A 288,358-nucleotide genomic window follows, 5' to 3' on the forward strand; every position below is an offset into this window, starting at 1 on the left:
GGGATGACTCACGGTGCTGCGTGCATCAGTAGCTTGCTCTTTTTCACTGCTGAGTAGAAGTCCATTGTTCCAGTCAGCTCAGGCTGCTATAGCAGTGCCATAGACTCAGTGACTTATAAACAAGATATTTCTCTCTCACAGTTTTGGAGGCTGGAAGTCTGAGATCAGGGTGCCAGCATGGTCAGGTTCTGGGGAGAGCTCTCTTCCAGGTTGCAAACTGCTGACTCCTCAGTGTGTCCTCACATGGCAGAAAGAGGCAAGAGAGCCCTCTGGGGAGACTTTCATAAAGGCACTAATCCCATTCATGAAGGCTCCCCCTCCTGACCTAATCATCTACCAAAGGCCCCACCTCCTAATACCATCACCTTAGGGTTTAGGATCTCAAAACACAAACTTTCAGTCCATAACACTCACTGTTTAAATACACCACAGTTTGTATACACTTTCACCTGTTGGTGGACATTTGGATTTGGGTTGTTTCCAGTTTGGGGCTACTATGAATAAGGTTGTCATGTACAAATCTTTGTATAGGCATATGTTTTCATTTTTCTTTGGTGAATTCCTAGGAGTACAAACTTTGTTAGACGCAGAACCCTGATGTGTTAGGAGGATTACAGTGAAACAAGGGTGGGTTCCTGGAGCTATGCCCTTACACCCATGGTAACCCAAGTCACTTCTATGGGACCCAAGGGGTCCTGTGGTTGGTGGCTCCAGCTAACCCTTCTGTGTGGTCAGTCTGATCTGCCTGAGGGCCCCTCTCAAAAAGGGGAACACTTCTTTGGCTGCAGGTATGGGTACAATTAGAGGAGCCTTCTCTTGCTCACGTGAGCCAATGCTAAGATTTTTCTGACCAGGAAAAATCCAGGGTACAAATGAGCATCCAATCCTGATTTATTATAAATTATGGTGTGTATGATATATCACAAAAAGTTATCTTAAATCAATAGTAAATGATTATAAATGTCACATACTTGCACTTACAAATCCACTCAATTTTCCTGAAATTTTCAATTTTTCCTGTGAAAATGATGAGGCAAATCTAAATGCTTTGTATAGATTATTGGTAGAATTCACTTTTGTAACTCTTTTAGTAGAACAGGATATTATCTAGACTCTTGTTATTCAAAGTGTGGATCTCAAGCAGGCAACAGGCAGCCCTGGGAGCTTGTAAATGCAGAATCTGAGCCCTGTGTCATATTTACATTTGATATTTTGGAGGGGCTTGGGCAGAATGATATGGTTTGGCTGTGTCCCCACCCAAATTTCATCTTGAATTGCAGTTCCCATAATTCTCACATTTCTTGGGAGGGACCAGATGGAGATAATTGAATCATGGGGGCAGTTACCTCCATGCTGTTTTTGTGATAGCAATTAGTTCTCACGAGATCTGATGGTTTTATATGTGGCTTTCCCCCTTTTGCTCAGCACTTCTCCTTGCTGCCACCATGTGAAGAAGGACATGTTTGCTTCCGCTTTTGCCATGATTGTAAGTTTCCTGAGGTCTCCCCAGCCCTGCAGAATTGTGAGTCAATTAAACTTATTTCCTTTATAAATTACCCAGTCTTGGACAGTCCTTTATAGTAGCATGAGAACAGACTAATACACCACATAATACACCATCTCTACCCCTGCTGCTCAGCTGCTGGGTTCAGAACAACCAGAATGAAAAATATGTAAGCCTCCACCTAACATGTGATATTACTTTGACCAGTACATTTCAGATTGCCAACCTATACATACTATGGCATCATTTTCATAGGACATACAATTACTATTAGGCATAATCTCTAACATTAAATAAAATGGTAAGAAGAGTTGCAAGATACTGAAATTGGAATTGGAAGTCCTGGAGTCTGGTTTTACACTTAAATCCTAGCTAGTTCTCTGCCTTAAGCAGAACTTTTTCTTACCTTAACCTCTCTTGCCTCAGTTTCTGCATTTTAAATATTTAAAACAAATATTGAATTAGATCATCCCAATGGACATTGCTAGGTGTGAAATGCTATTATGCCAACCATTTCATTTACCTAAGCCCAAAGGAGACACATTTTAACTCCTGATATATTCCTACAGAGACTGCAAAATTCCAAGGCTCAAGCCTCATCAAGACCATCTAAATCTGTGAATATGACTTTGATTTGTCTTTTTCACTTAATTATCATCCATATTGATTTTCAAAATTTCTGAGATATAGAAAATGCATGATCCAACAGCAGATGTGGGAAGAAAAGAGGAAAAAGACCTGTACTTCAACCAGGGCAATTCTTTTCCTTCTCCTATATGTCCCTGCCAATTAAATGGAAACCGATGCTCTTTATATTGAAGGCACATTTTTATCCCTTTCTCTTTCTCTGAATCAATCTATATGACTTTCCCTTGCTGGAAAAGAAAAGAAGGCGCTCCAAATTCTACTTCTACTAAGCTCTAGTTATTAGGAGCATTTTCCATATCTCAACTAGTTTCCACAATTGTCAAAAGTCCATTTTCTGAATTTTCCATTATGTAAACTATATTGTATATAATGCTATATATAATATATTATAACCTATATAATATAGGCTACACAATTAATAGAAAATTCAGAAAATGGATTTCTAATTTTATATATATATATATATGAATTCTAAGAGAAGATGGAAGGTTTTTGCATTATACTTTTCCCTGAAAACAGGCTGCTTTCAGGGTTGTCCCAGGAAATCACTGTCTACCTTGATTTCAGCTTGCATGGACATGAGGCTTCCACTGTCTCTTGATAACCCATTGCCACGCAGCTTTCCTGGGGTCAGGAAGTTTCTGGCTCTGAACCACCATGTTCCCTGTTTTTGAGGAGAACAGAGAACAGCTTCATTATTGACATGAAAGCTGACATTACTCAGCTGCTAACCCATTAGTTATTTTCACTTGGCTAACACAGCCCAAGGAGCTGTGTCCAAAGCTCCTTCCCATCTGCTTACTTTGGGTGGGCTCTTCCTCAGTTTCCTCTTATGCTTTAGGTGAAAGAATCTCCACAGTAAACAGAGATGAACACTCACATCCACAGAAGAGCATTCTCAATGTTTTCTTCTGCAATCACTTGGTAGAATATATTTACATTCAATACATTTATATGGTCGGGTATGTTTCTCCATGAACAGAATTTTAAGGACTGCCCCTTTCTCCTTTGTGAGAAAGTAAAAACACAGCCCTGCAACACAACAGTGGTGTGGTAACTCTAAGTGATATTACGGTTCACAAATACCCCAATAGTGGACAACTGCCACAATCATTAATGCAATAGTTCTGGAGGGAGGGGCTGCTCATCGCTCACAATGCCAAAGATACTGTGGGCTCTGAGAAATTTCTTTCTGCCTGGCCAGTGTGTGTGTGTGTATGTGTGTGTGTATATATATATGATCTTAAGGAGAATGTCTTCAGAGTGACATTTATTCTCCAGTTGGCCACAGTCCTCACCGCTCCTGATTGTACTCTCATCAGTTTCACACATTTACATCACCAGCCTGGCTCCTGGAAGCATCTCTGTGTACAACTCTTGCCCATTTCCCTTTCCCAATGATGATAATCATCATTTATCCCACCATTACACTTCTCTTTGAATATTTCTGATTGACATTTAGCCTCACTGACTCATCACGATTGTGATGCACTAACGTCTTCTGCAGTGGGTGCTCTGCTAACCCTGGATGAATCAGCCCTAGCCCATCTTGCATTTGGACTGTTTGTCCTTCCTGTGTTTATAGCTGTAATTTATCCTTGTGGATGTAAAATCTGTTGATACATGTCCCCTTTTACTGAAGTCTTAAAATATTTAAGTCTGTCCTTCCAAGTTACTAATGATAACATCCTGTTTGGTTTCCTTTGCAGGGCCAATATATTTGTCTGTCTTATCAGCTATTAAAATAGGGTTACATGCAGTGAACTCTGATGAACCATGCCTGTGGAGGTAACAGAGGTATAGATATTCCCCAAATAACTTGCATCAGCCTCGGAATATAATCACCCACTTAACCATACACATGCATTTTAAGGATAATGCATGTGGCTACTTCATGCTCAAACTAATTCTCTCTCAGGGCTGCCCTCTTGTCAGCATTCCAGCAGCAGACAGTAAGGTAAGTTTACATAAATTTAACTATGAGTTACCACTGGCTGAAATGACTGTCATATAGGCCCCAGCCCAATCTGCCTCCTCCAGGCTAGGTCTGAACTATGACTTGGACAGGTGTGTGGGCTGAAGAAAGAAGGATATGTGAAAGCCTCTTGCTATGAGCCTTCCCTCCCACACCCATGGCAGACATCACTGATGGGTCAATGCCTCGTGAAGGACTTTATCAGCTAGTGATATTTACCTGGGCATGAGTTTTCAGGAAGGGGTAACTGTTATTCATTATTCCTTATTTAAATAATAATGATGTGATTTCCCAGAAGAATTCATACTCCACTAAATTTGAAAGCACTCGAGATGTCAGCTTGACTGCCATTTCCTGCTTGTACCCCTATGATGAGGCCTGAGAGTAGACACATTCTATCCTCTACACCAGTTCCCCAATTCAGGGGAAAGACCCAGAGGACAACGCACTTGCATGAAAACCTTCCCAGCCATGAATATCGAGCAAGCAGTTCTGCATTCATAAAAAGGAACAGAGTTCTATGGACTTCCTGACACACCATGAAAAATATTAGCGTAAAAGAGACGAGGACCAAGACAAACACACAGAACAACTGTCCACAGAGGTAATAATGGAGGAAAAAAAATTTAGAAGGATCTAAATGGGTCCTAATTACAGTCACAAAACAGGAATAGTTCCCATAAAAAGAAGTAATCACCAGAAAAAACGTCTTAAAAACAGGAAATATTAAAGCCAGCATCATATGAATCAATCTAAGAACTGAACAAGAAAGCATCAAGAAAGTCTCTTAAGAAACAAAAGCGCAAGAGATGAATAAAATGAAGGACAATTAAGGGACCCTGTGGATTGATCTAGGAGGTTTAACATCCACCTACAATCGTCCCCTGGTGTCTGTGGGGGATTGGTTCCAGGACCCCCGCAGACATCAAAAATCCATGAATGCTCAAGTTCTGTATATAAAATGGTGTTGTATTTGCATACAATCTATGCACATCTTCTAGTATCCTTTAAATAATCACTAGATTACTTATAATACTTAATACAACGTAAAAGCTATGTAAATAGTTGTTATACTCTATTGTTCAGGAAATAATGACAAGAAAAAAAGGTCTGTACGCATTCAGTGCAGACACAACCATCCTTTGTTCATTTATTTTTTATTTATTTTTATTTTTAATTTTTTTTGGCTGGACACAATTAATTAGAGGTACATCTTTTTTACAAAAATATTTTCTATCCGCTGTTAGTAGAACCTACAAATGTGGATTCCATGGATACAAAAGGCTGGCTGTAATACGAATTCTGGAAAGAAAGAATAGGCAGAATAGAGAGATTATAATTAAATAAACAGTAGAAACATATTTCCAGAGTTGACACACAAGATTTCATAATAAAAGGGCCTATCAGTGATCAAGGAGGACATTAAATATCACTGACACACTGAAGACTCTCAAACCTGTGTCCCTAACGTCTTGCTGCCTAGACCATTTGATATATACACTGGCTCCATCAGTCTATCTGGCACATCAATTTAGATAGGTCCTAACAGCACTTTTAAAGTTTTTCTCCAAACCTGCTTTCCCCCAGGTCTTGCTGCTTTCATTGAATGGCATGCTGTTCACCTAGTTGCTCAGGTGAAAACCAAGGAGCCATCCTTGATTTCATTTCGTTTCCTCCTGCATCCAATTAAGATCCACATCTGATAACATATCCCCATCTCTACCGCCACACTCTATTCCAAACCACCATCATTGCTTGCCCGGTTGACAGCAATAGCTTCCTAACAGATCTTCCTGTTCCTCCTCTAGACCCTTTATAATCCCATTTTCCATACAACAGTGAGAGAGTGATCTTTAAAGTGGAAATCAGATCATATTCCTCCCTAGTTTATCCAGAATAAGATCCGAGTTCCTTGCAGGTTCTGCAGGGTCTATCTCCTTTTTGGCTCTCAGACCTCATCTCCTATCCCTTTCAAGCATTGAATACAAATTATCCAGTCACCCTGGTACGTTTCTGTTTCCAGACATCCAGTCCGTTCCTGCCTTGGTCCTTTGGGGTCGTGTTCCTTTTCTACTAGTGCTCCTTCCCAGATTGCTACATGGCTCCTTCTCATTATTCAGAGCTCTGCTTCAGTGTCACTTTAGAGAGGCTCCCCACCCCTAATCACCTCATCCAAAGCACCCCCTCATCCTGCACCAGTTTACTATGACCTATTCCATTGTCCTGTTGTATTTTCTCGGTACTTACCGATATCTGAAGGTTTCTCATCTGCTTATTTGTTCATATTTTATTGTCTATTTCCCCCATTAGAATGTAACCTCCATAAGAACAGGAATCTTATTGCTTCATTCCCAGCCTCTAGGGTTCCTAGCAATCAATATCTATAATGACTATTTGTTGAATGAATGAATAAACTTATATGTATCATCACAACATTTTAGAACAGCAAAAAAGCAAGAATAAATCCAAAAAGTTCCCAGGAAAATGAAACAGATTACTTACAAAGGAACAAGATCAGAAACTTACCTGTTTTCTTATAAGCAATATTAGTTCTAGAAAAAAAAAGTAGTGATACTTCAAGGTTCCAAGAGTAAATGGTTTTGAGCCTAGAATTAGATACCCAGCCAAACTTTCAATCAAATATGAGAACAGTAAATAAGTTTTGAATGTGGAAAGACTCAGAAAATCTGCCTTCTATAAACACTTTATGAAAGAATGACTCACAAATGTACTCAGAAAAAAAAAGAAGAAAATAGAATTCAAGAAAGAGCAATATATACTCAAATTAAGTCAGCATGGAAATAACTAAAAGTGAATCCCAGAATTAAACCTGTGCAGCATGCCTAACAAGTAATTTGTCCAAATTAAAACAAGAAATCAGAAGGTTCTGAGAAGAAAACATCTTCCAAAGAAAATAAGCTGTAGGCTAGGTGTGGTGGCTCACGCCTGAAATCCCAGCACTTTGGGACGCCGAGGTGGGTGGATTTCGTGAGTTCAGGTGTTCGAGACAAGCCTGGGCAACATGGCAAAACCCTGTCTCTACAAAAAGTACAAAAATTAACTGGGCATGGTGGTGGCTGCCTGTAATCTCAGCTACTCCAGAGTCTGAGGCACAAGAATCATGTGAACCTGGGAGGCAGAGGTTGCAGTGAGCGGAGATCACACCACTGCACTCCAGCCTGGGTGACAGAGAGAAACTGTCTCAAATAATAATAATAATAAGTTGTAACACGTTATATGATTAAGAAACAAGAAAAATTTTACTGATAAGGGAAAAGCATTAAATAATAGTAATAATAATATAGCATATTCCCCATTCCACTCCTACTTCCGATTGTTTTTCTCCTAATTTTTCTGGTATATTTTTCTTTTTAAGATATAAAATCAGCTTTATTAAGGTATAATTTACATACAATAAAATGTAAACATATCAAATGTACAATTCAATGAGTTTTGACAGATGTCATGTACATTGTAACTATAACTAGGTACACTAGTTGTACTATTTGTACTAGTTGTATACTAGTTGCAACCAGGTGTACTACACCAATCATGATTTTGACTTATTACATCTATATTACATGTAAATCACTCCAGAAAGTTCCCTTTGGAGTCAACTCCCACTACAACCCACCCCACTCTAGGAAACTACTCACATGATTTCTATTACTATCTCTTAGTTTTGCCTATTCTAGAACTAATGGAACTATGCAGTATGTAGTCTGTAGTGTCTGGACTTATTCACTCAGCAAGAGGTTTTATAGAGTCACCCATATTTGTTGCAGGTACCATCTTATTCTTATAGTTGAACATACATATGAATATGAATAAAGCTACTATAAATATTCTTGTGTGAGTCTTACAGTAGATATAAGTTGGAATGATAATTGTTAGTTCATAGGTCAGGCGTATGTTTAACAATATTTAAAAATGTCCAACTATTTTCCAAAGTGGTTGTACCATTTTCTTTCCAACAGTGATGTATAAGAATTATATTTTCACCAACATTTAGTATTGTCAGTTTTATTAGTCCATTTTCACACTGCTGATAAAGACATACTGGAGACTGGGCAATTTACAAAGGAAAGAAGTTTAATGGACTCACAGTTCCAAGTGGCTGAGGAGGCCTTGCAATCATGGTGAAGGCAAGGAGGAACAAGTCACATCTTACATGGATGGCAGCAGGCAGAGAGCTTGTGCAGGAAAATTCCACCTTATAAAACCATCAAATCTTGTGAGACTTATTTGCTATCATGAGAACAGCATGGGAAAGACCTGCCCCCATGATTCAATTACCTCCCACCAGGTCCCTCCCACAACACATGGAAATTCAAGATGAGATTTGGGTGGGGACATAGCCAAACCATATCATCAGTCTTTAAAATTTTATCCATATTAGTGAGTGTGGAGTGACATATGTTGTGGTTTTAATTTCCATTTCCCTAATGACTTACACAGTTGAGCATCTTTTCAAGTGCTTTTTGGCTATTGTTATATTTTATGTCAATTGTCCTTTATCTATGATTTTTATCATATCGGCTTCCTTTCTGACTGTTGAGTTGTAGGAGTTCTTTAAATATTCTGGAAGCAAGTCCTTTATCAAATACAGTGTTGCAAATACTTTCTCCGAGTCTGTGGCTTGAGTTTTGTCTTAATAGTGTCATTTGAAAGGCAGAAGTCTATTTTAAAATCAAATTTATGAAGTTTTTGTATTTAATAACGCCAGTTGTTTTCTATTTTTCTATTTGTCCCATGTATTCTTTGCTCCTTTTTTGCCCTCTTTTTCTGCTTTAAGTACTTTTTTATTCTATTTTACTTCCTTTGTTGGCTTATTAGCTATAACTCTTTATTTTGTTATTTTAGTAGTTTCCCAGGGCTTATAGTCTACATCGTTAACATATAGTAGCCTACTTTAAGTGCAATTATACCATTTCATACATAGCATAAAAACCCTGCAATAATATACTTTCATTTCTCCCCTCTAGGACTTTGTGCAATTGTTGTCATACTATGTATGCATATAAAGCCCACATTGTCACTTATCTTTTAAAGAGATTTAAACATAAGAAAAAATTAAAATGCATTTATTTAATATATATGTAGTTACCATTTCAAGTACTCTTCTTTTTTTGTGTGAGCAGATCAATATTTCTATCTGGTTTCATTTTCTACTTCCTAAGAACTTAAAAAAACTGTTCTTTTAATGTGAGTCTGTTGGTAATGAATTGCTTTGGCTTTTGTACATACAAAATAATTTTTATTTTTCTACTCTTAAAAGACATTTTTTGCTGGTATAGAAATCTAGGAAGAATTTTTTTCTTGGAGTCAGTACATTGAAGATATTGCTTCACTGCCTTCTCACTTACATTGTTTCTGAAGACAAACTGCTACCATCCTTATTTTTGCTCTTCTATATAAAATGTCTTTTTTTCTCTAGCTTCCTGTACAATTTTTTTTCTTTATCACTGTGGGTTTTAAACAATTTAACTATGGTATGTGCCATGGTGTAGTTTTCTTCATGCATCTTATTCCTGGGGTTTGTTGAGCTTCCTGAATCTGTGGGTTTACAATGTACATCAAATGTGAAAAATGTTTGGATATTATTTTTTCAACTTTTTTTTCTGTCCTGCTCACTCCTGTCCTTAAGATACTCCAATTACATTTACATGAGGCCACTTGAAGTTGTCCCACAGCTCACTGATACTCTGTTCATTAAAAAAAATTATTTTAAATTTTTGTGGGCACCTAGTAGGTGTATATATTTATGGAGTACATGAGATATTTTAGTACAGGTATGCAATGCATAATAATCATATCATGAAAAATAGGGTATCCATCCCCTCAAGCATTTGTTCTTTGTGTTACAAACAATCTAATTATACTCTTTTAGTTATTTGGAAATGTACATTTAAATTATTATTATTGTCCCCTGCTGTGCTATCAAATACTAGATGTTATTCCTTTTGTCTAGTTTTGGTACCATTAACCATCCCCACCTCCCCCAACACCCACTCACTACCCTTCCCAGCCTCTGGTAACCATCTTTCTACACTCTATGTCCAAGAGTTCAATTGTTTTGATTTTTTTATACCCACAAATAAGTGAGAACATGTGATGTTTGTCTTTCTGTGCCTGGTTTGTTTCACTTAACATAATGACCTCCAGTTCCACCCATGCTATTGCAGATGACAGAATTTCATTCTTTTTGTGGCTGAATAGTATACCATTGTGTACAAGTACCACATTTTCTTTATCCATACATCTGTTGATGGACAGTTAGGTTGCTTCCAAATCTTGGCTTTTGTGAACAGTGCTGCAATAAACATGGGAGTGCAGAAATCTCTTTGTTATACTGATTTCCTTTCTTTTGGGTATATACTCAGCAGTAGAATTACTGGATCATATGGTAGCTCAGTTTTTAGTTCTTTGAGGGACCTCCAAACTGTTCTCCACAGTGGTTGTACTAATTTACATTCCCACCAACAGTGTACGAGGGTTCCTTTTTCTCCACATCCTTGTCAGCATTTGTTATTGCCTGATATTGGATAAAGTCCTTTATCCTCACACCTTTAACTGGGGTGAGATGGTATCTAATTGTAGTTTTGATTTGCAATTCTCTGATGATCAATGATGCTGAGAAATTTATCATATACTTGTTTGCCATTTGTATGTCTTCTTTTGAGAAATGTCTATTCAAATCTTTTGCCCATTTTTAAATTAGATTATTAGATTTTTTTTCTACAGACCTGTTTAAGCTCCTTATATATTCTGGTTATTGGTCCCTTGTCAGGTGGATAGTTTGCAAGAATTTTCTCCCATTCTGTGGATTGTCTCTTTATTTTATTGATTGTTTGCTGTGCAGATGCTTTTTAACTTGATGTGATCCCATTTGTCCATTTTTGCTTTGGTTGCCTGTGCTTGTGGGTATTACTCAAGAAATTTTTGCCCAGACCAATATCCTGAAGAGTTTCCCTAATGTTTTCTTGTAGTAGTTTCATAGTTTGAGGCCTTAGATTTAAGTCTTTAATCCATTTTGATGTTATTTTTGTATATGGCAAGAGATAAGGATCTAGTTTTATTCTTCTGCATATGGATATCCAGGTTTTAGAGCACCGTTTATTAAAGAGACAGTGTTTTCCCCAGTGTATGTTTTTTTACCACCTTTGTCGAAAATGAGTTCACTGTAGGTGTGTGGATTTGTTTCTCGGTTCTGTATTCTGTTCTATTTGTCTATGTGTCTGCTTTTATGCCAGTACCATGCTGCTTTGGTTACTATAAGTCCATAGTATAATTTGAAGTCAGGTGATATGATTCCTCCAGTTTTGTTTTTTTTGCTCAGAATAGCTTTGGCTATTCTGGGTGGTCTTTTGTGGTTTCATATAAGTGTTAGGATTTTTTTTTTCAATTTCTGTGAAGAATGTCAGTAGTATTTTGCTAGGGATTGCATCAAATCTGTAGACTGTTTTGGGCCATATGGAAATTTTAACAATATTGATTCTTCCAATCCATGAATAAGGAATACTTTTCCATTTTTTGGCACTAACAGATAGTGCCATACTGTAATACATGGCTCTGTAATATATGGCTTTTATTATGTTCAGGGATATTCCTTCTATACCCAGTTTTTTGAGGGTTTTTTTTTTATCATGATGTAATGTTAAGCTTTATCAAATGCTTTTTCAGCATCAGCTGAAATGATCATTTGGTTTTTGTCCTTCATTCTGTTGACAGGATGTATCACATTGATTAATTTGCATATGTTGAGCCATCCCTGTACCCATGGATAAATTCCACTTGGTTATGATGAATGATCTTTCTAATGTGTTGCTGAATTTGGTTTGCTAGTATTTTATTGAGAATTATTGCATCAATATTTATCACAGATATTGGCCTGTGGTTTTCTTTTTTTGAGCTCTGTTTGTTTGGTTTTAGTATCAGGTTAATACTGGCCTTACAGAATGTGTTTTGAAGTATTCCCTCCTCTTCTATTTTTCAGACTAGTTTGAGTAGGATTGGTATTAATTCTTCTTTAAATGTTTGGTAGAATTCAAAAGTGAAGTCACCGTGTCCCAGACTTTTTTCAGTAGGACACTTTTTATTATAGCTTCAACCTTGTTACTTGTTATTGTTCTGTTCAGGTTTTGGATTTCTTCTTGGTTCAATCTTGGTAGGTTGTACATGTCTAGGAATGTATCCATTTCTTCTAGATTTTCCAATTTATTGGCATATAGTTGTTCATTGTAGCCACTAATGACCCTTTGAGGTTCTGCAGTGTCAGTTGCAATGTCTCCTTCTTCATCTTTGATTTTATTGATTTTGGCCTGCTTTCTTTTTTCTTAGTCTGGCTAAAGGTTGTCAATTTTGTTATCTTTTCAAAAACCAGCTTTTTGTTTCACTGATCTTTTGTATTGTTTTCTTCATTTGAATTTCATTTATTTCTGCTCTGACCTTTACTAAAACCTCTTTTTTTCTTCTAATTCTGGATTTGGTTTGCCCTTGCTTTTCCAGTTCTTTAAGATGAATCATTAGGTCATTTATTTGAAGTTTTTCTTCCTTTTTGATGTAGGCATTTACAGCTATAAGTTTCCTTTTTAGTATTACTTTTACTGTATCCCATAGGTTTTGGTATGTTGTGTTTCCATTATCATTTGTTTTAAGAAATTTTTCAATTTCCTTCTTAATTTCTTCATTGACCCACTGGTCATTCAGGAGCCTATTATTTAATTTCCATATGTTTGTGTAGTTTCCAAAATTCCTCTTGCTGTTGATTTGTAGTTTTAGTCCCTTGTAGTCAGAGAAGAATGCTTGATATTATTTAAATGTTTTTGGATATTTTAAATTTGTTTTGTGACCCAACATATGGTCTATCCTTGAGAATGATCCATGGTCTGGGGAGAAAAATTTTGCAGCTACTTGATGAAATGTTCTGTAAATATCTATTAGGTCCATTTGTTCTATCATGTAGAATAAGTCTGATGTTTCTTTTTTGATTTTTTGTCTGGGAGATACGGCCAGTGCTGAAAATGGGGTGTTAAAGTCTCCAGCTATCGTATTGGGGTCTATCTTTGTCTTTAGCTCTAATAATATTTGCTTTATACAGCTTGCTGCTCCAGTGTTGGGTGTGTATATATTTATAATATCCATATCCTTTTGTTGAAGTGACTCTTTCATCATTGTATAATGACCTTCTTTTTCTCTTCTTAGTTTTTGTCGTGAAATCTACTTTTTTGATATAAGTATAGCTTCTCCTGCTCTTTTTTTTTGGTTTTCATTGGCATGAAATATCATTTTCCATCTCTTTATTTTCAATCTGTGTATTTGTATAGGTGAAGCATGTTTCTGGTAGGCAACAGATCATTGTGTCTTATTTTTTCATCCATTCAGCCACTCTACGTCTTTTGATCGGAAAGTTTAGTCCATTTTCCATTAAATGTAATTATTGATAAGTAGCGATTTATGCCTGCCATTTTGTTATTTGTTTTCTGGTCTTCTCTTCCTTCTTTCCTTCCTTCTTGTCTTCCTTTTAGTGATGGTTGTTCATTTTTTGTTTGATGTTTTCTTTTATGTCTGTGCTTTATTTTGGATACTTTGTATTATTGCTATGTCTTCAGGTTTAATCTTTTCTTTTGAAAAATCTATTCTGTCATTAATCCCATCCATTGTATTTTTTAATCTCACATATTGAAATTTTTATCCCTAGAGGTTTGATTTGGGCCTTTTAAGAAATATTACCCATGTCACTACTTAACTTTTTGAACATAAGAAATATAGCTATAGTAAGGGTTTAATACTCCTGTCTACTAATTCTGACATCTATGCCAGTTTTGGGTTGGTTTTAATTTTCTCCTCATTATAGGTCATATTTTTCTGCTTCTTTGCATGCTTAGTAATTCTCTTTTGGAAACATTTGTGAATTTTACCATTTTGGGCCCTGATCAGGCAAGCAGTTCAGTTACTGAAAAACAGTTTGATCTTTTCAGGTCTTGCTTTAAAATGTTTTAGGTAGGACCAGGGCAGTGTATATTTTGGGGCCAATTATTACCTACTTGAGACAAGACCCTTCTGAAGTACGAGGATCTCTGATTGACACTATCCTGGCCCTATGTACTGTGTACTGTTCTCTCTAATCCATACATTCTCAAAGATGGCAATATTGCTTCCAAAGGGACAAAATTTAGTTTTTAGGGAAAAAATTTAACTGTGTATGCATAAAGCAAAGGTATACATAACATTTGTATCATATATATATCATATACATAATGTATCACATATACATTAATATCTGTGGCATAAAAATTTCATGGGGGAGAATGATTATGAAAATGTCTAAAATGACTTCCGTGACAGTTGATAATTGTTAAAAGGTTGGTTGTTGCTCCAGTTATTTTGAGTGGTTCTGTGCTTTGCCTCAGGTAGTGTTCTCACAGGTGTGGTGACCAATACTCTGCTGGATGCCAGAGGGGCACTCTACAGATGGCTGCTCTTTCTTTGTGTGGCTCTCTCCTCTTGGGTGCTCTGTCCTGAAAACTCTAGCCACCTTGGTCTCCCAGGTATCTCACCTCCATTGCTTCAATTCAAGGGGTCTTCTAGGCTCTGCCTGGCTTTCTCCCTCTTGCATCATGGCCTGGAAACTCAAAGTTATAAGCTGGGGCAATCGTAGAGCTCACCCCATTTGTTTCCCTTTTCTAAGTCATCACTGTCTTTCTATGCTAAGGGTCCGGGGTTATGAAAACTATTGTTTCATATATATATTTTCTGCTTTGGGTTGTTTTATGTGGAAAATCTGTTCTCTACCTTGGCTGAAGGTGGAAGTTAGCATATTCACTTTTGAATGGCACAAGTTTGGTGGCATAAAATCACAAATGTCTCCTTTTTTGCAGGTTTGGCCACACGATTTGTGTAATAAATTAATTCTTATGCAATTATAATATTATAAAGGCTGGTTATTACTTTCCAATTTTAGAACCAATCTTAGAGAAGCATGGAGAGTTTATAGTCACAGAAGAGAATATTAATGCTATTTAGAGACTGCTGATGTGGCAAGTAGAGTAGCGGGTGGTTGGGAGTTAAAAGTGCAGAAGTTTTGGAAGGAAACAATAGAGAACATGAATTTTCTGATGGTGGTGGATCAAGGTATGAAAGTCAACAATTGATGCATCAATAAGCAATTTTAATTATATTATTAAAAGTTATTAAGGTAATCCAGTAGAACTAAAATGAAAATGTTCTTAATAGGGATTGGGAATGGAAGGAGAGCAAAGAGAAGAGGTAGTGAAATGAGCCACATTTTTCATTTCCCTTCATGTGATGTCAGCATGTCTTTTTAAAGTTGACAAAGCAGAAAGCAGAGGTATAAACATATCATCAATCACTGCACTGTCCATTATGGTAGCCACTAGCCACATGGGGCTACTGACTTATTGAAATACGGCAGATGCAGCTGAGAAACTACATATTTTATTGTATTAATTTTTATTAATTAAAATTTAAATTTATAGCAACACGTAGCTCATGCCTATCATATTAGACAGCACAGATTTAGATGTTTCTATCATCATAGAAAGTTCTATTTTACAGCACTGGTCCAGAGTTTGTGAGATAATTATCAGAAGAATCAAAACCAGAAATTACACATGATAAGTTCTTAGCACTGAGGCTTGGGGAGATGAGGGGAGGACTTTACTCTTCATATTATACCTCCTTCATGCTTTGAATATTTATTACCTATTTTATATTTTGTTATATGTTCAGAATACTCACCTTGACCTGTCATCTCAATGGCTACAATGGTCCATTTCCAAAGGATTTTTTACAATGGTTTTTTGTTTAGAGTCTCGTGTGAGATTTTAAAAATATTTTTAGAGGGGAGACACTTGTTCTTATACATGTGAATAGTTACATCTAAACATAAGTTGTTAAACTGTTGATCCCTACTTTCTACCTAACATCTAACATCTGTGGCTTTGAATAAATACATAAATATTCTAGCTGATAAAACTGAATTGCTCATTGCCTTTACTTAAATACTCAATGCTTTGATTTCTCTGATCCTTAAAAAGAGCTAAGCGTTTCCTTGACAGTAAAAGTCAGAACTTCTCAGGGAGAGGAGGAAGGCATTTGTTGGTGGCATCTGAACATCGCCATGTAAGGAGCCGTTGGCCATGCTGTTTCCCATGGGGAGTGGGAGAAGGGCAGTGTGAGGGGGCACATGCACTTTTTAAATTTACATTTGTCAGCATTTGACTTTTTTTGGTAACAATGAGCATGTACTTCTTTCGTAATTAAGTAAAATGAATGCAAAGTGGGTTAAATATAATACAACTAAATGGTTGGCACTAATCTTTTAGGAAAACAAGAACAAACTCCCTAACAAGGACTGCCAAGCCCTCCCTGAGAGGCCCCCGTGCCCTTGCAACTCCCTCCACACCCTCTCCTTTTCCTTCTCTGCACCCTGGTCTCACTGTCCTTTCAGGTCCTCAAGCAAGGCTGCACTCCCTCCTGCCACCGGCCTTTGCAGAATGCTGGGCTCTTGGTCTAAATTGCCTGAATTGCTTTCCACTCTTCTATCCCCTGCTGCTGACCCTTTTCTTTGGGGTGGGGCAAGTAGGGAGAGCATCTTTGCCTTCAGGTCTCAGCTCAAATACCGCTTTCTCAGGGAAGCTTCCACAGTAGACTGTATTTTTCAAAAATAGTCTTAACATCTCCTATCCCATATCATCTTCCACAATGTGACCTTGCCACCCTCTGGTCGAGTTCTCCACCCCCTTGGACCTGGGCAGGACCTAGCGACTTGCCTAAACAACAGGATGTAGCAGCAGGGATATGCCGAGGCTTCTGAGGATAGGCCTCCAGGAGCCTCAGGAAGAAAAGCTGCTTCCATGTGGGTCTTTGGAATGCTTGCCCTTGGGACAATCCCTCTCGGAACGCAGCATCCTGCAGTGAGGGGTCCAAGCCACATGGAGAGACCTATGCAGATGCTCTGGTCCACAGCCCCAGCTGAGCTCCCTGCAGTGGCTGTGCCAGCTAGTGAGCCAGCCGGCAGTTCAGCCCAGTCACATAACCAAAGCCCCTGCTAACATCTGCCAGCGCCTGCACAAGAGACCCCAAGTAAGAAAACTGAGGTGAGCCCAGTCAACACACAAAGCCCCAGACATGAGAACAAATGACCGTTTCAGGTTTTAGGGGTTGGGTTACAGAGCAATAAATACTCCCTCCATCTTCTCAACAGTGGTGAAGCCCCGCTAAACACCCTCATGGTCCCACCTATCAATGATGAATGGCAACATTACAACAAGTCCACTGCGAGCTGGGTGCTGGTCTAAGTGCTTTACAAACAACTCATAAGACCCCTGTAAAGGAACGCAGCACTAAACAAAATACTTCCACAATTACAGAGGTAAGGTAGGTTAAGCACACCTCCCCTCAGCACTCAGCTAGGAAGTGATGGGATGGAACCCAGGCAGCCTTTCAGTGGGGCCTCTTCATAGCACTTTCCATAGTTTTAATTGCACCTATACCTCTGGAATTATTTGAATAAATGTCTCTCTCTTCCCAATTACACCGTGAGTTCCATGGGGGCTGGGACCATGCCTGTTTTTATCCAGAGTGAATCCCTGGTGTCTAAAATGTGCTAAATAAAATCAGAGTCTCAGTGGCTACTAGAGAGTTCATGTATCGCATTTAAGAAGAATAAAGCTGGGCGCGGTGGCTCACGCCTGTAATCCCAGCACTTTGGGAGGCCAAGGTGGGTGGATCACTTGAGTTCAGGAGTTTGAGACCAGCCTGGCCAACATGGTGAAATCCCGTCTCTACTAAAAATACAAAAATCAGCAGGGAGTGGTAGTGCACATCTGTAGTCCTGGCTACTCGGAAGGCTGAGGCAGGAGAATCACTTGAACCTGAGAGGCAAGAGTTGCAGTGAGCCGAGATTGCACCACTGCATTCTAGCCTATGCAACAGAGCGAGACTCTGTTTCAAAAAAAAAGAAGAAAATGCCAACTGCCTCATTATACTTTACAAGATAGTACCCATCTTGTAGTTTAGAGGTTATATATATATATATCTGGAATTCAAAAGAATGGTTGGGAATATAGGCTTTGGAGCAGGCAAAGCTGAGTTTAAGTCCTGACTTGAGCACTCCGTGGCCTCAGTTACGTTAACTAACCTGTCTAAAGTCTTCATTTCTTCTTCTGTAACATCAGACAAGTACTTTGCCAGTTGTTGAGAAGATGAAATTATATGTGCAGTGTCTTGGACACAGTCCTTGGCTCACAGCCCCAACAAAGAGTCCCACTGTCAAATATTATAAATAGAAAATTCTTACAACTGACAGCAAATGTTAGGTATGTTCACAGCAAATATTGGCCGAGACATGAGTAACCACTGAACCTGTAGACAGATACATCCAGCTTGAGCATTCTTCCTCATTGGATGGGTAAATCAGAACTATGCTGTAACTGCACTAAATTTGCATTTGTAACTTTTTACAACGTTTGATTGAAGATTCAACAAATTCAAAGTACCTCAACATACTAAATGAGGCCACATGACAAAGACCGGATGTGGAAACATTTGCAAGCTGGATGGCTTTCCCCATTCAGTGCTTCACAGCCCAACTCCATGTGGGTGAGGAAGAGCAGCCTCCCTAGGGGCTGCCCACCACCCTGCCTAAGAACTCTGCTCCATGCCGTGATTCCTGGGTCACACCTGCCTGGAGATGGTAAGCATTTGTGTTTAGATGGCTTCTTTCCCATTGTTTAGAAGCCATGCCTGCCAAAGGCAGAAAATAGACCAATGCCTGCAAGAGTTTAAGTAGCTGAGAGGATACACTGAATATGTATGTGCAAAGAGGAAGCAGAATGTACTTAGTGTGTTCCTAGAGGCCTCAGGATTTACTCTGTGGGACTGACATCAACATAACTGCTGGAAATGTGACACTGGGCTTGATTGCAGTGTGACGTTTCATTTCCTACTGAATTGACCAGGTGTTTTCCATGATTTCTGTGCATTTTTGTCCAAATCTGAATTTTCCTGTGTCCTCAGCAGAGACTTACCAGTTGTTTTCATGCTACCTCTGATTGTATATATGTCTCCTAATTGGGAACAATGCAGTTTGTGTGAGTGTGTGTGTGTCTATAGTGTGCCCTATGTACGCATTAGTCAAATTCACAAGGAATTATTGGTATTTACTATGAGTAACTTAAATGGGTGCCCCCCCTGCCCATTTATGGAATGCAGATAATGGGAGGAAGCAAGCATGTTACCCCTGCTGTCACTACAACTTATGCAACCCAGGAGCAGGGATCTCACTTTTATTTGAACTGTGGGGGTTATATAATAAGGCCTCCACAGGTTCAATCCAGAGTGGATCAGTCAGTCTTTTGTAAGAAAAAGCTGTTTATAAAGGTCCATAAATCATAACCTTGGCCCTTGCCAGTTTAATGAATGTTTTCTGTTTCCATATGAATGGGAAAAAAAGAACAGAATAGCTCAATTGGCTGTGAATTTGTGCTCTGCTGATACGAGCCATCATCCTCGAGGAAGGACGGTGCATTTACTGGGGGAGGATCTAGATAAACAGGAGAGACTCCCAGGCTTTGGGAACAACTCCCTACAGGCATGCCTGCTATTCCCATCACTTGGCTTATTCCTCTGATGAGACGGGTCAAAAGAAGGTTGACATTTTATCATGGAAAGGTGGAGCAAACCCCGGGCTGGGTTCAGCACCAACACTACCTCTAACAGACTTTTTGACATCAGGCAATGCATTTTTTATTTTCATCTGCAACTTTAGCATCTGAAAAACAAAGTGTAGGACTGAATGATCTCTCAGACTCCTTCAATTATAAAATTGTTGATTCTAAGCCTGTATAAACTACAATAAATTACATGTGTCTTGCTATCAGTTATTCAAATCACATATTAGATAATGCCTGTCATTACTAGAAATGTAGAAATATTTTTTCAATTTCATTATACTTTAAAAGATAAAAATTTTTCATGATTTCTGGATTTTTCACTTTAAATTGAATATTGCTATTTACTTCCAGCTAAGTATTTTTAACAATAATCTAAGTTATACATTATTTCATTTCTCATTCTGTAAGTTTACTTTTAGTTCTCTATTTTCTATTCATTTTTACCCCATGTAGAGTTCATTTCTGAGCTAAGAGCCTAAGCTACTGGCTGGTGGTTAGTTGGGTGTGCAGGGAACAGCACCATTATCCAAGTAACAGGCTTATTTTCTAACGAATTATATCCAGAGAAGGGCAGTGGAGATGGGTACCTTAACTTAAGCACATTATTAGAATGCAAATGACAAGAACTGAGCAAAGAATTGTTTTTTTAAGAGGATATTGAGGAGACTGGGCAGGAACAACTGAACATCAGCGCCTGAGCATCTCTTGAACTGTGAGGAAATCACTAATAAGATACTCAGCTGAAGATTACATATACTTATCTGGCTCACATACCTGAGTCACTGAATAGAAAAGAAGGGATTGTTGAAGATTTAGAGTAAATATTTACCCTTTCAAAATTTGAAATCAGTTTTGGTTTGGGAGAAGCAGTAATTAGGCTGCAGTGTTCAGTATCTTGAAGCACGAAGTTTCACTGATTTGCAAAATAAAAGCTTAGATTAAAAACTCAGCTGGGAGAAAATTATCTTTCAAAAGTGAATGAGAAACAGAGACTTTCTCAGACAAACATAAATTGAAGGAATTTGTTGCCAGTAGAACTGGAGGAAAGCTACACCTGCTCCTGCCCCTCTAACTACTTTTGACTTACTCTTTGCCAGATTCAGAGGTGCACATTACTACAGACCTAATTCAGAAGCATCAAGAGGGCAGCTGTGGGTATCTCGGTTCACTTTACAGTCAGCTGCTGTTGCTTAAAGCTGTTGAAACCTTACCAAAAGCAAAATAAGGTCAACCCCGACAAGCAACTTATTTTTGACAAAGCTGTTCAACAAGTAAGTGGCTACACTTAAGAGCAGAATATTTTGAACTAGAAATCTTAAAAGTTAAGGCTTCATTAAACACATGTACTGCTATTGGAGAAATATCATAAAACATCTTTTTAATGTGAACACTACTTCATACAATGAAAAACTATTTACAATGTATTGTTTCCAGATTGGCTGCTTTTACATCTTCTCCACCCATGTGCTGACTCGGCATGTGTCTTCAGCCAGGGAGCTTCGGTCCAACTGCACATTCTCCTCCATGGCTCTCCAAGGACCCCGGGGATTCAGGGAACCTGTCCACTTACATTCTCTTCAGTAATTATGGCTCAGCAAGCATGCCACCAAAATCATCTAGAACCCAGAGACTCTGGCAACCCCACATAAGTAAAAACGTGTAGATCAGGTTGTTTTCTCCAATAAATAATAATTTGACAATCCAATCCATTTCCATCTTAAGAAATTGTTTTCACTTAGGAAAATGTTTCTCAATGGAGCTAGAGTGAATAATCTTTTCTTCATACTGGAACTGAGCTAGAATGTCTTTGTATACAAATATAGCATATTTTGGCCAGCAATATAATTGCTTGTTAAAGAGTTTATTTGCCTTCACACGCAGGATTGCCACATACATTCACAGTTTTAATAGACTGTAATTAGCTATTCCAGTTGTGCTTTAAAATCCCGAATATTATTCTCATTAGTGAGTGCAAAGCAAATGTCCCATCTGACTACAATTGGTCCTAGAGTTATAAACTCCATAATGATTTATTGTAAGTTTCCTCATTCTCCAGTTTCATCGTTTGCTTTTTCAGGTATGACTTCCAAGCTCCGGCGTGGCTTCTGGACATCAGCATTTTCGGTGCCTGGTTTATTCAGTCCACATGAAACAGCAGCAAAATGGATTTGTTTCAGATTCTCCAACGTCTCATTCTTAGCATATTTCAAAAGATCTGCTTGGCCCTATAACAAAACATGCAATTGAACAGTATTAGATATGACATAACTTAGTGTTATACTTCAACAATATATATCTTTCACTGAAATAGAAGTATTCTGATTCCACAAGAGGGCATAATTATTTCTTATTGGCACTGCATCTGAATAGGTCAATTTTAATAAAAAGTGAGTTTGTTTTCCCAGTTTCAACACCACACTCCAAGAGTATGCTGCCTTTCTGGCCCTTTCTATTTATAGATCTGCATGGGGTTCTATGTGCATGGACTATTCCTATCTATCCTGGTTAAAATTACATCTTTCATTAGTTGTTTGGCCAATCTTGTTTTTCCCTTTTAAGGTTTGATTTAAAAAAAAAACTTTTTATTTTGAAATAAGTACAAATTCACAGAAGGATACAAATATAGTACAGAGAGGTCTTGTATACCCTTTCCCAAATTTCCCCCAATGGTTATGTCTCACATAACTATAGCACAATATCAAAATCAAGACACTGACAGGGGTACAAAGTGTGCCTATGCTTTTGTGTGACTTCATCACATGTGTGGGTTCACGTAACCACCACAGCAACCAAGGCACAGCACTGCACACAGCACCACCAGGAAGTCACACCCACCCCCTCCTCTCCACCATCCCTAAACCCTGGCAACCACTAATCTGTTCTCCATCTCTGAAGCCCACACAGCCTTTGGTAAGTGCTGGCAGCCGTGGGCACACAGCAGGTCCTCACTGAGCATTTGCTGAAAGAAAGAGTGAAGCAAAGGATTTTCTACTCTGGATATACTTTCTCAGCCAAACTTTAATTTCTTTTCTGAGGTCTAACCATCAACTGGATCTATATGCAGTATAACACGATATAGGTCAGAAAACAGTGGGTGAATTGAAGCACAGTCACTGGGAGCCTGGAATTGGTGCTGACAATGGGCCAATGAAGTTTGTCACCCTCTTTGCTCTTGACATTTTGGACCAGAGAATTCTCTGGAGGTGGGGAGCTGTCTTGTGTATTTTCAGATATCTAGCAGCACCCCTAGCATACCCTAATGTTTGCAGACATTGCTAACTGTCTCTTGAGTGGGAGGGTGAGATACCCCCAGTTGAAAACCACTGGGCTAATGCATCAGCCAACAATTCCAAAATTATCGAGCAGAAGAGATGATGTGGTGCTCTATTGTTGTAAATTCCAACACTCGCACTTTGCTTTTTTGTTCTATTTTTCCTTCCAAATTTAACCTGCCTTTCACTAACAGTTTTTTCTACTTACACTATTACCTTTTCTTCTTTCTTACTCTCCTTGCTTGCTATTTTTTTTTCCATCCCCTTGGGTTCTCAATTTTTTCTATTATTTTCTTTATGATTCCTCTGTAGTTTGACTTTTCTTTGTCCTACTTACACCTCCTCCCACTTTCCCTCTTTCTGAACTGCCTCCCAGTGTGCGTTCCCTTTAAGGCATTCCTGTCTAGCAAGAGCTTGGGGCCAGCTGCAGAGAGCAATGGGTAGGGACTTACCTTGGCTGGCAAATGGACTATATTCAAATGTCAGCCACTGGTGAGATCAAATTGCAAGGCAATTTTAAACTATCATGAGGCCCAAATCCACAGAACAGTTTGTTGCTTACTACTTACCATGCATGGTTTTCCTGCTTTACACAGTCCTTTAATTAGTAACTATAAATAGATGTTCCCTTGCGTAGATTAACTAAAGGAGCTTCATTTTTATTCATTCTTACTAGTCACTGAACTCACATGTTGAAAATTTACTAGTTATGAGGTCTTTGTATATATAGCATATTGTGTCAGGAGAATAATTTCATGTTAGTGTATTTCCCTTCACAAGCAGAATTGCTACACACATTCACAGTTTTAATAGACTGTAACTAGTCTGTGTTTTAAAACTCCAAATATTATTTTTTTAAAATTAATAAACTTTAATTTTTAGGACAGTTTTAGGTTCACAGCAAAACAGGGCAGAAACTACAGAGAGTTCCCTTACGCTCCCTCCCTACGCAAACCTTCTCTAGTAGCCACATCCCGCACCACAGTGGTATACTTGTTATAATCAATGAACCTATGTTGTCACATCCCCTCAAGTCTATTGCTTAAATTAGGGTTCACCTTGGTTTTGTGTATTCCATGGGTTTTGAAAAATGTATAACAACATCTATCTACCCTTATAGGATCATGCAGAATAGTTCCACTATGCTAAAATTCCTCTGTGCTTTGCTAGTCATCCTTCCCCACTCCCAACCCCCGGCAACCACTGATCTTTTTATTGTCTCCACAGTTCGGCCTTTTCGACAATGTCATCTAGTTGGAATCACAGTGTGTAGCCTTTTTGGATTGGCTTCTTTCACTTAGTAATATGCATTTAAATTTCCTCCATGACGTCTCATGGCTTGATAGCTCGTATCTTTTTAGTGCTGAATAATATTCCATTGTCTGGATGCACTGCAGTTTATTTATCCATTCATTTACTGCAGGACATCTTTGTTGCTTCCAAATTTTGGCAATTAAAAATAACTCTGCTATAAGCATCTGTATGCAGATTTTTGTGTGGACATAAGTTTCCAATTCATTTAGGTACATTCCAAGGGGTACGATCGCTGGATCATATGGTAAGAGTATGTTTAGTTCTGTAAGAACTACAGATAGTTTGACAGTTTCTTCCAAATTGTCTGCACCATTTTGCATTTCCACCAGCATAAACGAAAGTTCCTGTTGTTCCACATCCTCGCCAGCATTTGGTGATGTTAGTTTTGTATTTTGGCTGCTGTAATAGATGTGTATTGGTATCTCATTGTTGTTTTAATATATAATTCCCTAGTGACATATGATGCTAATATACTTTCCATTTGTACATCTTCTTTGGCGAGGTGACTGTTCAGACTTTTGCCCAGTTTTTAATCAGGTTGTTTGTTTCCTTACTGTTGAGTTTTAAGGGTTCTTTGCATTTTTTAAGAGTTCTTTGACTGTTCAGACTTTTGCCCAGTTTTTAATCAGGTTGTTTCCTTACTGTTGAGTTTTTAAGAGTTCTTTGCATATTTTGGAAAACAGTACTTTATCAGGTGTGTCCTTTGCAAATATTTTCTCCCAGACTGTGGCTTCTCTTCTCATTCTATTGACATTGTCTTTATAGAGCAGAAGTTTTAAATTTTAAGGAAGTCCAACTTACCCATTCTTTCTTTAATGGACTGTCTATGGTGGTGTATCTGAAAAAGCACTTCCATATCCAAGGTCACCTAGATTTTATCCTGTGTTATCTTCTAGGAATTCTATAGTTTTGTGTTTTATCTTTAGGTCTATGATCTATTTTGAGTTAATTCTTGTGAAGGGTGTAAGATTCGTGCCTAGATTGAACTTTTCATGTGGATGTCCAGTTTTTCCAGCACGAGTTGTTAAAAAGATGAAGTCTCTATTCCACCGTATTGCCTTTGCCCCTTTGCCAAAGATTGATTAACTACTTTATGTGGGTCTATTTCTGGGCTCTTCTATCCTGTTCTGCTGATTTATTTGTCTATTCTTTTCACACTGTTATATTTCCTGTAGCTTTGCAGTAAGTTTTAAAGTCAGATAAAGTCAGTCCTCTGATTTTATTCTTCTCCTTTAATATTGTGTTGGCTATTCTGGGTCTTTTGCTTCTCTTTAAACTTTAGAATCAGTTTGTCAATATCCACAAAATAACTTGGTGGATTTAATTTATTTTTATGCTTGCTGGAAGTTTGAGATTATGTTGAATCTATATATCAAGTTGGGAAGAACTGATATCTTGACAATATTAAGTCTTCCCATCCATGAATATGGAATATCTCTCCATTTACTTAATTCTTTGATACCTTTCACCAGAGTTTTATAATTTTCCTCATGTAAGTCATATGTATGTTGTTAGATTTATACCTAAGTATTTTATTTCTGGGGGTTCTAATGTAGATGGTCATGTGTTTTTAATTTCGAATTCCACTTGTTCTTTGCTGGTATATAAGAAATAAATTGGGCTGGGCGTGGTGGCTCACGCCTGTAATCCCAGCACTTTGGGAGGCCGAGGCAGGCAGATCACGAGGTCAGGAGATCGAGACCATCCTGGCTAACATGGTGAAACCCCTCTCCACTAAAAATACAAAAAATTAGCCAGGCGTGGTGGCGGGCACCTGTAGTCCCACCTACTCGGGAGGCTGAGGCAGGAGAATGGCATGAACCCAGGAGGCGGAGCTTGCAGTGAGCCGAGATCGCACCATTGCACTCCAGCCTGGGCAACAAGAGCGACACTCTATCTCAAAAAGCGAGACTCCGCCTTAAAAAAAATAATAAATAAATTGGCTGGGTGTGATGGCTCATGCCTGTAATCCCAGCACTTTGGGAGGCTAAGGCTTGAGCCTCAGGAGTTCGAGACTGGCCTGGGCGACCTGGCAAAACCCCATCTCTATATAAAAATACAAAAATTAGCTGGGTATGTTGGTGTGCACCTGAAGTACCAGCTACTTGTGAGGCTGAGGTGGGAGGATCACCTGAGCCCAGGGAGGTCAAGGCTGCAGTGAGCCATGATCATGCCAGTACACTCCAGCCTGGGTGACAGAGTGAGACCCTGTCTCAAAATTTTTTTTTCTTAAAAAAATAAATCAATTGATTTTTGTATATTAACCTTGTTTCCTGCAACCCTGCCATAATTGCTTATTATATTGTTCCAGGAGATTTTTTGGTCAATTCTTTTGGATTTTCTACATAGATGATTATATCACCTGTGAACAAAGACAGTTTTATTTCTTCCTTCTCAAGATATATACCTTTTATTTTATTTTCTTGTCTTTCTGCATTAGCTAGGACTGGACTTCCAGGTCAATGTTGAAAGCAGTGGTGTCACAGAACATCCTTGCTTTGTCCCTAATCTTATCAGGAATGCTTTGAGTTTCTCACCTTTAAATATGATGTAAGCAGTATGATTTTTGTAGATGTTCCTTATCAAGTTGAGTAAGGTCCTCTCTATTCCTAGTTCACTGAGAATTTTTATCATGAATGGGAGTTGAATTTTGTCAAATTTTTTTTTGCATCTACTGATATAACCACGAGCTTTTTCTTCTTTAGCCTGTTGATATGATGAATGACATTAGTTGATTTTCAAAAGTTAAATCAGCCTTGTATACCCAGTATAAATCCCATTTGATCATGGTGAATAATTCTTTTTATTCATTTTTGGATTTTAATTGTTAATATTTTGTTAAGGATTTTTGCATCTGTGTTGATGAGAGATACTGGTCTATTGTTTTCTTTTCTTGTAATGTCTTTGGTTTGGTATTAGGATAAAACTGGCCTGGTAGAATGAGTTAGGAAGTATTCACTCTGCTTCTATTTTCTGGAAGATATTGTAGAGAATTGGTATCATTTCTTCCTTAAATGTTTAGCAGAAACCAGTGAACCTATCTGGGCTGGTGCTTTTTGTTTTGGAGGTTTATTAATTATTGGTTTGATTTCCTTAATAGATACAGAATTATTCAGATTGTATATTTCTTCTCATGTGAGTTTTGGCAGATTGTACCTTTCAAGGAATTGGCCTATTTCATCTAGGTTTTCAAGTTTGTGGGCATAGAATTGTTCATAATATTCTTTCATTATCCTTTTAGTGTCCATAAAATCTGTGGTGATATCCTTTATTTCATTTCTGACGTTAGTAATTTGTATCATCTCTTTCTTAGTTAGCTTGACTAAAGACTTACTGATTTTAATAAGGTTTTCAAAGGACTAGCTTTTGGTTTTATTGATTTTTCTCTATGCATTTTCTGTTTTTAATTTCATTGATGTATGCTCTTATTTTTATTAATAAAAATTAGTACCTACCAAAATGCCTATCTAGGCATCATTCTTTTTGACATCACATGTCCAGTTGAGTTTCTGATATCCTGCTACTACTCCTACTACCAGCTACTCTTCAGTCAAAGCAGCTCCATTCTTGCAGTGACCTGGACCAAGGACCCTGGTGTCATTATTCACTCTTCCCTTTTTCTTCCATCTATCATCCCACCTGTCAGTAGGTCCTATTGTCACAATCTTCAAAACATATATATAAAGTTTCTCACCACTTCTTACCATCTTCACTGCCACCATTGTGGTTTAAGCCACCATAATCTTTCTTAGAGTTTATTCTGATTGGTCTTCTTTCTCCATGTTCAACGTGACAGCCAGAGAGCTCAAATTAAAACACAGGACATCCCTTCCCCTCTGTTCAAAACCCTTCAGCAGCTCCCCAAATAACTTAGAGTGAGAGTCAAAGTCCTTGCCCACAGCCTCATCTGACTTCCTTCACCCACCTACCCACTCTGTACTGTTCACTCAGCCTCTGATATGCTATCCCCCTAAATGTTCCTCAAACCCATCAGGTCCTCTCTAGTCCAGCCTCAATGTCTATGCATTCAATGTTCCCTCTGCAGGGAATGCCCTTGCCCCAGAAATGCACCTAGCTAGCTCCTTCCCCTCCGCTTGATGCCATCTTGACTCTGATGCCCTCTTCACAGCAGCGCCCTCCCTGACAGCCCCATCTTGTCTAATTAGAACTCCCACTTCCTGTCCATAATTCTCCTTACCGCTTCCCTGCCTTGCTTTTTACATAACACTTACTGCCATACTCTACTGCTTGGTTTATTGTCTGTCTCTTCCACTAAATGTAAACTTCACGAGGGCAGGAATTTTTGTCTTCTGATCACTGCTGTATCCTCAGAGCCTAGAACAGTGCCAGGTACAGAGTAAGGGCTCCATAACCATCTGTTGAATGCAATTAAAGTAATGTAATTAAAGTAAAATGTGAAAGTCTCCCCTTTAATCTCACAGCTGCCCCCTAAACAATGAGTTTTGTCTTTTTCTCAGCATTATATATATATTACAAATAGGTATTTTATTTTACTTTTAATGTAAATATAATCAAGCAATCTATATTGTTCTTTGGTTTCCTTTTTTCTTCACAAAAAGTTATGTCTTAGTGATCTTTCCGTGTCAGCATGTATAGATCTACCACATGATGACAGGGTATTTAAAAACAAAAATCCCCAGATGGCATATGATAATTAATGTGGTAATAACAGAATTCTTCATCTGGTTGAATCTTATGTTTCTCAACTTCAGAGAAGTCATCATGGTATCTTAAACAGAATAGGCCTTTGGACATTACCAAGGCAAGACACAAAGGACTCCCAAAGGCAATAAATCTGGGCTTGAGGAGCTGCTGAACTTTGTCCACATCACTTTTATTTTGTTCTATGTGTCTAAAACTACGTTTAAGATGTCTTGGAGGTAAGGCATGTAGCATGAGTGAAGAACAATTCTGGCCAGGCACGGTGGCTCATGCCTGTAATCCCAGCACTTTGGAAGGTCAAGGCGGGCAGATCACCTCAGGTCAGGAGTACACGGTGAAACCTCGTCTCTACTAAAAATACAAAAAAAAATTTAGCCAGCATGGTGGCAGGCGCCTGTAAACCCAGCTACTTGGGAGGCTGAGGCACGAGAATTGCTTGAACCCAGGAGGCAGAGGTTACAGTGAGCTGAGACCACACCATTACACTCCAGCCTGGGCAACAAGAGCAAAACTCTGTCTCAAAAAAAAAAAAAAAATTCTGAAAGAGGTGGAGGTGTTTGTTGTAGCAGTGTTCATATTTCATTGCTTCAAAAGACTTGAAAAGAGCAAAGGTTACTTAAAACACTGCCACCCACTGACACAGGGTGTCTGGTTTTGAAGACTCCTTCCACAAAGCTGGCTTTGCAATGTTTTCAGTTGAACAACTCAAATGTCATTTGATTTCACACATTCTGGTTTGAATTTTTTTAACTTATTCTATTTTGTTTTCATCTTGAAAGAGTTATAACAACCTTAGGTCAAAATATTTAAGGTTCTTATTTAGGCCCAGAAAGTAATCTTTAAAAGATGTAACTAAGGGCAGTGGCTGGATCCCAGCAGCTCTTGCTGCGAGTCTGGCGTGACTGTGCTTTTTCTGGCTGAGCCTGTGGCTTACCTGGGATTGGATCAGAGGCCAGAGTAGCCAGGAAAAGAATGATGGCAGCTCCAAATGCCAGAACCGCACCCCAGCTGTGCTCAACCCTCGGCTAATCACCATACTTTCTGTATGACCACAAAAGATGTTCTAGTTTTTAATATATTAAAAATATTTCAAGACACATCTGTTAGTGCTACATTTTAGGAGCCAAAATTAACAATCACAAGTCATTGCTTTTATTTAGACGTAGGGGCAAAACAACAGGGATTCTACATCTGGCTAATTTTTTCAAAGTCCTTTTGTCCAACTATCTATTAGAGAAAAACAGTTGTCTTACTTCTGAGGTGAAGGATCCAGTGCGGCAGCTAAGACTTCCCCTGCCCTCTGCCACCTGTGTAATGGCCACATGCTTGGATGTTGAAGAGAGCAAAGATTAGCACCTTCCATTCCCTGGGGGCCAGCAGACACTTTTCTTCCAAATCACATGCAGTGTGAGGGAGGAGAAGAAGGAGGGTACTCATACCATTATGGGAGTCGGAGGCACAAAAATACTCCTCCTTCCTGTCTTTCTTATCTATATGGGAACGCAGAGAGAAACACAGCAGAATTTAGGTACCTTCACTGATACCACCTGCTCCACAAAGAGGGGATGCAAGGGAAGTGCTATTACCATTCTCGTTTCATAAAAAGGACACTGAGTTTAGAGAGATTACGGGTAGAGTCTGAACAGCAAATCACACTGAAACACACACACCTTTCTCTCTGGTATGTTTATTTTCCTTTTGGGTAAACTAAACTGTGAGGCCAAAACTATAGAGAGTTGAACCCCACAGACTGCATGCAATATTTTAAAGCAAGCAGGTTGAAACATACACTACATTTTTCATGTACCCAGCACATCAACAACTGTGTAGACAATTCACTCTTCCTGTGATTAAAAGCAGAAACAGAAATATGGATTTCCACTGTGTGTTTGTCGAATGAGGAATGAGTGAACAAAAGAATGAAATGGGTGTGGTGGCTCACACCTGTAATCCCAGCACTTTGGGAGGCTAAGGTGGGCGGATCACCTGAGGTCAGGAGTTCAAGACCAGCCTGGCCAACATGGTGAAACCCTGTCTCTATTAAAAATACAAAAATTAGCCGGGCATGGTAGCAGGCGACTGTAATCCCAGCTACTCGGGAGGCTGAGGCAGGAGAATCACTTGAACCCGGGAGGTGCAGTGAGCCAAGATCACACCACTGCACTCCAGCCTGGGGGACAGAGACAGACTCTGTCTGGGAAAAAAAAAAAAAAAAGAATGAATGGATTGTAGGAGTCTTGGCTATGGATTCTAAATCGCCTCTCATTATTATACATTGATAGTTCCCCTTTCAAAAGTTCTTTTGAGGCTGGCTGAGATCGTGGCACATTCATCAGAATTAAGGAAGGCCTCCTAGCTTGGTCAGGTCCACTTCCCACTGAAGTCTCAATAAACCTTACAGTTGAAAAAAGACTCCCTAATCATCAGAGTCACCTAAACCTACAGCAACAGGACACAGGCTTTTGTACAGGACGTTAGGCTCATTTTAAGAGTGTGTGATGTTTTCTGTCCTTTTGGCTTCCTGTATGTGCACTCACATGTTTGATGGGCATGGAACATGAGCTGCAAATCAGCTTGTCTCCCCACAGCAGGAAGACCACCTTCCCTCCACCCTGACCTCCACTCCAAAGGGTGCAAAGAAGCTGCCGGAGGGGGATGAAGAGTTCTGTGCAGGAGCGGAAAGGAGAGCCCTCTAAGCACAGCTCCTGCCTTTGGTTTTTGCTGGATCCAAAGAGATGTTTCGTGGTTTGAGGCAGTGTCTTGATGATGAAGGGACAGTGGGCTGCATGGATCTGACTATCCGTGCGGCTCCCTTTGCCTGCCACACTTTTTGCCTATATTTTGGCTGTCATCACATTTACAGTTAGTCTCCAATTTTCCCATGGTTGTGCTCAGAGGTTTGTACAAAAGTTAATAATTTTAAATATAAGATTCAATTTATTAAATTCAGAATGAATGCCTTCCTCCTTAGAAACAATTTTACGTTTCCTTCACCAAAGATGGAAGGTTGGGGGCTCCTTGGCAGCACCACGGAGGAGGCGGTGTCTGAGTTGGGGAAACTCAGGGCAGGAAAGGACGGCGGCAGGCCCAGGGGCTGATGCTGCCTGCCACAGAGGAGTGACCGTGACTCCAACACATGGCGCCTCTGGAGCCCAATCATTTAGCAGCATGATTTCTATGCTACAAAGCTTTCTAGGTTCTGACTTTGACTACATCTCCCTCTGCTACAGACCTGGCCATGGGAAGGGCTAAAGTCCACCATGCACCATGCAGTAGGACAGTGGCCTCATCTGGCACAGAGCTGGCCACTCTGGTGGCAGAGGTAGGGTGAGCGTTCAGGAGCAGCCTTTGGAGTCTCCAGACAGTGGAGGTGAGCCATGACCTAAGCACAGAAGGTGGGGTGTCAGGAGAGGGTTCCAGGCAGGGACCAGGGCCACAGGGGAGGGCAGGGTGGCCCAGCTGTGTAGAGAGAGGACACAGAGAGCGAGGGGACACTGAGAGGCAAGTGGGGCTGGGCCATGGGTGTGAGAGCCCTTGGAAACACCAGGGAAAATAGCGCACATGTAAGCACCTCCTTTGCACTATTAATCTTTCAAGCACACCATTTACACAGTCAAATATTAGCTGAGTAATCACAAACTCCACAGGAGTGGGGTCCCAATGTTTGAGGTTTTGCTGTGTTTCAAATGGACCAGAAAGAACAGCCTGCCTAATGACAAACGCTACTGTAGTTTGATTTTCTGAGCCATTCTGAGAAATTTTCACACACTAAATAGAGAAATGGCTTTCAGTCAATTATAGCTTTTCAGGAAAAGAGACAACATACTATACTACCTATAATAAATAAAAATAACTAAAAGATATGAGCCTCAATACAAGGAGTTATACATCAACCATCATGGTAATTTCAAAAAGGAAACAAATGCCAGTCTTTAAGTCTTCAAGATAAGCACTGTACCTCAGGTAAAAATGAAGACTATCAAGACAAATTGTCTTACCAGGTGCAAAAACCATCTGGTTTATTGATTTATTTTTTGGCAGAAGTCTTAGGTTCCTAAAGAGAATGAATCTCTAATTACTTTTAGGGTTTATTGATAGTCTTGTTTCTGATGGTAGAGGAGCACAGGTCAGGAGAGCTAGCCTGGCAGCCATTCATCTGGAAAACATGTTGGGTTGTAACAAGCTTAATTCAAGTCCAAGATATGTTATAGATGCTATAAAAAAAGCCCAGCCATCCCAGCCACCCCAGATGAGATCCAGCCATGTGAGTGCCTTCTTGGATGTTCCAGGCCAAGCTGAGTTCCCAGCAGAACAAATCTCTTAAGTGATCCCAGCTAATACCACATGGAGCAGGAAAACCATCTGGCTGAGCCCAGCTAACCCACAGAATCATGAGAAATGAGGTCATTGTTTTAAGCCACTAGTTTTGCAGTGGTTTGTTATACAGCAATAGATAACTGAAACAGCCACTAAAGGGAGCCATATTTCGTGCTATCTGACAATACCTTCCTGGACAAAGTGGATTAAAGCAGGGGGAGAACCGGATCCAAAGACACTTAATACAAGAGGAGGTTTATCAGGACCACTGGTCTGGAGCTAAAAGGCTAGGCTGAGGTAGGAAACACAAATAGATTGAGTACTTGAAATAAATGCTTAGAGGATATGGTAAAGAACAGACCAAGGCCAGAACAAGTTATAAAGCAGTAGAAACTCTGAGTGAACAGAACGAGCCAGCCCACAGAGGAAGCAGAATGAAGAGGCAGAAGATAAGAGGAAAGACCCCTGTTCCACAGAGAAGAGCAGCTACCTCGGGGGCTGCCAGGTTTTCGAACAGCTTGCTATTGTCATGAGGCTGGACTGCAGTTTCCGGTCTCCAAGTTCCCTGAGGTCCCTGTCCCTCTCATGATCCCTTGTGTGAGCCAGCATCTGTGGCCACTCCTCTGTGAACTGGCCGGAGTGAGTTTCTACTCTTGGTAACCAAAACAGACCGATGAAAACAGGACTCTTCTAGCAAGCGATTCTACCATTTTAGGAATGGCAATCAATTGACACAGTGAAAATTACCACCAGTACAGTGAATATTTCGGCAACTGGAAAATAAAGGTAGAGGAAGTCTTGATTAAACTGGTGGATTGAAAATGCATTACAGAATTTCTATTCTACATTCCTGATGAAATGAGCAAAAACAAAGCCAAGCAAAAAGCCACAAACAGCAACTAAACTAAAAAAAGGGTATAATCATTCTATGAACTAAAACTCACAGAAGTCATGTTGGCAAGTCATAAAAGTCCTGAAAGTTCTATCTCAAACACAACCAAACCAGAGAGATGCAAACGGAGCGAATATTCTGTTTCATGGAGTAGCAGATGGGGCAGAGGGTGGGAATAAAGAAATGACCCAGGAAAAGTTGGAAATGTGGCTGGCATACAAATAGAAAACCAGACAGAATGCAGAAAACAATGATTTTCAGATAGTACAACACAGTGATCCTGAGAGAAGAAATACAAACAATCGTGTCCAGCTTACTGCTTGTAGGTTCCAGGTGCAGTGCAGGAAAGGGGAACTCAAACAGAGCCCAGCAGTCCCACTGGGGTGAGAAGGCAGGGTGTGGAGTTCAGGGAGCCGACAGTGGCTAGAACATGAGGGGCCAAGAGTGGAGAGGAAGGAGCTGGAAAACAGCTATTGTGAATATATGACATGTCTTCAAGAAGGTAGAGGATATGACTAGCACGAAGAGAAACATGACAAATTTGAAATAAAAAACCGAATAGGATTAATGGCAGATTAGATATTACAGAAGACAGAAGTGTTGCTTGAAAATATAGCAATATTGCTCAAGGACATGGCAATAAAAATATCAAGAATTAAAAAAGAAAACAAAAAGGAAACAGCTGAGTGCGGTAATTCTAACACCTTAGGAGGCTGAAATGGGAGGATTGTTTGAGGCCAGGAATTTGAAACCAACCTGGGGAACATGGCAAAACCTAGTCTCTACAAAAAAGGTACAAATTATCCAGGCATGGTAGCACATGCCTGTGGTCCCAGCTACTCAGGAGGCTGAGATGAGAGGATCATTTCAGCCCAGAAGGTTGAGGCTGCAATGAGTAGTGTTCACGCCACTGCACTCCAGCCTGGGCAAGAGTGAGATCCTGTCTCAAAAAAAATTTTTTTTAAACCACAGAAAGTACTTAAAAACTAATGAATAAGCATCTGTGATTGTGGGATAATATCAAGCAGTATATTTATACATATAATTGGAGTTACAGAAGGAGATGGTAGAAAGGGTAAGAGAAACAAATTTCAGGAAATAATCACCAAAAAGTTTCCAAATTTGTTAAAAACTATAAATTCACATATCTAAAAATCTCAACAAACCCCAAGCAGAAGAAACATAAAGAAAACCACATTAGAGTCTGTCAGATATTTTTTAAAACTCACATACACACAAAGATGCTCAACCCCCATCCACTTACTGGAATGACAAAACTGACAATTCCAAGTGTTGACAAGGATGGTGGTACAACTAAAAGTCTTGCAACACTGCTGGGGAAATGCAAAATGGAACATCAGTTGTTTTTAAAGCACTGTGGCAGTTTCTTATCAGTCTCACACACATTTACCATGTGACCTAGCAATCCCACTCATATTTACCCAAGAAGAATAAAAACATGTCCATACAAAGACTGATATGTGAATGTTCACTGCAGGTTTATTTGTAATAGCTAAAAATTGGAAACAACACAAATGTCCATAAATTGGTGCATGTATAAACAAAACGTGTTATATCCATAAAACAGAATACTATTTAGCAATAAAACGGAATGGAGTACTGAAACCTACATTAACTTTTATGACTCAAAGCACAATGCTACATGAAATAAGCCAGGCAGAAAAGACTGTATGCCATGTAATTCCATTTATATGACATTCTGGAACAGGTCAAACTATAGAGATAGAAATGAGATAAGTGGTTGCCAACATAAAGGATTTTACTACAAAGGGGCACAATGCAATTTGGGGGAGCAGGGTGACAGCAACGCCCTATCATCATTGTGCTGGGGGTTGCATGACTTTATTTTATCACACTTCACAGATACTGCATTTTTTTTTTTTTTTTTTTTTTTTTTACAAATTGAAGGTTTGTGGCAACCTTGCATCAAGCAAGTCTACAGTGTCATTTTTCCAACAGCATGGGTTCACTTTGTGTTTCTGTGTCACACTTTGGTAATTCTTGCAATATTTCAAACTTTTTCATTATTATTATATCAGTTATGGTGATTTGTGATCGGTGGTCTTTGATGTTACTATTATAATTATTTTGGGGCACCATAAAGTGTGCCCTTCCTTATAAGACAGCAAACTTAATTGGCAAATGTTGTGTGTGTTCTGACTGTTCCACTGGTCACTCTCCATCTCTCTGTCTCTTCGGGCCTCCCTAATGACATGAAAAGTTCCTGAGACATAACAATATGAAAATTAGGCCAAAAAAATAACCTTACAAAGGCCTCCAAGTGTCCAAGTGAAAAGAAGAGTTGCACTTGACATAAAAACTAGAAATAATGAAGCTTACTGAGGAAGGCCAAGTTCAAGTCAAAAGCCAACATGAGCCAAAAGCTAAGTCTCTTGCACCAAATATTTATCCAAGTTGTTAATGCAAAGGAAAAGTTTGCGAAGGAAATTTAAAGTGCTATTCTACTGAACTCACGAATGATAAGAAAGCAAAACTGCCTTATTGCTGATATGCAGAAAGTTTGAGTGGTCTCAATAGGAGATCAAACCAGCCACAACATTCTCTTAAGCCAAAACCTAATCCAGAACAAGGCCCTAACTGTCTTCAATTCTATGAAGTCTAAGAGAGGTAAGAAAGTTGCAGAAGACAAGCTGGAGGCTAGCAGTGGTTGGGTCATAGGTTTAAGGAAATAAGCCATCTCCATCACATCAAAGTGCAATGCGAAGCAGCAAGTGCTGATGTAGAAGGTGCAGTGAGTTACCCAGAAGATTTAGCCAAGATCATTGATGAAGGTGGCTAAACTAAACAACAGATTTTCAGTGTAGATGAAACAGCCTTCTATTGAAAGAACATGCCATCTAGGGCTTTCATGGCTCAAAAGGAGAAGTCAATGCTTGGCTTCAAGGGTTCAAAGGACAGTTTGATATTCTTGTTAGGGAATAATGCAGCTGGTGGCTGTAAGTAGCAGCCGATGCTAATTGGCCATTCTGAAAATCCTAGGGCCCTTAAGTATTATGCTAAATTTACTCTGCCTGTGCTCTATAAATGGATCAATAAAGCCTAGATGAGAACATACGTGTTTACAGCATGGTTTCCTGAATATTTTAAGCCCACAGCTGGGACCTACTGCTCAGTAAAAAAGATTCCCTTCACAATATTACTGCATATCAACAATGTACCTGGTCATCCAAGCACTCTGATAGGGATGCACAAGGAGATTAATATTGCTTTCATGCCTGCTAATACAATATCCATTCTGCAGCCCATGGATCAAAGAGTAATTTTGACTTTCAAGTCTTATTATTTAAGAAATACATTTCGTAAGGCTATAGCTGCCATAGACAGTGATTCCTCTAATGAATCAGGGTAAAGTAAATTGAAGACCTTCTGGAAAGGATTCACCATTCTAAGATGCCATTAACAACATTCATGATTCATGGGAGAGGTCAGAATGTCAACATTAACAGGAGTGTGGAAGAAGCTGATTTTGGAGGAAGTTGATCCCAGCCCTCATGGTTGACTTGGACGGGTTCATGACGACAGTGGGGAAAGTAAATGCAGATGGGATGAAAATAGCTAGAGAACTAGAATTAGAAATAGAGCCTGAAGAGGTGACTAAATTGCTGCAATCTCATCATAAAACTGTAATGCATGAGGAGTTGCTTCTCATGAATGAGCAAAGAAAGTGGTTTCTTGAGATGGAATCTACTCCTGGTGAAGATGCTATGAACATTGCTGTAATTACAGCAAAGGAGTTAGAATATTACATACACTTAATTGATAAAGGAATGGCAGGGTTTGAGAAGACTAATTTTCAAAGAAGTTCTACTGTGGGTAAAATGCTACTGAACAGCATTGCATGCTACAGAGAAATCTGTGGTGAAAGAAAGAGTCCATCAGTGTAGCAAGCTCCATTGTCTTATTTTAAGAAATTGCCACAAGCCACCCTAGCCTTCAGCAACCACCACCCTAATCAGTCATCACCCATTAACATGGAGGTAAGACCCTCCACCAGCAAAAGGATTACAACTAACTGAGGGCTTAGATGATTATTAGCATTTTTTAGCAATGAAGTATTTTTAAATTAAGCTATGTACATTGGTTTTTAGACATAAATGCTACTGCACACTTAATTAACTACATTATAGTGTAAATATAACTTTTATATATACTGGGAAACCAAAAAAATCATGTGACTCACTTTATTGTGATATTTGCTTTATTGCCATGGTCTGGAACTGAACAAGCAGTCTCCAAGGTATGCCTGTATATACATTTGTCAAAACTCATAGGATTTTGTGCTCAAAATTGGTGAATTTTATTTTACAAACATTATGTCTCAAAGTTGACACACAAAAAAGAATGATGCTGACTATCTAATGGAGGGAGGTTTCAAAATTGGCTTCTAAATCAAAGAAGCAATTGGAGGCCTGTGGGAATGGATTACACCCTCTCCCTAGTTTGCAGCAGAAACCCTAGAACGGGACATTTTACAAACTCTGAGAAGAGAAGGCTGAGTCCAATATCATAAGAAGCCTGGCAATGACACCCACTGGCTTTAGCTCGTTTCCCTGCTATTCCTGTAGGATGCAGGAAAGCATGGGTGACTTCTCGGATTGATGGTGACAGTGAACCAATTTAAATACTGAACTTCAAGTGACATGGCAATTATAGTTTTAAGACCAAATATGAATACTTTTAACATGGACCATAAAAAAATAACAATATGCTCTATCTAGTAATATTAGAGAATGCTCATATTGTCATCTTTCTTTTTTTTTTTGAGACAGAGTCTCGCTCTGTCACCCAGGCTGGAGTGCAGTGGCATGATTTTGGCTCACTGCAACCTCCGCCTCCTGGGTTCAAGCGATTTTCCTGCCTCAGCCTCCCAAGTAGCTGGGATTACAGGCACCTGCCACCACGCCCAGCTAATTTTTGTATTTTCAGTAGAGACGGGGTTTCGTCATGTTGGCCAGGCTGGTCTTGAACTCCTGACCTCAGGTGATCCACCCAGCTCTGCCTCCCAAAGTGCTGGGATTAAAGGCGTGAGCTACCATGCCCGGGCCATATTGTCATCTTTCATAGCAGGTCAACCAACAATACTTATAACTAAAACATGTAGCTTTAAAAATACCTGGCAAAATGACTTCTATTAACATTTTTCATAATCCCTTTTCTTAACCTCAAAGGGATCTTTTGGGAAATGGAAATAAATCTTTGTTATGGTAGAAATTGCTCACCAATTCATTTAGCATCTTTATGGTTAAATATAATGAAATTTAGTACTTAAAATTTTTTTAAAGAACAATTATATTAGAATTCTATCAGTCAGGCGCGATGGCTCACGCCTGTAATCCCAGCACTTTGGGAGGCTGAGGTGGGCAGATTACCTGAGGTCAGGAGTTTGAAACTAGCCTGGCCAAGATGGTGAAACCCTGTCTCTACTAAACATACAAAAATTAGCTGGGCATGGTGGCGCATGCATATAGTCCCAGCTATTTGGGAGGCTGAGGCAGGGGAATCACTTGAACCCAGGAGGCAGAGGTTGCAGTGAGCCGAGATTGTGCCACTGCACTCCAGCCTGGGTGACAGAGTAAGACTCCATCTCAAAAAAGAAAAAAAAAAAAAAAAAAGAATTATGTCTACTGACATAACTTATTTCATAATATCTGAGACATTAGCGCTTGTGAGATGTGCCAGTATTTTATGTAGCACTAAGAAATAAAAATCATTGCCAATTTAACCAGGATATAATGCAAAGATGCCATGGACTATAAGATATATGCTAATTTCAAAGATACCGAAAGTGTGAAAAAAAGTATGACTTAGAATCATTAAAATATATACTGATCCATCCACACATATTCATATAGAAAGGTTCCTGGAATAAGGTCACCTATGTCTAATAATGGTTATTTCTCAGAGGGAGAATCTTGGGTCATTTAAAAACATTTTTCTATTTTAAAAAAGATAGATTTATAACAACAAATGAATGCTTTTTTATTCAAGAAAAAAAATGACTGGAAGTAAGTATGCCAAGATGTTAATAGTAGATAATTCTGGGTGTGGCAGTTATAGATGACTTTATTTCTTCTTTGTTCATTTCTGAATTTTAAAAGAACCTTCAAAATTAAAAAAAACGAAACTACGCAAGTAAAGATTCATAAAAACTGGGACAGATATCCTTCAATAAAACGACATTTTTAGTGGCAGGAACTCCTCTCAGGGTGATCAATGGTCCCAGTTTGCCCAGATTGTCCTGGTTTTAGCACTGAATGTCTTGCTTCTGGGATGGCTGGCCACCCTACCTCCTTATGGTTCAAACGACTATGGTGATGCATCAGGAAAGCTTTTGATTCTAGGACGACAATAATAAGGTTTTTTTTTTAGTGTGCCTCAGAATCCCCTAAGAAACTTGTTAAATAAGCAGATTCCTGGGTTCCAAGCCTGGAGATTCTGGTCTGGGAAGTCTGGGGTGAGGCTTAGGAGAGGGCATGTTTAAGCATCCCAGGTAATTCTCAAGCCTTGGCCTGTTTCAGAGCTCCTTCAGCAGTCTTCCTGGCTTCCTCCTTCATTTCCTCTTCTCTGCATTTCCGGGGTCATCTGAGACCCTCCCTAAGCATTTGTGCCACTGGGAGCCTCCTGCTGTGTGTTTACTGCTGGCCATCTGCCTGGAGCGCTGCCACCTCTCCTAGCTCACTGCAAAGAAAAAGTAATGGGAAGAACTCGACAGATCGCATGCCCTCCCGCCAGGAAAATACTGGTAGCTCAACTCAGACCTAAATTCACGTTCAAGATTCCCTGTCAGCACTCATTCTTCTAAAGAAAGTTTAAACCAGTGACATACAGGAATGAAAAAAGCCCCCCCATTCTACAGAAATGACACATGGATCTCTCCAATTCTTCCTCATCCCTCACTTACATTTTACCATCCTTAAACACCATCTGTAGCAAATATTACCCTGGAAATTAAAAAAAGACCTATTACCCCATCCTATACATTTACTTCCATATGAACATAAGTCTGAGGTGTTAATTCTCTCTCCTGGACACAATTCAAAAGAAAGTAGGTTTCTTCAGTGTATCTATTTGGTCCAATTACTTCTAAAATATGGCACACTGCTTTATGTCAGCTGTTTTTCATTAATATGTGCATCAGGCTCCCATTTTTGGTGGCTCTCAGCCCAGTGCTTCTCAAACTTTAATGTGTCTAAGAATCACCTGGGGATCTTGTAAAAATGCAGGTTCTGAATCAGCAGGACTAGGGTGGGACTTGAGATTCTGAATTTCTAACAAGTTCCCCCCTGAGGCCCAGGTTGCTGGTTCCCGGACCACACATGAGTAGCAAGGGTACTTGACAGGCCAAAGTTTGGTCCCTATGTCTATATTTGGCTCTAATAAAATTAAAGCAAAGTGAGCATTTGTTCCTACCACAGGGCTTAATCTGCTGTGCTATATTTTCCTGAGTTTACAGGAAATTTGTAATGTACCCCCCACCTCTGACCAGGAGTGAGTCAGCAAATTGTAAAGCCAAATCCCTTTTTGTTGTAAATTCTTATGTCTGCTGTTACTGATCTGCAAACAATCAGGGTTAAATTCTAAGCAAAATAGGTATATAAAAAAAGTACATATGTAAAAAGGGAAATGTCTGAAGAAGTCAAAAAAATGATCTTAATTATAAAAATAGGTAGAGGTTTAACGTGAGAAAAATGCAAATGGCGACTAGCTTTGGAAGATACCTTTTATTACATCAAATCTGAAAATTATTGTCAGCTCCAGGGATGGAGCTTTTAACTTGAGGGGGAATGAGGAAATTTAAAAAGGCAGCTGTGATAATGTCTTTATGGTCTTGAATCTGTTGGGGCTCAGAAAACAATACCCCAAAAGATGACACTTTGACATGCTGAACTAAAGAAGCAGGCTCACAGTTTCTCTGACCACCCCCACCACATATCTCTCAGTCCTCTCTCTCCCAAAGATGAGGCTGTTCAAGTTCCCTTATCTAACTAGAAACTGGACCCACCAAGGAGGAGCAGAAATGCCTCTGATCTCCTCTCTGAAATTTCATTAACCAGAGAAGGTTAAAATTTACAGAAGAAGAGACTGAAAATTAAACACCACAACTACAGCACAGAAGAACTTCCTCCTAAACTATTTTTCCTTCTTAAGACCATTCAGTTCCCAAAGAGAATCATTTACTATCCCATTTCTGAGCACTGGGCCCATTAATTTCCCCTAAAATTCATTTACTACCCCTCAAAAATGGCCACATTTCCCCCATGTCCCTCCAATATGAAGAAGGGTTTGTAAGCATCAAGACCACACTGGGTTGTTAGGTAATCATCCTCCTGCCATTCCCCATGCTTCTGCACCTTAAATAAATATAATATGTAGGCCTTTTTATGCCTGCTAATCTGTCAATTGTCAGGTCGTTTTCAAGGCAGCTTCAGAGGGTGAAAGGGAAGCCTTCCTTTTTTCCCTACAAATTCAGCTGAGCATAAAGTTTGGAAGGCAAATACCAGAGAGTAATTTTACATTTATTAATTGTCCAAGACCTGGAATGAAATAACCTCTGTGTTATTATTATTTATGCTCTGTGAGTAACACTGAGAAGAACTATTGAGGTAAAGCTCAAAGAAGTTTTGAGGTACATACACAGCATTACTTTTAAAATTATGTCACATTACATATAAAATAGAAAATCAGCCTGAGAGAATGCACAGCAAAAGGCCAACAGTAATTGTCTCTCGATGATGGGATTGTGTTTACCTTTGATTATTGCTCTTTTGACATTTTTGACAATGAAAATATATTATTTTTATAACAAAAAATAAAAAGTTAATTTTTAAAAACTGTTATGCCAAAATAGATAAGCATAGAGATGGCATTTCCCTTCAAGAAATATTTCTTTCAATAGCAATTCGTTTACGTATTTCCTTTGATTATGCTCCATACAATTCTTTTCTATTTATTTCTGGGATCATATGAACATTATAGCTATAATTACACTTTAAAGTGTTAAATGAAATTTGGGTAACTAGAATCTTTAAATTCCCAATCATTCCTCTGTAATCAATAGTTTCTATTTTACATATAGCAACTGGCATTTATGAACTTTAAAATGTCTCAAGATAAAATGACAAAGTCCTTTGTCTATCAGGACTTACAATGTGCCAATCATAGAAGTTCCCCTGTTCTTCAACTGATCCACAATGTCAAATTGTTGTGCCTACAGACTCTAGGAGGGCAGAGTTCTTCATGTGATTTCTGCATCCATTCTACAATCTCAGTGGCTGACCACGTACAATGCAGGAAATGTTATACTAAGAGAGGGAAGCATGCTGAAAAAGACTGCAAAATCACCAGCATCAGAAACAACTCTGTAGATACCTTTAAGATGGTAATATTCCAGGTAAAGCTCTCCACTGCTTTTTGTAGTTTTCTTTCCTTCAAACCTTCCTTGGTGCCTATGCTGTGCAAGTGTTCATGGAATTCCATGGCTGAAAGAAATAAAAAAGACAAAGTATATTACCTCCCATCAAATCTGTGGTAATGAACTGGAAATATTTCTTTTTCTAGGTAAAGCTAAAATGATTCCAACCTCCAGTGGAATTTCATAAATGTGTCCATTTAAGAATGTAATAATGGGGACAAAACACTGAAAAATTATGGCAACAACAAGGCAGAAGGCATCTTCGAAGTCAGCAATTGTTCCTCATTGTTCTGAAGGGAAACAGGGCACCTATGATTATTGTTATTCTTATTTTAGAGAAGGGAAGCTCAGCAAGCTTCAGAGATGGGAGGCTACAAGGGAGCAGAAAGAAGGGCTGGGACGAACATCTGGACTTGGACTCTCAGAAGGCGGATTTAAGCTCCATTGAGGACACAGTGGCGACCAGGGCTAGAAAGAACACAAAGTAATGTATTTTCTGTCACAGAAAGGGTCAATCTGAGGTCAGAGACCAAGCCCACAGTACAAGGATGGGAGTGGAGAAAGACCCTGAACTCTAACTCTGCATTTATTCTATACCAGAATTTATATAATAAATAAATATTCCCTACTGCTGTTCAAAACAATTTCTGCAAGATCTGTAGATCCTCTAATTCAAATTTAGTTTACAGGGTTTTCACAAAAATTTAAAAATTTTATGCTTTTTTTCCATTAGGTGGAAAATCTTAATTCCTAATCACACCAATATAACTGCTAATAGTAAGACTGCTGAATCTAATTTAAACATTCTTAGCATTTTTTTTTGTCCTTAAGAGTATATGTAATTGAGAATGTTCAGTGAAAAATATGATGTTCTAGGCTCAGCTGGAATAATTCTTTTCTCTCTGTGGTCATGTTACTGACAATGTACAATTAGGTCATGTGTTTCTTTTTTCTCATCTTACACGTGTGTGGTGGAGGGGAGTGCTTTTTTTGGATGTAATTTGTTTTATGGATTATATCAAAACGTTATGTAATTCCAAAATTAAACTACATATCGAGGTGAATTCAGATAAGTCTTGCCTCCTTTATGGTCTTCTCTACCTTGATCCTTCTTCCCCTTATATGTTCTTATTAGTTTTTTATTGTATTGTTTCTCTTTGCAAATATAATCAAATGTGTACGTATTATTCATAATCTTCCTTTCTTACATGAAAGTAGCATACTATGTACAGTGTCCTGCATGTTGGTTGTTTTCTTTCTTTTTCTCACACAATTGCATAGTGGAGTTCACTCCATGTCAGTGTACAGAGCTCTTCCTCACTCTTTTCTGTGACAGCTACAGAGACTCCAATGTGTAGATGAACTAGCATTTATTTAACCAGTCCCCTACTGAAGGACGTTGCATTGTTTAAAAACTTTTGCTATTACATATAATTTAGAACTGTTGTAAATTTTACAAGACATTTTGTACATTCTTTTGCACACTTTTACTCTTCAGTTGGGCATTCCAACTTCTAATTCCCTTTCTATACAACACCATTTCGAAGCAACTCTTTATATGGTGATTGACAACAACTTTATTTCTTAGTGTCTTTAAATATCAAGCAAAAGCTGACACACATATAATAAACACAATAAATGGCCAATTTAGGCTTTTTACTTCTGTGTTTCTTTTTCCTACCTAACCAGGAGCTGTGGTCCTACTTCCTGTTATGCTAATAACGTATGGGAGCCTCACTGGTTTTGGGAAAGAACAGTAACTAGTAAGATCCATTCCACTCTCCAGGGAGCTAACGCATGGACCACTCCCCTTTTCTCCAACTTTTCTTTTGCTAATGATGGTACCTGAGAACATCCCAACTTGGTTAACTGAATAAGCCCCCTCCACCCCAATGCCACACACACACTATCCCCACTCTTCACATCCGGGAGACTCCCTGAAGCATGCTGCATGACTCAGATCCACCCGTTGGGGTCCTAATGATAAGACTGATGTGCTTGGCTTTTCTAAGTTTTAATATTGGACTTTAGCAAGAGTTCTGGATTTCCAAACAGGAATAATTAATACTCATTATGTTTCTGGCAGTCAGGAGGTACCATATTCTCATAAGTATCACTGAGGCTTGAAGAATGGAATCCATGACTGGAATTGTAGGAAAGGGAAGAGACACAAGAGTGGGAGGGAGGGGGTAGGTAGCTCTCTACAAACAAGAAATATGACTCCATGGACTGCAAGATGAACGGGAAAAGAAACTGGGAGGAAAAATGCAAGTGATGTTAACTAACGCAGGACCACATATTACAACTGCTTGACCAGATGTGGGCTCTTTGCAATGATTTTTTATGGCATTTCAAAACTGGCACAAGGTGTAACAATAATAGTGGGGGATTTTTCTAACATCAAGGTATCTGCATGGAAGCCTCATTCTGCTAGGGGCAGACTGTTTATGGTGCCTTGCTGAACATTTGATCACCTGTAAGGTAATGAGGCAATGACAGGAACTGGTATACTGGGCTTAATTCCAACTCACATAATGTAGTATGGAACAGCAGAAGAAGGGAATGCTGAGCTTAGACAAACAGTTACCCTAGGTCTTAAGAAAACAGTTTTCAGAAACTTCAGAAAGTATGAGCCTAGGGCCAGAGGCTGTTACAGAACAGGCTGCCTTGAGAAGGATTGGGGACTTGAAGATGAAACAGAGTTGAAAGGATAAAAAATGATATAGATAAGGAAGAAATGGGGAAACATTTAAAGAAACAAGTGTAGCTGCATACATGGCTGCTATCTAAAAAGCTCATATTTTACAAGTCTATTAAATAAATGAGACAAGACCATTCCCCCTTATCTTACTCCTCTTAAAATACCTCTAGCCCAATAAAAGTTCACAGGGACATGCAAAAATGTTTTATTAGTGAAGCTCTTTTAAAAAACAGGCAAAAAGGTGACAAATTGAACACTGGAAATACTAAATTAAAAATAAAAAACTCAGAATCCAAAAAAGTGACTGAGACTATCAATCCCATTGTCATTTATTTAATTATTTGATTTGCTGCATAACACATCTGTTTCTTTTAAACATGTCTTTTTTTTTTTTTTTTTTTTTTTTTTTGAGACAGAGTCTCACTCTGTTGCCCAGGTGAGGGTGCAGTGGTGTGATCTCGGCTCACTGCAACCTCTGCCTCCTGGGTTCAAGCAATTCTCCTGCCTCAGCCTCCCAAGTAGCTGGGATTACAGGCACGCGCCACCACATGTGGCTAATTTTTGTATTTTTAGTACAGATGGGGTTTCACCATGTTGGTCAGGCTGGTCGTTTAAACATTTCTGTGTTATTAACTTAGAAATGACTGATCCACCAGAAATGACAAAATCCGCCAGAGTGGATTTTGCTAATCAACTAATTTGAAGCATATATTGATTTTATTTTTTTAAGAAAAGGGTTCTCACCTTGACCTTTCACTGTCTCCCTGTGACATTCGAGGGCCAGGACAAGGACGAAAGATACACAACCAAGGGAATCACAAGGCAACTTGCCAGGCACTTCACATACGCTATATAAGAAATGCAGACAGAGGCTACAGCACTTTCCTAAGGAAGTGGTGAAGAAGGATTTTAATCTTGGTTTGTCTGATATAATCATATGTGTAAAATAATTATTCTGTGGGCAGAACATTGTAAGGGCTATTGCATAGGTACCAGTTATAAGGGAAGCGAGAGAGAGAGAGAGAGAATGAGATTATACATTTGAACTGGATCAGTCTGTTTATATAAAACAAAATAAATCCATTAAGATATCTAAGATGCAAATTGCAGTATTCTCTTGGAACTAAATTACTAGGAAATCTACTCCTAGCATGTCACAGGAGGTCTTCAGAGTTCTTTACAACAGCAACGGTGTATAAAGAACTTCTCTGGGTTAGAAGTTAAGTAACCACCTCATTTTTCAAATTATTTTCAGCAAAGAAACATTAGCCCAATGAAAAAGTCCTTCTCTTACTAAAAAGCTGAAGAGTAGCATCTCTTCTCCTTCTGTAAGTCATACTATTCTGTCTAAAGACTAGATAGAGTGAATTTTAAAGTAGCTGGCGAAAATCAGGTAAGAAGTAAGAAGCTTAAGGACTAAGTCACACTCCCTCTCCACTCCCCCAAGAAGTCAAGCTGGTTTTGTTTTAAAACTCCTTGCACTTTAATTACAGGAAGAGAAGAGATGTGGGACTCCCACTATGCGGATGTGAATGGAGCATGACCCAGTGTTGGGAAGAGCTGTGGGTGGGCAAGCAGCTGTGTGAACCTGTGACTGCAGTTGAACAGGCAAAAGTGGAGACTGTTACAGTAATCCAGATAATTTAAAGAGCATGTGAGGAGGGTCTGGGGGAACTTGTCAGAGAATGGTGGGGACAGGCAGCACAGAAAAGTCACATGGAGACTAGAGAGTGCATCTCAAACCTCAACAAGTAACAGAATCACTGGAGGTGTGTGTTTAAAGTGCAGGCTCCTGTGTTTCCCTGGAGGTTCTGATTCAGGAGGTCTGTGGTGGGCCCAGCCACAGACATTTCCAGATTTCCGTGCAAGAGGACTCAGGATCATTTTGAAGAAAATCCGATTAGGAAGATGGGGAGATGGAACTGAGAGATGCAAAGTCCATGTTCAGCAGGTATCAGAGGGTCATTATTAGAGGGGTATTTCAGAAAATCTAAGAACTATAAGACTGTCTATCCTAAAAAAATGAAGGAAGGAGGAAATGAAGAAAGAAGGAAAGAAGGGAGGAAGGGAGGAAGGGAGGGAGGCAGGGAGGAAGGGAGGGAGGGAGAAAGGGAGGGAGGCAGGGAGGGAGGGAGGGAGGAAGGGAGGAAGGGAGGCAGGAAGGGAGGGAGGAAGGGAGGGAGGAAGAAAGGGAGGGAGGGAGGAAGGGAGGAAGGGAGGGAAAGACACAAGTGTTTTTCGTTGATGAATTATAGGTAAGAAAAACCTACATACTTAATAAAAATAATTGGAATTTTATTGATCCTGAGAAAATTTCTTTTGTGATGATCATCTGCATATTTAGAAGGTCATATTTAGAAATTTTTAAATTGTGGATTTAAGCCAAAAGAGTCCTAATATTCTTACAGAGTGTGGCTCTTAGCTTATGTGGCCAGAGCATTGCCTGCTGGACCTATGGAAAGCCACCAGGCAGACACTGGGGAGAATAAACAGGAAGGCAGATTCAGGACGGTGTCAAGGTTGCTGCCGCTGCCGCTGCTTAGGGATAGTGACAAGAATTCCCACTGTGAAAACAAGCTTCAGGTTCAGAAATAGAAACCAGGCCAATAATAATGACGGAAAAAGAAGTAGGATTTTTTTTTCTTTCAAAAACAAGTTCCATTCCCTGCATGTTTCCAATATCTTCCAAATACTATACGAACACATTTGCATCCTAAATTTGTATATTTTAGAGCCAAGTATAGTTGTTCACATTATCTTGAAGTTAATTGTTTAACAAAATAATTGTATTTTTTCTATTAGCCAATGACCCATATACCAGTCTAATTTAAACTAAATGGCACTATAAAAGTCTCAAATAAAGTATGGCTTCATCCATGTTTTCTTTAAAGGTGAAACGTAACATTTTGGGGCAGCTATTAAAGACAGAGGGGAAGGAACCAGGATTCCTTGATTCTACAACCATGTTGCCACCCAAGTAAGACAAGAGGTAACAGTTAATTCTAGCCAAAGTAATGGAAAAAACTTCATTTGAAAACCAACACTAAGTAGGTAAACAGTCCTTTGGAAGTGTGACACAATTGCTATGTGCTATATATTTCACGGTCAGAATATACAGTGTGTTTAAAGACATCTAAGTTTGAAGGCTGTGAGCATATTACATGAATCCAATAAAACATGCAAGAATACCAATTAATGCTTAGGGATGAATTATGTTCAGAGATCAGCAAATGATCAGTGTCTCATACACAGACCTGGCTGGCCTGGTGTGGCTGCTCTTTCAACAAAATGATTGTCTTTGAGCCTCAGTTGCTCTGTTCCAAAGAACCAACCATTAGGTTCCTTTGACTCCATGAGCCCAAGTTTCTGTTCCTAGGGAAAAGCAGTGGGTTATTTTTCTTCTGGAATGTTAACCATGAGGAAACCTGGCGCAATTTCTTTGTGATAATGAACTTGAGAACTAAGGGTATAAATAGTAGGTCATCAAGCAGCAGAGAAAGGACACATGGAAAATCCTTAGGTGATGTCAACGAGAGTTTAATTCAGTTCTGGTCGAAAGGGAATGGAAGATATAGGCTGTGTGAACAAAGAACAGAATAAAGCCACCAGTTCATGGTGAGGACTGCCCAAATCATGTAACCTTTGCTTTATAGCTATAATGTTAAATTTTAAAAATTGGTATGGCCACACAAAATTACATTATTGAATTTTTATATAAAGAAACATATTTTAGAAATTTATTGCTTCTTTCATGTTATCTCTAAAATCTAAACAGCTAGGATTTTTTTATATGTGTAGGTGTTGATTACACATAATTTTCCGATTATTATTTCAAAATACTTTATAATTTAAATATTTTAAGTAGTTTTTTCCTGAAGGGCTTAAAAGCTTAATGACAAAAAATGAATTATAATGTTGATAAAATGTCAGGTTTTATAAAAATTAATAAATGGGTGCAAAATTTTCAAGATGGCATAATTAAATTAACTCAGAACATTTAGTACAACTGCATATAACTATACTGGGATATAGTGAAGAGAAATTTCCACTTCTATCAAGTTTTCTGCTTCCCATCAGAGATAACAAACTTAGATGAAAACCAAACAGCCCTAAAAATAAAAATAGGATATATACAATAAAAAGATATCAAAAAGAGGCTTTTGCTTTTAAAGGAAGTGAGGGCCAAGTCAGAAACATGGCATCATCTCCTTTTTCGATGAAATGAATGCCATTTATTCTTGCCAAACATAAAGCAGACGACCTTTCAAACATTCTGGTTGGGATTTTCTCTACCAATCTAAATGATATGAAAATAAAATATAGCATGTAGCACATGGCTAAAATTTTAGAAGCAAATATAGTTTTAAAAATTCTTCATAAGGAGACATATTGATCTTAAATGGATACACTTAAAGATTAGTTTTTCAACTGAAAATTTACTTTGCTGTCCCAAAAAGCTCTTTTCTCACAAACACAACCAGTATAAAAATTTTTGTGTGTAGATTAAAAAACAGAAATTAAAAGCAAAAGCTAAAATCTTTTAAATGGTGACAATATATATTTATATTTTTAATTTATTTCAAATTCCCCAAATTAGGTGTAGTGGAATATTTCCTGAAAGATGGAATACCATGTAACACAGGTGTGTTTGGGACCTCATTCAAGAGGTAGCTATATCAACAGTATTAAAAGTACGTTAACATAACATGGTCTGTACATGACTTATGGTATGATATCACACTACTTAGAGAACAAAATATGGATAGCTGATAATTTTATAAGAATATGTATAATTTATATATAGTACCTGTTTAAATGTACAGCCTTTGTAAACTATATGCTCTGCCTCAAAACTCCAGAGGTCTGAAGTTTGGGTGCGCGGCCTACCTGTGGGTGCTTACATCCTAATCCTTGTGGAGATGTGGAAATGCCTAATTGCTTTTCAGATAGTTCCAGTTGGTAGCCTCCTTTTCTTGGCCTTCTTCCCAAACAATCCGGGCATTAACAAAAGCCAAATTATTTTAAGATGGATTTTGAACTGTTAAATCCCGTTCCACATGAGATGGAAAAGATAAACCAGGTCTCTTAAATATATGCCTGAAACCCAGATGGATGACAAGATTCTTGCAATGCCAAATCCACAGCAGTACAATTTGTGAATGAATTATATGAGGGAGGTTTTCTTCTTCTGCCAGCACTTTCCATCTGGGTAGATCTAGGTGAGATGAAGTTGCATAACTTTCAGCCCTTTGTGGAATCTAATTACCACGCCACCATTCTAAACACACAACCACGTGACTCACGTGGGTGGGATAATACAAAGAATAATGAGCTTAGCAAGACCCTCCTCACTTCATTTCACTGAGAAATAAAGAGGTCTTCTTCACCGCAGTTATGCACAGAGGAGTTCTGTTAGACCTAGAACATTTCTGTTTGGATCGCCACTTTCACATCGATGCTTTCCTGCTCTCCCACAGTTTGGCATGATTACCATAACACACAAGGCCCTCGTGACTGCAGACTGCAGCCTGTCCATGTTTCTCCTTCTTTTTGACACCTCTTCCGATTTTAATTTTCAACAGATAATGTAGTCATATGGTTCCACAATTTTAAAAGTATAAACTGAAATACAGGGAACTGTCTTTCCTTTCCCCATCTCCCAGCCTCCTCGTTTCCCTCCCCTTCTCAGGCAACTACTGTTATTCCTTCTTAGGTATCCTTCCAGAGAGATGCACACACAGCACAAACGGCATATTCTCCCTGCCTCTTTAAAGCAAATGTTAGCAAATAACACACATAGTTTCTCTTGCTTTTACAACTATCTATATATCTATATATGTATGTAAGATCTTTCTTATATATGTATATATATGTCTGGAGGCAAGTATATATATGTATATATGTGTATATATACACACAAATATATATACACTCATATATAGAAATACATATACACATATATACACAAGTATATATATATATACACACACACACACATATATATACACATACACACACGCATACATACCTCTTTATTCTTTTTTTTTTTTTTTGAGACAGATTCTCGCTCTGTCACCTAGGCTGGAGTGCAGTGGCGCAATCTCGGCTCACTGCAACCTCTGCCTCCCAGGTTCGAGTGATTCTCATGCCTCAGCCTCCCTAGTAGCTGGGACTACAGGCACGTGCCATCACAGCTGGCTGATTTTTGAATTCTTTATTCTTTATACAGTGGCATAATGTTCCATTATAAGGATGTATCATAATGTATGTCCCAGGGCCCTCCTGGTAAGCATTTAAGTTGTCCTCAATATTACAACAAAAACCTTTGCACATATGACTTTCCCTAAGTATTTGATCATATTTATAGCATAATATCTGAAACAATGGAATTATTGGTTGAAAGTATATAGAATTTGAAATTCTGAAATTTACTGCCAAATGGGCTTCCCTAGATATGGACCCAATTTACATGCCCTCCCTCCCCCAAATCTGAGTTATCAGTTTTCCCAATATCCTTACCAATCCATTGTGATTTATATGTGATGGAATTCTGGGGTCTTTAATACAAACATCTGAAAAATGGTATCTCCTTGAAATACCTCATTCACTAGACTTCCAGAAGATCAGTGTTCTCCTCCCACCTCTCTGGCTGCCATACCTTAACCTCCTGTTTGTTCTTCTGCATCTTGCTGACATATAAACATTAGGGGCCAGGGATCCCTCTTCTATGTCTATGGTCATCTCTTAGATTAGCTCAGTCTCCCAGCTTGAAAGATCACCTTTGCAATGATAGCTCCCAAATTTAATAATTCCAGTCTTGATCTCTCCTCCAAACTTTAGACTTGGAGGTCAACTAGGCATATCAAACTTAACTTGTCCAAAAACAAACCCCTGATCTTCCCTTTCAAGACCAGGCCTGCCCCAGTCTTCAGCATCTTGGTAAATAGCAGCTCCATCCTTCCAAGATGAAGCCAAAAATCATCTCTTTCTCTCCTCCTATGCCACACTCAATCCATCAATAAGTACTGTTAGCACAACCTTCAGAATGTTTGTTTTTGCCATATGAAATTCTTTTACATGCAGTCTAACACTAAGTTTGTTTGCTTAATATTATGTTAAAGCTTCTGGGATTGTATTAGTTCCTGGCCTGCATCTCCACCTCATTTGCTGTTCCTGTCTTTCCCATGTGATATTCCATGTTGCTCTCTGCTGCTGCTGGCCTGGGCTGTATTGCCCTGCATACGCTCTTCCGTCTGTGTCCACTTGCCTTGGCTCTTAGACAAATCACCTTCTTAACTCCTGCCCTAAAGTCTGGCTCAACTATCCCCACAGACAGACCTCCCCACTCCTCCTCTGTGTGATCAGGGCTCTAGGGCAGTGCGCACTCACTCCTGCACTTACAACCTAGGCTGCACTTACACTTATGAGTGGCTTAGACGCCTGTCTCCAATACTTGACCTGGAGCCCTCTTAGGGGAGGGTCCATATCCCGTTTTTCTGTGGAATCTCCAGCTCCTGATCAGATGGAGAGTAAGAGCTCGTTTGTTGAACAAATAAATATGCAGCATTCTGTATTCAATTCAGCTCAACACATATTTATCAAGTGCTGGCTTTGTGCGAAACACTGTTCTTGGCATTTGGGACACGTTATGAACAAACAAAGGTCCCTTGCCCTCAAGGAGTTTCCACTCTAGTAGGAGAAACACAGACAACAAGTGATGGGCATAAGTAAATTATATGGGGTGTTACAAGGAAACAATTGTTACAGAGAACTCATCCACTCAAGTGGCCCTTCTATTTGGATGATAGCCAATTCTATCTGTAGGCCTCATCTCTATCTGAAGCTTCACTATAATTGTTTTGACAACTTACTAGCTATTTCCATTTGAGCATCCTACTGTGATCTCATATGTGTCAAACCTGAAACAGACCTTCACAACCAACTTCTTCCTAAACTAATACTTCAGGCATTCACATTCTTTTGCTGGGAGTAGTATATGAACATGGAGGGCAGAGGAGACAGAACCAATCACTGAGTCCCCGAGTGAGTCCTAAACTATCTAGTGACCTCACTGCTTGTAACAGTTTCCCGAAGTATTTAAGACACTGACAGATAGAACTTGAGACAAGGGCTTTACCACCAAATAAGTTTGAGAAATGCTGAGTTAAAAATGGAGGATATTTAGCATGCTATGTGTACTGAGAATCTCCAAAGGGGATAAGTTGCATTATAAAAATTTGATGATGAAGTCCTTTGCCCAAGGAACATGACTAGTGTTGCATGAATTAGGCTTTAGTAAATGTTGGCTTAAAAAAAATCAATCCCAAATGTTTTAGACTTGAATTAAAAGGCTTCCATCATTGGGCCCAGCCGGTATTTCCAACCCTAATTTTCACTGTTTCCTGAAGCAAATATTTCCCTTCAGCCAGGACAATATATTTCATGTGCACTGAAAGTACACCTTGATGATAAAGTCTGCTAAGCTTTGGCCCATCTAAAATGCCCTGTTCCTTCTGCTTAACTTATACAAATCCTGCATTCCCTCAAGCCCCTAGTTCAAGCTCCACCTCCTTTCCTAACAACAAAAGCCTCTGAGACTGCTCCTTTCTTCAAATTTCATTTATACCTGTTATCTATACCACTCACTTGGTTGTGTTTTATTGTAACTTTCCTTGATGGTACAGATATTATCATCCTTTTTTTGCATCTCCAATAAGTAATTAGTATAATAACTTGTCATGAAACAAATTCCACAAATGCATGACTGGGTTTTTTCTTTAATATGTTAATATGTGATTGACATGGCACTGACCTATAATGAGAATACAGTGACCTATAATAAAAGAACATGGGTTAATTAAAGTTGCTTTATATTCCTTATTCTTATAAGAAAGTTTATCTCTAAATACTGTTAAAACATTCTGAGAATGCATTTGTTCACTTTTATTCAATTATTTATATATTCCCTTTTACAATCCCTTATATATTTATAATATACTGTAGGATTTGTAGACCATAGAATTTGAGAGCTGGAAAAGCCTTAGAGATAATCTGGGCCAAATCACTTTATATTAAACCTAAGGATACCTAATGTACACACATACATGTGTGTATATATATAACCGTCTGGTATTTGTATGAGAAAGGTGATTCATTTGGTCTGTGGACTTTACTTGAATTGTAGTTCTTCTCAGCTTTAATAAGCAATTATAATGGGAATTCTCATAACCAAGTGGCTTATTTATGCAAGTGCCAGAGTTAAAAACAGCCTGAGAGTTACTCCTGACCCCTCTTCAGCAGAACATCTGCTAAGATGACCTTGAGAGTTGCTATTTAAATACAAGGGGATGCTTTCAGAGACTCTACGGGTTTACAAAGGAAGCAGGGAGGAAGATGTGACAAGAGAGCACAGGGTTGGGATTTAATTACAGAACAGGTACCCCAGGAAGGGCAAGTGTCCCCAAAACTTCCCGCCATTTGTGGCACTGGGGAAATGTCACTGATGAAAGCCATGTTCTATGCTGCTCTAGAAAGATAATTTGGCTGTCATTCAATCACACAGCTGGTGCATGCCTGAGTCTGAGCAGTCACTCACACTCTCCCTGTGAGAGACAGAGGAGAGAGGCTTAGGGAAAGAGCATGAACTCAGAAGAGGGTCTGCTCTGCCCTACCCTCAAAAGAGAAGTTCTCAAAACCTGAATGTGCTCACCACAATGCAAATTCCTGAGTCTCACTCCCAGCTGGTCAATATTTTGGGAATGATGTAAAGAGACTGCATTTTCAACAAACATTCCCAGGAGATTCTGACCACACGTATGAAAAATAACATTAGTGTGAAAGTTGATGTGTGAATCCTTCTTTTCTTTGCATGACTCTGTGAACATATGATGTGGGAATCTTAGAGCAGAATTAGGGTGAAGGTTACAGGGACGGTTGAGGTGTGGTAAGACAGCGGTTTCTAGAGACCAGTTGCTTATTTTGAAGTTTTTGCTCTGAATGAGTTGGCCTAGTTGTTGTCTTTGTGGTCATTTCCTCTGCCATCCCTTATCAGTGATGAAGGTCCCTTGTGAGGGAATTAAAATGACAAAGAGGCCACTGAGTACCCTGCTACTTCTTTTTTTCCCTTGACTTCACTAATTATTAGTTAATTAATTAGTAAATGCCTAGAAGAAGATGTGGTGGTTCAATATCCAGTCTTTAAGAGAAAAGATACTGTGGATTTCAAATGGGGCCCGGGAGTCTGAAGCAGGTTTCCTGTGTCTCATCTTCAAAGTGTTAACTTTCCTCCTTGAAACTAATGATGATGGGCTACAATTTATGTGTCCTGTAACACTGTATGGGATGACTTGTTTAATCTTTTAATCTTTTTCAGTAACTGTAATCCAGCCATTCCCAAATTGCTGTTTATGTAACTGATCTTAGTTCACTGCAATTTAGAAGGCATAGGGCCATCAGGGAATCACATAATCCACTGCCACTTAGAAGAAGGAAAATGAGGCAGAGAGGGGTCAAGTGACTAAACTAAAGTCACACAGCAAGACATGGTACAGAAGGCACCAGAACATGGGTCTCTGAATTCCCAGGAAAGAACCTTTCACTTCTGTAAAACAGAGCTGAGAAACATTTTGACACAAATGAGAACTGATATGATTTGGATCTGTGTCCCCATCCAAATCTCATGTTGAAATATAATCCCCAATGCTGGAGGTTGGTCCTGGTGGGAGGTAATTGGATCATGGGGGTAGCATTCTCATAAATGGTTCAGCACCATCCCCCCTTGGTAGTATATAGTAAGTTCTCAAGAGATCTGGTTGTTTAAAATTGTGTGGCACCTCCCCACTCTCTTTCTCCTGCTTGGGCCATGTGAAGATGACTGCTCCTGATTTGCCTTCCACCATGACTGTAAGTTTCCTGAAGCCTTATAAAACAGAAACTGATACTGAGAAGCAGGGCATTGCTTGAATATGTGAAAGCAGCTTTGGAACTGTAATGGGCAAAAGTTGGAACAGTTTGGAGAGCTCAGAAAAAGACAGGAAGATGAGGGAAAGTTTGGAACTTCCTAGAGACTTGTTAAATTGTTGTGACCAAAATACTGATAGTGATATGGACAATGAAGTCCAGGCTTAGGAAGTCTCAGATGGAAATGAGGAACTTATTGGGAACTGGAGTAGAGGTCACTTTTGCTATGCTTTAGCAAAGAGCCTGGCTGCACTGTGTCCCTGCTCTAGGGATCTGTGGAACCTTGAACTTGAGACTGATGATTTAGGATATCTGGGAGAAGAAATTTCTAAGCAGCAAAGTGTTCAAGATGTAGCCTGGCTGCTTCTAACAACCTATGCTCATATGCATAGGCAGACAAATGACCTGAAACTAGAACTCATATTTAACAGGGAAACAGAGCATAAAAGTTGGAAAAATGTGCAGCCTGGCCATGTGGTAAAAAATAAAAGCCCATTTTCAGAGGAGGAATTCAAGCAGGCTGCAGAAATTTTATAACTAAAAGGCAAATGCTAATAGCCAGGACAATGGGGAAAAGGCCTGAAAAGTATTTCAGAGACCTTCCTGACAGCCCCTCCTATCAAAGACCTGAGGCCTAGGCAGGAAGAATGGTTTCATGGACCAGGTCCAGGGCCCAGCTGCTCTGTACAGCCCCTGGACACTGCTCCCTGTAGTCCCTTTCTTTTGGCTGATTTCTCCCTTTTGAAACGGGATTATTTACTCAATCCCTATATCCCCATTGTAACTTGGAAGTAAGTAACTTGTTTTGATTTTACAGGCTTATAGGTGGAAGGGACTTGCCTTGTTCAGATGAAACTTTGGACTTTTGAGTTAATGCTGGAATGAGTTAAGACTTTGGGGGATTACTGGGAAGGGACAATTTTGTATTTTGAAATGTGAGAAGGACATGAGATCTGGAAGGAGCCAGGGCAGAATAAATGGTTTGAATCTGTGTCCCCAGCCAAATCTAATGTTGAAACATAACCCCCAGTGCTAGAGGTGGGGCCTGGTGGGAGGTGATTGAATCATGGGGGCAGAGTTCTCATGAATGGTTCAACACCATCCCCTCTTTTGAGTTCTCATGAGATCTGGTTGTTTAAAAGAGTGCATCACCTCCTCCAACCCTCCTGTTCCAGCCATGTAAGATGGGCCTGCTTCTCCTTCACCTTCCGCCATGATTGTAAGTTTCCTGAGATCTACACAGAAGCTGAGAAGATGCCAGCATCATGCTTCCTGTACAGCCTTGTGGAACCATGAGCCAACTAACCATGAGCCCATTTCTTTCTAAGTTACCTAGTCTCAGTTATTTCTTTATAGCAGTACGAGAACAGACTAATACAAAACAAAAAGTTATAAGGCTCTCGGGTTTCCATTTGCAAATATAACTGACCTTTCAACAACACGGGTGTTAGGGGCATTGACTCTGCATGCAGTCAAAAATCTGCATGTAACTTTTGACTCCCCAAAAAGTTTACCAATAATAGCCTACTTTGGACCTGATGGATGCTTTATTGGTAACATAAACAGTTGATGAACACATATTTTGTATATTATATGTATTATATACTATATTCTTACAATAAAGTAAGAAAAAGAAAAGAAAACATTAAGAAAATCATGAGGAAGAGAAAATGTATTTACTATTTATCAAGTGGAAGTGGATCATCACAAAGGTCTTCACCCTCATCATCTTCTAGCTGAGTAGGCTAAGGAGAAGGAAGGAGAGAAGGGGTTGGTCTTGCTGTCTCAGAGGTGGCAGAGGCAGAAGAGGTGGAGGAGGCAGAAGGAAAGGCAGGGGAGGCAGGCACACTCAGTGTAACTTTACAGCAATGCATTGCAATTTGTCTTTTTTGCTTTTTCACTTCTCTAAAAATGCTTCCATACAGTACCAGTACTTCTTCCACTTTTTGCTTTAGTTTCAGTGCCAGTATCATAGGAGGATCTTTGTCATAAAAGAAGTCATAAGCAGTCTTGAATAATAGGAACCCTTCTTCCAGATTGTCTGATGTCAATTTGTTTGGGGGCACTGCTTCTTCTACATATTCTTCATTGTCTGGCACTGGTTTGGAAGCACTCATCTCCGTCAAGTTATCTTCTGTTAATTCCTCTGGTGTGGTGTCCATGAGCTCTTGATTTTCTCCAAAATCTGTAACCTGGGACCCTTCACCCCCCCAATTTTTTTTTTTTGCCATATTCACAATCTATTTCATGATTTCTTTCAGCAGCTCTGTTATAAACTGTGTGAACATCTGGACAGTTTTCTCCAGCAGGAATTTATTGTTTTGGACTTGATGACTTTCACGGATTTTTCTGTAGCAACAATGGTATCTTCAACAGGATTTTGAATCCTTCTAGATGTGTATGATGTCCTCTCTATCGGGGGTTCTCTTCCACGGCACTAACAATCCTTTCCATATAGCATCCTCTGTAATGAGCCTTAAAGGTACTTATGACCCTTTAATCTACATGCTGACTTGGAGACATTGTGCTTGGGGGAAAAGAGACCATTTCATGGCTTTCAGTGTTGAACTCATGGGGTTCTGGGTGACCAATGGCATTGTCCAATATCAAAAGAAAATTAAAAGGCATTCCCTTACTGGCAAGGTACTTCCTGACTTCAGGAACAAAGCATCAATGAAACTAATATAGAAGAAGCTCTTGTTGTTCAGGCCTCCATGTTGTACAACCAAAAGACTGGCAGCTGGTGTTTATCTTTCCCCTTTAAGGCTTGGGCATTAGCAGCTTTGTAGATGGGGGAAGTCCTGACCATAAACCTGACTGCATCTGCACAAAACAGTAGAGTTAGCCTATCCTTTCCTGCCCTAAATCCTGGTGTTTGCTTCTCTTCCTTACTAACAATTGTCCTCTGTGACTTTTTTTTCCCCCAGAACAGGGTACTTTCAGCTGCATTAAACACCTGTTCAGGCAGATATCCTTTCTCCTCAATGGTTTTTTTAAATTTTATTTTTATTTTAAATTTTTATAGGTGCATAGTAGGTATATATACTTATGGGGTATGTGACATGTTTTGATACAGGCATGTAATGCATAATAATGGAAAATGGAATATCTATCCACTTAATAAGCATTTATCATTTGTGTTACAAACAATCCCATAATAGTCTTTTCATTGTTTTAAAATGTACAATAAAATTACTATTGACTACAGCACCTCTGTTGTGCTATCAAATACTAGGTCTTACTCATTCTTTCTAACTTTTTTTTTTGGTACGCATTAACCATCCCCACCTCCCCCGCCCTGACCTCCCATTGCCTTTCCCAGCCTCGGGTAACCATCTTTCCATTTTCTATCTCCATAAGTTCAATTGTTTTGATTTTTAGATTCCAAAAATAATTGGGAACATGTGATGTTTGTCTTTCTGTGCTTGGCTTATTCCACTTAACATAATGACTTCCAGTTCAATCCATGTTGCAAATGATAGGATCTCATTCTTTTCCATGGCTGAATAGCACTCCATTGTGTATAAGTATCACATTTTCTTTAACCATTCAACTGTTGGTAGATGCTTAGGTTGCTTCCACATCTTCGCTAGTGTGAACAATGCTGCAATAAACATGGGAGTGCAGGTATCTCTTTGACATACTGATTTCCTTTCTTTTGGGTATACATGCAGCAGTGGGATTGCTCGATCATATGGTAGCTCTATTTTTAGTTTTTTTGAGGAACCTTCAAACTGCTCTCCATAATGGTTGTACCAATCTACATTCCCACCAACAATGTATGAGAGTTCCCTTTTCTCCACAGCCTCGCCAGAATTTGTTATTGACTGACTTTTGGATAAAAGCCATTTTAACTGCAGTGAGATGATATCTCATTTAGTTTTGATTTGCATTTGTCTGAGGATCAATGATATTGAGCACCTTTTCATATGCCTGTTTCTCATTTGTACGTCTTCTTTTGAGAAATTCCTATTAAACCTTTTGCCCATTTTAAAATTGGATTATTAGACTTTTTTTCCTACAGAGTTGTTTGAGCTCCTTATATACTCGGGTTATTAATTACTTGTCCCATTCAGTGTGTTATTTCTCCATTTTGTTGTTTGTTTCCTTTACTGTGTGGAAGCCTTTTAACTTGATGTGATCCCATTTGTTCATTTTTGCTTTGGTTGCCTGTGCTTGTGGGTATTACTCAAGAAATCGTCGCCTAATCCAATGCCTGGAAAGTTTCCCCAATGTTTTCTTGCAGTAGTTTCACAGTTTGATGTCACAGATTTAAATTTTGATTTGATTTCTGTATAAGGAGAGAGATAGGGGTCTAGTTTCATTCTTCTGCATATGGATATCCAGTTTTCCCCGCATGATTTACTGAAGAGACTGTGTTTTCCCCACTGTATAATCTTGACACCTTTGTCGAAAATGAGTTCATTGTAGGTGTATGGATTTCTTTCTGGGTTCTCTATTCTGTTCCATTGGTTTATGTGTCTGCTTTTATACCACTATCATGCGATTTTGATTACTATAACTCTGCAGTATTATTTGAAGGCAGGTAATACGATTCCTCCAGTATTGTTCTTTTTGCTCCAGATAGCTTTGAATATTCTGGGTCTTTAGGGGTTCCATATAAATGTTAGGATTTTTTTTTTCAATTTCCATGAAGAATGTCACTGGGATTTTGATAGCGATTGTATTGAATCTGTATATTGCTTTGAGTAGTATGGACATTTTAACAATATTGATTCTTCCAATCCATGAACATGGAATATCTTTCAATTTTTTTATGTGTGCCCTCTTTGATTTCTTTCATTAGTGTTTTATAGTTTTCATTGTAGAGATGTTTCACTTCTTTAAGTTAATTCAGGTATTTAATTTTATTTGGGGCTATTTTAAGTGGGATTACTTTTTAAATTTCCTTTTCAAATTGTTCACTGTTGGCATATAGAAATGCTACTGATTTTTGCATGCTGATTTTGTATCCCACAGCTTTACTGCATTTGTTTATCAGTTCTAACAGATTTTTGGTGGGGTCTTTAGGCTTTTCCAAACATAAGATCATATTATCTGCAAACAAGGATGATTTGACTCAATTATTTTCTTAATGGCATCTGGGAACTTGTCTGCTGCCTGCTGGTTGACAGAAGCTGCTTGGCCTATTACCTTGACATTTTTTAAGCCAAACCTCTTTCTAAAATTATCAAACCATCCTTTGCTGGCATTAAATTCTCCCGTTTTGGATCCTTTACTTTAAATTGTCATATAATGACTTCACTTTTTTTTTTAATCATATTAGTCTATAGGTGTGCCTTTTGTACAGCAATCCTGTACCCACCTAAAAGCTGTATTTTCAACGTAAGGTAAAAAAACTTTGCACAAGTGCAAGGTTTTCATACCTGCTGGTATGGCTGCAAAAATAGCTTCATGAATTTTCTTTTCTTTTTTTTTAGAACAGTCCTTACGCTGGATTCCTTTATCCTGAAATGGCAGTCAACTGCAGACCTCAATCTATGGTATATACTAAGCAATTCAACTCTTTCTTGTAATGTCATGACTCTTCTCTGCTTCTTGGGAGCACTTGCAGTATCACCAGTGGCACTTCATATAGGTCCCATGGTGTTACTCAAGGTTTATGGTATTGCACTAAACATGATGAATAATATTCCATAACTGTGAGAGATCACTTTTTACTGTGAATGCAATTTACTGGAATGATAAACTGCTCAGTCAGAGATGATTAGAATCACACAGTGTTTTAAGCAGATAATCCCAACACTTGAGCCCAGCACAACAGCAACAAGAGGTGGCTATGAAATTATTACAGTAGCAAAGTATGTTTTGGAGTTAGTTTTAGCAGTTATGAGTTAATAGTGCATCTTACATTTGTTTACATTTTTCTTAACTGTGAATGACGTCATGTATGGGCTTTAAGTGTGTGCATAAGTTTTGATAAATTTTAACTTTTTATAACAAATTTGTGCACATCTTATGGCAGTAAATGATAAAATAGACTAGTACCTACATATATTTTATGCATTTGTGGCCTATCTTTTTCTTAAATTTTTTGATATTTCCATGCTACATGGTTCATCTGTCTTTTTTCAAATTGTTGCCAATCTCCAAAAAATGTTTCAGTATATTTATTGAAAAAACTCACATATATGTGGACCCATGCTGTTCAAACTTGTGTTGTCCAAGGTTCAACTGTATTTTCAAACAGAACACTTGTGAAGTGCTTTCAGAATGAATCTTGCAGATGATTTTCTTTACTATGTTGGGCAAGATGATGTGCATGAACCAAGTGACAGATGGTGATGGCTTACTTATCTGATAACCTCAGCTCCTAGGAGCACACTGAGATCTGAGGAGTTTGAAAAAAAAAAAAAAAAAAGTCTCTGAGCAATTAAATCCAGGTCATGTAGGTCTGGCCTGACATTCTGCTGGTTTACCCCATGCAGGAGTGTGTCGGGGCCTCATCTTCTTTTATTTAAGATAAATCACTTGGTCACAGGGGAGACATCAACTGCTCAGCAGACTGGAAGCAGCAAATATAAGAGAAAAAAAGAGCGGTATACAAACAGACGGTTGGAAATACAGTACAAAGCAGTAGGAAGTGAGAGTTTAATGAAAGGAGATGGAATTAAACTATTAACACCATGTCCAGATCTGAACAGTCACAGCAGGCAGGCTGCTGTGTATGCAGGTTAAGGGGCCTCCAAACTTAACGCCTCCAAGAAATCACTGCATTAAACCACAGCATCTCAAGATGACTCTGGGTCTTCAAAACAAATGTTCAAATTATTTTTGGCAAATCAAATTTAAGAAAGCAGGGATGGATAAGATCCACTGAAAATTTCCCATTACATTTGATTAAAATGAAGGGTAATTAAAGCTTTCATTATTTGGAAAGTTATTTTCTTTGATCCCACTTTACTCAGTGAAGATGCAACCCTGGCCATGCATGAAAAAACGTTGGAGCTTTTAGCAAAGAACCTTCCATTTAAAGAGGTCTGGAGAGGGCTGGGTCATCTTTCATTTAGTTTGATCCTCCCTCCTAACAGTCATTCTGAAAGTGCACAGAACAGATTCTCCTGCCAGAAGAGGAACCACACTCTCATCCTCCCAGGCATGCAGGCATCACCTCTGCCTGGGGCATGCCCATGAAAGCAGGGAAGCCAGCAGGTGTCCTATGCAGGCTCTTTGTGCCTCTGAAACCTTACACTGTCCCAAGCCTTGTGGGTGTGGGATCACATCTTTGGGAACATCCTCAGTTCCTGTGGCAGCTTTTGCCCCTTGATTCCTTCTTTTTTCTTCGAATTTAGTTTTTATTTTTGCTAGAATTACGCATGTACGTAAAGAACCAAATAATTGTCCACAATTCTCCCTCCCCAGAAGCAGTCACATTCAACACCTTTAGCTAATTGTTTCCCTTCCTTAGTATTTATGTTCATATTTCCAAGTAACATGCTTATATTGTTTACTTAGAACTGTTTTTCAAGCATCACCTATTAAATTCCCCATATGAAGAACGAGTATTTTGCTATTTTTAACCTCCCCATTGTCAGGACACAGAGATCTAGGTGTTAATTAATCCAGCTTCCAGACAGTTCCTCTCTTTTATCACTAGCTTTACCCCAGTTCCCAGAGGTACCTGGTCACCAGGTTAGATCTGAGCTGGTGGTTGGCCTGTGAGTCAGGCTGTGTCAGGCCCACCAAGACCAGCTTCAGATTCAGGTTCCTGAGTGGGCAGCTAAGCCAATTATCACTTGTTCAGTTGTTACTCAGTTTCTAGAATTTTGTTGCTCCCGATTTCTTTATCCGTATGGATTTGTGGCTTAAAAAAAAAAAACCCTTTACTGTCATTTTAATGAGGTTTTAGAGTAGAGATTAAAAGCATTTGTTAATTCACCATCTTTAACAGGATGTCATTGATTTGTTTTTTTCCTCCTCCAGAGAACAATTTATTTTCCATTTAAAATTACCTGATAGAAACACCTAGCTCACTGAGGGAAAGCAGTTTGGGTTTCCTTCTTGATCATCTTCCTATCCTTTATTAAGCATACCAATTCAGTGACTAGAAAGGAAATTATAATTCAAAAATGGGCTACAGTTTTGGCATTTAAAGAGACAAAAACATAGGTATTAGAAAGTGGAAAAGACTTTGGCCCTGAAAGAATTTGACAAATCTTTTCCCAACTTTTATACATTTCTAACAAATGAACTTTTATGATGTTTCTCCCTCTGCAGACTCCTGTTCAGCTCTCCTGCTGGTGTTCCTTACCAATCCCCTACTTGAGAACGTGTATGCATGTGTGTTCGCTTGGGCTTATGAATTATAGAGACCCATTCTTGCATGGCCACATCACTTCTCACTCCCATGGCGGCCCAGACTCACGCATCCCATATCACCCCTGCAGGATCTGATATTTAATCAGTCCCTTTGACTGGCACTGCTGATCTCTGACTCTGAGCAAAGTCCCCATACTCTTGCCCCTGTCTTGAATCCCCGCTTTCACTTCCTCACCCCCAAAGTTGGTGTTCTCCTATGACACTACTTCCCTGTTTACCTCATCAATGGAAAACACTCCTCGCTTTTTCAGAATTTTTCTAAATGTCACGGCTTTCTGTATTATCTCAGACGAGGAACCTTTCTCCCTTTCTAAGGTCAAGTGTTTCACGACTGTACTTCATTCCTGACCTCACATCCTTCATCCTGAATCTCTGTCTCATCTATTAATATCTTCCTCTTCACTGGGCCGTTTATGTATTCCTAGCAACATGGTTTTATTATTAAAATTTCTCTTTTACCCCAACTCTTTGTGCTACTGCATTCTCTTCTTAACAGAGAGGACTATGCAGGCAGGCTGCCTCCAACTGTGCATCTCTGAGTTGTTTCCACTGCTCTTTCCATGGTCCCTTTGGGTCCTCCACTGCTGGCATGCATACGTTCCTAGCCTATCTTGGCTGGAGGTCTTCACTTCTCAGCATTCCTCTCCTGCCACGCTTCCTCTTCCCAGTACTAACATCAGCATAGCATGTCCCTATGTAAAAAATAGATTACACAGCCAAGAGCCTGAACCCTTCTGAACTGGGGACATTTTTTAACATGTGTTTGGGGGTGGATGTCTGACTCTTTATTTCCATTCAGTTATTTAAACAAGGTTTTAACTAATAAAAATACATGTTTGTGCTTTAAAATTTGAAATACATCTAAAATAATCCTTTCTTGCAGCACTTTGGTGACCTATATCTGTTGGCAAGCAGAATAACAATTACTTATCAAAAGTAAGATCTTATGCAAATGTCTTTTGAGCCCAATACAAATTAGCAATTCTTCATATGACTAATGACTATATGTCCTTATCATAATTGTAAACATGAGAAACAAAAGATCAAGGGACTCTAAAATAAGTACTTGGGATAACAGAAGGGCTGTGTAGGCGTTCAGCAGTAACTGTGAAACCAAAAGATAATCTTTACATGCTTCTGAAGATCTTTAAACCCAGAGCAACTTGAACCATTACACAGTGGTTATTCTCCCCACATCCTAATCAAAATCCCTAATAGATAAGATTCTTCAGCTTTTTAAGTACAAGCACATGTATCCCTTACTGAAATCAAACATAAACAGAAAGCCACATTATACTGAAAATTATCAAATTTCATAAACCAGTGAATTGACAATAACTCAAATTGTTGAATAGTTTTTTTTTCTGATAAACAGTTCTTTTTTCAAATTCCACAAAGTCCACAATTTTCATAGCAATACATGCATTGAATGGAATCAAATAATTAAAATCAAATCATATTTAGTTAGTTAATATTTGGGCAACTACTCTGTGCAAAATGTTAGAACAGATGTCATGGGTAAGATACAGAGAGCAACTTGATATATAATCTTAGTGCTTTAGGAGGTTATTATTCTGTTTGCAAGATGGAATGCATTAATAAAATACACAATAACTGAAGAAGCCCTACCAACTGAAGCAAATTAAAGGTTTAAAGGGCTGAATAGAATGCTTTAGGTAACATAAATCCTGGAATCTTGAAAGGTCTCCTAGAAGACTGTTGAGATAATTGAAAAAGAAGAAAGTACAGATTGGCAGAGAGGGCAGAGAAAGAAGTCTCAGCAGATGAGTGGTGTGTGCAAATCTGATTAAGTAGAAACACAGGGAATGGGGACAGGCAGCCCAAAGCAGAGGGTAGATGGCTCACCATCCCTTCCCTTCCTCCCTCACTCTCCAGAAGCACCTTCCTTATCTATTGCCAACTGCCTCCCATCAGGTCTGCCCATGGACATTCTCTGCACACAGCTATTATGGTCAGTACCTGAAAGCTCAGTCCCTCTCCTGTTCTACACAAACACCAATGTCTCCCCAGTGCCTCACACACCAACTTGAGACTCCTGAGTAACACACAGTAAGTATTCAATATATTTACTGTGTTTACTTCCATATCTCCTGTTCAATAATTTGTAGATTGTGTTAATAATCTGTAGATTGTGTTGTAGATAAAAACTGTGTTTGAATAATTAAATGTAGATTGTAGGGAGAGTTAGCCTGGAAAGGACTAGAAGTAGAAAGATCACTTTGCTAACAATATTTGCTGACAAGATGAGTAAAACAAGATGGGGATTGTGGAGTTTGTTGATTAGTCACTAATATGAATACTCTTTCAATAGATACCAGAAAAAAAATGTCACACATATCCTTATCTTTGATCTATTTTAAACAAGTTCATTTCTGAGATAAGGGATTTTTTTTTTTCAGGGTAGGCAATATAGTTTCTTGGTTTTAAAGAACAGCAACCAAAAAAACCTTAGAAAGTCAGGACAGTTTTTTTATGACTTGAAAATATTCTCCATATTAGAATCTCCCAAATCAACACTCAAAAAATCAGAAAATTAAAAGAACTCCATTTTGTGTATTTTTATTACAATGCAGAATACTGAATTTTTTGGTTTTTACCACAGCTAAAATTAACTGGATGATTGTTTATATAAGAACAATTTTATAATCTGGTATAACATTTGGATGTTAAATTAATGAATTTATCAGCACGTGAAAATGCCAGTGTACTAAAAACTGTCAGGAGGTTGTAACTGGTATCTATCTCCTTTACAAGAAGCCATTCTCCCTCTACTCAAGCCTTACCTATCCTACTGTGTACCAGAGTCACGGGTGACCAGCAGGAGCTTTGGCAACACAGTTAACACTGAAGAAGAGATTAGTGCAGAGTTTCTCAATTTTGGCTGTACATTACGAACACCTGGGAATTTAAAATAGTTATTAATTCCCAGCCCCACACCTCAGACCAATGTTGATGTATTTTGAATGGCCCCCTCAGGTGAGTTTGTTACCTAAGGCTGAGAACCACTGAATTGGTATTTTCTTTAGCTGTAGAAAAATAATTTTCTTATTTGATTTTCTTGATATAGCATCCAAAAAATGAAATAGCTTTGGGGCAAAGTATATGATGCTATTAATTTCATTTAAAGAGAGGAAACAAACTTTCACTTACCTGCCTTCTGACAATGTACGATCTTTTCATATACAGCATCTGCATTTTCAATCAACGCCTTGAGGGACTGAATCATCTGCAAAGGGAACATCCAGACATGAGATTACACCTGACAACTAGATCCCCTCCTGCATTCATGCACAAGGCTCTTCTCCTAAAACAGGCTGATGTGATGATATTAAATGCTTTTTTATCTGACTTTCCACTACTCAACTTCAAATGTGCATGTGAAAATGATAAAATCACGCATCCCCACATAATGATTAAAACAAGATGTGAATAGTATTACTTTCCAAGTGCAGTGAGGCTAGTACAACACTGCACTTGAACCCTGAGCTAATATACTGAACTGAGTTCATTTTAGCGTGAAAAGCTACAAATATGCGTGCAAATCTGATCTGAGTTTTAAATTGTATTTTTGGTTATCCATTTTAACAAAATTTTCAACTTCATCTTATAGAAAACTTCAACACCTACACACTTCACTCATTTCAGCCAAAATGTCTTCATCTGAAATTCAGTTTAAAACATACAATGAGAATTAAAAAATAGCATTTATTTGATACCATTCATCACTAATAGTATCTCTAAAACTAGTATTTTTATGTTCCTATTAATGGTTTTTAAAATGTTCAAATTTGAATTCTTGTTCCAATTTGCATGTGCTTGTTTTAACAGCCCAAGCTTGAAGAAGGGAAAGAATCAGTGAACAGCTGATCCATTATTTTACTCACCAAAAAGCTAGGAAAAGATCCCTCTGAAGTAATCTTGTTGGCTCTAAAATCACTATGAAAAGGAAATGGGATAGCCAGAAACAAGTCTCATGGCTCAAATGGGTACAATTATGATATCTACCTTAGTATAAATTTAACATATTTATATTTAAATATCCAAATATTTTGCATTATAATATTACTCATCTATTTTACATGACCATCATATTTTAAGTAATAAACACCCATCCATTCCTTTCATTTCTGCCTCTTTTTTTTTTCTTTTTATTTTTTTAAGAGACACGGTCTGTTCTGTCAGCCAGGCTGGAGTGCAGTGGTGCAATCACAGCTCAGTGCACTCTCCAACTCCTAGGCACAAGTAATCCTCCAGCCTCCATCTCCCAGGTAGCTGGGACTACAGGTGTGTGCCACCATGCTTGTCTAATTTTTAAAATTTTCTGTAGAGACGGGATCTTGCTATGTTGCCCAGGCTGGTCTTACACTCCTAGGCTGAAGTGATCTTCCCACCTCGGCCTCCCAAGTGCTGGGATTACAGGCATAAGCCACTGCACCTGGCCTGCCTTATTTTTCTTTATAGCATTTATCACTAATTGCCATAGTAATTATTTTATAGTAACTAAATATATGTAGGTTGGATTATTTGCATAATTCAAAAACCACCATATTTTGGTAAGTTACACTTATTTAAAATATAACCAACATGTCTCTTAAAAAGTGTACTAGCTTCTTAAGGTTAGTCAGATAGTATTTATCAACTTGCACAGTTCTAAAAAAATGGTAAAGATCAAAAGTTTAAAGGCCAAGGCAGGCATTTATTGATGCCTTCATAACGTATCTTTAGTCATCGCTGGGGTCTACTGCAGGCAGCCCCTGTGTGGAAACCAGGGATACCTGACCTACAGGATACAACCCCTGTCCTCAAAAAGTCCACAGCCTATGGCAGAGTTTGCACTTTGGAATTCAGTATTTTCACATTCATTCTTCAGGATCTGAGTCATTCCTGTAAATTAAAATATTCTATTTTACAGCTTGACATATTGAACAGGCAGCAATAAAAATGAATCGTTAAGAACTTTATTATACTGATATAAAGTCGTTTGTACCATTACATAATTTCCATATTGAAAAGGTTCATACCGTCATCAGTAACCTTTTTCAGCTTTGATGTCAAGCCAAATGAGAGATACAAAGAAGCAAGGACTTCTTCAAGCAAGGATGGTGATTGCTACAGCTTTGTATCAAAGAACTGGCCAACTGTGCCCCCATCATTCAAACAGGAGAAGGAAAAAAAATATATGATCAAGGAAATGAACCCAGTCATTAAACAAATGAGGACAGGAGCAAAAGCAGAACGAGTGGAGGAGAACAAAACAGCAGCATTAAGCAGAGGCTCACATATGCAGATGAGAAACTCATCTTGGGAGTGGTGTAGCAGCAGAAAGAGCAAAGATTTACATGGGTTCCAATCCTGGTTCTATTACTCATTAGCTTTGTCATCTAGGACAAGATATTTAACCTCATAACCCTAATATCCTACCCATAAAATAAGCTTATTAAAGACATTACACCTCATAATGTGAGGATTAAATGAAAGGATGCGTGAGGAGCGACTGGCACAATGAAGACACTTGCAAGTGGCAGCTGTCACGGCTGACTCCCCATTTATCCAGGATGCCTGGCAGAGCATTTTCTGGTAGCCCCAAATTAGCTGAATGCCCTCCTTTCATATGTTCACTGGCAATGTTTCCAATACTCATTACTAATTTTAGTTCCACTTGAAAAGCTGGGTGTGATGAAGCTCAGAGAAACAAGTTGCATTATTATTCTTAGAATCATCTTCCAGTTTAAGTATCACCAAAGGATAAATAATTATGCACCTTCCAGCTATAAAATATACGTAAGGCTGAATAAATGCACATCCATCTCAAGACTCCAGATATAGAAGCTCATCTACCTCCTAAACTCTGTAACACTTGGAGGATCATTTGTTTATTCTTGGGACAATCGTTTACTGAGGCCCTCTATGTGTGGGACCCTGAGCTAAGGGCTGAGTATGAAGCACATGTACCCTAGAACTTAAAGTATATATATATAAAAAAGAACAATTGCTGCACTGGGACTATAGTACAGAAATAAAACAGATGCACAAAGAATAACTAAAAAGGTGGGATTGCTATTGTAACCTGTGAGCTATTGGATGTGATAACATTCAACATTCTGAAGTTACAGCCCTTTGGCAGGATATTTAACGGTGAAGCACTTGTAGTGTAATGGTATCCCTGTTGACACCCACAGAAGGATCCACTTGTGGCTTAGATTTCAATATAGGAAGTTCCTCTCCTGATAATGACAGTGAATATCGTCCCCCCATTCATGAGTAGTATATAAAATATGAAGATGACTAATACATCAGGGTGGAGAACACAAATAGTGAGAAGCCATTCCTCCTAGGTTTGAAAGTAAACAGCAGGAGGCATTTGCAGACTGTATTAGAGGGGAATTCCAGAGGGAACCAGCCTAGAAGAAGGTAGGCCCTTAGTAAACAATGAGCAAAGCTTAGACAAGGCAGGCAGAAAACATATCCAGACCTCAGCAGAGATGATTCATGTTGTCACATCTGTTATCAAATATTTGTACTACTTCCTTGAGAAGGAAGTATCTTTTTATAGTTTTGGGGTACATATTTATAATTAAATTAATGTATGGTTAACAGTTTATAGTTCTTGTTCTTAACAGGCATCTATTAATCTTCAACTTTTGCACTATTGCATAAATTCTCTTTGAGTCTAAGAGCTCCTCTAGGTGCTCTTAAGGAAGCTCTCAGGACTGTGGGCTCCTATAGCAACACCAGGTGAAGAGTCCAGCAGGCTTAGAGGACAGGTTAGGCGATGGGCCTTCAGGCCCCTACTCAGCAGGCTGATGTTTCCCTTTCATTCTGCCATCAATTATGATTGAATGTAGTGCACATGGCACTGAGGGTGCAGCAGAGGCAACATGGGGCCACCAGCTGATCTAGCAGGGGCCACTTTCTGTCTGGGTCTGCTACTTTATAACAAGCTGTGATTATAAATAGTACAAGTGTTGGTTGAATGAATCAAGATGAAAGTAATTCAACATCTCTGCATCAGTATGTACTTGGTGCTTTCTATTTTATTTACTGATCTCATTATCCATGTGAGGTGAGTAATTATGAGGTTAGTTTTACACATGTGAACACTGAAGACCTACCTGAAACGTAAGCAACCTTTCAAGGTAATCTGGTATTATAGGTAAAATAACTGTAATTAGTAAGTCATGAAACTGGTATTCTGTTTGGTCTTGAAGCCTCTGCTTTTCCCACAAAACCATTATAAGTCTTGACACATGAGTGGCAATTGCACAAGAGAAGAGGAAAGGCCGTTCCAATCCGAAGAAAGCACAAAAGCAGAGGAAATTTTCTAACTCCTAAAAGGTGCTACACACAATATAGTAATATCATCTCAGCTACTAACATTGACCCAAAGTTGTTTTTTAGAACAATGTTTCTATAAAGCACTTTGAGAAAACATTTTAAAATGACAGCAATAAATTACTTGGCTCTATTTTACAATTCATTATAAATAATAAATAATTTATATTTAATGTGAAACTACTAGAATAAGCATCTCAGATTAGACAAAAGCAGATGTGTGGGTAGTAATATCGATGCATGAGCCAAAGGAAAAAACTACTTTGTCTTGTTTTCTCTGTGTATATTACACTGATATGTCACTAGAATGCAAGGCCAAGTAGAGTGGTTAATTATATAAGCATTATTTGCATTAATGCAGATGCATGAATTTTATCAAGCCCCTATAAACACACAGGTGTAAGTCTTGGCACAGCAATCAGACACCCTGCTGCCAGCCTGAGTAACTCGCCACATGGATGCCTATATTGTTTTTTTCTAGGGCAAGATGCTTTTATATAGTTGTTGCTAATGGATTTTATATCACTGGCCTGTTACCAGTACCTCCTACATTTCTGGAACTAAAGTGTTTGGAAAATCTATGAATGTAACATAGCCTAGAAATCTATTTCATAAATTTGATCACCTCTAATATAAGATTTTAATGTAGAATTTGAGCAGATGAAAAGCAGGAAATTTCAACTAAAGGCAAAGTAAAAATTAAAATTTATATTTTATTAAGCAGGAAAGAAACCAGATATGCCTTTCATCAGAGTGCTATGTTTTGAAAGTAACTCCCATGTTAGTGTAAACTTCTCTGTTTATAGATACAGCTATGAGAAGGGTTATTATTATATATTATATATTACTAGATTTCTATAGACTGCTCCTTCATATTCTTGTTTCGAAACTTGCTTATCAACTAGGAAAATTCCATTTTCAGAATAAGCAAGTCTGTGGTTTTATATAAGGACCCTATGTCTGATTTCAGACAATTCACTGAATCGCCCTTCATCTTAAGAACACAGATTTTGTTAATAATTATAAAAGTAGTTTGTCAATAATTTTAAATACTTGGGTGAAAGAAATTTTAGTAATAACATCTTCTGAATTCTAGATTTTTTTCCCCTTTATCTTGTTTTGAATCTCAGTTTCAGATAGAAAATCCCAACCTCTAAACTCCTTTCTTTGCCTGTCCTACTCAACACAGATGTGGCTACTGCATCTTCTGCTGTAGCTGTTTCTAATGAAGTTACAAAGTCTGAGAAGTCCTAAAGTTGCTATAAAAGAAAAAGGCTAGACAGTAAAAAAACTTTGTTCTTTCACACGGATTCTATGATTACTTGACACATAACAGGGAATTATCTTTCCAAACTCAAAAAATGTAAAGATTATCATTCTCAAACATGCCAATGGACTTACAAAAATGACGCAGTATACACCTGGCCCTAACCACTGAATGCCCGCAAACTGCCATGACCACCTTGGAGATCCATGATAGGCCTCAGTGGACCAGTAAACGCCCAGGTGGCAAGATGTGGCTTCAGGCACCACCAGGCTCAGGATGACGGTGGGAGGACTGGACCAAAGCAGGACTTGCTTCTCTGGACTCCAGGGATGAATACAGAACAGCAAATGTTATCATGGATAAGGTTTTCAGAAAATAGGAACTAGTTCAATCCAAAGTAATTTTTTCCCATCTAGTCAGAATTTTCTGAATGGCAGCCTCTGTTATGCTTTAAATGTGTCCCCTTCAAAATTCAAGTATTGTCAATGTGATCGTATTAACAGGCAGGGCCTTTAAAAGGTGATGAAGCCATGATGGCTTCTCCCTAGTCAATGGGATTAAGGTCCTTATAAAAGAGGTTTCACACAGCGTTCAGCTAGCATGCCCGTCTGTCTCCCACCACGTGAGGAGCCACTCAAAAGACCCTCACCAGATACTGAGCCTTGATTTTGGACTTCTCAGCCTCCATAACTGTGAGAAAATAAATTTCAGTTTTTATAAATTGCCCAGGCTGTGATATTCTGTTTCAACAGCACAAAATGGACTAAAACAGCCTCTTAAAGCTCAACGTCCCTGGTGGGTGGTCAGCCTTGTGCTGTTTGGCCCTGCAAAGCCAGTTAGTTCACTAATGCTGTGAATGGGACAGAAAGTAAGATCAAGATGCCCTTGGGAATTTGTAAGCTTTGGTGCTTTTTTCTGCACCTTGAAAGAAACACCTCTCTGAGTTAACAATATAATCTCTCTTTTTAACACTTCAAAATAATTATTACTGTGTGGGTGAAGAATTTTAGTTTGATTCTAAAACATCGGGATTTGAGACTTCTCAACTGAAATCCAGAGGTAAGTTTTTCCTTTACTAAAGCTTCCAAGTACAGAAAAATGTTACAAAGTTGAACTAATGGAAGAGGCACCATTTATAAAGTTATTGTTGGAAAATACAACGTACTTTTAAATACTTGAACATAATACAAGTCACAAATTTAAATTGAAATACTGAAAGATTATTGCTGTAGAGGTCTTTGGCCAGCTGTGCGCTACAATTAAACCCAGCTCCCCTTTCCATCTCACATGGGGGGAGCATTGTGGCTGCAGTCCACTGTGGGGAGGACAGAGAGCTGGTGCCCATCCAGGGGCCGAGGTCTGCCATATCATTAAGAGCTGTGGTCATCCTCCCTTCCAGCAAGGTCACTATGAAAACACTTTCTAAATAACAAACCGTTTCCAGAGTAACTTGTCCTAGGTTTCTTATGAAACTTCATTTCCACTACCACATCTTCCACTACGCAAATTATAGGGGGAAAAAACCCTATATAAAAGAAAGTTATAGAAAGAACCTGAGATGTGCTTGACAAAAAGCACTACTCAACTGTTAACAAACATACAGAGGAGCATATTTGGGTGCTGCCACACAAAGGACCCCGCTGCAGGCATGATGCGGAAGGCCAGGACTTGAAATCATGTAAAATATTGTTAAGCTTTCTAGGCATCTCAACTCGTATTAGAGAATGTAAGGAAACATGGATAGAAAAGGAGTGAGGGCCAGATTGGATAAGATATGAACTTCTACACTGTAGAGTTTGAATTTAATCATAAACCCTTGACAATTTTAAGCAGAGGTGTTATGAACAAAGTAAAATTTCAGAACCATGAATAAGCATCAGTGTGAAGGAAGAAATGGGAGATGGGGGCACAAAAGCGGGAACAGGAAGCAGGTGGGGGCCACTGCTATATGAGAGACATGAGAGGCAGCAGAGGGGCTGGGAAAGAAAGGATGACATGAAGATATTACATGGAGGAGGACTCCAAGGCTGATTTGCTGTGGGCACAGAAGGAAGAGCCAAGATAAGAGAGGAAAACTGGTCAGGATAAGAAAAATTGTTAACACACCTTACAATTATAGAGTGCTTTACAGTTTACAACTAAACATGTTACACACTCCACAGTTACAGAGTGCTTTACAGTTTACAACTAAACATGTTACACACCCCATAGTTATAGAGTGCTTTACAGTTCCTTTAAGTATGTTAACGCATTTAGGATGTGAACTTCCAGCTTAGTTGAATTGAACTGGTGGTTACAGTAGGGAAGTCTAAGAATCTTGAGTAGCAACCGGAAATTATGTGACAGCTTGGTTCTGGCACTGAATAATTGAAACTTTTCTGCACAGAGGTAGTAGCTGAGATGAAAGAATGTCTACATTTCTGAGGGAGGAATTTTAAAGATGAATGAACATTGCATGATGCTCCAGAATCACTGGAATAAGCAGAGAGAATAATAACTAGTATGACAGGTGCAAGAGTGGTCAGAGGGCAGGAAAAGAACAAGGATGCTAAACATTTACAGACATGTACAGAGAGAGGGGCTGGAAAGAGAGTGAGTCCACAGTATTGGAAGCTGCGGATCTGGTCATTTGGTGATCTTCAGTAACTGTGGAGAATATACATTAAGTCTTCTCTTAACATGGACAGGTTCTTGGAAACTGTGACTTTCAGTGAACAAGGTACAGTGAAACCAATTTTACCCTAGGCTAACTGATATAAACAAGGGTTAAGTTTCCACAGCGTATTTCTGGTCACAAAAACGTCATCAAACTTCTCAATAAAGATCAAAACACTTCTAATTTTAAATGCTGAAATAAATGTGAACTATACATACATTTAAGAAAGATTAATGAAAACAAGTAAGATCATTATTTACTCAATTGGTGGTGAATTCGTGACAGTAGTCATAGTGGTGGTGTATTAAATCAACAAACGTTTGCAAAATGAAAATTTTCAGAGGAACCTCCTACTACCACACAGCTCACAAACAGTTAACAAATATTGCCGTGCATTTGGATGATTGTCAAATACCTGATAAATTTTTATTTCCCAATAACTTATATTCATTCATTCATTTATTTATTCATTTTCCAACCCACTTATTCCAGATCAAAGGTGGCCAGAGCCCATCCCAGCAGGTCAGGGTATAAGGGGGAACCCACCCTGGACAGGATGCCATCCCATCGCAGGGCACACTCACACACACATCCACACTCACTCACACTGAGACCCTGAAGATTGTCCAACTCATCTGAAGTTCACATCTTTGGTATGTGGGAGGAAACTGGTGTACCTGGAGGAAACCTACACAGACGTGGGGAGAACCCGCAAACTCCATACAAGTGGCCCCAGCTGGGAATCAATTATTTTTTCCTCTTCAGTGTTATAACGAAATGATGCTGAACGAAATGACATTATTCAAGGACCTGCTGTAACTGCAGTATGACAGTTCTGCAATCCTAAAACTCACCTCACTATACAAAATTGTGCAATAAAAACCACAGGGCTTATAAGGAAAGTGGGTTAGGGGCACAACACTAAAAAATTTTGCAGTGACACATAAAAAAAGACATCAAATAAAAACAATATCACAGTTCTGCATATGTTAAATGGTTAAAGAATGAAAAAATACTACAATAAACATGGCACTTAACCTTGAAAAAGACCTGAAGGTTGCTGGTGGAAGTGGGTGTTGGAAAAGTTGCAGCTTGTGAGTCACTGTGAAGTAGTGGAAGGAGGGTGATCTGAAATCTAACGGAAAATTGTAACACAAGATGTAGAGGGTGCAGCTCATAACACATTTTGTGAATTGAAGAATATGGTGGATGTCTGAGGGGTGTGTGTGTAATTTCAGTTCACACAAAATTGTGCACACGCAAATGCAAAATTTTTGGTATGCTCAAATTGTTGCCTAACATATAAACTGCATTCAAGCAAGTTTGAATTTTCAAAACAAGTATTTGTAGTAGAACTTACTATAGAAGGGAGAATACTTCAAAATATTTCCAAAAAATTTGTTTACAAAATTCTTCTATGCAATTTTATTTGAAGTCTAAGTTAAACTCTCAGTTTCTGCCACATTCAAAGCATGGTTTTGGCGTCATATAAGTCTGCCTGAACACTGTATTCAACTATTTTAATGATCATTTCTTGCCAGAGAACAGACGCCAAATGCTATATAAATCTGGAATGAATTATGAATTAAGAGTGACCCAGGGTCCACGTGTAGGAAGCTAACTATTCTCTAACTTTTTCCAATATACTCTAACTTTTCATAAAGCTCACTTCAGAGCTAGGGTAGTACCTAAGGGATCAATGTGTCTTTCCTGTTACATAACTTTTATCTAAACCCTGATACAGTCTGAACCTCTTATGTACTACATTTCAGATAAAATCCTATAAAATAACATCCCATCTTATCTGTAGGTATCTAGTTGAATTTTCAAATTATAAAAAGCCTCCTCTAACACAATTAATGTCTCTATCACTTCTCAGCCTAAATTAATATATAATCATATTCACACACTTAGAAGGGGGCCATATTTCACAGGTTAAACTTTAAGTGCAGTTTCTGAATGTAATCACCATACAAACATAAGATACAGGCATATGCTTATCATATACAAGTATAATATGGGTGTCTCCTGCATTCACTCAATAACTATTTGGATTCAGCCTAACATTCATGAAATAAATAATATCATGTAGTTAAAAGAACCAGTTTATTGCCTTTGGTTCCTACTTTCCACAGGTGCTGTGTGTCCAATGCGCACTGCATGGACCTACTGTTTACAGTTGTGGGTATTTCTGAGAGGCACTTCCCACATTAGCCACTAGAAGTCCTTAGTAATACACATTTGTTAGGCTGGGATGTGAGGAAAAAGGAGCCAAGATAAGGAAAAACAGCACAAAGAGGATAGTGGGCAAAAAATAAAAACGCACATCTACAGGATTAAAAGAAAAAAAATCGACAAAATCACAGAGGCAGAGCTTAGGGGAATCAAAACAATGACTGCACTAGGGTGGTTTATGTCACCAAAAACTGTGCTTTTATATCAGGTAAGAAATTTTTATTTTTATGCAGACAAGTGAATGAGCCATAAAGTCACAACCAAACTTAGATTTAAAAGGCATTCACTACTATTTCTAGATTGAGATTTAGCATTACCAGAAGTCTCCATGTGGTCCCCAATACATTTAAATAGACCAGAGGCAATAGTTTGAAAAGGTCACTGGAGGGGTTCCAGTTGTACCAAAAGATTGGTTATGAAGTCAATGAATATACTTTAAATACTTATCCTACTCTAAATTTTTGGAAAATATTTAAAATTTCTAAATTTTAAATTTTAGTTTTTAACCAAAACTTTAAGTTAAGAAATGTAAGTTATTTAACCTTATTTCACGAAATAAATAGAATTTCAAAAAATGGAAGGAGTTTTGAATTTGATCTTGTAGTTTCTGGTCCTGAAAAATATGATATTCATAGGAAAAGCAAAAAAAAAAAAAAAAAAGGTGAAAATTGAGCAACAAAACAGAACCTAAACTACCCTGCAAAGGAACTCTGCTGCAATTATAAAACTATCCAGAAAAGTTATATAATAATTTCTACCAGTTTATGTGGTAATTTATTATGCTATGCTTTTCTACATGAAGAGCATGCACACAGTAAGTCCACATGCATTTAAATGATAATAATCCTTTTACTTATCTAGTTTATTACCAACCTTACATGACCAGAAGTCTTGTTAGGGGAGAACTTGGTATGCTATACATCATTTTGTACATGATTACTGTGGGAAGCCTTATACAATAGTCTCACATTAAACAATCTACTTTACAGCACATGATAAATTGCTTTGCACATGGTCACCTCAAGGATGTACACACACACAAACCCCATCCTCTCCCAGCCACTTTTCAGCTTTTCTAAGCTACATTAATGATGTGCTTACACGACATCCTTATCCCATCCCAGACAGCATGAAATTTATGTGTGCCTTGTGCTCAAGTATTCTCTACAGACATGAAAGAAGGAAGGGATGTGGGTAGATGAAGGGATTTAGCAACTTAGAAGGAACTTTCAACAGGTGCTGTGAGCAGCCAGGTGCAGTCCAGTGAGGATGTAGCCCACAGCCACTTTGCTGGCTTACTCTCTAGTAAGTGCCTGGAAAGAGGGCCCAGGGCCTCACTGCCTCTCCCTTGGTCTTGGAAATGTTAAAGATAGTGAGTTCAGAGGCTACACCCTGAATGGAGGGTAGTGTCTCCAAAAAACTATGAGAATGGTTCAAAACCTGCTCTGAATCATTCCCGTGGGAGGAAAGGGGAACTTGAGCTGGTTAAACTCAATTATTCAGTGAGCAAGCTACTTCTGAAGAGTACATTAGAAACTTCTGGATGCTACATTAACTCTTTCAAGTCACTAAGGACCCTTTAGTTCTGACATGCTCATTTAAAACTATTACTACTAAATTAATTAAATTTAAAAAGATACAATTTGAATTAAACATAGTACCACTTTTATTACTGCCTATTTACATCAAGTCTTTCTCCAAGGGGATGAAGGTGATTTAGAAACTCCTAATTAACAGAAGGTAATTTAATCATAGTCTTACTGTAAAGTATCATTAGTTTCTCTCAAGTCTGTGATAACTAAGTATAGACGTTCGTTAAAAGAGGAAAGCAATTGAAGACTTCTCTGTAATGAAAAGCAATACTTTTTTTAAACACAGCAGTGTCCACAGTTCTCTAGGAATAACAGAGCTGGAAGAATGCATCTGAGCAGCTACTAGAGTATTTACTGTATAAACCCAGGCGTGGCGTTCTTCCTGATGTTGACCACACAACTCACATGTTCTGGTATCTTCCCTTTCAGAGCAGAGAGACAACTTGCTTAGCAAGATGATGGGAGAACTTACCTTTTGCTTTTCATTTTGAACTTTAAACCTGACTTTATGAAATGGAGTAACCATGCTCTGTATAAATAACAAAGTGGGGCATGACAAATGCTGCTCTGGAATTTGGAGTGATGTTAAAATAAACTCACACAAAGATCTTCAAGCTTCAGGAGCTATATGCATCCAGCCTTTGAAAACTAATAATGACAATCATAATGACTATGATTTATTGAATATTTATTATGTTCTAGGCTATTTACAGGTATATACTCTTATAATCCTTTGAGGTTGTGATCTAATGCCCATTGTAGAGTTTAAAAAATGGGCCTGGGCTGGGCACAGTGGCTCACACCTGTAATCCCGGCACTTTAGGAGGTTGAGGTTGGAGGATCGCTTAAAGCCAGGAGTTCAAGACCAGCCTGGGTAACATAGCAAGACCCCATTTCTTAAAAAAATGAGAGAAACAGCCTTGCCCCCAGTCACACAAGTAAGCACTAGTGCAGGAGCTAGCTCATTAGCAGGGGCTCATCTACTTCCTAGGGTGCAGTCTTGTGCATATGTGTTCACACTCCATGCATACCTACCTGGGTGGCCTGTGAATACACCACTGTTCTTATTAAGATGTGCCCTTTGCAAAACATGCCAGGGCATATCTTCTGTTGCTCTGGGAGCCAGCTCATGGTGGCAGGTGAGATAAGGATGAAGACAAGGATTTCCCAAGGTGGAGCTGGAGCTGGTGGATGCTGTGTGTGGTTGAGGGGAAGGGGAGCCAAGGCTTTCTTCCCTGGGAGATGTGGTTTGGCTCACTCAGCAGGGTCAGTAGGTTTTGGAGAGTGGGGGCCTGTAGCAGCTGGGGGAAAGTGGCTATCTGGCTTTCAAGAATTTCTCTGCTCAGCTCAAATGGAGCCTATCCCTACCCAAGGCTTCTCTTTTCTCGTGTGACCCCAGTCCATGTGCTAAGATCATTGTACACCACAGCCTCTGACTATTAGCTCATGTAACAATTGATTTATGAGCATGCTTGGGAAAAAATCATAAAACACTGTACACATATGAGGGATGTTCCCACCTCAGGCAGCTTAACTGAACCAGGTTTCTCTCCTATAGTAGCCAGGTGAACAACTAGGGGCTCTCACATTTTCCTCCTCCTCTCTTCTGCACTAAGCTCTTCTATATAGTTGTTTTTTTTTTAAGGGCATATGAATCTTTAAGGAGGGAATTTCAGATAGGATAAAGGATCTTCTGATAAAAGCTGGGGAGACATCTAGGGTCTGAGCAAGAGGTGAAAGATCCAGGAGGTGGGATGCTCAGATCTTCCTTCTCAGGACTGGTCTCTCCTGCCTCTGGTCCCTCTCTCCCTACAAGCATCTGGAGCTGTCCAAGCACCTCAGGCATCCTCCTCTTCTTGGACCAGCAAAGCCAGCCCTCACTGCCTTAGAATGTGAGTGCTTCCATACAGACCTAAGACTGGAAGAGCAGCCACTCCACCCTCTGCTCCCCATGCCCCGAGGCATTTTGTGTACATGGAAATAAAAATCAAGTTCGGGGAATACAGGGACTTATGGGAAAGACATGTAGGGTAAGAAGGGCACCTGATATCTGTGTCCTGGAGATCAAGGTTATTTTCATTCATTCACCAAAAATGGATTTTGAGTACCTGCTGTGTGCCAGGCTCTGCTGTCAGTGCTGAGAACACAATGTTGAATAGGACACATGGGCCCTGTTATCCTGGAGCTCAGATTTCAGGGAGAGGAAGAGAGGTACTTTTAAAAAAGGAATTCCCAGCACTTTGGGAGGCCGAGGTGAGTGGATTGTTTGAGCTCAGAAGTTCAAGACCGGCCTGAGCAACATGGCAAAACTCCACCTCTGCAAAAAAACAAAACAACAAAATGAGCCGGGCATGCTGGTGCGAGCCTGTAGTCCCAACTACTCAGGAGGCTGAGGCAGGAGAATTGTTTGAGCCCAGGAGGCAGAGGCTGCAGTGAGTCAAGAGTTCGTCACTGCAATCCAGCCTGGGTGACAGGAGTGAAACCCTGTCTCAAAAAAAAAAAAAAAAAAGAAAAAGAAAAAAAAAAAAGGATCAAGCTAACGAATATATAATTGTAAGTCGTGATGAGTGTAAGAAGGAGGTGAATAGCATAAACAACAGTAAGGTGTGGGAATCCACAGAGGCTTCAGAGCATCTTTCCCATTCCTTGGGTGGGAGAGGGTTTCATGGGATTAGTCTCCACCTCCAGCACTTTTATAATCCCTTCCTTTAAACTGAGTGTGGTTAGCACAGCCTGGATTTTACAGTTTGAGAGAAAGTCCTCCTCCTTGCCTTAGGAAAGGGTGAGAGGAAACGAGGGGTTTTCAGAGACGATGTAGAGCTGCTCACTAACTCTACCCAATTCCCTTCTCTCCACCCAGGCCTTCAGCCCCTTAGCAAGAAATGCTTGATTTGGCTGAGAGAAGGAGTACTATTTAAACTCAATTCTTGGACTGGCTCATTTTTAATGCCTCATTACCAAGCAGCACAACCATGTTCATACATAAACACTAAATATGTGTGAGGTTAAATTAGTTACAAATGTTATTGAGTTATAGCACACAGCTCAGGTGGATTGTCACCATTTCCCACTGACATAGCATGTTTGCCTCACGAGCACTATAAAAATCAGAGCAAAGGTTAATTTCCAATTTCCACTGGCTCTTTCCTCTTTTAGTTTCCACCTCTTGTTTCTTTAGGTTTCTGACCGTAACAATTAGTAGGACCACATTTGGGCTCATTGCTTTTTCCAGAAGAGGAGTGCTAAGGCAACGGTAACAGTCTCCTCCTTCCTCCAGGTTAACAATTAGAATCCCATTCTTAGGGATCAAAACTCAAAATGTAGTGAGTACATTTTAAAGGAAAGGAAGGAAGAAAAGAAAGAAAGGAAAAAGAGAAAAGAAAGAGAGAGAAAGTCATAATTTAGGTTGGCAAAGGTGACTTTGAAAATCACTGTATCAAAATACCCTAAGGACTTTTACCCAATCCACTTTTGGAAGTGTTGGCAAATTTGTTCTGTACAGAGCCAGACAGTAAACATTGTAGGCTGCTAGGCTTAGGCTTAGTTTCTGTCGCAACTACCCTACTCAATTTTGCCACTGTAGTGAGAAAGCAGTCATTGATAGTAATTAATGGAGGTGGTTGTGCTCCAAAAACACTTCATTTATGGAGAGCAAAATTTGAAGTTCATATGACTTTCATATCCCAAGATATTATTTTTTTATTTTTCCAATCAATTAAAAATGTAAAAACCATTCTCAGCTTTCAGACTATACAAAAACATGTGTTTCTCAGCTCCTGCTCTAAAATGTTACATGATGCATCACTTGGTAAAACTGGACTAAAAGTACTTGAAATAATATAGTTTGATATGCGACATGCACTTTTTAGGAAAGAACATGAAAAATCAAGTGTAGTTGGTATTTTAAAAGAATAAACACATATTATGATATATGTTGGCCAAAAAATTTTGGCTATGGAGAATTCTAACGTTTAACAATAAAGACAGGGCTTAGTTTTAGGAAAACAGCTTAAAATTCGTACCATCCCAGTTATATTAGCTAAATAATTAAATAGCTGTTTCTATTCACAAAGATAGAATTTATTTTGTTTTTTTTTTTTATACAAGATAAATGATCTATTTATTTATTTATTTTTTGAGACAGGGTCTCAGTCTGTCACCCAGGCTGGAATGTAGTGGTGTGATCTCAGCTCACTGCAACCTCTGCCTCCTGGGTTCAAGTGATCCTCCCACCTCAGCCTCCTTAGTAGCTGGGACTAAATGCATGTACCATCATGTCTGGCTAATTTGTGTAATTTTAGTAGAGATGGGGTTTCACCATGTTGGCCAGGCTGGTCTCAAACTCCTCGATTAAGTCTGCCTCAGCCTCCCAAAGTGCTGGGATTACAGCGTGACTAATCTGTTCCAGATAAGTGATTTAAAAGCTAAAGTTATTTCATGCCGCAGAATTACATAAATGACGGTATGGCTCCATCTGATGTCTCTCTAGTGTCAGAATATAATTACAAAGAAAACTAGAATGATCAACATTGATTTCAAAGGAAATACCTGAATTAAATATTTCTGTAGGTAGATGAATAATCTCATATAAAATCTCCATATAAAAATCCCTAACATTTAGCCCTAAAGATCTGACTAATACTAATGTGGTAGGGAAACAAATGTTTTAAACCACTTAACATGTTAGTTTTAAACTAATTGGTAATTAAGCTTGTAGAGTTAAACTTAACTCTTAACACATCATATTGTCCACCCACTGTGTGAGAGTAATTTTCTTATGGCTCAGAATTTTAAATGCCCTAATTAAGTTAGAAAAGGCTTAAAACCATTATTAAATGCTATTTTTATTCCTGATAAATTCGTCTGGTAGTAAAATCAGCTTACTGGTATTAAAAGTGGTTATTTTGGTGGGGTGAGTGGCATTAATTATTTCACAGCAATCTGGGGGAATAGAAGTGAAGAGAATGAAAAACAGGAGCTGTTAAATAAACTAACGAGTGACAGTTCCCATAGTCCCCACTGACAGAGCAGTTACTGTGCAGAAGGGACTCACCCTCCAGACACGTGCGCTTCTCTGAGAGGTTTGGTGAAGGTGTGAAGGTGACGGTGAGTCTTCCCACTCATGTGAAAATGAGAGGCAATGCTGAATTGTATCTCTTATGAACATGAGGTCAAATGTAACATAACAACAAAATATGAGCTTCAAAGCTTATGAAATGTCAAATGTTATTTACAGAAATACATCAGCTGTGGAGAAAAATCACTGCCTCATTATTCAAAAGCTTGTGAAGAAACACCTTAGAATTTTTTTCCAGGTCATGACCATGGACACAACAGACAGAAAAACGGGTCAGAAATTAGCACACCTTACTGCCAGAAGGTGGCCCAAGTAGGTGTCAACAATCACATTTACAAAACAATTCTGAAATATCTGATTTCTCATATAAACTGGTTATTTCAATAGCTTCATTTTATAAAGTATATTCCATCCAAATTATTCCATTTTTTCTTATAAAATGTGATTGTACATCCCAAAAGCTCATGTCCACAAATACAGAGCAGCTCATCATGGCACTTACAAACAAACCCATGTCTCACCACTAACAATTTGATTTAAGTGTCTGATATAACTTCAGTCTTCCCAACTCAACTCCACTGGACATGTAACACTGACAAATTTCTAAATAAAAAACTATATACCTCTCTAAACTACATAAGAATGAGTGGCAATAGATTGAGTTAATTCCTGATGAATGGATCTTGCATTTATAGAGCCAAGGAAGGATATCAAGAACATAAAGATTCTAAACAATAAAATTATATTATCACTGCAACTTACACACTTTCTAAACTCTAACCTGAATATGTTCCACCTTCATTCACAGGTGCAGTGAAGAACCACGACAGGCTTCACATCATCCTACCTGGTCAGAAGTTGCCACCATTAGGACAACTAATTAAATTCGACAGTAAAGGTGTGTGTCCCGTGCCCTCCAACAGGGTGTGGCTCAAGGAGTACTTGGGGTTTCAAATGGAGCCCACACTCATGAAGCGCCCAGGTTTCTATCACTAGTCTCCATAAACATATGGATGAAGATGAACACATCTGTTTTTCTTTCAAAGTAGCCATCACAAGCTGGCACAGCTGCCTCTGTGCCCACAGCACAGATTGAAGGATCAAGGAACAACATGGCTCTCCTCTGGGTCCCACGTAATAGGCAGCAGGAGGCTCCCAACTCAAAGGGAGAAGCAGGCTGAATGCATTAATGAGCTATGAGTCACATGTTCTAGGTCAGCTAGTCTTCATTGTCGTCAATCTGAAAAGATTTGGAACTCACAAACTGCATAAAGACATACAAATTACCACACATGGAAAGCCAATTAAGCTCTTTGTTTCTTTGATCATTGCTTTTCTGTTTGAATTTCCACAAAGAGGACAATCACAATCCACAAAACTGAATGTAGAGACAATACTATTCTGTGAATACTACAAAAATAATTACACAATTTAAGATATTGCACAGATCCTAGATGCTATAAAAACTTTTTTTAAAAAGGGCTTTATACGATTGCCAGTAGTGTTTGATGCACGTTTCAACAGTAAATAAAAAATCTTGATGCTGGAAAGATTCAATTGCTAGAAGAAAATAGACATGAAGTGTATGTTCTTAAAGTTATTCCTCTCACGCTTCACCCTCCTTTTTCTCTCTCTTGGCAATTATTAGGCTTAACTCAAATTCTTCATCAATCTCAACAACCAAAGGGATGCCACTTTTCCAGGATGCTCTAAGAAAAAATGTTATTCACCTAACAAAAATAGTCAAGGTAACAGAGCAATTTGGCTCCACTGTTCTTGATGATCATAATATAATCCTTCCAGCTGGCTTAGTTCTTGAAGTTATCACATCATACTTCTAACTCTACCTCTTGGACCCTCCCAGAAATACCTAGGCCTTTCTCTGAGTGATATATTTCAGGAAGAATGTCTTTAAGGCAAACCAGAGGATGAACTGCAGCAGAGAGGGAAAGGCTGCAGGCTGGGTGGCTTCAGCAGTCTCGGAAGTGTGATGGGGATAGTGTCAATAAGTTATTTCTTTTCACAGATGCTGCCATAGTTTATGAATCATGTTTTCCCTGGAGCTTTCCACCTATTCAAATGACAAGTTTCAGAGCTTGGATGAGCAGCAACTATCTTATGAACACAGAGACATTTCTCAGTTTTAAAGGTCAAATTAGATTTTTGCTCAGGTTCCCACCAAAATGATAGACTTGAAAATCAGGATTTATCAAACTGTTCTAAATTATTTTGACATATCGAGTGTATTAGTCTGTTTTTATGCTGCTGATAAAGACATACCCGAGACTGGGAAGAAAAGGAGGATTAATTTGACTTACAGTTCCACATCGCTAGGGAGGTCTCACAATCATGGCAGAAGGTGAAAGGCATTTCTTACATGGTGGTGGCAAGAGAGAATAAGAAAGAAGCAAAGTGGAAATCCCTGATAAACCCATCAGATCTCACGAGACTTCTTCGCTATCGCAAGAATAGCACAGGAAAGACTGGCCCCCCATGATTCAACTACCTCCCCCTGGGAGATACAATTCAAGTTGTATCTCCCACAACACATGGGAATTCTGGGAGATACAATTCAAGTTGAGATTTGGGTGGGGACACAGCCAAACCATGTCATGGAGAAACAACCCGTAGATCACAGAGTGTTATCCCCTAAGGTGGAGGAGACTTCCTTCCAAATACAAAGGTTGAGCCAAGGGAATTGCAGCTCTGAGGCAGGAGGAAAGGAGCTGGCTCTTGCAGCTTTCTTGACAGAGAGAAGAGAGAGGAGGAAATACTGCCTCTTGCAGTATTGAGTGACTCATGTTGGAGCTGGGAAATCCCCCCACTATGTACTCACCTCAAGGTGAATAGAAAGTGGAGGAGAGGATGGTGGCTTTAGATGTTTAGATATTCTTTGCCAAGAACACAAAAAGAAGGCTTTGCAACCACACCCTCTCCAGGCAACCAGTGGCCACTTTGTGAAGGAAGAGGGGGAAAGAGAGAAAGTCAGAGAGACTGAGCATTTTACCTAAAGAGCTGAGCATTTACAGTCCAAAATGAATAATGTAATGAATGCAATATATGAAGTTTACCAACAGAATTAAAATCCAGGGACATCTACCTCCCTCATAAGAGAGGTAAGAAAGTTACATTTTTTCACCTGGGATGAGTATAAAGTTTGAACTCAAACTCTGCCATACAGCATAAGGTGATGAAAGGCTCAACTAGAATTAGGGCCACAGAAATGGGAACTCAGCCAGCATTGCCTCCTCCACTCAATTAAAGTTTATTTATTCAAAGTCTAGTAATGACAAAAAGTTTACTGAATAAATGGGGGTAAGGAAGCTAAGTGCTTCCTCACAGCTTTGGAAACTGCCAGTTGACCAAAAGAACTATGTATATTATCTCCAGAGCACCAACACAATTTTAAAGATATATAAAATCCTTTTCTTTCTTTTTTTAAATTTCCTGTAAGGGTCCTTGACAGAGAGAAGAACTTAGCAAAGAACTTAGGAGGCACCTTCAGCCACTGCAGAAACACAGAGAAACTATCGAAAAAGTATCAAAAATAAGCCTTGAAGAAATTATACATGAGCAAAATCCAATATTCGATGTGGAATTTGATGGGAACATAGGAAGTAACTCCTCTACTTTTGCATAGGAAGAAAAAAGACTACAGTACTTTGAATATCTTAGTTTTATAAAAAATGTAGTAGTATTCTTTTGCATAAAGCATAGGTTTACAAAGAAGTTCCCTAACTTTTCTTGAGCTTTGGGTTTCAGATATATTCATATTTTCTACCAGATTCGGAGAAATAAAGTGTTTGAAAAATAAGCAATCTGCCTTTGCCCCTTTAAAAGACAATAAAAATGCTCTAAACAGAAAAGTAAAACCATGGAGACCCTATCAAATACATGGCCCTAAACCATTGCCCCCTAACAGTTCTCTAGGTGGTGATGGCTCAAATGAAATCTATCTAGGAACTGAAGTGATGCTAACAGCCAGGTCCCATTTCTTATTCACCAATAGGGCTGGATGGCACCCCAGCTCTTGTTTCCTTGCTTACTTGGCAATTTTAAATCAGACTGTTAGTATGTCAGATGACATAGTGGCTTGCTTAATAGCATTTATCATTTCTTGTCTGAGGACACCATCTGACAACATGTTGAACTCTATTAAAGTCATCCTCCCAGAGAGTTTAGAGCTGGATATCAAACTTAATGGATAAAAGCTGCTCTGTGATGCTATGTGATGAAGTCTCTTTCAAGCGGACTGCCATCCCCCAAAGTGCTACTCTTTCCTCAACTGTTCCTTGCTTAGTATCTGGGGTGTGTGTGTGTGTGTGTGTAAGAATACTTTAAAATATGTGTTCCTCAGGGGTTTCTGTGGAGACATGTTAAGCTAGAAAACTGGATCAGAAGGAAAATCTTACAATTACTGCTACTTACATGCTTGAAGCACAATCTCCCAAAGATTTCCCAGTCTCCCAGCTCCTGATTACTGTGTGGCGGCCTGGTACTTCTCATCTGATGATACATGTGATGCTACCAGCACACTGTATTGTTTAAACATTTATTTTCCCTTCCATTGGCTTGGTAACTTGAACCATTACAAAATGGCTCATAAATGGTTTTGATGATTTCAGAGAAACTGATTTTGGAAACATTGGCTGGACCTCTCCAGTCATCAAATTAAAAATAGCCTTTGGGTTTCAAATCATCACTCTGTAGGATGCATCTACCTTTCCCAAATCTCCCTGCCACCCTCCCTTCCTTCTTTCATTCATTTTTAGCTTATTCTTATCCCAAAGCACAATATTCTATCTGGTCTTTTTTCTACAGTTATAAAAGTTGGTAGTGCCGACACCTCTAATTAAAAGAAGCTTTTAATGACTGAGGCAGGAGAGTGATAAAAGAAGCCACAAAGGAGATGGGGATCAATAGTAACCTTATTACAGATCATCTCTGGCTTGGTCCAAACCAGCAGCAGACTCCATTAATTATGAAGTGTGATTTATCTCTTCACTGAATTAAGAAGTAACAAGAAAAAGTATATGACACCATACCAACAACTTAACCCAGAATGTTCATGATGCTGCATGTCAACTGCCAACATTTCTGTGTAAGGAAAAAAACCTTCATTTCACATATTTTATTTAAATAACCTTGTTTTATTTAAGAAATATTTAAAGTCATGTGTTAGAAGAGACTACTCAGCAACTTATATAAAAACACTCATAGAGAGCAAATAATATCCTCCCAGACAAAGCATCTTGTTCCTCCCTTTAAAAAGTACTATTCTTTACTGGGGAAATGGATTCCTCAGAGTATGCTTTCTTAATTAAACCTGAAGGCAATTAAAATCAAGAGTTTTGTGAAGTTGCAAAAAAAAATGACTGAAAAAATTAATTTCAAAGGGAAAGTATAGAGAATGGAACTGCAATGACAAGAATGAATTCATGTACAATCTCTGAACAGGTGGGGGCTGCCCATTTGCAGTGTATATGAACCAGCGTACTGCCTGTAAGAGAGAGATAGGCTTCATTTTCTTTATTTTTTTCCTCTTCTCTCCTTTTTCCTCTCTACGACTTCAATTTAATTACAATGACTAAAGCATAGTCCATGACAGAAAAACTGCAGCAAAATTAACAACAAACTTTAGAAATGAACTTTCTTTTTATGTAATATGTCACAAAATATTTAAATTTTCAATGTTTTCTCTCTATAGAGGAAGAATGTTGACTCCTTGGTCTCTATAAGTTAGGACAGGTCTCATAACAATTTTAAACATTCAAGTTTAAAACAGGTGGTAAATCTGCATCTAATAAAGATAGCTAGAGAATGGAATTATCACTCTCAACATAAAAAGGATAGTAAAAGTCACTTCAGTTTAAAAAGATGATGAATTAGATCACTTATATTGATGGGGTAGGGGAGATGCACCGAAATGCCAGTGCAAATCCATTCTTAAGAACACTGTGTACTATGAAGAGTATCCAGATATTCACTAGAATCTCTTAAACTCAGGTTACATATTCCTTATTTTCTCTTACCAGCCCTTAATTACATGAGCGAACAAGCTCAATCTTGATCTTGATTGTCAATAGTGGGTGTACTCAAGCTCATTTATATATATTTTAAGAAAAATATTTAAACTTTTGTTTTCTGAAATTATAAACAATGTGTTCAGACATTTATGATCGAATTTCTTTGAGTGGAATTTGATCTACTGATTACAGTTTTATTTTAAGTGCATTAAATCTGCCTTTTAATATATGTTAAGTAAAGCAAAATGAAGAATTTTCTACCTTTATGGGGCACAAGAACAAAAAATAAGGTGCCTGTGACTTCAAGAGCCCCACATGAATAACTGTATATTATTATTATTACAGTTACTTGGGCTTTATTGCTATATTGATCATTCATCTACACATTCTACACAGTTAATTTTTCTGATCTGGATTGCAGAAAAAAATTGGACAGAGACACCACTTGGGTGCCAACCCCGGTTCTGCCATTAATTTGTTGTGCTACAGGGTTTCCATTTTCTCATGTGCAAAATGAAAGTGCTCAATAGGTGGTCTCTGAGTTCTATTTCACTCTAAGCCTCCCAGAGTCCATAATGCCTAATTCTGAGCTTAGCCCTTTGCTCAAAAATGTGCAAGGACTCCCTACTATTTGTTACAGTCCAAACCTGGATTTCCCAGAATATGTGCTTGAGCATATTTCACCTGTGAGCATGTTTCACCCTATGAACTCATCTTGCGATAGCCTCCTCTTTACCAGTTGAATTCCAACTCACTCTTACAGGTCTAGTTCAAGGCCGATGTTTCACTGAAGTCTTCCTAATCTCTGAACCTGAAACTAACCATTCTCTCCTTTGAAGATTCAAATAATTCATTTACATATTTTAAAATATCTATTTACCATCTATGTCTATCATCTTATCAGTTATCTATAAACATACTACAGCATCTCTTCAACTAAATTATAAGCTCCTCAAGGGAAAAAAAAAGTCTTTTTCATCTTTATATTACCTCATGTTGCCTAGAATAGTCACTGGTACACAGTAGGCACTCAATAAATACTTGTTGTTGATGAGTGAGCAGTGCATGTGCTAAGAGCTTATAAATGGGTGTTGAATTCATCACCAAAAATGCAGTAACTTATTTTGTATCTGTTTTATTGAAATAAACCAATTAAATTTCTATTATATGCCACTTCAAAACAACCAAACATGACATCTTTAAAGCAAATCAATTATTTGGTTCAAAAGTTTGACCCTCTGACTTTACAGTCATGATGTATGATATAATAATATATGCTGTCCAATGCAATAAATAAGGGGTTGTGGGAAAAAGCCCAACCACATGACTTAATAATGGAGCCCAGCCCCCATCTGTTGAAAAGAAGTAGATAGGTATGAAAAAAGGGACTCAAGGGTCACTTCCATTAAGAGAGGCAGACAGGACAAGCTGACTCGAGGAAGATGAGCCCTCACAAGTTGAGCCCCTAAATCATGAGATGAAGTACTTAAGGACACTGAGCCTAAGGGGACAAAGATACCTCATTTAAAGGCCCTGTAAGCCTCCATTTGCATGAGGCCCCCTTCCAGCCCTGCTACAATTTCCCTACCTAGGGTTGCTATGTGCAGCTTTCGTGCTCTAGGTTCTAGCGGGAGAGGACTCTAGGGCCCTTGCTCACCATCGGGAGGAAGAAGGGTCATCTGTGTGCCCCAGGCCTCCAGGCACAAGTTCAGCAGGTGCCTTCTATCCCACACTCACGTCTCTGACTCCAGCACTGCTAATAGGGTCATTCCCACTTTCCATCCCAGTCCAGTTCCTACCAAAACTCCCTTAATCTGCCTAGTCTAAGGAGGTGTGTGAATTTCTCTTCTTCTCCACTCCTGAATGGCTCTGATACCTGCCTTCTTGAGCTAGGTCCCAGGCTCACCCCACCACAGGCGCCACGAGAGCACCACAAGTCCTGTAAAGGCACAATTCTGGCAGTTTTCAAGGCCTGTTTGTTGGTAGTAATCACGGCAGCCATTAGGACAACGATCTGCATTCTCCGTTTTCACAAATAAACTGGCACACTTCTGAAATACTATTTCATTACTAGAGTTCATTAAACTCTATTAATCATATTGAAAAGTAATCACAATCTTGATAGCATAAATACACATCTGTACATTTTAGGAGGTACCATGGCACTGTCCTCACAGGAAGACACACTTTAGGCATGTAGACTGGCCATGACACAGGAGTTCTGGAGGAGTTTCTCAATTTGCCTTTACTTCTCATTCGCCTCCACACATTATACATGGGAAGTCAACAGAATGAAATAAGATCTTATTTCTAAGGTTAATTTTGGGTCAAGCTCAACATAACATTACAAAAACAAAGAGCTTATTTAGAGTTACGGGCTGTCCGAGACCTTTAGTACATTTCCCATCAATATTTAATCTATTCTGCCCAGCTTTAATAAATTGTCACAAGGTAAGAAACCATTAAGTCACTAAAAAGAACTGTAAAATATTACAAGAGTTATAACATTGCTGCAGCCATAATTTAAATTTAATTTTAAATATTTTATTAGCTTATTTTATCAGATGGAATTAACAGAACATATCGATAAATTAGGCGGTATAAGGCTGCACAGCTATTTCAATTGTACATTATAAAAGAGTAATTTTATAATTTAAAAATTTTCAGCAAGCTAGCATATTCTGTCTTGTCAAATGTATAACAATATAATGATACAGTTAGATGCAAATAAGAGTTACATATTAAGTGCTAGCATCTACCAGTCCAAGAGGAAGTGGCAGGGAACCAAGGAGCAATGAGCCATTCCTGAGCCGAATATTGCTGTGAGTGCCATAAAGGTTGCCGGTGGCCATAAGGATTTTTAACATAGACCATGAGAAACCAGCTATGATCACACACTCCTGATAGAGCAGAAATCAGCCCCTGAACTTGGCCTGCCCTGTTATGCTGTTATCACCTCCATGGGGGACTACCACCCCACTCTCAAGAAGTCCCTGTTAAAAAGCTTGCCATGAAGAAACTTCACTGTATGACTGTCACAGAAATCAAGGAAATGTCTTGGGGGTAAATCATATTAGATTTTGGTCAATGAAACAGGTATGTGATTTTATTTGTGGCTTATACTTAAAAAGCATTTATAAATATCAGCTACTTTTTTTGGCTTTGTCTCATAAAACTTAAGTCAAGAACTATCTAGGCAGTCTGGGTCATAGCATGTAAAAGATCTTCAGACTTTTCCATTTTTACCCCTTTTTCCACTTCCCCACCAAAGGAATCTCAGCATGCTTCCTGTGTTGATGTTGGTCCCCAGCCTCACTTTCTCTCCTGGTGGACTTGATGGCTCCCCGAGGATGGGACTGTTCATATGAGTCTTTGTGGCCCCCTTTGGCACTCAGCACAGTGGCACTCAGCACCTGAGGCTCATCAGACACCCGACCCTGGCCTCCCTCCTCTCTGCAGGAGGATGCCACTCTATGTAGTTCGCTTTCAGTGTCCAATATTCAGTTCCTGGTGTCTCTTAAGGTTACCATGAATGCTAAGAAGGAAACAGCCCCCACTACAATGTGTGACTACTTCATAGGAATCTACGAAATGCGCAAATATCACTTTTTTTAAGGTAATGAACTCATAAGCTGTTTAAAACACTGCATTCTTCTGACTTGTACTTCTAGACTTATTCATCCAAAGACTGCAGAAGCATTTTCCAAAATATATTCTTCAGAATCTTTGTTTTTAGAAATAGTATTCCAATGGTGAAGTCAATTTGTGAAACTGGAAATACTCTATCACTATCTTGGAACTCATGGTGATAGCAAATAAAAGGTTCTAAGAAATCCTGCAGTAAAGATATCTGATTACTTTTGTTCAAACTAGTATTTCCCAAAATTATTTAATCAAGGAACTTTCCCTCCATGTGATATTTACTAACATCCTATGAAACCCTTCCCCTATGTGATATTTATTAACATCCTAAGAAACCTACAAAGTAGTCACAATTGAGAAGTGCTGGCCCAACATCTTTTTTCTTTCCCTTGAAATGCATAAATCCCTCTGAATTACAGCTTTCAGACAACTTATGAAACAGTCAAAAATATTTCTGTTTAGGTTTATGATGCCGATCCTGTTTCGTCCTTGAGCACAGCAAGCTACATCAGAAGAAACCTAGAGTTTCACGGTCTTAGCTTGTGCTTTTGGAGTGGAGGAGGTAGCAGGTGAGGTACTCACCCCCAAGTACTCTAAATAGTACTGGAAGACAGCCTGGCCCATCTGGGAGGGCAATGTCCAACACCACCCTTAACCGTGATAGGTTGAAGAGTCAATGACAGCTTCAACTACATCATACACTTGAAATGGGTGTCCTTCACCCAATAAATTCTCTCTTGGAGTTATGATAAATAAAAAAAATTACAGTAAGAGCAGGATGTGATTAAGAAAATGCAAGGTAAATCTTAAGTAGAAAAATGTAATATTCTAGGTGTCCTGAGGATACCCCATTAGTTTTAAGCTGATTACAAATACAGGTATCACAGAGCAGCTCCTCTAAGAAGGGAAACCACGGCCTAGTGCAGAGTCATGTGATACAGGCAGCTGTCCCTCATGGCATTACATTTTTAAGTTAAATTTCTTGCCTTTACCAGTTGAAAAAATGAAAATAAAATGAAAACAAATAAATCAATGACCGACTGCAGGAGAAGATTTTTAAAAACTCGTTCCTACATCTGTGTGGAAAATAGTGCATCCTTTAAAAATCAACTCAGATATAGCTGAGAAGCTAACCAATGTTTAATCCAACTGAGGTGAGTGTCTCTGAATTCTGCTTTCAAAACAACAAAACACTAATCTCTTTCAAATACAGCAAGGTCAGGGGAATTACTTCTCCAGCATAGGTGAATGAAGCATGAAATAGGAAAGCGCACTTCAGCAAAAGCTCCAAAGTATGTCTGCTGTGTTGTCTTAGGATATCTCTCTCACCCAGGCTATGTAAAAGGACAAAGGACAACTCACCATGTCATAAGTTGTTACGATCTTCTTCAGAACCTCCGGCACAATTCCCTGCAGCTCCATTGTGGGGTACTGCTCGCTGAGATTCAGGACCACTAGGGGTGTGTTATCAGGCCCCAGAAAGCGGGGAGACACCGCCAACATGCACTGCATGAGATTGGCCACAGAGGAGAGGCCACACAGCTCCTTGAATGACACCACCGCATTCTGTTAAATGGAATGAAAGGAGCATTTGTAATTAACTAGAGGTTTTAATTTCTCATGGATATTATATTTGATATATCTGATTATGCTTGAACCACCTGGTACAACAGTTATTAGCAGTGTTATAACAGAATTAGCTAATGATTGTTTTCTCCTGGGAAAAATGGCTATTATCCAAAGTAAATGCTGTTATGGACATTGGTAACACCAATTTATCAAAAGTACTGAAAATGCAAATAAGTCAAATTCTTCTGAAGGGCAAGGCCTTTTTTCAGCCCAAAGTTCATGGTAGTGCTGATGCGGATATGCAACTACGAGCAAACAGAGAGAATAGCTTCTGCATTCAAAGAGGGTAAAGATTTAGAAGAAAAAAAAATCAAATCTGATTTAAAATAAGTATCAAATATGCCAGCCATACAAAAGGGAAAGAAATATTCGCAAGGTAGAAACCTGAATCTCTCATCTATTTATGCCTGCTGGCTCAAAATCTAAAGAACCTTTGAGGATGCTACTGTTTTCTGGTGAGTCTGCCCAGCTGGGACCTTGGTTACCTGTGACCTTCCCCTATTAGTGTCACTGCTGATCTCAATGCCTCTCTCTCTTTTTTCTAATCACCAGAGGTATGCCATTTAAATATCCATTAAAGAAAAACCTTCAACACTGTAAAATGCCATGAGCTGGCCTTCTATGAACACTTACTAGGCATATTTATTACACATTACTTCCATTTAATCCACACAGCAAGCCATGTTATGGATGAGAAGACTGAGCCTTAGCTATAATCCCTCTCTGTTTGTCTAGGATCACACAACTAGTAAGTGAAGGAGTCAAGATTTTACCTGAAAGCTGTTGATGTTAAGGCCCATGCTTTGAGTCACCGTGAGTAATAACAGGCCAATTATAATCATAATAAGAGTCAGGTGGGCTATTTCAGGCACACTTGGGTCCTGGTCTGGGCCGGGCATGTGGGCAGAGGGGGTGGACCTAGACCCTGCAGGCCTGTGCCTTCTGCTCTCAAATAACGCAGGTTCTTGGGAATGAACAACACTTTAGTTTTAAATTTAAACATTTCATTTTTATTAATATTGCTTTAAATATGGACATCAAACTATAGATCATTGGCTCAAATCACTTTGATATGGACAGTTACATAAATCAATCATGACTGTGATATTTAAAGTGCAGTTCCCCAGTCACTCTTATTACACCACTTACTCATATCTGCAGTTGTTCTATTTGTTTATCTGCCTGCCTCCTGTCTGTTTCCCCTTCCCACTGCCTGCCCCCAACTAGCATGCAGGCCCCTTGAAGGCAGGCAGTCAATCTGTTTGTTCACCACTTCATCTTCATGGCCTGGACTGCTTGTGCATGGCAGGTGCTCATTCAGTATCACTACCGACTACTTTGTCAGGTTCAGTGCAGACGAGGCTTTGGAAAAGACAATGCTTGAGCTCTGACAAATCCTCAAAGGAATTCTGTGTCACACACACCACAGCAGCCACTGGGCAGTGGACAATGCGTTTCCTCAGAGCTGAGGGTTTACCAAACCACTTTCACCCTCAGAAACAGGGAAAAGCCCTTCATATGTCTGCTATGCTTTTACTTTAAGAGAAAGGAAACAAATTTCCTTATTGTGGGAAGGTCTTTTTATTCATGAAGTACACACAGAATTAGTTGATAGGGAAAAAATGTTGAATTTTCTCAGTCAGATTTTATTTGTTGGCATCATTCTCATTGGTCATTTTAAAAGATAATTTTTTAAAATACAAAATAAACAGACATGGAGCACTTATCACACACACACACCACTTCTCACACACTATGACAGGTTAGGGCTGCTGTCTGCATGAGGCAGGCCCTTGCTGTCTAGCTCTGTGTCACTCAGGGGTCCTAGTGTATGGCTAGATGTGTGGGCGATCCTTAATTAAATATGTAATTCCTAACTGATTGCTTTTAGCCGTTATATATTTCAGAGGTAATTATTATCTTAAACTTCTAATAAATACAGACATCTCTTTTACTTACAGAATTAGCTATCCTCTCAAATCAAGAGGAGGCTCACTATGCATACACATATATTTATGGCTCATTTAAAGGTTTCCCATCTCCTCAGCATTACAGCTTCATAAGAAAGGACTGGATCACATCCATTTTACTTTGACCTATATCCTTTTTATTTTGATAGATCATCAATTTGTGTTCCAGGTAAGGAATATTCAGAAATCCCAGAGATTCCCATGTATACTATTAGAAAAAACAAGGAACTGTTCAGCAGTGATTAACGGGGACTGGGACGAACGTGTGTAACACAGCAACAAGACTCACTTATCCCAATATGTAATCAATATTTTCAACATCAACTGTACCTTCAGGAATTTAAATGATAAAAAAGAGACTAGTGGCAAACATTCTAAGAACTAATTGGAATTTAAAAACTACTTAAATATACTATTATTAAAAAACCAATATATTTATAAACTATGGACATGTACTAAGTAGGAAAACCATTGAGTAAATAATTAAACATAAGCACGCACCTGCATGTTTTCTCTCAGATCTGTGGCATCCCGTATAGGGGGCTGGGCATTTTTGAATACCTCATCCACAGTTTTAATCCACAATGTTCTCAAAGATGCATATTCCCTGGATTTCTTCCCTTTTCTCACAGAAAGGCCCCTTTTATGAGGCTTCCCTCCTCCTCTTCGGTTAGTAATAGCCACGTGGACAAATAAAGAAGCATGTGCAAGGACCTCTCCAGTTAAGGACTGCAGGGGGACATGGCGGTAGCCCGTCTGTAAACATTCAAAGGGAATTGTGTACTGGCCAATGAATTCATCCCCAATGTAGTCATCATCCAGCACTACAAAGCGCACCATGGCCAGTTCAGGCAGGTTGATTTGAAATTCAAAGCTTTCATCAAAAATGGGAGCATCTCCATTCTGGTGCACTGTTTTTGTCCTTTGTTCTGCACAATCAGCAGGGATTCCATGGATTTCAACATAAACATAAGGATCCACCACGTCACCTTTGGCACCTGATCCTTTGGGCTTGGGAAAGTTCTGCCCACTGATGATTTTAATGTGAAGAAGTTGAGGTGAGACCCCTGGGACAGAGTCTTTTGTATTGGCGCTGAAGAAGGAGACCTCCTCCCTCATGATGGCTGGCCGGAGGACATAGCCACAGTTTCCGTTCTGCCTAAACCAGCCAATATTCAGGTCCATCATCAGTCCTGGTGTCTGAAAGTTCATGGCTACAATTTGGCAACCACATTTCCAAAAATCTTGAGGGTTCATGTTACTGGAATCAATTCTCATTGGACTGGGAAAAACCCTAGCAAGAAAACGTTTGTTGTAATTTACAAAGTCCCCTGGATTTTCATTGGCGTACTTGCTGGCAAGCACTTCATTAAAGGAACAGACTTCCCAGTACTTCTGAACCTGAAATGACACCTGAAATTCTTTGAACTGAACTGATTTGCAGATGCTGACCAGTTCAGACAGTTCTTTACAAAGCTGAAATCGCTTCACAGGCACATTGTTGGGTTGCTCCACGTTCTCTTTTCCCATCCTCTGAGACATTTCTGCTCCTTCATCTTCATCAGTAACATCTCCTTCTACACCAGAGCAATTTGAGGACAGCTTCTTTGCTTTAATTAGTATTTTACCTTTCAGGACATCTGGGGATGGTAGATAAGATTCCTCAACATTGGGTGATGTTGTATAGAGCTTGTCTCCTAAAAGTTTCTTCATGTGCTGAACCATTACCTTCTGTTGTTTAATGGAACAGTGGTTTTCTAAACACAAGATAAGAGGATACTCTGAAGCAAAGAATGCATACTTGTTAATAATATCAATGACACTGCGGAAAACTATCTGAGAGGTCATGGTGTGGCCTGTGTAAATTACAGGTTCATTGTCCGGCCCATCCCATACATCTAATTCAACACTCCGGCAACCCATTTTAAGAGCTCGAATATATCCTGTGATGTCGGAGGGACCTCGGAACTGATCCTCTATTAAGTATGTATTATGAGATGAGTTTATAAAGTAATGAGACAGAGGTTGCTTCATATCCTGACAGACCTTCTTGTGTTCTGGATCAAATATATAACAGTCAGGTGACATAAGGTAATTAGTAAACCCGTCTATGGAGAGCCAGCCCTTTTCCTGACCCTCTTTGGATGGCTCATATTTGTGAATAATTTCAAGGCTTATTTCCTCATTTATATGTGCCACACCCTGTTCTGCCTCAAGAAACATCATAAGGTCCTTGGTATCAAGAAATTCTTTATTGCTTGAAAACTGAACTAAAAGGAAATAAATTTCAGGTCTAGTACAAAGCTCATGAAAAACCTCAATAAATTCTTCCTTTGTGACCTCGGTACCAGCTTTGTCCTTTGATTTATGCAATTCTTTGAACTTAAGCTCAATTTTGCTCGTTTTTAAACCAGGATTGAGGTTTCTGATACATTGCACAGCATTACACAGAGTTATATGTCCAAGGTTATCTACATCGATTTCACTAAACATTTGTGAAACCCAAGAAGTCCTCATGTTATCTTGGCTACTTTCTAACATATCAAGTGTGTGTTTTCCATAAGAAATTAGGTACCGCAGTCCCGTAACCCAGATGTTTGCAACATCTGCGGAGTTGGCAACCAAATCCAGTGACTCATAATTCTCTCCATATATGACGGAAAACGCACAATCTTCAGATATCTGGTCAGAAATGCCATTGCTGCGGAATATGTCTGTGTTTTTTCCTGTTCTCACTTCCTTGATGGATTTAATGTCAATCTTGGCTTTCTCAGAATCCTTCTTAGATGGCTCCCACCTTAGGCTCTGCATGTCAGCATCCAGTAAAAAGTACCTATGATAAATCCTAGAGTTGGAGCGAACCTTTTTGAGTTCTGAACCCTCAACCATTGAATTAATACAATCACTTGCACTGCTGATCTTCTTCTCTGTTGGCATGCTGCTGAATGAGACTGTCTTTTTCCGTTCCCTCTTCTGTTTTGTACCATCCTGAGAGAAAAACAAGACCGTATATTAGAATAACATAAATATAGGTTTCTATGTTCAAGATTAGGAATAGAAATTTAATTTCCTTGAAAAAAACCATACTAGTAAGATTTCCTATTCTAGGTTCCTGTGATGAATGATACTCATTCATCTCTAAAGCTCAGAATTGGCCTTGGAGTTGACAGCCTAATACCAACAGGTATGAATCATTATTGAATAATTGCAATTCATATTCATCAAGAAGAACAATTTCAGGCCAGGCACAGAGGTTCACACGTATAAACTCAGCACTTTGGGAGGCTAAGGCAGGAGGACTGCTTGAGGCGAGGAGTTTGAGACCAACCTGGGTAATACAGTTAGATCCCATCTCTACAGAAAAAAACTTTTTTTGGCCGGGCATGGCAGCTCATGCCTGTAATCCCAGCACTTTAGGAGGCCAAGAAGGGGCAGATCACCCGAGGTCAGAAGTTTGAGACCAGCCTGGCCAACATGGTAAAACCCTGTCTCTACTAAAAATACAAAAATTAGCCGGGCACGGTGGCGGGCACCTGTAATCCCACCTACTCGGGAGGCTGAGGCAGGAGAATCGCTTGAAGCCATGAGGCAAAGGGAGCCGAGATTGTGTCACTGCACTCCAGCCTGGGCAACAGAGCGAGAATCCGTCTCAAAAAAAAAAAAAAAATTAATTAGCCAGATACAGTGGCTCATGCCTGTAGTCCTAGCTATTCAGGGGGCTGAAATGGGAAGATTGCTTGAGCCCAGGAGATTGAGGCTGCAATGAGCTATGATCTTGCCACAGCACTCCAATCTGGACAACAGAACAAGATCTTGTCTCAAAAAATAGAAAGAAAGAAACAATTTTCAGAGCCCAGAGAAAAGTGAAAATGCAGGATTCCTTGATTAAAAATTATTAAGAATTTCAAGGTGACAGAGCAGCTAAGTGAAGCCCAGGGCTCTTATGAGTCAGTGTGAAGCCTGTGCAACTGTACAGGTCATACACCATGAAACAGGCCCTGTTTCTATGTACACCTCCTACACCAATACTTCTCAAAGGCTTGTCACCAGACCACCTGCCTCAGAATCATCTGGGTTACCTGGCTACAATGCAGATTCCTAGGCCCATGGAACCAGCTCCCTGGGGCTGGTGCCCAGGAATTTACATCAAGGTAGCACTCCATGTGATGGGGGATGTACACTAACGTTTAAAAACCATTTCCTGACTACTTGGGCTAAGACGTCTAGACTATTTCTGGAAACTATTTGCACCAAATGATGAGAAACAGCTAAGTACAAACCAATTAAGTATCTGTTAAATGGGAATTCCAGCAGAAATTCCTCTCTCCAAAGTCTCATACTAGATCAGTCATCAGTATACATCAGATAGACATGTAAGTCTGAGATGAAGGGCTAGATTATAGCTGTTGGAGCTCCTAAAATCATAGAGTTGGATTTATTAAAACCTATTACTATGCCCCAATGCTTAGAACAATGTCACCTTGTACCTTAATATTAATAGATTATTAAAAGGACTAAGTTTAAAACTTCAGGCAGCACTTATTTCTAAAGCAGTTAGCATCACCAATAAGGCACTGTTCAACTTTCCTGCTTAAGGTAACATGTTCTCATCTTAAGGAGCTGACATCCACATCTGTGTGTGTATTTAAGTCCTTCCTTGTATGGAGACCTTTATTATTTGAAAAAGGTGCTCAAATTACCTCAAAAGATCTTTCACAATTTTAAACCTAAAAGATGATACTGCCTTTCAGTATGTGCATAAAATCTATGACAAATTTTCAGTATTCATTGTATTCATAAATAAGAAATAGGGATGGGAGTTGGAATTGTATCACTTTCATGACAAAGAAAAGAACATTGTTGAATATTATCCAAAGGCAATTCTAATTTTCCTGCTCTGGATAGAAAATATCTATATTTTAAAAAGCTATTATGCTATACTCTATCTCTGAAATTTAAAACCACTTTTACTTTCTAACTACCTATACTTTCAAAAGCAATTTGCAGAAGGTAATTAAACTTAAACTTTAAATCATATGGGTATCATTTTCCTCAAAGTTTCAAAATGAACCATGGAAGCTTTTGTGATCTGAGTGCCAAGACAAAACATAAAAGCCACAAGGTAGAATATTTCTTTACAATTATATCCTCAGAACAATAAAGTGCAAAATACATAAAAACTGTGGTAATTTTATCTGTAAGATACATTATATTAAAGCCATTTCAAATCCCTAAAGCATAGATTATATTATATCAATTCGAGTGAGTTAGCATGAAATTAGTTTTGTAATCAGACATGCATAAGGACATGAAACAAATGTATAATTTTCTGTTTTTCAGAATGACGTCTTTAGTTTTTTTTTTTTTTTTCCAGTAGAGACGGGGTTTCACCATGTTAGCCAGGATGGTCTCGGTCTCCTGACCTCGTGATCTGCCTGCCTCAGCCTCCCAAAGTGCTGGGATTACAGGTGTGAGCCACTGCGCCCAACCGATGTCTTTAGTTTTTAAAAGACACATTTACCTTTGATAAAGGCAACATACTGACTCAGGGAATTTTATAATCTTTATATATCGTGTCTCAAAGATGACACTAGTAGAACAATTACAAAAATATATGGAGGTGGTTTATCCACTGATCCATTAAGAAATATATAGTATTTTCTCAACATTGTAATCTTTTATTCTTTCATTTTTACAGGCTGATTAATATTCTGTTACACTTTCTAATTTGTTATAAATGATACACTTCAGATAAATAGGTTTCTTTTTTATTAAGAGGGAAAAGGCCTAATAGCAAAGTAAGTTAATAACATACACACATGCTCACATACCCATGTATGTGGAACAGGCAGCAGCTTAAACACCATACTGTGGCTTTAAAAACATTGCCATGCTTTTCACAAACCAGCCCAGGCTTTGAATGGAGACTTCTGGTCATCAACTGCAGACACATGAACATGATGACCACCCAAGCAGAGGCAAATATAATGACATCAAGGACACCCCTTAGCAGAGACTTCCTGTCTCTTCCTCTCCCTCCATCTGCTGTTGCCTAGAACCGTCTGTCCTCTCCATAGCACACCAAGGCCTGAATCTGCTTCTCCTTCCTCACTAGCAGACAAAGTGATCAGAAAACACCGATAGAGGAGTATGCTTGTTTAGAGACCAATAAGGAAGAGAACAGATGTGAGCTTGCACTCCTTAATGGGTGGACCAGAATCTCTCACTGGGAGCAACAAGTGGATGTGAATACAGGAGAAGCTGGCGAAATGGTCTTCCACAGCCAGAAGAAAAGGAAGGGGAGGACAGAAGCACTTGTGTGGGAGGGAAGGAGAACTGGTGTTCAATGGCAGGAGATTGAGCCCCAAATTGCCTAATTCCTGGAATCCTTATCCCACTCTTACTCATTTCAACTTGGCTTTCATTGTTCAGCCCGGCAGTGATCAAATACTTGCCTAAGCTAAGTAGCTGGTCAGAAGCAGAGAGCTGGGATCTATTGTTTATGCTGCCTTGTAATGCAAGTTAGTTTAAACTAAATAATGAAAATTATTTAACCTACATGTGGTATACATATACCTTTTTAACTGGAAGAACATTAAATGCATAATACTCACAAGCATTAACCGTCTAAAACCAGAGGAAAAAATGCAGGTTTCTGCTGAGACACTTGTGCCTCAAAATACTTTTAAAAAATAGTATAAACTATTTCTGGGAGTTGGCTGTTATATTGTGAAGGAGTACTCATCACCCAAAGCTTCTGAGTGGTGAATACAACAGAAGGGAAACTTGGTGCAATTCTGCTACTCTATTAGCACTTAGTAACCTCAAGAGAAAGAACACACAATGTCTGGACTGGAAGGAAACCAGCTTCCAAAGAACCTACCTCCAGATCAACCCTGAAATTTTGCATTTCTTGACAATCATAAAATTTAGAACTAGAAAGAAACAAAGGTTCATTTGTACATTAGCCAATGGAATAACAATTTCATACCAGGAATGATTTTAGGTAAAGCAATGAACTAGAAAGAGGCTAGGGAAACATTCTGCACCACAGCAAATTCAGGAAAAATAAAAATGTTTATAGAACTCATTTAGCATTAAAAATATAAATAGCCATATTGAGTCCTATGGAAAAACATACATCTTTCTAACATAACAGCCTACTTTATTTAATAGAAGGCTGTCACTAAAAATAGGAGGCCACTAAAATTACCATCCTGGGATACTTAAGTAGTGGCAATTTCATAAATGGGCATGGGTAATTTCATAAATTCTCATCCTGAAATGGGATAAGGAATAGGTGAACCTCATTTCTTCTGCTGGCAACAAAGTGTCTGGCACTGATTCAACCAATTTAGCTTGCTCTGGAGAAGAGGAACAAGAAACCGAGTTGTGGAGTTGCAGTCTTGTCTAAGGGCACACAGATAGTTAATGCCCTGCTGGAAGAAAATTACCTCCTGTTTCCTATTCCATTTGAAAGACTTGAAAGACTTTCACTTGAAAGACTCCTGTCTTTCAAGACTCATTTGTTCCCATTTTCTGTTTGATTATTTCTCAAAAAACATCATGAGAAAATGATGTTTCAACATCCAGATTCGATACCCTGGCAAAAGAGTCACCAAGTCTAAGCAGTCATTCTGGTGTGGGGCTAGGGTGTGGGCATGGGGTGGCTCAGAATGGGGAGAGGGTGTAGTATGAAAACAAAGCAGCCGTTTATCTCTCTGGTTTGCTTGAATCAAGTTATTTAATCTGAAATACAAATAACATTAAAGAAAGGTAGGGGATCATCATGTTTATCAAGGGGGATTTAGAATTAGAAAGTTGAGAAACTGGGGGTTAGAAAAATTTCTCTTTTACAAAACAATACAAAACTAAACAAAAAAACCCAAGAAAGAACTTGAAGTCCATTAAACGAGCACAGCAAGGCCTGACCTTTCTTCAGCTCAATAACAATAACTCTGAATTGAAAGAATAAGTCATGCCAGGCACATAAGGGCTATCTTGCAAAGTTTTTCACACATCTTTAAAACTTTGATGTGCTCTCCAAGATGAGAAAAAAGAAGAAAAGGGGGAATTTGGAGCAAGACAGTCACTCTGAAGGTCATTTTATAAAATAAAATGAAATAAAAAGAATAAAATAACATAAAGGAAAGCTAGGTACAGTTAAATGCTGCTTCTTGCTCATGTGGAAAGGCCCTTTACTGCAAGTAACAGAAACTCCTTGGCCTGTGGATGCCTGTCCTCCATGGGTGCTCCTCTTCTGTCATGCCCTCTACTGTATTCTGTATTCCAAAAGCTCACCCCTGCCCTAGCTTGGCAGAGTCTATGAGGGCTCAGATCTGCTAATGGCTTAGGAGCCTATGGGTGACTTAAAAAGTCATGAAGTGGGGGCAAGTAAAGTTCAGATGGTGCTTTACAATACAGAAAGCCAAAATAGAATATCACTTCTACCCTAACAAGAAAAAACCCAATAATCTACAAAATCATAACTGTTCTTGTATCCATCAGAGAGCCACGGTCACACAGAAACCAAGGGAACTGAATTTCAAAGAGTGACACGCCCCTCCAAGGAGAAATAGGACACAAGAAACTGTTCTGGGTTTGGTAGAGCGTGGGAAGAAGATGTGGCCACCATGGAAGCAGGTAAGAGGAAATCACATAAAATTTTAAGGAATTCTTAAAAGCCAAGTGTGGCCCACTATATCCATCTAGGGTAACCGGGAGTGCCAGACACAGGAAGAGTTTGCACTCATTTGTAAATCTTCTCCATAGGTGCTCCTGAGAAAAACTGGGCGTAAAGGCCACTGGGAAAAGGGTAGAAGCAGAACCCATCCACCTCTGGAACCAGGCAAAGATCCATTGCCCCAGGGGGTAGCAGAACCTCTTGTAATCAGGAGCCTGCACCAACAAAAGCACAGCTCTGCTATGACCAGGAGAGTGGCAGAAAACTATCACCTGCCCAAATTCAAAACAGATACAGGCAGAGTTTGGCTGCCACAGGGAGCAGGGCAGGTTAGGACAGGTGAGAAGCCCCATTCCTGAGGCCCAGGTGCATAGGGCTGCCTAAGACTGAAACTGGATCAGCAGGACCAAAAATTCTCCCTGACCCCACCAGAAGCCTAGCACCAAAATGGAAGCAGTCTACCATTACAGGAGGGACAAGAACATGGGAAGAGACCCCTTTCTGACACAGGCATTCACAGCTGAGAGCTGAGGGCAGAGCAGGAACTCTGAGTAAACCCTCTAGTATGCTACCTGCCTCCTTCACACAAAACACGAGGTGATGGTGGCCCACCAGTGGAGAAATTTGAAGCCAGTGGTACATTGAAGGTAACAATGGCAACACAAATCCCAAACCTGGCTCAATTATTGACTCAATCTTCCCAACACTAATGACCTGGAAGAAGAGACATGCCCATTTCTGAGCACATCATTTACTTCAGTCTCTATTAACCATGATTTTCGTATCCAATAAAAATTGCAGGTCATACCAAAAAAGTAAAAAGAAAAACAAAACAAACAAAAACAACAACAAAAAAACATGGTCAAGAGATAAAGCAATCAACAGAGCCAGACTCTAGAAGTGACTCAGAAGATGCTGAAACTATTAAATGGGAAGATTAGAACAACTATGATTAATATGTTAAAAGATCTAGTGGAAAAAGTGGACAATATGCATGATCAGATGGTATATTTCCACAGAAAGATGGGAATTATAAAATATGGTCCAAAGGAAATACTGTTAAAAAAAACCCCACATCAGAGATGATGAATTCCTTGATAGGGTAATAAGCAGACTAAATACAGTCAAGAAAAGAATCTGTAAACTTGCAGATAGGTCAATAAAAATTATCCAAATGAAAATACAAGGAAATGGAAGAGTATATACATATATTTTTTTAGAAAAACAAAACAGAGCATCTAAGAGCTGTTGTCTAACCTATGTGAAAACAAAGTCTCTGTAGGAAAAATACGAGAGATAATAGGGCAACAAAATATTTGAAGAGATAATGTCCTAGAATTTTCCAAGTTAAGCAGCTCAAGAATAAGAAGCTCAAGCAGGATCAAACACACACACACACACACACACACACACACACACACCTGGATATATCATAGTTACACTGCTGAAAACCAATTAAAGAGAAAAGCTTTGAGGCAGCCAAAGAAAAAAGAAAGTCACATATAGAAAAACACCAATAAGAATTCTAGTTCACATGATAGGGAAAAATTGAAAGTCTTTCCTCTAAGATCTGGAAGAAGACAAGGATGTCCATTTTTTACCACTTTTATTCAATATAGTATTTGTAGTCCTAGCCAGAGTAACTAGGCAACAGAAAGAGAGAAAGGGGATCCAAATTGGAAAGAAATAAGTCAAACTGTCCTTGTCTGTAGATGACATGATCTTATATTTAAAAAAATCTGAAGACTCCATCAACAAACTCTTAGAACTGATAAACAAATTCAGCAAAGTTGCAAGATACAAAATTAGTATCTTTACTAATTAGCATCATTACTATATGTCAACAATGAAATCAAAATTAGTATCGTTACTATATGCCAATAGTGAAATCAAGAAAGCGATCACATTTATGATAGCTATAAAAATAAACAGGAATAAATGTAACCAAAGAAGTGAAATATCTCTATAATGAAAATGATAGAGCACTAATGAAACTGAAGATACACCAAAACAATGGAAAGCCATCCCATGTTCATGCATTACAAGAATTAATATTGTTAAGATGTCCATACTACCCAAAATGATCTATCGATTTAATGCAATCCTTATCAATGACATTCTGCACAGAAGTAAAAAAAAATCCTAAAAATCATATGGAACCCCAAAAGACCCCAAATAGCCAAAGCAATACTGAGTAAAAAGAACAAAGCTGGAGGCAGCATCATACTACCTGACTTCAAAATATACTACAAAGCTATAGTAACCAAAACAGCATGGTACGGGCACCAAAACAGACACATAGACCAATGGAACAGAATAGAGAACCCAGAAATAAATCAATGCATTTACAGCCAACTCATTTTCAACAAAGGCACCAAGAACATACATTAAGGAAAGGACAGTCTCTTCAATAAACAGTGCTGGGAAAACCAGATATCCATATGCAAAGAATAAAACTAGATCCCTATCTCTTACCATATACAAAAATCAAATCAAAATGGATTAAAGACTTAAATGTAAGACTTGAAACTGCAAAACTACTAGAAGAAAACACTGGGGAAACAATTCATACTTCAAGACATTCAGCTGGGCAAGATTTTTTTTAGGATAAGATTTCAAAAGCACAAGTCACAAAAACAAAAATAAATAAATGGGATTACATTTGTAAAAACAGCAAAAGAAACAATCAACAGAGTGAAAAGAGAGAGTCTACAGAATGGAAGAAAATATGTGCAAACTGTCCAATGAGGCATTAATAACAGCAGCAAAAAAAAAAAAAGCAATTAAAAAATGGGCAAATTATCTAAATAGACATTTTCAAAAAAAACATACAAATGGCCAACAAGTATATGAAAAAACACTCAGCATCACTAATCATCAGGGAAATTCTTATCAAAATCACAATGAGGATATCATTGCATCCCAGTTAAATTGGCTATTATCAAAAAGACAAAAAAAAAAAAAACAACAGAAGCTGGTGTAGATGTGAAGAAAGGTATACTGTTAGTAGAAATGTAAATTAGTATAGCCATTTTGGAAAACAGTATGAAGGTTTCTCAAAAAAGCTAAAAAATGAACTACCATATAATCCAGTAATCCCTCTGCTGGGTATATATCCAAAAGAAAGGAAATCAGTACATTGAAGAAATACCTGCACACCCATGTTTATCACAGTGCTATTCACAAAAGCCAAAATGTGGAATCAATCTAAGAGTCCATTAATGGATGAATAGATTTTTAAAACGTGGTAAGTATACATAATGGAATATTATTCACCCATAAAAAGAACAAAATACTATCATTTGCAGCAACATGGATGGAACTCGAGGACATCATGAAATAAATCAGACACAGAAAGACAAATGTCACATGTACTCATATGTGAGAGCTAAAAAAGTTAACCTCATGGAGGTAGACAGTAGAATGGTGGTTATCAGAGGATTGGGAAGGGCAGGAAGGAGGGGGAATAAAGAGAAGATGGTTAATGGGTACAAAATGACAGAAGAAATAAGTTCTAGAGTTTGACAGCACAGTAGATTGACTATAGTTATTAATACTTTATTGTATATTTCAAAAGAGGAGATTTGGAATATTCTCAACACAAAGAAATTATAAATGTTTGACATGACTGATGTCCTAATTACCCTGATTTGATCATTTTACATTGTATGCATGTATCAAAATATCACATGTACTCCCACAAATATATACAATTATAATGTATCAATTGAAAAAAATAAAAGATAATTCTAGTTCAGATGGATTACAGGTGATCCACTTATATCTACAAGTTGTTTACTTGGCCACCAGCCTGCAAATGTACTACGTATAATGGATAGTTTTATGGGAAAAGTTATTCTTTTTATTTTTTTAACTTTTATTATAGTATATTGTTTTTTATTTATTTATTATTATTATTATTATTATACTTTAGGTTTTAGGGTACATGTGCACAACGTGCAGGTTAGTTACATATGTATACATGTGCCATGTTGGTGCGCTGCACCCACTAACTCGTCATCTAGCATTAGGTATATCTCCCAATGCTATCCCTCCCCCCTCCCCCTACCCCACAACAGTCCCCAGAGTGTGATGTTCCCCTTCCTGTGTCCATGTGTTCTCATTGTTCAATTCCCACCCATGAGTGATAATATGCAGTGTTTGGTTTTTTGTTCTTGCGATAGTTTACTGAGAATGATGATTTCCAGTTTCATCCATGTCCCTACAAGACTATGAAGAGACTGCATCAACTAACGAACACAATAACCAGCTAACATCATAATGACAGGATCAAATTCACACATAACAATATTAACTTTAAATGTAAATGGACTAAATGCTCCAATTAAAAGACACAGACTGGCAAATTGGATAAAGAGTCAAGACCCATCAGTGTGCTGTATTCAGGAAACCCATCTCACGTGCAGAGACACACATAGGCTCAAAATAAAAGTTATTCTCTTTTAAAGGACTGCCGTCCCTAAATTCATCTGTGCTTTCAAAGACAAAGGCATCTCTAACTTAGATGTTAGTCTTTGAAAGGTCACAGGTGAGTTTCAGATGCTCTACAAGACTGTGATTGGATTCTCAAAAGGATCTGCAAACTCACCTCCCTTCCTCTAAGAAGTTTAGAATCATGGCCTTATTAACATAAACTTTAGAAGACAAAGAAGAAGATTATCACTTCCAAAGAGAAAATGTCAACCTTAAATGCCAGAGTAAAGGCAGAGGATAAATGTTTTACAGAGTTGTGAAGGAAATTTTAAGGCTATCCAAAAGAGAAATGACAATCTGGGAAACAGGGAAGAAATGAAAACTACATAATTTATAGATATAAGTAATACAATTTTGTTAATAAAAACAGCAAAATCAAGCACACAAAGAACTTTTATTGATAGCTGTGAAATGGTTTTCTTTATACCAGAGTAGAACAAAATAATTCAATAGTTTATCAACTTTCTAGTTTAGGAATCACCCACAGAAATACTATGCGCCACAAGATGTGAGCTAGCACTGCAGGTCCTCTGTGCCTCAGTTTCCTCATCTGTAAAATAGCCATCAAAATAATACCTATTCCCCAAATGTTATTTATGGTACCTACATCAAAGGGTTGTTACAATGATAAGATGAGTTCATATTTGAAAACTGCTCTAAACACTGCCTGGAATTTTGTACACTTTACATTAGATCCTGTTCAATAAATACATTTCAGGCTGAAATTATTTCTTCATGGAAGAACAACAAAGACAAATACCATCATAAATGTGTCACTGCAATACTCTAAACACTTAGGATTTGTTGAAAGATAATCCTATCACAGAAGAAACAGAATGAACGTCACCCTCTCTGAGTCTTGTTTAACTGATGCACACCCAAACGTATGTGATGCCCAAGATATACTGGGAAACTGTCAAAGATAGCCAGCTGCCCTCTCAAAAAGCTTCAGAAGGCTACATCCCCACACCCATAGGGAAAAAAACCATTTCTCAAAGTCTTGTGTTAATTTTAAAGCCCATCAATTTAATTAAAATTATAATTTAAGTCTTGTATAAGTATTCGCATAAGAGTACAAATTTGAAGCAATGATCCCCATAATCTCCAGAATATTTTTATCTACAAAATGATCGAATGACCTCACTCAAAGCACTTTGTGACTGGAATTATTCAGATGATTCCTTCTATTTCACACTCTCCTGTTATTTGCAATGTGGATAAACCTACAGCACCCAAAACAGCTACATGTGAAGAAAACAAATTTTCAATTTCTGTAAAATGAAGCTTTCAAAGTCAGGTTAAAGGTTCCAAATAATTCAATGTAATGGGTTACATCTGCCTTTAAAACAATAGGGTCTCTAATTGTGAAATCATAGGACCATAATGACATACAATACTGCTTTCACAACAACACTCTTTTGGCAAAGCATTTTCACTACTACCAAAATGTTTCCTGAAAGTAAATATATAAAGCCACAATCTACATCTGTGTCCAATGCAAACTGCAATAAAATTCATCAGTTTTCTCCAGTAGTGAAAAACTTAATGGTAAGCACTGAGCTCCTATAAATTACACTAGTAATCCTTTAGATTCTAGTGAAAATAATGATGTTAATAAATTTTAATTTATGATCTATTATAATGGTACTTAAGTGGCAAAATTTGGTGTGAAAACCGTGTTTCTCAACTGTGGATATGTAGTTTCATATTCAGCACATTATAGAGCCTGCTGACTTCCTATACTACAAAGCTAAAGATGTAGTTATATAACTTTAATTGGTAATAACTGTCTAGTAAATTGAACTGAATTTTAAAAGATATGCAAGTTGAATCACATAATGTGAAAAATATGATCAACTCTAAGAGTAACTTCTCAATCATTAATTTTCTTTCCCCTACACTGTGCTGGTTTTTCACTATTTCAGGATAACTTTGAAGAAAAAATTATTTTCCTCATTTTTTAATCCTTAACTCCGGCACTGCTTGGAGTTGAGGTAAAAAATGCAATCCAGGGGTTGATGCAGGAGTTAGAAGGAAAGTTTCTTAGAGATCCATCAGCACGCGGGGGCAAAGCTATTGCCCAGGGACACATGACATCCACCAGAGCAAACAAAGAATAGTAACTTTCTAGTCAGAAATTTTAATAATTCCATAATTATTTTAAAATTAAGGAGAATTGCCCCGCTAGCAATTTATTATGTGATCACTTTGTTTATTATTTCCTGTCTTGTCTTGTAGGAAAATAACTTCTTCCTGGGGCCTTTTTTAACCAAATGGTTTATCTGCATATGAAATTATGTGTGTGGCTGGATGTGGTGTGGCTCATGCCTGTAATCCCAGCACTTTGGGAGGCCAAGTCAGGTGGATCATGAGGTCAGGAGATCGAGACCATCCTGGCTAATACTGTGAAACCCCATCTCCACTAAAAATACAAAAAATTAGCCAGGCCTGGTGGCAGGTGCCTGTAATCCCAGTTACTTGGGAGGCTGAGGCAGGGGAATTGCTTGAACCCCGGAGGTGGAGGTTGCAGTGAGCTGACATTGCGCCACTGCATCACTGCACTCCAGCCTGGACAACAGAGTGAGACTCCGTCTCAAAAAAAAAAAAAAAAAAGAAATTAATGTGTGTGTGGAAGGGGACAATTAGATCGGAAAAATAAGAAAAGAAACTAAATAATGAATTACATAAAAGAGAAACTCAGCTTTCTACAAAACACTCGTAAGTTCCAAACCATTCATGAGCCCCCCTAGTTCAGCCCTCAGTGTTCTCTTGTCTCTAAACTCTTACAGTATTTATAGTGTCTACCCTGTAATTTAGCATAATTAATTACAGTCTTATTCAGTTATCTAATTGTTTAATGCAGGTCAGTCTTATCTCCTCAACTAGAAGGTAAATTTTTAAAGGGAATGGGCCTTATCTTCTATAGCCTCTGGCGGGACCAATTTTGACAGTCAGAATAGAAACTCTTTTCAATGAACTGGTCATCTTAATAAAGCCAATGATGGCCTTGGAACTAACAGAAAGACAAAATAAGCTAATTCTTTAACTTATCAAAATGACTGTTTATTTAAGGTATATGTGTTTTTAAAAGAAGCATAACTCATTTTTTTGTTTCTTCAATTGAGGGGTGACAGATCATATAACTTTTATACTAAGCATCTTCAAAAGAATTTTTCCAAACATCTCAGTACAAGAGGTCTTTTGGATGTAAAATAGTATAAAGACAAAGTTGATAGTACAAGGACAGATAGGTAAATGATTAAATTTTAAGATTTTTCAACTTTGGCTGTTTTATCTATAATATTTATTTAAAAATCAAATAATTACAATTCTATAGCAATACCAGTCAATGTTCAAATGACTATTTCTGTAACAAAATGTTCACTGCCTACCAAAGGGCCACATGGAGATAAATCTGTTAACAAAACTTTTTTTTTTTTTTTTGATAACAGCATCCTCTGTGTTCTGATTTATAAATTGGGTCTCTACCCTATCTCTTTTTCAGCTCTTTCCTCAAATTCCTGTAAAACCAAATTCACCCTGGCTCCCTGACCAGCTTCCTTACGTCACTGGCCCCATTTCCCTTATGGACCCACTCACTGTCTGAATCTTCTGGCCTAGGAATTCGGAATCATATATAGCTCAAATTTATTAATTACACAGTTACTATGTATTCAACAATCCTATAACATGAGTATTATCAAGATCTTCAGTTCCAGAGAGATAAGGTAACTTGCCTACAGGTGTCCAGCTGGAGGCTGGAAGGGAAGAGAGTGGTATACCCAGGAAGGCCCTGAGTCCAGGGCAGGATGTGGTGTCAGTCTTGCCCATGGGAAGGCCTAAGTCTCCTGATGCCCTGAGTCGCAGCCCACTCCTCTCACTATAACTATTCCTGTAACAATGGCTACTTCTGCCAGTTCTTGAGTGCTCTCCATGTGCTAAGCCTGGGACTCAGTGTTTTGCTTCTTTCTATTCCTCAAAACAACTCAGTAGGTGTGCTCACCTTCATGTTCCAGATTAGATTGCAGCTTCCCAGAGTAGGATATCTACGTTCCTCAGCCACTTCTGGGGTCAGTGCTGATTTCCCTGCCCATATTATTCTCTGTCCTATCCTTTCATCTCCAAATGTGGCCCCACCCTAGAGGTCTTGCTGAAACCCTGGGCCTTCGGTGAAAGGGTTTACTTTACTTGAGTGTGGCTAACCTCTCTTCTCTTAAATCCTTTTGTGCTTAAAGTCAGTACCATAGAGACAACCAGTGTTTGAAAAATCTGTAAACCTTCCCAACTAGAGCATACACTTTTAAGAAGCAGAATTCACGCTGAAAAAATTTATTGTTGGCTTATTGAATCCTCCACTGAGCCTAAGGCCACACTACACAGAGTTGTCTAATACATCATAAAAAAAGAGCAGAATTATACTTGTCAATGGAAAAAAAATAAGCCCAATTTTAGTAATGCGATCCACAGTCTACAGCCAAAATGCTAAAATCAAAATGGTTTAAAATACAAAACTTCAAATATTAGATTTTAATATATTATGTGGAGAAGAGAAAGCCAATCAGAGAGAACAACAATTACACGGATTTGAGGTAGTAAAGAGACTGTAATGTCAGAAGAAGCTCACAAGCCTGGGGGAAGGATCAGAAAAAAGGAGGCTGGATATGAGTTCCGGGCAATACTGCGAAGCACAGCTAGCCTGCCTCTGTTGTGAGGGGAGCCAGCACCTCCTTAGAGAAGGCCTCTGCGGCCTGAGAGTGCACGTTCCTGGGCTGCAGACAGAACAAATACAAATATGTACAAAACTGATAATCATCTGCATTTCCCCTTTGTGTGCAAATACAACTCACCACCTGTTTTAAAAGGTCAATAAACAGAAGAAGTCTCTTTTGTTTTACCACACTAAGAATCACCAGCTTATACATGTAGGCATTTATTTTGTTTCTGCCTTAACACCCTAAATAAACTACACTAAAGGACATATGATGTTTAAATAGCCTCTGGCTGGAAAAATTCATGCAGGGGATCAAGTTCCCAAGAACTAAGTCCTTGCCCAGCCCTTGGCTGGAATTTCCTTCTGATGGGCATGGATCTTGTGAGGAGGACAATATGACCACCTGCTTAGCTGTGCAGGATCCTGCTCTTGCTTGGCTTCCAAGAAGTGGAGCCCTGCAGGCACTGGCCTGTGCTCCCCACACACCTTTGGACACTCTAATGCAGATTCTCCAATCTCAGCTCTTGCCTCTTCCATACTCTGGCCTTCTCACCTATCTCATCACGATGCCTGTATAGCCCACAAATGGGGAAGAGATGCAAATGGGAGTTATTTGCTGGATGTGACAATGGAGCTGTGGTGAGCACTGTGGAGAGCAAGTAGTGGTTCCTTTCACAAAGGGAACACAGTGGTAGAAGGGGGATGTTAGAAGCTAAATATCAAGTCTCTTGATCCCCCGAATGAATGAATGAATGAACTCAAAGAGTACCACTTGTAGGATCACCATTTCAAACACCAAGTAGAAATCTATATATTTTAAAAACAGTTTTAAAATAATTACAATTATCTCAAAATGTTATAATACACATTGCTGTAAATCCACTTTGCAAAATTAATGAGTAATTTAAAAATTGCAGCAAATCTCAAATCCACTGCTTTTCTACTTAGAGGTGTTATATGCAAATGAAAGATTTCCTAAAACAAACATCTGCTGAAGTGGCACAGACATGCCTCACAGTCTTTGTATCTACTTGGCAGAGAGCAACAATATACATCCACTTTATGTCATACCCATAGTAAGTGCCTTTTTTTTTTTATTAAAAGCCATGCTTGGGTTAAGAAATCAATAAAAATGTCAATATCTGCATGGCCCGAATACAGAAGACTCAGGTGATTAATCTAAAGCATTTGCAAAATAGAGTAATGTGAATTTGGACTGCAGAAGGTCCAGTTCTGCCATTTTCCTGTTTCACTGTATACCTTTCTAAAACCACAAGTCCCTTCCAAATTAATTAGCTCATCAAACTAAAATAAAAAGCAGTTTTAAAAACCAGCAAAATATCATCATTAATGTATTTTAAATGGCATATGCTGCCAGTGACTAAAGCAATTTAACTGCTTCAATGATCTTGTGTCACCATTACCAGGCCTCACTGCTGTTAAGTCCCAACTACTGAGAGAAAATTACCAGTGGTAAATGTACACTTAATTTCACACAGGCACCAAATTCATTCTAAATAAAGCTTCCTGAACCTAGCTCATGTTTTAAATAATATGGCACAGAACATATGATTAAGAGGGTCTCTATACCATTTTGTATAGACTATAAAACCAAGAAGCTCAGGCAATCCTACAAAGTACACACTGCATAGTAGTTTTGAGAATTGGAACTGGAAGGGCCTTGCATTAATATGGATGCTGATGTGAGAATAAAATATAGGCATTTATAAGTCATGCTTAGATTTTACAGAAAAGTATTATAACGCAAGCTTAAAATGCCACATCTAATTATACTGTATTTTATTTCATTAAAGTCATCCAGAAGTAAAAACATGGACAAATTCTGCCTGCAAGCTAATTACCAAATCCCCTTATTAATAAGCAGGATGCTATCTTTATTCCAAGAGTCAGGCTGCCATACCAATTACCAATTCTAACAAGGCTTTAATTCCAGAGTTTTGAAGCTGACCCTTTAGTCCTTTACGCAACTCTATACTGACTCACTAAAGTTCAAGCTACTTAGAGAGGAGACCTTTGGAGAGAGAGCACTGGGAATGAAATGGTGTCCCAACAGAAGGTTCTGACAGGAGGGAACATATGAGGTCCCCAGCACCTGCAAACCACAGGAATGGCTGGAACCACCAGCAACTGGTGAACTATATTCCCCAAGGTAGAATGACATCTAAAGTGGGACAGTTAAAAAGAGTGAAAGTGGGTATCAATAAACACGCCACATCAACAGGGACTGCCCTGGGCAAACTGAAACGTATGATCATCCTACCTGAAAGTGATCTTATTAATAATGTGTTAAGTTCTAAGTCCCAGGCACTGGAAATGCATGTACAATCAAAGTATAATCTCAGCTACAGGGGTATTCTCATCCTGACTGGCAGTCAGGCAGGTTCCCGGTTGTAGTCTGTCTGGACACTTTCAACCTGTAGGCTTCACCAAAGGTCTCCTCACCTTTCAACCTGTAGGTTTCACCTTGTCCAGTCTGGGAGTCCATGCTACCCAGGCCAGGAACCCACTTCTACCTGCTTGTGAAGTCTGGCTTAGTCTTCCTGCCTTGAACCCAGGAGATGAACAGCCATGTGTATCATTGGGCATGGTGGCTGAATCCTTATGACTGCTTTTTGTTTATTTCCTGAGGCTGGCTACAGTTCTCCCTATCCTTTGCCCCTTCATGGGCATGGATCCTTAATCCAATCCTTAGCCTGCCTGGCTAGAACTGAGTCCTCGCCCAGCCCTTGGCTGGAATTTCCTTCTGATGGGCATGGATCTTGTGGGGAGGACAATGTGGCCACCTGCTTAGCTATGCAGGATCCTGCTCTTGCTTGGCTACCAGGAAGGGGAGTCCTGCAGGCACTGGCCTGTGCTCCCCACACACCTTTGGATGCTGTAATTCAGATTCTCCAATCTCACCTCTTGCCTCTCCCACACTCTGGCCTTCTCACCTATCTCACCACGATGCCTGTATAGCCCACAAATGGGGAAGAGATGAAAATGGGGGTTATTTGCTGGATGTGATAACGGAGGTGTGGTGAGCACTGTGGAGGGCAGTTAGTGGTTCCCTTCACAAAGGGAACACAGTGGTAGAAGGGGGATGTTAGAAGCTAAATATGAGTTCTCAGAGCTGAAGAAAGGAGGTGGGGTGCCAGGAAGGGTGAAGGCACTGATGGCTGGGCTGTTCCAGGTGACCTTCTTAAGAGATCACTGGTCAGTTTTTCTGATGACTGAATCAGGGCCATCACCACTCCACCCTGATCACCACCCAATCCCTCTGCCCTGTTCATATGCATGTGTATTGTATCTCTCATTTTAAGTCAAAACACTAATGTATTACACACATATGACATCACTACTATCACATATGTCACCACTGACAATCTTGGACTCTCTAATATCCCTCCATCATCTGAAAATTCAACTCTTCAAGTTCAGAAATTCTTTGCAGGGCTGCTGCGTTGAGTCTGTGGCTCACGGCACTTAAGAAATGCATCTAAAAATTATATTATCTTTTAATCTAATTTGAATCATCTCCCTTCCTCCCTCAATCTAAATATGATGGTAAAATTCACTTGGGTTTACTGAAAATTATAATGGCAACACATAAATCACATTTTGTCCTCTGTAAAGAGCTGAAGTTTTAGCTAAACCATGTTTTATTTCAATTATAAATTTACTTTTAAGTAATTTAGTTGTACTTTTGAAAGCATTACTGTAGAACAGTTTTTAATTTAATAAGACTAAAACTTGAAAACACAGGCTATAAAAAATAAGATACAACCAGGAATATGGGAAAACCAACCCTCTCCATGGCCTGTATCCATTCTCCAGGGGCAGTCTCATCTTGTGGCCCACTACCCCATACTTCCAGATAAAATTGGAAGGTTCCTTGAGTTAGAAGATATAATGGATTTTCTTTATCAATTAATTTTTCTTTAAGAATTAAAAAGAACATTTCAAAAAGAATGAAGAGAATGAAGTATGGAGAATAAAACCCATGATCCAGAAAAATCCATAGTAGCTCACAGCACTCAGAGAGGTGATCAGAATCCTAATAATTCTCACCACCACATACCTCAGCTTTTCAAGCCACATGGTAACTACTGTCTGCTGTTAAGTGTAGTTGTGCCCATGGAAAGGAGGTGAGCTAACCTTTACTGAGCTACTATTATGAATCCTCAACTCTGTGAAGCAGGACCTATCTTCCCATTTCAGAGGTTAAATAGTACCCAGGCAGGTCAGTTCCTCCTCCTCCTCCCCTGCTCTGTTCAGTAGCCACAGGGCTAGCCCTCATGGAAGACTCCTTCAGATCCCAACTCAGCTGGATGCCCACTGGGTTATGCACATGAGGCTCTGGCAGCAGATTGAAGGCTGGGAAAGAAAAAGGGCAAAGCCGGGGAATGGGTGGTTCCCTCCTCCTCTCTCTGTAGGGCACGGTGAGTGTCTCTAGCAAAGGCTGCATCCCCTCTGAGTTCCCAAAGCCCCACCACCTGCTCTCTGTCTCTCTGTCCTGTGGGTGGGGATAGTTATCTGCTGTTGACAACCTCTGGGTGGCGTCACCAATCTCAATCTCATTTGGCCTCCTGGTTCTTCCATTACCTGTAATAATTCCTTAGATTAAATTATCTCTATTTTAAATGTTCTTTTTTCCAGTTGGACCCCGAGTGACTCAATGCTCAAACTGTGCAGCTTTGGGAAGTCAATAAACCTCTCCAAACCTCAGCTGCTATTTTATAAAATGAAGAAAATAACTACTTGTTCTTAATTACTTTAAAGGATTTGATTAGGCACAAAGGAGATAATAAATGTGAAAGCGCTGTAGAGGCTGACCTAACTAAGATTTTTATATTACAAGTCCTCAAGTCTTATTTACTGGAATTACTGGACAGGCAAAAAGGAGTTCACTGAAATTAACTTCCAAGTTAATCTCTTGGACCTAAATAGTAAAAACTACACAAAGCTGCCTTTTAAGAGCTCATTGCAAGCTTACAAACACTTTGGTCTCTCATAAAAGGAAAGCTGGTTGGCTGATGCCTCTAATGCTTCTGCACGGCCTCTGACCACCAATGCAGAAGGGAGTTAAAATGCATGAACTCAGGCAGCCCTTTATAGAGCACCTAAGTGAGAAAGACTGGGTGTCGGGCTCTGGTCTGTCTTCTGCACCAGCCCTTCCTGTGTAGCTAACCCTAAAACAGGGACTACAATAATAGTACTGTATCCTCGGGTTGTTGTTATTAAACAAGATAATGTAGAAATGCCTACTAAAGATTTTGATGCTCCCAATAAATGTCAAGTGTAATTAATGTGGTTGACATTATTACTGCCATCATCGTCATCATCATCATCATTCTCTCCTATAAAGCATTTTGTGAGGATTGATCAGAGCTATCTCCTCTGCCTATATCATTCCCAGTCGAGTGACAATCTCAGATACGCTTCCTTGACATCTTTACATACTTCAGGCAATCATTATTACATGAGAATGGCCATCCTTTCCCCTCTTTCCTTTCTTATTATTCCTATCCTGTCTGAGCACCTACGAACCTTGGTTTCAGCATTACTACTATTTTTTATCATACAGTGAAAAAAAAACTATGCTATCTAGCTACATATTTACATAATAATGGGCCAATTAAAGGGCTAATAAGAAATCATTATGCTTCTATTGCTATTGTTTGTTGTGGTTATAAACATTTGTATTTATGGGCTGGACACTAAATTATCTTCAGGTAGATGAATACTTTCCCTTAGTGACAGTACTGGGAGGAAGCAGAGACAATGTCTACATCAATGGTGTCCAAAAATGTATGAGAGCCACATATGTAATTGAAAATTTTCTACTAGTCACATTAACACATCTAAAAAGAAACAGGTAAAATAAACTTCAATAGTTTTTTTTATTTAACTCAAAATATCCAAAATACTATCATTTCCACATGTAATCAATATAAAAGTTATGGAGATACCTGAATTCTTTTGTCTTTGAAATCCACCATATTTTACATTTATAGCACATCTCAATTTGGACTAAGCACATTTTTTAGTGCTCAATAATCAGAGGGGGGCTAGCACCTAGTGTATCTGACAGTGCAGGTCGAGATGATAAGCTTTTTAAGGGCAGGGACTTGTCATATTTTAATTCCAAATTCACCCTGACTTTTCTAATGTGGTGCTTTGCCCAAAGAAAGCACTCGCCAAATATTCATTGAACTCAGAAATGAGTATCTGGAAAGAGGGACTATCATTCATATATGTAAGTGAGGCCAACATAAATTTTTTTGGAAGAATAACATTTTGTGGGTCTTACACCTTTAAAAATTACAAATGAACATAATTGCTAAAAATCCCAGTGTTCACTCACTGGGATTTTTACTCAAATCACCCCAAATGCCATAAAGAGAAAGCAATGTCACAACTGTTCTCAAAAAAGTGAGAGAGAGAAAACAAAAACAGCTCTATTATAGAGATCTATAATAGATCCGAGATCTATTATAGATCTCTATAATAATTGACCAAATAAATCATCAAATACTATTTAAATGACCTCATATGCCTGATAGTATCTAAGAAGCTATAATGTATGCTAGGACACAAACATAACTTGAAATGGAATTAAAAACTAATATTACAACCAGGTTAATTTATGAAAATGATGAATACCTTTTTTTTCTCCGTGTTATGAAAAGCATATCTTGCTTGAAAGTTTAAAGGCTTAATAGATGCAAATTACATTTCGCTTTCAGCTACCTAGTTGATACAAATCAGCTTGCTCAGTCAGGATAACCACTTAAAAATAATTTGTAGTTCCTGAAGGCCACAACATTATACCATTTATAGAACTGCAGTACAGATACAGCCAAAGAAAAGATGGTAGCTTCTTTCAACCTGTGGTACAGAAATCATAAATGTCAAGTTCCTTTTGACAACCGATGCCACTGTCCACTGAAAAGACCACCCAGACCGCAGCCACCATCAGCAATGGCTTCATAATACTCAAGAGGGATTCCATTTCCCTCAAGAAAAGGAAATGGTCAATCTCAACAAAAGTTGTATGAAACTGCAAAATACTTGGTGTATCTTCACTAAGACTGAAATGAATTTCTAAGGAAAAGTCAACTAGCACCAAAGGCACTCACATGGAAGGGTGCTTAAAGCGCTTTTTCCTTCACCATGACAGAACTGGTTTCTGTTGGTTCTAAATATACCCCGACCAAATTAAAAGAAAAAGATGTCTTTTGCTTTTAAATGTATCTGGCTCTTGTGTTGAAGCCCCTATCTACTGGGGAAGGAGGAACTGAGTTATTCAACCAATTCCAATACAGTTGTGCAGAGTGGAGACACTCCATGACCTTTTTACTTTTAGCAAAAAAATCTTCATTTGACTACAAGTTGGTTTCTTTAGCCTAGCAGAATTTCCATCGGATCCCGGGCTAGACTAATCCACGGTTCTCTGGTTACTAACGAAATACCAATGTTCAGCTTGCTCGTTCATTTATATTTTTACCATCAAAAGCCTTATAAAGCACACAGCTAATAGCTTCATTTATTTGGCCAAGAACTGGCATAGTATATTTACTTTTTAAATTATTACATTTACTTTAATTTTCCATCTACTGAAAGTTGTTTGTGCTGTCCTTTACATTTATTAAAAGATAAACAGTGCTTTTTAGAATCCCCATAATGGTAACTTTCAAACATTTAAACTTTGAGAGAAAAGAAGAGAATACATGAATCAAAAGTTATATCACATTACTTTTTAAAATATACTTTTAGGCTTGTAATCAGTTTACTTTTCTCCAAAGGCAGCATTTGTCTCTTCAGTCATTAGAAAACTTACTGGCATATTTTGAATCTTATTTAGTGTCAGTTTTTCACGTATTGTCCAATTCTAAACACAGATCTTTGAACTGCTGCAGAGCCACTTGAGTAGAGCCTGTATTAATAAATGTCACATATTTTTCAGTAATTCAACAATGTTGTAAAGATGATAAATTTCATACTGTTGACAGTCTATCACTGTCTGAAATAGTTTTCTCCCTTAACTTGTGACTTTCATTCAGTAAATATTTACGGAAAAGACTGCCACGTGCCAGATGTTCCTGGGCCCTGGTGTTACCAAGCAGAACACAGCCCTGGCCTTCCAAGCACTCACAGTGCAGAGGGGCTGCTGTGCCTGCTCTTCAAACCTCTCCTGCTAGGAAGCCTTTCTGAATTTCAACAAATGTGGGCCAATAAAGAGCACTGTCATTAACACCTGACAGACCTGAGTCCACGTCTGGCTCTGCCTGCTAGGAGCTGATGACCTCAGGCTACTCATTTGTCCTCTCTTGGCCTTGATTTCCTCTTCCATTACACAAGGATAATAATTTCTTCTACAAGGTTGCTGTGAAAGTCAAATAAAATAATGAAGGTACAGGAAAAAAAAAAGTCTGACATTTATGGGGTCTGGGAGCCAGACCCCATAAATGTCAGACTTCTTCCTCTTGTTCCTGTTAAAAATACATAGCTTTCTATATCAAATGGCTTCTCTATTTATAAAGCAAAGAGATACATGAACTGTAAATCGTAAACATGTATTAGGTATACCAAACATTTAGGAGCTGTATGTAACAAGGACTCCTGGTACACTTGACGGGCTATCATCAGCTTGATCCCCATCCCACTTTTCTCTAATAGGTCACTCTTTTTGGTTAATTGTTAGGCTCTCATTTGCTTTTCCTCCATTAGAGTTTTAAAAGCAATTCTACCACCCCTAATGCAGGAGCTAAAGAACCCCTAGGGGGCTGGGTGAGGCGGCTCATGCCTGTAATCCCAGCACTTTGGGAAGCTGAGGTGGGCAGATCACTTGAGGTCAGGAGTTCGAGACCAGCCTGGCCAACATGGTGAAACCCCATCCCTACTAAAATTACAAAAAATTAGCTGGGTGTGGTGGTGTGCACCTGTAATCCCACCTACTCAGGAGGCTGAGGCAGGAGAATTGCTTGAACTCAGGCGGTGGAGGTTGCAGTGAGCCGATGTCATGCCACTGCATTCCAGCCTGGATGACAGAGTGAGACCTTGTCTCTCAAGAAAGAAAAAAAGAACCTCTGGGGATGTGGCCCTTTCATCTGTGGGGTGGTTCACACTAGAACTGTAGGGTCCAGAAGGAACTAACATAGTGAATAATTACGGTGTGCCAGGCCCAGCACTAGGGGAACCATATGCATTACCTTGTGTGAACCCAACTCTTCTGAGATGTTGATACTATATTCTACCTTCTACAAAGAAACCCAATACACAGGGAAGCTAAGAAAGTTGTCCACAATGACAAAGCTATAAATAGTCCAACATCATTTCTAGTCACTTCTCTTTTTCCTCAGCTGGGTTGATGGCTGGCTGCTTTCCCCCTACAGCTCCTTGTGCCTGTTCATATTGGTTGGACAAAGTGTCTCCCACCCAGACTAGAGTTCCCTATGTCTTGGCTCCACTAGCCACTCCCAATAACATGCCCAAAGCTGCTCAGACTCATGGGCTTCTTATGTCATGGTTCCATTAACTAGCTTGTTATTTTGTTCTCTTCCTCCTGGTATCTCCAAGGGGCTGCCAGGAATATGGAGAACTGTCCCATTTCCCTCAGTGTTGATGACCAGTCTGTTTCTTTTGCCTAGCCCTCAGCAGCTGCCACTGGAAACGACTGTACACTATCCCATGCTTAATTCCCATGTGCTCTTACTAAAGGTGAATATAGCACACCCATGCCTTCTACTAAGAATAAGTTAATATAAAGTGAAAGGTGGTCTCCTAGGCACTGCACAGTTTTCACTTCTCTTGGCAGTGCCTGGACACAGGTAATATAGAGGCAATAACACTATGTCCTCCTCATAGAGTCCCTTTTTGGAGACAAAAGCATAGGGAGTATACAAATTAAGCGTAGACAGAGACACAGGCCTCTCAGCTCCCCAAGGAAATAAAATGATACCAGATAAGAATAATAAGCTAAAAATTTCCCTCTTTTATCCTTTGATGTTTCTGTGTGTGCAATATCGAATGTCACATTGATCAAGTATATTGTTAACTTCAGAGATAAGAGAGCCTATTTTATGTTTTCTATTTTGGCCTTTAGTTTACTTCAATTCAATAAAAAATGATTAAGCATTGTGGGCCACGTACTATGGAAGTACTAGAAAAGCATGTAGTGGAGATGAAAGAAATAAATAATTTCAAAACTACGTAATTAGAAGCTAATAGAGAGGTATGCCCAGGGAGCTATAGGCACCCAGAGTGGAGCTACCATTCCCAGCCTTAAAATTCAGAGAATGCTTCCCAGGGCCTCCTGAGCCTTAAAATAACTAAAACATACAGGTCAAGCTACTACATACTTGAACAAAGCGAAGTAAAGAATTCCACAAACAGTTCTCTTTCAAAATGATAACAATCCTATGCCCACAAATCAGGGAATGAAACTTCTTGTGCTTATACTTCATGAAAACAGTTATCTTAGCTTCTTTCAAGTAATCTATTTATTCCTGAAATTGTTAGTGTTGGGGATAATAGGGATTTTTTTTTTTTTTAAGACGTAGTCTCGCTCTGTCACCCAGGCTGGAGTGCAGTGGTGTGATCTTGGCTCACTGCAAGCTCCGCCTCCCAGGTTCACATCATTATCCTGCCTCAGCATCCCGAGTAGCTGGGACTACAGGTGCCCACCACCACACCTGGCTAATTTTTTTGTATGTTTAGTAGAGACGGGATTTTACCGTGTTAACCAGGATGGTCTCCATCTCCTGACCTCGTGATCTGCCTGCCTGGGCCTCCCAAAGTGCTGGGATTACAGGCATAAGCCACCGTGCCTGGCCAGGTCTGATTCTTAAATAATAACCCTTAAGTCATAATCCTTTTTTTCTATTGGTAACATCCTCTTTTTTCTGACTTTCCATGTCAATTATGATTTATCATCAGCTCATTTTCTAATTTACAGAGATTAGAAACCACGCAGATTAATACAAAGAGATAAATCCTGAAAAGATCCATATAAAAATAACAAACTCTAACAATTCTGCCCACACTGAAAGTCTTTTAATCAAAGAAACACAGAAATGATTTATTACTTAATAAAACCTTATTTCTCTGAAATTCCAGAAGTTTACAACCAATTATAAGTCTACTAAGCAGAATCAATAAATGAAGTGGAAAGGAAGAACCAGTGAAAATAGCTAGTGGCAAGTTATTCTTATTCTTAGAATTGTTAGAGCCTTATTTCTTCTCTAAAAATATCAGAATTTTAAAAATCAAATTAGCTCTGTTTAGGCTATTCCTCATTTCTACTAAAAACAAGTAACAACACCCGTCACTGGAGCTATGTTATTTAAGCTTTGCATATTAGTAAAGAAATACCCTCCAAGCATTTATGAACCAAAAGACATAATCACATAGCTTCTGGCAGAACCATAGAATTATCCCATTTCCTGTCTTGAATGTAAAGAACAATTTACCTAAATGGTTGAAAATAAATACCTTTCATATTTTGATTGTCTTCATAACATACAGTAAAATACAATTTGCTACTGACCCACTTTGACGTACAAAATCATTACATTTGAAAATGTGACTGCAAAATGCAATGAAAGCATTAGGCATATTCCACATTAATTAACAATCAGAATGTGCTCAAATGATAACTTATAAATGTTTCAGGATACTTTTCTAGATAAAGTAGAAAGGGTTTTTACAATGAGAATTTCTCTGTCCCTATTAAAGTCTTCTGACTTTAAATTGGTCATTATTAGTATTATAAATTGACTTAGTAGTGGACAATTCTCACCACCTCATTTGGTTAGAGTTACAGCAGAGTTCTTTTTTTGTTTTTTTGAGATGCAGTTTTCTTCTCGGCTCACTGCAATCTCCGCCTCCTGGGTTCAAGTGATTCTCCTGCCTCAGCCTCCTGAGTAGCTGGGATTACAGGCGCCTGCCACCACGCCCAGCTAATTTTTTGTATTTTTGGTACAGACGGGGTTTCACCATGTTGGCCAGGCTGGCCTTGAACTCCTGACCTCAGGTGATCCGCCCGCCTCGGCCTCCCAAAGTGTTGGGATTACAAGCATGAGCCACCATGCCCGGCCCAAGTTCAAGCAGAGTTCTAAAGATACTAAAGCTCATATCCCATATGGGTGACTTTATTCCCACAAGAGTCACTTAGCTCTGCTTTGAACCATGGCCATAAATTATAGATGTTTAAACTTGGTTAGGCACTGTAAATCCAAAGGAGAATGGATTAGGGACTGCTGAATCATGACAAGTCAAACCCTAAAGAAAACAAAACACATCCTTTAGTAACAACTATGTCCAATACGTGTACAAGGTAATATGCACTAATGAAATTAGCAGTGTGGGAGAAATTAGACCTAGTGGGATTTTGTCTTCAAAATGTTATTTAGTATATACTTTATATCATGTTTGAATTAATATAAAAAACTTAAAAGACAAAAATATACTATTGCCATGGAAAAACAATTCAAAACAAAAGCCCACTAATGGTAGATAACAGATTAGTATTTACATAAAATACAGAAATGTAGATATGGGTGAGGCCACAGTATAGAAATAAAAATATACTCATGAATTAAAGTAAATTTATTTTTGCCATTAAAGAAGGAAGAAGGGATTTAATTTTTAGAAACAACCAAGGATATAGCTTTTTTTCCCTTTATTTTTCAAATAAGAAAATACATAGCTGTAGAACAGCTTCTCTCTTTTCAGTAAAGGAAAGAGAAGAAAATTTGGCTATGATGCAGGAGTGGTCAACGCTGTTAAAAAAGGAAGTCCTATCCGACTATGTTGGGGGCTCTTAAGGAAGAGGAAAAAGAGGAGACATAATTGCTAGACACTACATACTATATCAAATCAGGCAGGCCCAGGCAACACCCCATCCCAGGCTCTATTTACTTCTGCCACCTGCTTCTCAATTCAAAAATCTTGGAGAGTCCTTTACACAGAAGTGTGCATTTCTGTCTTGGCTTTGGGCTGTATTAATGGGATTTGATAAATGTGCTTCACTGATGATGACAGATACCATCTCCTCCACCTGAAAACACATACACCCCCAAACAGGGAAAGAAAAAAATGGAAAGTCACGTGAACACTGTGGCTCAGCTCTCACAGAATTCTCTGGGGCATAAACAACAGTTCCTAAAAACCTGCTTTAAAATTGATAAGATGAAAAAGAGGGCAGAGGCTATATGAAGCAAAGAAGCACCAATACAGGACAGGTCTTAATTTTAAAATGTGAAGAAAGATTTATGTGGTATATTCACTTCAACTGGACAGATATTTACAAAGTGTCTCCCAGGTGCCATACATTTTTCTAACGGACTCTAGGTTTTTGGATATAAAGCAAATGCATTCTCTGCTTCAGATATTTCTCCTTTGCACCACTTCCATAGAAATCAAACTATTAACCAGAAAACATATTTTTAGAAATATGTATCCAGCCTACTTACAAAGAATCTGAAGAGGCCTATGGTCACAGCATAATATAAAAGAGGATAATTTAAGATGAAGGAAATAGAACATCTAAAAGGAGCTTTGGGAAAGATATCACCATACTCCTGAGGTGAATAAACAGCAATAGTCAGATACTAAATTTTTGTGACAGAAAAGTCACAAATGGCAATACACAGGGTTACACATCTTTTACTGCCCAGCAAAATTAAACAAGCAACAGTCCTTGCAAAGACTTTCAGGAACTAAATTCAAGATGCAATTCATCACATGGTTCTTGTATAAACAGCACTGTGAAATAAAGTGGACCACAACTACTTTTGTACTAAGGAAAGGGAACCCTAAGATGTGAAAGTTAGTAATTAAATTAATCTTCAAATACAGTTTTTGCCCATGCTGCAAACGAAATAAGAATTTTTCAGAAGATGCCCCTATAGATACGTACACAAAGATAGAACAATTACAATTGAACCAAATAACCAAACTCACAGAAAACTTGATTACTATTTTAAACTCCAATGATGCCCCATTAACACTGACGTTACACATTTCTCCTAGTCAGTGAAAATGAAGATGGATTTGCAATTTTAGTCATTAGATTACTGTTGACTTTTTTTCTAGAACATCAATATAAACCTTTGACGTATGTTGTGATTTTAAAAGAGAAACAAAAAAACTTAACTGATATAAAATTCACTTAAATTAAAATGGAAAGTAACCTGGGGGAAAATGTACCTGTTTCCATTTTTGCTACTTGATCAATAGATTATTGATTAATGAACATATTTCTAGTAAATATAAATTATGACAATCATGGTTGAAAGTGATTTGATAAACTTTACTTTTCAAAGTGGTAGTTCAAATTAAACCACATTTTAAATAGGGTTCATATATGCAAAATACCCTGGGGGATGAGGGGAACATAGCCATGAGAATTAAAAGAAACTGACAGTTCATGCCGTAGATTTAATTGAGGCTTTTAACCACAAAATACATGTGGCCTATAATACGTAAGTCATATCATGAGGTGATTTTGAAATACTAATCAAATTTAGAGATCCCTACTTGGGCTTAGAATGGTCCAGCGGCTTACCATCCAAAAGTCAATAAAGCAACAACAATAACAAAAACAAATTGCTGGTGTTGTGAATGAGTAAACATTCCAAAAACAAGGCATCATTCCTTAGAATTATCTTTTCTTAACAATTATTCTCTTTGGGCAAGTATCTCCGTATCCACCAAAGATTCTAAAAGAACAACAAGGGCTGACTAAAAGAAAATTAAGCACAAGTTTACCTATGCTTTGGCAAAGGGCAAAGTCTGCTTCATTCTCTGCCAACAAAACTTCCTAATGTGAAAAGAGTCATTTTCAATAAGGTTCCAACATATAAAATTGTTGCCAGGATTCTGGGCTTGTTGCACTGACACAATGTCCTCTGGCATCTGAGCATGCCAGTGCCTCTGTGGTAAGAAAACTAATGAGCTTGTAAGAATGTCCTTACATCGTTACATCCTCAAGAACATTGTGGACACCAGAACTTCTCCACAGTTAGAACAGTTATCTCCCTTTCAGTGGTGATATCTAGTCTGACCCAAACCCACTGAACTGCAAAAGAAATGAAGGCAGGCTTCAGTCCACCCCTTTGCTACTTCCCATTACATACCTTTCTCTTTCTCTTCTCTCATCTCACCAGACAAGGAGTTCCTAAGTGGCAGCTAACTGAAACAGAACTGTGAGTAATAAGAAAAATAAAGTTTTGGATTGCTGTTACCAGCCTCCAGAGCAAAGCATCTTAATCAACTTGTGAGTGTTGATGAAATTGAGGACCACAGATAAATAAGTCACAATATCTTTTAATCTGTCTTGCCATCATTTGTTTTAAATCTTCGATTAATTTTTGTAAGTTGTCCACTTCTCAACAATAAAAAGGGTAGGGTATTTATTTCTTCTCCTGTCCTTTTACTACATTTTAAATACACAAAGAAAAGCAAACTTTAAGACAGTTCAGAAACTGGGTAATCAGCCCAAAATTATATGTATTGGCTGAATAGATTCCTAACTTACGTATTGCTATGTTCTGAATGTCTATGTCTCACTAAAATTCAGATGTTGTAACCTAATCCCCAATGTGATAATATTAAGGGGTGGGGCCTATAGGATTAGGTCATGAGGGCAGAGCCCTTATAAATGGGATTAGTGCCCTTATAAAAGAGGCATGAAGGAGTTTGTTTGTCCCTTCCACCATGTGAGGATGCAGCAAGATTAGGTGCCATCTATGAAGCAGAGGGCAGTCCTAACCTCCGCTAAAGCTATTGGCACCTAGATCTTGGACTTTCCAGCCTCGAGAACTGTGAGAAATAAATTTTCATTGTTTATAAGCTACCCAGTCAAGGATATTTTGTAATGGTGGCCTGGGCAAACTAAGCATGCATCAAACATAATACAAGGACTACTGGAGGCTCCAATGAGTATTACTTCATTAACACCTGCCAAGTACAAAGTACTGGGCAAGGCTACAATCTGGAATGAGACACAGACCTTGTCTTCTAGAAGCTTATAGAGGCTATAAGAAATACCTAAGTGGTCTACCATAAGTAAAAGAGGTTTCTGAAAGGGCTGTGATGTTCAGAATTCAGAGAAAGTGGGGGACCTGAGCTCCTCTATGGAATAATAGATCTGCATGGATTAAAAGAGAAAGGAACTGGCAAGAAAAGGCATTTCAGGTAAAAAGAATGTCATGAGAGTGAAAATGCTTCCAGAGTGACTATGAAGGGAAGCTAGTGTGGTGTGGTCTGAGTTCAGGCTGTGGGAGGGGAACAGTGAGGGCTGAAAAGTAAACTGAGGCAAATCACAGGAACTATGAATGCCAGCCAGGGAGTAAGTACTTACAGGACTATGTTCTAGGATATACTAGCTTGAAATCATTCCCCACTACTCAGGAGAAAAAGAAAATACAAATCATAACATAAAGTGGTGTGAAATAATTCACTCAATAAATATGTAAGAGTGTGTGTATATATATGTGTGTATGTCTGTATATATAAGTACATGCATTGTGTGTGTGTGTGCATATTCAATGGCTACTCCAACACCTATCACAATGCCTTGTGTGAACTTGGAAGACTTTGATTTTTTTAATGAATAATGTCCATTATATATAAGACTCAGTACTAAGGTACTAGACAACATGGACTACCAAAATGAACAGATGTGGATTATATCCTTAAGGTGTTTTCATGTATATAGATGGGCCCCAACCAAGGACCAGGAGTTTGGGACTCTGGCTAATACAAATGATAGCAGCCTTTAAGAAGGGAATGATCTATCATAGGCCAGCCATCAAAATGCCACCCTAGTGTGGGCCAATGGAAGCCTCAAAGTTCAAGAAGTAGCTAAAGATTGAAATAAATAAGCCCCACAAATAAGGACAACACTGTCCCTCCCTCTATCTCCCCACTCTCTCAAGGGTAAAATTATTACCTAATGACCCTTCTTCCTTTAAGAGATGACAATGTTCCATGGGTGTTGTTGTGATGGTTAATTTTACGTGTCACCTTGGCTAGGCTATGCTGTGCAGTTTTTTGGTCAAACATTAGTCTAGATGTTGCTGTGAAGGTATTTTTTTAGATGGGATTAATATTTACAGTAAATAAATTGACTTTAAGTAAAGCAGATTAGCCTCCATAAATGTGGATGGGACCTCATCGAATTAGTTGAAGGCCTTAAGAGAAAAAACAGGTTTCTCCTAAGAAGAAAGAATTCTGCCTCCAGATGAAATACAGAAAATCTGCCTGAGTTTCCAGCCTTTGGATTTAAGACTGAACATCAACTCTTACCTGAATCTCTAGGCTGTTGCCAACTTTCCCTACAGATTTTGGAGATGGCAGCCCCTACAATTGCATGAGCCAATTTCTTAAAAATTTTTCCATGTTCCCCAACCCCTCTCCACACACACATACACAGACACACACACATATATACACATGCAAATATCATATTGGTTCTGTTTTTCTGTAGAACCCTGACTAATACAATTGTGATCTGGACTGTGGCTTTGTTTAGAGCCATCCCCTCTTTTCTCAATAGCTGTTTGAGATGTCTATTTTGTTTCCTTGCCCACTTCTTCTCAGAAGCAACCACCTGGATGGGCAAGGTTGAACTCTTCCCTCCCTGTCCTACCAGTTCTTTCTAAAATGGGAATTAAGGCACTGCAGGCACTGTCTGCTTCAGTCAACCTAATACAGAGTACCATCAGCAGCCCCATCACACCAGACCTGAGCCAAAGAGAGCTAGGCCTCTACAGAGATTGGCAGAAGCCTCCCTGCTGGCAAATGGGGCCTAGAAGAGTCCTGCTGTCTCAGGCAGGTCATGATGGCACTCAGGATGAACTATGCCCCATTCACTCAGAGGAGTTCAGTCTAGCGACTTCCTTTTCCCAATGCAGTCATCCTGGACTTCTGTCCAACCAGTCTTCCAGCCTTTCAGCTAAGGGCACACCTCCTCACACACACACTCCTGCCGCCCCACCTCCCAACCACTTGGAAGAACCGCCATGGTATAATTCCAGTATGGGCCTGTGTCTGAGCATCACCATGACCTAGAAGCCCTACCAACAAGTCTTATCCCATCTGGGCCTCTCAGACCCTTCTGCCAGTTTGAACAGTCAAGAAAGCTACATCCTTTGGATTCTGTAATTAGGAATTCTGATCCCTCACAAGGGTCCCAAGCTATTATAATAAAGGTGCCTAATAAGCTGTTATTATGCTCTACACTAGATATTTCAAAGCAGCTGAACCTACTAACTAAAAGAGCAATGGCCTGAATTCTGGGCTTCACTGAGCTATGCCATGAGTAAGCGAATAAGGAACCAAATCATAGACTCATTCTCCCTTATTACTTGGAAAGGTCACCAAGACTTCCCTGGGGAGCTGGCCCCAAACAAACCCTATGACAAGTCTGTATGTCAAGGGTCCATCTTTCTATCTCTGCCTTAGTATAATCTGAAGCTCAAGGGAAGAACTTTTTTTTGGTTATTTGCGACATTTTAGAGGAAGGCAATAGTCTTGGAGCCCACATTGGAATTTTCCATGCCTTACTGCCCCTTCTACAAAGGCCAGACCTGAAGTAAGCAACCTTTCCTCTACTTGAGCAGACCGGCTCACCTTAGAAGCCTGTAATTGGGAAAAAGGGCCAGTACCAGAACTGAAACCAAAGGGAAGCAAGAGACTCCGGAGGAATTCCAAGTGTCTCGGCCATGGATTTAAGCCCTTCCCCTCTACATACACTCAATTTTTTAAGTGTATGTAATTTCAAGACAACCCAATACTCATCTATTATGTAAAGAGAGACATAACTGTATTTTCAAAGCTACTAAATCTTAGTGCTACTGAGAAAACACTTTTGGACTTAGACTTCACTTGGTAAATGATAGATGGCACAGAAAGATAATCATGATCCAAAACAGAAACCATTAATGGTGGCAGCAAGAGACATACAAAGTGCTGTGAAGACCCAGGCAGGAGAGATCATGTTCCTTTAGGAAACATAAGTCTGGAGCTCTCAAGAGCATCTGCCTTGTATGTTAAGTTGCCTCCTAGACATTTGAGGTGTCTCAAAGGCACCTCAATTTCAGGATGTAGCAAACTAGACATAGCTGGTCTTTGGTGGAGTTCTCCATCTCAGCATGAGTTCCACTATCCATTTTTCTAAAGCCTAGGCACATTTTTGACCAACCCACTCTTCCTTCTGTTCCTTCCATTGACACTTACCTCCTAAATACCGCTGAAACCCATCCACTCCTATCCTTTCCACCACCATGTTATGTCTCTGAGGTCATCTGATGGCCTCCCAGCCTGCTATTGTCACCCAGTCCTGCCCTCTAGTCCACTTTCCACTGCAGCTGTGAGACCTGATCTTGATTCCTGCCTGCTTAAAACTCTTTAATGTTTTCCCTCCCCTCTCATGATAGAGATAACCCTCATTAAGATGGCCCACAAGTCCCTGCAAGGACTGGCCCCTACCTCCCAAGTCCTGGCTCATGCCCTGCCTCACTCTCCCCACCACTCTTCCTGATACTTTCCAAGGCCCATCATCTACTGAGCCTGTGCTTATTCCGTTCTAGTTGCCTAGAATGCCCTTTCCTATTCTACTCTCTTTGCTTAGTTCAACTCCTCCTCAGTCTTCAGATTTCAGAACAATTGTCACTACCTGGATCTCCATAATAAGGTCTAACTCTCCTACTATATGTTCTCACAATACCATATACCTCTTCTGTGTAATACTTACCATCATTGCAATTTTATATCTATTCCTCTCATTATATAATGAATGTCTGTCTCTCCCACTAGATTATAAGCTCCTTGAGAGCAAAATCATGACTATTTCTATTTACCAGTATAGACCTAAATGAAAACTGACAAACCTAAATAAAAATTTGCTGAATGAATGAGTATATGAAAGTAAATGGTCCAAGGTCACAATAGAATACTGACAACAGCAGCAGAAGTATTTAAGTTAGCAATCTTCTCATTCCCCTGGTGATTCTTCCTGATCACACTGTAGGGTTCTCAGTGTTTTCATGAGCAATACTCTTTAAAACTCATTTTTTTCCACTTTATTATCTGAAAGCAAAATTTTAAAGTATTTAAGGAATACAGAGATTTCTAGCAATTTATGTAGTTTAAAGAGATCATTCACTGGAGAGGCCAAAATTCAAATTCAGGAAATGCAGAGAATTCCTGTGAAATACTATACAAGATGACCATCCCCAAGACACAGTCATCAGATTCTCCAAGGTAGAAATGAAAAAAAAAAAAAAAGTTAAAGGCAGGTCAGCAGAAACCCTACAAGCCAGAAGAGATTGGGGGAGTATATTCAGCATTCCTAAATAAAAGAAATTCCAACCAATAATTTCATATCAGAGCCAAACTAAGCTTCATAAGCAAGGGAGAAATAAGATCATTTTCAGACAGACAAATGTTAAGGAAATCTATTAACACCTGACCTGCCTTACAAGAGGTCCTTAAGGGAGTGCTTAAGATGGAGAGGAAAGACTTACTGGTCACCACAAAAACACACTTAAATACATAGACCATTGATACTATAAAGCAATCACACAATCAAGTCTGCATAATAATCAGCTAACAACATGATGACAGGATCAAATCTGCACATATCAATATTAATCTTGAATGTAAATGGGATAAGTGCCCCAATTAAAAGGCACAGAGTAGCAAGTTGGATAAAGAGGCAAGAACCAACTGTATGCTGTCTTTAAGAGACCCATTTCATACGCAATGACATCCATAGGCTCAAAGTAAACAGATGGAGAAAAATCTACCAAGCAAATGGAAAACAGAAAAAAACAGGAGTTACTACTATAATTTCAGACAAAACAGATTTCAAACCAATAATGATCAAAAAAAGACAAAGAAGGGCAATACACAATGGTTAAGGTTACAATTCAACAAGAAGACCTAAATATATATGCACCCAACATAGGAGCGCCCAGATTCATAAAGCAATTTCTTAGAGACCTATGAAGAGACTTGGATAATCACACAATAATAGTGGGAGACTTCAACACTGAGACTTCAACACCCCCCTGACAATGTTAGATCATCAAGGCAGGGAACTAACAAAGATATTCGGAACTTGAACTTGACACTTAACCAAATGGACCTAACAGACATCTACAGAACTCTCCACCCCAAAAAAACAGAATATACATTCTTCTTATTTGCACATGCGCGTACTCTAAAACTGACCACACAACAAAAATCAGCCATAAAACAAACCTCAGCAAATTCAGAAAAGCCAAAATCATACCAACCACACTCTCAAGACCACTGCACAATAAAAATATAAATCAAAGCCAAGACAATCATTCAAAGCTATACAATTATATAGAAATTAAAAAACTGTTCCTGAATGGCTTTTGGGTAAACAGTGAAATTAAGGCAGTAATCAAGAAACTCTTGGCAAGTAATGAGAACAAAGATAGAACATACCAGAATCTCTGGGACACAGATAAACGCCCACATTAAAAAGTTAGAAGGATCTCAAATGAGCAACCTAACATCACACTTTGAGGAACTAGAAAAACAAGAGCAAACCAACACTAAAGCTAGCAGAAGAAAAGAACCAAAATCAGAGCTGAACTGGATGAAAATGAGACATGAAAAACCATACAAAAGATTAATGAATCCAGGAGTTGGTTATTTGAAGGAATAAATAAGACTGATAGACTGCTAGCTAGACTAATAAAGAAGAAAAAAGAGAAGACCCAAATAAATACAATCAGAAATGACAAAGGGGATATCATCACTGACCCCACAGAAATACAAAAAACCCCTCAGAGACTACTATGAAAACCTCTATGCACACAAACTAGAAAACTTAGAAGAAATGGATAAATTCCTGGAAACATACAACCTCCCAAGATTGAACCAGAAAGAAATTGAATCCCTGAACAGACCAAAGAAGTTCCAAAACTGAATTAGTAATAAAAAGCCTACGAACTAGAAAAAGCCCAGGACCAGATAGATTCACAGCTAAATTCTACCACATGCAAAAAGAAGAGCTGGTATCATTTCTACTGAAACTATTCCAAAAAACTGAGGAGGAGCTACTCCTTCCTAACTCATTCTATGAGGCCAGCACCATCCTGATACCACAACCTGGAAGAGACACAACAAAAAAAGAAAACTTCAGGCCAATATCCTTGATGAACATAGATGCAAAAATTCTCAACAAAACACTAGCAAACTTAATCCAGCAACACATCAAAAAGCTAATCCATCATGATCAAGTAGGCTTTATCCCTGAGATGCAAGGTTGGTTCAACATACACAAATCAGTAAATGCAATTCATTACATAAACAGAACTTAAAAACCACATGAACATCTCATTAGATGTAGAAAAGGCTTTTGATAAAATCCAACATCCTTCGTGTTAAAAACCTTCAATAAACTAGGCTTTGAAAGAATATACCTCAAAATAATAAGAGCCATCTATGACAAACCCACAGCCAACATCATACTGAATGGGCAAAAGCTGGAAGCATTCCTTCCTTGAGAACTGTAATAAGACAAGGACACTCATTCCCACCACTCCTAGCCAGAGCAATCAGGCAACAGAAAGAAATAAAAGGCATCCAAACTGGAAGGGAGAAAGTCAAACTATCTCTGTTTGCAGACATACGATTCTATACCTGGAACACCCCATAGTTTCTGTCCCAAATCTCCTTGATCTGATAAACAACTTGAGCAAAATTTCAGGATACAAAATCAACGTACAAAAATCAGTAGCATTTATATACAGCAACAACAACCAAGCTAAAAGCCAAATCAAGAATACAATCTTATTCACAATAGCCACAAAATATCTACAAATACAGCTAACCAGGGAAGTGAAAAATCTCTACAATGAGAATTCCAAAACACTGCTCAAAGAAATCAGAGATGACACAAACAAATGGAAAAACATTTCATGCTCATGAGATAGGAAGAATCAATATCATTCAAATGGCCCTACTGACCAAAGCAATTTATAGATTCAATGGTATTCCCATCAAACTACCAATGATGTTCTTCTCAGAATTAGAAAAAAACTATCTTAAAATTCGTATGGAACCAAAAAAGATCCTGAATAGCCAAGGTGATTGTTGAACCTAAGCAAATAACATATAAAGCTGGAGACACCAAATTACCCAACTTCAAACTATACTGCAAGGCTACAGCAACCAAAACAGCATGGTACTGGCTGTCTTGAGACACATGGATCAATGGAATGGGATGGAGCCCAGAAATAATGCTGCATATCTAAAACCATCTGATCTCCAACAAAGTAGACAAAAACAAGCAATAGGGAAAGGACTCCCTATTCAATAAGTGGTTCTGGGATAACTGGCTAGCCATACGCAGAAGATTGAAACTGGATCCCTTCCTTATATCATATGCAAAAATCAACTCAAGATGGACTAAAGACTTAAATGTAAAACCTAAAACTATAAAAATTCTGGAAGATAACCTAATAAATGCTATTTGAGACATAGGTCTTGGCAAAAATTTCATGATGAAGACACCAAAAGCAATTGCAACAAAAAATAAAATTGACAAATGGGACTTAATTAAACTAAAGATCTTTTGCAAAGCAAAAGAAACTATCAAAAGAATAAACACACAACTTATAGAATGAGAGAAAATATTTGCACACTATGCATCCCACAAAGGTCTGGTATCAAGAATCCATAAGGAACTTAAGCAAATTAACAAACAAAAAAACAACCCCATTAAAAAGTAGGCAAAGGACACCAACAGACACTTTTCAAAAGAAGACATACATAGGTGGCCAACAAGCATACGAAAGAAACGCTCAGCAATAATCATTAGAGAAATGCAGATCAAAACCACAACGAGATACCATCTCATACCAGTCAAAATGGCTACTATTAAAAAGCCAAAAAATAACAGATGCTGTTGAAGTTACAGAGAAAAGGGAATGCTTATACATTGCTAGTGGAAAAGTAAATTAGTTCAACCATTGTGGAAAGCAGTTTGGCGTTTTTTGAAGGAAATTAAACAGAATTCCATTCAACCTAGCAATCCCATTATTGGATACATACCCAAAGGAATACAAATTGTTCTACCATAGAGACACATACACGTGTTTGTTTACTGCAGCACTATTCACAATAGCAAAGATACGGAATAAACCTAAATACCCGTCAACAGAAGAATGGGCAAAGAAAATGTGGTACATATACACCATGGAATACTACACAGCCAGAAAAAGAAAAAGATCATGTCCTTTGCAGCAACATAAATGGAGCCAGACGCCATTATCCTACGCAAACTAATGCAGGAAAACCAAATACTGCATGTTCTCACTTATAAGTGGGAGCTAAACATTGAGTACAGAGGGATACACAGAAGGGAACAACAGGCACCAGGGCCTAATTCAGGGTGGAGGGTGGGAGGAGGGTGAGGATCAAAACACTACCTAACAGGTACTCTGCTTATTACCTGAGTAATGAAATAATTTGCATATCAAACTCCCATGACCTCTGAACTTAAAATGAAAGTAAAAAAAATCATTTGAAACTAGAAAATCTAGAAGAAATGGATAAATTCCTGGACACATACACCCTCCCAAGACTAAACCAGGAAGAAGTTAAATCTCTGAATAGACCAATAACAGGCTCTGAAACTGAGGCAATAATTAATAGCCTACTAACCAAAAAGAGTCCAGGACCAGACAGATTCACAGCTGAATTCTACCAGAGGTACAAGGAGGAGCTGGTACCATTCCTTCTGAGACTACTCCAATCAACAGAAAAAGAAAGAATCCTCCCTAACTCATTTTATGAGGCCAACATCATCCTGATACCAAAGTCTGGCAGAGACACAACAAAAAAAGAGAATTTTAGACCAATATCCCTGATGAACATCGATGCAAAAATCCTCAATAAAATACTGGCAAACCGAATCCAGCAACACATCAAAAAGCTTATCCACCATGATCAAGTGGGCTTCATCCCTGGGATGTAAGGCTGGTTCAACATACACAAACCAATAAATGTAATCCAGCATATAAACAGAACCAAAGACAAAAAACACATGATTATCTCAATAGATGCAGAAAAGGCCTCTGACAAAATTCAACAGCCCTTCATGCTAAAAACGCAATAAATTAGGTATTGATGGGACATATCTCAAAATAATAAGAGCTATCCATGACAAACCCACAGCCAATATCATACTGAATGGGCAAAACCAGGAAGCATTCCCTTTGAAAATGGGCACAAGACAGGGATGCCCTCTCTCACCACTCCTATTCAGCATAGTGTTGGAAGTTCTGGCCAGGGCAATTAGGCAGGAGAAAGAAATAAAGGGTATTCAATTAGGAAAAGAGGAAGTCAAATTGTCCCTGTTTGCAGATGACATGTGTATTTAGAAAACCCCATCGTCTCAGCCCAAAATCTCCTTAAGCCCATAAGCAACTTCAGCAAAGTCTCAGGATACAAAATCATTGTGCAAAAAGCACAAGCATTCTTATACACCAATAACAGACAAACAGAGAGCTAAATCATGAGTGAACTCCCATTCACAATTGCTTCAAAGAGAATAAAATACCTAGGAATCCAACTTACAAGGGATGTGAAGGACCTCCTCAAGGAGAACTACAAACCACTGCTCAACGAAAAAAAAGAGGATACAAACAAATGGAAGAACATTCCATGCTCATGGATAGGAAGAATCAATATCGTGAAAATGGCCATACTGCCCAAGGTAATTTATAGATTCAATGCCATCCCCATCAAGCTACCAATGACTTTCTTCACAGATTGGAAAAACTACTTTAAAGTTCATATGAAACCAAAAAAGAGCCCACATTGCCAAGACAATCCTAAGCCAAAAGAACAAACCTGGAGGCATCATGCTACCTGACTTCAAACTATACTACAAGGCTACAGTAACCAAAACAGCATGGTACTGGTACCAAAACAGAGATATAGATCAATGGAACAGAACAGAGCCCTCAGAAATAATACCACACATCTACAACCATCTGATCTTTGACAAACCTGACAAAAACAAGCAATGGGGAAAGGATTCCCTATTTAATAAATGGTGCTGGGAAAACTGGCTAGCCATATGTAGAAAGCTGAAACTGGATCCCTTCCTTACACCTTATACAAAAATTAATTCAAGATGGATTAAAGACTTAAATATTAGACCTAAAATCATAAAAACCCTAGAAGAAAACCTAGGCAATACCATTCAGGACATAGGCATGGGCAAGGACTTCATGTCTAAAACACCAAAAGCAATGGCAACAAAAGCCAAAATTGACCAATGGGATCTAATTAAACTAAAGAGCTTCTGCACAGCAAAAGAAACTACCATCAGAGTGAACAGGCAACCTACAGAATGGGAGAACATTTTTGCAATCTACTCATCTGACAAACGGCTAATATCAGAATCTACAAAGAACTCAAAGAAATTTACAAGAAAAAAACAAACAACCCCATCAAAAAGTGGGCAAAGGATATGAACAGACATTTCTGGGCAAAGGATATGAACAGACATTTCTCAAAAGAAGACATTTATGCAGCCAAAAAACACATGAAAAAATGCTCACCATCACTGGCCATCAGAGAAATGCAAATCAAAACCACAATGACATACCATCTCACACCAGTTAGAATGGCGATCATTAAAAAGTCAGGAAACAACAGGTGCTGGAGAGGATGTGGAGAAATAAGAACACTTTTACACTGTTGGTGGGACTGTAGACTAGTTCAACCATTGTGGAAGTCAGCCTTGAGGCAACTCCTCAAGGATCTAGAACTAGAAATACCATTTGACCCAGCCATCCCATTACTGGGTATACACCCAAAGGATTATAAATCATGCTGCTATAAAGGCACATGCACACGTATGTTTATTGCAGCACTATTCACAATAGCAAAGACTTGGAACCAACCCAAATGCCCATCAATGATAGACTGGATTAAGAAAATGTGGCACATATACACCATGGAATACTATGCAGCCATTAAAAAGGATGAGTTGATGTCCTTTGTAGGGACATGGATGAAGCTGGAAACCATCATTCTCAGGAAACTATCACAAGGACAGAAAACCAAACACCGCATGTGCTCACTCATAGGTGGCAACTGAACAATGAGAACACTTAGACACATGAAGGGGAACATGACGCTGGGGCCTGTCGTGGGGAGGCGGGAGGAGAGAGGGATAGCATTAGGAGATATACCTAATGTAAATGACGAGTTAATGGGTGCAGCACACCAACAGGGCACATGCATACATATGTAACAAACCTGCACGTTGTGCACATGTACCCTAGAACTTAAAGTATAATAAAATAATAATAATAATAATAATAATTTGCTAATCCTGGGTAACTTTAACTATTATAACTTTTACATTCTTTATTTCAAACACTCTCACTGACTGACTACAATGCCTGAGCACAGTGCCAGGTATTAGAAAATAAACCAACACATTTCCTGCCTGTGCTCAGTAGTTAACAGTGTGGGCTTTGGAGTTCCAGGATTTAGGTTCCAATTCCTGACCAGCCACTTAGGAGAAGGGTGACTTGAAAAAAAAAAAAAAGTTGCTTAACCTTCTCAAGCCTCAATTAACTCATTTGTAGAATGGTGATAATAATTAAAGTATGGTCATAGGTTATTCTAAGAGTTGATATTCTAAGTGTAAGCATTATAATCACAGGGCCTTCTGAATACTTTTATGAGTATACGCTGGGGGTTAAGTAAGATTGCTCTCTATTCTGCTTTCAAAGAATTCAGTCACAAGGATGAGAAAATGATTAATAAACATAATTTTAATCTAAACTCATAAATGCTACACTCAGGTATGTATATTTGCTGGCATAGGATCAGAACATGCAATTTTATTATTTGATCTTATAATATCTATTCATGAATTGCTAACAATTCATGAATTACTAATACACATTTTCTCTCAAGATAAGCTATTAAATATTTCAATAGCTTCTCAAGTTATTTTTTCATCTTCATGATTATGATGGCTTGCTCCATTTTTCAAAGTTTAAAATATATTGCTTAAAATACTAACATATGTGTGTATGTATATATGTATGTAGATGTGTGATCCATTTTAAATTCATGTAATTAATCTGAAGACAAGTAGAAATCTTTTAGCATTACCTATGTATTAGGTCACTATACCCTTTCATTAGCACTAAATAATCAAAACTTTTTAATATTGCAAATTAATAGTATTTAAAATTTGTGATAATGAAAATCTTTACATAAATATGTAAAATAATCTAAACCAATTATTTTCCAAACTATTCCTTACTGCTTCTCATGGTTGAAAAAATATCTTAGCTACATCTACCCAATATACTATTAATTCAAAAGAAGCTATTTTTATTTAATCTTGAATGTAATTTCCCATTACTTTTTTTAAGTTTGAAAGATATATTGGTTCAAATACTTGCAAGTGTGTTTATGTATTCATATGTGTGTATGTACATATGTATGCATGTGTATGTATAAACACACATATAGTCTTTGCTTTTTACTACTAGCTCCAATTATCTTTAGGACTAAGAAGGAAATTTTAATACTTTGAGGAATTTTTTTCCAAATCTTTTATTCATTAATTTTTCTTTTTGGTTTAGAAAGGCCCTAGTAATTCCTTTTTGTGCTCTTCATTTTATTTTTCAAAGCAGTTGTAATCCTTTTGCTCCCCTCTGATTTGAATTTCATCATATAAAATTTTAACGATATCAAGTTTTATCAGTAACAGACAATGCCACAGGGCAGGGTAAGGATTATGAAAATATCAATGAGTATATCCATTCCTTTAATTCTCTTCACTAATTATTTATAGTTAGGTTATTAAAAACAATTGACTCTGAATTATTAACACTGAGAACTATAATAGCATAAGAATCAAACATGAAAGGTCCTTGGGAAAAAAAAAAAGAAAGCTCCTGGATGGGGCTCCTGATGGCAGCGAGAATCCAGAGAACCTAACAGGTGGGTCATGGGGCAGGCTAAGCAGCAAAAGTTGGTCATCACTCAAGGAGAGAGGCATCTTGTACTGACCAGAACTTATCAGGATATCTCTGCTAGCTCAGCTCTCCATTTCATACTAAATCAACTGATCATCCCCTTTCAAAATAAATCTCTTTTAAAATAACCTGTTCTCTAATATCCCTTTCTCTTTCTTCTTTCAACTGTCTATTCCTTACATATCTACTGCCATAAGAGGAAAATGTCTACTTATCCCTGTAGTTGGTGCTATCCTGACCTACTCCTGGGCTTCCATGCTCCCTGAGCTTCCCCATAATCCCTGTGGATGTTGGATCTTTCAACTGCCATTCAGCTTGCTCATCAGTCCCAAGTCCTCTTGGCAGGAGCTGAGATGCTGGGCACCCTGCAGTGCTCCGAACATGAGAGGGTTCACCTCTTACCAAGCAAACCCCTTATCCACCTGGTGTTGCTCCTCTGCTGGGTATCCACTGAGCTGTCTCAGGCCCTTTCCCCTCACTGCCTTTGCCCCTCTTGGGTCCTGGGAAGGTCAAGACTCTTCTAATTCCTACATGTGGGTTTCACATACTCTACCTTCCTCCCCATCCCACCACTCTCATTCTCATTCAATGAGCCTGTCTCTTACTTCACCTAGAATAGAAGGCATCAAATGAGAATGCTTCCTCTGCTTCTGGTGCTGCTTTCTGAGTCCCATTCTGGTTGGAAATGTTATTCCTCTCTGGTGGGAAGCTAATGTCCCTACCTGTGCCCTGGGCCCCATTCCCTTCACACAGCCTTCAAAGGGACACCACTCTGCCAGTTACCCTTCACCTGAATCTTTATCATCTCCCTTATTAGCACTTTCCCTCAGGATTAAACTTCCTTAAACCCTTGTCTGAAAACAAAACGTTAAGATAAAGTTTTCCTCCACTTCATGTCCTACTGCATTTCAACTTTATGTTGACTTGTCAATCTCTATCGATAGACTAAGCTCTTTGAAGGCTCTATCTCATTGCCTAGCATGGCCTGACACATAGTAGGTGCTCACTAACTATGTGCTGAATAAATAAATGAGTGAATAGAATATATGGAAACTTGCAGTGGAAAGGTCTTCGGATTTGATGTAAGAACTTCAACTTCTAGTCCCAGTCTCAACATTTGCTAGTGGTATACACTAAATACCACGAGTATACAATGAAATCGTTTTATGTTTTAAATGTTAGAAGGTTATCTCAAGGAAAGTGTGGGGTCTCCATCTCCACTGAAATACGAGGACAGTACCTCAACAGCATATATTTCATTTAGAAAACATTGTTTTAATTCCATAAACCCTAGGCCCTGTCATATCTAACAGAAACTTTTTGTGTTTTGCTGAATATAGATGATTGGATTGTTTGAAATCTTATTTTCTTTATATTTTCTCAACTTGCTAAGTATTTAAACTGATACTCAACAATTAATAACCATGAAGTAGTTACTGAAATTATTCTTTGTATATTATTGGTCACCAGAAGAGACAGAGAAGGGGATGAAATATATTCTCACCCTTAAGCTTAAAGTACAGTTAGGAAAATGGAGACTATAATATTTTTTAGGAAGTGGTAGTATATGGAAAGGCTTCTGAAGGAAGGTGAGGGGACCATTTATTTATCCACATATAAGACATAAATGAAAAATACTCAATTACAGGACTGACTTCAGATGTTGTTGATTCAGAGATATTTTGGTGGTCCTTGAAAGGTGGGTAGGACTAAGAATGGCATGAAGCAGGCAATACAAACAAGAAGGACTTTTGTAACTAAAATTACCAAAAGAAAGAATGCAGCTGACCAAACGTCAAGTGGTGCTGAGCAGGTGGGAGACAGAGGGAGGGACAAACTCCCAAGGGCCCTGAGAGTCAGGTCCAGGAGCTAAGCAAATGTCAAAGCAAATAAGGAACAGCTAGATGATTAGTGCTTCCCTATAGTGTTTAGAAATTGTCACTAGGCAGTGATGACCCTGAGGGACTGGCACAGGAGTTAACAGGCAGAAGGCCAGGCGAGGTAAGATGGACCAGTGTGGCAGCACTGTGCTGGAGGAGCTGATATAAATCAGCGTGTGACTCCATACAAGACAATGGAGTGGGCTGATTTATGTGAGGCTTCTTGATTTTCAGCTAAATCACTAATAAAGGTTATCCTCTTTACAGAGATCTGAATGATAGTGGTGATATGCTGAAGGAAGGAATTTTGATGAACTAGTTTTATGGAGAAGATGAACTTCCTTTTTTTTGAGACGGAGTCTCGCTCTGTCGCCCACGCTGGAGTGCAGTGGTGTGATCTCGGCTCACTGCAAGCTCCGCCTCCCAGGTTCACGCCATTCTCCTGCCTCAGCCTCCTGAGTAGCTGGGACTACATGTGCCTGCCACCATGCCCAGCTAATTTTTTGTATTTTTAGTAGAGACAGGGTTTCACCATGTTACCCAGGATGGTCTCGATCCCCTGACCTTGTGATCCACCCGCCTCGGACTCCCAAAGTGCTGGGATTACAGGCATGAGCCACAGCACCCAGCCGACCTTCTTACACCTAAAGAATTACAGCTTCTCAAGCTGGAAGAGACATTGTAGTGGGACATCTGGTTGAAAAAGTTCTGAACACAGATAGGATATGATATTGATGATATTGATGACCAAGTAGGTGTTCCAGGATAGGACCACAATGAGGAAGCCATCAGTGTAGAGGTGATATCTGCTGCCTGTGAGAACTCTCCAAGGGGGAACATATTGATAGAAAAGAGCATGGACAGGAGGGAAGGTCTGTGATGCATGCAGTCAGAGAGAAGGAAAAGCAACCAGCAAGGAAGGCTAGGAAGACTGTGAAAGGTGGAAGAGAATCGAGACAGATAATGCGAGAAAAGCCACAAGGAATAAAAATTATCATAAAGGGCAGAGTCAGCAACATTAGTGCCGTGGAAAGGCCAATGCAAGAAATAATGAACAAGAGACCTTTGAATTTCGTAAAATAAAGATCAAGGGTAACAGTGAAGAAAGTTGTTCAGTAAATTGGTGGAAATGAAAATTGGTTTGGAGAGATGCAGAGATAGGAGCGTGGACCACCTGTTCAACATGTTTTGTAGTAAAAAGGCGCAAAAGACACTAAGAGGCAAGAGGCACATGATATTACGACAGGGAAGCCTGGGTGTATGGTAGAATTCAGAGGGAACGGGCCAGAGATCTTTGAGGGTGAGGATAAATGTAGAAGCAGGAGCTGCAGTGGAAAAGGGCGACACTGTCAAACACACGTGAAGGGGTTAGCCCTGGAGCAGAGTTGGGGCATCCCTTGCTCCACGACTGGTTGGGAAGCTGGAAGGACAATATAAAGCCAAGGATGGTCTGAGGTGTTGGTGAGGTTTGGTAGTGGAAAACAGAGTGCAAAGATAACTAATCCCAAAAGAGGGACACGAGTTAGGGGGAAAGGTCTACAACAGTCATAGGATCCAGCTCCATGGAGGGCAAAGCCAAAGGGAACCAGCAGCCTGATCTGGCAGTTCTGCAAACCCAGCCTTCATCATTGCTCCTGACACAGCTGTGCATTCTCAACAGTTTATTAAACAAATACTTATAGAAAATAAATACCAATCTAGAGCTTCCAGGTGTGGAAAAGACAGTCAGATAAAATCTAATGCATGAATTGAAAGGGAGTAAAAGTGGAAGGTTTGCAGTTATCCACAGCGACTTTATTTTTTATATATAAGAGTTTGACACATTAAATTGGTCCATTAGTTTTTTTCTTCTTTCTAATATTTGTATCATCATCCAAAATGTCACTTATTTCAATTACATGCCAATGATCCTAAACAATGGTTTTAACCTATCTACTAAGTTAAATAGCCGAGGGAATTTTTTTGCTTGCACTTTTAATTTGCTTTATTACAGTCTTATTTTGAATGCTGTACCCACCCACATTTACTGTACATCAAATGCATTTTCAGATACCAGAAATAAAATGAGGAAACATGCAAATGGTGGGTATATAAGCTGAATCAATATGACATTTTTACAAACATTGTTTTAAAAATCTAGTTTCATAATTATCTACAATTAATGGTTCATTGTTCATCCTTTTCTAAGCTTGGCTTTCACTTAAAGTTTTATGGTAGCTAAACATTAAAGAAAGGATAACAGTACTGCTCAAAAAATGTATATGTGGAAAGGAACAACCGGTACCAGCCTCTGCAAAAACATGCTAAAATGTAAAGACCATCAAGGCTAGGAAGAAACTGCATCAACTAACGAACACAATAACCAGCTAACATCATAATGACAGGACCAAATTCACACATAACAATATTAACTTTAAATGTAAATGGGCTAAATGCTCCAATTAAAAGACAAAGACTGGCAAATTGGATGAAGAGTCAAGACTCATCAGTGTGCTGTATTCAGGAAACCCATCTCACGTGCAGAGACACACATAGGCTCAAAATAAAGGGATGGAGGAAGATCTACCAAGCAAATGGAAAACAAAAAAATTACATAATGGTAAAGGGATCAATTCAACAAGAAGAGCTAACTATCCTAAATATATATGCACCCAATACAGGAGCACCCAGATTCATAAAGCAAGTCCTGAGTGACCTACAAAGAGACTTAGACTCCCACACAATAATAATGGGAGACTTTAGCACCCCACTGTCAACATTAGACAGATCAACAAGACAGAAAGTTAACAAGGATACCCAGGAATTGAACTCAGCTCTGCATCAAGCGGACCTAATAGACATCTACAGAACTCTCCACCCCAAATCAACAGAATATACATGTTTTTCAGCACCACACCCATTCCAAAATTGACCACATAGTTGGAAGTAAAGCTCTCCTCAGCAAATGTAAAAGAACAGAAATTATAACAAACTGTCTCTCAGACCACAGTGCAATCAAACTAGAACTCAGGATTAAGAAACTCACTCAAAACCGCTCAACTACATGGAAACTGAACAACCTGCTCCTGAGTGACTACAGGGTACATAATGAAATGAAGGCAGAAATAAAGGTGTTCTTTGAAACCAATGAGAACAAAGACACAACATACCAGAATCTCTATGACACATTCAAAGCAGTGTGTAGAGGGAAATTTATAGCACTAAATGCCCACAAGAGAAAGCAGGAAAGATCCAAAATTGATACCCTAATATCACAATTAAAAGAGCTAGAAAAGCAAGAGCAAACACATGCAAAAGCCAGCAGAAGAGAAATAACTAAAATCAGAGCAGAACTGAAGGAAATAGAGACACAAAAAACCCTTCAAAAAATTAATGAATCCAGGAGCTGGTTTTTTGAAAAGATCAACAAAATTGACAGACCGCTAGCAAGACTAACAAAGAAGAAAAGAGAGAAGAATCAAACAGACGCAATAAGAAATGATAAAGGGGATATCACCACTGACCCCACAAAAATACAAACTACCATCAGAGAATACTACAAACACCTCTATGCAAATAAACTAGAAAATCTAGAAGAAATGGATAAATTCCTCGACACATACACCCTCCCAAGACTAAATCAGGAAGAAGTTGAATCTCTGAATAGACCAATAACAGGCTCTTAAATTGTGGCAATAATCAATAGCTTACCAACCAAAAAAAGTCCAGGACCAGATGGATTCACAGCCGAATTCTACCAGAGGTACAAGGAGGAGCTGGCACCATTCCTTCTGAAACTATTCCAATCAATAGAAAAAGAGGGAATCCTCCCTAACTCATTTTATGAGGCCAGCATCATCCTCATACCAAAGCCTGGCAGAGACACCACAAAAAAAGAGAATTTTAGACCATTATCCTTGATGAACATTGATGCAAAAATCCTCAATAAAATACTGGCAAACCGAATCCAGCAGCACATCAAAAAGCTTATCCATCATGATCAAGTGGGCTTCATCCCTGGGATGCAAGGCTGGTTCAACATATGCAAATCAATAAATGTAATCCAGCATATAAACAGAACCAAAGACAAAAAACACATGATTATCTCAATAGATGCAGAAAAGGCCTTTGACAAAATTCAGCAGCCCTTCATGCTAAAAACTCTCAATAAATTAGGTATTGATGGGACGTATCTCAAAATAATAAGAGCTATCTATGACAAACCCACAGCCAATATCATACTGAATGAGCAAAAATTGGAAGCATTCCCTTTGAAAACTGGCACAAGACAGGGATGCCCTCTCTCACCACTCCTATTCAATATAGTGTTGGAAGTTCTGGCCAGGGCAATTAGGCAGGAGAAGGAAATAAAGGGTATTCAATTAGGAAAAGAGGAAGTCAAATTGTCCCTGTTTGCAGATGACATGATTCTATATCTAGAAAACCCCATTGTCTCAGCCCAAAATCTCCTTAAGCCCATAAGCAACTTCAGCAAAGTCTCGGGATACAAAATCAATGTACAAAAATCACAAGCATTCTTATACACCAATAACAGACAAACAGAGAGCCAAATCATGAGTGAACTCCCATTCACAATTGCTTCAAAGAGAATAAAACACCTAGGAATCCAACTTACAAGGGATGTGAAGGACCTCCTCAAGGAGAACTACAAACCACTGCTCAATGAAATAAAAGAGGATACAAACAAATGGAAGAACATTCCATGCTCATGGGTAGGAAGAATCAATATCGTGAAAATGGCCATACTGCCCAAGGTAATTTATAGATTCAATGCCATCCCCATTAAGCTACCAATGACTTTCTTCACAGAACTTGAAAAACTACTTTAAAGTTCATATGGAACCAAAAAAGAGCCCGCATCACCAAGTCAATCCTAAGCCAAAAGAACAAAGCCGGAGGCATCACGCTACCTGACTTCAAACTATACTACAAGGCTACAGTAACCAAAACAGCATGGTACTGGTACCAAAACAGAGATATAGATCAATGGAACAGAACAGAGCCCTCAGAAATAATGCCGCATATCTACAACCATCTGATCTTTGACAAACTTGACAAAAACAAGCAATGGGGAAAGGATTCCCTATTTAATAAATGGTGCTGGGAAAACTGGCTAGCCATATGTAGAAAGCTGAAACTGGATCCCTTCCTTATATCTTATACAAAAATTAATTCAAGATGGATTAAAGACTTAAATGTTAGACCTAAAACCATAAAAACCCTAGAAGAAAACCTAGGCAATGCCATTCAGGACATAGGCATGGGCAAGGACTTCATGTCTAAAACACCAAAAGCAATGGCAACAAAAGCCAAAATTGACCAATGGGATCTAATCAAACTAAAGAGCTTCTGCACAGCAAAAGAAACCACCATCAGAGTGAACAGGCAACCTACAAAATGGGAGAAAATTTTCGCAACCTACTCATCTGACAAAGGGCTAATATCCAGAATCTACAATGAACTCAAACAAATTTACAAGAAAAAAAACAACCCCATCAAAAAGTGGGCAAAGGATATGAACAGACATTTCTGGGCAAAGGATATGAACAGACATTTCTCAAAAGAAGACATTTATGCAGCCGAAAAACACATGAAAAAATGCTCACCATCACTGGCCATCAGAGAAATGCAAATCAAAACCACAATGACATACCATCTCACACCAGTTAGAATGGCGATCATTAAAAAGTCAGGAAACAACAGGTGCTGGAGAGGATGTGGAGAAATAAGAACACTTTTACACTGTTGGTGGGACTGTAGACTAGTTCAACCATTGTGGAAGTCAGTGTGGCGATTCCTCAGGGATCTAGAACTAGAAATACCATTTGACCCAGCCATCCCATTACTGGGTATATACCCAAAGGACTATAAATCATGCTGCTATAAAGACACATGCACACGTATGTTTATTGCGGCACTATTCACAATAGCAAAGACTTGGAACCAACCCAAATGTCCAACAACGATAAACTGGATTAAGAAAATGTGGCACATATACACCATGGAATACTATGCAGCCATTAAAAAGGATGAGTTGATGTCCTTTGTAGGGACATGGATGAAGCTGGAAACCATAATTCTCAGCAAACTATCGCAAGGACAAAAAACCAAACACCGCATGTTCTCACTCATTGGTGGTAATTGAACAATGAGAACACATGGACACAGGAAGGGGAACATCACACTCTGGGGACTATTGTGGGGTGGGGGGAGTGGGGAGGGATAGCATTAGGAGATATACCTAATGCTAAATGACGAATTAATGGGTGCAGCACACCAACATGGCACATGTATACATATGTAACAAACCTGCACACTGTGTACCCTAAAACTTAAAGTATAATAATAAAATTAAAAACAAAAAAAGTATATGTCACTGAGTAAAAATTATATCTTAATATTGTGTGAAACAGCAGGTATTTTAAAGCTCATCAGTTACATCAAATCCTCTCAAAATTGAAATATTTACACTGGATCTTTTTAACTTTATATGATACTTATGACCCATCATAAATGACAAATTCTCCTAAAACTTATTTCTATGTCTACTATAAAAGATACAATGGTGCAAACAAGTTCTATTATGTTTGATTAAAAAAAAAAACTATGAAGTTTTTTAAAGTCTGGACTAATGGTACTAATTTTAACCCATCTAATTCCTTTCTCAGACAAGTAACACCCACTTTGGGATTATCCAGCTTGTACATGATCAATTTCAGTGAAATCAGCATTAGTTCACTGAAGTCAGAAATGACTAAATTCCAACCATTTGACTTCTAGCAAATTATCATGTTACCATCACAAAAATAGTAACATTAATGTCTTATATCCATGAAAAGAGATTTTTAGAGAACAAGCTCTTCAAGGGCAGTGATCCTATCTATTTTACATGCTTATTACACAGGTGGGCCTACTACCACACAGAGAAAGGAAATACATAAATAGTATTACAGTGATATAATTTTCTAACTTTTAAATTTAATTTTTATTAAAATTTGTTTAAAGTAATTCATGTTTTCTGTACAAATTCAAAATGATAGAAATACATGAAGTGAAATCATACATATTCAGCCCTTTGCTCACAGGTAGGTATTACTATTTCCTATGTATTACTCCAGAAAATTATAATGCATTTCATATGATGTATGCACAACCACCCCATTTTTACACAAATAGGTATACATGTGCCATGGTGGTTTGCTGCACCTATGAACCTGTCATCTAGGTTTTAAGCCGTGTATGCATTAGGTATTTGTCCTAATGCTCTCCCTCCCCTTGTCTCCCACCCCCCGACAGGCCCCAGTGTGTGATGTTCCCCTCCCTGTGTCCATGTGTTCTCATTGTTCAACTCCCACTTATGAGTGAGAACATGCAGCGTTTCTTTACTTTAAATGAATGGATGATATATTTGTAAGTCCTCAGGTTTCTATCATCTGTTACATAGAACCCCATCTACACAGATGGCTTCTCGCTTAGGCCATAGCAGGCACCAGGGTCTCATCAGATGATGAGAAAATCTGAATAATAATTTACTAAGCTTTAATTTTTTGTATATTCACAAAAAAAAGATCTTGTATTAGGCCACAGAGTAGCACTCAAAAACATTCTCAAACAGAAAACATACAGGCCAAATTACCTGACAGATCTAAACAACTCAAAGAATTCTATACATGTAGAAATTTAAAAACACTTCAAAAACTTTTAGGTCAAAGTAAAAAAGTGAAAATGAAAATCACCAGCAGTTTAAAAATGAATGATATGTGTGCACTATACACTAAATCCTATGTGTTACTGGAAAAGTAGGACTCAGGAAAATGTATAGCCTTAAATGCTGGTTTAGAAAATGAGAACAATAAAAAGTAAGTCGCCAAAAATTTCAATTCAAAAAGTTAAAAACAAGAGAAAGAAAATAAACATATAGAAAAGAGAAACCAATATAGCTATAAAACGATGAATGAGAAATCAAGAAACAGAAAATAGTAGAGTTAATGAATAAAACCAAAACCTGGTGATTTCAAAGACACCTAAGCCAGTCAAATATTTGGCAAAATGAATTTCAAAAAGAAAAAGGATAGAATTATTACTTTCAAAATTCAGATAATATGTTAAAATTTAATATAAATGAACTAACAAATAAAAAAGATGACCAATTTTCCAGGAAGATATAATTACCAAAATTAACTCAAGAAGAAAACCATTGAGATGGATATCCAAACAAAAATAGAAAAGGTGCTCAAAGATCTACCTCTTAAAAAGGCACAATGCTCAGGTCATTTTAGGTGAATTATACCATATTCTGAAAGAATAGGTAAATTCTATGTTACATAAACTACTCAGGAAAAAAACAGAAAGCTATTCACTTTATTTTGAGTCTAGCACAGGGTGTCTCAAACAGCACTGTTGACATTTTATACAGAATCATTATTTGGGGTGGAAGAGAGGCTGTCATGTATATTGTTTGGTTGATCATAGCCCTCATACACAAACCAGACAACGACAAAACAAAAAAAGAAAACCAGAGATCATCCAAACTTATGAACAAAGATTCAGAAGGCCTAAATAAAATCCTGGCTAATCAATATATCTAGAACAAGCAGAAATACAATGGTGGTTTTAGAAGAGAAAAAATCTATGAAGGTCATTACTACATTAACAAATTAAAAGATAAAAAACATATGATTGTGTTAATTACTGCAGAGAAAAGGATTTGATAAAATGCAAAACACATTCATGGTAAGACTCTAACATGCTAGAAATAGAAGTTTTCTTTAACCTGAAAAAGAGAATCTACGGGAAGCCAATAGCAAACTTTTTAGTTAATGATGAGATGGTAGAAGCTTCCCAATGGAAGCATAAGACTTAATCTAGCCAAAGCAGCATCGGAAAAAAAAAAGCAAAATAAAACAAATATTAGCAATAAAGACACAACACTGTCAGTTATTTTAAAATCTCCACATGAAGAGCTAAGAGAATCAACAGGCTAAGAGATCAACAGTAGATCTACAAGGATGTCAGCAAGGAGATCAAATACAAGACCAAAATCAGAAATTATTAGCTCTTAAATACACCAATTTAAAAAACTTAGAAATAAATCCCATTCAAAATAACAATTTAAAATGCTTGGTATGCAAGCCTGTTTAGAAAAAATAGATAAAACTTTAGTGAAGGACGTAAGGTAATTAAAGAAGAGACATATCTTGTCCCTGTATGGGAAGACTCAATACTATGAAGATGTTATTTTCCCCAAAATTAATTTATAAACTTCATATAATCCCTAACAAAATCCCAAATGGAATTTGCAAGGAATTGAGAGGTTGATACCAAAAACGAAAGCAAATAAATATAAGATAGTTGAAGTAATCTCAGAAAAGAAGAACAAAGGTCTTGTCCTACCAGATATCGAAAAACCTTGTGAAGATACAGCAATTAAAACATCATGATACTGGTACAGGAATAGATGACCAGATTAATAGAACAAAATGCATATTCCAGAGACAGTCCAATGAATACAAGGGAATTCAAAATCTAAGAAAGGTGGCATTCCAAATGATGGGAAAGGCATTAACTATGAAACAAATGGTATTGAAATAACTGGCTGTCCATTTGCAAAAAATACAAAATAATTATATCTGTTTTTTACACAAGTCACACACAACCAAAATATTCCAGAGTAATTAAAGACCTAAGCCTAAAATAACATATAAGCAGAAATGACTATATTACTTGGGTGCCCCAGTGAAAAATGAAAATGCACGACTTTCAAGATGGCAACAGCAGAGAATTAAACAAAGTGGGAGGAGGATGGAGGGAATTCTGAGCACAAAAAAAGATAAACTTGACTACATCTAAATTTAAAACTTCTGCCTGATAACAGATACTATAAACAAAGTCAAAAGGCATGCCACAGAGGAAGAAACATTTACAATTCCTATGAGACAGAAGATTAATATCCAAAATATATGAAGAATGCCCACTAATCAATAAGAAAAAGATAAACAAATATTTAAAAATGGATATAGAATCAAGGATAATTTGTAGAAGAGGAAATTAAAGTGCCATTAAACAAGCTCATGAATACTCATGCAAAGGCAATTGCGAATCAAAACAATATTTTTTTATACCACAGATAAAGTTTGACAATATCAAGCGCTGGCAAGTGTGTAGGGAAACTGCCAGAGGGAGAGCACAGTGGCACCTGTGAGAGGATAACCTGGCAGTATCGAAGTAGAAATGGACACACCTTCTACCCAGTAATTCTTTCATTTTCTATTATAGAGAAGAGCTTTGCACATACATGTTCACAAGGAGTCATGTACTAGGATTCTACTGCTGAACCACTCATAATAGCCCAAACTAGGAAAAAACCTACATGACCATCAATAGGGGAATGGTTAAAAAATTATGATATATACATATTATTTGTCATACATGCATATAATAAATGCTATGTAGCAGTCTAAAATGCACCCAACAGTTGCGTTGTCTGAACTGCCTTTTATGGCTTATGGCAAACTATGATATATTATAGTTGACCTGAAGACAATGCATAGCAAGGTCATCTCTAAATCAAATGCAGAAATAGTTTATGTACCTTCATTAAACATACTGGATTTTTTCAAACATTTCATTCAGGTTTTACACAAAAATTCTCAGTACATTTAAACTCTGGGATTTTCTCTCCGGTAGATAAGTACAATGATATTTTCAAATTAATGGAATAGGGAATCTGTTCTCTATTCATTCCCACCTAAATAGAGTTTCAAAGAGATGCTGAGAACTTTCCTCAGATTAGTAAATTCAAGTACTCACTGTGTATTTACCTCTCTCACTGACCATGCTCTGTACCTCTAAAGTCTCTTCCATTTCATTAAATGAAAGTAGTAAATGAATACTAAGAAATGCTTTTTAAAAACAATAGCTTTATTGAGATATAATTCACACACCACACAATTCATCTATTTAAAGTGTACAATTCAGTGACTTTTAGTATATTCACAGAGTTCTGCAATCATCACCATAATCAATTTTAGTACATTTTTATCACCCTAAAAATAAACTCCACACCCATTAGCAGTCACTCCCCTTGTCCCCCCAACCCCCGACCCCAGCCCTAGGCAACCACTAATCTACCTTCTGCCCCACAGATCTGCCCTATTGTAGACATTTCATATAAATGGATTTATAAATATACGGCCTTTTGTGTCTGGCTTCTTTTACTTAGCATAATGTTTTCAAGGTTTAACCATTGTGTAGCATGCATCAGTACTTCATTTCTTCTTATTGCCAAATATTCCATGGTATGGATGTACCACATTTTATTTATCCATTAATAAGTTGATGAATATTTGGGCTGCTTTTACTTTTGAGATATTAACAATCATGCTGCTATGAACATTCCTGCATAATTCAAATGCTTTTTAAGAAAAACAACTCAATGTAAATATCTGCTGGATGATTTAGAAAGGAGGACAATTAAAATACATGTTTTTCTTTATTCATCCCTAACAAATAATTCTTAATGAATCAAATGAGCTATTTGTAGGGTAGGAAGTGTCAACCCAAAGGCTTTGCAGATGGGCCTTTCTTTCTGACAGTCGCAGTAGGAATCATTATTCCTCCAGCCCCATTTTCTGAGTGTGGTTCTAGGAACAACTGCACCATCACTTCTCCTGAGGAGTTCAAATCTCCTGTTGTCCAATCTCACAACTGTAAGAGTTTAAGAAAATCTTTATTTACTGCTCTTTTGGCAGTTTATGTTGTGCTCCCACACAAAATAATGATGACTCATAAGAATAAAACTTTAGCTGGATGCAGTGGCTCACGCCTATAATCCCAGCACTTTGGGAGGCTGAGGTAGGAGGATCGCTTGAAGCCAGGAGTTCGAGGCCAGCCTGAGTGAGACCCTGTCTCTAAAAAAAAATAAAATTAGCCAGTTGTGGTGGCATGTGCCTGTGGTCCCAGCTACTTGGGAGGCTGAGGTGGGAGGATCACCTGAGCCCAGGGGGTCAGGCTGCAGTGAGCCATGACCGTGCCACTGCACTCCAGCCTGGGCAACAGAGCAAAACGGTGTCTCAAAAAAAAAAAAAAAAAAAAAAGAATAAAACTTTAATTTTATATTCATTCATTTACTCTTATGTGGGAAAACTAATATAAAAGAAAAGCTCTCCCTGATTATCTTATTAAAAGGTGGAAAGAAAGTAACTATTAATAATTTTAAGATATTATAAGAAATTTGAAGTAAAATGACTTATGACAGGACTTATAACTTCTATAAACTTTCTAATTAGCTGCACAGAGTAACAATGGAATCAAAGAAGGCACACCATATTCCATTTATAGACTAGAAAAGCAAAATGAAAAAACAAAACAAAATGTAAAACAGTTACAAGAAAACAGACAACCATTAAGTTGCATTCCAAAAGTTTCTACATAGGTCGGTTGTTTACAACCCTGAATTCATTCTCCCATAAAAACTGTAATATAAATAGTCCTTATAATCTCAGACCAACCCAGAAAAGCCTATTTAATCCACAATGTAACTGAAATAATGTAGGCAGACAACTTAAAAGTAAGGGAAAATTACTGTTGAAATACTAGTAGTTAAACCAAACAGAAAACAATTTAAATTCAATTAAAAATAATTCTTAAAGCTTTCATTTTGATCCTCCTACTCCATCTAGTATATGAAGAAAAACAATAGTAAATGAAGGAGAACGAAGACTGGAAACTCTCTTCTGTGGAATTCTGAAGGGTCCGCTAGGCCTACTGAAGCACTGGGAAAGCTGGTGAACGAGGTGCGCTCTCCGCTGCCTCCTTTTTCCTTCTCATTTCCTGCTATTTAAACCACCTTTCCCTTTCTTCTCTTCTATCCAGATTCTTCCCATTTCCAATATTCAATTGAAGTCTTTCCATTTTCAAAAAGGCTACCTCAGTCTGGAAGATTCTTGACCTAGACTCAAAGCCTGCTGCTCTCACAAGTTTACACTGTTTCTCTGGTGATTAACGTTTATGGACCGCCACTATTCTTGTTCTTTTTAGTAATAGGCATCTGTTGGCTAATAAAGGGATCCGATGTGAGGGTGGAAAAGAGAAAAGTAGTGAAACGTATGACATAGCTCTGAGAGAAAGTGAAAGGAGGGAAAGGTAGAGAGGATGTGAATAAACCTGTAGAAGATAAAAGGAAGTGATGGGTAAATGGTGCTTGGGTCAGAAAGGTCTCTACTTCATTCATAAAGTGGAACCACGACCCCAGGGTCCACAAATTTGCTGTGTGTGGGGAAAGAAATGGAAACGGAGTGGCTATATGACCGCTGACTGCTGATGTTAACATATTCATTAGACTGTTTATTGAGCACTTCCTATATAGAGTGTGCCACTGGACAGTAGAAGGAATATGAGGAATTGTTTCTGATCAAGGACTTTGCAGTCTGGGGTGGAGGCAGACAACACACTATAGTAAATCCAGAATATATGAAAAGTCACAAGAGAGGTGGTGCTATAGGAGCACAAAGTGAGAGTAGGAGACTGGAAGGGAGCCAAAAAACACATCCATTCATTCCAAACATGTTTATGGAGTGCTGAACATGTGCCAGGCAATGTTCTAGGTGCTGAGGATACACAAGGAACAAAGCAGAAAAAAACTTCACCCTTCAGGGCACTTATAATAAAAAACCAACACAATATTTCAAAATACAAGTAAAATACATGGCATGTAAGATATAAATATAAATACTATGGAGAAAAGCAAGAAAGAGAAGACAAGTGCTGTGTGTGCGTGTGTGTGTGTGTGTGTGTGTGTATGTATGTGTTTGTCTGTAATTTTAAACAGGTGACAGGCTAAAGCCTTGCTGAGAAGATGATTTTTGAGTAAAGACCTGAAATAGGTGAGGTTGAGCACCACAGCTATCTGCAGGAAGAGTGTTCCAGGCAGAGGGAACTGGGAAGCACACAGCAATGTGTGCTTTAAAAAAATCTGGAATAGGCTGGGCACGGTGGCTCACACCTGTAATCCCAGCACTTTGGGAGGCCCAGGTGGGTGGATCACCTGAGGTCAGGAGTTCGAGACCAGCCCGGCCAACATGGTGAAACCCCGTCTCTACTAAAAGTACAAAAATTAGCTGGGTGTGGTTGGCAGGCGACTGTAATCCCAGCTACTCGGGAGGCTGAGGTAGAAGAATTGCTTGAACCCAGGAGGTGGAGGTTCCAGTGACCCAAGATCACGCCACTGCACTCCAGCCTGGGTGACAGAGCAAGACTCTGTCTCAAAAAAAAAAAAAAAACAAAAACAAACAAACAAACAAAAAAACCCGGAGTACAATACATTTTTATTAACTAAAGTCCTCAAAAAATAAAAACATGACCTTATTTTCTTACAGTTCTGGTGCTGCAAGTCCAAGATTAAGGTGCTCCAGGTTTCTTCCCAGGCCTCTCTCCTTGGCTTGCCAATGGCCATCTCCTCTCTGTGTCTTCACATGGTCTGTTTATCTCTGTGTGCCTGTGCTAATCTCCCTTATGAGGACACATATTAGATTACAGCCCACCCCAATGACCTCATTTAATGTTAATTATCTCTTTAAAGGCCCTATCTCTAAGTACAGTTACAGTCTGAGGCACTAAGGGTTAAAACTTCAACAGATGAATTTTGAGGTGGCACAGTTCAGCCTAGTAATGGGTGTCAATGATGACTCCAATGTTCTTGGCCTGACCACCTGGAAAGATGGAGTCATCTGTCTCCACACTGAAAAATGGGTAGGCTTCTGGCATGTTAGAAGTGGAAATCCTAATAATAAAAAGATTGACTAACCTGTATTGAGTGTTTAGTATGTATGTAAGGCACCATGCTAAGCACTTTATGTGTATTACACTTCATTGAATCCTTACAACATCATTATAATGTTAGTATTATCATCTCCATATACAGATCAGGAAGCTGAGGCTCAACAAGGTTATACAATTTTCCCAAGGTCACACAGCTAGTAAGTGCAATAAAGAGAATTTGGATCCAAGCACTGTGATTACAACAGTCATGCCCTTAACCATTGCCTATTCCACTTCTGCCAGGGAAAGCTATGAGTTGAAGGCATGAAACCATATGTAATAAAAAGTGACCTAAACATAATACCCAAGAGATCATCAAGCTCAACTCCACCTTTCACAGAAGTAAGCAACGATCCAAAGGGTGATTAAGTTATTTGCACAAATCAAGCTACCTAGAAGAGACCTTAATTAAAAAATTATTTTATAATGCTAAAAAAATAGAAACAACCTAAATGTAGTTTAAAAATTATGGAATAACCTTACAATAAAACACCATACAACCCTTAAAACAATGATACAGAGCTACACTGATTACATGGATGGATATCTGTGTTATATTTTTTAAGCAGATAATAACATTTTAGAACAATCTTTTAAAAACACATATGTTATGTATATATGCAAAAACAGAGATGACTATAAACTAAAAAGGACAGACCATAAGAAAGTAGGTAATTTTCACTTTCTTTTGTAAGCCTTTCTGCAGTCTGATTTTTATAGTAAATATGCATTGTTCGTAAAATCTGAAAAATAATAATGCTATTGCCAATAGAGAAAGTTCTTTGAAAACTATTTCCTTCATAATTTGCTGCTCAAACTCCTCCCAGCTTGGGGCTCTCAGGATAGGCTGGCACTCAAGTCTTCTTGGGGTAATTCCTGTTAGGTGTCTTTGACTATACCTAAAGCAACACTCAGGAGGCCATTTGTCAATGGAAGGGTTTTAGAGTTAGTACAGAGGATAATTGTTCTCACAGTTAATAAGTCATTTAGACTCAGAGAATCAACTTTTCACAAATGAAGTGTCTGACTTCAAGAAGCACAAGTATATTATTCAGTAGTGTTTTTAATAATATCAAATCTGTCAAGACTGTCATTTATGTCAACGTGTCAGGAGTATAAAATAAAGCACTCATAATAATGTTTAAAAGAAGGAGGCAGATAAGGACATGAAAGACAGAGCAAGGAAACTGCTTCAGGGCAAGTCAAACAGAATGTAGTTGTAGCATCACACTTAATCTTTATTAATTCAATCTAGCTGGACAACAAACAATTATTGAGCTCATTTTTCTATGCACAGCACCATGCTATGCCTACAGGGATAAAGATAAGTTAGGCATGCCCCCTTAAGGAACACTATCATTTTTAGATACGTGGTCTATGACACTAAAACTTGTTTCCCTGTATTAAGTGGAGGTCCCCAAATTAAGTGGAAGTCATTTGATAACTAATTTCTCTTTTATAAGTGTTGTTTACAGTTGTTTCTTTTATTCTTTGCCTTTAAGGAGGTAGAAGGGAGGAATGGGATGAAATGAGGAAGAAAAAGGCATAGTAGCAGCGAAAACATGAGAGAAAGCAATAAAAGTATTAAGAACAAATAAAAATTTGAAAAAGAGAATAAGACAATGAGAAGAATGGAAAAGTGGCAAGCGTGATAGAGTCATGCCTGGCTCCCTGCTAGGACAGAAGAAATCTGGTGACCCCTTAAAGGAGCATCCTGCATCTCCTGCCATGTGCTTCAGTGCTGAAAAATCCATCAGTGAGCACCTGGGAGGGAAGGACGCACTCCTTCTCTTTCAGGGCTTGTTTTCTAGCCTGCCAGCAGGAAAAGGTAAGGGGAAGTTGATAGGAAACCTTTCAACTGCCACTCTTTCCTTCCTCCACCATCCTGGTTGCAGGAAAAGCCATTCACATAGCCTAATGTGGTAGGAGCTCAGTTTCCCTAAACAAATAAAAAAGAGCTCACTTTCGCCTATGTAATTGCAGAATCTGCACATACACATTTGACAAAAGAGAACAAGGCACTCTCTTAGCAGATTCTCACTCCAGATTTCCAATATAGGGTTCTGTTGGTCCACTGGACAAGGAGGCTCAGTCTGGGGGCCCACAGTTATTAACTTACTTAGACTCAGAGAAGTAACTTTTCACAAATCATTTATTTCATCCTAGGAATTCACATACTTCACGGTTTCTCCTCACCTTTGCTTTTTCAAGAATTAGCAGATTCCATTTAACAAGTTTTTATTGACTAAAGCTTTGCTTAACACTAGGGCTAAAAAGATAAGAATGGTCCTGGTTCTTAAGGAGTTTACAATTCATGGAGTAACATGAACAGATAATCTCAGTACAGCATCACAAATCTGTTTTTTCCAAGCCTTTTTTTTTTTTTTTACTGTGACCTTGAAAAAACTTATACCACACCTATATACAAGTACAGACAAACATACAAAACAGCATTTTCTCTTCTAGTCTATTCTGTTCGGTTTTATTTAACTTAAAAAATGGGTCACAATTACAGGCTGAGAGATAGTTGTGGTGCTGTGGGAGAACAAAGGAGGGGCCCTCAGCCCAGCCAAGATTATGAAGATGAAGTTTGTGCTGAGAAGAATCAAAGTGAGCTTAGCAGAGAGGAGGAAAGATACTCCAGGCAGAGCCAATATCATGAGGCTTCGAGGCAAAAAGCATGCAGTATACTCAGTTGTCTTACTGGCATGGATATTTTCACAGCACATACTGTGACAGGCGATGCATGGGGTGCTAAGTAGACAGGGGCGTCGTGACTTGTCACGGAGAGACTCTGTAGCTGGTGCTGCTGAGGCTGGGGCTGGAGTGGGGTGCTTGGCTGAAGGGTTTTTAAAAGAGAATCATCTGATTGGCCTTTTCCAAAAATCACTCTGGCTATGGGGCAGCTTAGTTTAAAAAGGGCCAAAAATGGAAGAAAAAAGAATGGTCAGGAGGCTAATGCAACAGTGGAATTGAGAGGTGATGGGGGTTTTTAACTTGTGATGAGTGAAGGAGACATGAGATATCCCAGTAATGATGTCAGCAGGCAATAGAGATAAACGTGACAGTCATGAGCATACAGCAGGGAGTTAAAGCTGTGAGTATGGACGGCAAAGTGGGGACCAAGGACTGAATCCATGGGAGCCCCCTTCTCTTAGTAGTAGCAAAAGGCCAAAGAGGTCAGGAGGAGAGGAAAGCTGCAGGCAGGGTTAGAATAAGCAAGCCTACAGAGAACAGAGGTGGAAGCCAAGGGCTCACAGCATAAAGAGGACTGCAGGCCTACAAAATTAAAAGCAGCAGCAGGTCCAGTAGTAGTAACTGCAATAGCACTGTTTAGTAGAAGTAGGAGCAGCAGCCATCCCTCATGAAGCACTTCCTGTGGGCTGGCACCACACTAAGTGCTTTGGACAATTTATGATACATCACATACTCATCACATTTGATCTTTATAATAAAAGAAGCTATTATCATATCTTATAATATGAGGTTTAGACAGGTTAAATAACTTGCCTGATATCACTCAGTTTGTAGCAGAGCCAAGATTTGAACCTCTATCCTATCTGACGCCAAGACTTATTTTATTTTATTTTATTTTAATTTTTCCAACTTTTATTTTAGGTTTAGGGAGTACATTTGGCGACATGACTAAATTGCATGTTGCTGAGGTTTGGTGCACGATTGATCCTGTCACCCAGGTAGCGAGCACAGTATCCGATAGGTAGTTTTTCAACCCACGCCCCTCTTCCACCCACTAGCCCCCAGTACCTACTGTTGCAAGGTCTATTTTAAAACAGCTCAGTTTACAACATGGAACTTAGTTGTGGCCTTTGCAAAAGCAAACGCAAGATTACACAGTTGTGGAAACACAGGAAAAGAGACAGTAAGGAGAGAGAGAGTTGAACTTTTTTTGATTAAAAAGGACAAGAGAGAAACTAAACAGAGGAAGAAAGGGCTGGTTTTGGATGTGAGAAGTGAACAGGTTCAGCAGCTGCAAGGAAAGTCATTCTAGTGAAAGTTTTTTGAAGAAGAGGCAGGAAGGACAATGGGGAAGGGTAGGAGTCAGAACTCAATGGAGGTGCTGGCCCGCTGGGAGGGACATCTGGACGAGGGAGGGTGCTGCCTAGGAACTTCACACAAGATGGTAATCCAGACATCTCATGGCTTCCTGTCATTTCATGTGTCCTTTTCTTACTTTCCATGGTCTCCTCCAAACCCCACTCATTTAGGGCTTTGAATGCCACTGTCTCAAATATGGATTTTTTTAAATAGTATGACTCTTCTTCTTTAGACCCTAAGCCCTCAGGTACCACCCACCACTCATGTGCCTGGGTCTTCCCACTGTTCCCCCAATGCCCGGAAGGAAAATAGACTGTTTCTTCCCCTTCTATGCTGTCCTAGAAACAAACGTTTTTCTGAAGTTTTCTAAATACGTTACTTCGTAGGAAAACATGGAGTGGAAATAATGAAAAGGATCTCCCCAATAAAAGCTGTCCCCAATATTTTGTGCAGTGTAAACAGAATGAGACCTGGATTTTTGTATATTCAGAGGCTCTACAACTCTATCCTCATTTTTGTTCCACTGAGGCTTAATCCATCTTTATAAATTTTATTCTAGAAATAACTACGTTTTTATTGTTTCACCCAATTTTAATACTCTGCACACACATATCTGATAGTTTTCACATTTATTTATGTGTTTGTGGTCTGCTTTGTCTACAGTGTCTGTCCAGCACAACATTCACAAATAACTGTGGAATGAAAGATTCTCCCTTTAAACCTGCTCCCTTGAAGACCACCTCTTTCAAGGCAGTCTATATAATCATACAATCTGGCAAAGTTAAGTGCTAGTAGCAGAGCTCATACCCATGACTTTCATAGTTCCATGTCCCAATAAACTCAACCAACTGATTTTTCTAAAATAAGCATTTAAAGATAATAATGCACAGACTAAAGATTTATATTTGTTTCTATATCAATAGACCTATTAAACTCTAGAAGACTAAACGCTAGTAGTTTGGACTATTAGTCCAAATTCCAACAGCTACTAGACTCTCACCCTAAAAGAAAATATGACAAGAAAGAGTGTGTGATTACCTGCTTACCCTTCACTATCTACAGGGAGAACTGTACTTTCAACATCTGCACAGCATGTATGGGCCTTAGTTGATTTTCAGGAAGCCAAAACATACAGCATGGATTCACAATAATATTTCTAGGAATCTCTATATTTAGATGGAGACAAGATCAGATGATTCAAGGAAACTATACAGCTAGCTGTTAAGTTTTCAAAGTTGAATAAAAGTCAGAAATGAAACTAATATCCTCCCTCAAACGCTTATATAAATTTTCTTCATATTTCTGAATTCATTTGCTCTAGTTTTGGAGTAACAGTGTTAGCTATCTCTGTTTCAGGTACAAATATGAAAACAGTAAACTGAATAGAAATCCTTGATTTAAAGAACTCATGCCTGGGTGGGGCATAAACAAAAGGAGAAAAGGTACAGGGAAAAGAAGCTCAAAAGACATTTTGTGCTCCCTGCATCTCCAAGAAGGCTTCCAGCTATGACATCCCGGTGTCAATCCTATCATACTGCTTCTCAAGCTACCTTTGCACTATACATGCAACAATAAAAGATTACTATTTCCTGGTTTCACATAGAAATGTATTTAAATAAGGGACAATCAAAATCTGTTAGGGAAAGAAAATGGTTAATACACAATCTTCCATAAGTGTACTGTCTTCCCTTAGCCTATGGCTTTCCCCTTCTACCATCCAGTCAACTCTCACTGCAGATACAATGTGGTAAGGCTGGACAGAAAGAAAATGAGGATGGCTGAGGCTTCTTGTATTTCTTTCCGAACTCTCTCTTGTTTTCTACAATACTTCTTCTTCCTCTGTCAGCAATGATTATTGAAATGATCATTGGAAGCTGGTAATTCTAAGTTTTAATTATTATTTTATAGCCCTTTAAAACTGCATTACAAGGTATTTATACAGTGTGGAAGTAGTTCATCTTAATTTAATTATCCAAAAGCTTTATAAAATCATCAAAAAGTTTAAAGCACAGATCCAAACATGATTAACTGCTTGCCCAGTATAAACAAGGCAATGTTTTTGGCAGAGATTTATAATTCACTCCAGTTCAGTAATTAGTAAAAATACATGTAACGATGATTTAACACGATTGCATTATAGGTAGTTATGCTTGAAAGCAGTACTAAAAATTATGTAAGACATGTATATTTTAATATAGAACATCAAATTATGCATAAATTGCCACCTTTCAAACCAACTTTTCATAAAGTAATTTCTGTTGCATTACAAAAAAAATCCAATTTAAAACTGTAACCTGTTATCCAAAATTAATGCAAGTACAACATTTGCTGCTAGAGACTGAGTACGTGACGTGGCTCCTTTGGCTTTTGTTTGATTTGTACTCTCAGTGTTCATAAAAAAGAAACATCTTTTTAAAATCTGCAACAGGGAGGGAGAAATTCAACCATATGCAAGCAAAACACACACCACTAATTTCTAATTAAGTGTATAACTTGGAGTCATTAAAATACGTAGTCAAGTAAGGTTTTTGAAACAAACTTTGGCTGATTTTCCAGATTTTCCACAGCAGGTGGGTGCTTCATCTGAATTGGTCAACCATCCATAGAAAGCCGCAACAGCAAATCTTATGCGGCCAGCACAACCTAGAAGGGCAGGCGGATATTTTAGGAAGGAAGTTTCCTGTTCTTTGATTTATGCTATTAGCACAGCAAATAACTAAATTTAACAACCATAACTGACTCACCATAGAAATACCATGATTCCTGCCCTTTGCCTGAAATCAACTGAGATCAGTCTTTCTAGAAAATAACCTCCCAGGTTCTCAACCTGTCCTCAGGTCTCACTTCACTGATTTCATTTCAATATAACAAATTTAGTTAGTGCCTTGGAATGCTATGAAATTTAATTATATTTTCATGAAGTTTAGTTATAGGGTTCCTCCCGGTAGCCTATTCTTGCTCTGAAGACAAATTACTTGAAAATAGACCATATAAAAGTCAAATACAAACTCCGATCTGACCAATCCTGCTTCCTCTGCATTGGCTATGCCAGTGGTTCTCAACCACGGATAATCTGCTCCTGAGGAGACATTTGGCAATGCTGGGGACACTTTTTTATTGTCATGGCTGATGGGGGTGTTACTGGCATTTAGTGGGTAGAGATCAGCTAGTGGGTAAACACCACGGATATTGCTAAACATCCTATAACACAAACGAGAGCCCCCGCTCACCCCGCCAAAAATTATCCAGCTCAAAATGTTCATAGTACTGAGGTTGAAAAATCCTGGACATATATATATATATATGATAAGACTAAAGCGTTAATACGTACACCTGGACAACATCAGAAAGCCTGTGCTGTTATGAAGAAAAAAAAAAAAGAATGGCTTCCAATACCCATTTTTTCCTGATCTCTGATATGCCAAGAGTAGTTGATTCCAGCCTCGCTTTTTTGAAAAAATATGACTTAGCCTGCTGAAAAAAAGTATTGACAAAGTCATATATTCATTTTCATAGTTAATATCTACAGCCTTAAAAATACCTATGCACCCCAAAATTATCTCCCCAGGGAAACAACTTTTTGTTCTTTCAGGAATAAAATTACACTTGGATTTTCCAAAAATTCATGTAAAAAGATAAACTTTTAACATATGATGCCTGCTTGTTTGCTTTTTCTTTCTTTCTTTTTTTTTAAACAATCTGGCAAAAACACAGAGAACAGACAAACCACAGAGTTTATCAAACAGATACACATGGCACTCTGGGTGGCCTGAAAGCCACCAAACTCCACCTCACTCTTGCAAACAGCACTTACTGGGAACCAGGGCTTCGATAAGGAGCCCATGGTCATGCTAATGTGGACAACACAGCCACTCTGAGCCAAGCACATATAAACAGTCCTATCGCCAGACTCCAGCTAAATTTCTCCTAAACAATTTAGGCAACTCCAGAATTTGAAAACAAAAAATTTCCATTAGGTACCTAAATTACTTCTAAAAGTTTTAGGAAATGTTTAGCTTGCTGCCAAATGATAAATGTCCAGGACTGTGGCATTTTATTTCCTAAGATTCCTTAAGTCATTTTGAGGCTTTGCTTTAGTACTGTGGTCAAGGCCCTACAACCTTTGGTCTTGTTCTGATGGCCTCAAGAGAATGGGTTGTCTTTGGATGTTCTGCATAGAAAGGAACCTACCAACATACAAAGATTAGAGCCACCACAGACCTGAAAAGTCATTTTGATGTTAACTAGTGTTTCAAATAGGAAGGATAACATGAGCTATCAGTGAAATGCAGGTTGCACTACATAAACCATTGGCAATATTTTACGATCTGGATCCTGAACTTTCTCATGCACTCTGGATTTCAAACATTCTATTCTGAATGGGTGTTGGGAGCCATTCTTTCTTTTTTTATTTTTTAACAATGGCACAGGTTCCCTGGTGTTGCCCAGGTATTAGTCCTTAAATCTTATCTCTCTATAATCTATCAACATATATAACATCAAATGTCCCAGAAATTCCAATATTATTACTCTCTAAGACTGCTTCCGCCACACAAACGCATAAAAATTATTTGTTACATAGACTAGGTTGTCCTGATTTTTGGTTCAGAAAAAAAAATTATTATTCGGATCAAAAAGAGATAGATTCCTACAACACATATCCGAAAATTCCTGATGAATTGAAGACCCAAAGGTAAAAAATGAAAACAAATGTGAATATTTATAAAAATCCCAATATTTATACCTCGACCTGTGGTTGAGGAAGAATTTTATTCACACTGAACTACAGGCACAAAGCATGAACAAAATATTTTATTACATTAAAAAAAATCTTTCTGATCAACAAAACATAAACAAAAGCATAAATAAATGAGAGAAATCCTGCAACAAATAGAAAAGACAAAAGGTTAAGCAACTAAATAGTAATAGAGCTCTTAGAGATAAAAAAGACAAAGATAAACAGCTCAGGGGGAAAATAAGCAAAAATATGAATATGTAATTTGCGGAAATATAATTAGTTAATAAGCACGAAAAAAACTTCAACTTTGCCAGTACTCACAGAAATGCAAATTAAAATGAAGAAAAGGTATGTATTTCCTGCCTATCAGATTGGTGTCAATTCAAAGCGATAATACTCAGGCTGAAGCTAGTGCCCCTAATTGGTAATGGACAATTGGTATATTAGCCTTTCTGGAGGCAATTTGACTACATTATTGAAATATTTCAAGATCTTTCCTTTGACTCAGCAAGTCTACTTCCAGGATTTGTCCAAAAGAAATAATGAGGAGGTTTCATAAAGAAGCAAGAATAATATGTTAAATGCATTGCACATAATCTTTTTGTTAAAAGTGAACAACCAGAGGGCTGAGGGTCTCTGCCTCCATGCCCACGTCTCAAAATTGCTAACTCCTGTTGATTCCACTGTCTGAAGAGCTCTTATATGTCTACTTCTTCCTACTTGCACTGCCATTTCCTAGTTCAGGCCATCACCTTTCACTTGGATTACTGCAACAGCTTCCTACATAGCATCCCACCCCTTTCCGGTTCACTCTCCACCTGGCAGGCAGGATGAGATTTTTAAACACAAATCAAATAACCTCCCACTCCTGATAAAGGTCTTCACTGGCCTCCCATAGCCTTACGTCCAACCTCCTTGACACTTGTGGAGAGCTATGGTGATTCCAATGCCTGATTACCTTGCCAGTCTCCTCTCCGGACTGCCAACAGACACACTTCTGAAGCTCAAATGGGCCATGATGATCTCTGGGCATGCTGCTGTTCCCTCTCCTAGAACACAGTTCCTCACACTATCCTACCCTTTCCTAACCTATGCTCCTCACATTCTCCAGGGCTCAGCTTAGCAGGAACTTCCTTAGGGTCAACCTCTCCTGCTTCTCCAGCACTTGAGTGAAATGTAGCTCTTAGGCACCACTATCCACAGCATCCTGCACTTACCCAAAACCACAGCACTGGCCACTTTATGTGGATTTAACTGTGGGTCATTAGTTTACAGGTGTCTCAGGTCACTTCTATCATTGCATGACCTTTTCAGACAACACAAAAGCCTTTGCATGCCCAATATCTAGGGGTCCTTTCCTTATTCATACACCAAGCCTTTTTTGTTCATTTGTTTTTGAGACAGTCTCACTCTGTCGTTCAGGCTGGAGTGCAGTGGTGCAATCTCGGCTCACTGCAACCTCCGCCTCCTGGGTTCAAGCGATTCTCCTGCCTCCGCCTCCTGAGTAGCTGGGATTACAGGCACCCACCATCATGCCCGGCTAATTTTTGTATTTTTAGTAGAGGCAGGTTTCACCATGTTGGCCAAGCTGGTCTCGAACTCCTGACCTCAGGTGATCTGCCCCCCTCGGCCTCCCAGAGAGCTGGGATTACAGGCATGAGCCACCACACCTAAATATTCCTCAAGAAACTGGCTAAATAAATTACACATCTATACAATGGATTACTGCACAACCATAAGAAAAAAAATAAAATATTTACTTGGAAAACATCAGGAAATAGTGTAAGGTTAAAAAAAAAAAGAAAAATGCTGAACAATATTCTAATATGCTGCTACAGTGTACGAAAAAGCAGGCACATGAATATATGTGCTGGTTCATGAGTCAAGTATCTCTGGAAGGACACACTTGTGGGAAGGGAAACTGAGTGGCTGAAGTCAAAATGGGGAGAAAGGCCTTTCCCTGTATAATCTTTTACTGTTTGGCTTTGTTAGTATATTTCATATTTCAATGATAGCTTACTTTGGATTTTTGTTTAACTAAGTAGTCGTAAGTGTTTTAGACAAAACTCTTTAGAGGAGGAGCACAAAGGCTAATCTTCCACCACTCCCAAAATGAAACAAAACAAACACCTTACAATTTCCAGTGCTCTCGAACGAGGCTGTGGAGAGGTGGCAGCGGCATCTTCCCTGCCCGGTGACGGAGCATGTCACAGGGGAGCACTGCTGCCTTCTCTCTCGGGTCTGCTTCGCTCCTCTTTTGCAGTCCTTCACTCAAATTTCCTGAGCAGCAACCACTGTAAAATACTCCTGCTGTCCAATAATACTTAGGTACGTTTCATTTTCTTAGAGGCAATGTGAAACTATGACAGTTTCTTCTCACAAAGTGGTGCTGGAATCAGCCTTAAAGGAAAAGCAAAACTACGAATTTCTACAGCCAAGAGTACTAACTACAAATTCTGCTTTTGTGTCCCATAATAGTAGAAAATAAATGAATGGATGAACTAAAGAAAAGAAGAAGAAGGAAAAAAGAAAGAAAATCTTCTCCAACAGACTTCTCCTTTTCCTTTGACTTGGAACAGCCACCATGGCAGGACAGAGTGGGGCTGTTTCTTCTTAATCAGTACTGGGTTACAGAGTCCATCTATAACTAATAAGTTGTAATTCATGCCTTAGATTTGTTTTCCCTGCAGCTAAAAGATACGTTCAAGGGAGTAATATGCTCTGGATCTCCTGTATTTTCTAGCACCGATCAGCTACCATGCATTATTTACCAGCATATGGCTGTAGAGAGAAGGCCCTCTCCCAAAAGATAACTGCAATGGAGAGAGAGAAAATTCAGCAGAAAACCCAGACAAAATATGATAATTATGAAACATCTTACTTCTTGTCTTATTACCAAGATGAAAATAAATACCTCCAAACAAAACTGCTAAATTTAATTCCCAAGATTTTAAAAAGTACGCCTTGAATTCAATATTATCTGAAACATGGAAGAGGACTAATGGTACTCCAAAATGCTTAAGTGAGAAGAAAAAAATTCAATCTAATTGTCTTAGTAAAACATCAGGTGAAATAATATGCATGTTATTACCAAACAAAGGATGTTACTAACCTGAAATAAAGATAGATATTGAAAAGTTAGTCCTTGAGACAATGCGTATGCTAACAGCTGATACTACCTAAACCACATAGCAGAATGGTTTTCAAATCCAGGCCTAAGAAATACATATAAATTCAGATTCAACTAAAAATTAAGAGCTATCCTAATTCTGGCAGCCATAACGAATTACCATAGACCGGTAGCTTAAAACAACATAAATTTGTTTCTCACAGTTCTGAAGGCTGGAAGTGTGAGATTAGGGTGCCAGCGTGGTCGGGTTCTGGTGAGGGCCCTCTCCAGGCTGCAGATGGCTACCTTTTCCTTATATCTTCACATGGCAGAAAGACAGTGAGCTAGCTCTCTGGCCTCTTCTTATAAGAGCACTAATCCCGTTCATGAGGGCTCCTCCTTCATGACCTAATTATCTCAAACCATCACATTGGGGATTATATCTCAATGTATGAATTTTGGGGGGACACATGAAATCATAAGTTTATTCTATGTCAGAACTTAGTGTCTTACACTATACAAGATGCTTTCATATCCAATATCTCATCAAGTTCTTAAAATAACCTGTCAGGGAGGTATTATTCTCACTGCAAGGGAGAAAACTGAACCTTAAAAAAAGAGACTTGCCTGGGGTCATTCACGTAATAAATGGCAGCAACCGAACTGGAACCTGGACCCTCAGACTCCAAGACCAATGCCTGTTCTCTATAAATAATATTTGTGAGGTTTTCTTTTCTATCCCTTAAAGGCAACAGTTGTTAGTTAAACTTCATTTAGACAGAACATTGACAATGCAACCAGGTTATTCTGTCTGCTGATAAAGAAAGTCTCTATTTAAATTGTTTTTATAGGAACAGAACATTTACGTGCTTTTTTCTAAGAGAGAGGAGAGAATGAAATAGGAAGAGAAAAAGACTAAAATGAGATCAAATACAAATAAGCATTTAATTGTTCCTCTTCTATTTCATACATCTTTTTCTAATTCAAGTCACTTAAATATAGTCAATAGCTTTTGTGCTTACATCTGTGCCAGACACGGATCTAAGTACAATCTGGGTTCCTACTCTCAAAGATCTCAGAATGTAGCAGAAGAGCCAGACCTTCAAATAAAAATTTACCACAAAGTTTCATGAGCATTAGAGTTAAAAAAAAAAGGGCAATCCAGAGGAAGAAGTGAATGCGTCTTCCTGGGAAGGAGGTTCAGAGAGGAATGGCTTGCCAAGGATGTAGTATTTGGGCTGAGGAATGGGAACTGGCCAGCAGGAAGCATCATCTTCCAAGCAGAAGGCATTGGAGGTACAGATATGGATCCTACCCTACTACCTGTCTTTACAGAGGAAAAAATAGAAGACTGACATGCCTAGAATATCATCTTGGAAAATGGAGTAGTCAAATGTACACGGGAGTAAGCAAAACGGGAGATAAAGATGGTGCCAAGATTTCTTGCTCATGTCATAAAGAATGTCATTAATGGACATAGGAACTCATGCAGGAGCAGCAGACTTAAGGAGAAAATCATGAATAACATTTGGGACATGCTGGAGTTCAGGTGCTTGTAGGAGAGCTCCACAACGCATAAGAAAACAAGCCACTTCAGATTAGGAGGGATGATGGGGTTCACATGTCTGAGGAGTCATCCCTTAGGGAGTTTACAGAAGTATCACTTGTTTACTACTCTAGGTTCAATTTCTTAGAGACGAACAGAGGCTGAAGAAGGCTGTATCATGAGAAACAACTCTGATTTGTGGTAATACCCTAGGAGTTTAAGAAAACAGTACACTATAACTCTTTTATTTATAGCAGTTCTGATCAAAACAGATAAAATCAGCAAAGGTCCTATTCATACATTGGTTGGACTATAGATCTACAGATAGAATAAATAACAATTAGGAGACTTTCAAACACAGCTGTTCCCAATACTGGTTCTTCCCTGCAGTATTTGAGGGAGGGCCATTGTTTTCTCTCAGCCACAAGTATTTATGAACTTGGAACGCTCCCTCAAATTTGGGTGTTCTTTCATCTACTCGTGAAATCTCGCCTGTCTTTAAAACGAGGGAAACAAAAATATGAACCCATGAGGTTGCTTTCTCAAGTTAAATGGAGAAATAATAAAAAACATACTCTAACCCACGTTAAATTTTTTGTACTAAGAGAAAAGGGAATAAACTAGGAATCTTTACTGCAGAAGAGCACTGTTCTAGGTTCGGAGACAGAAGCCACACCAGGCGAATTCTGGCTGCACAATACCACTCTAACTTGAAAGTCACAGGAGTCTTGTGTGTCCTTGGGCAACTCACCTCCCACAATACTTCTCCATGTCTAAAAGAGAGGCCTCTGTCTTCCCAAGACTCTCTGAGAGCCTGTGAGAAGTAACATGCAGGCCTTACTTGGAGGCTCTTGGGAGAAGTCTATAAACAAAGCCCAAAGACCTCAGGGCTACCAATTAGTACAGTATCAAAATGCATGCCAGCTGTTCACTAGTTCCTTTGAATGTATGCATGCAGCACCTTCTTTATACTCAAATAGTTCCTATGTCAGGATATAGAGAGCATTCTCCTCTCTTCAAGTTTCAGAAGGACTCAACTTCCCCAGGCCTCCAAGATTTGGAGATGGTGAGAAATCCTCCTGCCCAGTACAGGAGACTGGGAAAGAGGAAAGTTTGCTATTCCTGGTCAGAAAAACAGCACATCAACAGTCAGCAGAAAAGAAGGAGATGCTGGAAGTTCTATCTGTGCACAGAGAAATCAGAAAAAGAGTCAATGGCTGCTGTTCAATAAAGTTAGATTTGGGAGGCTTTCTCTAAAAGTTAAGAATGATTGCAAAGTGAGTTGAGTATGCATTCCAAGTCAACTCCCAGAGTGTCTGATAACTTCACCAGGAAGCTCTGATTCCTGCCCACCTTCCCAGAAGTCTTTTTGGGAAACTTCTCTTTTCTTGCCTTTCAGGACTTAAAAATATGTTATCATTATGGAGAGAAGGTCAAAATGGTCCATTAAACTCTCATTTTCAGGAACCTACAAATCTTAACTCTGGCAGCCTCTATAGGCTCTGAGACAAGTCCTAGTGCAGAGCAGTTTCTTTTCTCCTCCCTGAGCCCCATTCCCTCCTCCCCTCCCTCCCAAGCTCCTTGCTTTCCTAGTTGTCTCTCACTCCTTGCTTAGCATCACCATCTTCATCTCTCCTGGCATCTTACCCTCAGCATTTAAATTTCTCAAGCCTCTCCTGAAGCGTTCTTTTAACCCAGCACTCAAATTCCAAGTCTCTTGTACAGCAATCACCACCACCCCCCTGCCCAATCCCATTCACAACTAACCTTGAGAAAATTTCTAAACTCACAGCCTCTACTGTTTCACTTCCCACTCACTCTCAAACCATCTGTCCCTCCACTGAAATGGATTTTTGCCAAGGTCACCCACAACCTCCACGATAGCAAATTCATGAATGTTTCTGAGTCCTCATGTCATTTGATAATAATAAGGATAGCATCACCCAATATTTACTAAGCATTTCTTATATGCCAAGCTTGGTACTCCATACTTCTCATACTTGAGCTGGGCTTCACAACAAGTAGATGAAGTAGGCTTTACAATTATACCACTTTTATGAATTGAGCCTTTGCAAAGTAATGCAACAGGTGACAAATATCACACAACCTGCAAGCTAGGCAGTTAGGATTCAAACACTAGCTCAGCTCCAGAGCCCAGGCCCTCAACCCTGCAGGTTGCGGCTTCCTCTCTGCAGCATCAGACTGCACCCTTTGCCTGGCTCTGTACTTTCTCCTGTGTCCTTCTTGGTCTCTATCTGGGGCTGCTCTTCCTTGGTGCACCCTTAAACATGGATTTCCCCAAGGTTCTACCCTCAGCTTCTCATCCCTGGAGGACTCTCATACAGTCCCTTGCCTCAATTATTATACACAGAAATGCAAAATCGGCCTCTGTAGGCAGTCTACTGCCTGGTGTCCCAAACTGGTCTACCTCCACAGATGCCTCAGCTAAAACATGTGCAACATGGACTCAGCTCATCTACTCAATTCGAATGAAGTGCCCATTCTGAGATACTCTCTCAGCCTCTTGGAGGGCCTCCCTCCTAGCACTAACTACATTGTGTTGTAGTTACTGGGTCTGTCTGCCTAACCTGTGTATCACCATTGCCTCCCCAGTGCCTAACATAGGAGCTAGCATGCAGTACGTGCTCACACAGCAATTATGAAATTAGGTAATGCAGAGCCTTTGGCTGGTCATGTAACCTCCCTAGACCTCAATTTCCTCACCTGGAAAATGAGAGTTGGAGCACAGGAATGGGAGTATGTTCCATCCTGCGAGCTGCCTTTGAAAAACAGGCTGCTGTCAAATAAGCTGAAACATGCTGCATGTTCGCCTCTTGGCAATTCACTTTAGATATCACATTGAAAGCTCTGACAATTTTTTGTTGTTGTCTAAATAAGGGTTTCCCAAACTTATTTGACAACAGAATATTTTCCTAGAGTATCCCAGTCCCTCCAACATGAGTGCTGCTCCATGGAGTGTACACTTTGGCAAACCCCAGATCAGTGGTTCTCATCGTGTGTGGTGGGGGTGGGGGAAACAGACAGGTAGGGGGAACCCTGCACTACTGACATCTAGTGGGTAGAGCCTACATCCTACAATGCACAGAACAGCCCCCACAACAAATAATTATCAACGCAAAATTGTCAATGGTGCCCAGGTTGAGAAACCCCGTGCTAGACCAACCTTTACGACCAAAGTCCCTTCCAGCTCTTAAACTTCTGATGCCACCAAGCCATAAAAACTTGTTGATGCCCCAGATACAGATAATGGGACATCTCATTTAGAACAAAGACTAAGCAATGATGCATTCCTTTTAAACTAACAAAAAAGGTTTGATTAGAATGTTTGCTAACCATTCTTGCCTATTTTCATATTTGTCTTCTATTGTTTATTTCATGTTTTTTGTATTTTATTATCAATCTTTTATTTACAACACATTTGTAGCATAATATTATGGAGCAATCACTGGAAAAATATTCACTTTGGTCACTATTAAAAAATTAAAGAGAAATGCAACAATTTACACCATACTGTGCAATCAGACGTTTTGCAAACATTCTGTGAAGGGTTTACCCAGTTCTTCCTTAAAGAATAACTTAAAGGTAGTGCTAAAAGGGATGACGATTTTGTTTAACATTTCACTTTAGCTATAAAAAAATTAGTCTGTGTTCAAATTACATTTGCTTCAGGGAAGAAAGAAAAGAAAAATAAATTGCTTTAAATTAAATACATATCAAGGACAAAATGAATAACTAGCAAATAAATATTTTTAATTGATTTTTTTCAGCCACCCACTTCCCGTTCTTCCTTCGCCTTAAAAAAAAATGTGGCCAGGCGCAGTGGCTTACATCTGTAATCCCAGCACTTTGGGAGGCGGAGGCCGGTGGATCACAAGGTCAGGAGACCGAGACCATCCTGGCTAACACAGTGAAACCCTGTCTCTACTAAAAATACAAAACATTAGCCAGGCGTGGTGGCGGGTGCCTGTAGTCCCAGCTAATCGGGAGGCTGAAGCAGGAGAATGGTGTGAACCTGGGAGGTGGAGCCTGCAGTGAGCCAAGATTGCACCACTGCACTCCAGCGCGGGTGACAGAGCGAGACTCCGTCTCAAAAAAATAAAATAAAATAAATAAATAAAAATAAAATAAAAGGTTTTGATTATAAATGATTTTGTTTGTTAGATTAAAAATCTGATCACTATATTAAAATAGGCTTTGCCTCTAAGTAGTTTCAGAGAGTATTTTAAGACATTATTTATCTTTCAAAAAATTACATTTAAATAATGACATAACAGTAATAATAATAACAATAGTTAATATTTATTTAGCACTTAGGAAATGCCAGGCAACTGCTTTGCATACATGACCTCATTCTAATACAGGAACACCTAGAGGTAGATACTGTTAATCCCGCTTTACAGAGGAGGAAAATGAAGTTTTTCTTCAAGAAAAGGCATTATTCCTCAAAGTGACACTGCTAGGAAGTAGTAAAGCCAGCCCTTGCATCTGTCTGATTCTGGAGCATTTGATTATGAATAATGGGCTTTTTTTGTTTGTGAGCAACTTAAAGCTGATTAAATAGAAATGTCAATTATCATGAAGAATCAGCAAAAGACTTAATTCTGATGGGCATGGCAGTAAAACTCAGAAGCTCTGGGGAGGCTGATCAAAAAAAAATAATTTTAACTGTTTTCATGCAGATACTCTCCTTGCAAATTGTCAGCATTTGAAACATTTCATTTATAGAAGTATAAGTTAATATGGCCCACTCCTTTTCTTTGTGAACTTGAATTTGTCACCTAAAAGCAGATTGGGCTGCTTTAGAAAACAATCTCACGGTTTTTCAAAAAATTAAATATAGAGTTACCACAGAACCCATCAATTCCACTTCTAGATATATACCCAAAGAGAAATTAAAATATACATCCACACAAAAACTTGTATACTAATGATCATAGCAGCATAGTCAATAATAGCCAAAAGGCAGAAATAACTCACATGTTCTTTAACTGATGAATGGATAAACTGTGGCATATCCATACAATGGAATATTATTCAGACATAAAAAGGGATGAAGTACTGATACATGCTGCAACATGAATGAACCTTTAAAATATTATGCTAAGTGAAAGAAGCCAGTTGGAAAAGGCCATATATTGTATGATTCCATTTATATAAAATGTTTAGGAAAGGCAAATTCAGAGAGACAGTAATTTAGTGGTTGCCAGGGACTGGGAGTAACTGTTATGGGGCAAGGTATGAAAAGAGACATGAAAATGTTCTGTAATTATATAGTGGTAATGGTTGCAAAACTATAAATACAATAAAACTAATGGATTGTATGCCCTTAAAAAATAGATTGTATGGTATGAGAATTGCATCTCAAAAAATTAAAAGCATCACATTAGATAGCAGCAATAAAGAAAATGAGCAATAGAGCTCATGTTTATAACTTGAATTGGCTAAGATAAACATATGTGCAAACAGAATTTTGGAACTCTAAGTGTACATGCTGGTTAACCATACTGGCCTAAATCATTTTACATTAAAAAAAAAACCCCTGGCTGGGCATGGTGGCTCACGCCTGTAATCCCAGAACTTTGGGAGGCTGAGGTGGGCGGATCACGAGGTCAGGAGATTGAGACCATCCTGGCTAACATGGTGAAACCCCATCTCTACTAAAAATACAAAAAATTAGCAGGGCGTGATGGCAGGCACCTGTAGTCCCAGCTACATGGGAGGCTGTGGCAGGAGAATGGCATGAACCTGTGAGGCAGAGGTTACGGTGAGCCGAGATTGTGCCACTGCACTCCAGCCTGGGTGACAGAGTGAGACTCCGTCTCAAAAAAAGAAAAACCTGTATTCTGTAGATTTAAATTCCATATACATGAAATCAAGCTGAATAAAATCTAAAATCCTGACCTAGAGGTATACTCTAATACCTAGTAAAAATCATTGCTTTAAGAATATCATGGTTATTTGCAATCACTGACTTATACTGAACAATGCTGGTAAACTACCCTCCATGCTGCTGCTGGAAACAGGGCAGTGGCCCTTATAGAGTGAACAGAGAAATCTATCACTCTGCATTTTCTCTGCCAATGACCTTTAACTGGTATAGTCCAACAGAGAGTGACTGTAGGTTGTAGAAAAGGTTAACTTGCTAGGGCCGAGTGCATGTTCAGGAAAGACCTGAGATACCCCTAAACTCTCACCTCTGGCTGACCTCCAGGCTCTGTGCAAATAGGAAGTGAAGGCTAAGGCAGAGTTGTAAACTGCTGTTTCAGTATTAAAATATGTTTCGACATATACACAGAAGCCAAGTACAAAGACTAGGAGTTGTTTGTGGTATTTTGTCCCAGGTGTTTAAGGAAATTTCTGTCAATCACTAACTGACTGCTAAGCTAATAGAACAGAAGCTTCAATGGACATATATGACAAAGAATATAGACTTTATAAAATTAGTATAGAAATGTCACTAACCAAATCAAAAACAACAACTACAATAAGCAGCAACAAACCCTGGGGAGTGGGGGAAATCTCATTTCCAGAGTTGCCACATTATAATATTAAAAATTACAGTTTTCAACAAAACTACATGGTATGCAAAGGAACGAAGTATTGCCCATACACAGGAAAAAAGGCAACTAAGTAAAAACTGCCTGAGGAAACCCACACATTGGATGTACTAATCAAAGATTTTTAATCAACCATGTTAAATACACTCAAAGAGCTAAAGGGAATCATGCACAAAGAACTAAAGGAAATCATGAGAATGATGTCTCACCAAACAGAGAAGATCAATAAATAGATCAAAATGACTTTTTAAAAGGAGCCAAACAGAAATTCTGGAGTTGAGAAGTATAATAACTTAAAAGAAAATTTCACTAGAAGGGCTCAACAGCAGAAGGAATCAGCAAACTTGAAGATAGGTCAATTGAGATTACCCAATCTGAGGAGCAGAAAGAAAAAGAAACGAAGGAAAATGAGTAGTCTAAGAAACTGGTAGGACACCATTAATTATGCCAATATATGCATAATAAGATTTCCACAATGAGAGGAGAGAAAGGCATAGAAAGAATATTTGAAGAAATACTGGCTGAAAACTCCCCAAATCTGATGACAAATGAAAAATAATGTTTAATTAAAGGTGATACTAACAGAAGTGGTTATGTGAATGTATGAAGGGCAAATGCACCAAGCCCCATGCCACCAGGTGTTTCTGACACAAGAAGAGTGAAAGTCTGAAAGAATAGAATTCCTGGTCAATAAAAGTCCATTGAGAGGTGGCTGCTGTGCTAAAGACCCTGAAGAGGGCAAGAGGAAATGGCAGGCAGAAATCCAAGCCTCTGCCTGTGCAACCCTGGCCACTTTCACTGGTCTTCAGTCTTCTGCTGTCATTGCTCTCTTGCTCCTTTTGCAGCTGTGCTGCAACCTCCCTGGTCTTCCCCTCTCCTCACTGCTAGATCACCTGATGTGATACCTGCCGTCCAGCTGACCAGCTGCCTGCCCCCACCTCCACTCTCAAATCACCAGGGTGGTGAACAGCCACTGTTATGGACTGAGGTCTCCCTTATCCCTCCAACAGGAGACAAAAGACTGAGACCCCTACCCTAGATGTTGTAGAGTCTGAGTCACTCTGGTCAGGTATTCCAACACAAATCACATTTTAATGGCTGGTTGGTGGTTGTGAGGGAGCCGAGCTTATTTTGACACTTAAAAATATTTTATTATACTTAGTGATCTTTTAAATTCATTCTTAGAAAGAGGTTGCTATATTTTAAATATGTATTATAGAGGGGTTATTGTTTTCTCAAATGAATCCTTTTTTTCACCTTTACAGTAAGTATTGATAGGGAAATCAAGGTTTGATACGCACTATTTTGCCTTCAGAAGCTTTTCTGTTTGTCCAAGGTATTAATGGATGCCTTGATGGAGGGTGGGTGAGGGAAGGGTTGTCTTTTATTAAACGCTATACTTTACCCTCTTTTGAGGTGGTATATTTAGCTGTCTCTAACATTATTTTTTTCTTAATATATTTTTTCTTAACATATTTTTCTTAATAATATTTTTATTTTAATTACTTTGGGCTAGGAAAGTATTCTATGCCCATTCACAGGTAGAGTTTCATTTGCTCATTCCCAATTATGATATTTGGTACAATACTGACAGAAATATCCCATACAGGATATCTTCAACAGCACCTAATATTGTTTCTAAGCCCTCTGTTAAAAACGCATACATGCATATGAAGAGTATAAACGCATACATGCATAGGAACACATATTTCCCTAATTTGGCCTCCTCCATAGCTATATATGGTGGAATTATGAGATCTTAGGAACGATTTCTTTTGAGAAAGGAAGTAATCTTTCATGAGAGTTGAGACACAATGCATCAAAGAAGGTTCCATCCAGTTAGAAAAGCATGAAGTGATTTTACATCTTTAAAGTTACCAATTTTAGACCTTTATAAAATTTCAAAATTGTTTTAAAGCTTTGCGGGAGGTAATATGCTTAAAATAGATTTGACTTAGCATTCCTATTAAAACTCTAAATCAGAGTGCTGAATTCTGAATACTGAAATTCTTCCTGAATAAGTTTTAACATAACAAAAACTGCAGAGCCAAATTCTTCTAGCAGTAAAGATTCTGTTTCATAGGAATTTTAAAAGTTCAAAACTATTAAAAAGTATAAATTTTCCTCCTACCCTGACATAGATTAAAAATAGCTTTTGTTGTATCACATTCTTTTTAAATAGTTGCATGCAACTTTTTTCTCTCTCCTTTTTTTTTTGCTCTGCTAAAAATACGTATAACTCAACCAACCTACTAAAATCAAAGAATCTTTAATTTTCTTTTTCCCATAGCTTCCAGTTTCTTGGATGAGATTTTTCCACACAGTTATCTTAATATTTCCTGTGTCCTTACTTAAAGAACAGTTCAATCTGGACCCTTCACAATCAAATTCTTTCTTGATGATTGCCTGATTAATAGAAAGGCGGTGGTTATAAAGATCATGTTAAAATGATTTACACCTGTCTTTAGAAAAAAATTTTGCACTTGTATATGAAAATAAATTAGTGACATTCTGGGAATTTAGAATCTTGTTCCCTCAAAGTCTGCCATACTTCTATTTCACATTGTTGTAATATACAGGAAGCAGTACATCTCCTGTTTTTCTCATCCACATCCTCACCCAACCTTTGAAGAATGCTGAAAGTCTGTTGAAATAAGATCCCCTTTTAGGAAAATCTAGATACTGTTTTCCTCAAAAGATTATTCTCAGCTCATGTGTTCAATAATCTTACCCTTTCCTAGATACTCTATCAGCTTGCCAAGAATGGATGTGAAATTCACCAATTCACACTTTCTCAAAGTGTCTGGAGCAAGTAAGTCACATTTCCAATACATCAGACCGCCCATTGCAATCCCTTGGTCACGATATTGAAAGCTTTCTTATATGATGAAACAGATGATTAAATTAAAACTAAAATAATCTACTTGACACTAATTATTTGAAAGACTCTTTTCAAAGGCAACCTTATTCTGGAACAGTCCATTTTAAAAATATATGACTAAAATATCTGACTAGCTCTCTCCCTACCATGTAGCATGTATTTGTTGCTATAAACACACTTAAGCTGAGAGCTTTGCTCCATGCCCTTAGGAAAACTTACCATATGAGCTAGGCCCACAAATAAAATAAAACTTGTAATGTTTAAAGATGCTTTTCAGTCAAAATGTTAAGCACCTTTTCAAAAAATGGCCTTAATCTATTTTGTTCATCTGCATAAAATTCCTAATTCAAACTTTCATTGAAATGAGAAATAATTTTAATGGCCATTACCACACCAAACTTCCTTTAAAGGACAAAAATAAAGGAAAGCTATAAATGTGGAATTACCAAAACACATTTATAGATTATGATTTGGTGTGAGAAATTAGTATTCAAACTGTTTTCTTGTATTCTCATGTAGTAGTGGTTGTAATACAGTGGTTATCAATCCAATAAAATCCTATTTATTCATAGTATTTGAGGAACTGAGTGGCCTATGGTTAAATGAGAAGAAAATATAGTTTTAAAATGAATTAAAACACCATACAAGCATTTTCACTCCTGCATTTTTTAAGCAATGCCCTCCCTAAAGGCCCTCTCCACCCTCATCAATAGCCATGCTAGTGTGTAATAGCCACTCACAGGGCTCAAAGCACTTGCTCTCGTTATCTCTCGCCCTAATTTATATATCTGCTTTTAAATTTTTGGTTGACCTTTCCAGTTCAGATTCTCAGTAAGTGAGAATTCATCATATAATCATAGTAAGCAATAAAATTAACTTTTATAAATTAATTTTAAATATGTGGAATACCCTTGAGAATTATATAATACTAATAATGCCTTATTATTATATCATCTATAAAAGAAAAATATATAAAGATTAAGATCCTATCTAATAAATATAATTTTAAAAAGTTAAATGATATTTTAAAGCCACTCAAATCAGTAAATAATATCCTCAGTTGCCTTCTAAAGAGGCTGTTCCAGAATCTGGAATCCATGATCAAGTGACTCAAGTACCTATTGTTCCATTCACATGCTACAGTGTGGAAGATGCTTTAGAGGTGACAATGTAACTCAACTACAAACACAAACAGTACCATTAATAAAATATTATGGAAAAATAATTTCAATTTGTGTAAAAACACACAGGATATTTGCCTCACTGATTTCTACTCCCAGAGACAGTCAGGAAAATAAAATTGGGGTTGACAAGATTATACTCTGGTGATTAAGTTTTAGACAGATGCCATATATGTGCTACATATATGGATATTCATTATTCTATAATTTGCCTGAGTGAATTTTCAATTGCTTTGTTAATTCTGACCCCACAGCTTACAGAAAATACCATTTCAGAAGTCCATGTTCACAGAATCTTTGCAATAAGGGTTCCCAAGAAGAACACTTATTCATGTGCCAATACCTCAGGTGACTCTTCCTCACTCTGAGGGAAGCACCTCCAAGAAAATAGATGTCCCCTCAACCAGACTCTAAAAAAGGCCAGTCATAAGGAGTATACTTTTTCTGTAGGCTAACTATATAGGCTGCAGAATTCATAAGCTAGTGGAAGGCTAAATATTAAAGAGCTAAGCACACAACTTTAAAAGTCAGAAAAATAGCAAAAAGAATAAACCCAAAGAAAGAAAAAGAAATAACGATAATGGAAATAATAAAGATAAAATCAGAAATTAATGAAACAGAAAAGGGATACAATAGAACAATACATAAAATCAACAAAGCCACAAATTGATGCTTAAAAAGATTATGAAACTGATAAATCTCTGGCATACCTGATCAGTAAAAAAGGACAAACAATTCTAGTAAGGAAAAGAGGAACAAAACTACATATGCAGTAGGTTGTAAAAAGGCGAGATAATTTGATGAACATTATGCTAATAAATTTGAAAACGTAGGTGAAATGGAAAAATTCCTAATATCTTATAACCAAATAGTACAAAAATAATGCAGTGCCTAGGCTTCAAACTAGCTAGTATATAAAGGCACTATTAAACTCAGAAGAACAAGTTTCAGAAATTCAACTGTACTATTTCCTATTAAATTATTATTTAGTAATTTAAATTTTGGCTCCAAATGAGTGAATTAAGTTTTTTGGTTCAAACAAATAAAACTAAAAATTTTAATTAAAATATTTCACAAATAAGTATTATGGTTAACAACTGCTCTAAGTTTAAGATTGATGTCCATATATTTTTAAATAATTTATTTAATCCAGAGTTTTCCTGAAGTACTTCTGTTTAACTTTTGGGATTAGTGGATACAAGTTTATATATGCTGTCAAGTGTAAAGTGATTAGGATTTATTAACTTTCTGAAACTTAGCTGAATGACCTTTGTACTCCTATATTTAACATTAACTTTGACTGCTTTATTCCAGTGCTATGTGAGCACAAAGAGCAACAAAATCAAAGAATTATATAACTAGGTGAGGTTTCAGCCATTTATAGATGAAGAAACTGAGACCCAGCAAAGTGAAATCTTTGCCCAGGTCATTATACTGGCTTAGCCTTTTTCCTTCGACACATAAAGTTATGATAATTCTACATCCTGTGGAACATAATTCTGTTCCATTACCTTAACTATTACGGTAATATGAAGCTATTGTTCAAACCTCAAAATGCATCTCTCTGTGGCATACTATTTAGAGCCAGTATAGCCATTAGCATTAGGGTACTTTCCATACATTGCATAAAGAGACTATTTTCCTATTTGGTTCCCAGACTCACCTACTATTCTTTGAAATTAATTGCATTTTCATACATAAAAATCTATCATAAATAGAAGAAAAGGAGGAAATCGCTTTATCACTGAGACACAAATTGAATTTTGTGATTAATAGTTACAGTCTTCTCTGTCATAAATATATAATTTTTCAATAACCAGCTACTTAAAAATGAGATTTTCATATAAAGCACAAAAACTATCTATTGTTTTAACATCTCTCTCCTTTTATCTTCCTGGTTTAAATGCCGTGCTGACTGTAAAGTTCACAGTGATAATCTGTTCTTCCTTATAATAACCTGGCACAATCTTATAGCCTTACTTTAGTTTCTCAGATTAAGGGTATGAACCAAGACTGTGTTGAACAGTCCTCCTTTGATTCAGTCATGCAAAAGTTATCTGTCAGATGGTAATATACATAGGTAAAAAGGGGAATATTCAGGTACTCATCCAAATTTTTTCTACATAGTATCAAATTTTCAAATAATGAGACATTTGAATGATTCACATAAGAAAACAAGTCTGGCATTATGGAATCAAAACATCAAGATGACTGAGTTTCCCTTTTGCATAAGTTCCCAAGATGACCGCCACAATACTGCATCCTACATGATCCTCTTCAGTGTGCACCTGCCACTCCCCCATCAAGGAGTGGGGTCTCATTTCCATCTCTCTGAATCAGTGCTGGTCTATGAATCACTTGTAACTAAAAGAATGCAGTCGAAGTGACTCAGTGTAACTTCTAAGCTTAGGTCAGAAGAGGCCATGCAGCTTTTATCTAGTTCTCCTGGGAGGCTTACTCTGGGGAACATCCAACTATCTGGAACTATCAAGTGGAGAGGCTACACATAGACACTCTGGCTGACACTCTGAGCTGAGCCCAACATTCCTGCTATCCCTGAAAAGGTACCCAACATGTGAATGTGGAAGTCATCCTGGAAGTGAACCCTCCAGCTTCTAGTCATCAGAATCCCCCCAGCTAATTGAAGCCCCAGACATCAGAGAGCAGAGACAAGACATTTCTGATGTGTCCTGTTCAAACTGTCAACCCACAGAATTCATGATCATAATAAAATGGTCACTGTTCTATGCTACTAAGTTTGAGGTGATTTGTTATATAGTTTGTAGGTAACCAAATGAGCATGTTTTGACCTAAAACAAAAGCTATTAAGACTCTACATTACTGCCGAACCTAGTAATAGGACTAATTATTCTAATTTATTGGTTAGGTAACCAGATAGTCCAGAAAGCTGAAAAGATCCTTCAGACGTGACTCTAATTGAAAGGAAGAGGAATCCACTGTTACACAGAGGATGTGTGTCCTTAACAAAATGGGACCGTGTCCTATGTACATCCGGATGTGAAGGACAGAAAGGGGCTAAGTACCAGGAAAAGGCTGGGCCAGGGAAGGAAGAGCCTTTTATAGCATAGCTATCTCATTCTCCAGTTACTGCCAGGCAACCTACTGAGGAAACTATGAGTCTCCCAGGGGCTCGTACGACAAAGAACACAGGCAAGGGGAGGTGGGGAGATAAAGAACACACAAGTTGTTCCTCCACCCTTTGAGGTACAGGATGACACATGGATAATGTATGACCACAAAAGAGAGAAGGAAGCCAAAGATATAAGTAACCATACAGCCTTGAATACCAAAGAGGAAAAATCAAGGATTTTAACTATCTTTATCTTTTATCTTTCAAAATTCTGTAATATATTTATGGTTTAAGTCTCTTTAAGTAACTGACATCAAAATAATTGCAAACGTTCATCATCAATTATTTGAACTTTTCCTCTCAATTAAAAAGATGATAGCATTATATGAAGCACATTCATTTGATGCCACAATGCCACTGATTCTTTACGTGGATGGTATTAATTTACTTCTTTTAGAATATTTTCTTTAACATACTGGGTGCTCTTGGCAGAAAGTTACTCCTGGAGTTTTGGCAATAATGAACTCAAATGCCAAGCTCTAGAATATATTTTTTCCATCAGAAATAATTTAAGGAGAAGCTACTTCCCACCTGACCATTCCTCTATGCTATGGGCCATTTTCTTATTTCCCTTCTTTAATGCTGGAGGGAAGATACTCTCAGTAGATGCAGGGACTAATTCACTACAGAAACCCATCTGCCTCAGTGAAACCTATAACCCAACAAAGGATGTTATATTTTTTTAACCAAAATAAGTGAGAAACTCCTAGCTCAAAAGCAAAATATTTGGATAGTCAAGGGGGCTGAATAATCTTATATTTCACATTCCACATTCTTCCCCAAACCTCTGTTCCACAGTGTGGCAGGTTTACTGAGTCAACTGTACTGTGCTGGTGCTATAATATTAAAGTAGGCTGTCATCTGCAACAAGTAAAGGAAAAACTTTTAGTCAGATGAAAACACAGAATGCGTTTTAAGATGATGGGCCCTTACTAAGCATGCTTTGATTTAATTAATTATGAATAATGGAAACCTTAGCAGGCTGTGTTACATGCTCGTGAATCACCTCCTGAGGTGTGAGCGAGTTGAGCCTGGACTTTCTTCATGTTATTTATTGCATTCCCTGCTTCTGAAATGTAAGATGAATGAAGCTTCCCTCCTTCTCTCTCTATCCTTTCCTTCTACTTCTCTCTCCTTTCACAAAGCTGTTAGTGGTGGATGGGAAGGCAAAGGAGAAGCACTGTCCTTTTCCCTATGTCAAACCTGGCCTGACCCAAATAATATCAAAATAACCTTTTAAGAAACAAAGTTTCCCATAGTTCAGTTGATGAATTTGGAAGGAAAAACTGCATAAACAGAATAAATCAATGAGAAGTAGTTTCCTAATGACAGAGATGAAACACTATCTGAATAAGAAGAGGAAAAAAATTATAAAATTAAAAGGAAAAATATCAGAGCAGCAAAGAAACCTACCTATACTACAAAAAAATATATCTAAACCACAGGGAAGTAACTGTTGCCAGTGCCAAGAAAACCCATGAATTATGGAGCATGAATAACTATAACAGGAAATACACATTGAAAAATTTCAAAGATTCTAACAGTAAATATATGCCAGCTTTTTCTATTTCATGTTTTGGCTAAATATCAGTGTACAGGGAATATGTGTATATTAGTACCCAGAATCTCTCACCTTAAAAATAAAAAAGGCTGCAAGGTAAATAAATAAATAGGCAAGGTGAGAGTACATATAAAAATTTCAATGACGTCTGAAGCAACTTCTAGACCTTTATCAAAAGCATGAACCTCATAGTGAGAAGAATGTTCACTAATGTTATGCATTGCTCAGCTTATGTTAATTTTTCTTTACCACATTATAAAAGATATGTTTTAATTGATTTGTTCCAACATCCATCTACTAAGACAGCTTTATAAGCAGATCAAATCTTCATTTCCTTAAACTCAAAAGTATTGTCTTGCAATTTATACAAATATTTTAGGCCAGAGGCAGTGGCTCATGCCTATAATCCCAGCACTTTGGGTAGCTGAGGTGGGAGGATCACTTGAGGATAGGTGTTCAAGACCAGCCTGGGCAACACTGCAAGATCTCCTCTCTACAGAAAAATTTAAAAATTAGCTGGACATTGTGACATTTGACTGTATGTCTCACCAACTCAGGAGGCTGAGGAGGGAGGGTCACTTGAGTCTAGGAGGTTGAGGCTGCTATGTTCGTGCCACTGCACTCCAGCCTGGGTGACAGAGTGAGACCCTATCTCTAAAAACAATAAAAAATACATAAAATAAATAAAGAAATATTTTATGAATTAATCTTTAAATCTCACATACCCCCTAAATCCTGTAACAAGAAGACTCTAACAAATTCTATATAGATTTTTAATCATTCATTTTAACTTCATGAAAACCAAAGTTTACCAAATCTACTCAAAAAGATAGATACCTATATATTTTAATACAATGAAATTGGACCACCAAGAGGAAAAAAAAACCTGGAAATTTAAATTCAATTTATCATGTAAGTACACTTATATTTTAATTCATAAGCTGAGAATCCAATTCAACATACTAATTTTAATGACAGATGAGTTTGAGAAATACATCTTTTGAAAACTTTCTTTCTTTTAGAAAACTTGAAAACTTTCTTATGATCTTTCTCTTAGATCATATTAGTGTTTAAGACAATTGAATATGTTGCTCCCTAATTCCTCCACTCACTGTTCTATATATTTCTCCACATATAAAACTCACTTTATTATCCTCATGAAAACTTTATAGACTATATTAAGATCTATGTTAGAGTTACCTTAATTTTCTCTCCAACTACTTTCTCTCTCCACAACTCATAACTAAAGCATTTCTCATAAGTAATGGCATACACTGAAAGTCCCAAATTAAACAAGAAGAAAGAAAAAGATCAACACTGGCTAAACACAATTGAATTGCATTTTAGAGCCACAAATTTAAAACATTATGACAACACATAGCATGGTTGCTAAAGGTCCCCAGGATCAGAGAATCCGGCAAGTCATATATCACAGGGTGTTGAAGAAAACATTCTTAAAAGAAACACATTATAGTGGGTGTTACATTAATGCTACAGTCCCTGTATTTCGATAATCTGAAATAAGGGTCTCCCTTTTTTTCATAATAGGAGCAAAATTTACAGGCAGATCTTTCTTCCATAAAATCATTAATTTCTAAATCTAGCACCCCCAGTGTTCTATTCAAAATTATTATGAAGATTTTTTAGCAATACACTGTCACAAAAATAATGACTACATGACAGCTATTTTTTACATATATACACATACATAAATATATTTATATATTCATATTCTATTCAGTAATTGGACTTCATTTCTCTCTCAAAACACGGTTATTTCACAAAATCTTTAACTAAATGTAAATATTTGTTTTTCTTAAAATTTAAATCTATAATTTAAAATGATATAATTTGAGGTAAACATATCAGAAGGCAGTCAACCACTAAAATATTAATTCATTTGCTTACTAATCATAACAGAATCCCGGCAATAATCTGAAAATATAATTGAGAAAAATTTTACACCACACCTTACATCATTAGGTAGTGATCCTCTTTCTAAATGAAAATTAGTAAACCCACAGAAGAGTCTTACCAGATAAAAGATACAGGGCACACCTACAACCAAATTTCCAGTGAATGGGTAAGAAAAGTCCCTAGAGGAAAGCTGGGCTTGCTAACCAAAAGGAGAGAGAGAGTAATTCTGGAACAGGGTACAGATTACAAGACTACAGGGGAGGTGAAGTAATGTCAGCTTGCGAGGTCCAGTCTGGCCAAGACAGAGGTTGCTGGGAAGCAGGAGAAGATGCTAGAGGAGCACTGATGATACATGGGAGGTCCTGGAAACCAAGAGGAAGGTTAGGGCTTCACCCTCAGAGCAAAGGGTATCATAGAACATGTTGAGAGAATTTCACAAAGTAGTGCTGTAGGAGAACTAATCTGGAAACTGTGAAAAGGATTTGGGGGAAAGGGAGAAGAATAGAAGGAAGGGAGGTTAATTCTTTTAATTATCTAAGCACGTGTTGGAGATAGGAGTCTGGTACCAGCATCAGAAACAATGGGACAGATGTGGGGGATGATGAGAATACAGTCAGCTGGTGGGAGGAGGCCATCTTCCAACACCGATGTCTCAAAAACGGTTTTGTTCCATTGGCTAGTTTGGTTGGAAAGTGCATTATTTATAGATCTAATATGAATTTATCTCAGTCAACAGTAATTCAGAATTGTGCATTAATATTTTTTAAAGCAAAGAAAACAGTCAAAGAAAGCAGAATAATTCAGTGGAGAGAGCACCTGGTCTCACAGTCAGGAGCCCACAAATCTATTTCTGGCTTTTTGAGCAATGTTGCTCATCACCTTGCACAACTGAATCAGTCTCAGTTCCCTTCAAAGAAAAATGGTAAGGCAAACTAATATGACTGTTGAAGTGTTACAAGGGGAGAAACAAACTCAAATCTTTGAAAGTGCTTGAAGTAAAACCACTATACACATGTTAAACCGCTAACAAGTAATATTTTCTAAATATACCACATGGACCTTCAATTTTGTCCAACTATATACATTCTTTCTTTTGATAAGGACACAGATGTCCAAATACATCAATACCAAAATTCACCATTTTACTACTGGTTTCATCCTTCCATGTCAGTTTTGCTTCTAAGGTTAAAGACCAATCACAATCTTGATACAATTTTGAAACACTATTTGGCTATTTAAAATAAAAAAAAAACTGACATGTGAAGTATTTCCATAAATTCAAACCCAGATCAAATATTTTAAAACAAAAATAATTATTGGTTGCATTAAAGCACTGGGGAGGGTGACTATGAGGCAAGGCATCCATATACTACTACATATTAAGTATCCCTTCTCTGGAATGCTTGGAACCAGAAGCGTTTCAGATTGTTTTTGGATTTTGGAATATTTGCATATACCTAATGAGACATCTTAGGGATGGAATCCAAGTCTATACAAGAAATTCATTTATGTTTCATATGCATCGTATACATATAGCCTGAAGGTAATTTTATACAATATTGTTAATAATTAAGTTTATGTACACTGAAAGCAAAGGTGCTGTAAGGTATGGAATTTTCCACTTGTGGCATTATGTTGGTGCTCAAAAAGTTTCAGATTTTGGAATATTTTGGATATTTTGATTACAGATGCTCAGCCTGTATTCATGAAAACAAAGGGACAAATAAATGATAATTTGTATTTTGCATGAAAATTGATTATCAGGAACACCTAAAAATAACTAGAGACAGTTCAGCTTTCCTCTTCACCATTTGAGTTGTGACTGCATGAACTCTGGGAGTCCAGCACCTTTGTATGACAAAAGTAAAGCTTATAGATGATTAGCTAATTGGGAAAGGAGGCACTGAACTCCTCTTTCTTAAAGATCTGGGTTTGTTCCAAAGAAAATATAATCTAATATATGAGTTAGATTCAGATTTCCTAGAACTAGGGAAACAAACTAAGTAAATTCTAAAGATACTCTGGAGTATTCTTTTTCTGCTCCTTAGTTTTAAATAGTGTCCCTATTCTCCCACTAAGCTATGATATTAAAATAAAAATAACTTTGCAAATATAAAATTAAAAATATATTAATGCAAAACCATGGAGAAAACTTTGGAGCCTGACAGACCTGTATTCAAATCAGAGCTGTGCTCATTACTAATTCTTTTTTTTTTTTTCTTTTTTTTTTTTTTGAGACGGAGTCTTGCTCTGTGGCCCAGGCTGGAATACAGTGGCGCTATCTCGGCTCACTACAACCTCTGCCCCCCGGGTTCAAGTGATTCTCCTGCCTCAGCCTCCGGAGTAGCTGGGATTATAGGCACATGCCACCACGCCCAGCTAATTTTTGTATTTTGGGTTGAGATGGGGTTTCACCATGTTGGCCAGGCTGGTCTCGAACTCCTGGCCTCAAGTGGGCCTCAAGTGATCCACCCACCTTGGCCTCCCAAAGCGCTGGGATTACAGGGTGAGCCACCGTGCCCGGCCCCATTACAAATTCTATACTGGGAATAATACTTACAGCACACTATCACTAGGTATATCTGGAAGATAAAACCAAAAGTATTTGTTGATAGACTTGATGTAGTACATGAGATAAGAAAGGAGTCAAGGATGACTCCAAGGCCTGAGCAACTGAAAGGATATTATCAAACTAAGAAAGAAGGCTACAGATGGAGCAGGCTGGGTGGGGAAAAGGTGGGGTTGTGTTTCAGATATGAAAAGTGGAAAGATCTAGTAGGATATAGTGGAAAAATCTAGTAGGACATATATGCTTGGATCATAGAAGAGAGTTGGGGTAGAGATGTATATTTGGGAGTGGTTGGCATATAAATGACACTTAAGCCACAAGACGGGATGAGAATATCAGGATAGTGTGAACAGATAGAAAGAAGGCTGGGATCACTCCAATGCTGCAAGCAAATAGAAGAGAAGGAGTCAACAAAGGGGACTGAAAAGACTGATGAGTGAGACAGGAGAACTGGGAGAGTAGGGAGCCCTGGAAGCCAAGCAAAGTAAGTGTACCAAGAAGAGGAACGATCAGCCATGCCAAACACTACTGACGGGTGAAGTAAGGGGAGGACTGCAAACTGACTTAAGGGATTTAGGAACTTGGAGGTTATTGGTGACCTTGACAAGAGTGGCTTCGGAGAACAGTGACAGTGAGGACCTGAAAGGAGTGGCTTTAAGAAAAACAGGAGCAAGGAATTGAAGACAGTGAGCATTGACAACTCTTCAATTGTTTTTGCTGCAAAGGGGGCAAATAAATTGTGCAGTAGCCAGCAGGAGAAGCTGCATCAAGAAAATATGAAAGAAATCTCAGAATGTTTGATGCTGATGGGAATAATCCAGTAGAGAGTGAAAACTGGTGCTACAGGAGAGGTGGGGGGAGCTGCTTATGAATTAGCTGAGGAGGGAAGAAGGATTGAGATCTTTTGTGTGAATGGAGAGACCAGCTTTGGGCAGGATCCAGGCTAGTTCATCTTGGTAAGGTGACAGAAAGCAGCATCTGTGGGTGTGATGTGATCATAGTGGGCCATAGCCAAATAACAATAATGGTAATCAGTCAGACCAATTATATTGTTTCCTAGGGATGGGAAGGGAAGAGCCTTTAAAGTAGGAAGAAACCATCCCGATCTTTAAATTTCTGAATTATTCAAAAAAGATGGCGTTTAAGCTAATGGAGGTTGTTTTAAACCAAAAAAGACAGAATTATTTTTGACATCTCTCTGGCTTTTGCTGAACAGAAATGGGACTCCAGAGAAATATTATATCAGTTATAGAATAGAAAGGAAGTTACAGAATATATTAATAAAAGAATATCTAGGTTGTGGTGTGCAAATTTTAATCCCAGGACACATACAAGTTAATATTCTTGTTCCTAATCCTCTTGATACCTTAGTCATTATCTGCTTAGTGTACCTTAAATCAACGATCCTGAAATATATTTAATAAGAAAACACTAATAGTAAAAATAGCGATATCTAAAACCATTGGGTGCTTTGGTGTGCCAAACCCTGTGCTAAATGTAGTAGATTCACTCTCATTGAATCAGCACAGCAGTCCTCTGTAGGAACACTGTTATTATTCCCTTTTCCTAGATGAGGAAGCTACAAGAAGTTATGTAACTTGCTCAACAAACAGTAAGTGGCAGAGCTAAAATTTGAACACAGGTCCTTGTATTAAAAAACAGCAAAAACCTGTATATTGAGAGTGTACATTTTAAGTTACCACACCAAGAACTGAAGCTCAAAACAAGGATAACAATTTCAAATATTTTAAATGTACTAGAAAAAAACATTAAAATACTGCTCTCTTGAATAAGCAAAATATTTCTTTTACATAAGTGCAGCAGGCAGATAACATAAGCTCTTCTATATTACTCCTGAGACACACTGATAACCATGGTCTTCCCTCTGGGATGTCATCATATACTAACACTACTTTTATAATACGGGAAAAAACAGAAAGAAGGCTGAAGCATACTTTGTTCCAAATATCTAGTTAACTTAAGATGTCACAATGCTTCTCACATACTACCATAATTTTCCAAATTATACATCTTCAGAAAATAAATGTATGTTGATACATTATATATTTCCAATAGTCTCTACTCATACCACACTTTTATTAATTTCATCTTCATCTGAATAAACAAGTTATTTTTAAGCCCGGCATCAAAAATGTGTAATAAACCACCTGGAACACAGCCTCAATCCCCAACACCCCAACCTGAGCTGCCCACCTCCCAGACCACCAACCTTTGTCACTCCATCAAACATGCTGTGCTGTGCATTTACAGGTCCCTGCTTATGCTGTTCCCTGTGCCTGAAGATTATCCACCACGTGGATGTGGTGGGTGCCCTGTCCAAATCCCTGCAACTGCCCTGAGTGTTAGCTACTAACAGCTCTCAGCTAATCCAGGGATATTATAACCTCTTGCCCACAGGCAATGAGGAACTGACTAGGGTACATCAAAAGAAAAAAGAGACACGTCAACCAATTGAAATGTATGGGATCTTAACTGGACCCTAAATTAAACAAACTAATTTTTTTAAAGCTATACCTCTTAAAAATAATTGGAACACTATTGATAGTTGATGATATTGAGGAATTACTATTATTTTACAGATATAATAATATTGTGGATGGTAAAAATATATTTATGGATAACATGGTGTCTGGAATTTGCTTTAAAATAACACAGGATGGGGATAAGTGGATAGGAATGCAGAGGAAACAATATTAGCCATGAGCTGATAACTGCTGAAGGTGGGAGATGGGTATATAAGAGTTTATCATACTATTCTCTCTATTTGTGTCCATTTCCCATAATAAAAAGTTTAAACAGAGAGACAGAAAACCCATGAAAGGGAGGTAGGGAGTCAAACATACAATAGGAATGACAAACAGTATCAAATCAGCCCACACAGTATTTTCACTTATATTTGCTTAAACATCATCTGGAATAAAATATTGACACGAATAGATATCATTGGAATAAAAAAAATTAAAGATTCATTTAACTTGTTTTGAAATAAAACAAATTGAATACAATGAAATGAATTGATATTTATTTCTTTCATGCAGTCATTATGAAGGCAGGTAAAGCAAACAACCAAATTCTACTTCAAGGGCACAACTCCTGAAGTAAATCTAGACTTTTGCTATGCTGTACGTTAATACCAAAAAAAAATTGCCAATAATTATTGAAAGCTGTGCTTTACTTGCATGACTTCAATTAATTCTCTCAAAAACCAATGGAGGCTAATCTCATCATTATATACATTTTAGAGATAAGGAAACTAAGGCCAATAGGTGACCCCCCAGTCTGATTCACACCAGCCAGCTTACTCCAAAGCCTAAGCCCCTAATGGAATGCTCTGGGGAACTGGGCATCACAATGCCCTAACACCTTGGCACAGAGTTAACAAAGCAACAGCATTTGGGCAAGGACTCCTGAATAGTGGTAGGTGCTCCAAGCATCTGACTAACAAAATGTGTGGCTGACCCAACACTGGTATCACTGGGCTGCCTTTCTGGTGGTTATGGTCTCTGTTATCTGCGCACACAAATCACAGGCCTGTCTGGTTAACATTCAGTCCTATAAAGTTGTGTTGTTCCTAGGTGACAAGCCTACCCAAGAACTAAACTCATAATCTAGCCCCTTTTGTAACAAAATGAACAAATAAGTGGCTATTTTTTTAGACTATCATGAAAAACACCGGAAAGTTTAAACTATAAACTGACAAATTTTGAGGTATAAGTTATTAGTAAAACCTCCAATCTCAAAATTTCCTTTCATGAAACAGGGCTTAAATTAAATATATAAGTAGAAAGGAGGATGATAAGAAACTAAAAACTAAACGAACATGGTCAAACTCATTTTCAGATAACAGCTTGCAAAAATAATTTATCTGAGTTGCTAAAGAAAGGAAACAGGATTCAGAAGTTATAAGAATGATCTCTTAAACTCTGCAACTCAGGGGGGGAAGAAAACACCTTCCAAGTTACCACAGGGCATTCCCCAAGTCTGCAACCACATGGCTGTGTTTTAGACTGGGTGGAGCACAGAGTAAACAAACAGTTTCTATTTTTAGCATGTTTTTCCTGGCCACTCTGAAATTTCCTAGTCACAAATTATTGCCTGTTATCTTTTAAAATAGATTTTTACTCAAAGAATTCATAGAAAACTTCTCAGAATCAGGAAAAGACATATAAGTTATTAAATAAAACTAATTTATAAAGCTTTATTTTAGAAAATAATTTATTATGTAAAAAGTATTATATATATTCACAAAATAAATAAACTGGAAAGTGCTTAAAATATTTTTCATTGCAAATACACTCAGAAGAGTAAATCTTTTCAAACTCTGTAGAATATTCATTACTGATATTAATACAGTAAAATTTTAGTTTTAAAAACTCAAATTTGATTAAAATTTTGAAAATGATTATCTTTGCAAAAATTAATACAAGAAATCTATATTAAAGATATAAGTTCCATATTAACTAATTCAAAATTCTTTCTTTGAAATGTAAATTAATAATATGCTTAATGACTTCTCTCAACTTTATTCAAAAATAATAGATTGAGAATAAAAAGAATATATTCGCTTGTATATTCCACATCTTCCTTATACCTTTTAGAAAAAAAATCAAGGGATGATCTGCATACCTCAGGGCCAACTTATTCACTGGATACAACAGGCACAATGCTTACAGCCCCACAATATTTTTAGGGGCTCACACAAATGTTTTAATTTCTTTTAAAATCAGAAGGGAAAAAAGGACCTTTAGCTCAGATAAAACGTTTTAATATATAATATTAACAGATTTGACCAACACAGTCATAAAACATAATTTTCAATTTGTTTTTTAATGGAGGAAGGCGCCTACAAAGGAAAAGGGCCTGAAAGTCATTAACGCAGTCCTGCTGCATATAAAGTCCTCCCTAGCCCAAAAGCCTCTCCAGGTGGATCTGGATTATTCTTGCCAAAGCAGAAGATGGTTAATGGTGCCCTGGCTTGGCCTGGAGAGTTATGGGCACTCATCAACACCGACTCCATTTTCAGGGCTCCTGCCTCCCTCTCAATTACCTCCCTCCAGGCTCACCAAAGATTGGGGTACACAACTAATAGGCTCCCTGTATGCTGTCGCTATTCTGAGGAGGTCTAAACAGTGAGCTAGAGCTGCTGCAACAGCAGAAGCTTGCTCTGAATCAGTTGTTTGGCTGTTTGTTTAATTTCAGATCCCTTTGACAATTTGATGAAAACCTCTCAGAAACATATGCACATACCTACAAAATTTTGCAATTAATTTTTTGGTATACAATTTCATCATTGGAAAATTTCCTTTACACAGAAAATTTTAAATTTGTGTAAATAATTATACTTCTCACTCTCATTTAAATGCAAAAATCAACTGGCTGCTTTCCAAAAAATTAAAATGAATGTAAATTGTGCAGATAAAAAAGAAAGTACATTTTATACTAAAAGAAAATTTCCATTAGAAGGCTGCTATTTTGGTTTGATACAGAGGTTGAAACTGGAGCCTGGTGTTTGACAGCCAATCAGCTTTGACTTCTAGTTTTTCTTTTAATGATAAAAGACAGAGAGGTAGTACTGAGTGGGGAATCACAGACCACTTTGCCAGGCTAGGATAGCATGTGTAAAGAAGTGTGAAAATCCCCCAAAACCTCTTCTGGTTACATCACTTGCATCACTCACTGTGCCCACACACCCTGGGGCCTTCTGTGGCAAGGACAGCACCACCGATGCTGTCTGTGTCATGAAGGAGAGGATTCAGTCCACATTTTAATGGAACTGTCAGAACCAAAATAACCCTCAAAAGCATTCTCTAGTTTCTCCTGGAATATACAGGCTTCTGCTTGCAAAAAGACTGCCAGAGCTGTACCATTCCTGTATTAGTCTTTTCTCATGCTGCTATGAAGAAATACCTGAGACTAGATAATTCATGAAAGAAAGAGGTTTAATTGACTCACAATTCTGCAGAGCTGGGGAGGCCTCAGGAAACTTACAATCATGGCAGAAGGGGAAGCAAACACATTCTTCTTCACATGGCGGCAGCAAGGAGAAGTACAGAGCTAAGGTGAGGGAAAGCCCCTTATAAAACCATCAGATCTCGTGAGAACTCACTCACTATCATGAGAACAGCATGGAGGTAACCGCCCCCATGATTCAATTACCTCCCACCGGGTCCCTCCCACGACATGTGGGGATTATGGGAACTACAATTCAAGATGAAATTTGGGTGGGTACACAGCCAAACCCTATCAATTCCTGACTGGCCAGCAGATGCACTTGGTTGTCTGCTTCCAGGCTGTGCTTCCAGGATGGCAGCTGGGCAAAAGCATTCCTACTTTTTCAGCAGCATACATCATATTGATGGCAAAGCCTTGAACTGAAAGACAGGCCTCATTCAAAGGGCAGAGAGCCACCAAATAAGCCAACCCACCAGTAAACTCCTCCCTGTGAAAACAGTTTTCCCTTTTTTAAAACACAAGCACATTCTCTCCCCACCCCCGCCACACACACATACCCCAAACCGGTTCTCTAGAAAACCAGTAAACCTAAGTGTTAACAAAATGAACTCCAAAGTTTGCTCTTTTTTTTTTTTTTTTTTTTTTTGTCAGGATCTCTTGAAAAGGTTAAGGAGTGAAATTCATGTTTCTGACTCTGGCCAAATTGACAACTGTGTGGGCAGTCAACGCATCAAATGTTTTTCAGGATTACTGGCCAGCAGACTTGACAAAACTAAGCAGGGATGTAGAAAGCTCCAAGTTCCCACAACACATGGGACTTTTTTCACCAAAACAGCAAAGCCAGATTAGCTGCCCAACATCTAGGTGCTCCTCCTTCACAGGACCAAAGTTTTCTTACCATCACAATGTTAGAGTTCAAAGATATCCATTGCCACTGTACTTCTGAAAAAAGATCACAAAAGCTGAATTTTTTTGATAGTCTCCACATGCACATAATCAACGAAAACTAACATGTGGTTGTAATGAAGAATGCCAGTGGGCTCACCCAGGTGCAGGCTGAAGGGACCTGTCTGCCAAAACCTGCTTAAGAATATTAGAAGAAATGTCAGCAACCTTGAGTGTGTATGATACCATGTTCCAGAAACTGCTTCAAACCTTTCCTTCTACACTCAGCCACAAACCAACCTGACCATTTCCCAAAAATAAAGCTTCACAGGGTTTCTCCAATTAGGTGTGACTTCTCCCACTTGACCATATAACACATGACTTTGCTGAACCTTTGGGGCTCTGTCCTCTCATACATCTGAGCACCCACTGCTGGGCACATCAGAACTACTACTGATTCCACACTTTCACTGGCAAGAACCTTGCTGTAAAACCAGCACAGGGGCTTTTGTGCCTTATCATATTGAGCAATGAAAGTAAAATTTAAGGGCAGGAGCTCCAGTGTACTTTGCTTTCTTAGTATTTTTCCAATATAAGAGACAGATGTCTGTGACCACATGGTAGGACAGGCCTGTTTCAGTGCCTGTCGAACAGGAACTAAACCAGTTCCATAACATGAAAGTCACCCCATAGCAACGTACAGACCACACATAGTGTCAATGCATCCTACCCAATATTCGCCTGCAGCAAAATACCTTAGTAACATCTTTGGCATAAAAAATAATTTTTTTTCAAATAAACTTCAAAATAACAAGAAAGAAGTCAATGGGAAAAAATTGTTAATCATGGATACCAGGATAAGAACTGACATCCCAGTCTAAAGATGATCACAGTTGAAATTGAAACCTTAAAAGAAAATAATTGCTTCACTTGAATACTCCTTTTCAAAATACTTAAAAATCATCCCTCTCTGGCATGCAAATATGCCCAATTCCTAACCTATAACACCTTTCCTACGAAAAACAAATGCTTCTGAGCGAGATCCCAATTACATTTGCTTTGTATTTCAAATGAACCAGTGCATGGCAAATGATAGTAAGAGACTCAAAGATTAATGAAGGTTGAGGGTAGAGGCAGACTAACACCTACATACTTGTATGATTCCTTCCAAAGCATACACACACACACACACACACACACACACACACACGCACTGCATTTTTTTTTTTTTTTTTTTTGAGATGGAGCGTAGCTGTGTCTCCCAGGCTGGAGTGCAGTGGCATGATCTCAGCTCACTATAACCTCTGCCTCCCGGGTTCAAGCGATTCTCCTGCCTCAGCCTCCTGAGTAGCTGGGATTACAGGCACGCATCACCATGCCCAGCTAACTTTTGTATTTTTAATAGAGACAGGGTTTCACCATGTTGGCCAGGCTGGTCTCAAACCCCTGACCTTCAGTGATCTACCCACCTTGGCATCCTAAAGTGCTGGGATTATAGGCATGAGCCACCGTGCCTGGCCCCAAAGCATTTTAGAGAGAAAGTTACACTTAGGAGTTAAATCACTTTAATTCAGTTCAGCCCATGTTCTTGCTATAGAAATCATGCACTTGTTTAATTTTAATAGCAGCATGTATCAGAACTGATCATTTCTCTTAGAAAAAGGTAAATGCATGGAAATCAAGCAATTGTTTAATTTTAATAGCAGCCACTATCAGAACTGATCATTTCTCTTCAAAAAGGTAAATGCACTCTCTTATGAAAGAAGAGCTTGCTATAATTTCTTAACCTTGCCAACTCCTTAAAAAAAATACTCTCTCTTTCATCCAGTCTGATTCAATGGCTATAAAGGAGAATGGATGGTGGTGTCATTTGCCAAACTAAATAACTTCAGAAAAGGACTAGATAGTAGGAGGGGGCAGGATAAGACAGGGAAGGTTGGATGTGAATACACTGTAGTAAGACGGCTGGGTGCATGCTAGAGGGGATGCTGAGCAGACAGCAGTGTCTGGGCTCAGAGGGCAAATCTGAGCTGGAAACATCAATGTGAGAGTCACCAGTGAATCCATGGGTAACTGCAGCTATGGCTGTGGAACAGTTGTCCAGAATGAGGCATGGAATGAGAGAAGGAGGCCTATTCACTGTGTGGCACAGACAGCCCTGATGATCTTCACAAGCGGGGCAGGGTGGAGGGGTGAATGGAAGGAAAGCAAATGCAGGAGATCAAAGACACTCTTTAGATACAGCTGAAAACAGGGAGAAGAAAGTTTAGGAGGTAGCTGAGGAGAGAGCTGAGAAGGGTGGAGAGAGGCTACTGCTACCTTTCTTGTTTTTTAGAACGTGAGAATGCTTACAGGCTGATGGGGGAAACACGGCACAGACAGAAAAGTTAAAGACACAGGAGGGAGAGGATGCGATCCAGAGTGCAGGGACAACTGGGAGGAGAGGCAGCTCCCTGCCTGTTAATTAACAGAGGAGGACCAGTGTACAGGTCTCAAGACAAAGGCTAAAGGGTTTCTCTAAGACACAAGTGGTAAGACTATATGCTAAGGATGGTGAGGGGGTGGTGACAGGATGGACATACATAGATGCCCTTGCCAACAGTTGCCAATTTGTGTGGGCACTGCCCAAGTCGAGGATGCAGACTTGGACTATGGAGTGGAGTCTTGCTCTCTGCAAAGCTCCCTGCACAGAGGAGGACAGCCTGGGACCTTGACCTCATCAGCACCAGCTCCCCAGTGGGTCACATGGCTCCAGTATGTGGCCTCCACATTCTGAAGAGTCTTTAATATCTCAGGAGCAGCCCCTTCCATGTAACTCTTGAAAGCAACAGGTGGCTTCCAGAATGTCCAGGGGAGATACTGTTGCTTTATTGGAACAAACAGGTCTGACTTGCCAAATAAATTTAGTGCATAAATATAATTTTTTGAAACTTCAAGGACAAACAGATGCTCTGCCTTATCAAAATAAGCAGTGGAGCAGTTAATTTTTCTAAGTAACAGTGGGCCAGCAACACACGATCAAGGCGTTAAACTTCAGTTCCTTTCACAGAAGAAAAACAACTCTTTGGTTTCTCAACTAGCAAACAATTCACCACCTCAAACAGTGCCACCCCAAGATTATCTTTTGATGATACTGAGTTTCTATTTTTGAAGTGAGAGAGAAATGAATTGCTACCATCCCAATTTACACATATAAAATGTGAGAAGGTACCCAAGTGGCGTGGAGAGTAACCAGCAGATCTAAGTCCAAAGCCCAACCTTGCCAAAGTCTAGTGTGACCACATGTATTTTATATGGGCCTCAACTTTTTCACCTGTAAAATGGAGGCCACTGATGATGTCCACCAAACAGGAGCACTGTGAGAGACCACTGAGTTGATGTTAAAGGTGGCCTGTAGGGATAAAAGAGCTATGCAAATATGAGGTGTTATTAGCATACAAATTAACTTTCCCAGACTTTTTTGGTTATGAAGTTTTTTGCATTTTTATAACATCTTGCTTCAGGAGCTTTAAAAATCTTTTAAAACATTAGGATAATAATCCTAATGAAATGAGCAAATCAACATATAGCTTTATTTCAATATACTGTAGAAAAAATACGGTGAGATATAGAGTTTAACTGATTTTCTTAAAAGTCAAAATACATGCTAGATATAAAGTTTATATCTTCTTTCTTCTGAATTTGATATGCTCTATGAGGAAAACAAGGATGATTTGTAATTTTATCAGTTAAAATTTTTATTGTCTTTTTAAGTCTAGTGACAATACTAAACATACGGAAATAACTGTTTAAATTAATCTTATTGCCCTGACTTCTTAAATTCTTCTCTGAATTTTTACCTCTGTCAAGAAGAAAAAATGAAGGTTATTTTCTTTAGTAACACAGTCGCTGCTACCTCAGTAACAGAATTCTTCAAGACTCTGAGATTAAGATCTCAACAGTCTTATCCTGGTAGCAACTAAAACAATCGTGCCCAACCCACCCAAGTTCAGAGTGCTGAAAACTAATACAAATGATGGACTGCACCTGCAGTTACATGTTTTCATTTAAAGGGGTAATTAAACCAAAGCCAGAGTGAACCAAAATAAAAATAAAAAACTAAACCATGATATTCAAAAAAGCAAAGCAGGGAATGTTGAAAACAACATTTCAAATAAGAGATGGGAAAAAGTAAACGTGCCCTATAAAATAGGATAGAGTTTCTTGTTAGGGTGTTTTGACGGGGGGGGATATTTTAATGGATTTATTAGCAAATTTTCAGGAACAGCACAGATCTTTCTCACATAAATAATCAAATCCGCAGTAAAACAGCAAAAACTGAATCATTCAGACCAAGAGCTCTTCCCAAGATCCATACAGGTTTTACTTACCATGTCAGTCATGCGAAAAGTACTTGCCCTGGTCCCGAAAAGACATACAAGAAATCAAGCAGACAAGACTTCACACACTTTTTACAGAAAAAAGAGGAGAAAACACAGTCTTCTTGACACATTTAACACTTCAACTAAGCAGAGGTGCAGACCCGAATCAGAACTCATGACTCTCAACTTGCAGCTCTTGGTCTCCACAGGCCAGCTCCCCAACTAGTGTCCAGGTCTCTGGTGTGAACTTCTGCACAGAAGTTCAGGGAATTCAGCCTCTGTACCTACTTGATACTCTGTTGTTGCTGTTTTCAAACATGACCCCAATGGTCTGCTCTGTTTAGATACAGCAGAAAAGCCTAAGGCTGGACTAACAGTCCTTTCTATGTAGGAAAGCAGCCCTCTTGTGAAGGTAGATGCTCAATTGTTCCTCTCCCTGCTGAGACGCTCCATCCATATACAGGCTAACCTGTCTACTGGTGTTGTTTCCACAGTGGCCACCGCTCCATGACATGCCTTGAGGCCAAGATTCAACTCACCACTAAAGTGAGTTAGCCACTGGAATCATGGTGCGAAGGGCATCCCCTCGATAGTGACAGATACACAGCACTCTGCAGCTTACTGTACCTCTCCTTGTTCATCCGTTCTTCTCTCTACCACCTTTTGAAGCACAACCTCCTGACAAGCACGCCCCAGCACAGCACTAGTGGTTACTGCCAAGTATTACTGCCAAATGGCCTGCCAAGGCATGGGTCCCCGCAACCCCCTCCCCCTCCACCCTTCAACCCCTGCCACAGCTGGTTGGGGCCTCTGGCCCCAAGCAATCTCCTCATGTTATCTAGACAATTATATCATTTTCCATGTGTGACCTGGTGTGGAAAGGTTTTAAGTGCTATTTTGGAACATAATTAATAGATCCCGTGGTCCCTGTTGTTCCCAGGAGTGATGGCCCTGAGAGTTGCCAAACTGTATCTGGGGACAGCTTTATCAAGCCCTGTTATTTTGGTGGTATCTTCTAAGCCATCCTCCACCTTGTCTTACTTTACTGTCTGGCAACCAGTAATGATGAGGACAGGTCAGGGCCACTGCCACAGAGGCCACACATCTCACCAACTTCCCAGTAAGGAGCCCAGTAGAACACTTGCTATGTGGCTATGTGCCTGTTTCTCTCGCACTATTTCACTCTCTTGCTTCCAGACCCCTCCGGGTAGCATTCATACCCGGCAGCTATTCTTTAGGACAAAAGGGCTATTTAACTATTTTAAAGTCTTTTTCAACAATACTTTTTTTCCTAACAATGAAGACAGGTAAGAAGATCCGGCTAATTATGCTGTAGGAAAGGAAACCTCTCTTATTCTTCACTTGGTAAATATTACTGAGTACTGAATGTTCCAAAAAAAAAAGGCTGTGGATTTTCTCTCCCCAAAGAATATTAAAGTTCATTTCTACTATGCCTCCCATTTAGAATACGTAAATAAAACGGCCTTTCAAAGGTATATGTGTTAACAATTGTGTCACAATCAAGATAGGGACAGCTTGAGAAAACTTTGCTGCTGCCAAACTGTTGGTGCCTCTCCAGCCTCTAAACAGGGGTCTCCAAGGACTTGGCCTTCCCCGCAGGTCACTACTCTTCCTTGGTGCCTACTCAAGACAAGTGAGGTGCACAAGCTTCTTGGCTAGAAGATTCATCCTTGTCAATGTGGAAGAGAAAAAAAAATGACCCAAAAAAATAAATGGGAATGACAACCTCTAATAACTTGTGCAGTCCGCTTGAGGAGAAAATGAGTACACACTGTATAACTAAGGTTACAAACAAGTAACGACTGAAATCTTCATGTTCCTGCTTTGCAGCCAATAAAATATGTTTTATAGATGCCTCAGGAGTTCAATGTTCATTCCTCCTTAAGGCAAAGGTCGGCATGGCAAGAGGAAAATGCTCTAGCATTCAGAAAGTACACGTTCACGCAAAGGTCATGACGTGCCAACCCAGGCTGTCAGGCCACCCTCAGGAGGAGCACTGGAGCATCACCAGATGATTCACATCCTACCCGCATAAATCACCCTTACAAACAGACACCTGTCTGGCAAGTGCCGATTTATAATCTTCTGTGAGTAAACAGCGTTTTTACTACACTCATTTAGCAAAGTGAAACATCCAATCACTTCTCTCTAGAAATAGTGCTTGTGCCTCTGTCAAACTAATTCTTTCTAAAGACAATTTCTCCTAGGGAGGCTCCTCCTTCATGCTGCAGAATGCCATGGGTACACCGATATAGTTTCTCTTGTGAGGGATGGACAAGAGCCCAGGGACTCGCCAGGAACTACAGGGACTAGGAGCTGCACAGTAATGATTAATCAAGGGGGATTAAGGCTCCAAATAACCAACCCAGGGCCTTTTTTTTTTGTAATTGACATAATTTTTACCTTTACCTAGATCAAAAAAAGACACATAGGGCAGACTGTCATTTTCACATATAAAATCTATTTCTCCAAATTTTAGTAAGGAATTATTCCCCTTCATTGACATTTTATATCCCCTCCAAAAAAGGGCAGCTCGACTCTCTTAAAGAAAAACTCCATTGAGGCAAGTTAAGGTTTAATCCTGCCCCCTACACCCCACCAGCCACATGCTCACCAACTATCATCTGCAGGATTCCAGGAGCTGTTTGTTCTCTCATATCTAATAGAGCTACACAGGGAAGTCGAGAACCCAACGTATAAGAAAGGTTTCACAGTTGTTGTTAACCCTGGCTATACTTTAAAATCTCCCAGGGCACTTTAGGAAACCCCCAGAGGTTCTGATTCAATTGCAGCCAGGTGGGGTCTTCACATTAGTATGTTTTAGAATCCAGGTAATTCCAATGTGTCTTAAAATGACCCATCTGAAGATTATTTTCCCTTCGTCCTTTCCTACCCAAAAGAATATTTAGGTTAGGCAGAATAAGTGTTCAGTAGAGCTAAAACTCTCTGTTGACCGACCACCTGAGATCCTAGGTATGCTATTACTTAGTGGTGATCAAACAACTCTCCATTTTGTCCATATATCTGGATAACTGGTTTTGGTCTGTTAACTGCTTTTGAGACCAAAAAGCTCTATCTAGAAAACTGTTATGTGAAGAGCAGGTGCTCCACAAATGAGTGGTTCTCAAAGTTTTATTATGAGCAGCACATTTTCAAATATTAAAACTTTCCAGTGCACCTGAAGCTCAAAACTACACTAAACAAATCATAAAAACTCCAAGCAATCACGACTGCAGTGTAAGACGACTGCAGTGACCAACACACTCTTCACTAATGTGTCAACTTTCCACCCAGGCCCAGCTCCTTTTGTGCTTTCAGTATATTCCAAGGAAGATCCAGTCCTCAGGCTCTTCCAGCAAACTGCCCCTCTCTCCACCCAACCCCTCTCCAGGCCATCAACCAGTTCAGGGCTTTAGCAGGTCTCACTATGTACAAGTGTCCACAGCAGCAGAAAGGTTTCACATGCTGATCCACAGACAGCAAAAAACTATAAAAGGCACGGCCCTAAATAGTGCAGGAGGAAGTAACCAATTGGTATCTGAGTTTGATTAATGTTCACAATTGTTTGAATAAACTTAATTTGCCGCAGTATGATAGACTTCCAGAAAAAAAATCCTAAGGGTAAAACCTAATGGATTTTTACAAAGTGAACCCACATTTGGAATCACCAACCAGATGCAGAAACCAAACATCACCGGCACCCAGTAGGTCCCTTGTTTCCCCCCTCAATTATTATCACCAAGTGTAACCACTATTATAACTTCTACCACTCCAAATTAGTTTAGCTGCTTTTGAACTTTATATAATTATAATAAAAAATATGTATTATTTTGTGGCTGGTTTATTTTCATTAACATTATGCTTGGGAGACTCAAGCAGTGCATGGGGCAGTCATCTGCTGTTACTGTTCTTTCTTCCTTTTCCTCATAGGATTCCACTGTATGATACGCTATTTTATAAGATAGGCATTTGAGTTGTTGCTTCCAATTTGGGACTGTTAGAATTAATGCTGCTTTAAGGACTCTTGGAAATGTCTTTCAATATACATATGGAGTAACTTCTGTTAGGTATATACCTAGCCAGAAAGACAGTGTGGTAAGTACATAAGGACTTTATATGTATATAACAAAATAGACTCCAAAAACAGACACATAACTGGCCACTTGATCTAGGATTGAAGACCAATGCAGTGCAGTGGGAAAGAGATTCTATTTTCAAATAAATGGTGCTGAATTAATTGGATATTTATATGGAAAGAAAATCTTTAACCGTACCTCACACCACACACACAAAATAAAATCCAGATCTAAACATGAAAAATAGAACAATAAGGCTCTAGTGGTTAAATAAATGACTATCTTCATAGAATTAGGCTAAGTAAACATTTCTGAAACAGGACTCAAAAATAATAACCATAAAGAAAAATACTGATAAACTGAACTTCTCTAAAATTAAGAATTTTCATTAAAATATACCCTTTAAGACAGTGAAAAAGCAAGTCACATACTAGAAGACATTTTCAACATATATCTATATCTATATAGATACACGTTTCAACATATCTATATATGTTAAAAATGTCTTTTGTGATATATCACAAAACATATATATCATCTGAATAATTACATTGGCATTTAATATAAGTTATTAGCATTGATTGATAGAAATAAAAATCTAAGCAATATCCTTTATTTTCTTCAATAATAAACATTAAACCATATAAACAACTTGAATATATATATATATCACAAAAGACATATTCAGAAAATGTAAATTAAGTCCTACATACCATTTTTTTAAAAATAAAAACAACCTGACTTTTTAAATGGGCAAAAGACTTGAACAAGCATTTTCACAAGAGAATATCCAAATGGCCAAGAAACATATGAAAAGATGCTCAACATCATTAGCCATTAGAGAAATTCAGCCAAAAAGCCACAGTAAAGTACCATTACATAACCGTCATACTAGTTACAATCAAAAAGCAAAAAGACAAAGAAACACTGATAATACCAAATGTGTGCATTTAGAGCACCTAGCATTCATATAACCTGGTAGGTGTGTAAATTGGCTGGACCAGTTAGGAAAATCACTTAATAGTATCTACTAAAGCTGAATATACACGTGTCTGTCCTATAATATAGTAATTCTACTGCTAATATTATTTTTAATGTATAGAAAATTATTTCTGGAAATATACATAAACCAGGGAAAGCTTTGGAAGAGCATACAGATCTCTTTCAACAAATCATCAAATACTCCACAGATGAAGACATTCTCAAAACCAGTATTTCAACAGGAATTTTATTAGCTTCAATATGAAAACATCTGAATAATTATATTGGCATTTAATATAAGATATTAGCATGGATTGATAGAAATAAAAATCTAAGCAATATCCTTTATTCAATAATAAACATTAAACCATATAAATAACTTGAAAAAATACATTTACTATGCCTACAGAATATCAGAGTTTAGAATAAAAAATAAAAGGTAGCAGGAAACCATATGGAGAGAGAGTCATATGGCTCGTAATTCTGATGGTAGCTGCAAATGAGGTCACTTAACCCTCTGTGACCACACTAATTGGTCAAAAACAACAGAGGCTTCATCAGCAATGCTCATAGGGAACAGCCTACCCCTTCCTAGGCATTTTCAATTTAAAAAGCATACACCTGCTACCCATCAGTCCATCAGTCTCTGAGAGAGAGACACAGGATTTGTGTCAACCTAGCACTACATTATTTGGTTTGCTCTTAATCTTTACGATTTATAAACAGTCTTCAGGGTATATGCATACACAAGTATAGCATGTGTACACATGCAGCTATCTATAGCAAAAAACAAATTCACAAAAAATAGCTATTTTTTTATCTAGAAGACCACATCTTGTTCTATTAATACTCACATACTGCAGTATTACATAACAATTTTTTCCCATTCTGTTATGCTAATATGCAAATAAATGAATTCAACCATAGCTAGGAGCTAAATGTACTAATCAGTATGGCCTTGTGTATCTCTAACTACAAAAGAATTTTACATAATCTCTTTCCGCTGTGAAAATCTCATGAATCTCCATAATTAATCACTTTTAAACCCAGCTGCTTGGTTTCTGGGATGTTAATATCTGCAATATCCAAATCAGTACATTTAGCACACTCCAAAAATATACTGAATATTGACTACACAGTAATGTGTTGTATTATTGTATTCTAAAATTCTATAATTAGTTGACAATTCCAAAACAATAATAGGAATAGAGACCATAAGAAGCCCACCTAAAAAAACAAACTGTTACTAATTGTTACCTGCTTTACCTTCCAGGACCCTAAAAATGCATAGAACTATAAATCAACTTTTTGTTAAAAAAGAAACAAAAATGGAAACTAACCCCCCTAAAAGAATTTCTAATCCATCAAAGGAGAGCAGTGAGGAAAAGGACAAGGTCCTGGTTTGTACATCAGACAGAAACTTGAGGCACGATAGGCAGGACTATGGTTATGGCTTCATGTTGGTTAGGTAGACATTGGTTTCATCATAAGATTCAGCCACAAAAAGCCAAACTTTTCTCATTAAAAATTAGTTGTCTATTTTAGTACTGGTAGAAACTGCTAAGATCAAGAAGTCAGAATGGCTTGGGCAAGTAGGAGAAGGAAGAAAAAATCAAAGTCATCCGGAGGATGGAGTGGGAGAGGGTGATGGAGCAGTTCAAAACATGGACAGTCAAACCTGGTCAGAATGCTGGCTTTGCCTCTTACAGGCTCTCTAACCTTACTTGGAAATTCCCAAACCTTGTAGAATGGGTTTCCTTGTCTGTAAGGGGAATGATAATGTTTCTTTGCAGGTTCTGGTGAGACTTGCATGAGATGATGCATACAAAGCATCTCCTAGTATCTCTTCTTCATCCAATCCTTGCACTGCAACAAAGGGCAGAATTTCTACCATTACATGACAAAACATGCTGAGGGATTAGAGATCACACTCTTACAACTCTATCCAGATTCCTTATATATTTTATTTTTAATTATTAATTTTATAGCACTTCCAATGAATACCATGTGACTAGCAAATATTAATGACAATAGAAGTTTAAGTAATTCAGTTCCTCAAAAATAAACAAAAACTGAGCAAAAACTACAGATATCACTTAAAGAAACCAAATACCAGAAAAGAGATTAAATCCCTTAGCAAACAACAATGCTCTCTTGCCATCCTTTTTAAACTGTGACAGCAGAATATAAATCAAAAGAAAATTTCAAAGGCCTATTCTTATTTCAGGGCACAAAAGGGAGCAATCATTTATATTAACATCTTACAGAACAGTTACAGAATCAACCAAATTCCTAGATCCAACTTTAAATGAAGGTATTTCCTTTGTTTTCACAATTATGTACATGAATAAATTTCTTCTTTGAAGCACACATCCCATGGAGTTTTATATTCCAATCAAAACCAGTTGGAGTTAAGTCTAAAATCTTCATCCCACTCCTAAGACTCATTCTTGTCCCCTTATTTATCCATTCACACATTTATTCAACAAATATATACTTAAACACATACTTTTCACAAGACATTAAACTAGGTGTTTTCATAAATTCAGGATGAAAAAGATGTAGTTGCCTAAGAGACAGAAGGACTGCATGGAGATACAGGGAGAGTGGTGGCTGGAAGGCGGAGAAATAATTCATTCTAACTGGGAAGTGGTTAACTGAGGAAAACCTTAAAGATGACTAAGAGAGAAGGAAACCTGAGGAAACAGAGGCGTCACCATAAAGGCTAAGTTTAGGCACAGAGGGGAATCTCATGGGGCTCTAGCATAGGTTGTAAGGTAGTTTGTGAAAAGAAGATTACAAGTAAGATGACCATATTATTTATCGTCCAAGCTGAGATGCCTTTGAGAGTTAAACGAGGCACTATTAATAATCTTGTCACAGCAAAAGATGTAAACCTGGATTGTCCTGGGCAAAGCAAGACATGTGGGTGCTTGGCACAATGAAATTGTATGTTCAATACCCTTGGATCCCATAATTGGGGCTATTTACATGTGTGTGCAGTTGTACTGAGGTATCAGATTTAGAAAGACACCAAAACAATTATTGAGAGCATTTATGGAACATGTCTGAGAAATTTCCCTAGGCACATTCTGCATATTTCAAAAGACAAAACTTTCAAAACGAGCATGGCCATGTTAGTCTGCTCACCTCTCTAAAGGAGTCTGCTCAACTAAAAATCAGAAAAACACACTAATGCTTATTAGGTGCCACACACTGCTCACACATCATCTCCTTTAATCTTCACAACAATGCTATGAGAGGAGGTTTTATTCTACCTGTTTTAGAGATGGAGTAACTAGACATACAGACTTCAGTATCTTGCCCAAGGCCATAAAGAAAGGAACCAGGGAAGCCAGGATCTAATCCAAGCCCCTAACTACATACTTTCTATTGTTCCCACCACAATTTTGCCTCCTGAATAATCCAGATATGCAACATGTGGCCTGGGGGCAGCCCTCGACCACAGGATGCAGCCCAGGTGAGATTACTAGCTAAAACACGTTTCACCTAATTACCCCTGCCATGGGACCAAGTGCTAGTGGTAAGAGGGCCTAACAACCTGCTCTGGTTTGCCATTCTGGAATGGGCGGGTGTCAAGTGTCCTGCCAGAAGGCTGGACCATTCACATAATTGTTGCTGAAGCGCAATGCAATGAGTTATATACTTTGGGCACCCTAAAGCTATGGAATTACTCTGATACAAAGAATAGTGGCTGGCTCTAGCGGCTCTGACTTCAGTTTGAGTCACAAACGACACTTATGCTAAGCACAACCCTCTCAATTCACCACTCTTATCAGTAGAAAAAAGCTGAGCAGGCAGCTTACAAACATAACAGTCGCAGATCCTGTGGCCCGCTGGTAAAAATATTTGAATCCCACCAATATAGAACAGAAAAGAAGTTAAAGTAATCCAGAAGTCTGGTAGATAAGTAAATAACTGGCATCCAAAACTTAGTATTAAGAAGGAAGAAAGCATCTATTCTTGAACACATAAGTATAAAGTCTGAAGAAAAACTATAAATGTTCATACTTCATTTATATCTGCATTTAGGCTGTAAATAACGTTGCCCTATTTTGTTGAATATTGAAGCCTGGGTAACTTAAGCATAAAAAAAAAGTAAATAACATTCTAGTTTAGGCTCCTTGCAGAGCACAAAGAACTACAAAAGGAAGTGAACAGATTCTGGGATAGAGCATTCTAAGAAAATAACTTAAGTGGCCAATATCAGCAATTAATAAAATAATTTCCTGTCAGTTGCCTATTTGGATTTGATGAAAAACAATGCAAATCAAATACAACCATTTAGGGGAGGCTGGAAAATGGAGGAGGAGGAAAGCAAAAGGGAGCAAGTAGATTTTAGGGCATGAAAATTAATATACTCTGCTTTTGAAAACCTAAACTGAATCGTGACAAAAGCTCTTCGAGCAGGCTAAAACAAGCAACCATGCTTTGGCCTTTCAACAGTTATCCTGTGTAGTCTAAAATATATTAGCACAAAAGTAAAGTGGGGAGTTGATGATTGGCCATTAGATTTTTCTGACCTAAATGATCCAGGTTCCCTATCTATCCAGACAAATTCACTTTGTTATCCAGCTACTGTCTGTTTAATTATTTATGTGCCCACAGGTTTGCTGGGCATGCGGTATCTTTGTTTCCCCCCATTCAAAAAAAAAATGTCTAAAGTCAAATGCAGATATTATTTTTAAGATCCAATTAAAAAATGGTTACTGAGTGTTTGTTACCTGTGCAAAACTGGTAAATACAGTCCAACTTCTGCCTGCAAGGAGCCTAGTTTATTTAAACCATGGGCCAAGACACATACAAAAGTTTTATTTCATTTAAATGTGTATAATAGATGTGAAAAGGCTGCTTGTTGCCCATGTTGGAGAGCTCAGTGTCAAGACATATGTGAACATAGTAGTATAAAGACAGTAAAAGTGTTTCTCCTACACAACATGATACTATGACAATGGCAATAATGATATTAAGAAAAATAAGGGCTGCCACCTTGGGCAAGGTCAGATCATTGGTCCCTGTGAAGCTGCAAGCCCTGGTCAAGCAGCCACAACAGGTGACTAAGCCTCCTGGCTATATTATCTGCCAACTTCTTCCACCAGCAGAAACAGAGATTCTTTTCCTTCTTCCGATATCTCCTACATTTAAAGAGGACAATCAAATCCAATGTCCGAAACCACTGATGCTGCCTTAACTACACAAAAAATTCAAACTGCCACTGTAACGTGGGGAAGCAATGGAGTGCAGCCATATACCCAAGCGGGATACAAGTAGCTCCAGCACCTGGGGCACAGGGTCAACCTCTCTGAACTCTGATTTCCTCCTGTCTCTGTGGTTAGCACAGGACCAAGTCAGAGAATTACGGTAAGCACTTTTCACGTGTTTTGCATGTAGTGCGTGTTTAATAACTGTTGGCTACTGTTATTACTTCTAAATACCAAGATAAGGTAATGGCCGAATTTCCTACTGATTAAAAAAGAACCAAAGATTGCCATTGTCTGGGGATGAGGGGAGCAGAAGACCACAGAGACCTGGGGGATTTTTTTGAGGTGATGTTAGTGCTCTGTATCTTCATGATGGTGGTGATTATATGACTGAATGTATTGGTCAAAGTTCACAGAACTCGACAAAAACCAGTGTGAATTTTACTGTATGTAAATCATACCTCATTTTTTAAAGTATCAACCAAAGTATTTAACTAGTTCTGACTAAATAAATCATCCACAGCAATAGACATTTTAACTTCATTTCTTTCTAAACTTAAACAGAAATCTAAGGCCTAAAATGCTACTTCATATTTTTAGACCAAGCTCTTGAATTAAAAGATTGAGCTATTTGCAAATAATGTATGCCATCTGAACAATTAACCAAATTAACTGTTTCAAAATAAAGCATAGATTATATTGAATAGAGTGATGAAATGAATTATGGAAAGAGAAAATGAAAGTGATGTTTTCATTTACTAGATTACTTAAGATGACAAACATAACGGCTTCTTCTCTAAAATCCAGTAATGGGCCTTTGTAAATAATCTCAAAAGTCTACTGTTATTTTCAATAAGCTAAGGAAAAGTAGAAAAGTCTGGTGATGATTTCCATGATTTATTTATCATCTCAAGGTATTTGTAAAAGGTTCTACAAGGCTGCTCACTCTGAATTTAATCAACACTGTTAACATAACCAAAGAGCTCTTTTAGTATAGATCTGTGCATCTATTTTGGCAGAAAATATTGTTTTACAACAATTTCTTACTCAACACCACATTTACAAAACAGATGGAGTACCAAATAAATTATTTTAAATGAGGAATAAGACTCGGGTCAGCCTACAGTGTATTTCTGCATATGCCCTGCACTTTAGCAATAGTCCCCCTTTCTTTGCCCACCTTATAGCACATTTAGGCCATTATTTCTCCCTCTGATTTAAGGATCTCCATCAAAGAGGGCTGTCAAGACTGTAATGAAGATGGAAGCTAGGAGAGAGGCACAGTTCAGAAGCCCAACATTTCAACTAATACAACCCCATAAATACTGGCCTCAGTTCCCCAGGCAGCATTCACTCCCTGCTATTCCCTCAAGTCCCCAATTATCACCTTGCTTACTAATCTACTCCTGCCTCTACTCAGAGACCACCTGACTGCATTCATCCCTTATATTAAAAAAAATAAGGAAACCAAGGAAAGATGTCACTATTGCTTTTTCACATGGGCTTCTGCTTTAGTTTTTATTCTCTTTTTTTTTTAAACAAAAGTTAAACATAATTTCTGCCATTCACATGACAAAATTGTGCAGTATTTGTTGCTTTATGAAATTTGATGTTAAAGACTTTGTTTTTTATTAGGATATTGTCCTGATGCTGGAAGTTATCTTTAGAAAATACAATACATTCCAAAAATCTTGATGCTTCAAGGCACCAATTCAAGGGGAAATATACCAAGTAGTTACCTATTTAAATATAGCATCCTCTCTTTACTATAACCCAGTCTTGATCAACTTTCAACACTACTTCCATAATTTTCGAAAGTTTTAAGAAAATGCAAAGTGAAAACAGAGGCAAGAAAAAGAGTATGTCAAGCCTTCTTTGGAGGTACAATACAATGAACAAAATATGGGACTGGTAAATCCAAAACCAATTGTTTTATAAATTAACAGAACTCAGAGAAAACAGAACTCAAAATGGAGAAAATGTACTTTCTCCATTCATTCAATAAGCAATTAATTGAGCTGCTACTACATTCCTGTCACTTTATATCTAGGGTTACACTGGTGAACAAGAAGCCAAATGCCTTCTTTACAAAGAAGAAAAATGACGAAATATCCTTAAAAGTTTCAGAATTTGAAATAAGTATCAATATCATTTCTAAAATCAGTGATTTTTGAACAATTAATCATTTCCCCCATGTGCTTCTAGAGCCTTCAATGAAGAAATGGTATCTATTGACAAGTTCCCAATTCCATATATCAGAAATACTAACAAATCATCCTTCTTGCTTATCGCCCATTAATGTAAAATTAAAACAAATGTTTTTGTAATTCAGTAAGTTACACTATGAATCTCACTATGGACACTAATAAAGTTTGATTTTTTAATGCAAAAACAAGTATTCAAAACAATTAAAAGAAAGGGGTTAAAATTAGGTAGGCTGGTATCTTCTTTGGAATTTTCACCTCAAATTTTATAAACACCACAATGCAAATCACCACAAATATTGTATGACAAATAAAAACAGAAATGTCACATAACTCTGTCAATAGGATTGATTATCATGCACAGTTGAAAGCAACTTCCATGGAAACATAAGCTACAGAGTAAAAGAAAATGTAAGTCACTAAAAGCTATGTATGCGGCAAAAAGACACTTTACTTTCCTTAGTTTATCTCTAAGTGTGTGTTGCAGGTAGTTAATACACTTGATCTCCAAACCCTTCAAATTATGTCCCTGCCCAGACATAAACTGTGCAAACAGATGACAAAGGGAAATGCAGTTTCACAATTGCCTCTTACATAAAGTAGCAAGATGGTATATTTCACTAGATTACTGCATAAGTTGATAACACCATCAGACATTTTCACAGTACTTGGAAGATTTCTGTAGGTCCATTAAAATTTCAGATACCACCACTGCCAGCTCTCTTCACTGTGGCACGTTCTGCCCTCTCTCCCACCAGTTATCAGCCACAGGAAGGGTGGGTGCAGCCTGTCAATTTGCTTTGCTGCTCCCTGTCCTGATAACTCCTTGATTTTCAGAAAGCAATGTTTTCATTTGCTCCAAACTTGAGCGAGCCGAATGAGCTGGTCTTGCCTAAGGCTCTGCTCTTCTTAGCTCATCAACTATTTTTTTTTTGAACTTCATGTCACGAGAAATATTTTTACATTGCGGACCAAAATGTAACATTAGAATGAAACTAACACAAACTCGGGAGTTCCTAATATCACTTCTTGAGTTAAAAATGCTCAAAACAATCGCTGGCTTTCTTCCGCTAACACTGTGCAAGCAAAACCAAGCAAACTGCCCAAAAGAACTTCCACAGAACTCGAGGCCTGCCTACTGCAGCAAGGAAAAAGATTAAATCGTGTGGAACTGTAATGTCTAAGAGTTTTTGAGCCTAAGAAAGCGGAAATCTGCATTTATGTTCAGAAACCTACTCTATCTTTCTTTGTTAACTGAGTGACCGGATATTAGGAGATTTTGCACCCACGAGGTGTAAACATTTGTAAGACCCAACTAACTATATACAGATCAGAAGAAACCTATTAAATAATCTCTGTTCACCCTGTGTTCGCCGCCTGGGATTTTTAAGAAAATGTTCTCACATTTCACATAATCCCTATCTGTGTTTAAGATACAATAGAAATCTTACAGGGAGTCTGTTAACCAGACTAGGCTACACATAAGAGTATGCCCTACCCAGGCAGGTACAAGGCCCTATTGCCAGACCAATCCTGGAAGAGGTGACAGCCCCAAGTTCAACTGAGGATGTCTGAGCACAGCTCCCCCTGCACATTAGGGATCACCTCTCCATTCTTTCCACATGCCATTTGCATCCAATCCCCGCTCAACCACCCCAAGCACCCATGCTTCAGTGGTTCCTGTTAGCAGTGGGCTTCCTCCTTCCACCACCACTCTCCCAGGGAGAAAATAGACCCCAAGGACGGCTGAGGGTGGGCGATGAGCGCCCTTCTCCCACCTACCTTGATGATGCTGCTCCGGCGGGGCAGGCCGCCCGGCTTGCTCTCCCGGGGGAGGGTACAGACGACCGCGCTGGGGGTCGGGGCGAGCGCAACGCCGCGGGGTCCCCTGGTAGGGCTAGCCCGGGCTTCGTCCCCGGACACGCCGAGGCTGCAGTCTCCGTTGGAAACCCCGCCGCTGTCATAGCGCCCCCGCCCGTGGCCGAGGCGACCTCCCCCGCCACCGCCTTCCCCTACTCCGGCTTTCAGGGCGCCCTTGGCGCCGAGGGCCGGGCCCGGGGAGGTGGGCAGGGCCCCGCCGGCGGCGCCCCCCCGGCCGCACTCCGCCATGGGCGCCCCGCGACCCGCCTGCACAAAGCCGCGTCCTCGCGTCCCCGCGTCCCCGCCGCCGCCTCGGGCCGCCGCGCGCGGCCCCTCCTCCTCTCCTCCTCCCGCCGCCGCCGCCTCGGCCGCTTCTTCCGCTTTTTTTTTTTTTTTTTTTTTTTTAATTTAGATGTGATGTTTGTTTCGAGCTGTCGCCTTGCGCACGGTTAAAGTCGCGGCGGCAGAATTATCGGAAGATTCCTGCAGGGGAGAGAAGAGAGAGACGAGTCAGCTCGGGCGCCGGCGGAGCCCCGGCTCTCGGCACCTGGGGAAGGAAAACACGCCCCAACACACGCGCCTCTGCGGGCGCCAAAAATAACCCGCGCGGGCCGGGCGCCCACCCCGGGGCAACCCGCGCCCACCTCAGGGGCCCCAGGCACCCACCCCGAGGTAACGGGGCGCCCACGTCAGGGGCTCGGGGCGCGCTCCCCCGCGGCTCAGAGCAACTGGGGTCGGAGCACCCGCCACGCAGGAAAAGGCGCCCACCTCCGGCGAAGGGCGAGGGGAAGTGGCGGCCGCCCCGACACTGTCTGGACACGCGGAGGCGGCTCCCGAGGATCTCCCGGCCCCGGGCGGGCGGGGGGGGGCGACGCGCGGGTCTCTCCGGACCCTAACTCCCCAGAGGCCGCCGCGTGCCGAGCTCTGTCACGTCCCCTCAGAGCCCCGTTAAAGTCCGCGGCGCCGAGAGGAAACGCACGGAGGGCAGGGGCGGCCGGGTATGACAATCGCTGTGCAGCCCCGGGGCAGCTCCCGGAGGGGGCAGCCCAGACCCACCCCACCCGCCGGCTGCTGTCTCCTCCCGAGCTCGGCGCTGCCCCCTACAGGCCGCGTGGTCCCTCCTCGGTCGCCCCCGACCCACCGCGAGCCGCCCAGCTCCCTGTCGAGATTGCTGCCGTCGCGGCTGCTGTCACCGAGGCCGGGTCATCGGGCCGCGGGGACCTCAAAGCCGAGTGGACGGGAGCCCCAAATCATTGCCTATCCTTTGCCTCCCCAGAGCTGCGGCAACTGTCAGTCACCCGCCCGGAACCTCGAGGGGCAACTACCGCGCAGGCCTCGGGGCCCGGAACAAGGGTCCCGGGGCTCAGGATCTCGGCCGCTGCGCCTCACTCTTGCCCCAGCCCCGCGCACGGAACTCGTTTCCTTCCCACCCAGTTCGGGACGCTCCTCTCTGACTTCCCCAGTGGGTCGGACCCATTTAATACACTGGGACCAATTCCGTACCCTTGGGCTCCTGATTGATTCAACTAGTTGGAAGGATGCTGAGGCAGGGGTGAGGGCTGGGGTGGCTGGCAGGCTATGAGGGGCAAAAGACATCAGCAGAGCCTATTTCGTGCCCTCTGAGTCTCCACACAGAGATTTATCACTAGACCTTCCCGATTCCCCTACCAGGGATGCCGGCTGGCCCTGCCGGCCTGCAGGGCCCAGCCTAGGTCAAGCTCATCTTTTGGGACAGGATCCCACTTGCAGCGCTACAGCCAGTCCCTCTTCTGGTTCTCCCGCACCCACTTAAGGCGGAGTGACTGTCCTAAAAGTCCACGCTGATCGTGTGGCTTCCGCTCGCAAATATCTCCCCTGGATCTCCCTCCCTGGAGCCAGACAAGACCCAAAACTCCGAAAGGTGAGACCCCAGACCTTCCACCACCACCCCCGCGTCACCCCACGCCCCATGCCTGGGCCCACCCACCTCTCCATCCCAGGCTCCGTGGGCTCCAGCCTCCTACCCTCTCTAGCACCCCAGCCCTTCCCCAACTCGTGTGCTTTCATTTCCAGGAATGCAGTCCCCGCAGGGCGCGAAGGAGAAACTAATAGTCCGGAGCGGGGGTGAACTTAAAGACCTGGCTTTCATTAGCGTGGTGTTGTAACAGACTGCCAAGGAGCCTCTGAGGAAATGGGCTTTACGTACATATACATACTCGCCCTTGCCCCTGAAGCAACATCAAATACTTTCATGTTATTCTTGGGGGCGTTTTAATTCTTCAGATCCTCTGAATTCGTGTTTTTGTACGTCTCTTTCCAACCTGGGCCTACACACTAACAGATATAGTTTTACATCGAAGGACAATGCTTAGTGTTTTATTCAGTCTCACCTCTTTTCTTTCTTTTTTCTAGTTGTGTTTCAAAATGTTTATTTTTTCTGTCTTGCGATAGTTTTGGAGGAAAAAATATTGAAATAATTCAAATCAGTCTCTTAACTCTGCTTTATTAAATTTATAGTCATAGTAGCCTGTGAGTATGCTTCGGGGGAGGAAGAAAGAATACTGAGGTCTTTATTCTTCAAGTTCTCTAATTTTGATATTTTGAATAAACACCCAGAGGTGTCTCTGCCTTTTGTGTGTTAGTATCTAATCTTTCCTGCATTTACGAGTCACTAGTAAAATGCTATGACAGCCATAGATCCCGTGGCTCTCACTGTGATTTTCCTGGGCTGAGTAGGGACTTAGTGAGGTTTAACCCCCAGTATGCTTTTTATAGAAGCACCAGCTGATTCACCAGTGCCCTCCAAAGTGAGCACCTATCCATCTCACTCTGGACTCCCAACAGGTCATACCAGGGAGCTTCGTTGAAATAGACTTGGCATTTAAATTAAAATGTTTCCCAAAGCATCTTGGCAGACCTGTAACTAATGATGCCAGAGGCCCAAGGCCTGTGCCAGGTTCCTTTTTATTCCCATAAGTGCTTGTCTCCCACAAGCCTCTGGTCACACGCCTGCTAATGTTATAGCAGCACTTCTTCATCCCACAAACAGCCCAACTGTAGGTACCATATCTCAGACATGGTGAAGGGAAGCAGCATGTTCCTCTGACATGTGCGATGTTTGGCTCCCAACAGGCTTTTTAATAAGCTAAACTCAGATTTTTCCATCACAAATAGCATAGTAAGTAATTGTTTTTCCTCATTCCTGCTTGTCTCTCTGCAGTCACTAAGTGGTTGCTGTCCATTCCTCATATTCCACAAGCAATATTATTGAAGAAATTGTAAATATTTTGCCAAAATTCTTGCTGAAGTGTTTTCATGGCATTGTGAAATTCATAGAAGTTGGAGTTAGAAAAAGAGCCAAAATATCATAGTCATTCCTCAGCAAATATTGTCTAATGGTTCCCTCAGATTACATTTCAGAGCAGGGCAATAAAAGATAGGCAAGACATTAATAAAATGCCCATTCTAAATAGCTCCATAATGCTTATGCCAATTTATTTTATCTATATGCAAATGGTTGGATTCTGGTGAGTAACCTGCTCATAATATTTAAAGTAGATACCTTTAAAATCTCATTCTATCATGCCAGCAATACAGGCTTTATCTCTTTTAAATTTTCTTAATATTTCAATCCATCTCAGATTTTAATCATTGTCACTCTTCACCAAACTGTCTTCTATTTGCATCATCAATTTAATGCCCAGAACTTGAACTATTCAGACTCCCTGTTCCATAAGAAACTTCCTTCAGTCTCTCAAAATAACACTGACTCAGTTTACTGACTTCTTGCCATCATTTATACCCTCATAGGTTATGAATTTATATCTAGTTTCCAGTTCACAGACTCCAATATTAGGACTCTCCAACTTTTTTTCTGATTCAGTGAGTACTTGGCCTTCAGATTATTTTCTTCCTTAATGTATTATGACAATTTTCATTTCCCAAACCTCAATCACATGTTATTTCCTCTATTTCTCCAAAGATGCAGTTCAACCTCAGCCTTCATATTCAACTGCTGTTCATATGCTTAACATAAATGCTAACTAGAACAGAAAGTAGATGACCAAAATGCTTTAAGGAAATAGCAGATTATATCAATGTACTAGTCCACACTGGCTACTCATTTGCTTCCTGAGTCAATCTAAGGGGTTGATTTTAATCTATTGTGCTCCTACAGCTTAAATTATATTTATTTTATCATGATCCTCAACAACAAGAAATATGTAGCAATTGATTGCCTTTTTTCCTGAGCAGTAATGTGGCAAGTTAGACCTGCCAAAAGCTTTCATTTCCATATTTTCCTCTCTTCTGACACTAAAGATCCTTCACCCATTTTCCTTGGATCCATCTTCCACGAGTGTATATGGCTGCCAAGAAGTTAGTCACTCAGGGAATTACAGCTATGCTTTTCAGCCACTGAGGAACTACTTTGCAAGTTCATTAAGTTTTTTTCAGTGGCTATTGGTAGCACTTTGAGGGAATCTATTAATCAATGGGAATTTGATAAGATCATTCTATCAGCAAAAGGATACAATATGATAGACTAATATGAGTCCCTCAAAAATAACTGTTATTTATTACACTGGTTTTATAAATGCTCTCTCATGTATATGATTGTATGTCTACCACTATTTTATTATAGGAGTCATTGCAAACTCAGTGTGTATGGGGGCCAGGTAGGTAATGTAATGAGTGAAGTTGGAGGGATTTGTTTCGTAATAGCATCATAATTCATGTTTTTTCAACAATGATATACTTTGCATATCAGAGTAATACTCTTCCTGATTCACTTCTGGCTTTCTAATTTTGATAGGGCCTTGATACAAGAAATATTTCACTTTCCTCTTAACTCTAAAAAAGATGTGTGAACATACTGATAAATAGCAAATGACACCCAGCCAGGTGTAGTATGGCAACACGGAATGTTAGACTTAGGTACTCTGGTGAGGAATCTTATTGCTACCTTGAGGGAATCTTGGCTCAGTGCTGCCAAGACCATCTTATTTTTCTAGAGAAGCCAAAAATCTGGAACATAAAACTTGTTATTTAGTTAGTTAGTTCATTCTCTTAAGGGAAGGACATCCACAAACTGAGGTCTTCATGTATTGTTCTTTATGAAGTCTACAGAGAGACCTATTTTTTTCCTATCCCACCTCCAAACGGCATGATAAGCAAAGTTTAGCAAATGCCTTCCAAAGTCTGCATTTCTTTGGGTCTTGTCAATCTGTTTTTTATTGACAGGTTTATTTTCATGAGTTTTAAGAAGTCAGAATATCTGATGACCACATCATTTTACACATCCCAATATGTGATGTGTTGCTCCCAACCTACTTCCCTTCATCTACCCACCCCCAAATCCCAACCCCAGGAATATTTCATCTCTGAAATCTGAAACTCAGAGACTCATTGTCTAGCCGGAAACTCTGCCCTTTCATCAGTCCCATTCTCTTACTTCCCCCAAACCCACCTGCCAGTCTTAGCAAGACCTGTACTTTCTCCACCCCTTCCCAATCCCTTAGTCTATCAGCACCCCTTTTTATCCTTTTTCCCCCAACCTAGCCTGGGCCTCATGAGAAAGACCTCCAATTAAACCACATTCTCACTAGCATCCTAGAGCCCTCACATTCTTGTCCTTCTGCTGTGCCCACCTTGACAATATACAGCTTTGCATAAATCTAACTATGGCTTTATCCATGCATGCCCCCAGCTGCCACTCTGCTGTGGAAAAAAATCATATAGCTAGGCTGTGTTACATGTGTATGATTTCCGTCTTCAGCAGAGCCTCTTGTATATTGAGCAATATTTTACCCTTTGCTAATTGCCATAAATCTTTATTCTCCAAACTGTTACTCTTCAAATCCCAACTAACCCAGTAGCTCTCAATCTCAGCAGTTGTCCTAGGATTCTACTTCACAAAATGCACCAAAAAATAAACTGCTTTAACTTTTTTTCCATTCCACTTATTGTTACTTCACCCACCACCCCTGCTGTCTAAGGCTAACCCTGAATCCGAAACCATCTATGTATATTTTCTATGCTTATTGGACTCTTGTGCTGTGGTGTGATTGGTCTTTTGAGACCAAGAGGTTTTGTTACCCTCTAGTTGGCAGAAGCTGGAATGGGGTCTTCCCTGAGTGAGTGGCCAATCCCAGCTTCAATCATACAAGGGCAGGAAGGAGTCAGGGATTTTGAAGACAGCCTTAGACCACTTTCTCTCGGATCTAGTGCCTTGAGTCTTTATGGGTGCTCCAAGGGAGTGAGGAGAAGACTAGGGCCTCCAGGAGCCAGAAGGGGAAGAAGTTGCCTTCATCAGAAACCCCATGAGGCTGAGCCTGTGGGCTCTGAGGATAGGGACTTTGTGTTTAAATGTGCTTTTTATGGTCTAATTCCCTCAAGTTGCTAATAAAGAGGGGTTAGTATTAATAGCTCCTCTCAGCTATACCATCATGGATAAAGTGATGGCCTCTGAAAGACAGAGCTACTCCTTCTCTCACCCCCACAGCCAGTGTGATGGCTGCAGCAGCCATGAGTGAGATTCCAGGAGTAAGTCCCTGAGTAAGTCCCTGAGTTAAAGAGGCAAGTGGTAAGCGGAGTAGACCAACCCCTCAGGGAGCTTCTCTTTCCTTCGTAAACCTTGAAGCACTGAGGTAGTTCTTCCAGTTCTTCTACCTTGCTTTGTCACATCTCTTGGTACATTCTCTATGCATTTTGCTTCCTTCCACATATAAATACATTCTAGACATCCCTTCCTAAAAATTTTTCCTCAACTCTCTTTCTTTCTCAAGCTACACCTTCTCATTCTCCTTGCTCCTCACACTGAAATTTCTGTCAAAAAAAAATATTCTTTTCTCTCTGATGTTCATTGTTCTTTTTGTTACCAGCCTATTGTAACTGGCTTCCATCCCCTTCTATGGAAACTGTCCTCCCAAAGATCATGGTTAAAATCCTATATCAACAAACTCAATGGCTACTTTTTAGTCTTTACCTGTATTGGCATATGTGGAACATTTAGTATTGCTAACTCTCCTTTTATTGTTGAAACTCTCTCTTTCCCTGATGAGATTCTTGGCCTGACTGTGCCCCAGAAGTCTTAAACTCAACATACCTTCATTTTAATTCCTTGAATCTGTCCTTTATACATCTGTTTTGTTTTGCTATCCATGCTGTAGACTAACTGAATGAAGAACTCAGCATCAGCTTCCACTCCCAGGGCCTCCTGTTCCAGTTAACCATCGAGGCATTGTAAATCAACTGAGAAGTATCTTTCAAACCCATTCCCACCAGAATGGCCTGCTTTACTGTCTCATTGCACTATTGTCTATTGGACTTCTGCAATAGCCTCCCAACCCTGCCTGCCTCTACTCCCTCCCAGCTTCAATCTATTTCTCAAACCACCAAAGTATTGTCCTGGAGGATCACTACTCAACCCCAAAGTCTCCAACAGTTCACTTTAAAACAAATTTGATTCCCTTTAGGAGATGCAAAAGTTCCATCATAACCTGGCCCAATCTTCCTTTCTAGCATTGTCTCCTACCTAGATATGTTCCATAAATGCTAGTCATGTCGATCTACTTCCCTGAAAAGGCCATGCAGTCTCACCCTTAGTGTGTTTGCTAGGTTTAGAATTCCTGTTTCCCTCTCTCCATCGGAAGAACTTAGAGGCATCCTCCAAGAAAACACAAATGCTTCCTCCTTTGATAAGATGTTTCTGATTCCAGAAAATTAATTGCTCCTCTAGGCTCTTAAAGCACTTAGTACATACCTCGACAATGGCCCTCATTAAAAGTCTTTTTCCCCACATGAGCTTGAGATCAACAGAGCATAACTTACAAATCTTTTCTCCATACTAAATGAGCTCATCAGAGTTTGACACTACATAGGATTAATCCTTAAACTCTCTGCACCAGCCCAGGACCTGACATATCATATATCTTCCATACATTTGTTGATTTTAATTAATAAGCCTGTTTTAAAATCCATCTTTGCCCTTCATATGCCTATAAAACCCTTTCTTATTTCATAAGGCCTCTTTCCTTGGTTCGACTGAATATGTTTTATTCTGTGCCTTCCAACTTGTCTTCCTATTTTTCCTTATTAACTAATACAAGTAAGTTCATCATGTTGCTAGCATTTATGAATTATGTATGTATTGTGTGAAAAGGACTGTATTTGATGCTGTGGGGGGAAGGTGACTGGGAGTTTGGGGTAGGAAAAGGGAGGCTTATTTTTCATTATGTATGCATTACAGTTCCAATTTTTAAAGTAGTTAAAAATAATAAAGGGAGCAATCCCAGCCCTGCTATGGTTAGTAAAAATTGTGACCTATCTCTGAGACGTAAGATTAACAGAACCTTACCAGACCAAAAACATCACCCCATCAGCTTGGCACACTGCCCGACTCCTTTCTTAATTAGTTGGAAATTCTAACCATCAACAGTACACAACACAAGAGAGGACACAATCTCCAGAAGGTTGCTGTTAAAATGTACAAATTACCTGGCAAAAGGAAGCTTCCCTAGACAGCTCCCACTTATGCTCATTAGCAAAAAATGAGCTAAATGTCACCCTGTTCTTTTTGGCAAAGACATGGCATTCACATGAGAGAGAAAAGACAGGTTAATCTTGTTACCCAGAAGATGGCAGGACAAGTTTCAGGGGGGCTCCCTCCCATCCCCTACTCCAAAAAACCTTAGAGGGCAGCTTGGGCAAGAGAGGAGAGGTTGTGAGCCATATTGTGATTTTATAATCTGGCTCGATGTCTGCCCTGAGACAGAGAAACACCTAAGAGAAGGGTTGGGAGGGCAATGAGACTTGAGAGAACCTAGGCCTTGGAGGAAGTGATGGAGCTGGCTTGCTGGACAGGGGTCAGAAGGTCATTCCAGGGAAGATGGGCAGCCCAAGCGAAGACACATCCAAGTTCCTCTTCTACTCACTAGTCCCTATGCAAATGTTTCTTGCACTATTAAACTTTAGTTAAGACATGATGAAGAAGAAGAGGCCTTAAATGTTCTTTTAAAATCATATGACCATATAAATAGAGGATCTTGAACTCAACTGGGACAAGGACAAGAACTAGAAGAAGTGGATAAGCTGTAGCCACAGGGATTTTGGGTACCACAGCAAGGAAATTGTCCCTGCTCTGACATCAGGCACTGATATGCATTACCAACAAGGCCTTGGAATTTCCTTTTCACAAGAACCTTAAGAAGGTAGACAGTTATCTACAGGGATGGTATGAGCAGTTCCAGCCTGAAGGCAAAGGTCATAATGAATGACTCCCTTTGACCTGCTGATTCTGGGTATTTAATCACAGATTTTTAAAAACTTTTTTGAAGTCAAATTAGATGTTAGGATTTTTTTTTTCAGTTTTCTTTGTCTTCATTTTCATGGAGTTACTATTTGGTGTGGTGTAATGAAATGTTTAAGCCCTCTTCTAAACACGTATTTCTCACGGGGGTGTTCAATTGCCTATTTACTGTTTTGAAATGGAATACCTTTGTAATCATATATTCCTGCAGTTTGAGTTCACATGTTTCATCTAGCTGGTCCATTTTTCTACCTTTTAAGTTAGGTTCACTAGTTTACTTTTATCATTGAGCCGAAGATCTCAGGATGTTCTCCGCTTGGGGTAGATTTTCCACTTGAAGAATTATAAAATGACTCTCTTCCTAACATGGTAACTTCTTTGATGCTGTACACTTGCTGTGTTTGTAACAGTTAGGGGAAATTAAAGTGTCTGGTACAGTACAATATTAATGCTATTACAGTACATGGAGAAATTTTAAATCTCCCTCAATCTCTATTTCTGACGATGGGTGCCTTGGGGTTTTAACTCTATGTTGTATCCAAAATAGTGTTTGGGTTTTTTTTTAATCATCATATTCTCCAGTGCCAAACTCAGCATTATTGCTTCCACAAATACTTTGTACATTGAACCATCTCTATGTTATTTTATTTATCTGTTCCTCTAAGAAGACCTTGTTAATCTACAGTGACATTTCAGCCATAAAAATGATCTCAACCATCACTGTTCTGTCTCTCTTTTCCTTTTAAACACTCAGCTTAAATCTTAAGTCTTTCATAAGCTCTCTTCTCTGCAGTGGTGAGTAAACATTTCATTCCAGCAGTCTACTGTTCTCACTCTTACTTGTAGGGAAATTCAAACCTTCTGTCTAATTTTGGGTATTAGGAAGCAGCGTGGCTGTGTAACTTAGCCCCCAGACCCGAGATACTCTAGCTGAGAGTATGGATCAGAACCCTTGCCAGTTGGTCATTGCTTGGCATAAGACAAATCCTTTAAAGCTTAGCCATTTCATTTTCCTTCTTGGTCACACAGGGATAAAAATGGTGACCTGTCTCCTGACCTGCCTCCTGATCTGCCTGCCAGGGTGGATGCAGACCAACATTTGCAAACCTTAATGGACAATATGAATGCTGATCGCAAAGAGAGCAACTGGAGCTCACAAATAATTTCCCCAAAGGTCAATTAGACCCACAAGATATCTCTGGCATACAGAGGAAGTATCGGCCTCATCTATATTTAATGTAATTCCCTTCTCCCTGGTCCCATTAAAGAAGAGTTTGGGGTGCAATAAATATTTCATGATAATGTCCGTGCACCCACTTTCCAGAACCCCAGCCAGTGACCCCCTTATTTCCATTTTGAATATAATAAAATGTCTGTTCAATAACAGAATATGGATATTTGTTGGAACATACAAACTACATTCTCTTTGCAGTGCTATTGGCAACTGATTCCTATGTATTATGTTGACTTGGGGATTGTTTGTATACCCACTCACCCCTCAGCACACAGCATGTTATAAAAACGTCTTACTTTTAAATACAAGCTGATAATTCTGAAGAGAAAAACGTAAAACATCAAGAATACAAAACCTAAATCATAATCTCATCAACAAAGAGCTGGGGTAGCTCAGCAACCAGAGACTGTAATGGGGAAAACCATTTCTGAATCCAGAAAGTTGGGCAAGTAATAGGGCTCATGGGTTGGGAATAAGATTATTCATAAGTATCAAAATTAAAGAAAGTGTCAGGAGAATTAGGGCTTTCCTTGTGTGGCTGGCTTGGGAGCCCTACTTGTTTCTGGCATGCGTGGAATAGGGGGCAGAGACGAAATAACAAAAACTTATTTTGTTTCCCTGTGTGAGTCAATTTACAGTAATTCCAGCCCTCAGGATGGGATATGCGGGCATCATGAGCTAAGCAGGGTATCAGAGATGTAGCCTCACATCCCTGAACACAGGCCCTTCAGAGGGAGTACATAGGGACTCGGGGGTGGGCCTGCTTTGAGATTTAGGTTTCACAGACTTATTTCATCAAAATTCTGTTTCTAGGGTTTGGAGGTGAGATTCCTGTGAGTGTAATTTAAGCCTTCAGCAGCAGCTATACTAAAAAAGAGAAGGTCAGTTTGAAGATAGAAAAGTGAAGCAAGGGATATCGGGTCTTTCAGTGATAACAAAGAATACTCATCTTCTTCTGAGCCAGATTGTCTCCCTCAGTGAGCAAGAGGGAAGGAGGAATGCTGTGCTGAGATGAGAAAGAGGAGCAGGTTGAACATATTTATTCCTATTGTACAGATGAGGCACCGAGGCATAATTAAAGTTATATCACTTGCTCAGGGCCAAGTATGGCTCTGAAGTCCATTAACTTTACCACTGTGGAATACTGAGGAGAAAAAAATGCCAGGACACCCTCCTGGAAAGTCCAGCCCAAAAGGAATGGTAGCTATGTGAACACCTCTACATCTCTATTATCTTCAGCAGATTGGGACCCAGTTCAGTCATCTTGGTTAGCTATTCCTTTGCTAGGGGCACCTGGCCTTGGAGAATTCCACTCCATGAATCCCTTCCTTTCTGCTTCCCTTCCTGAGGTCACTGTACAAAAAGACAAAAAAACACATCGGAGTGTTCAAGTAGTACCACCATCTTGGGGAAGCCTTGAGGGTTGACCATGTACCACAGTGGAGAATCAGTGAACATTCAATATGCACCAGGCACGATTTCAAGAGCTTCTCATGCTTCACCTCACTTAGCCCTGACAGAAACTCTGATAAACAGCTAATTTTATTTTCTCCATTTTACAGATGGGCAGGCTAAGGAGGCACAGAAAGGTGAAGTGACTTGCCCAAGATCTAACCACAGTGAAGACAAGCTAAGGCAGAGAGGAGTATGGGAGAACAGGTCGTAAGCCTTAAATGCAGTGCACAGGAGCAAACCCAGTCCTCTGTGTTACGAGGCTGAGGGGGATGAGGATTCTTGGCTGTGGGAGAGAGGTTGGGGCAGAGCTGACTTTTGCTCCAGGCAAAAGCCTTAGTGGAGCCTGAGGTGATTCTCATTGGGTTAACACCTGACCTCAGGCTCCCCTGGAAGAACAGTAGTACTTCCTTATTTTCAGGGGATATGTTCTAAGTCCCCAGTGGACGCCTGAGCTGCAGATAGTACTGAAACCTATATATAACACATTTTTTTCGATCTTATAACTGAGAAGGCTACTAAGTGACTAATGGGAAGGTAGCATATACAGTGTGAATATGCTTGACAAAGGGATGATTCATGTCTCTGGTGGGATGGATGGAGGGGGATGCTGAGAGATTTAATCAAGCTATTCAGAATGTTGTGCAATTTAAAACGTATGAATTGTTCATTTCTGAAATTTTCAGTTTAATATTTTTGGATTGCAGTTGACCATGGATAACTGAAACTGAGGAAAGCAAAACTTCAGATAAGGGAGGACTACTGTAACAAAGGAACACCTGCCATGAAGCAAAGGAGACACAAGAAGAGAACTTTTAGCAGCGATTTCACCCTGGGGATGAGGAAATGTGAAGAGCTCACCAGGGAACTTTCTCAAAGCTGCCTGGCTAGAAGAGGATTGCGTTTTAGATGATACAATGACTTATCTAGAAAACCCAACAAATCCTCCCCAATCAGCCTGTGATAAAAATGAGTTCAGCATAGTCACAGAACATACCAGCTATGTAGTTTGCAGGAGCCCTTTGCAAAATGAAAATTCAGGGCCTCTTGTTCAGAAATTATTAAGAATTTCAAGAAGGTAACAATAGAGCATTAAACCGAGTTCTGAGAGCAGGACCCTGTGTGACCACAAGGGTCACCCTTGAAGCCAGTCCTTGTTCAAGGCATGTCTAGGAGAAGCTGGCCAAGTATAAAAAGAAACTCATAGAATTATAATTACAGCGCTCAGTACTAAAGCTTTAATGGCAGAATCTGTGCTCAAATAAGAAAGAAACTATAGCAGACAAATATTAGGAATAAAGTAGAAAAATAGACTTATGGAAACTATGGAATCATAGGGCAAGGGATTGTAAAGCTTCTTTCTACTTATACAAATTAATCATATACTGGGAGAGAAAAAATGCACTACAGTTAATGCAAGAAACAATAGCATGAAACCTATGAAACCATATTCTCATATGACAACATAACAAGATAGTTATACTTAAATAGGAAAAATGGAATTCCACAGAAACAAACCTACACAGAGATAAAAATTAAATATTTCATATTAATGTATGTAAAACTATAGTAACAACAAATTTAAATAGCCTGAGATGCTAGCAGAAATGTACTAAAAAGGAAATTTATCTCTTAGATATACATTAATAAGAAAGAATAAAAACATCATTAATTCTATATTAAATTCTAAAATGGAATAATGTAATGAATCAAAACAAAGTAGGAATATAAAAATACAGCAGACATTTTAAATATGAAGGAGGAACAATAGGAATAAACCAACAAAACAAGAGTTTGCGTGTTGACAAAATGGACAAAATTGATAAACTATTGACCCAATGAAAAAGAAATTACAAGTTAGTGAAATCAGGGAAAAGACAATTAAAACAGTGTAGATTTTATTAAGTGTTAAAGAGCATTGTTCTTAGCTGTAAGTGTATAGCTAGTTGAGCAATCATGTTCATGTGATTTCTCACAAACATGTAATAAAAACATATGCAATTAAAAAGCATGATCAATTCCTGATACACAGATAGGAAAGATTAGATATTATGACCCTGATGCAGTAACTGGAGAATTTTTCTAAGCTTTTAAAGAATAAATAATGTTTTATGCTGCTTAAATTGCTCTCCGAAAATATTTTTAAGGTGTTATGTTTCCTTAGGGAACAATATTTCTAAAGTAAATTTGTTGAGCCTCAAGCTTGTCAGGGCTAAGCAATCTCATTAATGAAACAAAGGTGCAAAACCTTAAGCAAAATTTCAGCAAATGAAATGTAATAGGTTAAAAAATTGTCCAGTATGGAAAAAGCAGGATTTACTCCAAGTATATTAGAGTAAAATATTTAATAAAATTAATCACAAAAAATAAGCAAAATAAATACAGCAAAACAAATAAGGATTACTGCCTTAATAGAGCATAAATGCGTTAACAGTAAAAGTCAACTATAAATACTAGCATAATGTACTTAAAAAGGAAACAATGATATGTAAATACAATGAATAAAATTTTATTATAAATTCTGTTTTAGCAAGTTAATGCAGCTATATCTAAAAACTAGAAATAAACAACAAGCCACAAAAGTATTAAGGAATTCAGAAAAAAATCAGACTGTTTAACAGAGTCACAAAATTCAATGCCATTTTTTTTTTAATTTTTAGTGACAGGATCTCACTCTGTTGCCCAGGCTGGAGTACAGCGGTGTGATCATAGCTCACTGCTGCTTCAAACACCTGGGCTCAAGCGATCCTCCCACCTCAGCCTCCCAAGTAGCTGGGAGTACAGGTGTACACCACCATGACTGGCTAATTAAAAAAAAAAAAATTTCGTAGAGATGGAGTCTTGCTATGCTGCCCAGGCTAGTCTTGAACTCCTGGTCTCAAGTGATCCACCTGCCTTGGCCTCCCAAATTGCTAGATTACAAGTGGGAGCCACCACACCCAACCTCAATGGTATTTCTTTATACTAATGACATACCAGTAGAAAATACAGAGTTTTCATTAAAACTATGAAAAAAGTTAACGAAATCAATTCAGAATAGACTGACTAAAAAAAAATGTAAAACCCAGATGAATAAATAAAGGAATATATAATAAATAAGCAGAAATCAGGCATTTGGAAAGCCTAAAATTAGAAAAGATGACAAAGAAAACACCTGAATTTTAAAGAATGCAATACTGATATTGCCATAATGGTATAGTGTGGGATACTGTTACATACTATATTAAGTGATAGTACCTGTACTATTACAGTATGTACATACTAACAGTAATGTACTATTACACCAAATACTATTACATTAATTAAATGTTTCAAAGTAGTTTTACATTAAGCATGTTTGAATGGATTTAAAGTCTCATTTTTTATAAAGATGCTTCTGTTTATGAAGAAAGAAAAGGAAATGCTATGCTATACTGCAACATGACCACAACAGTTACCAAATTTTGATTATACAGTGCAATTGCACCACAGGTTTCACTTAGGAAAATTCAGCTGTACTTACTCTCATCTCTATTTGATGTAATTTTAAATGCTGCCAAATTGTGTTTTGTCTTTCTCACCTAGGAGTCCAGGAGAAATTAAGTCTGAATTCACTAAGACATCCATTCCTAGTATGTAATGTACTAATATTAACTTATTTCCTTGAGATCTAGGATTGTGTTAGCTATCACATTTTTTTTTCTCAATTTTGGGAGAATTGAGAAAACAGTCACCACAATCATTTTCTGTGTTCTGTGGTTCAGAAGAAGATTCCTAGTAAATTTGCTAAAAATTGACTCATGCACATAGAATGGGTGAATTTTAGGTTGTATAAATTATACCTCAATGAAGTTGCTTTTAAAAAAAATATTTAGCTATTAAAAGAGCAAGTGGTTTCCTCTGAAAGAAAACCAGACACCAAGACTGTAGAACAGTGTTGTCCAATAGAACTTTCTGCTATTGGAAATGTGTTGGAAATGATCTGTATCTGCATTCTTTAATATTGTAGACACTGGTTGGTGTGGCTTATCACCATGCGAAATCTGCCTAGCTAGTGTAACTGAGGAGCTGAATTTATTTTATTTAATTTTAATTAAATTTAACTAGCCACATGTAGCTAGTGGCTAGCATATCAGATAGTGCAGTGAGAATTTTAGGGTCGCACCTAAGGAGACTCATCAAGGGGTGTGAGTTGACCTCCTAGAAATTTTTTCAGGAAAACATTGGCTAACTAGAGTCCTAGAGACACTGACTTCACCAAAGTCAAATTCTCTACCTTACACTTCCTCAGAAGCCATAATTCCAACTCAACTCATTCCCACATTCACTGACTCCTCATCAAGAGCCCACGATGGAGAGTCTACACACTAACAGCTGCTTTATATTTCAGTTTGAGAAACACTCCCTTCACAGATGGGGAAACTACGATCCAGAAACCTTAATAACTGGGCTGTTTTATTCCTTAGACACCATAGATGTGATGTCCAAACCCTAGGGGCTTCTCAAAGTCTATAGAAAATGTTTCAGACCTTAAATAAATAAATAAATAAATAAATAAATAAATAAATAAATAAATAAAATATTGGTTCAAAAATATAAAAAGGGAAAAACAAAATCAATGAAAATTTTTATTGCAAATTTGTTAGAAACTCACTTACTTTTCAACAGAAGTGAAGTTATAATCACTGACTGGGAGTGTGGTTAATATAGTTAATATGATGATGGGTGAGTTCCCACCATTAGTGTCTAGGGCATTTGAAGGTTTCAAAGGACATAAGAGGCCTCCAAGCTTGTTGTTATTCTTTTTAGAACACTGTCCACATTTTATTTACATTTTAATACTAACTTTAATCTTAAAGTCATATGTCCATTCATCTATTTTTTGTATTAGTTTTACTTAAACTTGAATGCATGAAAAACAAAGACTGTAAACAAATATTTAATATATGTGCAACTTATAACACAAAAGAGCTGCTTTTATCAGAAACCCAACTCCCTTCCACCGTTTGTTTTATAAATACGGATGTCAAAACAATTCTGAGCATATTTTTAATTCTACCAGTGGCCAGCACCTGCATCTCTTCAAAGATTAACACAGTCGGTAGAAGTATTCATCACACCTGCTATTTTTGAAATAATTTAAACTGCAGCTCTTTCACTAAGCAAGGGAAGATAAAAACAAGAAGTCCATTTTTCTTGAGACTAGTTTTTTGGAAATGATTATTATCTGACACTTCTCGCCATACTTATGTTTTCTAAGCCTGAACATCTTGAATATTCTAGTTTATGCTTAAATGATGCCTTGCTAAGAAGAAAAATTTGTGCTTCATTTACCTCCCTTTGTCTGAAAACATAATGGGTGTATGTATACTAAACAAATTCTTATGACTGTCCAGCTCATTGTTACCAGCTGGGATTCATTTACTTCATGGGTAAGTGGTTTGCATCATGATATTTAATCATACCATTAACAAGAGTAGAAGATATGTTGATTTAAGCAAGTTTGAGATACACCAAAATTAATCATTCTATATTTGTGTTTCTGGTGGCTATGAAAAACTGTATTTTCTTTGGATGTCATTATATTTCTTAGCTCTTAAAGTCCAACTTTAATACTACATAAATTTGGCCATTTTGCCAACATTAGAATGCTCCATGCATCCACCATTCCCCTAGAATTATTTTTCTGATTTATATTTTGTTACAAATGCAATTACTACAGGAGCTTCAGACTACTGGGGTCCACATTCTACTTTATGTCTGTATTTTCTGTTCAGAATTTATCAGTGGAGACTTCTGGGCTTGTTGATGGAGCTAGTTCTATGATTCTATTTCCACATCAAATGTTCCTCTTGCTGCATTATTTTGTCACTTATACAGATTTTTACTTATATTTCAAAAAGCACATTCAGTGCTGAATATGTACTAGGTGCTTTTCTAAGTACTAGACATATATTAACTTGTATAATCTTGACAACAACCTTATAAATTAGACAGTGTTATCATCTTCATTTTGCAGATGAGAAAATTGAGGCACAGAGAGGTTACATAACTTGTCTAAGATCACACAGCTAGGAGCAGAGCCAAGATTGGAACAAGGCTTTAGTGCATGACCACTTCACCATCGTGCTATGCTGTTCCCCACAACTTAGTGTATAGGGTCACACTAATCTATACAGATTCCCAGTGTGACTTTAGATCTGAGGTCATGTCAAGGTGTAAGAGCATCCACAGGGGAGAAACCTGGAGAGGGCAGAGGCACCTATAAGGTTCTAGAGCCGGCATATCAGCAGACTGGTGGGTCCATGGGCTGTGAGGGATTCGCTGGATGATGAGCAATTCCAGTGCCCTGTGAAGTGACTTTCTCCAGCCTTGGGTCAACAGCTGCCAGTGAGCCAGAGCTCAGTGCCCTTTGTCATCTCACCAACAAACCAGTGGTAGCCCCAGTTACATCCCTGCGGTAAACCTCAAACAATTATGCCTTTGCCCTCTAGTGTTATTTTTCTCCTTCTAAATATTGCCACATTTGGAGACAGGATAAAGATTGTCAGAAGAGGGGAAGACACATGAGCATCTGAATAATTCTGCTTACATCAATGAATGGCCAGGGCACCATCCACCCCAGGAGGCTTTCCCAGGAAGATTAATGATCCTCCAAAATCAAACGGAAACAAACCAAGGCCAAAGAGCAGTAAATCAAGCCCCAAATCATCACATACTCTGAAAGTTTAGCCTTGAATCTTACATCAAACAGTATTCAGCATTTTGAAAAACGTAAGAAAACTGGAGGGGGGGAGGTGGGGGCGGTTGTCAGTACCACATCATGAAAAGGGTTTTATTCACATCAAACTTGAATAAAATGGAAATGTCCACTGTGAAGAAGTTGAATGAAGAAATATGTATCAAAGCTGTTGATAGCCAAAGATCCTTCATTTTGTGTTTTACAAAATTCTGTCAAAAATTGAACGAATTATCATTCACACAGTGATTCTCTGAGAATGATTCCCCAGGAAACTGACTCTGAGATGGAGATTAATGTGCAGGAGATTTATTAGGAATGTTCTTAGGATAAACAACTGTAAAAAGGAAGAAAAAACAGCAGGATTGGGTAGAAGGAGAGGTTGGGCTCTCCTTGGGGAGTTCAGGAGCTGGATGGCCCTTCAGAGTTGTCCCAAGTTGGAGCAGGCAATGGTGCCAGGTTTTATACCCCTCCATTGGCCAATTATTAGATATGGTTTGCCCTGGAAAGATAGCCCGACCTGGGGGAGGTGACTCTTTCCAACCAAGGTCAACTCTAAATAGGGCTGAGGGCCATCTGCTGATAGTGCTCTCGACAGCAGAAGGAATAGGTCCTTCAGTTCTATGACAGTCCTGTCCTGCTTCAGCTTTCACAGGCCATGTATTTGTAGGGAAAACATTTTGTTTTTAATGTAACTCTAAAGGGATAGGTCTTTGTGTTATTTAGCTCCTCCCAATAACAAAATGGCATGATGAAGTTATAGATTAAAATCTAGTCCCCACTATGCAATTTAGGATATGCCTCTTAACTCTAACATGAAAACCCTTGTTCTGTTTCAGTACCTTAAAAGTAAGGTTTCCCTAAAAAGATTGTGTTCATTCTTGCCATTGCTATTTGCAAGCCAGGATCACTGTACTAAAGCCTGGGTGTGTCAAATGGGAAAATGAGGTCCATTTGTAAGCTCTAAGAGTGAAAAGGGAAAAAAATAGATGATTTGTTTTCTTTTCCAATTCCAATGCTGGAACCACAGTTGATGCCCAGTAATAAGTGGTTAACTAGGAATTAAAATAGCATGGCCCTACTGGCTTAAAATATGGAATCTCAAAGTGGATCTTTGAAAAAATTCCTTGACTCATTTATAAGAAGAGCCATAAATGCTATATTTTATGGGGGAAATATGAGGATGAGGATAAATAATATACAGAGGAATGGATTCAGAGACTTTTAAAACCCATTAGAATGTACAAATTATAAGACATAAAATTCATTCCCATCATGGGCCTCGTGAATAGTTTTCGTTGACCTTTTCATGATGATGGATTTTTTAAAATCCACCAAAAAAGTTGAAATGTCAACAAACTAATATATTTTTATGCATATTCTGACTTTGAATGAGTCAACCTAACCTTGTTTTCTACTTGCTAAAGAATATTGTTGACCTATTATCTTCTAAGGTTATTGTAACCCTCAGCCCCTAGTAGTCATTTCTCTGCCCAGAAAAAAATTAGATCAAATAATTGTTCACTTAATTAGAACATATCAAGAAAACTCAGTGCTAAATTCAGAGGATAACAGTAACTTAGTTGTTCAAATTATCTTCAAGTTTTTTCAAAGAATCCAGAGGAATCTGAGGATGAAGCAGTCACCCAGCACTTTACTGAAAAAACTGGATGATATCTCTTCAGCAGTAAAACATTAATAAAGTCCAAAGCACAGAATTACTCATTCTCCACTTCTGACTCATGCACATTTTCGGAAATAATCTTTCTTTAAATGTTGCTGCAATGGGAAATGTGAAGAGCAAAGTTGTTTTGGCACAGCCTCACTTTTGTTTTATTGAGTTATGAACCATGTTTAGTTTCGCACTTATGATATTGTGATTCCAGATGATATATTTGCACACATAACATTACTATATACATTAGAAAGAGACCTGCTATGACAGCTCCTATGATTTAAAAAGTCTCTATACAGCTATTCAAAGAAAATGTTTGATAGTGATCTATTACCTTTCCCCAGGAAAATAGTTAATGCCATCAGAGTAATGTAAATTTCATATAATATGTATTGTAATACCCTTTGATTTGAGAGCATGTAATTGCAGTTATACATAAGGAAAAGCTGATGAGAAGTAAATGTTTACATAGAGTTGATTTTACTTCTGGAAACGAAAAGGGAAAATGGATATCTAAATGTCAGTGATTTCAGGACATAAGTTCCTAGTAAAGGAGAGAAAACCATCTCTGTCAGTTCAGCTCAAGGTATCCATTTCTGGAAAACATTTCTAAACCACTGTGAATCTGAGGATGAAGCAGTAACAATGCTTTACTGAGGTCTGCCATGATTGCTCCCTGCTCTGAAGTTCAGTGGAAATTTAATGTCAGTTCACTCACTAAGGCCTCAACTATATCCTGCCTTGTTTTTTTAAGCAGGGACTTTGGAATCAGTCAGGGATCAGCTTGATTCTCATCTTGGTCTTCATCAGTAAAATGGACATCAATCAGATCTTCCTCAAGGGACTGTTATAAGGATTAATTAGCTAATGTATGCAAAGTATTTATTACAGGGTCAGGCACATGTTAAGAGGTCTAAAACCAATAGCTATTATTACTATTTGACAGTTATATGTGTTATATATATGAGAAAATATTTAGGGGTGAAATGCCATGATATCTGCAACCTACTTTCAAATGTTTTAAGGAAAAATGTATATCAACAGACATAGACGGCACAAAATATTAACAACTGCTGTGACTAACAATTAGGTAACTGCATTTAGTGCAATTAGATGAAGAGTATATAGATGTTCACTGTACCTTTTTTTCAAATTTCCCATAAGTTTAAAATATTTTTAAATACAGAGGTGAGAAGAAAATGTAAATCAGATTGTACCTTTCTGTGCTTAAGTATTTGAAATAGATTACTTTGTGCACATTCCCATTTTCAGCCCTATTCTGACCATTTGAGCACATGGGCACACCACACTTCATGATGCACATAAAAGCTCATTGTCATAGTTTTGTCACAGATGGATGGTCCCCAGTCAGCCTTTCCATTTTATTGATAATTTTCTGCTGTCACCTACCAGCTCTCCAATCTTTGACTCCATCCCCCAGCCCTTAAAATCTGCTTCTGGCTGGGCGCAGTGGCTCATGCCTGTAATTCCAGCACTTTGGGAGGCCCAGGCAGGTGGATCACGAGGTCAGGAGATCGAGACCATCCTGGCTAACACAGTGAAACCCCGTCTCTACTAAAAAATACAAAAAATTAGCTGGGTGTGGTGGTGGGCACCTGTAGTCCCAGCTACTCGGAAGGCTGAGGCAGGAGAATGGTGTGAACCTGGGAGGCAGAGCTTGCAGTGAGCCAAAATCGTGCCACTGCACTCCAGCCTGGGCAACAGAGCAAGACTCTGTCTCAAAAAAAAAAAAAAAAAATCTGCTTCTGACCTGTCTTCAGTTTTTATGACCCACTTACTCTCTCTTTCTGGCTTACAATTTCATGCTTTTGTTAATTCCTTGATTTTTTTTAAACTCAAAAATGCAATCAATTGGCCAGGTGCGGTGGCTCACGCCTGTAATCCCAGCACTTTGGGAGGCCGAGGTGGGCGGATCATGAGGTCAGGAGATCAAGACCATCCTGGCTAACATGGTGAAACCCCATCTCTACTAAAAATACAAAAAATTAGCCGGGCGTGGTGGCAGGTGCCTGTAGTCCCAGCTACTCGGGTGGCTGAGGCAGGAGAATGGTGTGAACCCAGGAGGTGGAGTTTGCAGTGACCCGGATCACACCACTGCACTCCAGCCTGGGCGATAGAGCGAGACTCCATCTCAAAAAAAAAGCAATCAATTATACACATTTGTGGTAGAACGTAAAATTCAGACTTCACTGAAGTGGAGGGAGAGAACAAGTAAAAGTTAACTTCCTTTTAACTTCACAGCCCCACTTATTAAAACAACCACTTTTAATCACCTAGTTTATTCTCTCAGATAGTTTTCTATCCATACTCAAAGATATAGGTTTATTTCTGTTTTTTTAAATTGTATTATATAAAATTTTTCTTATCTTATTACATTGGTTTTGACCTCCATAACAATGCAAATTAGCAAAAATAGCAAATATCTTCATTCTTGATTCTCCCTTTACAATTATATTCTAAGACTTAAATTATACTTCTTTTGGTAGTCTTTGCCAAAATAAACTCTCATTAATGGGGCTACCGTAGCTTCTCAATAGGTAAGAGAAATCGACCAATTAGAATTTAATTCCTGAAAGGCAGGAACTGTTTCTCATACTTTGTATCTCCTTTTGGACTTAGCCATGCATGTGTGCCATTTGTACTTGTTGAGTGAAAGGACCAAATAAAATAAGTAGATTAATTTTACTACAGATTAGTTTTAGTATACTAGAAATGCATCATGATTATTCTGCCAACATTACTGTTGGAGGCTGACGATTGAAATTGAACAGCTTCTAGACAAACATATCTCAAGCAGGTTTTGTAATTTTAGGCCTGCTGTGACTAACAATTAGGCAACTGCATATAATAATTTGCCTAAATAAGGATGCCAAATGGAAAGCTGGAAAGCTTGCTCTCTAAGTGTTTAACATCTCTTGTAAAATCTAATAAAACCTACCGTGAACTGCCCATTTCTGGGGCTTGAATTGAGGAGAGAGGAATATTGGCAGACTGATGAAAGTAGTATATATCAAGAATAAGCCAGAATGCATTCATAATAATATGTACCCCCTGCAAAATTAGGAAAAGAGTGGGTTGACCAAATGAGCATAATATTCAGTCTGTCAAACAATGGGTATCTGATCTTTATCAAGAGAACACCGAACACACAGTTATTAAATCCCCTCTATTTTGCAGTAGGAGGATGACTGGATTAGGCTATTGAAATTTTATTCCCTTTAATCAGTCAACTCTCAAATATATCTACAGATGAGTTCTCACTACCTCATAACAGGTCTCTAGTTTTCATCAGATTGAATTTTAATCTGGCCTCTGAGCTAAGAGTGCATACAGTTTCATAGTTGAAGGTCAGAGTTTATATCAACCCATCACCTTATTAAAAACTAATTATTAGGGCCAATGCTGGATCAGAATAAATATTCCTCTGTCAATGACTCAGTTAATTAATTGATTTATTAATTTATTCATAAAAAATGTTTAATGCCTATTATATACCAGTTCCTATGCTACCGGTGACAATAAAGTAGAGTCCTTTCTATCAAGAACTTTATAATCTCCACGTTCTCTCATGAGAAATTAACAAATTATATTTCAATGTAATTTGTGGTTTAGTTCATATTATTTATAGCAACTGTCACGATTAAAAGATATCAAGCAGCAAGTCTCTATACAGCTACTCATAGAAAAGCTTTGATACTAATATATTACTTTTCAGTAATCTATTACTTTAACAGATTTGTCTGTTAAAATCCATTTTATCTAACTATGACAACACAAGTCAGCCTTTCTAAAGGGCTTCTATCATATGCAGTTTGTTTTTCTGTCCTCCCAAAGGATAAACACTGAAAATTATTAAGAAGAATGCACTTAACAATATAACCTAACTAACCAGTAACCTCTTAGCTAATGATAGTACACACCACTCAGTGATTTATATGATGTTTAATGTAAAATTTAATGTAAAAGTAAAATTTTCTAGAAAAGTAAAGACCCCAGATTACTATGAATGATATCTGTTAACATATAATCTCAGCAAATTAATGGAGGCTTTCTTCAAATTTTAGAATCAGTTGAAGATCTATATACACATTATTACCATAGTCTTCCCTGACAAATACTCTACTCTCATGCTCAGAACCAAGCATGACACAATAATATCTAAGACATCAAAAAGATTGAAAGTCACTAGACTCAAGAAAATTCAGATTTCATGCTTATATAATATCTTCATGGAGTTCTTCTGGAGCAAAACTCCATCACCATACTCAAGGCAGTTTCACTGGTTTATTAACTACATTTTTTTTAGTAGCCCAGTAAACCTGACGCTCATTGACAAAGCTGAAGTTTTTCAAAGCTAACATAGTCCTAGGATGCAATCAATAGAGTGTAACAGGACTTAAATTATAGCTAGATAGTATTTAATCAAATTATGTCAACATATGCCAGCTTGTTTGTAGACTACTGTATCCAGCTCTGCATGAAAGTGAGCCAAATCCTTTCTTTTTTTCCCTTACAGCATGCACTTTAGAATGTAAATTTACGCTTGTAATGTGTAATTAGAAGACTGTACCATTTTGTGGACTTAGATAAGAAAGTGAAATCCTTACTTCTCTGGCATTATCAGTACTTCCTTACATTTTATAAAGCACATATTTCCTTGACTTTATCCAATGAACTTCTAATTAGGTTGTTCCATGATTAATTATGATTCCATGATAGCCATGATTCCATGGCTAGTATACAAGTTACAATTTTTAGTTTTTGTTTTTATGATTTTCCCCCTGATGATTCTTTTGTGACTTTTTAAATGATGTCTGCCAACATGTGAAAAGGGGGAATTTATAAGGAAAATGTTATGGAGCCTGATCAATCATTTCTTGCCACTAAGCGTGCAATCCAAGTAGTTGGCACTCAGTGAAAGAGAGAAACTTTTAATGGGAGTCCAGATCCTAAAATTATACCATGAAATCATAAAGTTAAACTACTCAGTGCATATTTACAAAAAAGATGGGAGATAAATGTAAAAAAAGTTAGCTCTATTTAAAAAAAACTTTATTAAATATAACCAAGGGGTTCTATTGTGGAGTGTCTGAATACAATACTTTGCTTGTTAGATTCAATTAGTTGAAACCCCTTCGCTATCCCAAATACCCAAAATGCTTTACTTGCTGCCCTCTGGTTTCCCCTTTATTTTCCTGGCAAACATTTCTCTCTCTCTCTCTCTCGATGATATGTAGGTAGATAGATAGATAGATAGATAGATAGATATAGATATAGATATATAATATCGATAGATAGATAGATATAGATATAGATATATAATATCTATAGATAGATATAATATCTATAGATAAATATATAAAATCAGATATATTTTATAGATATATAAAATCAGTGTGTGTATATATGTATGTATGGAATATATAATGATATATAATTATATATGATACATAATTATAAGTTTGTATAATATATTAGGTATATTATATTATTATATAATAGCATTTATGTGTGCATGTACATTCATATATATGTATATGCATACAAAGAGAGAGATTTCAAGGAATTGGCTTATGCAGTTGTGGAATCTGACAAGTTTGAAATCTGTAGGGCAGGCCAACAGCCTGGATTTCTTCTTCTTCACAGAAACCTCAGCTTTGCTCTTAAGAATGGATGAGGACCACCCAGATTATCGAAAAATTTTTCCTTTACTTAAAGTCAACTGATTGTGCGTTTACGAAATACCTTCAGAGCAACAATTAGATTAGGTGGGCACTACCAGGAACTACAGTCTAGCCAGGTTGACACATAAAATTACCCATTTCACCCACCAATTATTGAGATTTCTCTCAAAGGTCACCAATGATGTCCTTGCTGCTAAATCCAGAGCTCCTTTATTGGAGATTATTCTCTGTTGCACCTGATAGGGTTCACTATCTCTCCCTTAAAAACCCTCCCTCACCATCACCAGAATCCTATTTTTTTTCCAAGTTTAAATTTAGTCCTTTCGAAGAAACATTATATTACTTGATAGCAATTTTAATGCTATGGGATTTTATAACATGTTAATTATTTTTAAAGTGACAATATGTGGATGTGGTGTATGCTAAATTCATATTAACCAGGGTCTCAGTGAGCTCAAAAATCTAGGTCCAAGCCCTGAATTTTGTAGATGAGGAAAAAACCAGCCAGAACACTTCACTTTCCCATCATTGGTAATAATAGTCTTCAGTAAAAGATAGGACTTCCAAATATTATTACAATAAATGGCATTTTACACATAAGGAAAGGAAGGAAAAGGGGTGATAGAATTGAAAAAAAGAAAGGCTGTTTCAGACAAGGATCTTAACCTGTTAATCGATCATTATTATATCTTGATTCAAAACCTAAGTTATTCAGCAAAAGGCACTGCGATAATTGGATATCCACATGAAAAACAGTGACGTTGGACTCTCACCTTATTTACGCCATATACAAAATTTCACCTAAAATGGATCGAAGATCTACATGTAAAAGCAAAACTATAAAATTATTAGAATAAAACAGAAGTAAGTCTTTGTGATATTAAATAATGTTTCCTTAGGTAAAACACCAAAAGCACAAATGATAATAGAAAATATAGATAAATTGGACATTATCAAAATTTAAAACTTTTGTGTTTCAAAGGACATCATCAGAAAAATAAAAAGATAATCCAAGGAATGAGAGAAAATATTTCCAAATCATATATCTTATAAGAGACTTGTATCCAGAATATATAAAAAACTCTTATAACTCAACAATAAAAAGGCAAATTACCCAATTTAAAAATGGGAAAAGGATTTGAATAGACATTTTTCCAAAGAAGACATACGAAATGCCAAAAGACACTCAATGTTATTGCTTAGTGGGGAAATGCAAATTAAAACCACTTCAGCCCCACAAAGATAATTAAAATTAAAAAGACAATAAAAAATGTTGATAAAGATGTGAAGAAATCGGAACCCTCACGCATTGCTGTTGGGATTGTAAGATGTTACAGCTGCTTTGGAAAACAGTTTCATAGTTTCTCAAAATAAACATAATTATCATATGACCTGACAATTCACTTCTAGGTACATATCTGGAAAGTTGAAAACATATGTCCACACGAAACTTAATACATAGATGTTCATGGCAGCATTATTTATAACAGCCAAAAAGTAGAAACAGCCCAGATGTCCAACTAAGGAATGGATAAACAAAACGTAGTATAACCATACAGTGGAGTATTATTCAGAGCATAAAAAAGCATGAAGTACTGATGGATACTACAACGTGGATGAACTTTGAAAACATTATGCTGAGTGAAAGAAGCCAGTCACAAAGGGTCATGTATTGTATGATTCCAAATCTATGAATGGTCCAGAATAGAAACATTGATAGAGATAGGAAGTAGATTAATGGTTTCAAGGGCTGTTGGGAAAGGGAAATGGGGAGTGACTGCTAATAGGTGTGGGCTTGCTTTTTAGGGTTATGAAAAGGTTCTGAAATTAGATAGTGCTGATGATTATACAACTATGTAAATATACTAAAAACCACTGAACAGTTCATTCTAAAAGGGGGAATTTTATAGATGTGACTTATGTCTCAATAAAGCTGTTATTAAAAGACAACCTAAGTCAGTGCATTTTGCTGTCATTTTTGTTCTTGTGGTGATTGTGTCTTTTCAATTATTAGATTTGCATATAAAACTACAATTGATACTCTTGGAAAACCACTGAAGTTTGTCAAATTAAAATACAAAGAACATAACCACAATACTTTCTTTTAAGAGACAAATGATTGATTCTGGGTTTTTAAGGTAAGAAAATGAGTTTTCCATTTGACAATGAATAGTGTTAGAATGTAGTGCTATTATTTAAATGGAATTACAACATGTGAAATTTCAACCTTAATTTAACTTGAATATTTTCTTTGCTCTGCATCCTGTACTCAAAAAGAAATGACCACCTGATACCAGATAGAACATCAGAAGATTCTGTATGTTAGAGAGGAAACTTATTTCACTGAAATGAGCATAAGTTTAAAGCAGTTGCATTGCCCTGCAGGATTTTAATTCTACAAGATTATCTCAGTGTTTCTCAATCTATCTTTCATTATCACCTCCTAAAAAATCTTTTTAGACTTTTTTTTCCTAATCATCTCTCTCCTCCATGAAATTTTAATACTACTGATATATTGCATATCTGTTTTTATACTCTATGTACAGTGTATCTATACTTTATCCATGAAAAAAAGAAAGATCTTTTTACTCAAAACCAATTTTTTACTTCCTTTTAGTTGATATTGTCCCTGCTAAAAATGCATGATCTACCTTTAAAATTAGTGTGTGTATTTGAGTGGACATATTTTATTTTTCTGACTGTAAACAGAATTCTTTCAGCAACTGAAATTCAACAGTTACAAATTTAAGTAGATAAAATTTAATTTTGATAAATTTAATTTAATATTAATTAGAAAAAACAATATTTAAATAATTTTTAGAAATTCTAAGTATAGATAAAATATTAGGCAGCTTTCAAAATTATTTTTCTGAACATATTCATTGACATTGAAATCTGCATATAATAAAAAAGCAATGTGCAAAACTATATCAAAAATACTTTATGAATTTTCTAAAAATGCATATATATATGAGTATAAATGGCTACAAAAATACTCATTAAAATGTTAATAATGGTTACTTCTCAGTGCGAAGATCCTAGGCAATTTTCAGTTTCAACTTTATACATGTCTATAGTTTCCTAGTTTTCTAAAATGAGTTTGCATCACTATTATAGTTAGGGAAAAATGTTTACCAACAAAATATTTATTGAAATTAATTAATATCAGGGGAAAATATAATGATACATATTTCATAATACATGAAGTAAGGTATTATGTGGCCTTTTGGGGAAAGGTTTTGTTTTTGTTTATATGCCATAAAGAAAGTACTCTATGTCCAGCCCATGGTCTTGCCAATATTTTTGATAATTTTTCAGCAAAAGTATTAATCCTTAACAAATGACAAGTTGACTATGACCTAGGCTTGCAGCGGTTATCCTCTGTAGAATCATTTCTCATGTACTTCAAAGTTACAGAGGAATCACTCAGGAAGCAAATGTTCGCTGATGAGTTTTTAAAGAGAGTGGATCCACTCAAAGTCATTATGCACTTTATTTCAACAAAGCCTATTTAAGTAATGACTCAGATTTGAATATAGAAACTTTTGTGGCTACTGAAGGAAAGATGCTTAAAATACCGTTTGAATACACAATTTGCAGAGTGCTCTTATTTGATGCTCACAACAATCCTGTGTGTCATTAACAGCACTCCTATTATTTATGATGAGTACACACTAGGCAAGTAAAAGAACTGGAACTCCAGTCCAAGTCTTGGGCTCAAACTCCAAGTTTCAGGTTCTTTCTTTAGATCATTCTTCCTTGCTGAATGAAATTAGTGAGTATTTTAAACATAAAGCAACTGAAGCAACGAACCATGATTTACAACGTCATCAAGTAGGGCTTACTATAGAGCAGGATTTAAATGTACCCCAACTGTCTCCTACACCCTGTGGTCCCCTTAGGCCCAACAGAAAGGGCCAGTTGGTGGTTCAGAGAGAAGTCTTCAGGTCCATGAGGAAGGCTCCATCCAGACCACTGCCACTGGTGTGCTGGGTTCTGCCTCAAAGCATGAGAGGTCCTCTCCTGTAGCACTCTCAGGACTTCAAGGAGGGATAGGCTGAGGTGATGGGTGAGGGGATGGGACTACGGAGTTTTAAGAGGTCGCTCTCAGGCTGGGCTCAGGGAGCATGTGCCTGTTGTAGAATCTCAATGTGGAAGCATAGAGGAGCATCAGAAAATGAGGAGCTTGGTAGGAAATGTCCTGCAATGCACACTGCTTGACTGTTCTCGTCTAGGTCAGTTCCAGTCATCACCCCAGGCTTGAATACATTCAAGATTTTAAGATTGAAAAAAATATAAAAATATACTAGTGCTTAAATATACCAGTGCTTAACTATACCTATCATGCCACACATATACAACCAATTGATTTTTGACAAAAATGCCAATATAATTCAATGGAAAAGGATAAGGATAGTCTTTTAAACAAATGATGCTGGAACAACTAGATATCTATATGGAAGGAACTGAATCTCAACCCTTATCTCACACCATCCACTAAAATTAACTCAAAATGGATCATAGTCCTAAATGTAAAAGCTAAAACTATAAAACATCTAGAAGAACTCTAGGAAAAATCTTTGCCATTTGGGGTAGGCAAAGATTTCTTAAGAAGTAAGAAGTATTAGCCATAAAAGAAAAAATAGATAATTATATTCCATCAAAATTAAGAAGCTTCCGCTTCTCAAAAGTCACCATTAAGAAAATGCAATGATAAACCAGTTGTTGAGAGAAAGCATTAGCAATACACATATCTCACCCTGGCCTTGTATCCAGAATATAAAAAGAACTTTTACAATCCATTAATAAGAAACAAACCAATGAGCAAAAGACTGGAATAGCCATTTCAAAAATAAGTTACACAAATGCTAAAGAGTTCAAAAATAAAAGACACTCAACATTATTGGTTATCAAGGGAATGAAAATTGCAACCACAATGAGAAACCATTTAACACTTACTAGAATTGGTAAAAATTAAAATGACTGACAACACCAAATGTTGACGAGGATGTGGAGAAATGAACGCTGGTACATTACCAATGGGTATGTAAAGTGGTACAACCACTTTGGAAAGTAATTTGGTAACTTCTTCTAAAGGTAGATGTTTATCTACTGTATGACTCAGCTACTTCTAGATGATATAAAACTTATATCTACTAAAAGTAATGTACATGGATGTATATAGCAGTTTTATCCAGAATAGCCTCACACTGGAAGCAACCCAAATGTTCACCACAGTTGAGTAATAAACAAATTGTGGTACCTTCATATAATGAAATACTACTCAGTAATAAAAAGGAGCAAAGTACCAACACCACAACAACACGATGACTCTCAGAACCATTATGCTGAATGACCAAAAAGAGTATACACTATAATATGATTCCATTTATGAAAAGTTCTAAAACCTGCAAAACTTAACTATAATGATAGAAATCAGAACAGCGGTTGCCTAGGGTGAGGAGGGGGAGTAGGAGTGGAAGTTGTGCTTGAGTGCAAAGAGGCAGAATGGAACTATACTGGGTGACAGAAATATTCAACATCAGGATAGTGCAGAGTATACACAAGGGTATACATTTGTTAAAGCTCATCATATGATATACCTTTAATCTGCGCATTTTGTTGTAAGTAAATTGTGCCTCAATAAGTTGATTAATAATTCTTAAGCACTTTCTAAAAAGAAAACCTGCATTACTCTATAAGTCAAAAGCAACAAGAATATTCCTTCTATAAAAGCAACTGATTAAAGTGAGTGAACTTTTTTTGGCCTGGGCACAAATCAGGGTGTAGGAATTCACCGAGTTAAGATCACTTGGGTTTAAATCATATCTATCGTTGTGAGACTATGGGATCTTATTCTATGTATGTGTCAGTTTCTTAAACAGAGGATAGACAGTTATGGGTAAAAGATAATTTGTAGGTAGTTTTACTGATATGGAGATAGGCTACAAATTTTGAGCTCTCAATTTATGATTGAAAATAATTTGATGTCAAGTTCTGTGTTTTGTCAAGATGATCATAGCAGATACTCAACAACTGTCGTTGAATGAATGAATAATTGAATAAATGATAAGCAGATAATCATCCTTCTCTCAGTATAAATATTTCATTAGATATGCACCAAAAATTATGTGTAATCTCAATATTTTTGTTAAATACTGTATGTAAACACATAACAAAAATAAAATTTAAAAATCATTTTGGGGAGATTACAAGGTAATATATATGACTTAAGAAGAAAAAAAAGAAAAGGTAGCTTGTAAAAGAATACTTTCTCTCCTTTTTAAGTAACTGAAATTTAAATTTAAATAGTCATATGTGGTGATTAGATACTGTACAGGACAGTGCAACAGTCTAGCCCCTCATTACTCAAAGCGTGATCCCTGGACAAGTAGCATCAGCATCACCTGAGAGCTTGTTAGAAATATGGGGTGTCAGGGCTCACCCCAGATCTGCTGAGTTAGAAGCTGTATTTAACGAGATTCCAGGTGACTTGTGTGCACATTAAAACGTTCATAGCGTTTGTCTATATCTAGAGGGATACAGGCCAAAAGGTTATTGAAGTGAGGCATGAAACGGGGCTATGTATGTGTGTGTGGTGGGGGAGTGGTGATGTAGTGAGAAGAGGATTTTTTTGAGCTTTTCCTTTACATGTCTGTATTGTTTGACTTTGATTCAACAAATATATATAACTTTTATAATTTACAAAACAGAAAAAATTTAAAATGATGGCGAAATTACTATACAGGTGTATGTTATTAAAATGTTTAGTGAAAAGGAACATATCAAGTAAACCAGAAATAAAATATAAACTTGTGGTCAAGGAGGAAAATTTCTTGAAGGTAGGGTTGGTTACTCTCCACTTATCCCTCCTAGTTCCAGGCCATGCCTGCCATATTTTACAAAAAATTAACTGATTGCATGTCTCAACATTCTGTTGCCTGCCATAACTGCATCCAAGAGTGTTAATAAAACTCACCTTCTCTGAGCCAACAACCTACCCATTGCAGTTAATTTGTATCCAGAAAATGGAGATTGCCTACGGGTTTAACTGAAGTCCATATTCTGTATAAATTCTGAGTATTAGGATGTTTTTAAGCTGCAAAACATATTCTCTTTCCAGGGGTGCTAATATACAAGAAAAAAAATTCAGGGAAGAGTAATTTAAAAATTCAAGATATTTTTGTTTGGGACAGAAGTTGAGCGAAAGAAATATTAAAACTTTATCAACATGACCCTCTTAAAAGTTCTCATCGAAAAACATTACTAATTATACCAAATAATAAAGAAATTTCCTCAGTTGTAAATTATATCCTAGTTGCCTTCAAACTTTTCTTGACTGATTGAAATAATTTTACGCACACATAACTGAAACAAATTTGCCCTGACCCTAAGTTGCACACAAATATTTTCTATTTTATTGTCTTTTATTCTTTATATTCTTTTCTATTTCTTTCTTTTTTTTTCTTGAGACAGAGTTTCATTCTGCCGCCCAGGCTGGAGTGCAGTGGTGCCATCTTGACTCACTGCAACTTCTACCTCCTGGGTTCAAGTGATTCTCCTGCCTCAGCCTCCCAAGTAGCTGGGATTACAGGTGCACACCACCACACCCGGCTAATGTTTGTATTTTAATAGAGACAGGGTTTTACCATGGTGGCCAGGCTGGTCTTGAACTCCTGACCTCAGGTGATCCGCCCACCTCAGCCTTCCAAAGTGCTGGGATTACAGGCGGGAGCCACTGCACCCAGCCTACTATTGTATTCTATTTCAATGTTTTGAAAATGCTTCAAAACTGATTTCATCACCTGTTAATAGGTTAAGACCTACAGGTCACAAAAACACTTTTAAGGCAAGAGAGAAGGGAGGAAGATTGATTAATTGATTCATTCAGGGAAGAGAAAAGAAATGTAAGATACCCCAAAGAGAAGAAAAAAGAGTGGAAAATGTCAGAAGTGGGAGAAAGGATGAGAGGATAAGGGATTCCAGTTCCTATGATCTGTCTTACCCCGGCCAATGCCTGCTAATTATAATATGCACTCCCTTCTCCCCAAAAGACCTATCCAAATCCCCGTGCTCTGCGCCTTCAACTCTTCTCAGCATTCCTGATTCTCTTATTCTGCCATCTATTTCTCTTTAATCATCTGAAGGCATGGTTTTTGCTCTAAGATCACTAAGTCCTTATGGTGAACCTAATTGGCTTCTTCCGTCTTGGTTCCTGTTTATTCTTCTGCTGGTGGTTCCATTTGTTCTCTTTCCTTGCATGCCTAACTTCTAAAAATCTAACTCTGATTTCTTCTTCTCTCTTTCTCCTATATGTGCCTCTCCCCTCTAACTGCCCATTGTAAGATCAGTGTAAACCACAAGCTTGAGTTCAAAAATTCAATGATACAAGCACTATAGAGGGTGAGCTGCTCAAGTGAAAAACTACAAGGGCATAGTGACTCAAATTTTGAGAGCTCCCAGCCCCTGGAGAAAATCTCTGAAGACCACCAAGATGGCTTGGCTTCCGTTTTAAGGCACACTGACCTGGGAGTTCTGCTGTCTGTGGTTTTGAAAAGAGCTGATATGATCCTATGAAACAGCAATGGATGCACGTAGTATCAACAGAAAAGACAAACAATTGGAGAAGATTCTACGAATGACCTCATATGGACGGAAGAAGGTTGTGAGGACACAGTGGGTAGAATGGAAAAGGAGTATCCCAGGAGGAAGCCTAGTTAACAGGCTGGATCAAGCCAGCCCTAAGACAATTACCTACATCAACAGGAAGGAAGAAAGGAGAGAAGACATGTTTCCAAAGAACCTCAAGATAGTGTCTTTGTATCCCTAGCCTGGACCAGGTTTTAGAAATCTTGCAAAGGCATAGGGATCCTGTTAAATCTGTTCTGAAGGTAGCACTGACCCATTCTTAATAGCTCTTACAAACTCAGAGCAGGCAGATAAAAATTAATTTACTCAAAAGGGGGAAAGCATAGGAGGGTTTTTGGTGATGCAGAACTGGAGCCTGGTTCCCATTCAGCCAGGAACAGCTTGCCAGCCTTGGCTGTTAGTCCATTTTTTTTTCATCCCGAGACAGGAAATTACATAAGGCCTAAAACATGCTCCCCAACAACGCTATGACTGACTGTAGCTGTTCTGATAGAACTTCCTGTATCCAGGCTCATTACATTAGGATTTGTGTGTTGCCAACACATGTTTCTTGAGCACCTACTCTGTGCAAGCTGTTATGTTCTGCTTTATGTGTGGACTGGGGTCAAGTAGAGGATATGCTGGACCTGAGCTGACATAGAAATGTGGTCTCCTTTTACCTCTGGCCAAGTTCCCCAAGCACTCTGTATGCCTAGGTCAATTCTCTTATCTCCTCCTCAGACCCTAGCAGGACTCTTTATACCCAACCTACCTACACCCCAGAAATAAAGGGCTGTCCTGATCTCTTTCTCCTAAGCTCTGCTCCCTCTTGGCTTGATCTTGGGCTTAAAGGCTGTTAACATGATGCATTTTCTTAACAAAGAGAGAGAAAGAGAGAGAGAGAGAAAAGGAAAAGAAAGGGAAAAAAAACATGAAGAAAAACACAGAACTTTCTTATTTCCCAAAGTGGGAAACTTCTTTTTTTAATGCCTGGCAGAGGAAGTATGGTTGCAAATGTTACCCGGCACTAAACCAGATTAATTTTCCATTCAAGAAGAAAAGTAAGCAACTTGGGCTAACGGAGGCAAATTGCAGGGCCCTATTATTTAGCACGTTTGAAATGAAAGCCAATACTGCTATTGAATTGCTGGCGGAGGAGCTTTCTCTTCCTCTTGCTAACGCCCGCCCACAGGTTTCCTAGCAACCAAATTACATTGAGGAGAACACTCCCCAGCAATAACTGACCCTGAATTTTAATTTTTGTGCTGATGCATAAGTGGGATAAATAAATAAACAAATGCAATCACACTGAAAGAGTATTGATCTTGACTCATCAGGAGCACGTGTAGATTATAGTATGGCAAATAGAGCAATGCAAAAAATTGGTAAAACCTCTATTTTGGAAGATTTTCTTTAAAAAATATAAAAAATCTAGGTAGTCTTGTTGAAAAAAATTAATAAAATGGTGGTATGAAGATAAGAATGGGAAGTAAACTTAACCCCCAAAATCCTAAATTCTATAATAATATGAAGAATAAAATGGTAATTTTTATCAGCCCTTAATTGAAATAGCTTTTCAAAAATGACACTAATTGCAATGCGCATAAATGGCTCTTGGACAGCCACATAGAAGCCCTAGCATTACCCTTCCTGCTCACATGTAGTAGAAATAATAATTTACATGCAAGGTGGAAAAAAAAAGGGCAGGTTGAGCTTGAGGTTTCACATTGACATGCAGTTGCTGCTTTGTGTTTTGAATGTATCAGTTTGAATCAAAGGTGTTATAAGTAAACCCTTGCAGTTCCTATTGTCATTTATTCACAACTTTTGAAAGTATGCCCTTATGTAGTTATTTAAGTTTTCTAATTCACCTTGGACTAGCAATGATTATTTTTACCATTCTGAAAATCATCTTTCTAGTCTGTTCTGAAGATGAAAGGAAAATGCAGTACAGTATTCATCTTTTCATTTAATATGCAGTAATGTTTTTGCATAGAAACTGAAATTCTTACCTAGAAACATTCTTTTAGGTACTTACTGAAACAAATACAGCTAGGGCTTAGGGTTCGAGTCCTGGCTTCCCGCACTTATCAGCTGTGGGACCCACTTAGTGTCTAGTCTTATTTCCACATCAGTAAAAGGAGATAGCATTAGCAATCATCTCATTGGGCAGTTCTGGGGTCTAAGTGAGATCACCCAGCACCACGCTGCTGTATAGTAAGTCCTCAATTTCAGCCATTATTGAAAGCCCAGTAAACTACACTATGCACTACAGTGCATAGCATTATGAGTGTTATGTTATGAGTGTTATGTTATGGGTAGTGTTATGAGTGTGGTGGAGGCTGTGACCTGCTGCTCTGATCCCCCTTCAGGAATGAAGGGACTATTCATCCAGATGATGGTACTATTCTCCCAGATGATGGGACTGCTGCCTCAAATGGACATCAGCTGTGAACTCTCTTTGGAGACTGCCTCACCCAAGAGCATGTGTTCTTCTGGGGCAGCCTGAAACCAATAAGAAGTCCATCTAGATGTATAAAGGTCTGGCCCCTTTGCCCCAATCTAGGACAGCTGAGAGGGCCATCCCAATTCCAGAGGTCCCCCATGGGGTTGGGTAAGGCCTACATCACAGCTCAGCCTCTCCCTCCGTCTAACCCTGCTTCCTCTCTTCCTTTTAGCAGATGTTGATTTCAAGGGTGGTCCCTCATAAGCATCCCCCATGCCAGTCTGCATCTCAGAGTCTGCCTCCTGGGGAACCAATCTGTAACAATGAGCCATCACAAATACATGTAAGAGGAATTTTAGTGATCGTGGTATAATTGTATGTGAAAAGAGGAGGACACCAAATTCAATATGTGGGATAATCTCAACTGGGACAAATTATATTGATGTGAATGTGAGTGACTGAAAAACCAAAAAGTACACCAAGATTAAGCGTTCCTTTTGGGTAGCAGGATTTGAGATTATTTTTATTTTCTTTATACTTTTCTGTGCTTTCCAAGTTTACTACAAGCAACAAAGTACTTTTTCTATGTGTGGGGCTACATCTCCCAAGGGCTGAGCCCCATTCTCTACTTTACTTCCCTGAAGTAATTCAGCTTTTAGATACACATGAAGCAGAATGGGTCAATCTAGAATACTCCTCACCACCATAACTAGTCAGCCAACTCCCAAGTTTCCAATGGCTGGGACCTGTGTAGTTCTTAAGCTTTAGCTAAGGAAGCCTTTCTTCAGACAAAAGTTTACTTAATATGTAAAGCGTCTAAAATCAGGACTTGAGAGAAGCCAAGATTGGGAATAGGTGGGGGAAGTAGAGAAAAGACGAAGCCTCTGCCCCGTGGCCAAGTCTCTGAGAGGTCGCTTTGAAAACCCTGAAAGAGAATTAAGATTTTTTTAAATGCCACAGAGCCCTCACCTTCAATTTTGATAAAGTGATTTGAAGGGCGAGACATAAACCCTGACTTCAATCTAGTTGGAAAATCAGCAGTAAGAAATAAGAGACAATTGGATAGTAGTAAATTGTTGTCACTGTAAACAAGTGCAGTAGGAATCCAGAAAAAAGTGACAAGCTTACCGGCTGGAATAATTTTGAAAGGCATCTTGAAAGAAGTGGGTCTTGGCTCTATAGAAGGATAAGTGAAATGCAGCAAAGCAGAAAGCAAAAGAGAAGTCATCCGGGGTGAGGGCTGTGGCCAAAGCCGGAAGGGAAGTGGGTATTGGATCTTTCAGTACATGAAATAGTGCACTTCTTCCTTATTGAAGATAGGGATGGACTTGGAAAATGAGAAAGTAAGGCTGAGTCTACATGGTCAATGAGGTTTTTGGAGAGAAACAAAGCAGTGGAGCACAGACCTCCTGTTTAGGCAAAAGGGGGCCCCTGAGAGTTCTCGACAAGCTGAAGATAGTCTATGAAATAGCTTTGTCTGACCTCAATATATAAGGTAAAGGAGAACTAGTTGGAAGGCACGCAGGGAAGAAGCTGTGGCCCTTCTCACAGTGCCATGGCCCAACCTGGGGTAGGTTCTGGCAGAAGTTGACATTGAACTTGAGGGCAATGACCCTGTTTTTCTGATGCTTATGAAAACCAGCCACATCACATACAAAGACTGCATCCTCTCCTCCTGGAAAGTTTTCTTTATTACTGTTATGTTTCTTATCCTGTGGTGCTCTACTGACCACTGTCCCACTCCAAAAGAGTAACAAAAGCAGAAAGAAGTGAGGGGAAAGCCAGACACCTGAGTGAGCAGTTATCTCTGGAGCCCCTTCCCTGGCTTCTGCAGCACTGAGCAAACAAGATGTTTAACAATTCTGCCTGGAGTGATCTGGAAGAACCCCAGAATGTCCCTCATTTTATGGCATCCAACAAATGAGTAAGTAGGGAGATAATAGGTATGAAATTATATGTGGATCTTTCGATCCTGTGCAGAATTCAGTTCATTAGATTAGAATCAACCAGCATTTACTGATGGCTCACCACGTGCTAGTTTGCGTGCATCTCATGTAATCCTCAGCACTCTACGAGGTAGGTATTTTTACCCCCATTTTTCAGAAAACTGACATTTCGTAGACATTCATCTCTATTTACCAAAATAATGGAACATTTTATCAGAATTTTTATTCTAAAACGAGTAATTCCTTCCCTTTACCTCAGTATATTTAAAGGATAAGTTTAGACAATAGGGCTTGACTATAGTTAATTGTAGAAAAGCTGTTCAATAACTGGGCACTTTTTCCACGCATGGCACTAAACTACAAGCTCTGGGGCAGAAAGCAAAGCCTGGCCAACATAATCACTGGCCCCAAATTGCTTACTCTGGAGTTAGGTAGACACCAAATGCACACAACAACATTAGATGGCAGTCTAAGAAGGTATAATAGGACTCAGTGAAATTGCATTTAGGAGCAACCTGTCAAGTTCCAAACCAACAGGTATTTCTTGAACCCCAAACATCCAAAATAGGTAAGCCATTTTGGCTACATTTCTGCCGGTTGTCTTTCCAATCAGTCAAAACCTTTTGAATTTTCCTTTTTATTGCTTCCCTTTTCATTTTCCCTTCCATTGACCTTGGTCAGGTGTTTCTCACCTCTTGCCTGGATTTTTTCTACAACCTCTGGGCTGGTATCCCAGCAAAGATGGCTGATTCTTCCAGTCCAGCTCTTTAGCCCTGCCAGACTCACCTTGGCGAAACACTACCTGCATGATGGCACTCCTGTGCTCCCAATCCTTCTATGGCTCCCACCACGTGTAGGATGATGTCTAATCATCTTAGATTGACATTCAAGTTATATTAATATTTTTAATTCATCTGGAGTCACCTATTCTTTGTTTCCCCAGCATGCTATACCCATTACTGTCTCCTTGACTCAGTCCCACTTGCGCCTCCTGTCATGTCGAAGTCAGGCATTGCCTCCTGTATTGAACTCACTCCAGTCTCAGTATTTCATCAGCTTTTCCTCACATACCTCCTTGCACTATGTTCTACGCACTTAGTGTCTATCCAACTCACCAGCAAGCAGTTTAGGGCCAGTGATTGCCTCTGACAGACTTTGCTTTCTTCCCCAGAGCCCTTTGTTTAGTTTACATAGAGTAAGTGCCTGGTTATTTAATAGCTATTGAACAAAAACTCTGTAGAGTCAAACTTTATTGTCTAAAGGTAACACAAACTTGCCCTTTACATTTCCTAATTTTTGTATTTGATTCTGCAACATCCTTATTGCATGAGTTCTGGGATTTTGCCATCTCTGGGTAACTCAATTACAATCTGCAACTCTTAAAGTCTACGACTCACACTCTGTCAGTAATGTCCAATGGAATGTCCTATATTTCTACCTGTGCTGTCCAGTTTAGTGACACCTGGCCACATGTGGCCATTGGGCACTTGAATTGTGTCTAGCGCAACTGAATTTTTAATTTTATTTAATTTTCATTAATTTAAATAGCCACATGTTGCTAGTGACAATTGTACTGGACAGTGCAGGTCTAAGTATTTACGAATAAAAAAAGAAAAGAAGATAAGACAGTATCAGCCCCAGAGCTTTTCAATAGCCACTCTGAACTGTAAATAATCCACAAAAGTATTGAGCTGTGAAGTCACAAGTTTCCATGGCCTTCTCACCCATACGACATACAGTTTCAGCTAGGTGTATATCTACTGGCTGCCTGTTGACAAACATTCCTATTTTTATTACCTCATCTAGAATTCCAAAAGCCCAGCTCAGGTGATTACACAGGGAGACAGAATAAAATTCTCCCACACAGCACTCTCTAATAACTAGAGGTGGTCTCATGAAACCAGCTCATACTTGAGGGTCCCATTTGACGAATCTTGCCAAGACCTCTATTTTTATCTTTATGTATGTGATTTCCTATTTTAGCTTCAAATAAGTATTTTATGAAAAATAGTACAATTACCGGCCATAATGTGTGTTAATGAAGGGCAGGCATAGCAAAGATTCATCAGTTCACCCATAATCCCTACCTCAGACAAACATTCCCATCCTCACCACGGTATAGCGGTTAATATGTGGACAGGTTGCCTAATGTCAACCTCAGCCCTTAACAAAAATAACAGATAACAATTATTGAATGTTTATAATTCTTGGAAGCAATCAATATGTATTATGCTATTTATTGCATTCAACAATCCTTTGAGGCAGCTATTACTATCAATCCCATTTTATAGATGAGGAATTGAGGCACAAAGGGGTTATAGGATGTGCCCAGGTTAATGAAGCTAGCACTTGCAGAGCCAGGATTTGCACCCAGGCATTGTAACTCCAGTGCTTGTACTCTTAATCACTCTACTATTTTCTTACTGAACCTCACCTGAGGTATTTATATTAATTCATCCATTCATTTTAAACTCAGTATGTAATGAGCACTAGCTTCTCATGTGTATCAGGCACTGTGCTAGCTATGGTGTGAACAGGCAATGGGTTCCCTTGTACAGCTATAGCCTAGGACCCTAAGAACTCAATCATATTGGCTGATCACCACCACTGGGTTTGCTCTGAGGATCTTATCATCTACATGAGAGGGAAAGATCACTAAGGAAAAAAGACCATTAGGCACCATTAAGGACACATGTCAGGTGAGTGTTAGGAATATATTTCTCAGAATATCAGGTTTAGGGCTGAGCCTTAAAGACTTGAATGAATGATTCAAACTTTAAATGAATTAAACCCCTAATAGAATAAAGAGGCCAACCCAGGGCAATTTCAAGCCTACCCAGCAAAACCCCAACTTCCCTCAAGGGGCAACACTTCCTGCTCCCTAAGTGGAGTGCGTGGGATGTGCCTTCTCTTAGGAATATCCTTTCCCACTTCTCCACCTGGCTGACTCCTTCTTAGACATCACTTAGGACTTTGCTACTTGAAGTGTGGACTTTGGACCAGCAGAATTGGCATTGGCATTACTTGAGAGCTTGATAAAAACGCAGAATCTCAGGCTCCACACAACATTGCTGAATCAGAACCTGCATTTTAACACGATCCCCAAGTGCTTTTTGCATCCATTACAATCTGAGACGCACCAAAGTCAGACATAGCTCAGATATTATCACTTCCTTGAACCCCTGGCTTCAGTGAGGTTCTTCTCCAGGGAGTGCCCACAGTGCCCTGGTCTTGGGCCTACCACAGCACTCACCACACTGAAATGTGTTTGTTGGTTCTGTGTCTCCTACCTGGATGGGCAGCAAAGGTGTCTTATTTATCTTGGCTTCTCCAGTGCCTATAACAATACTGAATAAACATCAGTTGAAGGAATGAATGAGTGGCTCTGAAGAAAGGTGAAAGCACTCTGGAAAATTAGCATTATGTTGCTAGGAGCCCATCTGGAACCTAATACTTGGCATTTCTCTCTCCCAGCTGCTCCAGCTGCCCCCTGCATACATGAACGATTTCTCTAAATGCACCTAACTTCAGCCTTCAGGCCTGAGCCAGCATTTAGGGTTCTCTGAGTCTTCTGCTTTTAAGCCACCTCATCACAGAACCCAGTAGGAAAACCCCAACAAACAAGGGCGGGCCCTCTGCTGCTTGGCACAGCCACCTCAACAAAAGCTGGGCACTTCCTGTAAGGCCCAACCCTGGGCCTGGCATCCCATCCTGCAGGGGGATCGCCCCTCTCCCTGCTTCTGCTTGCCACCTCCGGCACTTTCCCCGGTTACTTGGGTTGCTGCAGGAGCTGGGAGCACACCTTGCACCTGCGGCAGCTTCAGAAGCTCAGATTTAACAAATGCTGGGCCGGCCTCAAAGTTAACTTCAGTTCAGTTTTCAAAGATCCTGCAAACGGCAGAAGGAGACCAGCCTGCTTCTTGTTTCTTGTCAAAGAGTGCTGTTCCCTAATTAGCCTCTCATGCTGACTTGGGGGAGCATCTCTATTCTTAGAGAATACAGAAAACTGGTTTTACCCCTTAATAGTGTCTTTCTTTTGTAAATAGTTTTTTAATAAGCATTTTGGTAGCTACATGAGGTTGGGTAATGCCCAAGGCTTTACCAACCTCATTGTGATATTTTTTCACTTGTAACATATGTGACCACAGATGCTGCCACAGGCGTCACGTGGCCCCCTCACTGTAGCTGGGAGGGGACACGCCTCCCATTTCCCTCTGACCACTGGGCTTTGCCTTTTCCCTCTCCTGTCTAAATTACTGAGCTGTCAGATCTAAAAGGACTGTAAAGAATAGAGACGCCATTGCCCTCTTATTTTAAAAAATTAGTAAAACAAATTGCTTTAAGTTTTCTAAACTTTTCAAAGAATTTTTAATGCAATACGTCTACATGCTAATTGTAGAAAATGTGGAAAAGCCAGAAAAGCATAAATTACCCGTAATGCTACAATACAGAGAAAAATCACTCAACATCTTGGTAAATTTCTCACTAAACTTCATGTATCCAGAATAATGCATTTGAATGACTAGCGATGGAGCTGTCCTCCACCTTCCAGCCCCCACTGATACTTCAGGAACTTGGTAATAATACAAACCTACACTTTATGCAGTTTGGAGTTTTATTCCTACTTATAAGATTATGAGTGGGTTTATTGTACTTCTATAGTTGAGCTAAAACTACGGCAGTCCCTTCTCACCTGCACTTTCACTTTCTAAGGTTTTAGTTATTCGCAGTCAACTGCAGGCTGAAAATAGTAAATGAAAAATTCTAGAAATAAACAATTCATAAGTTTAAAATCGTGCAATATTCTAAGGTGCTTGATGAACTCCCACGCTGTCCCACTAGGTCCTCCTGAAATGTGAAATATCCTTTTGTCCAGAGTATCCACAATGTATATCATTTAGTAGTTGTTTTGGTTATCAGTTTGAAAAAACAGAGAATATATAGGATTCAGTACTATTTGAGGTTTCAGGCATCCGGTGGGGGGTCTTGGAAGGCATCCCCTGCAGATAAGAGGGGACTACTGTGCATACAACTTTGTATACTTTCTTTTTTTTTTTTTGCTTAAAGGAATATCAAGAGAATTCGCTCATGTTAACACTTTTTTCTCCATTTTCTAATTTGTCAAATGAGTTTAAATGAGGTGATAAAATTGTTGGAAGTTGGGAGGTTACTAATCTGTTGTAATAAGATTTAAATAAAATAATATATATTCGAAGTGCTTAGCTTGGGGCCTGGCATATAGTAAACTCTTCATAAATGGTAGCTATGACCATAGATTATTACTAAAATCTCATTTTAATGCCAGCATAATATTTCATTCTAAGTAGCATATTTAACCACCCACCCTTTTATTGTTCTGAGCTTGTTTCCAATTCTCCCCATTAAAAATTGTAGCAGTGCAATGGATATCTTTGAGTATAACTTTTTGCTTCCTTTACAAAATCATTATTTCTTTAAAATAGATGACTCTGTTGAAAGATATAAACATTTTAAAGGCTTTTTGTTATATACTGACAAATAACTTCCCAGTGTTAATAACACTCAGTATTAATAACTGGCAGAAAATTTGGTACTAGGAAGTTATTTGTCTACGTATAATAAAAATTGTATCAAATTTCTGGCCAACCACGAACGGGATTGTCCATCTTTCTGCATCCTCACCAGTAGTCAATTTTCTTTTTCAATCTACAAAAGTAACAGGTGAAAGTTTGATTTTGTTGTTCTTTGAATTTGTATTTCTTGAAATTATCAATGAAGTAAAAATATCTTCATTAACCATCTGTATTGAATTATCTCTTCACGATCCGTACAGTAAAAGATATTTTATCAGTCAAATACCCTAATGGTTTGGGTTTTCTTTTGTGTGTGGTATTTCTCATCTCAAAACCTGTCAGAAACACAATCACTTCCTACACACAACTGGAAAGGCTATCAGTAAGACTATTTGGGATTTTGCCAGAGATGCCTTTAAATTTAATCATACAACTACTAAATATTATATTTGACAAAGATTCATTCTATGTATCCATACAGTGGTTCTTAACCACAGATTCTGTCCAGGATGGGTGAGAAAGAAAGGGGTGGGAATAACCAGAGCCCAGGTTGCAGATGTAACCCACAGCCCATCTGACCTGTGCTCTGCCCTAAGTGAGCATCTGAGCCCAGGCCATGCAAACAGAAACTCAGGACTCAGAGGGACACCCACCTCTCCCAGCTAGCATCTGGTCACAAACTGAGTAGCAGAGCTAGGATTCAACCTTGGGCCTCGTGGGCCCCAAGGTGGATGCTCTTGGCCACCAAAGAGCAAACCACACAGGGTCCCTTAAAAACAGGGTCTCTGAACATGAGAATATCCAAAGTTTATATTCTGAGAGCCTCAATAAGATTTTTATGAGAAAGGCATCTTACTAACTTTTATCCTCAAAGTAAAATTGCTGTCTCCAGGAAGGAAATGCATTTCCTTGTGAACACTTGCCGGGGTCCTTTACTTCTGAGAGAGAAACTGAGGTCAAGTGTCATCCTGGCTCCCAGAGAGGCATTTATTCTTACTGTGACTCAATTTCCTCTCGTAAAAAATGGAAAACATTCCAACCTCTCCCAGAAAGACGGTGAAGATGCTGGGCTTTGTTGGTCCTTGCACAGGGAAAATGACTATGGAATATCAGATCCTGAGGACTGTTTTGTAGAGATTATATAGCATCTGTCATTCACACAGTGCCTGCTGATTAATAACGATTGAAATTATTGTGAAAGTAATTTGCAAGTACAAAGCAGGATCTGCATAAATCTTGCCAAGAGTTCTGAATACCAATCCCAGTAAAGTTTTAACCAAGAGAGAAGGCATTTTTCCCACCAGTCCCTCAACCCTCACAAGTGTCAAGTCACTCACTAACAGAACATATACTCCACCATTTAACAGTGACTTGATTTCTTTTAGGGGCTGATCTGATTTCTGAAGGATACTACTCCACGATGCCGCGTTAATTCATATGATTGATTTAATGCATCTCTCCCTTCCAGTATGGAGAGCCATAAAAATACTCATCTTTCTGAGCTACAGAAATTGGTTTTCTAGTTTATGTTCTGCAGAAGTACTCAATGCTCTTTGTCAGAAAGGAATTGAGACTACATGCTTCTGTCTCTGAATCTGAACCAAGGGGCATATAAAGTGTGTCTTGATAGACCCCAATGACTCAGATGGTGCTGCTTTAAATTTTCAAGTTGGATTTAAACTCAGGAACCAATTTTACCGGTTGAGATGTCCAAAACAGGTTTGCTTCGGCAGAGCAAGCTGAAGTTAGCTGCTTTGCCTGAATTAAACAAATGCTGGCAGTGCTATCAGGACCCTGGCATGGCCAGATGGCAATTGCCACACCTTGCCAGTTACCAATCAGCGTTCAACAGCTGGGCTTGACCAAACAACAACTGTCCTTGACCCTGGCTTCTAATCATCTGTTGGCTATAAATAGAAGTGGGGTGTCATGAAAAGAGAGCAAAGTACTTGACGCTAGCAATTCAGGAAATCTATCTGAAAAACAACATAGCCAGCTCAATGTATTGAGCTAGTTTCAGGATTACTTAAGAATGGAAAAACATAAAGTCTAAGAATAAGACATTATTCCAACATTGAGATGCCTGCAGCAAAAAAACAATGTGTGCTTTTACGAAATGAAGGCTAGACTATTTCCAGATTATGTATGTAGTCATATTGAAGACACGAAGTATCAGCATTTGAAGTCCCCTGGGTTTGACAGATAACAACTGTTAGAGTTAGTTTAAGAAAATAGGAAAGCATATCCAAAATCTAGTGTCTTACTTTTCCTGTACCAAAAAATATGCAGGCAAAAAAAAAAAAATGCAGTAGCCCACAATTCTGCTTCATGTAATGTCACTTAACCTATTTATTAGACATCATATTAGAGCTAAAAAACTGATAGATGAGTGTTTTATTGACTACATCAGATCTGAGTAGTCCTAAAATAAAGCATTGGGAAGAGAATCTCTATGTGTTATGCAGCTAAATATTCACATTGTCCAAAGACAAAAGACAGACGGTGGGAAAGAAGCAGACAATGACATTTTTAGAAACAAAACTGAAATTACCTTAGATCTGCTGGACGAGATGGAAACCACACATTCAGGAGAAAATGCAAACACAACCCAGCAAGAAAGGAAAGGGCAACAAGGTGGAATCAAAAAAACAAAAGAAAAGAGCTGAGTTTAAGCTCCAGAGAGATTTAAATTAAACTGCCCTTGTCCTTTTGCAGGGCCCTGCTTTTAAAGGTTAAGGCACAAACACAGGCAGGCCTTGCAGCCTCCTCTCTGTGTCCCCTCTCACTCTAGACAGCTGGGGATGTCTTTCATGTCTGACAACTGGGGTGGGAGAGTGTGTGGACAGAACCAGCAACTGTGGGCTTGGCGGGACTCCACGAAGCCAAGGACGGGCCAGCAGGGCAAGCCTGATAGTGCATAGCTTCTTCTTCCTCATCTATAATACAATGGATCCAACTTTTTCTTAACTGCCGAACCGTTCACCTTGCCTAGAGAGAGCCGATTTATCAAGACAGGGAAACTGCAATGGGGAAAGAGTAATTCATGCATGGCCCACTGTGCAGGAGACCAGAGTTTTATTATTACTCAAATCAGTCTCTCGGAGCATTTGGGGATCGGAGTTTTTAAGGACAATTTGGCGGCCAGAAGCTCAGGAAGTCGGGAGTGCTGACTGGTCAGGTTAGAGATGGAATCATAGGGAGTTGAAGTGAGTATTTTTTGCTGTCTTCTGTTCCTGGGTGGGAACAAAGAACTGGTTGAGCCAGATTACGCGTCTGGGTGGTATCAGCTGGTGCATGAAGTGCAGAGTCTGCAAAATATCTCGGGCACTAATCTTAACTTTTACAATAGTGATGGTATTCCCAGGAGAAATTTGGAGAGGTTCAGACTCTTGCAGTCAGAGGTTGCATTGTCCCTAAACCATATTTTCTAATCTTGTAGCTAATCTCTTAGTCCTACAAAGGCATACTGGTTCCAGGCAAAGGGCTATTATTTAGTTTGTTTCAGAGTTAAACTATAAACAACTAAATTTCTTTCTAAGCTTAGTTTCCCTATGCCCAGGAATTAACAGGGACAGCTTAAAGGTTAGAAGCAAGATGGGGTCGGTTAGGTCTGATGTCTTTCACTGTCATAATTTCCTCAGTTACAATTTTTGTAAAGGCAGTTTCACTTTGTGCTCAGAGGACCTCCTTTCAAAGTCAAAAATGGTTCTTGGTGTACAAGTAGTTAGACTTTCAGTGACCTGAGTGATCAAAAGACTGAAAGCTACTAGGGATCAGTAGGGCTTTTAAATGTAATTTATATTTGGTTCCTTATCACACCATCTATATAGATTTGGGAACAAGTCATATAAAGTCTGTGAAATTTTTGAAATAACTGACACAAGTTATTGTTTCAGTCTACAGATGGATTGGAAGTCATGTGATCTGGCTTTGGTGCTGACTGCTGGAGGATGTTTGTGGTGATGGAAATTTGAAATTCCTGTGGTGGGCTTTTCCCTGATTTCAGGGACATTGATGTCTTTTTTTGAAATGTGTGTCTGTGGTGGGATTTGACAAAGAATTAGTTTGTTTTTTGGTTGTTTTCCATTACTCAATCAAACTAATCTCAATGCAAATTTAGAGGACCCCTTTTTCCTTTTCCTCACAAAATCTTTCTTTTCTACAAAGTCTTGTACATATTGGCCCCAGGTTTTGGGTCACTGTTCACTCACTGAGAATCTAAGGAAATAAATATTGTCTTAGCAATGAAGGTAATTCTCTCACAATCTGGTACTTGAAAAGCAAACCGAGAAACTGTGATAAACAGCAATTGGCAGAGTTCTCCGTTTCAGAAGAATTCCCGTAATTGTGCAAGTTTCTCTCAGAAGGTAGACTTGTAACTTTCTAGGGTACTGCAGCTGGCTCTCCCACTCCGGGATAGACCTCCTGATAAGGCTGATTTTCCACAATTCAGGTTCTCTGAGGAATGCCCACCCAAATCCATTGCCAAACATTTTTTACTTTGTAGACTATTCTAATTGGTAGTAAAAACTGACAGGTTTATCAAAGAGAAACATAAGTATGTTGGCATTGGAAAGAAACTTGGGAAGTCTGCTCCTCAAATTTGATACACCAGGAAATAGAAATCCAAGTTTTTAGAGCCCATGAGAGATTTTGACAATGCCATTCCTCAGTTGTTTTCCTCAAAGACTTTAACAATGTATGAGCCAGGCACCAACTAAAGTCTTAAGTAGAGACACCTTTGTTACTTAAAAGCAACTAAGATGGGGACTTTTAGGGAGTAATCCGCACTTTGTGTCACATACTTTTGCTTTGTTGATGGGAGTGGACTTCCCTGGAACAGCCGTGTGAGGCCTGGTGGCCTCTTGGTGGCTAATCAAACCAGGACGAGCAATGGCATGGCATCTGATTTTCCCATTCTGAGCTCCTGTCCCATTTTCCACCCTATCCCAGAAACTTTGAAGTCACCTAAAATGGTGACCTGCCTCAGATTTTACTGAGGTGAGATCACCATTGAAGGCAACCAAGTTACTTTGTCAACTTTAACATTTCTCTTATCTTTCTCTGCAAGTCAAAGACTGACAAAATGAGTATGATCAAAATGGATAACTTCATAGGTGTCAAGCAGGGTGTATTGGTGGGGATTACCCAGAGAAACAGAACCAACAGGAGACATATATTAAGACATTCATAGCAAAGAACTGCTTTATGTGATTCTGGGGGCTGGGTAGGCAAGACTAAAATCCACAGGTCCAGGAGGACTGGCAGGCTGAACTCTTGGGCAGGAGCTGGAGCTGCAGTTTTAGGCAGAATTTTTTCTTCTTCAAAGAAACCTCAGCTTTGCTCTTAAGGCTTTTCAACTGATTGAATCAGGCCGCTCAGGTTATTGAGGAAAATTTCCTTACTTACAGTTAGCTGATTTTGGACTTTAACTACCATCCATAAAATACATTTGTTGGGGCACCTAGATTAGTATTTGATTGAATAACTGGTGAGTGGGCCTAAGTTAACACATAAAACTAACCATCACAGAACCGGTGACATGGTATGCATCTGTAGGTCCAGCTACTTGGGAGGCTGATGCAGGAGGATTGCTTGAGCCCAGGAGTTTGGAGCTGTAGCGTGTTGTGATTGCACCTGTGAATAGCAACCGCACTCCAGTCTGGCAACATAGAGACACCCTGTCTCTAAAACAAATAAGCAAACACATGCACACAAACCTGATGATCACAGAGGAGGGTGGAATATTTCCACACTGAAGAAGTGTCACAGTGTTCCCAGCTATTCTTATTATAGTGTCAGGCACAAAGTTGACAACCAGTAAATATTTTTGAATAAATGAATGAATGAGTGAATAAGATCATGACAGGGATGTAGGGTACAGGGCCTAAACCCTTTGCTGGGTGAGGGGGTCGGAGGCATTGGGCCAAATCACATTGGCTGAAGGATCCAGGGGAGCCCCAGGAGTGTGGGTGATTGTTGGGTTTGCAGTTGGAGCATGTCACCCTTACCAATTTTACAGGAGCAAAGGAAGTAAACTTTTCACAAAGGACCTCATCAGAGGGAAAAAATTCATAAAGCACAAACAAATATGCATGTGGAGAAGGGGAGACTCTCTTCAGCTGATGGGAAGTCAGGGCAGGAGGAAGGCTGTGAGGAGGAACTTCCAAGGTTCTCCATCACCTCTGCTGTCAAAGCTTCTCCTCTGCTCTCTCACGTCCTCTCCTGGCCAGAAAGACCAACAATGGAACTAGTGGCTGCAAACCTCAGTGTGTGCAAAGGGCAAGGCTGGTGGGAATCTCGGCACTCCTACCCACTGTCTGGCTGTGGGGCTTTGGGAAAAGATACCTCTCTGCATGAGCCTCAGTTTCCTGACCTGTAAATGTTGGTAATAATACGAACTGTCTCGGCCATGGAAGGATTATAGGGACAAATATTTTGTTCCTGTGGGTCAAAGTCTTCAGTTGAACAATTTGTCCCTGCCTTATAGGATGAACGGATCCTTCTGTGTTGAGAGCAGTGGTGAATTTACCTGGAAACTAATAAGCTTAAGCTTAAGCTTAATCTTCAGGGCATGCTTCACTTGCATAGGCTCCTTCCAATGGTTCAGAGTATCCTGCGGGGATATGAAAAAGCCAGCAGCCAGCGGAGTGCCACAACATGGAGTGCCACCGCAGCCTGGGTTACCCTCTCTGTGCCTTGGGGTAGTCCTGGGGCTACCAGCACTACTTCCACTTTCAGCCGATTCCAGAAACCACTTGTCCCTTAGGAACTATTTGAGTGAACTGCTCTGTGCAGAGGAGGAGGTATGGGAGTTTTAATAAATGTTAACTGCTATTACTATTGAAAAGCTATATATAGTACTTAGGTCAGTACAGGGTAAATAGTAGATGAGAAGATTAACGTAGAACTCTAAATACTCTCGGGGGTGAATTCTATCCTGTCTGCTTGTTCCTTCTTTTACTAAAATAAACTATTTTTATTGAACTTCTAATTGTGTTCTTTTATTCCAGATATAATGGGTAAAAATAGTGGATTTGCTGGCTTAGTGTTAAAAATAAAACATAAAACATTAGTTATCCTAATAACTAGATCCCACAGACTACTTTCTGGGTAACAAGAAATTGAGAATGGAGTTAAGTGGGCAGAATAAAGAGAAGAAGTGAACAAATCAAGTCAAGAACATTTACAATGGAGCTCAGCCTATGCTCATCTCTTCCAAACATCTGCCAACCCCTTTTCCCAGATGAATGAAGACTTCACACTTTCACCTCCAATTGTTGGAAAAATTATGAGAGGATGTCCAGCCCTATTTTTTAGAACTTGACTAGGTTGCTTCCATTATTATCACCAGGGCCTTGGGTCCAACTACACTGAGTGTCTTATAGAAATTATGAAATATGCCACTCTGCTACTATTGTGATTTCAAATGTGATGAGAATATTTGAAAAGCATTAACGTCTTGCCCTGTAAGAAGGAGACAGTGGCAAGGAAAATTAAACTTGAGAAGCAGCAGGCAATTTCCAACTGTCATTATCCAAAATAATCCAGCAGTTTGGAGTATACTACAAAGGCTTGTACTCGGAAAATGGGGGTAAAAAACATAATATGTTAAAGCAATAGTATTTACTGCCACAAAAGAAAAATCTCATTGGCCAAACTGAAAAAACATTTGTTTCTAACTCTTGTTAAATCTTACATAGGTCAGGTTGTCCTACTCCATCTTGTAGGCTCTGCCATCTAGAATCTGTAGCCTGCAAGACCATCTCACAAGAGAATTCAATGATGCAGAATACACTCCAGCTACTGTCTTAGTACTTGTTGTTTCTGCTCACATTTTGCTGGCCAGCAACAGTCACATGGCCACAGCTAACTGCAAGGAAGGTTGGGAAATATAGAGGAGGACACAGATGCTTGGTGGTCACCTACTGCCTTTAGCACACATTGAAATAACTAGGGACAAGATGATTGACAACAATGGCTCATTAATTGATTCATTCAATGAGTTTTGTTTTGGGTTTTTTTGAGGATGTATTTTGTGTCAGACCCTGTTCTAGACACCAGGGACTTAGCACAATGTTCCAGAACACAATGGACATGGTTCTGACCATTGTGAAGCTTTCAGCCTAATGTGGGAGAAAGACATCAAACACGTACTTATGCCATTAATTAACATCATGCAGTGTTAAATTGGAAGCAAACATTTTTATGCACTGTGGATGATGGCCATTTGTCCACACTTTTCCAGGAAATTTTGCTTTTAAGTGGTGTGTGCTATTTTCAGACTGTAGGTTCTGTTTCTACTAAATTTCTATTTCTATTGTCTCCTTAATTATAAGAGAGAAACTAAAGCACAGCATAGAGACAGAAAGCCATCTCACCTGAACTGTGCCAATGGCATCCTCCCTGGCTTTGCCACTTCCCTCACACTCCATCCCTTACAACCTATTTGCCACACTGCAGTAAGAATGGTCTTTGTAAATGGGAAATCGGGGCATGTTATCTGCTCAAACCCCTGCAATTACTCTCCATTTTACTCAGTAAAAATCCGAAGTCATCCCAATGGGGCTTTGCCAGCCCCACATTATCCGGCCCCCGCCTGCTCCTTAGACCTCATCATGCTCCCTGCCTGGCTCACTCATTCTGCCTCTGCCACCTACATCTCCATGCTGCTCTTCAAATGCACCACTCACATGCCTGCCAAGGGGACTTTGCTCTGCCCAGAACTCTTTTTCTCCAGATATCCATATGATTCATTTCTTCCCTTCCTGAAAGTCTCAACTGAAATAAACATCACCCTATTAAAGAGGCCTTAAAGATGCGTATTCCCCCTTTGAAAGAGTGTCGTCTTCTCTACCCTTGTCACCCCCTTTGTTTCTTCTTTCAAGCTGCTGGTACTTCCTGCAAATTCTGATCCTGACACGTTTCCTCCCTTTCTCCCTCCCTCCCTTTTTTTTCTTTCTTTCTTCCTTTTTTCTCTCTCTCTCTTTTTATAATAGCTTCATATTTATATAATTCATCTACCATAAAAGTCACCCATTTTAAAAGCACACAGTTCAATGGTATTTTAGTATATTCACAGTTGTGCAGACATCACCACGATCAATTATAGAACATTTTTGTCCCCTCAGAAAGAAACCCTGTCCCCTATAGCTATTACTCTCAAATTCACTCCAGCCTTAAGCCCAGGCCTAAGCTACCACTAATCTACACTACATCTCCATATATTTGTTTATTCTGTACATCTCATATACATGAAATCATATAATATATGGCCTTTTGTGACTGGTTCCTTTCACTTAGCATAACGTATTCAAGTTTCATCCACATAGTAGCATGTATCAGTACTTCATTCTTTTTCATGCATTAATAATATTCCATTGTGTGGATACACCACATTTTGTTTATTCATCAATTGATGGACATTTGGGTTGTTTCCATCTTTTGCCTATTATGGATAATATTGCTGTAAATATTTATGTACAAGTTTTTGTGTGGACATGTTTTCATTTCTCTTGGGTATATACCTAGGAGAATTGCTGTGCCAAATGTAACTAGGTTTAATCACTTGAGGAACTGCCAAACTGTTTTCCAAAGTGGCTTCATCATTTTGTATTCACACTAGTAATGTCTGATTACTAATGTCTGTTTAACGTTTTTTTCCAATTTTTCCACATCCTAGTCAACTCTTGTTATCTGACTTTTAAATTATAAATATCCTGGTAGGAGTGAAGTGGCATATCATTGTGATTTCAGTTTGCATTTCCCCGGTGGCTAATGATACTGAACCTCTTTTCATGTGCTTATTTGTACATCTTTCTTGAAGAAATGCCTATTCAGATCTGTTGCTCATTTTAAATTGGAATATTTGTCTTTTTCTTAGTCAGTTGCAAGAGTTCTTTACGTATTCTAGATTTAAGTTCCTTATCAGATATATGATTTGTAAATATTTTCTTCCCTTCTTTGGAGGTGTCTTTTCACTCTCTTAATGTTCTTGAAGGCCCACAAGTTTTTCACTTTAGCGAAGTACATTTTAAGTATATTTCTTTTGTTGCTTGTGCTTTTAATGTTATATCAAGGAATCCATTGCCAAATTCAAGGTCAAGAAGATTTACCCCTGGGTTTTCTTCTAAAAGTTTTATATTTTGCCTCTCACATGTAAGCCTTTGATCCATTTTGAGTCAATTTTCATACGTAGTGAGAGGTAAAGATCCAAATCTATTCACTTGCATATGGCTATCCAGGTGACCTGTAAGTTTCTACTATGCAAGTATCACACTATCTTGATTACTGTTGCTTAATAGTAAGTTTTAAAATCAGAAAGTGTAGGCCAGGCATGATAGCTCATGCCTGTAATCCCAGCACTTTGGGAGGCCGAGGCGGGTGGATCACTTGAGGTCAGGAGTTCAAGACCTGGCCAACATGGTGAAACCCTGTCTCTACTAAAAATACAAAAATTAACTGGGTGTGGTGGCACATGCCTGTAATCCCAGCTACTTGGGAGGTTAAGACAGGAAAATCGCTTGATCCCAGGAGGCGGAGGTTGCAGTGAGCCGTGATCGCACCATTGCACTCCAGCCTGGGCGACAGAGCGGGACTCCATCTCCAAATCAAATCAAATCAGAAAGTGTGAGTCTTCCAACTTTGTTCTTGTTTTTCAAGATTATTTTATTTATTTGTGGGTCCCTTTCAATTCCATATATACATTTTAGGATTATCTTGTAAATTTTGACAAAGGAGCCAATTGGGATTCTGATAGGGATTGAGTCTGTAGATCGGTTTAGGGAGTGTTGCCATCTTAACAATGAATCTTCTGATTCATGAACATGGAATATCTTTTTATTTATCTAGCCCTTTGTTAATTTCTTTCAACAATATTATGCAGTTTTTGGAGTACATATTTTGCAATTCTTTTGTTAAGTTTATTCCTACGTATTTTATTCTATTTGATGCTATTATAAATACAATTATTTTCTTATTTTTCTCATACTGTTCATTGCAAGTATATAAAAATATATTGAGTTTTGTATATTGATCTTGTATCTTGCAATGTTGTTGAACAACTTATTTGTTCAAATGGTGTTTTAGTGGATTCCTTAGAATTTTCTACATACAAAATTATGTCATCTCAAACCTTTCTTTACAATATGATGTCTTTTACTTCATTTTCTTACTGCTGTCATTCTTCATCTTTCTCATCCCACTTTATTTTTCTTAGTCTTTACCATTACCAACTCTATTGGCTATTTATCTATCTATAACTGCTCTCACCACTAAGTAAGCTCCCTGAACACTAGTGCTTTCTCCACTGTGTTCACTGCCTTCTCAGGTTCTAGAACAAAGTCTGGAACATAATTGGTGCTCAAAAAATATTTAGGTTCTTCGTTAGCTTTCAGCATGAATCCCTTGGCTCTACCTGGAGTTGAGGTCAGAGCTCAGTCAGAGCAGTTCAGGGCATTAGGGTCACTGCTCTAGGATATACACCTTTTCAGAAATCAGTTCAAAGCATTGTTACTAACAAACAACAAACGACAGCAACAAAACTTCTTTCCAACTGTAATTACTCACAGCGAGTCAGCTTGCATCTGAGGCTTTAAAATGGAAGTCTACAAGATCCCTTATTGTGTCTTTGACCTTAAAGACTGTATGTTTTGCCATCACCTGACAATCTAGGGCAGAGGGACCCCTTGTGGCCACAAAGTAATGGCAGGAGCTAAGAGGCCTTTGGATTTTTTTTTTTTTTTTAGACAATCTCTCACTATATTGCCCAGGCTGGCCTTGAACTCCTGGGCTCAAGGGATCCTCCTACCTCAGTCTCCCAAGTAGCTGAGATTACAGGTGCACACCACGGCACTCAGCTACGGCCACTACACTGGACAGAATCCATCTGCACAAAGACCCGGCCACTACACTGGACAGAATCCATCTGCACAAAGACCTGTCCACATGCCATCCCACCATCTTTCCTGCCAACCAACCTCTTCTTGGCCAGTGTTTCTGTTGTTTCACCTGAATCATCCTTGTCACTCTAACAAAAGGCCATTAATCAAAGCGATAGAGAGGGATGGGAGAGGCTTTCTGTAAGGCTAAAAATAAGCAAGGAAGAGCTAGTCTGGAACAAAGAGTGAGTGGTTTGGGCTCCGTGACACAAAGTAAGACCTTCAGAATCCAGGAAGGTAGCCAGTGGCCACCCAGCAGATGGGCTATTGGTAAATCTGCAGTCTTCTTCTCTCACCCACCCAAGTCAGGGAAACCGAGGAGAAGGACATCATAGGGATTCTTTTGGCTGCATCCTCATTATGAAAAAAAATGAGTGATTATAGGTAACAAAACAAAGTCAAAACTATTTTGCAAAGTAGGGGGGAGATTTTCAGACATTTAGGGTGTGGTAAAGAATTGTTCTCACAAAAAGTCATCCCAGGTTTTCATTTGACCCAGAGTAAGTTCAGGAAAATTAAGTGCAATTTCCATGCCAAATATAAGAAAAAAGAAAGAGAAATCCAAAGTACTCCTAAAGAAATAGAAGAAAACAAGAATTGATTGAGTACAGGTAAGGCCTTTTAGTTTTTGCATGTTGTGAGGTTTTGTCTATTTCACAGATGCCTTGGGAATAGAATTATAGAATAAAATGTTGGGATCTTGAAAACTTTTAATTGAAAATATCTGATGAGCTATCATGTCTAAAATATCAAGCTCAAATTTTTTTATTATTATTATTATTATACTTTAAGTTTTAGGGTACATGTGCACCATGTGCAGGTTAGTTACCTATGTATACATGTGCCATGCTGGTGTGCTGCACCCATTAACTCGTCATTTAGCATTAGGTATATCTCCTAATACTATCCCTCCCCCCTCAAGCTCAAATTTTATGATTAAGAGATCTAAAATAATAGCTAATGCATATAATGCTTACTATGTGCCAGGTATTGTTCATTCAGCAATTCTTCCATCAACCCTCAGAGGCAGGTAGTATTATTAATCCCATTTTTCAGATGAGGAAGTTGAAGCAAGTGATGTTATAAGCAAGTTTTCCAAGGCCTCGCAGCTAGACTGTGAAAGTCTAGATTTGGAGGTAGGTCATCTAATCCCAGGGTCCAAGCTACCACTGAAATTTATCACATAGGTCATTATAGTTTATCATGAGTATTCTACCCAATCTAAAAAGCGTTATTATGCAACTATATCCACGTTCAGATAGAAAAATTTCAACCGAAAAAATGTTTCAGTTTATTGGCTGCTGAGAATTTACCCACAAGATACACTTGTACATAGGTCAAGATGTATGGACCAAATATGTTTACTATAGGATTTTTTTTTTCTTTTCAGTGGCAGCCAAGATCTCAAGATGGTCTAAGTATCCACTAATAAAGAATTGGTTAAGTAAATTATGGCCTATTTATAAAAATGGAGTATTCTGTAGTCATTGCGAAGAACAAGAAAGATTGGTCTATGGTGATGTCAAAGCTTTGGAAGATGTAAGGAAATTTATTTGTACGAATAATAAAAATGTGCATATAATTTTCTGAAATAATATAGAAAAACATAACTGGGTTTAATATTGGGGTTAAGAGAGAAAACATGACAACATGAATATACTTAACTCTACTGAATGGTACACTTAAAAATGGTCCAGATGGTAAATTTTATATGTATTTCACCACAATAAATAATAAACGATAAAGGAGAAGAGACATTTACTGCTCATTTCTCACCTTTCTACTGTATTTTATGTATGTATATATTACTTTTGTTTTCACAAATATTCAATAAAAATAAACAAAATGCATAAAACAATGTTGTGAGTGGTCAGGCTGCATTACAGTAATTTATTTGCATCCAGCTGTATTTTTATCATGGTCCTATCTGAAGAGCTTTCAGAGTTAACAAAATTAAACTTATGTGTGATTTCTAGTGACTTTTGGTCAAATGAAAGTTTCTAAATAAATAGCCTAGCTCCCTAAAAACTTCACTTCCTATCAGAGAAGATAATTTTATTAAATGTGGACTGTATAAAAACATCAGATTTAGCACCCACCTGGCATATTTTCTTGGAATTTATTTCAGATTATTTTGTTTTGAAGAACAGGTAGTTCCTCTGTAATTTCAGACTGTCCTTCTGAGAACACATTATCCTGGTGTCCTCTCTTCTTGACTACACAATTTCTTTATAACCTTTTATGGCTTTTGTTTTGTCTCTGCTTACGCCTTCCAAAAGTGAGCCAGAATATAAAAATACACAGAAACTATGCCAAATATTATGAATTCTATGTTTTGAGATAAAACATAGGCAAGTATCTAAGAGAGAACATTACCATTTATTAGTTTTCCTTTGATCATCCTTATCTTTACATGAAAATTTTGACTAAGCCCGAGTCTATAAGACTTCACCCCTGCCTTACAGGTTTTAAGATCCCATGGATAAAGCTATTTCGACTTCTGGAAGGGACTATGATCAGATCTCCCCATAGTCTATAGCGGCCAGGCAGGTAAGTAAACAATGACATTGGCTAGGTGAGGAACGGAAACCTGGGGAGAGTATGTCCCATCTAAAAAGAGTGGATGGCTCTCAACTCCAGCCCATGGTTGTCCTATAGGACCCAACGTGGCAAGAACATCTCTTCCAATTTTTCAAAAGAAGCTGGAAATCTAGATTTTTATGTAAATGATTCCAATTGTTTAATGTTCACAATTAATTCAAAAAATTTGAAAGCACTGTGGGGCCAAGAAAAGCATGTCTTTTGGCTGAACTGAGATGTGACTTTGAATGGAATCCAACTGTCTTAATTTTACAGAAGAGGTGGCCAAGCCCAGAGGGAAGTGAAGTTACTCACTAAGGTCCCAGGGCTGGTTTGGGGGAGGAACTGGGACCAGATACCATTCCCCTTGCAGCTCCATCCTCTTTCCTCAGCTTTTTAGTCCATCTAATGAAGCAGCAGACTAATTTAAGACAAGCATATGACGAGCCTCCCGTTCCCACACATGTGTCAGTAAGCCTTCAACCTGACGGGCTGGACCTTAACCACAAATAGAAGACCCAGCTGACAAACTACACCCACACTCCACTTAATTCCGGCTGGATCCCAGCTCTTGACCTTTTTTTGGGTGGATATGGGAAAGGAAAAGTTGGAAATTTTACCCTCGGTCTGTGGGAGGAATGGGAAAGTTTGCACTTTCTGGTAGAAATTTTTTAAAACCACTAATTATAAATGTGGCATTGCTTGGTAAGATCTTTTGCTCGGCTTCCCAGAAAACAGATACAGGGCCTCCATCCCCGGCTCTATGGCTACTTTACAGTAAGAGGTTTTGCCAGGGACTTGCGTTTCTCATGTAGTGAGAGGAAATGAACCTGTTGGCTAAGAGTATTAACTCTGGAGCCAGATGGCCTGGGTTCAAATCCACACTCTGAAATTTATCAGCCATGTGTTCTTGGACAAAGCAAGAGACTTCGCTGTGCCTCTGTCTCACCATCTGTAAAATGGGAACAATGTCAGCATCTCTCTTATAAGATTGTTGTGATAATTAAATGGATTAATACACGCAAAAAAGCACTCAGCATCACGTATGTCAGCTGCACCTTGGAATCCCCTGGGGGGAGCTTTCCAAAAATATGGATGCTTGGGTCCCACTTCCAGAGATTCTGGTTTAACTGGTCTGAGGTATGTCCTGGACATCAGAGTTTTTAAAATCTTGGCAAGTGATTCCAATGTGCAGACAAGGCTGAGAGCATTGAATATAAGTGCTTATTAAATAAATGATGGTCCTCTGAGTGAATGAATTTTAAAGAAATTCAGATGCTCTCTTCTGCACGTAAGCATACATTTTTGTAACTTCTTTATGACATTTTATATGTGGTCATCTTTCAGTGGCATTCAGCATGGAAGGCCAAAAGATCCTGGGCAAATCTGCAAAGAAGGTCAAATGCTTCTGGAAACCTCCTCATCTTCCCTGCTCTCTTCTCTCACCTCTGCCCCTGGCTTCAGAAAATTCAGGTGGCCCCTAGAGGCTCTGATTCAGCTGGGTAATGAAAGACAAATGGTGAAAATTCCATAAGGCACATAGGTATTTGTAAATCCAAATAACCTTTAACTAGTGGAATAAGCCTGTGGAAGTGTGTTTGCATGGAAATATCTAGTTGAGAATTGAGAGGCACATCTTCTCCATCTCCCCGACTCTTGCCAATTCCAACGACACAAGTCAATAGGTGAACTGGGGCCGCCAATGTGGCTCCTCGGCATCAAAAGACAGTACCTCTGAAATTAATCTCATCTGAGATGCTGGCAGATTGAGTTCAAAATATTGCTGATATAGTGAGTAATTATCAATTGAGTGTGTCACATCCTACAGATGTAACATAGTATGCTCTCAAATTAAAATGGAATCCTTTTGACTTCCCTCTCTCACAGAAGGCTTGCTGTCTGTAAGCCTTGTAAGTCACCTGTCCCAATATCTTCAGTTTTGTTAGTGATCAGAATCTCTAATGCCCCTGGAGTGAGGGTGGGGAGATGGCAGATGGTAAAGGCAAATAAGATAGAAGGTCTGCCCTGAAACAGGAAATTGAGGAGAAGGCTTTTAAACCAACTGAAACCTTGATGAGGGGGTGGTAGCATCTGTGGTTTGAAGCACAGATTACCCAAGTTCCTTTGTTAGTGTGTCTGGCATTTTTTCATAAGCCTCCATGTTTCCCCTCGGCTTGGTATCTTATTTAGTAAGCATGCTACTGAACACATCTGTTCTCACAATAGGAATTAGAATCAAAAGGCTTCCTCGGTGATTCTGGAATTTGTCACCAGAAAAAGAAGAAAGTTCATTGACCAAAGGTAGTCATTGCACACCTGCAACCTGAAACATCATGGAAGCTCTTGTACTCCAGCCACCAGGCTGTGGGGCTTGCCCTGAGAGGCCTGGGCCACCAGCTACAACTATTCCCTTTCTGCCCTGAGCTGTCAGGATGTCTGCCAATGATTCCACTTGTATGAGCTATCTATAATAAACTCACAGAAGCATAGAATACAATAGTGGTTTCCAGGGGTTGGGGATTGGGAAAGTGGAGAGTTGTTGTTCACTGGGTGTAAAATTTTAGTTCTGTTCGATGATTAAGTTCTAGGGATCTATTGCACAGCATAGCGCCTGTAATTTACAATACTGTATTAGACACTTCAAATTTTGATAAGAGGGAAGATCTCATGTTAAATGTTCTTCACACACACACACACACACCCCCCCCAAAAACAAAGGGACACAAGGGAACTTTGGGAGGTGATGGATGTGACTATTATTTTGATCACAGTGATGGTATCATGGGTTTTTGCATATGTCTAAACTCATCAAATTGTGCACATTACATATCTGTAATTCCTTGCATACCACTTATACTTCAGTAAAACTATTAAAAATATTTCTGGCATTGTAGAAAAAAAAAAACAATAACCATAATTATAGCTACCACTTGCATAGGGCTAACTATCCTAAGCCCTAACTGCTCTCCATTAACTAGCAGGTCCAATCCTCTCAACAACCCTATGAGGTAAGTAGCTTCATTTTCCAAATGAGGAAACTGAGACACAGAGAAGTTAAGTGACATGCCTAAAGTCACACAGCTAGAAAATGACAGAGCTTGGAATTGGGCAGCCAGTTCAGTTCCAGCTGTATTGCCTTCCCAGAAAGTCCCTAGCCTGGCACAACAAATCTTTTGTTAGGTTATATGGTCAGGGACTTTGTTTCAAAAGCTCCCTTTTTAAAATAAACCCCCAATAAGCACCACCCTTCTGCCACCTCCCTCTCAACTCTTCCTCAAGTTAGAACATCTAAGCTACTTCCAAGGAGGTCCCTCAGCTGCCCTCATCCTACACTGCCTTCTTCTACTCATAGTTCCTCTTTCTTCAATGTTTCAGAGAACCAGGGTTCTCCTATATCCCAAGATGAATTTTAAATCACTCTTCCCATCAGTCCTCCTTGGAGAAGCAACATCTCCCAACATCTGTATATTCCACTTCGCTCTGTCCTTCTCCAGTGCCCACAAAACTGCAGGCATCTCATGGAGCAGAGCATGGGCTCAGGACCAGGCTATCTAGATTTGAATCATGGACCTAGACTTTCTCATTACATGATTTTAAGCAAGTCACTTAACTACTCTGTGCCATCTGTAACTTGGGAATAATAAGAATACCCGTTCAGTGGAATTGCTATGAAGATTTAATAAGTTAGTGCAATCAAAGGCTTAGGACAGCGCCAGGCCCACAGTAAGTGCTCTAAATGCCACTGTTACGATTTGTATCTCCTCTACTTGAATACGTGTCAATTGGCCCCATTGCTCTGTGAAGTTACTCCCCCACTTCCTTCTTTGATCTTATTGACCAGGTCACTCTCCAACTCAAAATCCTTCAATGGCTCCCCATTGTTTGCCCAATAAGATGAGATCACATTAGCTTGGGCTTCAAGGCCTGCCTCTTCCTATATGTGGATTGCTTCCTCCCTCTTTTCCTGCCTGAATCCCTACCCACCCTTCAAGGCCCAGTTTCCATGATATCTTATACAAAAAAACCTTCTATGATCACCCCCTCAGAAATCCCTGCTTCCTTTTTGGAGCCCATACTTCTGTCCTACATGGTTCCACCTCACTGTCCTGCACATCTCAAGAACAACCATCTATTATGTGCTTGTTTCCTTGTCTAGCACCCACTAACTGTCTTCTTCTCCCCCTAGTGCTACTTCTACAGCCAGACTGTATTGAGTGTTCAATAGGTGCTAAGTGTTGAGGTACATGCATCATCTCAGCCAATTCCCATGAAAACCATGAGAATCATTATCCACATTTTACAGATGAGCAAGCTTCATAATGTACCTAAAGTTACACAGTTAGTAAATGACAGAGCCCAGACTTGAATCCAGGTCTGGCTGACTGCAAAGCTTGTACCTTAGCCACCAGGCTACACAGCTGCTTCTCTGACTTTGTATCTTCCCCAGCCCTAATTTAAAAAAAAAAAAAAAAAGTGTGCTGCTGAGCACTTCAGCAGGTACTTAGGAACAATAATAATGAAATACTGATAATAATAACAGCTAATTTGAGTGCTTACTATGTGCCAGGTACCTTTCAAAGCACTTTACTTCTATTAACCAATGCAATCCTCACAACAAGCATTTGAAGTAGGTACAATTATTATTCCCACTTTATAGATGAGGCACAAAAGGGTTAAATAACTTGCTCAGGGTCACACACTACAAGTGGCAGGGCTGGGATGCAAACTCAGGAAGTCTAGCCTCAGAGTCCAGGCTTGTAACTGTCATGCTGTCTCCCAGCATGTCTATTTTGAATGAATAAATGAATGAATGAATTTAAAGGGAAGGATAAAGAAAAAGAATCACATCATTGGAAATGGGGATTTAATGAATTTGTACTTTGTAGACACCCCCTAAACCAGATAACAGGAGCTGAACTGTGACACTCAGCCACATATCCTCTTCTGCGGATGGGCAGGTCAGAAGATAAGGGCAAAGTACCAGGGAACTTGGAGGGGAGCAAGAGCCGTCCAGGCAGGACCTGGTGGCGCCTCCCTGCTGCCTCCATCCACAATGGAGACTCACTGAAGTGACCCTGGGCTCTTGGTTGCTCCAGTGTGAAAATCCAGATGGGCCTGCACACCTGCTGCCCAGCTCGGCCTCTGTGTCAGGAACACCAGCCCTGGGTGCCATGGAGAATCTTGTGAGCATGGGCTAGTGTGCCCACATAGGCAAGTGTCCATGCAACCTCCAGGAACCTGCCCAAGGCATGTGCAATCAAAATGACCACTTGGCAGGGAGGGGCTAGCTAAACACTTCTCTTGGGCTTCATTCAGGAATGGAGCAAATCTGCCCATGAAGAGATTGAAAGAATAAACAGAAGCCCCTGCTTTCCTATCCTAGTGCTGATTCTAGATTCTTTAACTGAAACAAATACTCATAGTTCTGGTTATCTTACTGATACCCATGAAAACTGCTTGCTTTGCTGATGTTGAAGCATCTTGTCCTTTCCTTATCAGAATACTTATGTCTTGTCACTGTCATTGTTCTTTTAATGGTCATTTACTGGCAAATAATAAGCTCCCTAAGAACAAGAATCATGCCTGCTTGCTCATCTCTGTATGCCCAGGGCTTACCTGCAGATATCCAAACATCTGTTGAGTAAATTCATGAGCAAAAATGAATAAGTGATCATGTCAACTGATGTCAACAGACCAGCTCACTGATATCCAGGTTTTCTCTCTGAAATTCTTGGTTCCCCTAGTGGCTAGGTGGGATTACATGACTTGTTCTGACCAGTGGGTTGTTAATGAAGATGACATGTCATTTCTGATCTGGGGCACCAATTGGTGTTTCAAGATCCACAGAACTTTCTTTTCCTCTGCCAGAGTGATTGACAATTTTCCAGATGGTGGGTTCTTTCTCAACCTAGGTACTGCATTGGACATGTAATATGACTGAGAAATAGGCCTTTGTTGTTTGAAGCCACCAAGGTTTGGAAGTTGTTATTGCAGCAAAACTTAGGCTATCCTGACTAATAGATAATCAGTTTAGACAAGATTTTCAGGGATCTACAGAACAGAAGAGCCTGAGGAAATCATCATCTAAAACAGCTCATAAGACCTTTCTGCAATGTTGGAAATGTTCTCCTAAAGAACTCCATAATGAAAGCTGCTAATCAATTACTTTTTAAAAATATTTTAAAATTTGACAAACTATGCAATATGGTTTGTCTTGCCACATTTCTTTGCCTGCCTTTATGATAAGTAAGAGTGTTTGGGACTGGCCATCAAAGGCAGACCACAAGACCAGTTATAGAATGCACACACTGCTTTTTGCATTAAAATGCAAATGAAGAGTGGAGATTATCCTTATTAATTGCCATCTGAAACACAAATCTCAGTTTTTTATCAGCTGTGAGGAAGAGACAATTCAATATCAATATAATATTCAGAGACCAAGCTGAACATTCCAAGGCATCAAATTGTGTTGCTTCCAGCCTGTGATTTAAAAAATATATCATAATAATAATGCATTTAGTCAAACTGCTGTCTCCTAGCCCCCATGCAGGAGGAGGCTATCTCTTGAAACTCATGCACTAATTTGCCATGTAAATCTCCCCACTCACTAGCCTTGACTTTAACAGAGAACACTGTGGTAAGGAGGAAGGCCTGCAGAAGTAGCTGGCTTTATGGTTAGCTGGCTTTCCCTGATTAGGAAAATCTTTCATGAATATAGTTATTATGTAATTCATATGTGTTATTTAAGGGCCCATGGCATCTTGTCACTGCCATTGGTATACAAATATGTATTTTTATGGAAACCATCAATTAATGAGGGTCCTGGGTGGCCAGGCTGTGTACTAGGTTTTACGTACAGAATCTCACTGAATCCTGAGAGGCAGGGATTATTGGAGTCATTTTTGTAAGTGAGGAAAACAGGCTCAGAGACCAAAAAAGTGCTGGTATTCAGACCCATCTCAACTTAATCCAAAATTTCATGTATTTTTCTCCCTTTTTTTAAAATACAATGTTTAGGATATGTGGCACCCCTATCTTTGGACAAAGCAGGAGGAAAGCAAAAGCAAGATTTTGTGTTGAGCAGAAGGGTTCAGGAAGAAGCATGAGGGAGGAGAATGAACCCTGAATTAGGAGGCAGAAAATATGGGTTCAAGTTCAGTGTCCACAAAACCCCAGGTGAATGACTTCCTCTTTCTGGCCCTCAATTTCTTCATCTGCAAAATGAAATGGTTCAATGGAGTCACCCTTTATGGTCTCGGTATTTTCACTGGTCTGGTCATACAGCCACAATGACTACTAACCTTAACCTCAGCCTCCCTAGAAAATCATTCCAAAGTTAGATTTTGTTTTGTTGCTGCTGCTCTTAAATTAATAAAGTTCAGGGTCAGCCTCGGAGGGTGTCGTGGTCACAACCAGTCTAAATCAGGTTTATAGCTTCACTGGGGAAATGGGTCAATTCAAATATT

The 288,358-nt window shown here is 38.7% G+C and overlaps 1 protein-coding gene and 1 long non-coding RNA gene across 13 annotated transcripts; one reads left to right on the forward strand and one right to left on the reverse strand.

Annotated features, from left to right (window-relative positions):
* Positions 1-21,175: 21,175 nt before the first annotated feature.
* Positions 21,176-222,066, reverse strand: PLCL2 (phospholipase C like 2). 12 transcript variants are annotated; one of them, XM_054552548.2, is made up of 7 exons: positions 202,122-202,720; positions 169,457-169,560; positions 99,706-102,192; positions 96,968-97,171; positions 68,929-69,004; positions 43,715-43,824; positions 21,176-22,050 (listed from the first exon to the last, which is right to left on the reverse strand). In XM_054552548.2, exons 3-7 carry the CDS (start codon positions 102,139-102,141, stop codon positions 21,871-21,873), a joined length of 3,006 nt encoding a protein of 1,001 aa, XP_054408523.1. In that variant the 5' UTR covers positions 102,142-102,192; positions 169,457-169,560; positions 202,122-202,720; the 3' UTR covers positions 21,176-21,870. The 12 variants fall into 12 exon arrangements, with proteins under 12 accessions (XP_054408523.1, XP_054408520.1, XP_002814070.2 ...); XM_054552545.2 differs by lacking the exon at positions 202,122-202,720 and adding an exon at positions 170,314-173,377; XM_002814024.6 differs by lacking the exons at positions 169,457-169,560; positions 202,122-202,720 and adding an exon at positions 221,654-222,066.
* On the forward strand, positions 47,970-67,821 carry LOC129058629 (uncharacterized). Its single transcript, XR_008523886.2, has 3 exons — positions 47,970-48,409; positions 62,859-62,921; positions 67,693-67,821. It is a non-coding gene; the product is annotated as an uncharacterized LOC129058629 (long non-coding RNA).
* Positions 222,067-288,358: the final 66,292 nt, after the last annotated feature.

This window comes from Pongo abelii, chromosome 2 (genome assembly GCF_028885655.2).
Source record: "Pongo abelii isolate AG06213 chromosome 2, NHGRI_mPonAbe1-v2.0_pri, whole genome shotgun sequence".
NCBI lineage: Eukaryota > Metazoa > Chordata > Mammalia > Primates > Hominidae > Pongo > Pongo abelii.

Bases quoted from the DNA above. Each gene is read 5' to 3' on its own strand.
- PLCL2 (XM_002814024.6), bottom strand. From the start codon at position 221,980: ATGGCGGAGTGCGGCCGGGGGGGCGCCGCCGGCGGGGCCCTGCCCACC. The intron at 97,172-99,705 runs GTGCGTGCTTAT...TCCATTTAACAG, and splicing joins ATCTGAGAGAAAACATGCAG to AATGCGGTGGTGTCATTCAA. The intron at 69,005-96,967 runs GTGAGTTGTCCT...TTCCCTTTGCAG, and splicing joins TCGTAACAACTTATGACATG to ATGATTCAGTCCCTCAAGGC.